We start from the raw sequence: 243,740 nt of genomic DNA, 5'->3' as shown, positions 1-243,740 counted from the left end.
GGTGTTATACGCAACTAATGAAGCATCGAACTTTGCATCGGAATCCGGGGATGTATTGTATGGTGATTAACCTAATATAATAAAAAAAATCATTATAAAAAACAAACAAACTAAATAATCATTTCAATAGATGCAGAAAACGCATTTGACAAAGTATATCACCCATCCATTCATGATGAACACCTTCTGCAAAGCAGGTCTAGAGAGAATATATCTCAGCATAATAAAGGCCTTATATGAAAAACCCACAACCAACATTATACTCAATTGTGAAAAACTGAGAGCTTTTCCCCTAAGGTCAATAAAAAGACAAGGATGTCTACTCTCACTGCTTTCATTCAATATAGTGTTGGAAGTTAGCCACCCACAGCAATTAGAAAACAAAAAGAAACAAAAGGCATCCAAATTGGTAAGGAAGATGTACAACTCTCACTATTTGCAGATGACACATTACCGTATACAGAAAACCCTAAAGACTCCACCAAAAAAACTATTAGAACTGATAAATTTAGTAAAGTCACAGGATACAAAATCAATGTACAGAAATCTGTTGCATTCCCATACACTAATAATGAAGCAGCAGAAAGAGAAATTAAGAAAACAATCCCATTTACAATTGTACCAAAAATAATAAAATATCTAGGAATAAACTTAACCAAAAAGGTAAAAGAATTGTACTCTGAAAACTATAAAACACTGATGAAAGATATTCAAGACGACACCAAAGAAATGGAAAGACAGTCCATTCTCATTAATTCGAAGAACAAATATTGTTAAAATGTCTATACTACACAAAGCTATCTACAGATTTAATGCCATCCTTATTAAAATACCAACAGCATTTTCCACAGAACTAGAACAATCCTATAATTCGTATGGAACCACAAAAGACTCAGAATTGCCAAAGAAGTCTTGAACAAGAAAAACAAAACTGGAGATATCACAGTTCCAGATTTCAGGTTATATTACAAAGTGGCAGTAATTAAAACAGTATGATACTGGCATAAATATAGACACATAGAGCAATGGAATAGAAGAGAAAATGTAGAAATAAACCCACAATTATATGATCAATCAATCTTCAACAAAGCAGGAAAGAATAGCCAATGGGAAAGACCATCTCTTCAACAAATGGTGCTGGGAAAACTGGACAGCCACATGCAAAAGAATGAAACTGCATCACTTATGGACCTGAAATCATAAAAATCCTTGAATAGAGCACAGGCAAAATAATGTCTCTGGTATCTGCCATGGAAACCTTTTTCTACATGTCTCCTGAGGCAAGGGAATAAAAGCAAAAATAAACCACTGAGACTACATCAAAATAAAAAGCTTCTGCACAGCAAAGGAAACAATCAACAAAACTAAAAGGCAACGTATGGAATGGGAGAAGATATTTGAAAACGACATATGCGATAAAGGGTTAGTATTCAAAATATACAGACTCAACCAAAAAACAAATAATTCAATTAAAAAATGTGCAGAAGACAGGAACAGACATTTCTCCAAAGGAGACATACAGATGACCAACAGACACATGGAAAGATGCTCAACATCACTTATCATCAGGGAAATGCAAATCAAAACTACAATGAGATATCCCCTCACACCTGTTAGAATGGCTAAAATCACAAGAAACAGCAAGTGTTGGTGAGGATGTGGAGAAAAAGGAACCCTCTTACACTGGTGGGAATGCAAACTGGTGCAGCCACTCTGGAAAACAGTATGGAGGTTTCTCAAAAAGTTAAAAACAGAATACCCTATGACCCAGCAATTGCACTGCTAGGTATATATCTAAAGGAGTACAATAATACTGATTTGAAGGGGCACATGCACCCCAATGTTGATAGCAGCATTATCAACAATAGCCAAAATATGGAAAGAGCCCAAATGTCCATCAACTGATGAATGGATAAAGATGATGTGGTGTGCGTATACACACACACACACACGCACACACACACACTGAAATACCCCTCACCCATCAAAAAGAATGAAATTTTGCCATTTGCAACAACTAGATGGAACTAGAGTGGATGGAACTATAGAGTATAATGCTAAGTGAAATAAGTCCATAAGAGAAAGACAAGTACCATGATTTAACTCATATGTGGAATTTAAGAAACAAAACAGATGAACATAGGGGAAAGAAAGGAAAAATAAAATAAGATAAAAACAGACAGGGAGACAAACCATAAAAGACTCTTAACTATAGGAAACAGGTTGCTGGGGGGGGGTGGGGCATGGGGTAATTAACTGGGTGATGAGCATTAAGGAGGGCACTTGTGATGAGCACGGGGTGTTATATGTAAGTGATAAGTCACTAAATTCTACTCCCGAAACCAAGACTACACTATGTTAACTTGAATTTAAATAAAATCTTGGAAGAAAAAAAAGAAAGAAAGAAAAAGCTTGGCACAGGTATGTTGATGGAAAAGAGATATATTTTATTAGACTTCTCATAATTGTAGATATTCTCCTTTGCTACTGTACCCAAACTTGACATGTTATCTTCTTTTAAAAAAATGATTGTATTTATTTATTTTAGAGACAGAGAGAGAGCATGCACACATGAGTGGGGGGGGAGAAGCAGAGGGAAAGGGAGAGAATCCCAAGCAGACTCCCTGATGAGCATGGAGCCTTATTCAGGGCTCAAACCCACAACCCGGAGATCATGACCGGAGCCGAAATCAAGAGTCAGACACTAAACGGCAGAGCCACCCAGTCACCCCTTGGCATGCTATTTTCTTAAAGGTAAATCACAGGGTGCAATCTGAAACCATACCATGCACATTTTCTACTGTTACACTGAAATCCATTGGTCCATAATACACTTTTATGGATCTCTTACCTATACATGATTTTAACCTTGGAGACCCCTGAGAGAATCTCGGGAACCCCTAGAGCTCCCTGAACCATACTTTGACAACGACTGATTTAAATTATTCAAAAAAATTTTTTTAAAGACTTAAATCACCAACTAAGATGTGGGCAATTCTTACAGCTGAGCCCACCATAAAGGATCTGTGACAAAGTGAGGAAAGCAGAGTTCATGCTGATATAAAGACTAGCTTTGGTAGGTAGTCTGGATTAGTTCAATTTCAGCAACAAACTGCTACTCTGTCCTCTTTAAATATCTTCTTGAAACAAAGTTTCTAAAAGACTTGCAGCAGCTATGTACCACTGATGAGCACCCAGGGGAACACAGAGGGGCTAATGTCACTGCCACTACTCAACTGACATACACTGTCTGAACGTATCGTTTATCTCTAAATCCTTGAAGCAGGAAGACTAATCACTTGGGTGTGCTGTCAGCATGTATCAAGGGTCAGGGTCTCTGAGCAGAAGTGCCCTCCACCCAATAAATAAATAAATAAATAAATAAATAAATAAATAAATAATAGAAAAGAGTGATACATTATTTAGGGCACAAAACTTTAAGTTGTCAGCATAGTAGATAACATTTGCTTAGTCTCTTTGTTCATGTACCCACTGACAATGTCTTCATCGCTGTCTAAATTCTTTTGATAATGTAGACCAATGTTTTAATAATGACAATTCTTGCTCCCCAAGAACAACTTGGTAAAGAGTAAAAAAATCCTCCTCCTCTCAGAATCTCTAGGAGTGGAACGAAGACATCAGTATCTGTGCGCATGTGCATGTCCAGGCCACTCTAACAGGCAGCCAGCATTGAGTCCATTATGAAGACATCACATTCTTAGTAAACCTTCTGGTCTCCCTCTGCTGCTCCCCCTTTATCCTGCCCTCAGTGAGTACCTATGTTCAAAGACCTACATTACATTTTTTGGGATACATAAAAATGGTAAGACATAGACTTTGTTTTGAAGAGCATCTTATAACCTAGCTACATAGATGTTATTTACCATTATGGAGGCAGAAGTAGGCTGGTTTGCAGTATATGCCTACCTAACCTTTTAATATGATGTGATGCTTAAAGAGGATAGAAAAATTAAGTTGTAAACAGAAGATTCAACTACACAATGAACAAAGAACCAAATGCAGAGGTTTTGTCACCCTCTAGCAAAGTTGTACCCACTGTCTAAAACCCAGTAGGGACTGGAGCAAGAGAAGGGAAGAATGACATGGAAATCAGTCAAGGATGCTGGGTCCCAATCCTGTAATTCACCTATTTAGAATGGGACAAGTCCACAGAAAATAAGAAAGAAGGGCGCCTGGGTGGCTCAGTTGGTTAAGCATCAGCCTTCAGCTCACGCCCTGATCCTGGGGTCCTGATCCCAGGGTCCTGGGATCGAGTCCTGCATCAGGTTCCCTGCTCAGCGGGGAGTCTGTTTCTCCCTTTGCCTCTCCTCTGCTCTCTCTTGTGTGCAAAAATAAATGAATAAAATCTTAAAAAAAAAAAAAAAAGAAATTAAGAAAGGAGTGGCTACCAAGAGCTACATTCTAGATATGGGTGGAAAATAAACAGGAGAAGAAACTTTTGTTCCCAGAATTTTAAAATAAAACTACTAATAAGATGTGATCTGATCAACGCCATGGTCAGGTGGCAAAATGGCTTAATTAAGACAGGCTGATTTCAAGGAATCACGAAAACCTGAAACTGAAGAGGGGCTTACGTTAACACCAAGGCTCTGTTTAAAAGTGGGACCCCTTGATCCTACCAACCCCAAACAAGTGAAAGCTCACTTGAGGGTGGTGAAAAAGCCTAATCTGCTAAAGAGATGGATCGTGTTAGAAACGAAACTGTCTGTACTCAATTACCTGCCCCATGAAAAACTGGTTCCCTCAAATTAGAACTGATGAAAACATACTTCTGTTGGAATAACAGAGCAGCTGAACTTCTCCACAAGAAACCTTATTAATTTCCTTTTAGAGACTAGATGCTTATAAATTAAATATTTACATTAGGAAATTACAAACCACAGTGAACTCTTTGAAAATAATTCTTAATTCTATTGCTCACTAGTAGAGAGAAAATAGGAAGAAAAACATCTCAAAATGGTAAAGCTAAAGGAGGAGAGACAGATCAAATAATTCTAATTCTGAACCATTTCTACATAGATACGGGGTAAACAGCTACTCCAGGTCACGCAGGAAATCAGTCTAACAGCAGATACAAGCCTAGGTTCCTGGTACTCTGAGTGAGACCTTCCATCTATGACATATCTGAGTATTTTAACTGCCCATGAGAAAATACGACTTTCAGGATCACCCGCTAAGTGACAAAAGCATATGCAGAATCATAGTGTCGAGGAGGACACAATGTATCAGCTAAGCTAGTCCTCCTTTCCCAGCATGTGAACTCCACCAGCATCCCTGGGGTCACAGCATCCACAGCATCCAGAATCTATTAGCATTCTGCTTTGAGTAAGTACTTGATACCTTGTGTGTAAGCAGCCAAAATCCCAGAATGCAATTCAAATTACTATCTGCTGCTTTAAATCCTGGGGTTGATGAAGAACAGCTAGCTGGTCAGGACCTTGGCTGAAACCTGTCACATGCTTGAAGACAAATGTAAGCCTGCCATTTATTTGATTTCCATATTGAAAAATCCTAATGCTTTCTCCCAAAGCCTTATTTTCATCCCTTTAACAGTTTATACTTCCTTTAGACAGCTTCAGTTTCTCCAGTTCATTTTCTAGTTGGATAACTTCTTTAATTTACTGAGATCTCTTTGAATCCTTGCCTATTAGCCTGGGATGCTGATAAAAATAATAATGCTAATAGTTAATAGTTATTGTGAGATGACTAAGCATGTTCCCTATGTAGCAAGATAATTTGGGATATTTGCTGCTGAAAGAGACTCAGAAGAAAAAGCGTGTTTTTCCTCTCCACTGTTCCAAGAAGATCGTCACACAATCCTATTTTGAGCTCGATTCCCTCCCCTCCATGCGGATTACAGCTGTTGAGGCTCCTGGGCTGACAGTAGAAGTTGTCAAGTCCCAGAAGACGAGTCAGCCAGGATTTGGCTTGGGAGTCCAGTGGATTGAAAGCAGCTAGCAGAAACTGAGGGAGTGGGAGTTGCTGGGAGAGGGGCTCCTCCTCCAGACAGTTTGCAAATGTGCCCCATGGAGCATGGCTGATGGGTATGTGTGGGAGATGGGCACTGAGATTGAAGGCCTTGAAGCAGAGGTGATGATTGTGAGGCTGAGTCTGGGGTTAGCAGGGGAGGACTTCTATGGGGAGCATCACTGAGTTGGCTGGACCTCTGTGCCCAACAGACACAAGGTGTCAGCTGGAGAAAAGCTCAGGATGGAAGAATAGCTACCACCAGAGAATAAGGACAAAGCCATTTCCATACGTCCAAAGGCGCTGGCTGAATCCACTGGTTTTCTGTAACAATCGAGGGAGGAGGGACTCAGGCCTATTACACAAACCCTCCCTGATTTCATACTCGCAAGCATGGCATTAGGCTCCAGCATTAGCAGCTCTGCACTGGATTTTACAGATGAGAATCAGGGAAGTAAGGTAACTTGCCCAAGGTCATACACATGCAAAGAATCCCAGCTTTGCCGGATTCCAGAACCAATAATATTAATCATAGTGCACATGACTTGGTGAACCTTATTCTGTAATTAAAAAAAAAATCACTCAGGGTGCCTGGGTGTCTCAGTAGGTTAAGCATCTGCCTTCGGCTCAGGTCATGATCTCACGGTCCTAGGACTGAGCTCCCTGCTCAGCGGAGAGCCTGCTTCTCCCTCTTCCTCTCCCTCTGCTGCTCCTCCTGCTTGGGCTCTCTTTCTCTGTCAAATAAATAAATAAAATCTTTTTAAAAAATCACTCTGCAAATTATAAATTAATTCCACCATCCAAATGTAGACAAAGAAACTAAGGTCAAATTTGTGACATCTCAGGGACCTTTTTTTTTTTTTTAATTACATAAAAATTCTGACAGAGTCCTTAACATGTACTAAAATTTTAAGTTAAAAAAATTAATTCTCAGTCTGGAGCCGGTGACTAAGTGTCCCCGTGAAGAATGTGACACTGCAATTTGGTATTCAGCAAGCAACTACGACATGCCCACACTGCAGTAGGTTGTCCTAATCTTTGAGGATAAAATTCAAACTCCCTGGCTTCACAAAGTCATCTTCCAGCCCTCCTACTGGCTGCATGTGACACTTACACTGGCAGCTCCATTACAACGCACATACCCTCCACAAACCACCTCCTCACCTCCAAGTTAAATGATGGGATGGACCATATTTTAATGTCTGCATAGCTAGTATCCAGCTCAGTGCCTGGCACACAATAATCAAAAACTATTCACGGGACGGATGAAAGAGAAACTGAATAAAATCAAAATTTTAGAAGTCTTTGGTCTGTCTCCCACATTTCTGAGGCTAATGTGTTACCTAGTGTCTCCTCCCAGACAGCAGCATTTGTGTTGTGAGGCTCTTCCAGCACCACTAACCTGACCCGGCAGTTCTGTCTGAGAGCAACAGGAAGGTTATAAATAGAAGGCAGAAGAGCTGTTCGCTCCATGTCTGCATTTCCAGGCAAAAACAAGCAAATGCATTTGCTAACATTGGGTATAGATCCCAAGGGACCCAAACTGGTCCTAGCCTTTGGCGACAAGTCTATTTTGCCTTAAAGCATACCTTTTAGTACCAAAGTTGGGAAAAACAGAAATTCTCAGACATAAATAATTGATCCAAACTTGTAAGAGAATTTGACTAAGACAACCCCAAACTCCTGAAAACCGACCTGTCAAGGAGATTATTAAATAACTACAGAAAGTCAATGATTACATTTGGCAGTAAGAGTTGAATTAGCTTCAAAAGACAATAAAGAAATCAAGCCACTAATCTGAATTCCAGGTCACTGCTGAATACTGAATAACTTTTTATAAACTAAGCGACAGGCCCGACACTTTGCACAGAGATCAAGAACTATTTCATAGACAGAGGATGTCTAGATATGCTGAAAGGGTAGACTGCCAAATACTACAGTTAAGTGGAGACGGGGAGAAAGACACAGAGTGAGAGCCAATGAGAGAAGAAAAAGGGCTTAAGGTGAAACAGGCAGCTAAATGTGTGAGGCTTGCTCACGTTGAGAACCATCCTCTGGTTACTTCAGGTGATGAATTTATCATAAGATAAACAGGGAGATGTTGGCCGCATGATTCAGGCTGCAGAATGAAGCTACCACAGTCTGAGACCAAGGACCCCACAGCGGAGTCTGCCAAGCTATCACTGTTTCTCAGCCTCTGCCCATTTGGGGGCAGTTTCTGTTAGTTGCGTCTCCCTTCTCCACTATGATGACGTCCTCTCTACTTTATGGCTCTGCTTATTAATTCACGGCTTCTCTTGGGTCTCCACTTTTCTAGCAACTCTCTCCGCTCACACTGTGTCCTGACTCAAACTTGCAGTCACCCAAACGTGGGTCAGCAAGTCACCACCAAGGACAGGGTGCCTCTAGTGGGCACGGCTCTTGTGCCAGCTGGCCTCAGATGTTACTCACAAGCCCACGAAATGGCAGGCTACCCTAGGGCTGGGCATCAATCACTGACCCATTCAGCTGTGTCTGAGAGACAAGTAGTAGAGCGTTCTCTTGCTATCTGAAAGAACAGCATCCTTATTTTGGAAACTGAATAGCGTAGAGCAAAGAATCAATTACCATTACTTTATAAAGAAAACATTTTTAGTTTCCCTAGACCCAAAAAATAACCTGTCTTAGGCTTTTCAGATAGCTTAGGACTCATCTTGCTAACGGATGCACACAATAACTGGAGATAAAGCACAGATGCTCAAAGACACAGTTCAAAACTATGGCAACTTGATGCTGAGATTCTGTCTTCCCTGGAAGGAGCTTGACAGGGCTACTCCTGGGGCTTGGGGTGCCTGCTGCTTCTATATCGGCTCCCTGCAAAACAAACTCTGAACGCTACTTTCACTTTTCACCTTTTCTTGTAATAGCCAAAATCCTCTTCGATTTCTTTTGGTTAAAGAAAACAGGTACTAAGGTAAGTCCTTCATAAGAGTAAGGTGGCATCACACGAACTTTTATAAAATAAGGGATACCTGTATACAGGTCCAACAAAGCTTGATGAACATGAAGGAGTAACTTCCTGCTTTGTTTAGACGAGGGCTAAGGGTATGGCAAGCCCCTCACTCATGGTATGGTATACTCCTCCAGTACAGCATGGTTCCAACCAACCCACAAACCTTAAATAGTGCTCTCATATTCCAGATTGAAGAGCCTCTCATTGAAATCTAAATAGCTTATAGCATGAAATCGGAAAAGGAAAAGATTAAAGATGATGGCATGGCAAAACCAAAAAGGTATCATATAGAAGGGCAGTGACAGAGTCCTGAGCGCTGAGGGACAGCTGGCCTCACCGAGCAACACCTGTTCCATGGACCTGACAAAGGGAGAAAGTGATAGAAGTCACACATGATGACTTCTATCTCTTTGGTATAGAGGGAAAAAATGCTGATAGTGTTAGTGTGAGAGGGATTTAGGAGCTCCAGGATGACAGAGAAAGTTTGAAAGACCCATTGTAGGAACAGACAAATGTACAAGAGATTAAAAAAAAAAAAAACAAAAAAAACAACCCAACAACAACCTGCCAAATATACAACTTAGAGTTTCCAGTAAAATCTTCATAAGCACAATTTGTAGAAACTCAAGTCAGATGTTTGCTACCAGCTCAAAGCATGAACAGTGAGCAGACAACTTAAGGTTGAGGGTTGAGATGAGGCAGAAGATAAAAAGGCTCCTGGGTGTTATTAGTGAGGGAATCCACATATAAATGAAATAGAATTCTAACAATAAAAAGATATGAATGGGATATGTACCTGAGAATTAAGCAAGATTATTCATAATTGGATAGAACATATAGGCTTACAAAAGAATGAGAAAACTTTCCTTCCACATTTTAGTATGCCCACTTATGAACAAATTACATGTTGACTCCCTGTAAAAGAATGCTTCCTGGATGATAATTTATATGAAGTATAATTCTTAATTATCTCTCATATTCACCAGAAATGCATATGATATTGTATGCAATATGAATGGTTCAGCTCAGAAATTCTTGTTAATTGCCCTAGGCCATTACTTACTTGAAGAGGAAAAAGAACCAATCTTTCTGCACAACCCATACATGTCAGTTCTCTGCTAGGTGCTTTACATATGTTGTCTCATTAATCCTCCTAATAGCCCCGTAAGATAGGTATTAGTATCACCGTCTGTAATTTATACCTGAGAAAAGCAAAACTCACAAGTGGCTAAGGAATTTGCCCAAGATTGTAAAACAAGTGTGACTCCAAAGCATATGTACTTTCCAACAAACCACACTGCTGAGAGTTGAATAGGGAGATGTCAAATGACTTCTGATTTTTTTCCTACTACCAAGGCCTATTACCTTATATATGACCTCACTACAAATAAGGATAGATAACTTATCAGTGTCTTTGCTCTCTCCAGAATATTTTTCCTATGATTAAATATTTTGATCAGTCAAGAGGTACTATTACAGAATATACTTTCTTTTCTTTCTTTTTTAACAGGGGAGCCTTGATTTTATTTATTTTTAAGTTTTTATTTAAATTCTAATTCGTTAACATACAGTGTAATATTCATTTCAGGTGTACAATATACTGATTCAACAATTTCATATAACACGCGGTGCTCATCACAAGTGTGCTCCTTAATCCCCATCACCTATTCAGCTCATCTCCCCCGCCTACCTCCCCTCTGATAACCATCAGTTTGTTCTCTGGTTAAGTCTGTTTCTTGGTTAGCCTCTCTTTTTTTCACCTTTGCTCATTTGTTTTGTTTCTTAAATTCCACATATGAGTGAAATCATATGGTATTTGTCTTTCTCTAACTTATTTTGCTTAGCATAATACTTTCCAGCTCTATCCATGTCATTGCAAATGGCAAGATTTCAATCTTTTTTATGGCTGAGTAAAATTCCATTGTGTATGTATACCACTTCTTGGTTATCCATTCATCAGTTGATAGACATGTGGGCTATTTCCATAATTTGGGTATTGTAGATAATGCTGCTATAAACATCAGGGTGCATTTGTCCATTTGAATCAGTATTTTTGTCTTCTTTGGATGCATACCTAGTTGTGCAATTGCAGGATCATAAGGTAGTTGTAATTCTAACTTTTTGAGGAACCTCTATACTGTTCTCCATAGTGACTGCACCTGCTTGCATTCCCACCAACAGTGCAAGAGGGATCCCCTTTCTTCACATTCTTGCCAACACCTGCTGTTTCTTGTGTGGTTGATTTTAGCCATTCTTACAGGTGTGAGGTGATATCTCATTGTAGTTTTGATCTGCATTTCCCTGATAAGTGATATTGAGCATCTTTTCATGTGTCTGCTGGCCTTCTTTGGAGAAATGTATATTTATGTCTTTTGCCCATTTATTAACTGAATTATTCATTTTTGAGGCATTGAGTTTTATAAGTTCTTTATATATTTTGGATATTAACCCTTTATCAGATATGTCATTTACAAATACCCTCTCCCATTCAGTAGGTTGCCTTTTAGTGTTGTTGATTGTTTCCATCACCATGCAGAAGCTTTTTATTTTGATGTAGTCTCAATAGTTTATTTTTGCTTTTGTTTCCCTTGCCTTAGGAACCTATCTAGGAAAATGCTGTTACAGCCAATGTCAGAGAAATTTCTGCCTGTGCTTTCTTCAAGGACTTTTCATGGTTTCAGGTCCCACATTTAGGTCTTTAGTCCATTTTGAGTTTATTTTTGTGTTTGTGAATGGTGAATGAGAATGGTCTAGTTCCATTCTTTACCATGTTGTTGTCCCCTTTTCCCAAGACCGTTTGTTGAAGATACTTTTTCCCATTGGCTATTCTTTCCTGCTTTTTGAAAATTGACCATATAATTGTGGGTTCATTTTTGGGTTTTCTATTCTGTTCCATTGATCTTCCTATTTTTGTGCCAGCACCATACTGTTTTGATGACCACAGCTTTGTAGTATAACTTGAGGTCCGGAATTGTGATGCCTCTATAATTTTGCTTTTCTTTTTTAATACTGCTTTAATACTGTCTTTTGTAGTTCCATACAAATTTTAGGATTGTTTGTTCTAGCTCTGTGAAAAATGCTATTGGCATTTTGATAGAGATTGCATTAAATGTGTCCATTGTTGTATATAGTATAGACATTTTAACAATATTCTTTCAATCTATGAGCATGGAATGTCTTTCATTTCTTTGTGTCATCTTCAATTTCTTTCATCAATGTTTTATATTTTTCAAAGTACAGCTCTTTCAACTCTTTGGTTAGGTTTATTCCTAGGTATCTTATTATTTTTGGTGCAATTGTAAATGGGATTGATTCTTTATTTACTCTTTCTGCTGCTTCATTATTGGCATATAGAAATGCAATAGATTTCTGTACATTGATTTTGTATCCTGCGAGTTTACTGGATTGGTAAATCAGTTCTAGCAGTTTTTTGGTGGAGTCTTCTGGGTTTTCTATATATAGCATTATGTCATCTTCAAATAGTGTAAGTTTTACTTCTTCCTTGCCAATTTGGATGCCTTTTATTTCTTTTCACTGTCTGCTGTGGCTAGGACTTCCAGTACTAGGTTGAATAAAAGTGGTGAGAGGGGACATCCTTGTCTTGTTCCTGACCATTGAGGGAAAGATCTGTTTTTCCCCATTGAGGATGATGTTAGCTGTGCATTTTTCATATATGGTGGCCTTTATTATGTTGATGTATTTTCCCTCTAAACCTATTTTGTTGAGGGTTTTGTGTTTTTTTTTTAATGAATGGATGTTGTACTTTGTCAAATGTTTTTTCTCCATCTATTGAAATGATCATTATGTGGGGTTTTTTTAAAGATTTTTAAAAAAACTTATTTGAGAAAGCAAGCAGAGGGAGAGGCACAAGCAGACTCCACACTGAGCACAGGGAGCAATGCAGGGCTCAATCTCAGGATCCTGAGATCAGGACCTGAACTGAAACCAAGAGCCAGACACTTAACCTACTGAGCCACTCAGGCACCCCAATCATATGGTTCTTATCCTTTTTTTTTTTTAATTAATGTGATATATCATGTTGATTGATTTGCAAATACTGACCTGCTCTGCAACCTGGGAATAAATCCCACTTGACCGTGGCAAATGACGTTTTTCATGTGTTGTTGGACTTGGTTCGCTAGTATTTCGTTGAGGATATTTGCATCTATGTTCCTCAGAGATACTGGCCTGTAGTTCTCTTTTTTAGTGGTTTTGGTATCAGGGTAATGCTGGTCTTATAGAATGAATTTGGAAGTTTTCCTTCCTCTTGTATTTTTTGTGATAGTTTGAGAAGAACAGGTATTAGCTCTTCTTTAAATGTTTCATAGAATTTGCCTATGAAGCCGTCTGGTCCTGGGCTTTTATTTGTTGGCAGTTTTTCGATTATGGATTCAATTTCTTTTCTGGTTATCAGTCTATTCAAATTTTCTATTTCTTCCTATTTCAGTTTTGATAGGTTATGTGTTTCTAGTAATAATCCATTTCCTCTAGATTGTCCAATTTGTTGGCATATAGTTTTTTTTCATAATATTCTCTTATAATCTTTTATATTTCTGTGGCTTTGGTTGTTATTTCTCTTCTCTCATTTGTGATTTTATTTATTTGGATCCTTTCCCTATTCTTTTGGATAAGCCTGGCTAGAGGTTTAACAATTTTATTAATTCCTTCAAAGAGCCAGCTCCTGGTTTCACTGATCGTTCTATTGGTTTTTTTAGATTCTATATCATTTATTTCTGCTCTAATCTTCTTCTTATGGCTTTACTCTGTTTGTTGTTCTTTTTCTAGCTCCTTTAGTTGTAAGGTTAGGTTGTGTATTTGAGATTTTTTTTTTTTTTTTGCTTCTTGAGGCAGGCCTGGATTGCCATATACTTCCCTTTTAGAACCACTTTTGCTACATCCCAAAGATTTTGGACTGTTGTGTTCTTTTTCACTTGTTTCCATGTATTTTTTAATTTCTTCTTTGACCCCCTGGTTGACCCATTCATTGTTAAGTAGCATGTTATTTCACTTCCATGCATTTGTGATCTTTCCAGATTTTTCTTGTGGTTGACTTCTAGAATGTTCCATGTGCACTTGAAAAGAATGTGTATTCTGCTGTTTTAGGATGCAACATTCTGAACATATCTGTTAGATCGACCTGTCCCAGTGTATCATTTAAAACCTCTGTTTCCTTGTTGATTTTCTGTTTGGATGATCTATCTATTGATGTAAGTGGCATGTTAAAAGTCCTATACTATTACTGTATAATTATCAACTTGTTCCTTTATGTTTGTTATTAATTGTTTAATGTATTTGGGCTCCCATGTTGGGTGCATATTTATAATCATTTTATCTTCTTGTTGGATTATCCCATTTATTATTATATAGTGCCCTTCTTTGTCTTTTGTTACACTTCTTTAAGATTTTATTTTTATTTATTTGAGAGAGAAAGGATGAGAGAGAGAGAGCACGAGAAGGGGGAGTGTCAGAGGGAGAAGCAGACTTCCTGCTGAGCAGGGAGCCTGATGTTGGACTCAGTCCTGGGACTCCAGGATCATGACTGAGCTGAAGGCAGTCACTTTACCAACTGAGCCACCCAGGCACCCCTACAGTCTTTGTTTTAAAGTCTAGTTTGTCTGGTACAACTATTGCTACTCTGGGTTTCTTTTGATATCTGTTTGTATGATAAATGTTTCTCTATCCCCTCACTTTTTTTTCTAATAGAAAATCATTGAATTAATGTCATAAGTTGGGGGCCTGGGTGGCTTGTTGGTTGGGTGTCTGCCTTTGGCTTTGGTCATGGACCCAAGGTCCTGGGATCGAGTCCCGAGTCAGGCTCCCTGCTCAGTGGGGAGCCTGCCTCTCCCTCTCTCTCTGCCTGCCACTTCCCCTGCTTGTTCTCTCTCTAATAAATAAATAAAAAACTTAAAAAAAAGTTATAAGTTTCAAAACCAAAATTCAAAAATAGTTACTTAGACATAACCTCTTTCACAATTTCATTGCTTTATAGTATCTTGCATTAAGTCTTTGTATTTTTTTCCAAATTTTTATTTAAATTCTAGTTAGTTAACATATAGTGTAGTATTGATTTCAGGAGAATTTAGTGATTCATCATTTGCATATAACACCCAGTGCTCAACACGACAAGTGCCCTCCTTAATACTCATCAACCATTTAGCCCATCCCCCACCCACATTCCTCCATCGACCCTCAGTTTGTTCTCTTAAGGTCTGGTTCCCTCTCTTTTTTTTTCTCTCCTTTCCATACATTCATCTGTTTTGTTTCTTAGATTCCACATATGAGTGAAATCATATGGTATTTGTCTTTCTCTGCCTAATTTATTTCACTTAGCATAATATATTCTAGTTCTACCTATGTCATTGTAAATGGCAAGATTTCATTCCTTTTGATGGCCTTATCCCCTTTTTTTTAAGGTTTCTTTATTTAAGTAATCTCTACACCTAATGTGGGGCTCTGATTCATGACTCTAAGATCAAGAGTCGCATGCTCTTCTGACTGAGCCAGCCAGGTAGGTGCTCCTATATCCCCTCACTTTAAATCTGCAGGTGGCTTTAGGTTTAAAATGAGTGTCTTGTAGGCAGCATATATATGTCTTTTTTTTTAATCCATTTTGACACCTGTCTTGATTGGAGTGCTTGTCCATTTATATTCAAAGGAATTATTGATAGATATGTATTTATTGCTATTTTATTACTTGTTTTGTGGCTGTCTCTGGAGATTTTCTCTGATCCTTTCTTGTCTTTTTCTCTTTCATGTTTTGATTTGCTTTAGTGATATATTTGGATTTCTTTCTCTTTATTCTTTGCACGTTTATTAGTGGGTTTTCATATATGGTTACCATTAGGTTTATATGTAACCTTTTTTTCATATAATAGTCTGTATTAAGTTGATGGTCATTTAAGTTTGAACCCATTCTTTTCTCCTCTCCTCCCCATGTTTTAGGTGTATGTTATTACATTTTATATCCTCTTTGTGTGTGTGTGAGTTCCTGACTGATTTTTACAGAAATATTTTTACTATTTTTGTGTTCCCTACCTTTATACTGTCATTTTTGGTCTATCCACTCGAAGAATCCCCTTTAATATTTCTTGCAGGGCTGGTTTAGTAGTCATGAACTCCTTTAGTTTTTGTTTATCTGGGAAATTATTTATTTCTCCTTCCATTCTGAATGACAGCCTTACTGGATAGAGTATTCTTGGCTGCAGATTTTTCCCATTCAGCATTTTGAATATATTATGCCATTCCCTTCTGGCTTGCTAAGTTTCTGTTGAATAATCTCCTGCTATCTTTATGGGTTCTCCCTTGTAAGTTACTAACTTCTTTTGCTGCTTTTAAGATTTTTTCTTTATCACTATAGTTTGCAAATTTAATTACAATATGTCTTGGTGTGGGCCTGCTTTTGTTGATTTTGGTGGGAATTCTCTGTGCCTCCTAGATATGGATGCCTTTTTCTTTCCCCAGATTGGGGAAGTTTTCAGCTATTATTTCTTCAAGTAAATTTTCTGCTCATTTTTCTCTCTTCTTCTTCTTCTGGGACTCCTATAATACAAATGTTATTATGTTTGATGAACTCACTGAGTTCCCTAAATATATTTTCATGTTGCATAATTCTTTCTCTCTTTTGTTCAGCTTCATTGCTTTCTATCACTTTGTCTTCTAGGTCATTAATTCATTCCTGTCCTTCTTCCAACCCACTGTTCATTACACCAGGTATGTTTCTAATCTCATTTATTGCACTCTTCACCTCTGATTCTTTTTTAACTTTTATCTCTGTGGTAATGGTCTCGTTGATGCCTTCCATTCTTTTCTCAAGTCCAATGAGTACCCTTAAGATCACTGCTTTAAATTTTCCATCAGGCATATTAGGTATATCTGTTTTCACTTAGATCTTTGGCCATGGCCTTATATTGTTCTTTCACTTGGGATGAATTCTTCTGTCTTCTCACTTTGTCTAAGTCTCCACCTGGCTCTGTATGTTAGGAAAGCCAGTTGTCTCCTGCTCCTGAACATAATGGCGTTATGAAGAAGAGATCATAGTTAATGTCCGGGGCCTGACACTTCAGGGAGTGTCTCCAATGTGTGCTGTGTGTTCTTTGCTATTGTGTTCTGGCTGCTCTATCCTTCAGGCTAGTTGTCTGCAGAGGCTCTCCTTGCCTGCTGTGGGCAGTGTTTGATCCTTGGCCACAATGTGGTGAGTTTTAACTAGGTGTGCTCTGGTCTGCTTGTGAAATGAGACCTGTTATCACCTCCACAAGAAATGAGGCCCTGGAGAACTCACTGGTTGGGAGAAGTAGTGTGGGCAGGAGTTTGTGCTAGTCTTCTGGGGGAGGGGCCCACCACCTGGGACTGAAGGTAAGTGTGACTGAGAAGGACAATTCCACCAGAATGCAGGGGGATGGGGCTTAGCACAAGAAAGTTAGGCAGCCAGTGGCCACACTGTGATGCTTTCCACAGGTAGCTCTATGTTTATGCTGAGGGGCAGGGGAGGGGAAATGGCACTGGCCAGGTCCTTTATTCCCAAAGAGGTGTCTCCATGAATACTGCCGCTCTGGGATATGCTCTGAGAAGAGCAAACAGTCTCCCCACTGGGCGCTCCACATGCTCTTCAGATCGCTGTTTCCATGCTTTATGCCCTGCCAGGTTCTTTGTCTACCTTCTCTCCAGCACAGTGCTCTCTAGGCTGTATTCCAGCCAAGCCTGCTGACCTTTAAAACTCCAGGCTTGGGATGCCTGGGTGGTTCAGTCAGTTAAGCGTCTGCTTTCAGCTCCGGTCATGATCCCAGGGTCCTGGAATTGAGCCCCACATCAGGCTCCCTGCTCAGCAGGGAGGCTGCTTCTCCCTTTTCTGGTCCCCCTGCTTGTGCTCTCTCTCTGTGTCAAATAAATAAATAAAATCTTTTAAAAAATTAAAAAAAAATTATAAACTCCAAGCTTTAAGCCTCGCTGGTTACAAGAACTCACAAAATTCTGCTCCTCTCACTTTCCAAACCAACGGCTATGGGGAAATGTTCTCTTTGTGCACTCCCCTGTGAGCTCCTCTCTCTCTCTCCCTTCTGTGCAACCAGTTACCTCCCCTCCACAACAGCCAGGATCTGTTTCTCCCCTAAACCTTGTGTCTGCACTTCCTACCTTCTTCAATGTGGCTTCTTCTCTACCTTCAGTTGTGGAGTTTGTTCTGCCGGTCTTCAGGTCAGTTTCTGGGGTACTTAGGATGATTTGATAGTTATCTAGTATTCATGGGATGAGGCGAGCCTAGGGTCCTCCTACTCTGCCATCTTCCTGTCTGTACAGAATATACTTTCAAAGAGAATAAAAGAGAGTGTGGGTACTGTCATCAACTAACTAGGGCAACCTCGAACAAGCTACTTAACCTCTTTTGTGGTCTGTTTTTTAATCTGGTAAAACAAGAACTTTAGACTAGGTGGTGTCTAAGGTCCTGTTTGACTCAGGTCATTCATTCATTCAATAAATAGACTGAGACTGTTCTATGTATCAGGCACCATTTTATATGCTAGGAATACAGTTAAAATCTCATGGAATTCCTGATCTTAAGGCAATAATTCTCAAGGTGATGAGGACTGACAGGTGAGACAAATTTTCCAAATCCTTTGAGGAATATCTTTTTGAAAATATACTGCCTCCTAGATCCACAGTCTCATCCCTAGGAGGTAAGCTCTGTGGGGAGCCAGTGTTACTGATAAGCATTTGTGATATCCTTTGTATAGGCTTGGCAGAAAAAAGGTTGAGAATTAGTGTTCTAAGTGATATAGCAATTCAGGGAGGTGCCAGTCATGTGCTCTATTTTGCAGTCTGAAAGGAGATTCAGTAAAAGAGCCAATTCTAAGCTTAAGGTAAGTTTGAAAGTGAATTTGAATTAATAGTCCCTGATTTATTAAAATCCTATGAACACTTGTATTACTTAGGTAATAGAAATATTAGAATGCTTACCCATCTTATTTTTGGCCATGATCTCTCATGCTGAACTCATGTGGCAAAATTGTTTGATTAAAAATACCACTATCCTTCTGACAAAGAGTTTTAATATCCCAGGCCAGAGCCAGTTTTCTGTTTTTAAATACAAACAAACAAGCAAAAAAAAAAAAAAATTAATGATATGATAGCATTTTGATGATGAAAGACCTGTGTATGTATTATTATTCTTTCGTGTTAAGAATAATAACAAAATCTTAAATGTCAGGGAGTTTAAAAAAACTTATTTCCATTCCCCTTAAATCTGAGAGTTATAACTAAAGTTCATGCTATAGTAAATACAAAATTTCCATAGAAATGTATATGGATTGAAAATGGAAAACAAAACAAAACAAAACAGAAAACACCTCCAGCTTAACACTGTCAGCATAGAATATTTTATTTTAAACTTGCTGTTCAAACTTTCAAATACAACACATGTGGCAAAGAAACAACAGTTAACACACAACATCTGCCACAATTCTATCTTTGAACTGCCTTTTCTATATTATGTGATATATTACAATTTCTTTCAATTTCTTACATTCATGGTATTCTTAAAGGCAGCAAATGTCAATTTTTCTGCTCTGGAAACAGCTCCATTAATGTTTTGAAATTGCTTAAAATGACAACTTTTTCCTTTTGGTATTCTACCGCTGCCCACATTAGTGACATAATTCATATTATTTATAGGTTGTTGAGAGGTATACTGTACTCAACAAATCAACTCCCAACTCTAAGTTAAAATGAACTTCAATCCAAAACAAACATTTTCCTAAATCAGTATACTCAGCTACCTTTCTCAAAAATATTTCCATTCTGAAATAAGTTTTTTTTGTGAGATACAATAGTTTTATCTTTTATTCCTAACAGAACTCATGCTGTACTTTTTTTCTCAAAATATATTTGATATATTCTGTGCAAAATGTTAAGTTCTGTATAGGTATGTACCTTATTCTGAAAAAGTTTATAAAATATAATTCCTAAAAACAACCTCAACATTAGACAATAGAGGAAGAAGAAACATATCAAACAAAGCCTAATTTTTCACATGAGAAAATAAGTATGTTCTTAAAGCTCCAGTAATACATTCCTTGAAAAAACTCAGAATGCACTTTGGTCATTATTAAACATAAGAGAACAAAGGCAAATAAAACAAATTGGTTTTGTCGTTTTCTACACAAAGAAAATACACTACACAATGAGGCTGAATTGAGGCTGATCAAAAGGAATGGTAAGAGCAAAGTGATATTACGACATGGCTCTGTTCTCCACACATTCCTGATCTTAAGATTATGATTTGGGGATTAAAACTGCACCAATCAAATAAATCATTTACAATTAATTATTTTAAATTCCCTAAAACATGGTAAAAAACGTGAGGATATTCAACATGATACACCTTGCACCAAGAAAATTCTATACTGTTTCAAATAAATTCGTTGTTTTAGAAACTGGATACTCAGTTTAAAAAAAAATTGCAAAAACATTTCATGTTTTATGTAATTCCTAATATATTCTTGATTGTACAAATGTAACAACTTAAAATCAGGGCCCAATGTAAGATACCATCACATTCGCCCTATTTACCTAACATGCCAACATGGTAAGTTCTCATTTGGACACTTGGCAAACTGCATGTGTGTGTGGTCAGGGGGAGCAGGTAACTTTCCAGGTTAAAAGCATCTAAAATAGCCCTTATAAAATTGGGGGTGAAGAGGGTGCACCAGGTTAAGTTTAGAGGACAGAATTTGCAAACTGAAGCTCTTTTCTGAAAATCTGGATATAGTTTTATAACTAGCAATCAGAGGAATATTTTATTGATTCTTAACCTTATTCTTAAGTTGTTCATTTGAGTGTGTATACACTATAGTGTACCATGGGGAAAAATTATTTTACTTCAGTAAACATAATGTACTTTAGTAATATCAATAGGCACTTCACTTGTGAGATGAGTGTATACCTCACTCAAAAGGATACCATATCATGCCCTAGTACACTATAACATACCCCATATAAAGATACGCATTTAAAAGTAACAATTTTAAAAAGTGCACATTTTGAGCATGCACAGTAGGAGCTGTGCAAACAGCCCAGTGTTTCAAATAAATACCATTATTACTAGTTAATTTTTATCAAAATATCTTACAGTATGGTAACCATTTACAATTATTGCTCTATTAAGAGTTTTATCATCAAAGAGCACTTGTTGACCTGTTATGTAATACCACATATATTAATACTGAAGGGTGCGTAACTGCAGCTTAATCAGTGTAGATCCTGGCATTGTTCCAAAATAATTCAAAAAAAACCCCGACTGGATCTTGATTTACCAAAGAAGATACTTTCTGTGTTTAGCTGAGTCCAATGCGATATTCCAAAGTTAAAGACGTTTTCCTCAAGTAAGGCAAGTTCACGGCATTGATGGAGAAACAGTGCTTAGCAATGGCTTCTAGTCTCAAGATTTGTTATTTTGTCAATTATTTATGAACAATTACCAGGATCTCAAGTATCTGGATATCAGTTTTATCACCCTTGCAACAACTAAGTACATCAATGCTAAAAATAAAATATAAAGACTAAAAGAAATGTAAAAAACAGTGAACAAGTAAAATAAATATAAGAATTGCACAAGACAGTCTGATGTAAACACTTCGGTTTCCCAGCTGAGACTCCTGAAGCAAAGAGTCAGTGACTGCTTTCAGGCAGCTTAGTTGGTACTCTTATTCTGGAAAAGAGGCTACATCTTCTTTTCTCTGAATTGTCATGATTTAATCTTCCACAGCTAGTGAGAAAATAGCAGAAGTAGTAACCATTAGAGTCAGTTTTAATACGGTAACTTACTAAATTATATCATGTACTGTTTTTATCTAAATTTCATTCATAAACAAGGGTAAGTTCTACTTTTTTAAACTCCCTTATCTCTGTGTTTTTAAGAATTCGCCTTGAGGGGCGCCTGGGTGGCTCAGTCGTTAAGCGTCTGACTTCGGCTCAGGGCGTGATCCCGGCGTTGTGNTTTTTTTTTTTTTTAAGATTTTATTTACTTATTCGACAGAGAGAGAGAGACAGCCAGCGAGAGAGGGAACACAAGCAGGGGGAGTGGGAGAGAAAGAAGCAGGCTCCCAGCGGAAGAGCCCAACGTGGGGCTCGATCCCAGAACTCCGGGATCACGCCCTGAGCCTAAGGCAGATGCTTAATGACCGTGCCACCCAGGCGCCCCTCCCCTGCTTTCTTTTAATGGGAAGAAGCACTACTGGTTTAGTATCAATAATCTACACCTTATTTGCTAAAAGCCGTGCATATGTTGGAGGATGTATGTACTGCTATATAATAAATAATATCACTTTTGGCTAAAAAAAAGCAGGCTCTTCTTTTCCTTTTTATCACCTAAATTAGATTCAGATTATGTAAGTAAAAATAAATCCCTTTACTTATTCTACACAAGAGTCTTATTTGTATGAACACTGTTCCAAATGAGGAGTTCCATCAGCATTATAAACCAAGAATATTATTCATTCTCTGCATACAGCATTATCAAAATGACTTCATCACTGCACACAGGAGATCTCAAAAGAGTGATGGGATAAAATAAATGTCACAAAATGTAACAGAGCACTAAGAAATAAAAAAAATACCGGGAAGGTCTTACCTTTAAATTAAATCCAAGCAAGTCACTGATAACACCAGAGACGGCTGACAGGATGACAACCTGGGTGATGTTATAAAGCAGTGGATTCATTGTAAGCCCATATAATCTAAAGGGACTGTCCAATTCCTAGCAGAAGAAAAAACCCGTGAGCGCGGAAACTCATTACAAAAATTATCAGTTAAACTAATTCAGGACAATATACAATGAGAATTTTCAAAAACACTTTCAAAAAACAGTTACAAATTATGGGTACTTTTAGAAAGGATAAACTTGATTAAACTTGAAAGAAGTAAATACACTTTGTTGTGTTGTTTTTTTTTCCCTAGAAGTGATTTTCATTAAAAGAACTCTATAACCTAACTTAGTAACTCTAATTTCTGTCTCAAATGAAGGACTAGTAATGTACTGGTCTAGTAGCTACCAAGGGGTTTGAAAACATTTTCTAAGATAAGAACAGAAAATGGAAGAGAACAGTATCTTTTTGGAAAAAATTAGAAAATTAGCCAAATTTTCTGCCAGTATTAATACATACGTAAAACTCCCCTTTGAGATAATTACTTTTCGAATGTAAAAACTGATTCAAAGATTTAATATTCTCTGATTTATTGATTCTCAGATTTAAAATTATATGGCAGGCCCTGTGTTAGGCTCTAGGAAATTAGGATTCAGTCCCTGTGCTGAAGGACCTTATAGTCTAATAGACATGCAAATAAATAATTCAACCGTGAGCCTCCCATAGAAGAGGTGTGTATAAAAGGTTCCAGCCCTAGAGGAAGGTGCTCCTAAAACTTTGTGGGAGGAGATAACAGGCATTCTGTGAGACACATGAGAACATGGCACCTTTGACTCACTACAGGCTGCTCAGCATTTTAGAGCCCAAGCGCAAGGAAAGAAAGCCTTCAAATTTATAAAACTGGCTACTGAGGTAAGGGTCACTCTTTATGCAGATTGTACTGACAGACTGGCACCAGTGGAATTTAATTAGGGGAGAAGTGTATGAGAAGTGCAGGTGAGGAAGATCACCAGCAGAGGGGAAGCCATGTGGAGGACGGGCTGGAGAGCTGGCAGACTAGAAGCAGGGAGGCCTTGAGGGTTCAATGGACCAGAGCTCAAGGGAGAGAATGAGGGTCTGACTTAGGGCAGTACTGACAGGGAAGCGGGATGCACTGGAAGCTATTTGAGAGGTTGAATCAATGGGCCTCAGAATTTCTTGGCAGTGAAGAGGGAGAGAGAGGGAACAATAGATATTAAGTCCCCAGTTTCTGAGTAGAATACTGTGTATGGCCGTGTGTGATCAAAAAGGACCACACTGTTGTGCTTTGTACTTTAGTATACTGCCCACATGTGCACCAGACAAGCCTACCCACCTCTTCAGAGCCTTGTCAATACCTAATGTATACTGTGAGGCACTATATTCCATTAAGACTTTTTAATTGACTGAAGAAATGATTGTAACACTGAGACACAACTATTTTTGTACCATTCTTTGAACACTTAAAAACAACTCTAAGAATTACATTCAATTTGCCATAGAAATTGAGATTTTAAAAGACACTTTCCTTTCAAGAAAGAAAAGCATTACCAACACTGCAAAGCAGTGCTAAAAATATTTTATCAAATTGCCTCCAAGGAGTTATTATGAAATCAGATATTTTGAAATTATATTCTTTTTGATTGTTAGAAAAAATGATCTGAAAATTTAAATGTTTACTGGTAAAATATGTTTATTATAATTATTATGTAGTATTACTACTTTTTAAGCTAACTCAGGCCAAACAGAAGACTGCTCTCAGAGATACAAAAGGAGAAAATTTCCAAATTAACATCAAATCTCCCTTTTTGAAATCTATTTTAAGTTCTAGGAGGCAAAATTTCCAAAGATGCCAACTTCTACAATACATTAAACATTATTAAAGTCTTAAATTTTTAAAAATTATAAAAGTTTAGGGGCGCCTGGGTGGCGCAGTCATTAAGTGTCTGCCTTCAGCTCAGGGAGTGATCCCGGTGCTCTGGGATCGAGCCCCACATCAGGCTCCTCCACTAGGAGCCTGCTTCTTCCTCTCCCACTCCCCCTGCTTGTGTTCCCTCTCTCGCTGGTGTCTCTCTCTATCAAATAAATAAATAAAATCTTTAAAAAAAAAAAAGTTATAAAAGTTTAAAATAATTTGGATTACTTTAATTTTACAGTAAGTAAAACGTACATGGCATAAATGTGTTCAAATATAATTTGGAAACACTGGATAATCATAAAAACCAAACACAAGGTAGGATCTGCAAACAGAGGACTCAGATATAATGTCAGAACAGCATATTCTACATTATATCCATTTTCAGTTTTATTTTTACCTTTAGCAGTTTAGTAGCCAGCTTTAAAACATTATTCACTAGTGTCAGTTCCTCTTTTTTGTTAGGTTTCTTCTCCATTTTCAAGTAGAGGTTTATCTTTTTATAAAAAAGGAATAAATAGTTAAAAATACTTAAAATTACAACAAATACTCATTTCAAAAGGAACTGATAGTCACTGAAATGTTAATGGTGGTGGTCTGGTTATTGAGATTACAGATGACATTAATATTCTCCTTCATACTTTACTGTATAGTCCAAATTTCCCACAATAAACATGTTATTTTATAATAAGAAAATAAGGACTTATTTAAACTTTTCAAATATAATGCAAGCTGACACAAGAAAGGCAAACTGGATGTCATTATTTAATAATAGGTGAAACATTAGTCCCAGAGCCAAAGCAACCTAAAGAATAAGGAAGAACTAGGGTAAAGTAAATCAATTAACCAGTTTGTTTGTTCCTCTCCCCTTTCCCTTTAATTGAGCTCCTGTGACAGGGTTACTGATTTTTTAAAATCAAATTATCCCTGACAAAAATACTAAAGAAGTTTTCATTGGCTGTAAGTTTCTTGGAATAATTCCTATGAAATGGTTAAGGAAAATATTAAACAAATTCATACAAAATAAAGTTAACCATCAAAATTATTATGTTTTATTTTTTTTTTTTTTTTTTAAAGATTTTATTTATTTATTTGACAGAGATAGAGATAGCCAGCGAGAGAGGGAACACAAGCAGGGGGAGTGGGAGAGGAAGAAGCAGGCTCATAGTAGAGGAGCCTGATGTGGGGCTCGATCCCATAACGCTGGGATCACGCCCTGAGCCGAAGGCAGACGCTTAACCGCTGTGCCACCCAGGCGCCCCAAAATTATTATGTTTTATTGAATAAAAATTGATACTTATTCAAATATGGCTCTGCTACACTGCAAAACAAATATATTCCACTAATGGTTTAAAATTCATCATGTCTATTCATAGCACTTCCTTCTTGTCAAATAAAAGTGAAACAGAAAAACAGGAGATTAGGTTTGAAATCTGCATAAAGGCAGGAACACTGAAGATGAGGCTTGTGTTCTATCAAATTTCAAGTTTTGCTTTGCAACACGAATGCAAACTAACAACAGGCTCCTAAAAAACCTGAAGTAAATGAAAAAATTTTTAGTTTAACATGTAGATTATAGACATTAACTTATAACAGAATAAACATGCATTCTCACCTGTTCAGTAAGTAATATTGAGGTATTGCTATATTTTTTACTTGTTTCTGATCCAAGAGTAACAAATCTTAGGAGAAAAAGCGTTAACGAGATGCACCAGATTACCAGCTCCCAATTGTAGTGACAATCAAGGAAGATCTCATGCACATGAAGCAACTAGAAGTGTATGAAAAAAGGCAACAGGAAGCAACAATGTGATTCGAACAATTTCTTTTTAAAAGGAAATAATTTATTTCATACAAATGGATCATGAATGTAGTAGGGCATTTTAAAAACATTCCACATTTATTATGGAATATTTCAAACACACAAAACATGTAATATAATCAAAACCCTTGACCAGAAGTGGTAGAGAGGGTAACTGTCTTATTCCTAAAGTAAATACCCCGAAGGTAATAAATATCATATAAACAATGTTTGTTCTAATTTTTGAAAGATATACTTTATCAGATTAAGAACAGTACCTTTGAGTATTATGAATCTCCACTGAAATTCACCGATTTGTTTTCTGCATCTGTTGAGACGATCAGATGTTTTCTCCTCCTTTAAATCAACTAAAGGAGCTCAAACCAAATTCAGGGATTTTCCAAGTTGAAAATCTTTGCATTCAAGGGATACGCTATACTAGTCATGGCATATTTATTGTTATTAAGTTGTTGGCTTTATCTCGCTAATATTTTGCATTGAAGTTAACAAGGAAAATGAGTTCATAGTTTTCCATTTTCATACTATGTCTCCGATCAACTGGTATCAAGATTCTATTAGTCACCTAAAATTAGTTGGGGAATATTCCCTTTATTTCCTGTTCTCTAGATGTTTTGTGTAGGATTAGAATTAGCTGTTCAGGGGCACACGGGTGGCTCAGTCAGTTAAGCATCTGCCTTCGGCTCAGGTCATGATCTCAGGGTCATGGGATTAAGTCCCACACTGGGCTCCCTGCTCGGAGGGAGTCTGCTTCTCCCTTTCCCTTTGCCCCTCCCCCTGCTTGCGCTCTCTCTCTCTCTCTCTCTCATATAAATAAATAAATTTAAAAAATAGAATTAGCTATTTGAATAACTGGCAAAATTCAACTGTAAAACCACATGGGTCTAAAGGATTTTTGTTGGTGGCAAATTTTTAAACTACTGAATCAATACCGTTCTATAGTTACAGGTCTCCTCAGATTTTCAATTACATTTTGAGTCAGTTTTAATAAATTATGCATTGGTACAAAATTGTCAAATGAAGCATTCTTTAAAAAAAAAAAAACTTCTCAACTGTGCCAGTAGCTTATGGTTAAATATACTGTGCTTTTTTCTTTTTAAACATTTGTTACAGTTTTAAAATTTCCAAATGCATGAGTTTTCTTGCTGCTGTCATTGTTTCCTACTGTAACTGCATAAGTTAGATCAAGTGTACTGTATGGTCTGAGCTGAGATTTACTTTGTGTACAAGTACACGGGAAAGTTTATAAACTGTCTTTGTGCCTAAAAGAATATGTATTCTCTGATTTCAGAACAAAATTTTAACTGTCATTTACATACATATCTTCATTATATTTTTTTTGTCTGTTTAATCTATCAGTTACTGAAAGAAATGTGTTGAGACCTCCCAATGAGGTTTTTTTCTCACAATTTCTCACCTTCGTGCTATTGATTTTGGCTGTCTATACATATATTTGAAGTTGTATGATCACATGCATGCAAGGTGGGAATTATGAGATCTTACTAATGAATTATTCTTTTAATTTTTGTCAAGGTTCCCTTTATCCCTTATATTTAGACTAAGCCTATTGCATCTAATATTAATGTGAACTCACCAGCTTTCTTTTGGCTAGTATTTGGCTGCAGTAGCTTTTTCTATCCTACATACGAAATATTTCAGTTATTATGTTCCGTGTGTCTTTGTTGATAGGCATAGAAAGGTTTTATGTTCCTAAGAGTCAGAACTACTACAGCATGTACTCCGGAAACATGGAAATTAAACCTGAAGAAAATGCTGAGACGCAATAAGGGATTGTGAGTACAGAAGTCAGTCTCTTCCTCTTGGTTCCTTTTATGATTTTTCTCTTTGTTTTTGGTGTTCTGCAGTTTCTCTACAATGTGCCCAAGTGTGGATTTACTTTTATTGTTCCTTCTCATTCTTGTTGTGCTTCCTAAATCTGAAATTAATGTCTTTCATCAATACAGAAAAACTCTTAGCCATTATCTCTCCAAATATTGCTCTCCTTCTCCTTTCCATCTGGAATTCCTACTGGATATTTGTTGGATCTCCTATCTGTCTCATCTCCTTTTCACATTTCCATCTCTTTATCTCTGTCCTATATTCTGGGTAACTTCTTCCATCTTCTATTCACTATTTTTAGCAGTCTTCAATCTGCTATTTATTGTTTATTGTGTTTTAAATGTCAATAACTGTATTTTTCATTTCTCTGAAGTACTGTCAGTTCTTTTCCAAATCTGTTTCTCCATAGTGTTATCTATGTCTTTATCTTATAGTTCCTATCTGATCAATCTATCATCTGAGGTAGCTAGAGATCTAATCCTGCTGTTTGTTGGTCTGCTAACTCACTCTTGATGGACTGTCTCTTCAGTGTTTTGAAATCTGAAGGGGCTTCATCTGTGGAAATCCTAGGAGGCCTAGGTTGAAGTCACATCCCCCTAAGAACAATCTTGGTTTTGCTTCTGCCAAGTATCCAGGTATCCAGGAACCTAGGAACACTTTTCATATTAACTTCTTGACACAGAGGTTATGGGACAAGATCTGTAATGTACACTTTAAACCCTGAACCTATAATAAGGGACGACCTACAGTCGTATATACTTAGAGGAGAGATTTATCCTCCCCATTCTTGTCAGTCCAGGCAGAGTCAGATGAGCTTTCTTCCTGTTTTTCTTATTCTACCTTTTCATGGAGACTGTAGTCCTGTAAGGGGTAGCATGTATAAGGAGGTATGCAGGCTGAGGCCTCATCTGTCCTCTGTGGACATAAAATCTTAAGTCTCTAGGATACTAAGATTGACAATGTACGTCATTTTATCCGACGGCTGCCATTGCATTAACACATATACTTAATTGCTCTCTTTTTTAATTTTATCTCCATTTTTGGTCCCTTACTGTCTTATAAACTCAGATATGTATGTAACATGTGTATAAAAAAGCTTATATATGTATATTAAAAAGCTGGGTTTTTCTTTTTCTCCCCACAGCATTATATAGTGTTTTAAAGCATAAGAATCTTCAGGTAATCTAATAGGTCATATTGAAATGGAAGTTTAATTTTATAACCTAGGATATCCTGAGATATTTTTGTGCTTCTTGACTAATCTTGGACAATGAGAGTTCTTTTTCAGAGCCTGAGGCATTCAAGTCACAGTGACGATCCAGATATAAAATGAAAGAATTAATACCAAATGTGAATAAAGCAGAGATTCATGAAAACAGTCTGAAACAATCTCATAATTCTAGTCACTCATAAGTTTGTTTTGGGAAATAAAGATAACCAAGTGAATGGTGGATAAAAATTAATTACTATGTATTCAATCAACAGATCTGAGACTATGCTAGCCACTGTTCATGACACAGATAAGACACTTATTCATTCTACTGAAAAAAAGATAAACTGCAAAAAGTCAATTTTAAAACTTGTATAACTAGGTTTATAAGTATTATTACTTTGGTTGTTTATTATTAGAAAGCCTTCTGGAGCTAAATAATATAGATGTGATTATCTAATTTTTACACATTGAAACAAGTCAACTCACCTGGGCACAACAGATAAACACAACTGATATAGTCAACAAGAAAGCAGATGAAACAATTACATCAACTGATCGCTGAGGACCTCGACGCTGGGGAAAAAAAGGGAAAACACTTTTAAATATACTTACTAATTAGCAGCTAATTCCATGCTTTCAATTACAGTGTTGATCCATCCCTGCAGGTTGATCATAGCTTACAATGTTGAAAATATACCTAATTTGTTAGATGAATTTTAATTACAAAGTGTTACTATTTCCTGAGGATTTGCAATACAGTGAAGATGGTGAATACATAGCACAGAATTCTTGGCATAACTTCCACGTTTTTCATTTCATTTCATTCCAAATATTTTGTCAAACACTAATCATTTATTCAACAAATGTTTCTTGAGCACCTGCTCAGAATGAGGCCCTGTGTTAGGTGCTGGAAATACAGCAGAGAACAAAACAGACATGGTCCCTAACTTCACGGGAACCAGCAGAGAGCTGACATAAGATTATAGCCACAGATCTATGTGATCAGCTGTAATGAGTGCTATTAAAGGAAAGGTAAAGGATGCTTTGAGAAAACTGGTAGGGAATTTGGTGTAAATATCACTTCCTTAGGGAGATCTATCCTGGTTCACACTCCTCTCAATTACAAGTTGGGAAGATGTCCTGGGAAGATCTCCCTAAGGAAGTGATATTTATGCCAAAATAAGATGTGAGGGCATGATGGCACATGGCAGTGTTCCTGGCAGAAGGAAGGGCAAGTGCTAGAGCACAAAACAGGAAAAATAATATTGCATTCACAGAACTGAAGCAGTCTAGTGTGGCTGGAATGGAGAAAGGAAAGTGTTTCAAAATGAAACAGAGGCTACCTCAAAAGCTAGGTCACAGAGGGCATTATAGGCCCTGTTCAGATTTTATTCTTCAGCCTAAGAGCAGTGGAGAACCTCTAAAAAGTTTTAAGAATTATATGATGAAATCCACATTTTGAAAAGATCGCTGGTGGCAGACAGAGGAATGTATTGGAAGGAGGGGAACCTGAATGTCGGGAGGCCAGTTAAATAGGCAACTACAGCGGCCCAAAGCAGATGGACGGTTTCAATTAGGGTGGTGGATATGGAAACACAGAAGTAAATGGACCCAAGAAACATTCTGGAAGTAGAAAGGGCAGGAAATGGTAATAAGCTGGATGTCAGAAATGGGAAAGGGAAGTAAATATCAAGGATAATTCCCAGGTCTAGGGCTACATGTTTCCCTCACTGAAATGTAAGCTCCTAAAGGTAAGGACTTTTATGTCATCAGTAGTGGATATTACATGGTTAACATTAAATAAATGCTTATTGAATAAAACAATGTACAAAAGAATGCAACACCTACTTAGGGTTGATAATGAGGAGGAATTACAGGTGGCTTCTTACTAGGCTACATAACAAAGATCATATTCATTCCTCCATAAAACAGAAAAGTCACAGTGAGCAAAAATAACCAGGCTAATCTTTAGCATTTCCCAATGGAAACTAACAAGCTAAATCGATGAACAGAATAATGAATTTTTTAAATAGAAGGGTAGACAAATAGTGCAAACTTTTTTTACTTCTTTCATTGTTACTTTGAAAAAATAAAGATCTAGGTATATCAGAGGGTTTCTGGTCTTCGGGCCAACTTTATTTAAGACCTGATTACTCCATGAATAATGAAAATCATTGTGTCTTAATGCAGCAAAGAAATAATCCTCAGAAGAAGTGCTTTCCTAAACCTAATTTAGATGTTTCCCACTTCCCTCCTGAGTTTTTATATCTTACTTCCATAATTAGGAAGGTTATTTAAAAAGATTAAAGGATAAGAACAGCATGAAAAGAACGGCTTAGAATTGCAAGCTAATATTTTTAAATAGTAAGAGGCCACTTCAGTGAGGCTACTCATTGATTAGTTTTTTTTAATTCTTTTTTTAAGCAGTGGGCTCCCTCTGCTGGTTTCTGATAACCATTCTAGGTAGAAACAAAAATCTTTAAGCTTTTTAATGAGTAGAAGCTGGTGAGATTTACGAAAAAAAGATAAAAGTCAAACTAAAAAACAAAACATATGGGTAAGCAAACAAAAAGCAGACTCATACCTATAAATACAAAGAACCAACTGATGGTTGCCAGAGGGATGGGGGGTGAGAGAATGGGCAAAATGGGTGAAGGGGAGTGGGAGGTACAGCTTCCAGTCATGGAATGAATAAGTAACAGGAGGCAGAGGTTAGGAAATATAGTCAATGGTATTCTAATAGTGCTGTATGGTGCTGATGGTAGTTACACTTGGTGGTAAGAATAGCATAACAGAGAGAGAAGGTGAATCACTATGTTGTACATCCGAAACTAGTTAACATTGTGTGTCAACTATGCTTCGATTAAAAAATAAATTAAAAAAATATGTATTTAGGATAATCTGATCTTGAATAACCTACCTAAAATGTATTTAAGCCTTTTAAATCTCAGCTATTTTACTCTAAAGAACTAATTAAACCCCGATTCTGGATTTCTGCATCTGGATTGAAAAGAACACTAAGTATGGCCACACAGCACCTCGTTAGTACACAGGTGACTGTACATCCATATTGACAAAAAGACTGACACTCTCAGAGGGAGTTAGCATGTTAAGAGTACTTTTATCATTGTCATTCTACCTTAAGATAGGATCGGAGAGAGAGCCACATTTTTATATTCTGTACTTTCTTCAACCGGAAATGAGGAACCTCAGATTTTCGAGCCCTCCTTGCCGATGTTAAGTGTCCAAAGAGTTTTGCAAAAAGTAATCGCTAAAAAAGGTTAGGATAAGGATTAATTTTCAAGTAGATTACCACAAAAAGCAAAAATTGACAAAATATGTTTTAAGTACTACAAAAACAAAACAGGAAAATAATTAGCAGGTCAAAATGATTTAATGAAATACTAAAATACTTCAGGAATTCTTTAAATATTATGAAAAGGATAAAATATTCTCTATTCAGAATTCTATATATACCCACCTGTTTATAAGTTCTTTCTGCTACACAGAGCAAAAAAAAGAAAATCCACACAAGAGACACACGAACCACAAAACTTATTATAACCATAGAAAGAACTATGACATCTTCATTTGAACCAAATGCAATCACATAAAGTTCTGAAGCAGAATGTGCTGTAAGTTGTTCCAAGTCTGTAGCTTGGGAGAGTCGGAAAACAAATGGAGTTAAACCCAGGATTAGAGAGATTGCGTTTCCAAAAATCTGGTATCCTATTCCTGGTATATGGCTGTTCACCTTTAGAGAAAGGGAGATTAAAAAAAAAAAAAAAAGAACACAAATTTTATCAACAGTAAAATGAATTCCTATTAAGCATTATTTTATTTATAGCAATATGAAACATTTTGTTAGACTATATGAGTTTTAAGACATGAATTATGAAATTTAAATTTACTCAAAGTTTGGAAACCATATTACCAGGAAACTATAAGTCATTATGTCTTCAGTTTTTAAAAATAGTTCATTATCATATTTCTAATTCACTAAATAGATGCAAAAGGATGAACTATCTTGGTCTTACCTAGATCCAGAAAAAATATTCTAAGTATCTCATTATTTCAAAAGTTAGAAATATTCATATATACTTTAATATTAAAAAGGAGGAGATCTCATATCAACTTAAGGTCAGTTCATAAAAAGAAAAATCAAGAATGCTACTTATTTGATAAATTTGCAATTTGTGTCTTCTTCAAAGAGCTCAAAATACAAAGGGATCATCTCCTTAAACTCTAAAACCATTTTAGAAGAGAGAGTTATGTTAAAGGGGGAAAAATTAAGTAAGAAAGGGGGAAAAAGGAGAATTATAGAAAAGGAAACTGGAAATTAAATAACGGGAAATATGAGACTGGTAGGACTTTGAGGGATCTTAAATACCAGCAAGTTTTTTATCATCATATTGTACACTACACATATATGCACATATATACCTACTATACATCTGTCAATGACCCGCTAGTTCACAGGCAGTTAAGGTATGGAGAACCAACTAGATACACATCTCCAGACACTCCTTCTGCATAAGTAATAGGAAGGAAATCAATTTCTAGGGCAGTTACTTTAACTTCTGTCCTCCATAAAGCCTGCACCATAGCTCTCACACAACACACCACAGACAAGAAATTCAGAATTGCAAGTTAAATCATGTCTAGCTGTCCAGAGGAATCAGATAAAATTTAAAAACCGTGATGATCTGATAAAAGACACAATTTAATAGAAATGGAAATTAAAACCCATAGTATTTGTACTCTATCTCCTCAAACTACCATTAGCATTTTTACACCCTAGCTGCATTACTTCTATATATTTAAGTAAGCAAGCATCAAGACAAATATCCTATTTTGAATTTGTGGGTACTAATATGCAGGAGGGATGATACAGGAGAAAGTAAGCCTTCATCAACACTTGTGTATCTGGCAGCTCCTCAGTTTGATCCATTAAAAGCAAAAGAAAGAATAACATAAAAAAGGAAAATTTTAGATTGTACCATCTACTCTTGGTCAGAAGAATGAAAACACCAAAAGACGACAGTGGTTTGGTGATAAATCACCATTTAAATCACAGTGCCAAATACAAATAACTGTCTTTTCCAGGTTGAAGAAATGAGTTAAGTTGTAAATATAACCTCGTAGTAATTATTTAATATATTAATAATCACTGTCTTACTCTTGAACTAAAAGAACAGAATTTAGAAACTCACTCTGTTCATTATCATTCCGCTGATTTCAAGCACAGACATGTCTGCTTTCTTACAGTCATTGCCTTCCCATACGATAGCACTGATTTTTTCTAATCCCGGGTGGGAACTATGGAGCCAGGGCAAATGACTCTACAAAAAATAAGCAGAAATAGATGAATACATTTATCACATTTCATAAATAAAACGTGTGTGTATATATATAGACTACACTAAAAAACAAACTGGTGAATATACTTATCATATTTTATAAATAGAACATATATATATAGCTGAACATGGGTATATGTGTATCTACACACACCCAGTATCAGTGACACTAAAATTCTATCTTAATGTTAATTAGCATATACACTGAGCAGATGGCATATGAAATTATACAATTATAAAAAATGTGTAAGTTAAGAACTTCCTATAACAGGTATTAGGCAAGCTATTGCTCAAAAATCCTCTAAAATGTGTCAGCAAAAGCACTCAGTTGTCAATCTGTCTACATAGCTACAAATATACTAATGTTCCAAGACAAATGGATATCAATTTGTTCATGTTACTGACTCTCTTGCTTATGGTCATTCAATACAAAAGCACATGACAGGTATGATTTTACCTCTTTGAAAGACTAAACAGTGATACAATCTCATCCTGAAAGAGACTCTCCCTCACACCCTCGGCCTCAGTATTTGAGTCAGTTACTTTTCTGATATTTTAATCTAGCAATTCCCAAAAGGATCAATTTAACTTTTTTTTTTCGTTAGAGTAAATACTGCAAACAGAAGCACATGGAACTAGAAGTACTCTCCCAAGAATAAAGCATCTCTCAACATTTCAAGAATAGAAAAAGAAAAGAAAAATTGAAAGCCTTAATACAAAGGACGAGATGCTTAAGTTTGGGGTGTTTGTTTGTTTTAGATTTATGATATAAAAAAAAAAAAAACTGCAGGGCTCTTGGCTGGCTCAGTCAGTGGAGTGTGTGACTCTTGATCTCCGGGTTGTGAGTTCGAGCCCCACATTTGGGTGCAGAGATTACTTAAAAATAAAACCTTTAAAAAAATAACCAAAACTTCAAAACAGGATAGTTGGGGATTAAAGATAGCAATAAAATTAATACAACACTAATCTTTACATTATCGGATATTGATAAGTGAATATTAAAAGATTAAACCCCAAATGGGATTAATCTATTTACATTACAGTATTGCTAACTTATTTATATAACGCATTTCATTAAAATAACTTCTAACAAAAAAAAGAAGAATCTACTATAGCTATATCTATCCTCTGAAGAATAAAAATGTGATTAAAATATGGTAAAGACTGGGTGATAAATGCAAGTAATGAATCATGGAACACTGCATCAAGAACTGGGGATGTACTGTATGGTGACTAATATAACAAAATAAATATTATTAAAAAAATAAAATAAAATAAAATAAAATATGGTAAAGATATGTTTTTTGAAAACTTAAGGAATATAATATTTTCCTGTAGGGAAAATAAAATTGCATTGATTCATTTTGATTAAAGATATAAAATAATACTTTAATAATATGTAAGAAAACAGATATGGGAACTTATCATCATTCTGAATTATGCATTAATTTTCTTTATGTAATGCCAGTAACCATTTTATTGGCAAAGCTTTTTTAGATTTAGTTTATTTGACTATGAAGAAGTTTCCTCTAAAAACTTATCTTTTTACCAAAGATATATTATTTTAATATACATTAACCATTATAGCATATATGTCACTGGAGAGCCTTAAACACTGTAATATACTAGTTATTAACAATCCACTTAATTCCACAAATATTCCACAAAATATTCTAGCTAGAAGTTGTTTGTACCAAAACACATATCAAACTTTCCATGGAAATCTAGTTAATCATGAAATGGAATGTAACTATAAAGCCAGGAACAAGTGGGAGAAGCTGAATGCAGAGTGTAAAGTCTGAGAGGCAAGTTTTTTTTTTTATTAAAAGATTTTATTTATTTATTCAACAGAGCTAGAGACAGCCAGCAAGAGAGGTAACACAAGCAGGGGGAGTGGGAAAGGAAGAAGCAGGCTCATAGCAGAGGAGCCTGATGTGGGGCTCGATCCCATAACGCCGGGATCACGCCCTGAGCTGAAGGCAGACGCTTAACGACTGAGCCACCCAGGCGCCCCGGCAAGTTTTCAACAACTGATTTACAGGCTTCTAATCTTTTTAAACTCTCAGTCTGTTAGCAGTGAATTAAAGGCTTCCCAATTATATGAAGCAAGGCATATCAAGAAGGTCCATCTAGACACAGAAATAGGAATTCAAGTCCTTCACCCTCCTTTCAAAAGTATTCATTCTGCGCCCAGCTACTTTTGCAGTTCCTCTAACTAGCATTTGATATCATCTTCCTATTTTTAGAAAGCCAGAAGACAGAAGAGAGCAACTAGAAACCGGTGAATTTAAAAAGAGTTAATTGAAAAAAAACCCCAAAAACCCAACCCTGTATCTGTGTGTGTGAAATATATTCTGAAACAAGTCTTGTTGAAACATGGACTGCCTACAGTGTATGAAGAACAGTATTAAATGAAACACTTTTTCAAAAAGGCTCAAGGAAAACATCAGAGCAAATAATTCTATTTTATAATTTTATCACATAGGTTCTTCTTAGTATGTTTTTCAAACCAAAATTTGGAACTCTTTTAATGATTGTTCTTTATCCTCATTCAAAATCTCAACTGCTTTGCTCTGTGTTCATTCAAAATTGCCTGAACTTTAACACTTAAATGGTGACAACTGCTTTACTGGAGTTTCTACCTGTGGGAGCTGTATCCATTAAAATCTGGCTTTACCTACCGAGAAATGAATTTCACTTGAATATGGTCTCATAACTTTATTATATATGCAGCCATGACCAGAGGAGAGAAATTTTCTGCTGTAGAAATGTTTCAGTTACTACTGCCCAAGAAAATAAAACAACACAAAACTACAAATTTGGTAACATCCTGACTAGAACACATGGATTCAAATGTTCATTGTTTCTTCCTAAGGAGATTTTTTCAGTCTTTATGGTGGGCAGGAAATGGTCCTCCAACCTAATACAGACCTTAGTTAAATAAGAAAAAAAAACAAAAAACAAAACAAAACAAAACAAAAAAAACGGGTAGCTTTTCATTAAAGGGAGCTAATTTCCATTACACGGCTACTATTAAAACTGAAAATACTGAGCTTATTTTTTAGAAGCCTGAGAAAAATAAATGTGTGTAAAATCAAGTCTTTAATCCAAAAGCAAAACCAATGTAAGCCCATCATACTATAATTAATATGCAGACGAGAACATTAAAAATCTTATCAAAAAAGGAGCAGAGTGGTGTGATAGATTTAGGACCAATTTATTCTGTATAGCATGCATTAAAAAAAATGTATTTCCTTTCATTCATTCACTCAACATTTGTTTAAACACCTACTATGTACCAAGCACTGTGTGATTCAACAATGAGCAAAAGAACACATGGTCCCTGCTTCTACGCCTAATTATGGTATCACCGGGAAAATAGCTCTCGGGCATTTTCCTAAACTTTAATTCCAGTTATTATGCTCAGAGACGTAGATGAATATCCAGATGACTCATCCAACACCCTATTCTCATGGATTGTTCATTGTTTTCTTCACTTCTTACAATCCAGGGACCTGCAGCTACTCCCGTGGCCACAGCCTGGACCTTGTCAAAACACTGAACTGCTCAACTTCTGAACTGAGTCTTCAACCACAACTCCTCTTACGGGATGTCTCAAACCAAATTCTAAAACACTTCTGAACACACCTATCCTTCCAATTATCAGTCCTTTCTTGGTTTCACTTCCTTCTCAATCTGACACGTTTAGACACTTACCATATCCATTACTTCTTGGCCTATCCTGTCCCTTGAATAGCAACTATTTATTGAGCACCTATACTGTGTAACTTTGGGTGCATTATTTAATTCCAAGCCTCAATTTTTCTCATCTACAAAATAAATATATACAAAATACATTGCATTGTCATAGGTTGTGAGAATTACATGGCATAATGCATCAAGATTACTATGCACAGTGCCTGCAGATAGTGAACGCTTTTTAAATGTTTGCTATTACTGATTACCACAACTGTATTCCAGAGAATATCACACAATTGTGTGGATTGGGCAACCACAAACTCATGGTTTCAGATTCCAGCTGGACCCTCAGCAATATGGCAGTGTGATTCTTACTGTGTTCATTGACCTGAATACGTGCAAACACATACTCTCCATTTCCCACAAATGATAACTTTGAGCCTTCACCACCATCTACAAGCCCCCAATCCCATCATCTTACTTATTGTTACTAGACCTCCTGTCCTCCACATCCTCATCATCTTACTTTCTCTGTGCACTTCCTCCTCCTCCTGTATCTCAGCAGATGTGTTCTCCTTCCTATCGAAGGCAAAACTTCCTACTTTTGCTTCCCTTCCAGAATCTTAAGAAACCTCATTCAACAACTACTTCTCTAGTATCTCTCCAATCCTTCCCTCCTGGTTTTCCCCTATGTACACATATGATTAACTATCTCACACCTTGGAGGGTACAGACCAGAACATTCCCTCAATTCTATTTCCCCATATTTTAACAATGTTTACGGCTTAATTTATAGCCCCAAAATTTAAATTTTAGGATATTCAAATTGATCAATCCCTTCATTTTTGATGTTTGTTTGTGTTTTCGTATCTTCTTTAAAAAATTACTCTCTTAGGGTGCCTGGGTGGCTCAGTCAGTTAAGCATCTGACTCTTGGTTTTGGCTCAGGTCATGATCTCAGGGTTGTGAGATCCAGCCTTATGTCGGGATCCAATGCTGAACATGGAGCCTGCTTGGGATTCTCTTTCTCTCTCTCCCTCTGCCCCTCCACCTGCCACTTGCCCTCTCTCTAAAAAATAAAATAAAATGAAATAAAATAAAATATTATTCTCTTATCAAGAGTGACTAAGATTTTTCTCCTATATTTTCTTGTAAGTATTTTAAAGTTCGCTTCCTCACATTTAGGAACTATCTGGAATATATTTTTGTGTAATCATTTGACCTACAACTATATACTGAAGAATCCATCCTTTTCCACTGGCCGTAAGGCCATTATGTCATATATTAGGGACCCATATAGACACATACTACTTCAGGGATTTCTATTCTGTCCCATTCATCTATTTGTTTATACCCTGCCTTGGTCTGCTTGGGCTGCTATAACAAAATACCATGGACTGGGTGGCTTAGAAACAACAGACGTCTATTTCTCACAGTTCTGGAGGCTGGGAAGTCTAAGATCAAGGTGCTGGCAGATTTTGTGTCTGATGAGATCCCACCACCTGGTTCACAGACTATCCTCTTTTTGCTGTAGCCTCACATGGTGGAAGAGGCAAAGGGAGCTCTCTGGGGTCTCTTTCCTAGGGCTCTAAACCTACTCATGGGCGCTCTACCCTTATGACCTAATCACCCTCCAAAGGCCCCATCTCCAAATACCATCACCTTGGGCATTAGGTTTCACCATATGAACTGATGGATGTGAGGGGGTGGGCACAAACATTCAGTCCACAGCATACAACTATACCATACTACCTTTATCAATTACTGTACTTTTAAAGTAAATTTTTATATCCAGTAGGGAAAGTCTCCTGTTGTTCTCCGAAACTGTTTTAGTTATGCTCAACATTTTGCTCTTTAATGTGGATTTTAAATCAGTCTAAGTTCAACCAGACAGACAAACACAAATGCTAGGATTTTGATAGCAAAAGCAGTGATAATGGGTATCCCTGACATGTTTCTGCATTTAATAGAAATACTCCTAAAATTTCGTTAGTAAATACAATAGGTTTTTAGGAGGTTCTTTTGCTAGCTACCCTTTAGCAGATTAAGTTCCCTTCTACCTTTAACTTTCTAAGACCTTAGTTGTTGGTTTTATGATTAGGATTTGATGAGAAATTACATAAGAGAAAGAAGAGGAAGATTGAGGATTTTAAATGACCATGGGTTTCCGGACTGGTGAGTAGATGGATGGAGACCTCATTCACTAAGATTTTGAGAGCCTTAAGAAAAACAGATTTATGAGGGAAGATGGGGTGTTTGGATAAATTTGAGATACTGGTGGGACATTCAAAAAAAGCTATGGCATAGACGTGTGCTGTCCTACTCACACATTGCTCCTGAGCACTTGAAAACTGGCTAGTCCAAATGAGATGCGCTGTAATGGTTCACAACAGATTTTGAAGATGTAGAAAAAAAAAAGTAAAATATAGGGGCGCCTGGGTGGCACAGCGGTTAAACGTCTGCCTTCGGCTTGGGGCGTGATCCCGGCATTATGGGATCGAGCCCCACATCAGGCTCTTCCGCTATGAGCCTGCTTTTTCCTCTCCCACTCCCCCTGCTTGTTCCCTCTCTCGCTGGCTGTCTCTATCTCTGTCGAATAAATAAATAAAATCTTTAAAAAAAAAAAAAGAAAAAATATTGCATTAGTATTTTTTACACTGGATATATGTTGAAGTGATAATATTTTGAATATACGGGGTTAAGTAAAATATATTAAAAATAATTTCACCTTTTTAAACATTTCAAATGAGACTAACAGAAAACTTACAATGACATATGTGACTCTCATTAGATTTCTGTTGGATAGCATTGCTTTAGCATTGCTAAAGCTCTCAGGAGATAGAATATAAATCTGAATATCAGATTTAAATCTGATATTCATGAGATATAGATGTGTGAATTATAATCTTACAGATGGAGCTAAGGCCACAGGCGTTGATCTGACCATTAAGTATGCTGAATGAGAAAAGGACTAATGCATCTAAAACACAATTTGACTTATAAAACTCCATTTACCAACAACTTCTCAGGAACATACATTTGCAAGGTGACAGACACAACCATAATAGAAATACTGAAATTCTATGTTCCAATGAAGCCAGACCACAGCTCACATAAAAAGAAAAAAAAAAAAAAATCACAGGAATGTTACTTTAACTGAATGTAAGGCTTTTTTTTTTTTTCACCTCTATAAAATTTGTACACACCTCCAAAAAAGCTGGACTGAGAGCCCCAAATAACCCAATGCTGAAAACCAACCTGATGAAAAGGGTCGTCTCTATATTCTTTTTTCACACTTGGATTAATTTGAGGATTTTCCATATCTGTCTCACTGGTACAAGATGACCGGCATTCTGCACAGTGTAACAAGTCTTCCCATAATACATCTTCTGTTTCAGATTCTGGCCTTGTACTCTCAGAATCCTGTCTGGAACTTGAACAGCGAGAGCTGCAACTAGTACCCGATTTAGGGGCATCCTGAAATCAAGATATTCTTTGACATTAATACAATTTATGAACCCTTTCCAAGTCAAAGGATTCTATCAGAACCATACATTGCTACTTTTTGTTACAACAACAAATACACTGTCAAATGACAGTGAAACAGAGCAAAACATTAAAAAAATGTTAGTATTTAAGGAGTAACAAAATTTCCTCATGTCAAAATTTATTTGATTTCACATCTCGGCTCCATTTTGCATGCAAAGGTTGTGCCTGTTTCCGCCTAAATTTTTATACACAAAGTTCAAAATTCAGGCAGACAGAGACTAGCCTAAGTTCGTATGGATATTATTTTATCAGTATATGTATTGATATTATATTACCACTGAATATTAACCAACTTTAACTGATGTGTTTAATGGAGTTATTTTCTTACTCTAGTCTTTTTTTAGCAAGAGTAGATCTCATGTATCTACTGCTTTTGCTTTTCAAATAGACGTTCAATAGACTGATGTAAAATTAATAAATAATCTATACCAGGAAGATAACTGCCAACTCATGTTTTTGAGACAATCTATGGTATAAAAGTGAAAAACTAAAAGGCACAAGTTAAATAATTTCTAATCAATTTACTTTTCTCCTAGGAGTTGTCACTGTACAACCTTTGAGTAAAAGTTTGATTTAATAATTCAAAATAACTTTTACTGAGTAAAGAATGGTAATAGCCATCCTTACAGCCAAGTAGGCTGAAATTTTCAGATTTGTTTTTAGTTATCCTCTGTCACTAAGATTGTCCATTTTACCTTTAAAATGTTTTAGACTGTATTCCTTTCTTCTTCTCATGATATCATCAGAGTTCAGACTTTACCATCCACACCTTGTTTGCTATAAAAGGCCTCCTAATTGACTCCTATGCCTACTTTCCAGATTCATCTTCCTAAAGTGAGCTTTATTTTCACTTTCTGATCGAAGTCCTTCTGTGACTTCCACCGCTCTCCTGGATAAAGTTCAAATTCCTTCATCAGCAAGCTTGTCTTCAAATGTGCTGTTTGGACTTTGTTCTCCACGCATCCCTACACAACCCTCCCCTCCAGTGACGCTGGTTATGCCCTTGCCCCTAAATACAGCTTGTTCTTTGTCCCTCTAGCCCCTGATGATGTGTCTACCCTGTATCCTACTCTCCTCTCCAGCCTACTCAACCAAGTGTCAGGAAAACACCATTTCTACCCCTTTCTAGCTGCTTACCTTGTTTCCGACCCTTAGCTTAGTCTTCTGGCAATGGGGAATAAAACTATCTTAAAGAGACCCTGAAAATTAAATGAGCACTGTAGCTTTTAATACAGACCAGGTACAATGCAGGGGCTCCACAAATGTTAGTTTTGAAGCCTTCTATTTAGAGTGATCCCTTTGTCCCTAAAGCGAGGTATTATTATTTATTTCCATGACAATAAATTTTACATTGCTATTCAGCATCTATAATATTGTCTGTGTTATTAAATGTTCATGAATTTAATATTTTCAAGTAAGTCATAACTCTCAAATACACTGTGAGTCAATGGAAAATAAAAACCAATTTTTTTTTTGCCACCCTTACTATACATATCAAAATATCTTGAATGAATGAGACAGGTGATTGATAATTAATTTATTGATATTAGAGTGGGGCACCATGAATATATATTTAGTGTGTTGATGAGGGGTTTATTTGTGGGAAGAGAATTATTCGTTTGAAGAAGTAAAAATGTTTGACAGAGTTGAGCAGGAAAGTAAATAGAGAAATAAAAAGAAAAAAATATTCAGAAAGAAAAAAGGTAAGAATCAGTCTGCTTTCTTTTATAAAAAGCACTTCGAAAATGTTTGATTCACTAATGTCAACCAGAATCCTTGAAGCATACACAGTTTTTATCACAACTGTTTTCATTAGACAGCAAGACACAGAAAGTATTCAGTAACCAGTAATCATTAATTTAAAATTTTTGATAAAGCTAGATTATTATCTATAACTAATTTCTGATGCAGATTTGCTAATCAGATGCAGAAATGAGTAACAAGATTAAAGACCTGATGATTATTTAACTGAAACGAATGGGTGATTTCAGGGATAAGAAAATATCTTTAATTTCTTATAAAAGTATTTTGCCAAAGACTGATTAATAAGTGGGCCACTTCACAAATGTAAATTCTAAAAAATTATGACCTATAACCACTTACATGTCAAACAGAATTTTACCTGCAACATTTAGGTGATTAATGGCCACTTTGAATTTCACTAAAAATTGCTGAAAAAAGGCTAAAAATTGGAAATTTTTGAATTAAAGAATATAGCTGAGTTAACAGCTCATTTAATTTGGTTTGGTCTGCTTATTTTAAATCTTTAGACAAATAGCTAAAACTGAGCATATAATCAAATTAAAGGGAGAAAAATTTATTTGAAGGGAATGAGAATTTGTAACATAAATGCTTTGTGCCAGGCAATTGTGCATAATCTTATTAAATACTAACAATATGGGGCGCCTGGGTGGCTCAGTCGTTGAGCGTCAGCCTTTGGCTCAGGGAGTGATCCCAGAGTCCTGGGATCAAGCCCCGCATCAGGCTCCTCTGCTGGGAGCCTGCTTCTCCCTCTTGCACTCCCCCTGCTTGTGTTGCCTCTCTCGCTGGCTGTCTCTCTCTGTCAAATAAATAAATAAATTCTTTAAAAAAATAAATATATAAAAACAAATAAATAAATACTAACAATCTGAGGAAGCTAGTCTCCTCTCTCCACTGTACAGATGCAGAAACTGAGACTCAGAGAAGTTAAACAATTTTTCCAAAGTCACTTAAATGTTCTGAGTCCAAGCCCATGGTTTCTTCATTATCCTTCCCATCAAATGCTACCTTCATTAGATGAAAAGCTAATTTTCAATAGGGAATAAAAACTGAAAGATACTTGTAGAGTTAAACAAAGCAGGAGAGAGTAGGAAACAGGGCAAATGCTTAAAGGAAGTTATCAATTCCACAGGACACCTCTTATTCCAGATAATCAAGTAACTCCACCACCATCTTCCCTAAAGGAGACTAGAAGAAGACAACCAGATACACAGAGCAGATAGTAGAAAAAGGCAAGAAACTGGGGCAGGGGTGGGAGAGTTGAGGGGTGGAAGGAAGGGGGTTAAGTGAAAGTCTACACACTAAATGACAAGATCACCACACCTCATCCCCAATCCCCTTGATGCCAAACACCATGGCAGCCTAGTATAATATCTACTACTCCCACACCACCAGAAGATTGGATGATTCTCCCTGAAAAACTAAAAACCTCTAAAAAGTATATCTATAGATATTGACATATGAGAGGCTTATAACAAATGGCTGTGTCACTAACCAGTCATTTTATAAGAAGACCACAAGTTCTACCCAGGCACAAAGTGCTTTCCAAAATGCTTTCTTTGTGTCTCACCCTTAAAGAAAAAACATCACCAGTAATTTGAAGAGAACAGAATAATATATACAGAAAGATGTCAAACAACACTACAACACTACTGTATCCTGTCTCAATTTTTACTTCTTCAAAGGAGTTTTTGTTTTGCTTTTCTAAAATACCCTGTGAGGTTAGCTTGATTTGAGAGTCAAAATTTTCTTGAACTGAAATGCAGCTTTTAAAATTTCTAGTCTAAAGCAACCTATTTTGCAGATAAAGAATTTGAAAAACCAGGTTTTATTTTTAGGTAATCTTTTACATCATTAAAAAAAGATTCAAAACAATCAATGTCTACTAGCTAATTATCAGCATTACTTAGCTTGAAACCCAGAAGATTTTAGGCAACATATTTATTTAAAAGTTAAGATAAACAGAATATTGTTCTGCCTTTCAAGAATCTCAAGAGTTCAAAATATAGCTGCAAACCAAGAAGAGCAGATTATCGGATGAGAAAAGTAACTCTAAAGCCATATAATTTATCTATTGGAGAGTGAAGACCTCCTTCTATAGAAGGTCCTGAATCCCTTCCAGTACCAACTGACTTCTGACTGTACTTAGTGTAAGACTGAGAAATTCACACAACTGAATTTCACGAGGAACAGGGAACAGTATATCAGATGATGTGGGTGAAGTCGATGAGCAGACACACTGGCATTTGTGTGTGTCTAATGGCAGCCCCTTAGAGAAGAAACAGCCAAAGTCACCACTAAGATTAAATACAGATAAAACCACAGAGAAGATTGTATGAAGAACAAGTAACTCTTCTAAGCTTGAAACAATCAAGGTATTCACACTCCAGCACAGTGTAATATTTGATTTTTCACAAGTATAGCCCTAAACCATCAAGAAAAAAATTCTAATACAGTCTAAAAAGAGAAGGCAATGTTTATCAAAGTGTCATAAGTGACATTTGCCTTGAAGTGAGATAATGAAATGTTCTGTCCTTAGAATACTAAAAATACAATTGAATGAAATTCTTTTTCTACTTAAATAGTTTCAAGAGATGCGATAACTTCAAGAGATGTGATAAAGTTGGAAAGGGGTTTAGAGAAAAACAAATATTAATAAAGAATCAAAGAAGAAAAAAAGAACTGAATTTTACAGAATGGGCAACTGAATAACTAGTGATAATAACATGAAGAAAGTCACTTAGAATAACTCTGCTATGATCCAAAAGCTATAAAGCCTTTCAACTTGTGGAAAAGACTAACACAGGAGTTCACAAAGTGTCTCTCTAGGATGTTTGTCTTTAAAAGTAAACAACAAATTGAATGTATGAGTCTTCAGAGATAATTCACAAAATGAGCACAAATGAGTAGCTCTCTATCGTGTGTGCAGTACATAAATCTGAAACTGTTACTCTATATACCCAGACAATATAACATGATAATTGATACTGATGGGAAATATTTACTTCAATAATTATATTCAATTGTTGAAAGAAGCTGTAAATTAATAACACATAAAATAGGTACGTATACATATATGTAAGGACGAAGTATATACCTCATTAGGGTAATGTTTCTTATAATGGTGTGACTTTCTGTTCCGAAGAATGCTCTCAGAAGTCCTATCCGCGTGACGGCGTAATGGGTATCCTGTTTCAGGACCCTCCTCACTGGAGACTTCATCAGAGACATTTGTTATTGTCCTTTGAGTATCCTAAGTTGGGAGTACACAGAGAGAATTACTGGTAATTTACGACCGAATTTGTGCTTTAAAACTGCAAAATTTTAAATTACATGTACATGCACATACACCTTCAAATATCTTCAAAAACCTCAAAGTGACTGATTAGTATCACGTGATCTTCTTTAAAAATGTCTTAAATTAGTGCTTATACTGTTATTTCAACTTTAAGAATAATTCAACAGCCATTTGTCAAATATTGTCCTATAACATTTCTGTTCACAAAAGGATATGAAATAGCTTAGAAAATTAAGAACGTAAAATAGGATAAAAGTAGAACAGAGACCATTTTTAAAAAGCTGAGAAAATGGAGATGAACTAATTATATTATTTGCACAAACCCCAAATGCCATCAATTATAAGACCATTACTGATTTAATAATGACATGAGGTGGGAGGAAGTGAATAGTAGTTGTATGTGTGCTCATATTAGACAGACAACATTATGCACGTACCAATTTATAAGAGACATCCAGATTTTGGAATTCTGAAACTGAGAGACCCCAGAGCTTAAGTTTTATTGATATTTTCATGTTCCTCTCATATAACTTTAGTAGGTAATAAATAGCTGAAAATGTGTTTGAAAGCTATATGACTGGAAACTTATCTGCTGACTGATGATAGTGATGTGAGGCTCACATTATCAGAGAGCTAAATGCTTCAAAAATCTAAAATCAGAATAAGGGATTCTATTTCACTGCAGCCCCATGCTACTGACTGTATAGCTAGTGGTACTAAAAACACATGTATTGTCAAGTAGTTGACATATACTTCACTCAAAATTGAAGAATCAACACAAATGTTCATGCTCACATTTCTATATGTAACAGAAGCAACATCTTTCAATTTGGCCATATTTTTTACTGTAAGTTTTTTAAAGAAAAAATTATTTAACCAAAAAAATTCAGTGAAACAAAGAGATGATATTACATTAGGTTTTGTTACAATAAACATAGGATTTCTATAGTATTTTAGAAAAGTAAGCAAATAATTGTTATCCTTAATAAGTATGTCTTCAATAAGAATTTTTTTCAAATTAAAAACAAAAAAATGTGCTGACACCAAAGGTAATGAAAGTAGGAAAAAACAAGGTAATATTTTCTTATGGGGAACATGAATGGAAAGCCAGATTCCTAGTTCAGTTTCTAAAATAATTTAGATGTTCCATTTAAACAAATTCGCATACACACACACAGAAATGAGGAAAGAGAAGACAAGGTTTAACAAACATCAACTATAAATTATAAAGTGCTTAACATTTTGGAAAAATTGGAGCCAATCAATCAATTCAGAAGGTGACAAGTTACATCGGCAATCAAGTTTATTCATTTAACTTTGATTTTCACCTTTATCAGTGTGATTTGTAACAGCTCACAGAATAAATTCTGGAGAAAATACAGAGTTCAAAGGTGATTCCGATGTGTAAGTCCCTTTACATTAGCTGATGTAAAATCATGCAAACTATTTTAAAAACCACACTTACTTTGCTAGGAATGTTCCTCAGTGTTCCTGGGTGCCAGGCTGCCTCTTCTGGTCGAACAGTTTCACACTGAGGTTCATGGCTTTGGATTCCCTCTTCACTGCTTTTAACAGTCTTTTTCCCTTCAAGGGATACATAGCCATTGTCAGTCTCCGTTGATTTATCAATTGAATTCTTCCCTTTCTTTGATCTAAAAGGAAAATATTGCAGAAGCACATTTTGTGGACTTAGCTTCTTTTGGATGGGTTACTGATGGAAATTATGATCTGTTAATAATTAAATCTGGGAGTTATTTTTTAGAATTTTAATGGCTACCTTATTTTTATAATAAGTAACTTAGAAATACAATACCTATCATATAAAATAAATCAATAGTTGTAAATCAATGTCCTCATTCAGCTTACCTGATAGGTTTTTGAGGTCTTCCAAACAGCAATTCTAAGAGACATGCCCTAACTTATCAAACGACTCTTGGTTCAAATCATTTGGTCTTTGTACAAAATCTATGATCAAAATTTTGCCAATTTTATTATGGTTAATAATGTATTTTAAAGTTTTATTTAAAAAACTGTTTCTATAATTATTAATTAGCAGGTAGTAGTTTAACTTGGTTTTAACACCTCCATTTACCCAAATACTATTAGTATATATACATAAGTATCTCTGATAAATTTATTTTAGTGTACAAAGGAGCCATAGGACCTACTGTAACATAAACATTTTATGAAGAAAAGGAAAACGTCTTAATACAAGTTTCTAAATAATAGAAGAAATAGAAATGAAGAAAACCAAAAAATAAAGAAATAATTTCTTTCACCCACTGAAATGCTCCAGAAAAAAATATTACTATCATGTAGCCATTAACTACCTAAAAGGCTACAACTGAGGTTCTTCATTTATAGGAATTTCATTTTTTCAATACACAAAATACAACATGGAAAGTAATGAACAAGATATTCTGATTAATAGGCCAAAGCTCGAGGAGTCTTCTTCAGAGACTACAGTGGGTGAAAGAAATGGTTAGTAGAAATATAATGTAAGTCCCACACAAAATTAAAATGTGCTCCATGCAGATGAAATTTACCATGAAATTTATTAAAAAGCAATTGCATTAAATTTTACTTAAATAAATCCCCTTGAATTTTCTGTAGAGTATCCATTTTAAAGAAAAAAAAATTACTATATTGCCTTCATACAGGTAAAAAAAACAAAAGTTTTTAAAAATGCACAAAAGAGGGGCAACCTGAGTGGCTCTCGGTTGGTTAAGCGTCTGACTTCAGCTCAGGTCAGGATTTCAGCATCTTGGGATGCAGCCCCGTAAGGGCTTCTGGCTTAGGGGAGAGTTTGCTTCTCTCTCCTTCTGCCCCTCCCCCCACTCGTGTTTGCACGTGCTCACTCTCTCAAATAAATAAATAATCTTTTAAAAATGCACAAAAGAATTATCTTTAACACTACAGTTACTCAGTACTACTGGAATCTTTTAGAACTGTATAGGACCTTAGAATTCAGCTATTCTAAATGCTCATTTTGGAAACAATGGATCAGATATAAAGAGGTCTAAGTAACTTATGTAAGGTCACACATCCAGTTAGAGGCAAAGCCAGCACTGGAATACAGACCTTCTGACCATGAGGTTAATTATATTCTCCACACTACCTCCAACTGCCCACTCTTGGGGAAATTACCTGATAGGATTTCTTCTTAACATACTCATCAAAGCCTAGAAAGCTTTTGTTTTATACAAACAGGCCCCTCTGCTTTCTGACCTTCTCCTGCAAGGTTACTAAAGGGGATAGACAGAGCCCACTTCCCACATGCTTCACAGAGCTCTGATGCTCTCTAGTCATTCAGAACACATTCCAACAGAGTTACAAGACTCAGAAGCCCAATCTTCTGACCCTTTTCTTTCTGTACGACCCTGAGAGACATGGCAAGACCAAGGGAGAGAGCCACAGAACAAAGATCACTTAAAAGTGGCAGAAGGTAGGAGGAAAATGGATTAAAGTGGAGAGGAGGAAGGGCAAAAACAGAAAAAAAAGATGCCGAGAAAACTTGTGACCTTCTCGGCCTCAGGAAGAAAGTGATAAAAACACCAGCTATTAATTATCCCCATCACCTCTCCTTTGAACATTGTGCAATATGTAGATGTAGAAAAAGACCGAGGGAAGTAAACTTTCTGATATCCCAAAAATGTGAGAAATTCCAAAGACAGAGAAAGGCATGTGCTGGAAAGGTATCCGCTATGACTTTCCTGGAAGTTACACTGGGCTGGAAAAACAGGGGGAAAGGAGGTGAATGAGGTGAAAGAAGACTGCAGAGTTGGTAGAACCATTAATCAGACAGGATAGGCAACAGGAAAAATGTACTTGGAAGAAAGACAGAAATGCTGGCCCTCAAGGGCCTAGGGACACCCTTAGAAAGATCACTAAACAGTTGAAAACATTGCCTAGAGGCTGATAGTCTGAGTAGGAAAAGTGGCTGGAAACTTGCAGAGCAACCAGAACCCTTGAGGGCAAAAAGATAAGGGCCTAGTGGAAAGGGCTTTGAATCAGTAATAAGTGCAGCTTCAGGGATTTTTCCAAGGGGACTATGCTCCTTCCTTACAAGGACAGGGTCCAGACTGTTAAGCCCTAGTAGTACCCGTTGCACACACCTTTCGGCTATCTACCTTCCTCTCTTATCTCTGCCCACTTCCAGTCTCCTCTCGGTTGTTTCTTTCCCCGCTCTCTCCTCAAAGTACACAGAACACTCTCAGGAGACAGGAACAGTTAAGTCAGTAGCTTGCTGATGTTTCTCATGAACTAAATGCAGGTAACTTGCAAACCAAGCTGAAATGACATAGAAAACACGAAATATACGTACCACCCTCAGAGTTTACAAAATAGCTCAAAATACAAACTGAGGCAGCTTGCCGGTGGCTGGTAGTAACAGCTCTTGCACGGGAACTGTGGCCGTGGCACAGCACAGGCAGCCCAGCCACAGCCAAGAATGGCGCCCCATTCAAAGACAAGTTTACGCAAGGTGTCAGGCGCAGCCCAATGGGGTTGGAAAGGGGCTACATCTAGAGATTAACTGAATAAATAAGTGTATTGGGGACAAGGGGAACCAGGTTTTTCAGTGATAGAGAAGGAAGATATAAAGACAAGATCAAATGAATTTTGAGGTACTGTATTTGAAATGGAGCTATCATTGCAAATTCATGGCTTATAATACATCTAAATATAGAGATAAGTATAAATGTAGAGGGATAAACACAGACACACAGACACCTTTCTAGCTCTACCCATCGAGGAGGTCTGGGGGGTAGTAAAACCACAACAGCAATAAGCACTACTAGCACTCAGATCCTGCTTTCTAGATACCACCCTTCTCGAAGAAATGGCTAACTCCAAGGCTGAGGCAGAGGAAGGATAAGCTGAACCTAAAACATTGTGTTGCCCTAGAAAGAAAGTGATCAAAGAATGAAAGGGACATAGCAAAAATGACAAACTGCCTAAAGGGGCTCCACTGGCCAATTTAGGCCAATCTGATCATCAAAATGAATAATGACATTAATAAACTGAATAAAATCAAAATCCATGAGTAAATAAATAGAGGAAAACTTATCCTTAAAGCAAAATGCCAACTAATAAATGCAGAAGGAATGACGGAGTTAGAAAAATCAGCATTTGGCAACCATCATAGCAGTAATTCAGGTAATAATCATCAATGCATGCTAAAACCAGAAGGTGAAGGTGGGATAAGGAATGGGTTATTTTCATAATCTTAATGTGTCTCCACACGGACATTTGCTTATTATAAAGGGAAAAATAAATTTACAATGGAGAAAATATGGCAGATATTATATTAATCAAGTGATTAATGTAAACATCATCAATAAGGGGACAAATTTATATTGTTTTTTTTTTTATAATTAATTTTATTTTATTATATTATGTTAATCACCATACAGTACATCCCCTGATTCTGATGTAAAGTTTGATGCTTCATTAGTTGCGTATAACACCCAGTGCACCATGCAATACGTGCCCTCCTTACTACCCATCACCAGTCTATCCCATTCCCCCACCCCCTCNATGTAAAGTTTGATGCTTCATTAGTTGCGTATAACACCCAGTGCACCATGCAATACGTGCCCTCCTTACTACCCATCACCAGTCTATCCCATTCCCCCACCCCCTCCCCTCTGAAGTCTTCAGTTTGTTTCTCATAGTCCATAGTCTCTCATGTTTCATTCCCCCTTCTGATTACCCCCCTTTTCTTTATCCCTTTCTTCCCCTACCGATCATCCTAGTTCTTATGTTCCATAGATGAGAGAAATCATATGATAATTGTCTTTCTCTGCTTGACTTATTTCACTTAGCATTATCTCCTCCAGTGCCGTCCATGTTGCAGCAAATGTTGAGAATTCGTTCTTTCTGATAGCTGAGTAATATTCCATTGTATATATGGACCACAGCTTCTTAATCCAGTCATCTGTTGAAGGGCATCTCGGCTCCTTCCATGATTTGGCTATTGTGGACAATGCAGCTATGAACATTGGGGTGCATATGGCCCTTCTCTTTACTACGTCTGTATCTTTGGGGTAAACACCCAGTAGTGCAATGGCTGGGTCATAGGGTAGTTCAATTTTTAACTTTTTAAGGGACCTCCACACTGTTTTCCAGAGTGGCTGTACCAACTTGCATTCCCACCAACAATGTAGGAGGGATCCCCTTTCTCCACATCCTCTCCAACAATTGTTGTTTCTTGCCTTGTCTATCTTTGCCATTCTAACTGGCGTAAGGTGGTATCTTAGTGTGGTTTTGATTTGAATTTCCCTGATGGCTAATGATTTTGAACATTTTTTCATGTGTCTGTTAGCCAACAAATTTATATTGTTTGCCACTTGATAGGATGCAATGAGAAGAACTAAGTATCACTTCTACGATATTCCTGCCAAAAATGCATAACTTCGGTTTAATTAGGAAACATCACACTAACAACTCAATATTATGCTAATTGTCAAACAACTAAGTTTCCAGATGTAAAAAGTCCTTGTTTGTGGTGTTTCCTGATTCCCACCAGGGCCAAATTCAAGTACCAGCTGATAATGCTGACCTAATAGTTGGGAAGAGATATGCATGTTCCACACTCACAAGTCACTTGGAGTCTGATCCCGACCAGGGGCACAAACTCAAATTATGGGACTTTGTGCAAAGTGACTGCCTTGTAGTCTTCAAAAATGTGAAAACCATGAAACTTGAGGTAACTGGCTGATGTCTGCTCCGGAATGAAGGAGACTAGAGAGACAGGACCACTGTGTGCAGTACATGATCCCAGATTAAAGCTTTTGCCAGAAGCAGCAAGGCTATTAATAGGGACAATCAGCAGAATTTAAATGGGGTCTCTGAGTGAAAGATATATGGGAGTTCTCTGTACTGTTCTCTCAACTTTTCTCTAAGTTTGAAACTGTTTTAAAATAAAATCATATCTTTTCAAAAGTGTAAACTGATTTGTACCCTGATTAGGACATTCTGGATTTCAGCACAGGGAAAATGCTGAAAGGATAAAGAGTTGGGAGAGCTAAATTACAACTAAGTAGGTAAAGAGAGTCAAAACCTGTGACTGCTCTGGGTGGTTTAATTCTACCACCGACTGCTGCTTCGCTCATAGTGCCATTAACAGCTGAAACTAAGAACCTCACAGAATAATATTTATTTCTCAAAAGGAACTCAGGCTACCAAGACTCAGATATTTAATTATCCCAATCCCTTGTTTGAGGACAAAAAGATACTAGGGAAAGGTAGTAGGACTAAGAGATTTACTTAAAATACTAATATTGTAAAATTCTTCTTGGACGATTTTTTAAAGGGACACTACTTCATTTAAATCAACTTTAAAATATGTACAAAAATAAATTAAAGCAAGGTGAATACCATTTTGGTTTTAAAATAAGCATGTACTTCTAAATCATCATTCTCTACCAAAAATAAAAAACAGGGTAAAAGGGCACCTGGGTGGCTCAGTAGGTTGGACGTCTCTTAATATTAGCTCAGGTCCTGATCTCAGGGTCTTGAGTTCAAGCCCTGTATTAGGCTCCTTAAAAAAAATAATAATAATAAATTAAATAAATTAAAATAAAAGGGTAGAAAAAAGCTGGTATCAGGAATTAAAAGCACCATAGTATAGAAAGAAATAGTACTTTTTAAGACCGAAATTATTAAAATTATGAGTGAAAAGGGAGAGGTCATGACCAACAACATTGAAATTGGAAGGATTATTAGAAATTTTTATCAACAGCTATATGCCAAAAAACTAAGCAATCTGGAAGAGATGGAGGCCTTCCTGGAAACCTATAAACTACCAAGACTGAAACAGGAAGAAATAGATTTCTTAAAAAGGCCAATTAACTATGAAGAAATTGAGTCAGTGATAAACAACCTTCCAAATAATAAAACTCCAGGCCCAGACGGTTTTCCTGGGGAATTCTACCAAACATTCAAAGAAGAAATAATACCTATTCTCCTAAAGCTATTTCAAAAAATAGAAACAGAAGGAAAGCTACCAAACTCATTCTATGAGGCTAATATTACCTTGATCCCCAAACCAGGCAAAGACCCCCTCAAAAAGGAGAATTACAGACCGATTTCTCTAATGAATATGGATGCCAAAATCCTCAACAAGATCCTTGCTAATAGAATCCAACAGTACATTAAAAGGATTATCCATCATGACCAAGTGGGATTCATACCTGGGATGCAAGCATGGTTCAACACTCGCAAATCAATCAATGTGATACATCATATCAACAAGAAAAGACTCAAGAACCATATGATCCTCTCAATTGATGCAGAAAAAGCATTTGACAAAATACAGCATCCTTTCCTGATTAAAACCCTTCAGAGTGTAGGAATAGAGGGTACATTTCTCAATCTCATAAAAGCCATCTATGAAAAGCCTACTGCAAGCATTATTCTCAATGGGGAAAAGCTGGAAGCCTTTCCCTTAAGATCAGGAACACGACAAGGATGCCCACTCTCGCCACTATTATTCAACATAGTACTAGAAGTCCTTGCAACAGCAATCAGAAGACAAAAAGGGATCAAAGGTATCCAAATCGGCAAAGAAGAAGTCAAACTGTCTCTCTTTGCAGATGACATGATACTCTATATGGAAAACCCAAAGGAATCCACTCCCAAACTATTAGAAGTTATAGAACAATTCAGTAAGGTGGCAGGATACAAAATCAATGCCCAGAAATCAGTTGCATTTCTATACACGAATAACGAGACTGAAGAAAGAGAAATTAGGGAATCCATCCCATTTACAATAACACCAAAAACCATGCGTTACCTTGGAATTAACTTAACCAGAGACGTAAAGGACCTATATGCTAGAAACTATAGATCACTTTTGAAAGATATTGAGGAAGACATAAAAAGATGGAAAAATATTCCATGCTCATGGATTGGAAGAATTAACATAGTTAAAATGTCCATACTACCCAGAGCAATCTACACTTTCAATGCTATCCCGATCAAAATACCGAGGACATTTTTCAAAGAACTGGAACAAATAGTCCTTAAATTTGTATGGAACCAGAAAAGGCCCCGAATCTCCAAGGAACTGTTGAAAAGGAAAAACAAAGCTGGGGGCATCACAATGCCGGATTTCGAGCTGTACTACAAAGCTGTGATCACAAAGACAGCATGGTACTGGCACAAAAACAGACACATCGACCAATGGAACAGAATAGAGAACCCAGAAATGGACCCTCGGCTCTTTGGGCAACTAATCTTTGATAAAGCAGGAAAAAACATCCGGTGGAAAAAAGACAGTCTCTTCAATAAATGGTGCTGGGAAAATTGGACAGCTACATGCAAAAGAATGAAACTTGACCACTCTCTCACACCATACACAAAAATAAACTCCAAATGGATGAAAGACCTCAATGTGAGACAGGAATCCATCAAAATTCTAGAGGAGAACATAGGCAACAACTTCTATGACATCGGCCAGAGCAACCTTTTTCACGACACATCTCCAAAGGCAAGAGAAATAAAAGATAAAATGAACTTATGGGACTTTATCAGGATAAAGAGCTTCTGCACAGCCAAGGAAACAGTCAAAAAAACTAAGAGACAGCCCACGGAATGGGAGAATATATTTGCAAAGGACACCACAGATAAAGGACTGGTATCCAAGATCTACAAAGAACTTCTCAAACTCAATACACGAGAAACAAATAAACAAATCATAAAATGGGCAGAAGATATGAACAGACACTTTTCCAATGAAGACATACAAATGGCTAACAGACACATGAAAAAATGTTCAAAATCATTAGCCATCAGGGAAATTCAAATCAAAACCACACTGAGATACCACCTTACGCCAGTTAGAATGGCAAAGATAGACAAGGCAAGAAACAACAATTGTTGGAGAGGATGTGGAGAAAGGGGATCCCTCCTACATTGTTGGTGGGAATGCAAGTTGGTACAGCCACTCTGGAAAACAGTGTGGAGGTCCCTTAAAAAGTTAAAAATTGAACTACCCTATGACCCAGCCATTGCACTACTGGGTGTTTACCCCAAAGATACAGACGTAGTAAAGAGAAGGGCCATATGCACCCCAATGTTCATAGCTGCATTGTCCACAATAGCCAAATCATGGAAGGAGCCGAGATGCCCTTCAACAGATGACTGGATTAAGAAGCTGTGGTCCATATATACAATGGAATATTACTCAGCTATCAGAAAGAACGAATTCTCAACATTTGCTGCAACATGGACGGCACTGGAGGAGATAATGCTAAGTGAAATAAGTCAAGCAGAGAAAGACAATTATCATATGATTTCTCTCATTTACGGAACGTAAGAACTAGGATGATCGGTAGGGGAAGAAAGGGATAAAGAAAGGGGGGGTAATCAGAAGGGGGAATGAAACATGAGAGACTATGGACTATGAGAAACAAACTGAAGACTTCAGAGGGTAGGGGGGTGGGGGAATGGGATAGACTGGTGATGGGTAGTAAGGAGGGCACGTATTGCATGGTGCTGGGTGTTATATGCAACTAATGAAGCATCGAACTTTGCATCGGAATCCGGGGATGTACTGTATGGTGACTAACATAATAATAAAAAAAAAAGATAATAATAAAAAAAAGAAATAGTACTTTTTAGTATTATCCACAAAAGTCTACCTTTTGACAGCTACACCGAATGCATGTAATACATTTGCTTAGTAAAAACCAGAGTTAACAATTTTTTCTTAGATCAACCCAAACACCATGAGTCATGGGCATGTGGGCAGTGAGGTTAGTACTGCCTTGAAACAGGAGACATACAAATCTCTACTGATCTTAGTTATTCTGTGATAGAAGCAGTATTTCCTGCATTAGATTTTGAACAGAAAGCATTTGCAAAGAAACAATGTGCAATTCCACTGCCATGGTTAAGGTTTGCCACGTTTTACAACTTCAGAGCTAATTTTGTAACTAGCCCAATGCATTAATCTTCAAATGGCATGACCTGTGTAGAACTTTCTTTACTATGCTTAACATTCAAGAAAGATAGCTCTAGGTCACAAATACTCTTAGGAGGAAATGACTTTTAGAAACCTAAGTAGTATAATTAGCATAGTTCCTTTATTAGATGAATGATGATTTTGCTCTTGTCTGAAAAAATGCAAATAAATTTAAACCTATACCATAAATAAATCATAAAACTGGATGTGTTTTTCAACATTGAAAACTGTAACCAAAGAATTAACACAACTTTTAAAGAACTTACTAGCTTAGGAAATTTCAAATCTATTGTATCAAACATGAAAACCCGTGTGTTTCTACTTGAAAAACCTCGTCAGATAATCAAGAACACTCATGTTACTCTGTACTGCCATGGGGAAAAAAAGTTGGAAGTATTTACTGGTGCTCTAGAAAATGCTCAGAGGTATATAAACAGATCCACCTGAAGATGATCCCTTGAGCACTAAAGGACATCAGAGAGCGGCCATAGGGAAAGTTAACAATAGCAAATAGCTCTTGTTCTAGAACGTGGTATGAAATTTCTAGTCCTGCTCTCATTTCTACAAGGGAGGGGAGGTTACCTTCTAGAGTAACAGAGGGGAGCCTAGAGTAACAGAATGCATAAAATCTCAGATATAAGAAGCCTACATATTACCATCACTGCTGTGTGTAGCTAAGCATACACCTTGAAGATGTGCTAACAGCCCTTCAAGGACTTTTGGGTCCCTATGTTTCCCTAGGTATCCTCTACAACACCTAAGTTTGAGAGGTATGTACCAAATTATGTATCATGTACCAGGTTTATGTATGGTTCCTGTAATTTTTCTAGAACTAGCCCGATTCTAAAATAGAGTGACTATAGCAAAGTTAATGAGTTATCTACTTATAGCCCAAGATATTTTAAAATATCTGGGATATACTGACATTTACATGGTCTTCATCCTTGTCTGTGGGAGACAGACTTCACGCAGTTTACAGCTTAAGCGACTGAACTATTTAAACTGCAGTCATCAAAAACCAAAATTTTAATCCTTGTACCAAAAATTTACGGTGGGACTATATACCACTCTTACTTACATTATACAGTGTACTCCATTATGTGAAGAAAATCAATTTATTAAATCTTTAACATCCATTTAAGTGTTAAAAACATTCAATATGGAGGTTAAATCAGGACAGCAATCTTTAAGGCAAGTCAGGGGACACCTGGGTGGCGCAGTCAGTTAAGCATCCGACTCTTGGTTTTGGCTCAGGTTGTGATCTCAGGGTCATGAGATCCAGCCCTGCATCCGGTTCTGCACTCAGCATGCAGCCGGCTTGAGTGAGGCTCTCTCCCCCTCTGCCTCTCCACTCCCCGCCTCTCTAAAATAAATAAATCTCTTACAAACAGACAAAAAAACACACCCAAAATACCCTCCAGTCTTAAAAAAAAAAAAAAAAAGGGTATGTCAGTCAGGCATGTGAGTTAACATGTGACCTGGTTTTACTCTGGCATCTGTCTCTAATCCGCCATGTCAGTTTATGTTGACGGTTATTCACTGACACTGTGATGATGAAATTATTCTTAAAGGACATGTAAAAAAAACTCAATATCTGAATTCTGAAATAGGTATTATGCTGAAGAGATATACTAACTAGATATAATTCTTCCTACTCAATCTTTTTAACAGAAATTATAATTATGGTAATTTAAGACTACAATTCTTTGAAATTAAAGTACTAAATACTTAGGAAATATGGTTGATTCCTACATCTTTTTAAATTGGTACTTCCTTTGGCTTTGTTTTCTCAGTTTCATAGAGTTCTTTTACAATAATTTCTATTTTTTTTCAAATGAGAAATATTATGTCTTGTTTAAAAAAATAATCTTATCCTGAGAATGAAATGTACTTAGAAATGATAAATAGGGCCTTTCCAACTTATAAACACAGGATGTAAAAATAGTAGTTTGCACCCTAACATCTAGAAACCAAAAGACACTACACACAAAGCTTAGACATTTGTGTGGTTTTACATTTATTTTCCCATCGGTTATGTTAATTCACATACCTTAATAGAAGTATCCAGCTTTTCAATTTATTATCACCAGAAACAATTTTAAAAAAGTCTCAGTTGGACTTTCACAGTTTAAGGCCTTTCTGGCTTATCAAAACTTGAAAGAACAAGACATCATCAAGATTTCAGAACTCAGTTTAGAACTTCCAAAATTAACATTTTTCTTAAGATCTTTTTGTACCTGATATTTAAAACATTCTCATTCATATGCTAGCAAACCAGTTCCAAATGAGTCAGCTGAAAACAGTGCATCTTTAAAAACATTTAGATTATAAAGTTGTCATTTTAAAGAGAATAAGTCCAAAGGGATTTAGCCATTTTATTATCAATGACTGGTAGTCAAGGTCATTCTACAGCCCAAAGGAAGAAAACTGAAGTCTGAATCTCATTTGACTAGAGAAACATAACAGAACTCCAAAAGCACTAAAACCTACTGATCTAGAGGCATTTTGAATGATATGTAACAGGAGGTCAGTTTTGGACAACCAAAACAGCCAAATGATTCCCCCAAAGCAAAACATAGCCACTGTGCTGTTTTATAACTGCTCATCAGAAAGTCTTGAGAAATGCGCTTAAGAAACTGACTTTGCAGAGATAAAATTATCACATCCTACTGTCAGAAAAGAGAGCTATTTATTTAAGAGGAAAAAAAAAAGACTAACAAAGAGAGATACGATGCAATTCAAATTCAAAACAAAACAAAACAAAACAAAACCTAAGTCTTTTCTGGACAAAGAACAGGAGGCTGGAATAGTCAGGGGATCCAACTTAATGCCATAGTTACTTCAAACTACTAGACTTTTGTACAATTTCCCTCAAAATTACAAACAAGGAAAATATCCCAGGATACAACTGCTTAATTTTATAATGCATGACAAACTTTATCATAAGAGCACAATCACAAGGGGATGAAACAGTGATATTAGTAGAGGAGTTAACAAAAGTGATCAAAAATAGTTATGTGCAGTATCCCTTTTCTTGATTTACTAACTTAGCAACTGTTATGGTTATACTCAGTAGTTCCATCATAGCTTTTAACATTTTTCAAATTTATTACATATCTATGTAAACCAGTAATATAACTCTGAAATGTTCTGAATTCACCTTTCAAAATAATAATACAAGATTGAGTTAGGTTTATTTTTGCGGTTTGCCATAAAATTATATTTTCCTACTTGGCACATGTTTACAGCGATACAAACTATACAAAAAGCCCAATTTGACCTATAATGCTAATAGAATAATCAATTAAATAGAAGTAAAATAGTACTTGAGAAATCACAAAATAAATCAAAACCAAGAAATCCCAACTAGATATACTTTGACGGTATATACTCATTCTCACAGAGGCATATTTACACAGATCCCAAAGTAAACTTTATGGTCTCTATTTTTCCATTATCTATATAGCATTATAATTTATCAAAACAAAATCTATAATGGGACTGTCATAGTTAAAGTCATTAATATTCATTACCTGAGACTGAAGTGCCAGAAAAGGGATAGTGCATGTCTATGCCATATAGAGACTTGAATAAATACAAACCCTGATAAAAAGAAAGCGGCGTGCCAGAGATCTCTGAAGACAGCGCCAACGCTGTAAGAGGTGCTTGTTCCGTGGCTCTGAGCTGCTCCCTCTTGTGTGTTATCTGTGGTACTAGAACCATCTCCTTCCCTATGGACTTCCAAATGGGCTGCTTTTCTTAATTTCCTTCATCAGAAGAGATTAAGAGAGAAGTAGCTTTAAAATGTCAACAACCATTTTCTAGGTAGTACATTCAAAATTTTGATCAAACATAAACACAGGAACTTCAATACACAATAAAATTCAGATTATCTGGAGAAAAGTTAATCCAAACATCAAGGTCCATATTCAAGAACAACTTCTATAAATGTTAGGTTATTGTTCCTTGCTCACACTGACAACGTCAGTGGACATTAGCTTGTAACGATATCATTGCACAGATTTTTACAAAGCATTTCTTCCCTATTTGAATGCCACTTATCTGCAGAAGAAGAAAGAAGAAAATTTAGATCAGAGAGAATTATAATCTAACTGATCACCAATGCTATTTATCTAATGTAGGTATTATCTTTTCAAAACGAAAAGGGCTTAAATCTCAACATCCCCAAACTGCAAATGTCGCAATCTCTTAGCAACAATATTCAAAAGAGGAATTGCTCCAAAAGACCCTTAAAACAGAACTCCATTGTGCTGACTGGCCAGTGAGACTTGCTATGTTTACTTAATCAAGAGGCAATATTAAACAGCTTTGAACAGCATTTAATAAACAGAATTCAGCTAATTTTTTTTCCTGGCTATTGTTTTTGCTGAAGTATCTCACAAATACAAGATTTTGTAAACAGAGGGAATTATCAGCAATTCCAACTAATATATTCCCTACAATGGTATTAGGGAAATGAGCTTTGGAAATGAGCTTTAGGAAAAACAACAAAAAACAACAAAAACAGGTATGTGGTCTCACAATGGCCTTGAAGCACAAAGGGAAACTAAATCTTTGGTAGTTTACTCTGAAGCTTCCTGCTCTATTTGAAAGAATGACTTTACAAGATAACAGTTTATTCGAGTCAAGAACAATCTTAGATTCAAATTACACAAATCCACAAAAAGATTGCTTTGAACAGAGTACCTTCTTCTTTTACCCCCTGTGCTGAGAGGGGGCTTTGGTGTCCTTGTGGACACGATCTGGCAGTGCACGGTTCCAAGGAGCAGCATCAGCCATACTGGCCCGATCACTTCCGTCAGAGGTATGCTATGTGGGCTAGAAGCGGAACAGAACAATACTACTGCAGCAACTACAAAAAGGGAAAGAAAATATGTGTAATTATAGATCTGACAGTCACTTCTTCAAAACTTTAAAAATTGTTCTAACATTGCTTCTTGCCAGATTACTTTCCTAAATTTAAATAAGTTAAAAATGTTACTGCAGATAAGCTCTTTCAGACTATCTTTCTGTTTGCCACCTGCTAACCACACTACTCGGTAATAAACTCCTGGAGCAAGATAACATCCAACATAGTCTCCAAAGTACACACTTTCACACTGCAATGAAAACCCGCTGCATGTGAATCTAAAGGCATTCCTGATAAGATCACAGAGAATCAAAAGAACCACTAACCTCTAGTGCACTTAATGTCTTTGTTTTACAAACAAGGAAGTCTATGATAGGTGTGTAATAAGGCTATAAAGAGCTTCTTTTCAAATAGAGATTTATCTGCTCAGAAATAATAACATAAATTTACTTGGGTATATTTTTCAGGGAAACCAGTAAACACTCACCAGTGCTAACCACTGCCACATGAAGAAGAAATCTTGTTTCTGCCTGCTCAGCATCTTTTACACTTTCCAGACATTAAGTCTCTCTATCTTTTGGGAGTCGGCCTCCTTTATCTGTCAATCAAATGGTCTTAATTCTCCCACTTCAGGGATAAATGTGTAATCTAGTCTTACCAGAGTCTTAATTCTGGGCATGGGGATTAATAATGAAATGGGCATGTAACCTTAGCAGGACCAATCAGAATCTTTTTCAGGGATTAATACAGGTATTTGGAAAGAAGGTCTTTCTCCTACACCACAAACACTAAGAACTATGGAAATATGAAATTGCCAGGGGCCACCTCAGCCACCTCCTTAAGAATGAGACCAGCAAGAGGAGAACAAAATCAACATTATAAAAAGTGAAGATATCATCTGAGCCAGTAGATCCAGCAATGCTGGAACACAGCGCCTAGGAGTTCCTAATTCTGTTCTGGAACAATTGAAGAATTTGAAAATTAGGAGATTTTTGTTCATTTTGTTAGGTGTGATTGTTGTAATGTGCTTAATGTAATGTGCATATTTTGAAGAGACGCATGTTGATGTATTCAGGAGTCAAACATCATGATGTATATAATTTACTTTAACAAAATATATTAAGCAAATATTCTAAAATATTAATAATGATTTAATCAAAAAGATGGGCATATGCTATTTAGAACAACTACATAGCTTATCATGTAAATCAGGACTCTTTTGAGAGTGAAAGGAGAGCTCTTAATAAAAGCACCAGGATGACACAAGTAAGTTTGGACAGCTGGATAGTCTCAAGCAAACTGAACAAATGGGCATCCCAGTTATTGTTTTTGTAGTAGCCTATCTAGTTTCCTGGGGTTTTTTTGAAAATTTTTATGATCAACAGTAAAAACTAACAAAAAAACCAACACTTTTTGCAAAAGCTAGTGTGCATTTGGTTTTTGCTACCTGCAACTGAAAGGATTCTAGCATACCAAGATGTAAGTTTATCTCCTAACGTGTGTTTAAGAGGTATCACAAACACAACTTTCAGCTTTATATTCTCCTGAATAATAAGTTTCTTTAAAAAGAAAAAAAAAACTTAAATTTTTTAAAAATGCCAATCATTTTTATGGATTACCCTGGAATTTAACTCAAATTCTCTAGTTGTTTTATAACAGAGTCCAGAATTTTGAAAAGTATAATAGAGTTTTTGTTGTCTTTAATATGAACCCTAATTTGACCTTTATTAAATTCCTTTACCTTTTTGAGCCTTGGTTTATTTTTTTGTACCATAAAACAGGATATAGGTACTATAAATTCATGTGAGGTAATACATATAAAACATTTTAAAAAGCTCCTTACATAAGTAAATGTGCAGCTAACACTGGCAAATAGTACTTTTATTCACTATCATTAACTATCTTTACAAAGAAAGGGGATGCAAATTCTACTTAAGAGGTTCAGAGTTTCTTGTATAACCTCCAACCTCTTGTTCCCCTTTGAGTGAAGGGTTAAGAAGAAATCACTCACTTCTCTTATATAATGCTAAGTTATACTTCTTGATCATTTAATGAAGTCCTATGACCTAGAAAGAACTACCAGAAATTTTTGCTGGGCAGTACTTCTACAGATTCCTCCAACAGCCTCAACTAAGGCAAAATGTTTTATTAGGCACAAAATTTCCAAGGCAGGACTTCACATACTGGCCAAGCAGAACTCTAGGGATAATCGTCAGAAATATAAAATATCTGAAGTTTAATTTTTAGGTTTGTCAATCTTTAAGGCTTAGTGGCAGATGCTAGGCACTGACAGTAGTAAGACGAACGAGACATAGTCTCTGTTTCCTGCCCCTCCTCAATTCAGGGAAAAAAGGGGACACATAAAGAAACAAAATGCTTATAACGGACTACATTGTGTCCCCGCCCTGTTCATATGTTGAAGCCCTACAGTGCCTATATGGATGTAATAAAGGTTGAATGAAGTCATAAGGACAGAGCCTTAGTCCAATAGGGCTGATGTCCTTTAAAGACAAAGAGATACCAGAGATCTCTCTCTGCTCACACACAGCAGAAAGACCACGTGAGGACACAGTGAGAAGGCAGCCATCCACAAGTCAGTAGGAGAGGAACCTCACCAGACACCGACCTGATGGCACAATGATCTCAGACTTCCAGCCTCCAGACTGTGAGAAAGAAATCTTTGTTGCTTAAGCCACACAGTCTGTGGTATTTTGTTATGGCAGCCCAAGCAGACTAATACAACACCTATGAAGAGTGCTATAATACACACAGAAAGACCTATAGCTAAATTGCCGGGGGTGGGGCGGCTAGGAGAGGATTCTCAAAGATGGCACCTGATGCCTAGTCTAAGGAGAGAACAAATAGATGCAGACTAGGTAAATATAAGGCAAAAGGAGGGGCCACCCAAACAAACAGAGTTGCACATTCAAAGACATACAGGATTTAAAAAAAAAACAAAAAACAAAAAACCACATAACAACACAAAAAAGAAAGAGCAAAGAGCTAATTTAGTCTGGTAAAACCTGGGCAGAGATTCAACAAGGGACTGACTAAAAACTTGGCTTTCCTCTTGAAGGCAATGGTAACTAGAAAGAGATTTACACTTTAAGTGGCTGATTTGAATTTGCAATTTAAAAGGTAAACGGAGGGGCGCCTGGGTGGCACAGCGGTTAAGCGTCTGCCTTTGGCTCAGGGCGTGATCCTGGCGTTATGGGATCGAGCCCCACCATCAGGCTCCTCCACTATGAGCCTGCTTCTTCCTCTCCCACTCCCCGTGCTTGTGTTCCCTCTCTCACTGGCTGTCTCTATCTCTGTCAAATAAATAAAATCTTTAAAAAATAAAAAAAAATAAAAGGTAAACGGGCAGAAGGTAGAAGATATAAGGGCTCTCGGCAGTAATCTGGGTGAGAAATAATATAAGCAAAAAGCATAAATGGAGTTGAAATATGTAGTTGAGATACTTAAAAGGTATGTAATTGAAATAAAAAACTATACGTAGTTATACAAAATCAAATCTGACTGCACGTGATTCTTTCTACCTTAGGAGATAAGGGTGGGCTAGAAAATGAGGTCTTAACTCAGAGCACTGCACCTTACTTTTATACGCAAAAAGATGGAGGTACAGGGGTTTCGAGAGGTACCAGCAGATTCCTGAGGGTCATTAAGGGTCATACCATCATTTTGTCACTGGCTGTGACTCAAAGCAGGTTAAGTCACTTCTTCAAGCTTTACTAGAATATTCAGTGTTTATCACTTACGAACACTTATAATATTAAACTCTGGCTCTGAACTGAAAAATATCTTTTATATGTCTGATCTAACCTTTCTTATTTAATGTAGACAAGCCAGTAAGTGAATTTCAGACACAATATGTGAACTTCTAGTTGCAATGTTTGAAACTTATGATAGCAAAAGACAGCAAAAAGCTTAAATGTCCAACAATGATGTAGGATAGAATATTTTACAATAATTTACAAATGTATTTTTAAGACTGATATTTGTGATGACATAAGGCAAAAAAATACAACTGTTTACACAGAATAATCTCAACATTTAAAAATGTTACAAAGTAAACTGAAAGGCAGGATTATGGGTAGGTTTTTTTTTTAAATTTTTTTCCCACATTTTCCAAATTTTCTGCAATGAACATTCATCATTTCTTTAATCAGAAAAACATACAAATTCTATTGATAAAAATCACAAATCTTCAGAGTTCACTCCCTTTTATGTGTATAAGATGTGCCCTGGCTTAAAAGAAACAACTTTACCTAAATAAAAGTCTGTAGGTTTTATTACATTTTCATTTACTTAAAAGACATTTATCTGAAAAAAAAAAAAAGATATTTAATCTTTTCACTTAGAGTGTGCTGATAAAATATATTTAAATAATCATTCAGGATTACAACCATTTTTTAAAAAAGCAAGCCATTAGAAAGACTGAAACGGTACCCACTAAATTAAAATCATTGCTTTTATTACAGCACTGGGATGTGAGTGATGTCTTCTTCACGCCTCAAGCACTCTACAGCGTCGCGTATTACGTGTTATACGCTATGGCTCTGACTGGGCACCAGAGGGCTACTGTGTTGGGAGGCAGCGTGATGGACTGTGCAGAATGTGGCTCTGCAGTCAGACTGCTTAGACTTGAATCTGGACTCTACTGCACCTGCAGACTGTGTGATTTCGGGCCCTCAGGTCCTTGGGGTCCCCTTTCTATCAGCTAGGCATAATACCAGTACCTACACTTCACTTCCCTGCATGGTGGTTGTGAGAATTAAACGAGAATCTGAAGAGCACTCAGAAAATGGGTAGGGGTATAGACTCTCAGTACAGAATGAAGACAGTCTCAGAACACAATGGTTAAAAGAAAGGAGAAACCATGGCTGAGACAGGAAAAATGAACTCATACAACTTGTATAAAAAAAGACCAGTGTGGAAGGTATATATGGTATGTATGTGCATTTGAAGAGACTTTTCTAGTTGCTAAATTCCTCTCAATCTGTACTTGTCTTTAGCCATCCACAGATTCTTATTTTCATAAAATTACATTGGAAAATAACTGCTGTTTTCTCAAACATTTTTAATACCAAACCAGCTGTGTCTTATTAAATGAAATATCACAATAAATGCATATCTTCATACTCAGTATAAGTGTATGTTTTTTAAAAAGCCTTAGTAACCCTAAAAACATAACATCCTGAAAGTTAAAAGCAAAATGAATTTCTTTCACTTAATTATACCTTGCAGAAGATAAAGGACAAGAAGCCAGAAAAAGATGACTTTTGATGTTACTTGTAACCACCACCGGAAGAAAAAGGGGAAAAACACAACTCGAACAATTCCCTTTCTAGTCAGAGAAGTCCAAGGACTTTCAGGTTTTGCTTTAGCAAATGCAGACCCTGAAAAAAGTAAAATAAAATGACAGAGTATATTTATCATTCTTTAATTTCCTTAGAGAAAAAATGTCAACATTTGAAGAACAAAAAAACATGTCTAATTTTATTTTGCATTACACTGTGAGTGAGAAATGCCCAATTTTGGGTAGTAGACACGTTTAAAAACATTCTTCATGCTATCATATTAATATTAACTCAGGTACTCCGAAAAAAACTATTTTTAACTGAAATAACAGCAGAATTTCTCCCATGTGTTTTATAAATACAAGACAATGTTCAAATGTCAGTTCCAATTAGGAATTAAAAGTTACCACTTTACCTTTTATGACCAAGCCATATAGCTTGTTAGGCAAACACGAGTTGGTTTTCTTTTCTTTTTATTATTTCTTGGACTGATCTCTCGTGGCAGTAAAGATTGGTCAGTGGTATTTAAATACCTCCATTATCCCTTTCTTATACTATTCCTGCCTTCACTTATGCTCACGTTGCTTTTATTTCTACAAACATATACCTAACCCACTTTGAATTGTTTCTTCAAGGTCAATTTCTAATTACATTAAGCTTTTACTTATTCAAGACTCACCTCTTACAAGATCAACATCTATGAGGTCTGGTTTCACATGCGCTGTTTTCTTTGGTTTATTCCTTAAACCCTATAATATATTAAAGTAGTATTGGTAAGAGAGTAGATCTTAGAAGTCCTCATCACAAGAAAAAAAAATCTTTGTAACTGTGCAAGGGGATAGATGTTAACTACTTATTGTGGTATCATTTCTCAATAAATACATTTCTCAATATATACAAATACTGAATCATTATGATGTATACCTAAAAGTAATATAATCCTATATGTCAATTATACCTCAATAAAAAAATAGTATTGGAATTTGACAGATATATTTTTTAATCCAGAATAACAGAAAATAATCAAATTCTAAAGATTTCAATAAAAAAACTTAAAGTAATATACTGGACAAAAATATAACATATTATATATTTGTTACAATTGGAACATAACTGTAGTATTGTAATAAATTTTATTACTTTCCAAAAGGATAAATTTAGGAATGTGTGTAACAGGGAAGGCCTGCTTATTACTAAAAGTAAAATTCTAGAACAAAGACTATCACTACCACCCAATTTGGATGTGTAGTCTGAGATGGTCCACGAGACTGTGTTGTCCCCAGATTTGCACAGGAGAGTGTGCTGAGAGGCTGGTTGGGAGAACAGGGGTCCTGAAAGGCCCTCACAGTGTGATGGGGGGCGTTGCTGCAGGAAGCAGTGGCTCACAAAGCCTGGGGACAGACAGGGATGCAGACTTCTCAGCTGATGCCAGCATGTGGGGGGCGGTTATTAGCTGAGACCCAGAGAGGATGATGCGTATCTCAGGGTCGCCACTATGTTCACATGCCAACCACTAACGAAACCACAATGCCACCTAGTCACCTTAGAACTTAGACACCATGCCCAGGCGGAGGAGGAGGGAAAAGCAGAAGTTACAAACTGAATTAGTTTAAACTCGGAATTACTGAACACTAAGATTAAGTTTCTGCCAGCAGTGTACGGAGTGGGAATAAGGGTAGAGATCAAAATCACTGAAAAAAAAAAATCACACTTAAAACTAGGATGTTAAGAATTGAAAGAGCTTAGGCTAAATTCCTCAGGAGCCAAGTGCTGGATATGACGCAGTGCTTAGATGATTTGTTTACTATTCATTCAATTAATCAAGTAACTGTGCAATAAATTCTGTTTGGTCCTGATCCAAATAACAATGACCCCTAAGGGAAAAATTTAATCAAGTACTGTTCGCATCTAAAACAAAAGAAGAGGAGACTATTTGAGCTCAGAATCAACTGAGATGTTTAAACCAAAATGTACCCTGAAATCAAGAAGCAATTAACTGCTGAACCCCTTCAAATAGTCTGTCCATGTGAAGCCGAAAACTCCTCAGAGGTATAAAAACAAAAGAGAAGAAAAGAGGACAGAAGACATAGCCATGGTAATTTTATATATAGTTGATCCTCATATTCATAGATTCTATATTTGCAAATTTATTTTATCCTCAAATCAATACTTGCTGTGCTTTTGCAAGTCATTTGCAGTCATCCACAAAGTAAGAGTAGCAAAAAATTTGAGTCACCCAATGTGCACATTCCCAGCTGCAGTCAAACAAGGCAACAATCTGCCTTCTTATTTCAACTCTCATGCTGAAAATAAGCATCCTTTTTACAGTCAATTTAGTGCTGGCTTTTGCATTTTTTGTACTTCTTACTGGTAATTTTGTTGTTTAAAAGTGGACCTCAAGCACAGTACTAAAGGGAAGTCTAGTGTTCCTAGGTGTAAAGAAGGCTGTGATGTGCCTCACTGAGAAAATGTGTGCTCGATAAGTTATGTTTGGGCGTGAGTTATAGTGTATAAAGTCTTTATGAGAGGAACAGTAAATTAACTTGATTTATGCAATTGTGTTGTTTTTCAACATATTTAATCTTCTTGACTTTTATCGTATGTGGTTCATTTCCTATTTAATATTTTATTAAAACATTTATTTTGAGCTACATTGTAGAGTCACAGCACAATTGCCAGTTCTATTTATTTATGTATTTATTTTGAGAGAGACAGTGAGAGAGTATGTGCCCGTAAACAGGGGAAGGGAGAGAGGCAGAAGGAGAGGGAGAGAGCGAATCTTAAACAGGTTCCACGCCCAGCGCAGAGCCTGACATGGGGCTTGATCTCACAACCCTGAGATCATGACCTGAGACAAAATCAAGAGTCAGACGCTTAACCGACTAAGCCACCCAGGCACCATTTATTTATTTATCTATTTATTATATATTTTTTTAAATAACTGCCAGTTTTGATAAAATTCCCCTTTACAGTAACCTATCAGAATATTTAGAGGGTTTAAAATAAGAAAAACAAAGAGAAATTTCACTGACAGATCTTCTAATATTGATTTCAATCACAAAAATAAAAATATTAGCACCCATACATAAGCATTCATAAAATCTGATTTTAATTAAGTAGATATTTTAAGTTGGAATATTTTAAATTGGTTTAGAGTAAACTATATTCATGCAAAATAGCATAGCTTTCAGGACTATCATTATGGACCATCAAAAAGTTTAAATGAACAAACAAAAAATGAAAACTAAGTTCCAAAGAAAAGATTTTTTTTTTTTTAAAGATTTTATTTATTTATTTGACAGAGATAGAGACAGCCAAGCGAGAGAGGGAACACAAGCAGGGGGAGTGGGAGAGGAAGAAGCAGGCTCATAGCGGAGGAGCCTGATGTGGGGCTCGATCCCATAACACCGGGATCACGCCCTGAGCCGAAGGCAGACGCTTAACCGCTGTGCCACCCAGGCGCCCCCAAAGAAAAGATTTTAATAACTACTAATTTAACTAGAGAGTAGAAACAATCGGGCACTATAAAGGCAATTAATTTCCAAGAATCCAAGTAATATATTCTTTATTGAATATACACTTAAACTCTTACAGTACATTCCTAAGGCACAATAACACAAATTATATGAAGTTTTGAATTTTTTTAAAATCTGTAAGTACACAGATAATGTTGAGCCCAAAAGCTTGTAACAGCTGTTTAAATTTAGAAAGTACTCTGTTCAACGATGCAGACGTCCCATGCATGGAACTATTATAATACTGTGACTCCACCAAAGGACGTAACCATAAGTTTCACTTTCCAGAAATCCTATTTAGTTTCCCCCATCCTGTTTTTCCTCTATAATGACTTTAAATAGCATGGTTCTTTTTACTGAAGCTCTATAACTCTAGTAAGTACTAAAACTGGGGGAAATTTCACATTTACTCTTAAATTTGGGTCAAAGTGAACAGAAAATGGACGCTTTGGTTATAAATTCTAAAATGTCTAAGGAAAAAATAACTTGCAACTTATAAAAAATTTAGCAATATCACCTAAGGGTCTTCAATTTAAAAAAAATAAACATTTCCAAGGGATATATTTTTATAGTTTTCTTTGGTTTCTTTAGTTGCTGCTCATCGCTGTGACAGACAACCAATAACAGAGGACAAACTCAACGCATTCCGTATAGTGTTTTTCTAAGGATCCGTACAGTGTTTTGGGTTTCTTTTAAAGATTGTTTTTTTTTTTTCGAAAGAGATAGAGACAGCCAGCGAGAGAGGGAACACAAGCAGGGGGAGTGGGAGAGGAAGAAGCAGGCTCATAGAGGAGGAGCCTGATGTGGCTCGATCCCATAACGCCGGGATCACGCCCTGAGCCAAAGGCAGACGCTCAACCGCTGTGCCACCCAGGCGCCCCTGGGTTTCTTTTAAATCAAATATTAATATTAATACGCCACAGTTATTTCTCTACCTTCCTTAGAATAAATGCAAAATTATTTTACACCATACATAATCTGCCTCCACTAAAATGTTTAGCAAGAATGGAATTAAAGTTTTAGGCTTATCAACAAATTGACCCCTTTATTTAATTCAAAATAGTAAGAGTAAGCTTTAATACTGTTTTTAATTCTACACTTACAATTACAAAACACTATCTTTAAAGGACATATTTGAGAAAAAAGTTACAGTTCTTAGCCTTCTCCAAGTTCATCCTGTCAACGCACCAAGGAATGGCTAACATAATCCTCCATTACCCTAACCTCTGTTTAGGCATTAAACTAGTCCTCAAAGTGAGGAAAGTAGTATTTTGTGATGAGCAGCTTAAAAGGTTTCAAGGCATCTTACTAAGTCTGCAGGGCTCTTTACTTGCTTCAGTATTCTTACTCTTCGTGATACTACTGCCAGACTACTGTCTCATGGATCTCTTACCTCCTTCACTTATATCTCTTCCTTTATCTATCCATTAAATGTTTCCCAGTATTCTGTTCTCATCCTTTTCCTGTCATCAACCAGTGTAAATCTCATTCCTATAGCTGCATCTGTATAATGTGTTATAATAAATATATATAGCACACATATACACATACCTATATACACACACACTTTCATACCAAGGACTCCCAAATCTCTCTCCGAAGTACCACCTAAATATTTCTACAGCACAATATTAAACCTGTTCCTCTTCTAGTGTTTCCCACCACACTTGGTGCTGCCTGAGTGAAGCTTCTAAAACACAAATTTAATCACGTAACTTTTTCTGTTTGAAATCCTTAAATGTCTCCCTCATTGTTTTCCAGATTATGTCCAGACTCTCCCGGGTGAGACAGTCAAGCCCCTGCACATTCTGACTCCCATTTTCCTTTCTAGTTTCATGCCTAACCACCCCAATCTCCTTCCTCCATCCAACCTATTACCAGTCAAGCTCCTAGAGGATTCCTCAGTCAGTCATGCTCCTTTCCTGCATGTTTATTTTCATATGCTCTTCTGTCTGGAATGTTTTCCTCATTCTCCCTAATGTCTGTCAAACTCAGCTCATGAGTCACTTCCTCTGAGAAGTCTTTCCTAACCTCCCCAGGGCTGCTTTCCCCTGCACTCCCCAACAGAGACCTAAACTGAATCGATCTCATTTGTAATTATGAATCTCATCTATAAAATTATAATCCATTCCATCTTTTCCATGATTTAATCTCGTATTTAATACATAGCAGGTGCTTATGGCAAATTTAATTCTACATGAAAATAGTTTAAAGATTAAAATTGACCAATGGCAAAGAATTTTGTTCTTTATCATAGATGACTAAGTTGTCTAAACACTGAGATTTTTTTTGACAGATTTTTAAAAAACTATAGACACTGGTTTCCAATCTAACATAAACCTTTTCATACAAAATAGAAAATGTCAAGTCGCTAAAGTAACATTCTCTGGGCTCAGATTAAATTTAGCTCGTGCAGGAACACACGGATTAGTATTATCTATGCAAATGAAAAATATAAATCTTATTATCAAAAAGGAGCAATTGCTGAGAAACAGAACAAATTTAGTTAAAAAACAGTTTTCATGCTAGCAAGGTAGCCTATGGAGAATGTCTTATCAACATGTTCAAGAAGAAACCACCTACTACAAAACATTTTGATTAATGCCTTACTTTCCCAAGTTCTTTTAAAAAATGACCAACTCTTCAGCGACTCTACTTGCGTCCAAGTCATTCTGTTAGTAGCACCAAAAGCAGATCTCAATGAAGCAGAGCAGCATTTGACAAGATCACTCAGGCGGGAAAAGTCCTGAAACACTTACCAGTTTAATAAACTGTACAGAGCAATGACAGCATCAAAAGGGAGGAAAAGCAAACTAGAAGTATAAGGTGACAAGTGAAAGGGGAAGAGAGCTGATAAAAAATAATCATTAGAAATTAAATTTTAAAAGAACAGAAAGATGCTAAAAAGCAAAAAAACAAAAGACAAAGGAAAACATCAGAGGTAAAGACACATGACTATGCCAGCACAAGAGTTTACTTCTTTATTTAAAAGTTTGGATAGAATAAGTAATATTTATACCTTAAAAGTGTATGGAAAGATAAAAAATAAAATGTGGCTAATAACCAATTTATAGAGCTATGTTTCAGAATATACAAAGTGAAATAAACTTGTTACCTTGATTTCTCTTTGTTCAACAGATTTTTCCCATATTTGTTGATCATATGCTCCAATCTATGAAAATAAATAAAATACAACACTGCATTAAATGATTGTTGTTGGTACTTGTCCAATAGGTATAACTCTGCTTGCATTATAAACAACTCAGCATTCATTCAGCACCGAGTAGTTTCAACTGTGTCTCAGACTTCTGGGATCGGTATTGTACTGCAGTAGTTCTCAAAGGTACAGTTTCAGGACCAGCAGTTTTAGCATCACCTGGGAACTTACTGAAAATGCAAACTCTCCAGCCTTACCCCAGAGCTGCTGAATCAGTAATATGGCTGTGGCACCCAACTATCTGTGTTTTAAAAATTCCTCTAGATGATTCTGATACACTACTAAAGTTTGAGAACCACTGCCCCAGGAAATCCTTTATTTTAAATAAACACAGCTCTGGTACTTCCAAGAAAAAACTACCAATAATAATTTCTTTATGGAGTTATTTTTAAAGAAAACAAATGCTACAGAATTAAAAATTCATTAACATGTAGATCACAATTACCACGTGGATTACAGTTTAAACTGGAAAATAAAGTCTTGAAAATGATTGAAGACACAGGGTAAACATCAAGAAGTAGAATCCCTTTTAGCTTTTATGCCCATCGCTCTCAAGATGATGGAAGGTTCTCTGAACTATACCTTCACCTGGGCAGGATGAACAAACCATTCCTACTGTCTGTCTCTAAGTTCTTTGCTGTTAACACCTACTGTCCCCAGCACCTTAATTCCCAATGTCCAATGGGACACTGAAATGGGTCATTAGTTTATAGTTTTAAGTGAGGATTTTCCCTTTCAGCGTTAATTGAAAATTAGAATCCTGAGAAATTAAAATTGCTTCAGTTAATTACAATTATGAGATAAGACAGACAGAGACCAGAGACAGGCAGGGATATTATGAGGATATTCAGGAAAGAGTATTTTCTGACTCAAAACATCATTCTACCCAATAGTTTTTTTATCTATACATTTTTTTAAAATCTTGTTTCAAGAAATGAGAAACTGAGAATCCAAGACGGTTTAAAGACAGACATGAAGGGGGTAGAATAAAATGATTACATGACTCCGTAAGTGCCCTTCATTTCAATTATTCTCTCTTACACATCATCTTATTCATACAAACTTCTCTGGTCCTTTCAATCCTTTTCTCTTTTTCATCAATTTCCTGTGACTCCTTTCTTATTTTTAAAATCGCTTTGTGATATAATATACGCGGCAAATTAAAATCTTAGAACACCTAGACCAAGCTATATGGACTGAACTGTAACCAAACTGCCATGAGTCTCTCTCTAAAGCAGAATAGATTAGCAATAACCAATTGGTTGGACTTAATGGCAGAGCTGACCTGCAATGACTAGTTGTCCTTTGCCCTCCTAAATTTTAAATTCAATCAAACAATCATCCTTTTTAAAATCAGAAAAGGTAAGTATGGGGACACAGATTCCACAAGAGCAATTCTGCTTTAACCTGATAATTCAGAATGACTGGGTTTAACCCAATCAAAACCTATTTTTAAAATGTGCTACTATTTCAGTGGCACTGCACATTTTTTGGTGAAACAATAACCCAAACTAATAAAAGATAGGTACCAATACATTTTAATGATTATTTGGCAGTATTTTGTTTTCATGTACAAAAGAATGCATTAAATTCTCTTTAAAAAGAACTCTATTTTTATTTTAAGATGACAAGAATATGGACATAGGAGGGGTGCCTGGGTGGCGCAGTCATTAACCGTCTGCCTTCGGCTCAGGGCGTGATTCCAGCGTTCTGGGATCGAGCCCCAAGTCAGGCTCCTCCGCTGGGAGCCTGCTTCTTCCTCTCCCACTCCCCCTGCTTCTGTTCCCTCTCTCACTGGCTGTCTCTGTCATGTCAAATAAATAAATAAAATCTTGAAAAAAAAAAAAAAGAATATGGACATGGGAATATATCCCACAATCTTAAAATCAGAGAAAATAAAATAATGCATATGCAAAAGACCAAATCAGAAACGCATGTCAACCCTTGGCCTTACTAGGTCTGATGCCATTCCAGCATGGTTATCAATAGCTCCAGGCTTAAAAAGGCTCGGAAAGTCTAATAATAATAAATCTTGCAGAGAAGCAGTGCCTAAAAGTGGAAAGGCTTTTTGAAGGCTGAGGTACTTGTAAATAGCAGAATGTAACCCTAAAAAAAGGGCAGTAGTGGTGAGGGGTAGTCCTATAAAAAGGATAAAGATGGCTTTTTTTATTGGAGAGCGCTTTTTTTTTTTTTCAAAGACTTGATGGGTTAGAGGAAGGACAGCTTTTACTGTAATAGAATGTGGGATCTTAGCTTTTTTTCTTAAACTAGATAAATGTCACTTTCAATTACAAGCAATTAAATGTCTCTCCCAAGTGGAGACATCAGTTTTCTTTTGCAGCAGACATTTTTGTTTTAAAGATACTGCCAGATGGGGCGCCTGGGTGGCACAGCGGTTAAGCGTCTGCCTTCGGCTCAGGGTGTGATCCCGGCGTTATGGGATCGAGCCCCACATCAGGCTCCTCCGCTATGAGCCTGCTTCTTCCTCTCCCACTCCCCCTGTTTGTGTTCCCTCTCTCGCTGGCTGTCTCTATATCTGTCAAATAAATAAATAAAATCTTAAAAAAAAAAAAAGTAAAGATACTACCAGATGGACCTTTCAGTTACATAAGTAAATAGACCACTTTCTTGAAAAACACTGTGAGGGTGCCAAGAACCTAAATGCAGGCGCTTTACATGGTCACAGCTCTGCTTACTAATGCAGATGCCATTAACAAATTACTGTTAAATATAAATTCAGACTGAATTGTATCTGCAAATTGTTTGTTTCTTGGGATGTGTGCGTGCCACATCAGAGGCCTCATGAAACCAGGCTGGTGGCAGGATGCCAGAAGGGACAGGGAAGGAATTCGAAAGACCCCTTCTGATCTAAAGCCTCTTTGGTTCCATGATGAAATCTGTCAACATAGATCAGAACACCTGCAGCTGAGGTCAAGCTGTCTCCCTGAAAGAAACATAATCTTCTGGCCAATCGACATAGAGCAAGAAAAGAAGTGAACCTTAAACTGAAGAAGAAAAGAACCAACTGCTCAAGACTTAAGAGTCAGGGATGAAGAAAAACTTGCAGAGCTGTGCTAACAAAATTAAAAGCAAATAACTCAACAAATTTTTCAAAAGGTTCTATTTCTATTCTACCTCTAACACACAGACACTTGGCAGACTTTACTAAATCACCTAAACTTGAAACTAACTTTCTTCTTCTTTCTCTTGCTCTTTTTCTTTCTTTCTTCCCTTCCTCCCTCCCTTCCTTTCTTCCTCCCTTCTCTCTTTCTTTTTTTATTTCTTCCACATAAAATTAAATCACAAAGCTGAGTTCAATTATAGTTCTCTGCAAAATATCAGGACAAAAAATTACCTTATTTTTTAAATGCCATACAAAAGATTAAAGGAATCTCAGCAGTAACCTTTGTCTAACAGAATAGAATTTTTAATCAGATAATATATTCTTCAACTGAGAAAAGAATATTATGTAATATTTTAGCTACTTCCACATTTCGGCTACTCCTAACGATTCTCCCCTGCCCTCCAAAATGCCTCCACCATTTGGGTGTCTAGAAAAGTGCCCAACATTTTATGGCAGCAAAAGGATATATATACAAATAATGCTTTGTCGGTAGACAGACTTACAAATACCAAGGTAATTAGTGTATGAGTAGATCTATGGCTTTCCAACCATATTCTTCAAACTGACGAGCTGTTTCAAGGAGGGAAAAACATTGCTTCTCTAATGTTATGAGAGAAGACTCTGAAATCCTGATTTACATTTGATGTGCAGACAACAGTTCTGTACATATTTAAAAAGTTCATTCTCTGGTGCCTGGCTATGGTAAGCAATTTTATTAACACTCTGGTTATTATTCCACAGATGCCATGAACACCTTAAGCCTCCAGGCTCCTCTTGCCCAACCAGAGATGAACTCTTTTTTTTTTTTTTTAACCTTGTCCCAGACCCAACACTTTGCCCTTTTTACAAATTCATCCTGCATCTTCAACAGCAGGTCTGACAATCCTATACTGATCTCTTGCAATACTTCCCATAATGACAGTAAGGACAATTCTAAATTTCCTTCCCACGGGCTTTAATTCCTAATTACTGTGAGCATTACCTCTCCCAGCATAACATCTAGCCAACTACTTCAGCTAAGATTGAAGCCGTAAGATGCAAATATCTTTATTTGCTATCTTCTCCACCTCTAGTATCTGTTTTCTCATGGATTATTTCTAGTACTTTCTTTCCTCCTAGTTTTATAAAGGAACTTTGTACCTTTACAGAGGTTAAGATGATTAAAAACCAAAAAAATAAAATTAAACAACTGAGGGATCAGCATCCTGAAAGTCGTAAAAAAAATTTTTTTAAGGAAAAAATAAGCAGAAACTAAGATACCACAGTAATATCAAGTGAATTAAAATGGAATTAAATGAACACTATAGATATTTTCTGACCTACTGAAGACTATCATGAAAGGAAAATGTATGTGGTATAAATCTGAAATTAATGTACCTAATGTTACATTAAGTATATATGTAAATACATAGTAGATATTTAGAAAGAAACATGAAAGCCATTAATAGAAATTATCTAAAAGAAATATATAAGAGAACAACACTTTTACTTTCTTCTATGTATTCACTGATACTGTATCATTTTTTTCCCCTAATAACAGATAGGTACTACTTTTACAAAGCAGGATTCTAATCCAGGTCTGGTGGACTCCAAAGTAATTTGAACTAATTATCTAGGAAATTAATGTTACAAAAGTATCTTTACTGGGAATCATCTACCTCTACCTATCATCAGTCTAATTTTTTATATTTCTGTACACTGAGACAAACAAAACGGGGAAGGGAAAAAGAGGGGAGGACAAGGAGGGAAAGTCAGGATTGAGAAGGATGAGGGAGGAGAGGAATGGTAGGTGGAGAAAAAGACTATCTTTGTCTAGGTGTCTGTCAGAATCAGGCTTCTAAGAAAAAAAAATTGTAATGAATATGATGGTATCAAGAGTACAAATGTTAAAACCTAGACAATTAGATGGTGAAATGGGAAACACATATCACTAAGGAATTCTAGAAAAGAAACGTTTGAAAAATAATTTGAAAAGCTACTCTTAGGTAAGCTGATTACCTCTTAGGTCATCACATTCAGAACAGCAGTGGCTCAAATATCAAGAGGCTAAAGAGAAGGTGTCTTGCTTCAAAAAGGTAGTTACCAATAGTTTAATTAGATTAAGTGCTTAGATAAAAGACTTAGAGTTCACAAATAAATATAAGTAGGGCAAATGAAGACCCAGATTTGCACACATATTTTAAGCACCTTATTTCCTTAGTGAATGAACAGATAGACCATAATACTATATATCAAAGTCCTAATTTTTCCTACTTCTATCATGCTCAGTTTCATTTTCTGGAATCTCATTTCAGAAATTCTGAAAAGCAAGCTATTAATTCCCACAAACATCAAATTTAATTCAAAAAGTTAACACAGAGCCCAAATCCCTTCTTAGCTTGGCCCACTCAGTAAGCATCAGAGGCCAGTCATGTGCCAGGACAAATAGAGTCCACCTTTGGTAGCAAGAGTGTGTGTTAAAGGCATGACAAGGATACAAGCTCAAGAATCTCTTAAGACAATTTCACCGTTTAAAAACACACACACACACGCACACACATACGCACACACACAAAACAAATACAAAGAAAGAGATGCCTGTGACCTTGTTGATTCTTTCCATCTCTAAAGTGACAGTAAATATATTCTATTTTTTCTGGGACTAGTTTTTTGTACATACATCATCAACTACAAGACCCTTATAGGTAAAGGTCATACTGCTTTTTATACCTATGACAAGTCCCATATTTTAATAGCGATTTATTAGCTGGACAACCAAAGATAATTTTTAACTTTGAGTATTTTTTTTCTTTTTGTAAAAATAGAAGTCCTCAATCAGAAAATACCTTTGTTATATTTGGAGTGTTGGTTTTTAATCTTTTATTCTCCCACTGCCTTAGTTGATCAACTTTTAATGTTTGCTGACAGGAGTAGAAAAGACCCCAGACTGTGCAAGAGAAGTAGATTTTCATCCTGCCTCCATCATGACTAGTTGTATGGTCTTGGCAAGTTTTTTGACCTCTGAGCATCTGTAAAATGGGGACAATGAAACATACTTCACACGAACTAGAATGAAGGTGATGTCTGGTATACAGTTGGTGCTCTTTAAATATCAGTTCTTTCCTTTCTTGGTAAATCAGTCTCTCTAAGCCTAATACCTCATTTTTAAATTGATAGAGTTGACCTATACTTAAATTAATTTTATAATAATATTTATATTCACTAATGATGATTTGGATGGCCACAATTTTTTAATGTATGAGTATGGGGACAGAAAAGACTCATTACTACTATGAAAAAAAGAAAGAACCAACATAAGCAACGAGAAATGCCTAAGCAAAAGGTACAAAGAAGAAAACAAAAGTAAGGTGTGTGGAGATAAATGCCATTTTCTTAATTAAAAACCAATGTTATACTTTTTTTTAAGAATTGTTCACAGTTTGTAAATGAAAACAGGGCTGTCAACACCCAAAACCTAATTTGCCCAGACGCTTAAACTATGTAACTTTCATTCTCAAAAGTTTGATAAAAAAAGAGGAATTGAAGTGTTTAACAATATAATAAAATTAAAGTTACTGAACAAAACAGTGACTCTGAGAATAAAATATCCAATGAAAGAAAACTTATATCTATAACCCCTCAAATTATGCTGTCACAGCAGACATTACGAAATCAGACCTAGTACTTCTGTTCATATCACCAAAACATTCTAAAGAAACTATTAGGGTCACTCAGAACTATTAGAATTATTGATTAACCTTGAGATAAATCCCTACCCAGCATTAGTAGAAACTAGTTCTTGAGACTTTTTTTTTAAACTTTTAATTCCAAAGTATAGCTCTCAAAGTTTATCAAATAGGTTTTCACTGTTCTTTGCTCGTAACTACCGCCTTTCAAACAGATTTCTCTACTGAAAGCCTGGCAATATCTCTGAGTCCTTATACCTGCTCCTGAAGAGCCTTGTTTCTAACTTACTATCTTGAAAGCACTTCCCCTTACTTCTCCATTTATATACTCTCCTATTCTATTCTCTTGTTTCTTCACAATGTCCTATTTTTTTTTAAAGATTTTATTTATTTATTTGACAGAGACAGACAGCCAGCGAGGGAGAGAGGGAACACAAGCAGAGGGAGTGGGAGAGGAAGAAGCAGGCTCATAGCAGAGGAGCCTGATGTGGGGCTCGATCCCAGAACACTAGGATCACACCCTGAGCTGAAGGCAGACGCTTAAGGACTGCGCCACCCAGGCGCCCCTCACAATGTCCTATTTTAATCAACATACTGCCCAATGTTTGTGATTGCGCATTATGTGCGTGCACACGCAGGCCCCCCCACACACCTATAGAAGTCAGACACTCAGGTGACTTTAACAATGAGGACCAAATGAGGAAATTGAATCATTTAATTATACGATATGAAAGATGAATGAGGATGATGTCAGACAAAAAGGTGTGCTCTGAGGACATGGCAAGAGCCAGTAACTCTTTTGAATGTATAACAACTACCAAATTATTTTACCAAATCTTTAATTCTTCTGAATCAGTATTTTTTAGAACTCTAAAAAAAATGAAAAGCGAACTCTAAAAAACATGAATAGCTAAATCACAGAAGCCTTTTAATCCAACCATTAAAACATTCCTCTACAATTCTAGTGTTATTTTGGGGAGGGGAGGATATGGGTAAGTATTAAAAGTTAAGATATCTTAACTGGAGAAAGAAGTCTAAATCATGAAACAAATATCAATAATTATAAGCAAAGAGTGTCTCTGTAACCTCTTCAACTGTCCTTTATTTCTTCTTTTAGTTAATAGCAGAATCATATAATCAAATGTTAACTATGGGAAAGAAAAGCTGCTTGAGTAAAAATATAAAACTTTCAAAAAGATTAAAATCTTTTTTTGGGGGGAATGTAACTTTTCAAGAAAGGGAACAGATTTCTAGAATCTCATCAGTTTTAAAATACATTTCTAGCTAGCCTCTGACATTCAGACAGAAACACCGAAGTCTGAAAACATATTATCATCTGCAGATACTAAAATCTAGGTAGTTAGCAAAGATTCCATTAATTATAAGCAATAATAGCTAAAGCCACTTAAAAATCCTCCCACATATTCTGTCAATTTATGCATCATCTAGAATCACACCCTTTCCTGCTTTAACCCTAAGAACAATATATTACAGGTCACATACATATAATCAAATCATGAATCAGGACCAAGTTCCTATTGCCTAGGGAAAACCAGTTAATGATATAGTAAAACACTGACTCAAGTTTGGGAAAAAAGTCTTGAAGAGTGTCCTTTAATTCAGCAAAAAGAAATGACTATGAAGGAACCTGCCTCTAAGAAGTTACAAATCCAAAGAAAAATATTCAGAGAATATTTAGTTATAATTCAAAGCAGAATCAAGTCATGAGTGAGAGATTGAAAAACAGCAGTATTTGTAAGGTAAAAGATACAAGAATACAAAACTTATTGAATATGCAGGCATGGGAAAAAGAGAAGACAATTTCTGGTTTAAGTATCTAGGACTGCACTGGTATCATTAACCATGACATAGAATAAAAACAGATTTGAAAAAAAGGCTGTTGGAGCTAAACACCAACTAGGTATCAGGGCTAGAGTCAGAGAGTTGAGAAGGTATGAAAACTGAAACTTAGCAGCAAAAACTAGGTGTTTGGACAATTAGTGTTTAATGATAATCTAGGGAAGCAGAATAGCTTCAGGAGATTAGAACAACACACTAAGAAAGATAAATATCACCTGGAGGGGAGATGTATCAGAGTCAGGTAAGGAGACTTAGAAAAATTTCTCAGCCAGGAAGGAAGAAAAGTGGGACAATACACTAAAATAAAAGCCAAAGGAAGAAAGAGTTTAAAGAAAGAAGGTAAAATAAGAAGAGCTGAAAATATTGAAACATTTTGAGGAGGTTAGGTGGGTAGTTCATGTCAAATAATCTCGATCTCATTTAAATTGGAGGCAAAGTCATTAGCCAAGATATGGAAGCTTGGAGTCCGGAGAAGCAACCATTCAGGGAGAAGCATACAGTGTCAACTAGTAGATTAGGGATACCATGAAGAGCAGACACGGCTGAGTTGGTATTAGAAGCAGTCTACTGGATGATGTTTGTATTTTTCCTTTTACTACCAAAACCAGGATCAGGAGGGAAAGAATCAAACACATGCACGCCCACCCTGCCACCAAATACCTACAGTATGCCAAGGCTTGATGTTACGCACCTGACAAGGCCCCTCAGTAAATCTTCTATTTTCCCTTGTGCTTGCCTAAACAATTCAGTGCTAAAGTCACTAAACAGGGCAAAACCATGGGGACCCAAAGCAGAGTGTCAGAGTGTCTGACACATGGGTGAGCTAGGTGTGAGGTATCAGCCCAAGTGGGGTCTAAAGGGGAGCTTCGTGGGCTATGGGAACTCAGAGCCTGAGCAGGGTGAGAAAGGTGACCACATTTTGGAGTAACCCAGCACAGACAGGGCATTGAAACCGATGCACAGTGAGGAGGACATTCAATTGGAGAATATCCTAATGTGGGTGTCAGAGCTCAAGAAAGATGAAGAGGTCTAGGATAAAAAGTCTGAATGGGATGAAAGGGTATCCATATACATAATGAGATGGCACTGAGATGGGAGACTGGTTACATATGTGGAGACTAAGGTCTTGATAGCCTGAAAATGTTCACCCCTGTTTATTCAGAAATCTCTACCTATAAAGCTACTAAAGAAATAAGAGATTAGTTCAATGATATGAATGCTATATATAAACGGGGAAGGGTTTAAAAAATAATGGCACATTTATACAATAAAATATTATGCTCATTAAAATGATGTTTTAAAAGGATATTCAGTGATGTGAGAAAATACTTTTAGTATGTTACACGAAAACAGGATAACAGAAAAACTAAATACAATAGGATCCTAATTTTGTTGGGAAAAATTCACAAGCTTAACAGTAGGGCAATTGTGTGATTTTATATTCACCTGCATTTTTCACTTTTCCTATGATAGACATTTATTACTTTTTTAAAAAGACTCATTTATTTGAGAGGGAGAGAGAGAGAAGGGGGGAGAGGAGAGAAGAGAATTCTAAGCAGACTCCCTGCTGAGCCCAGAGCCCAATACTGGGCTCAATCCCCAAACTGAGATCATGATCGGAGCTGAAACCAAAAGTCAGACGGTTAACTGCACTATCCAGGTGCCCCAACATGTATTACTTTTAAATCATGATAAAACATCATTTTAAAAATCAAGAGAAAATGAAAGCTAATATTGCAGTAATATTAAGTGTTAGGCATTGGGCCAGATGCTTTTGAATACATCTTCTCAAGGAAAAGTACTGTGAGAGGGGTAAGTTGTTAAGAAAGCAATTACCACTGTACAAAATCAATTTAATTAAGTATCATTATGAAAATATAAATAAGATTTTTCCTATGAGTTACAGAATGGAAATTTCAGCCAAGAAGTTATACTTCAATTTAAAAAAAAAAGTTATACCTTAATAACAAAACTGTAAAAGTCTATTACTATAAAGGGCAATTAGATACCTACATCCTAGGATATAAGGGGGGGAAATGAGTTAAAGAACCAAGATGCTAAAGTATATACCAACTGCCCCAGAAAACAACAACATTCCAAATGGGACTCTTGTGGCAGAAGGGTCACTTAAACTGAATTAGGTGGTAATGGAAGGAATTCAAATGGTTCACACAGGAAAGGGAGGGAAGGGAGGGAAGGGAGCCCAGTAAACGGTTACATGGTAGAGCTGGGAGAACTCCAAGTTCTGGAAGCCAAGGAGAGAAGGCCATCATCAGCTTTTTGGCCCTTAGAGCAACCATCAGGGTCTGGCCATATGAAAAAAAGCAGCAGCCATGGACTGTCTCATCTGACTCCTGTTCTCTGTGCCCCCTCAGCTCCCAAGAGATTAAAAAGACTAACCTTCAAAGCTATTTACTTGACACAGTGTGATTTCAGGGGTCTCTCAGTAATCCTCAAATGCCAAGCTCCCATCTTTAATAAGAACATAATTTTTGATTTAAGATTAAAAAGCAAGTTGATTCAATACCTGTTTCTCACACTTAAGTAAAATCTTTAAATCACTAAGCATGAAGAACTGAGGGCCTGCTATACGGTGAGTGCCGCTGCCACAGACCAGGTCTGTGTTACTTGATCCTGCGCACACCCTCCTCCACAGTGATCCAAACCTAGACAGCTGACCCACGCTGAGCCAATCAGATCCTCTCCCATTCCAAATGTCAGATGAGCAAGAGAAACAGAGACGATGGCTAACAGAGGAGAATAAAATTAAACAGCAAGGCCCTGCAGACAAGTTTCTAGAAATTCTGCTGCTAAGGGGCCCACACAGACCTGGTTTGCCTTTCCTTCCCAGGTGTTGGCTGTTGCTATTGGCGCAGCTGACGTGTGTAGTGAAAAGTAGAAGCAGAACCCAGTGGTGTTTTTTTTCCTGGCCCAACTTTAATGAGAACATTGCTGTTAATGCAAACCAACACCACTCTGCATAATTTAAGAAGACTGTTTATTTTCCAACTTGCTGGTACACGGCAGTACATTCTCTGTGGATTTACTAATCAAGGTACTGCCCAGTTAATAACCTTTCCCAAGAAGTCATCTTGGCAAAGATAATTTAACTTCTGCTTTTCCACTTAACCAAACCTGGCATCATGAACTGTGAAGAACCCTGCTAATGAGGAAAAAAGATCATTAGTGGCTTTTATTAATCATATGAAATAATTCAATAATTCAGTGCCTTACTTCATGAATTAAACAGAGGGTCAAGACATATTATCCAGGGTAAATACTAAAGTTCTATTTAAAAACTTGTTACATTAATCCCCGGGTTTTAAAGCTTTTATAGTAAAACCCTTAAAATTTAACATTACTTAATAATTCTTTGAATTTTTCAGTAAATCTTATCTCAACAATTCATTTCTTAAATAAAAGTTTAATTTTATTAAAAATAGTAAAAATAAATTATTAAACTATTTAGAATGGCTTTTTAAAAGCAATTTATTACTTAAAATATACAGCTTAATTAAAAAAAATAAGGTTTCACTTCTTTAGTTTCTCAATCATTGAAACTCAGGGAAAGACCAAAGACAAACTATTTTCATTTTCCCACTAACAGTGCTGTTCATATTTTATATATCAAACTTAAGAGGGGAAAAAAACCACCAAAATGCATGAACTTCATCTTCCCACCTAGTCTAAGAAAAGGCTTTCAGCAACAACACAGGTCATAATTCACTTAGCCGAACATGCATTTATGAAAATTAATTTACTCTGTTAAATAAAACTGACCAAAACCAAACTAGTCAGTATACGTACAAGACTTGCAATAGCCTAGGCAAATACATTCAAGCTACAACAACAGTGGTCTCAACAATAATTGCTGCTTCGTTTATTGAACATTTGCTCTCCTTCACAGGCTGCAGTGCAGGCAGGAACAAGACACAAAAGGCACATTTAATGCCATCACCCACAACCACCCAAGAGCCCACAGCCAGGGGAGGAAAAAGTGGCAGAAGAAATAGGCCAGGTTGGGACGTAACCTTGGAGTGGAATCACTCACTATCAGTTAAAGAGCGTAGATTCTGTAACCCATTGTAGCTGGATTTAAATTCTGGCTCTATCATGCATCCTCTGTGTGGTGGTAAGGAAACTATTAGACTTCTCTGAATCTTAGTTTCCTTAGTTATAAAATCAGGATGATGGCAGGAATGCCTATTTCATAGGGTTGTTGTGATGATTCCATGCATGCGAAGTACTTAGGAAAGTGTGCAGCACACAGTAAGTATTCAATAAATGTCACCTGATGTTATTCACCCAGTACAAGACCCATGACAGAGGAAGCTCTGGGACAATTACTTTACTTACACAATGTCATTTAATCCTCATAACAATCCTTGGCATAGATGGTGTTATTCCAATTTTAAAGAAAATTGAACAGATCTAGAGAAGTTCTATAACTTGTCCAAAGTCACAGATAGCAAATGACAGAACCAGATTGAAACAAAAGATTGGTTTTTTGTTTTTGTTTTTTTGTTTTTACTTGATTGATTTCTAAGTTTTTAAAACTTAGAGTATCTGTGTGTGGTACAAATACAAATTGTATCAATATGAAAGGGAATGTTTATGTTAAAAGCTCTCAGACATTATGCTAGAACTCTCTCACAAACTATTCATAAATCAACATTTTCACTACTATTTTAAAGACAAAGAAATCGAGTCTTAGAGAGATTGAAACAACTTGGCCATGGCCAAACAGCTTTTAAGATACAGAATTTGGATCTCATCTCCAGGCACAGATGCCCATAGGCTGGCTTTCCATTACACAGTGTTACCTTCCTAAGATAAATCTTAACTGTCTTTTCTCAAAATAGCAGCAATCTGTAGAAACTGGCATGTCTTAGAGCAGAAACCATTTCAAACTATTTGTTTAGAAAAGAATTAAGTAAGCATACCACTGATTTCAGATATATCTATTCCTTCACTTGCCATGATTTGTTTTTAATTAATTACATGCCCAAGAATAGCTATCATTTTTTCTTTGTATTCAGGACTATAATAAAAAGTCCAACTTTATTATTTCTGTGCATAGAAGAGGCTAAGGGCTAACCTCTAAGAGTGAGTTAAAGTCCCCACCAAGGCACTTCGGGTGGACTGAGAGGAAGAAAAAAGTAAACATTTCCTTAAAATGAATGTGTATATTTATAATGTCCTCTCAACTGTACTGTTTAACCATAACAGGTACTGGGCATGATTTAACCCAAAAATGCAACTTGTTTTAAAGTTCTGCCCACTTTGTAAATTCCTTAAACAGGGTTTCATCAGTCTAGCAAAACCAAAAGGAAAATTCCATAAATGTTTTAATGCACCAAACTGCAGATTAAATATTTAGTTTACTACACCTTTTATTGCCCAACCTAAGAAGATGAAAAAATGGAAATATTTTTTGCCAAGGGACATCTATTATTTGTATTTTTTCTTAGATATACCAGAAGCGGAAAGAAAATTCCATGACTACTTCATCAATTATCATCACACTTTCAGGGAAATGAAGTCATATTTAATGATAATAGGTAAGATCAAGACAAAAAAAAAAACAAAAACCCAAAAAACCAAAACCCCGTACAACTCAACTAGTTAATGGCAGAGCTAAAGCAGGAAATGATCAGTAATATGTCAACCAACTGATTATTGTTTTTGTGACAAGTATTTAATCTCTTTTCCTTTTGATTTTACCTGAAGAGACCTAAATTTTAAATCACAATTCAAAGACTTTATATCACAGGATGGAGTAGGAATCTTATGGGTAACCAATATTCACATGGCAAAGACACAGCACATCAGTTTAAGTCTCTTCCAGGATTTCTAAAGCTACAGTAATTTCAAACTAAAATTATAATACCCAAAATAATCAATGAAAAGAAATAGCTACACAAATTAACCTATGAGACACTACTTCACACCCACTAAAGTGGCTATAACCAAAGGACAAAGAGTAACATATGGGCAAGGACATGGAGAAACTGAAATCCTCACACATTGCTTGGGGGAATGTAAAATGAAGCAGCCATTCTGGAAAAAGAGTTTGACAGTTATGACCTGGTTAATTCCACTCCTACTTACCTACCCAAGAGAAATGAAAATGTATGTCCATACAAAGATCTGTATGTAAATGTTTACATGTGCATTATTCACAACAGTAAAAAGCTAGAAACAATCCAAATGTCCATCAATTGTGAGTAAACAAAATGTGGCACAGTGGAATTATACAGAGCAATTAAAAAAAAAATTGAAGTACTCAAACATGCTACAACTGAGGAGCATGGAGCCTGATGCAGGGCTAGATCTCATTACCCTGAGATCACAACCTGAGCCAAAATCAAGAGTCGGATGCTTACCCCGGGGGCACCCCAGTAAGAAATATTGGATACTTAAAACAAGTGATTTTTATGGCATTTCTTTGTACATCAATAAAGCTGTTTTGTAAGAAAAAAAAAAGAGTAGCTATATTTCTGTAAAATATCTTTTTTAAAAAAAATATTTTATTTATTTGTCAGAGAGAGAGAAAGACAGAGTGTGCACAAGCAGGGAGGAGGAGCAGAGGGAGGGGGAAAAGCAGGCTCCCCGATATTCAGGGAGCCTGATGTGGGACTCGGCCCCAGGACCCTGAGCCAAAGGCAGATGCTTAGCCAACTGAGATACCCAGGCATCCCCGTAAAATTTCTTTAAATAAAATTAACATGACAAGCCTCTATAGGGAAATATACACACACACGCACACAGAAGACCTTAGATCCTAGGGGAATTTGAAATGAAAAAAATTTTTCCATCAAGTTTTGACTCATAGCAGGCTTTTCATCTCTATATCCAGAAGACTTCTTTTGCTTTTTTCTGTGTGCATATGTAGATTATTATTAATGGATTTTAATATCGGCCTAACATTAACTTGCATACTAGTAAGATCTATTTCCCAAAGGATCTGAGATATTTAAACATTCTGTAGTGTAAATTATAGTTCATTGCAACTGAGAAAATAAATGTTAACATAAAGAAATTGTCAGGGTGGGGGCGCCTGGGTGGCACAGAGGTTAAGCGTCTGCCTTCGGCTCAGGGTGTGATCCCGGCGTTATGGGATCGAGCCCCACATCAGGCTCTTCTGCTATGAGCCTGCTTCTTCCTCTCCCACTCCCCCTGCTTGTGTTCCCTCTCTCGCGGGCTGTCTCTATCTCTGTTGAATAAATAAAATCTTTAAAAAAAAAAAAAGAAAAGAAATTGTCAGGGCGCCTGGCTGGCTCAGTTGGAGTGTGCGATCTTGATCTCAGGGTTGTGAGTTCAAGCCCCACATTGGGTATAAAGATTACTAAAAATAAATAAACTTTAAAATGGCTGCATTTGCAAAGAGTTCCATTTTTTTTTAAAGATTTTATTTATTTATTTCAGAGAGAGAGAGAGGGAGAGGATGGAGGAAGAGTGAGAGGGAGAAGCAGAGCCCTCCCAGGCACACTGAGCAGGGAGCCAGATGTAGGACTTGATCCCAGAACCCTGAAATCATGACCTGAGCAGAAGGCAGATGCTTAACCAACTGGGGCCACCCAGCCGCCCCTCTATTTTTTTTTTTTTAAGTAGTCTCCATGCCCAGCATGAAGTCCAACACGGGGCTTGAACTCACCACCCTGATATCAAGACCTGAGCTGAAATCAAGAGTCAGTATCTTAACCGACCCAGCCACCCAGGCACCCCTCAATGGTCTGCCTTTCTGTGCAGTTTCTTTTGATTGAGGTTATATAAATGAGGATTTTCCTCATAGGAATTTCTAATATATACCACCCAAGTGAATAAAAAAGGAGTCTTGTGCTAATTTGCATCATACAAAGACATCAACCAGGGATACTGTACATATCAGACTTAATATTTAACTCCATTCTGATTTGATTTTAAAAACCTAACAATATCAAACTATAGTCTGTTGACACCACAGTATTTGTTTTCAGGAAAAAAGTCCTTCTACACTTAGAAATGAAAGCAAATTTTAAAAAAATGGAAGCTAGTCCTATTACATGGCCAATGTAAGACACTACCCTCATTACAAAAAGAAAATAAATCAGAAAATCTATATTCACTCTAAAATAATTTGTTTTATTGTTTCTTTTTAAAAGGAGGAGAACCAATTAGTAGTAAGGGCACAGAACTAAATTCCTAGATTTAAACTCCAGCCTCACCACTTACTACCTCAATGACTTCAGTCAAATTACTACTTTGACTTCTCTAGGTTTTCTCATTTATTATGGTAGAGAGAGATTTCTGAAGAAATTTCCCATTTTTAGAAATCTCTCCCCTAGGGGCGCCTGGGTGGCACAGTCGTTAAGCGTCTGCCTTTGGCTCAGGGCATGATCCTGGCGTTCTGGGATCGAGCCCCGTATCAGGCTCCTCTGCTAGGAGCCTGCTTCTTCCTCTCCCACTCCCCCTGTTTGTGTTCCCTCTCTTGCTGGCTGTCTCTCTCTGTCAAATAAATAAATAAAATCTTAAAAAAAAAAAATCTCTCCCCTAACCTTTCTCCTTGAGAAATCACTTAACGATATCTTTATCAGTTTTGTTTGAGAAATAATACGTATACAAATAACGGGTAACTTGAAAATAAAAGTTAAAAAAGTGTTGGTATTGGGTAATATTCATTGAAAACAAACAACTTTTACACCCCTCAAGATGACAGTAAGAGCTTATCTATCTCTAAAATAACCAACCATGGACTGACTGGGATCCAGCCTGGATGGAAAGCCCCAGCCCTGGTTGATGAAAGATATTAGGGTCTCTGGTTTCCAGTCCTTTGTCAGTCAAGGCAATTAATATTGTTAATAACAATAATAAAGAGTTAGCATTTATTATTTATCAAGCACCAGACACATGTTAGATGTACTAACTCATTTAATCCTCACAACTCTATGAAGCAGATATTATTGTATCCCTATTGCAGTTACAAAAACTTAAATTATACAAAGTTAAACATAAGTAGCAGAATACAGGAATTCAAATCCAGGTGACTGGCTCCACAGCTGAGCCAGTAATTACCTACCAGTATTTTCATTCACATCCTTACACAAAACTGACTTATGTTCTCTTGCCTTGGCTCAGATCACTAAGGTGCCTGTGAAGAGTGGTATTTAACCCCTAACTACAGTCAGATACTTCTGTCTCTCTTGTTTCTCCCTGGCTGCCTTGCCAGTAGGGAAGCTATCAGACCCTGTTAAAAAAGCAAAACACAAAACTTCACTCCAACTTATTCAGCCCTAAAAATATGTAAAATAGCTAATATTAATCGCAGGGTAATTATGAGGATTCAGTGTGCTAATACATACTGAGCTAACAAAAGTAACATACATAAGAGCTCAATAAAAGTTAGCTATTATATCATTTGGATGAATTACCCAATGCTTCCTTTTCCCTCATACTGCACCATGAGACAAGGAAGTACTCAATTTACATTCTTATTTACATTCTTTCAGTATTTATCATAGGATATATTCTGGTTTATTATTCTCAAACATAACCCTGACTAAACCATGTGTGCATAATACCAATCAAGATGACAGTACCTTCCTTGTTTACATATTTCTAACAGTGTGCTATAAATAGCATAAAAATGTGAATCATATTTTTAAGGCAATTTCAATGCCAAGAGTATTAATATATGTTGGTTATTTAAGTACATTTGTATTTTAGAAAATACCTAACATTACAGCTGTTCAATCATTTGAAATAAAAAATGAGACCATGAAACAGATCTAAATTATTCAAAATCAAATACATTAATTTGTTTGACTTCCTTCCATTTATGTATATAGGATAACATTTAAATGGAGAAAAAACAAGATAAATTGCTTCTGGGTGCTTAATCCAGATTCCTCAGAATAAAAATCTAAGGGAGTTGGACCACCATCATCGTTGGTCAAGAAAAGGAATGCTGTGGGGCACCTGGGTGGCTCAGTTGGTTCGGCAGCCAACTCTGGATTTTGGCTCAGGTCATGATCTCGGGGTCCTGGGATGGAGCCCCCATTGCGTTCTCTGATCAGCTGGGAGTCTGCTTGAGCGATTCTCTCCCTCTCCGTCTGCCCCTCCTCCCTGCCCCCATGTGCGTGAGCTCTCTCTCTCTCAAGCAATTAAATAAATAAATAAATAAATAAATAAATAAATAAATAAATCTTTTTAAAAAATAAAAGATATGCTTCAATTTTAAGAATCCAGGTGGCCATAAAACTGCTACTGACTCAAGTATGTCTACAGAAGTTATACCTTTAATGTTTAGTATGGAGATTTAAGAAAAACTCTGCAGGGAAAGAAATGAAATACTCATAATATTTGTTAAATTTATGATGAACTATTTATCTTGACACTAAGACTGTACAAAAGTACTAATTTTTGTTAAGTGCTCTGTAAAGGATTTGCAGCCTTGCACTGTACAGACCAGTATTAACTTCTTGTACTGATGAGAAAACTGAGAACTTTTAAAGAAGTGTCAGAAAGGTCCACACCTAGTATTTGGGGGCAGAAACCCAAGTTCTGACTTACAACTCCATGCCCTTTCCACTGCACCACATTCTTTTATGTAACTTGGCCAGCATTTTCCTAAGTATATTCCACAAACACTTAAGGGAAAAAAACTAAGTCCAATAAATTGAGAAATGGTATCTTCCCTGTCTGCCTCTTTGGTAGTAATTAATGCTACACAAATTTGCATAATAAAATACTGTAATCAAAAACTTGTTTATCTTTGCCTAGCTCAGTATCTCCCAAACTTTTTGACCACAAAATCCCTCTATTCTACTAACACCTATTGACATTATGGGAAATGTTGCTATAGGCTAAAGCGTTATGTTTATTAGCACTTAATGTAATAGATATTCAGCACAGGGACTATTTCACATATTGCTACTAAATAAAGTTACTTGAATAAGTGTCTAGCTTGGTGCATGGCACCTGCTAGGCACTCAATATAATAATGAAGAATTATATGAACTAAATAGAAGTTTAATGTAAATATTGTCTCTTGACAACACTGTTATCAAAGCAGCAAACATTTACCAAGTACCTACTATAAGCTAAGGCACTAGAATAATGGAGATACAAAAATAATGATTTCTACCCTTACAGATTAGCAGGAGGAAATTAATTATAATACAAGTCAAGCAGTGATAAATGCCAGAATACATAAAATACCACGGTAACAAAGAGGTAGAAGAAAAATTGCATTTATAGAAAAAGAGTTCCCTGTAATTGCTCTTAGATGGAGCAGAATGAATTCAGTTTATAACTCTTTTCACCAACTCAGCATGTTTATATCTAGGATGGTAAAAAGGATCAAGATCGCTCTATAGCTTTCCCTGTCTCTACGCAGAAAGGATTGCTCCCATTTCAAATTTGTTTCTTCAAAGGAACACCAACATAACTAGAGACTCAAAAGCCACCTGAATAGGCTCCTAGAGGCAAGACAACATCTGAGCATGAACAACTACAACGGACTGAATCACATCAAATATCTTTAAACCAAGAGGTCACAACGGTAATTAACAACAAACAAATAAACAGTATTGATATGTGAAGGATGGTAGGTAACTACATTACTTTGCATACTTGTAAAAAGAGAAAGAATCAAGGTTAATAAAAAAGAGAGAGTACTACACGACTGCCATGAACAGAGCACATAGAACTTTTGTAATAAAAGGAGCACTAGCTTGGGACCTAATCCAGTCTCCATGGGATTATGAAAGATATCCTTCAGGGAGACGACTAGTTTTGGTTTTAAGGATCAGTTTGAGGTAAGTTTTTAAAAAAAAAAGGAAGGAAGGAAGGAGGGGAAGAAAGGGAAAGAAAGGAAGAAAAGTAAAAAGAAAGAGAGAGAGAGAGAGAAAGAAAGAAAGAAAGAAAGAAAGAAAGAAAGAAAGAAAGAAAGAAAAAAAAAAAGCAGACGTGGTCATCCCAAGCAGTAAGGTGAAAAACAGCATGGGGAGTTGTATTTGGTGGAGGATGGAGTTAGTGAACAAAAGCTAAAGTCTGGATGAGGCTAGAAAGCTAACTGAAATTAGATTAAAAAAAAAGTCCTTAAAGCCCTTGTGAAGAAACTTGTTTCTACCAAATGTGAGAGGAAGTCACAGAAGAGTATTATACAGTAGGTAAAGACAAGGTCAATTTTTATTTAACGTAAACCATCCTGGTGGTTGTGAGGAGAAAATATTTAACTGCAACAAGAAGAAAAGATCGAAGGAAGGGAGATCATAGCAAATCTGAAAAATATTTAGGAGATAAAAGTAGTGACAGAACAGAGACTGGAAAAACAAACTTATTTTTATTTTTTTAAAGATTTTATTTATTTATTTGACAGAGACAGCCAGCAAGACAGGGAACACAAGCAGGGGGAGTGGGAGAGGAAGAAGCAGGCTCCCAGCGGAGGAGCCTGATGTGGGGCTCCATCCCAGAACGCCGGAATCACACCCTGAGCCCAAGGCAGAGGCTTAACGACTGCGCCACCCAGGCGCCCCAAGGAAAAAACAAATTTAGATGGAACTTCATGCAACTTCCCACAGAACTTTAAAAAATAACTCTATTGTAGCATTTACCATAAAGTATAATAGCTATTTGCATTTTGGTTCCCCCATGATGCAGAGCTGTATTAAGATAAGCAGTCAGTGCCTGATACATAGTAGGTGTTATTTACCATAGTAGGTGTTATCTACCATAAGTGTTATTTAACTATACAGAGATGCAAATTTTACCAGGACATTATGTTTCTGGACAGAGAGAGGGACAGAGAGAGGGAGAAAGAGTCTTGGTAATAAAAGTCTTTAATCCTAAAAGGCAACCTGTACTTGTAAAACTAAATGTACTGAATTTTCCCTATATGAAATCAAAGTAATAAGGCTTCACCTAGCAACTTCCTTAGTTTTCTACCAGTAAATAAAAATAAACCATATAACAAAGTGTTACAGTATCCATAAAGCAGTAATTAAAAATATATCCTACTGTCTACCATTTTGAGATTGGAAAAATAAGACCTCATCTTCTCATTCCCTAAAGTTCTAAAAGAATTAAATTTTAATAAGGCTACCTGACTTCTCTTTATAATACTGTCTTTTACCTGGTTAGAGCCACAGACCAACCCAGTTCTCCGTAAACAAGGTAAACCAGAACTCTTTACCTGTGTTTCTAATCCCATCATGGGGTGGGGTGGGAAGATACTAAAGACAGAAAGCAAACTAAGGTAAGATACCACTTTAAATGAACAAGTAGAGTATAACCATTTAATAAGGATATTAATTTAAGGCAAAAATTTGAAATGTTTAAGTTGTATACCTTCTTCAGCATTTTATTCTTATGAATCAATCCTTGGTATTGAATTAACTGCTTTCATTTGAATAACCTCTTCAGGCCATATGGCAAAGAACAATTTAGCTTCTAAGTTACTCTGTTAAATAGCATTTATAAATGTTATTCTTTGTGGAACTATAAACATACAGCAGGTTAACACCAGTGTTTTAGACACTCTCAGGCCTTTTCAAAGCTGGTATATTTGCCTAAATTTAGGCAGCCAGTGGCAACCTACCAACTTATTTCACCACTATGTCTGTTACCATGGTTAAAGATAAACTGACTGCAAGATACTGGGAATATAACTGGCAAACATTATATCCTTGACTAACATTTCTATTTTAAATCTATTCATCAGAAAATGAAAATGGTTAGAAACTAGTTTTCCAGTATGTCATGAAATAATTTTCTTTCCAACTCCCAAGAGGTATAAGAAGCTTTATCCATTAAAAACTTCAACTCTAGTCAAATAACACTGTTTCTTGGATTTTCTCATACCTGTATAAACAACTACTTTAATTATTGGGCCTTGTATTTGGCAACTAAATGTTTCCTTTTAATGGAATAACTACTCCATTTATCCAAAAGGAAAAAAAAAAGTCATAAGCAAATAAATAAGAGAACCACAGCATTTCAAAGAAGTTATGTACTATGTACAAATTCCTATTTCTGACGTATCAAAGTATCTGCAAAACAAAAACAAAAACCTTCTATTACCAAATACTGTTTCTAAAGAGGACAAACATAAATACTATTTAGGTGTTTATGTATTCACAGTGGCTAAACGTGGTAAAAAAGATGCTGCAAAAACTTTAAAAATAAATAAATAATTTTCTACTGAAAGTGTTTTTGTGAAACCAGTACTTGGATACTCAGGAGTACTGAATATAGGTCCCCTTGGACCTATAAACATTACTGGGTAGCAACCCAGAAGGATACTGCTAGGGAAAAGTGCAAGGTATTTTTTTATTTATATTTTTCCATTTTCTTTACCCATGGGAGTTGAACTGGCTATCTCAATTAAGTATAGATTCTGCTACACTTATGTGTAAGTGAAGTCCTGTATTTCTTTTTATTTATTTATTTATTTATTAAAGATTTTATTTATGTGACAGAGAGAAACAGCAAGAGAGGGAATACAAGCAGGGGAAGTGGGAGAGGGAGAAGCAGGCTCCCCGCTGAACAGGGAGTCCGATGCAGGACTCGATCCCAGGACCCTGGGATCATGACCTGAGCCGAAGGCTCAACGACTGAGCGACCCAGGTGCCCTGAAGTTCTATATTTCATGGTACAGCTGACAAGATCTCTAGACTAGATTAAAAATACAAAACAAAACCTTGTTCCCTTATCTCTCAGTGTCCTCATCTGTAAACTCAAAGTATTAGAATGGTTACTTTCTTTCTTTCTTTTTTTTTTTTTTAAAGATTTTATTTATTTATTTGACAGAGATAGAGACAGCCAGCGAGAGAGGGAACACAAGCAGGGGGAGTGGGAGAGGAAGAAGCAGGCTCCCAGCGGAGGAGCCTGATGTGGGGCTCCATCCCATAACGCCAGGATCACGCCCTGAGCCGAAGGCAGACGCTTAACCGCTGTGCCACCCAGGCGCCCCAGGAATGGTTACTTTCTAAGGTCCTTTTAATTTCTGTGTCCTTAGTAAGAAGTTAGATTCTAGCACAAGGCAATCTCAGGGACAGCCTCAGGTGAGCAGACAAGGAATGAAGGAAGGAAGGAAGGAAGGAAGGAAGGAAGGAAGGAAGGAAGGAAGGAAGGGAATGAAGGTTTCTCAACCATTTAAAGATCTGTCTGAAAAATCAGTTCACTGGAGTACTAGAATTTTTACCCAAATTGAAATTCTCTTGAGCTTTCCCTCAGGATTTTGCTTCAGTGCAATGTAATTAATTTACCTACAATTCTACTACTTGATTAAACAACAAACGGAGATAAGCCCATAGAAATGAAAATTCACAGCAAAGGAAGAGAGATAAACCACAATGCATTCTAGACCAAAGCTGTAATTAATAGACAAAAACAACTACTGATCGGGAAAATATCAGAAAGGGCCATTTCTATTCCATTTGCATTGAAAGTTAAAGAACTTTTGGAAAGAGTCAAAAATAAAGCAAAGTTTGGGGATTTAAATACTTGTTTGCAAATACTACGGGAAAATACTATGGGAAAAAATAAAGTGAAGTTTGGGGATTTAAATACTTGTTTGCAAATACTATGGGAAGTTAGGTGGTATTAAACTTGTTTGCAAATACTATGGGAAAATACTATGGGAAAAAATAAAGCAAAGTTTGGGGATTTAAATACTTGTTTGCAAATACTATGGGAAGTTAGGTGGTATTAAACTTAAGAAACTATACTGTCCTTCTATTTATTTAATCTACCCACTCTTTTTAAAAGATTTTATTTACTTATTTGAGAGAAAGACAGAGCACAAGTGGGGGGAGGGGGAGAGGGAACTGGAGAGGAACAAGCAGACTCCCTGCTGAATGCAGAGCCTAAAAGGGCTGATCCCAGGACCCCAAGATCATAACCGTAGCCAAGATAGATGCTTAACCAACAAAGCCACCCAGGTGACCCTAACGTATCCACTTTTTAATATATTATTTGTTTTGTTCCTTCCCAACGAACCTCTCTTTGCCATGAAAGAAAAAAATGATCTCAAATACATAATGACATATGCTGAGAAAAAAAACTATTTGTGCTAGAAATTAAAGCAAAGGTTAAGGGAAAGAACAATTAAATGCAAGTACAAAATTCTCAAAAATACAAAAAAAATTGATGTTTTTCTATTTTAATAGAAAAATGTTCAGTTTAGAAGAACTACTAAACTAAAATCTTTAGTTATCCAAATATATTATTAATAACAACACTCCATAGTTAGTGAAAGAGAACAGAGCGCAGAGGAATTGCTTTTCAGCAATATTTATTGAACACCTACTATACACCAACAATGCACTTGGTGTTAATATGTTATCTCGTTTACTTATCATAGCGATTTTTAAGGATTCTCATCTCAATAATATAGACAAATTAAGCTCAAGAAAGTTAAGAAACTAACTCAAGCTTAGCAAATAAAAATGAAATCAGTTAACCTAAAATCATTTGGGTAAGCCAAATATGTCCACCAGCACATAATCAGTCTAACACATTGTACATACTTAGCCCCAAATATAAAATCCTGAAGCATCAAACAGATAGATGATTGTTCAAAAGTCTGTAGCAATTATGAGAAAAAATAGAAAAAAATATGTTCTCATGCATTTGATTCAATAAGAGTTTCAATTTTTCAAACTTCATACTTTAACTCAACTGCTATAATTTTATATCTGGAACAACAGATTAATATTTTATACACATTTAAATATTTACTTTTTTTTTTAAAGATTTTATTTATTTATTTGACAGAGATAGAGACAGCCAGCAAGAGAGGGAACACAAACAGGGGGAGTGGGAGAGGAAGAAGCAGGCTCATAGCGGAGGAGCCTGATGTGGGGCTCGATCCCATAACGCCGGGATCACGCCCTGAGCCAAAGGCAGACGCTTAACCGCTGTGCCACCCAGGTGCCCCTAAATATTTACTTTTACATACAATATTGTTTGGTTCTAATAGAAACAATTGGAATTTTAAGAGACAGTCAAAAATTTATCAAAAAATAGATCTGACGACCCTCAAAGACCAGAACATTAAGAAATACACACTGTAGTATAATTTACATGCACTTTTTAAAAGGGAATGTTATTATTATTTATAATAATTAAGACACTAAACCTATTATAATTAGATTAAATAAAGAACATAAATAGCTATGTATTTAATAAGAACTAGAAGCAGAAAATTGTGCCTAATTCTATTACAAACTTATTCCTTGACATTTCATACAGGAGGAGCTAAGTATATCACAACCTTAACTTTTAAGAATATGAAGAAAATATTGAGGATCCTGATCTTTTTGTCAGTACAACACTGGTGGTCTAGGATACAGCTACACAGAAGGACATAAAGCTACACATCCTCACATGGAATCCATTCAAACCAATCCAATCATATGCTTTAGACATACTTCCATAGTGGGGAAAACAGTATCCCACAAAAAATTCATGTCTGTCCAGGACATTGAAATGTTACCTCATTTGGAAATAGGGTCTTTGCAGATGTAAGTGCTTAAGGATCTCAAGATGAAATCGTTCTGGATTTAGAGTGGAACTAAATCCACTGACTGATGTCCTTATAAGAAGAGTGAAGAAGGCAAGTTAAAGATGGGGGCAGAGATTGGAATGATGCATCAGAAAGCCAAGGAACACCAAGGATTGTGTTCACCAGAAGCTAGAAGAGACACATGGGGCAGTTTCTCCCTCAAGCCTCCCTACAGAGGGAACCAACCCGGCTGACACTTTGAAAAAAATTAATTTCTGTTGTTTTAAGCAACCCAGTTTGTGGTCCTATTTATGAAAGCCCCAGGAAACTTACACAACTTCTTATAATATCTTGATATAAGCACTAAGTCATTTCATTATCACAATAAATGAAACCTAAAAATAGAAATGGAAGCGCTATGAAAAATAAATGCTATTTAAATGCGTGGTGGTACTATTATCATCATTGTCATCACCGTTGTTAAATCAACAGATATGTATATATATTACTAATCATCTTTTTAAAACAAGATGTATACCTCCCCACATTCACATCAGAAGTCATCTTTAAAAAATTCTCAAATTAAACAAGGAAATTTTATAGACGTTTCTTCGGTTCATTTTTCAAAGCAACTTTAGTACACAAGGAAGAATGACCTGAAAGTCAGTAGACCTGGGTTTTGGCTTTATTACTAATTAATGACTATGATCAAGTTATTAGATCTACAGGCATCAGGTTTCTTATCTATAAAGCAAAAAGTTTAACAGAAAACAGATGATTTCTAAAGTCAAACTATCGTGACTACTGCACAGCATAGCTTCTTTCTTCCTTGTAAACAAAAGTAAAACTCAAATTATTTATGCTAGAAATACCCAACCTGGGAATGGATGAGGGTGGAAAATTAAGAACTTCATGACTAAAATGGGGAGAAAAATCTTAAGTGAAAAGGCAAATATTTTAGTAACTAAACTAACCAATCTATTTCTGGTAGGACAAGTCTTGTTTTTGGCAAGTAAGTGACATTAAAAAGGAAGAAATGGAAAACATGACCAGTGACTGCAGCAAAGACAGATGGGCTTTATAAATTACACTTAATCATGACTTTACTGTAAGAGTGTTAGACAGCAAACACCAACAAATACCCGCGGTTCTCGCACTGAATATTAGGAGCCTGACATTCTAGGTCTTTCATCTACAAGTAAGAGTAAGGATCTTTTTTTAACCTCATGAGAATTTTTAGAATCCATGAAATAAAGCACTCTGGTAAGTGTGAGGAGCAATTCATCTCATAAGGGGAATATGAAGTAATAATATTAGAAATAACTTTCATTTATTGAAGGCTTACCCTGTGGAGCACTTTGCTTAATACTTTACGTGTATCATCAATTAATCCTCAAATTAAATACAAAAACATAGCATTTATATACATGAAGAAACTGAAACTTAGATATTAAGCAACCTGTTCAAAATCAAACCGGCTTTCAAAAACAAGGATTCAAATCTCAGCTTTCCAACTCCAAAACCTATGTTCTTGTTACCCATTAAGACACTGCCTCATATAGTGGTCACTCTCAAAGAGGGCAGGTTACGACTGAAAGAGGGGAGGAAGGCTTTGCAGAGCTGGTACCATGGTTTCTTGACCTGAGTTCTGTTTCACAAGCAGGACACAAACAGTCCTGAACACAAGCAGGTGTTCAGTTTGTCAAAATTCATGAGGCTGAAAGCCTAAAATCTGTGTGGTCTTCTGAGTATGTTATACCTCAGTAAAATGTATATATATATATATATTGCCTCTGCATTAGTCAGAACTCTTTTACAAGTAAAAATCTAACTCACACTAGCATCAACAAAAAGGGGGGCTTTATTTCCTGACATGGCTAAACAACTCAAAGTTCAGGAGTGAAGTGAATGTCAGGGTGGAGTAAATCCAGGGACTAGAGCACCATGATGGCCTGTGGTGTCTCTTTTTTCCCTATTCCTGACCCACTCTGGTGTTGTCTCATTCTCTTCTGGCTGCTGCAGACTTTCATCCTTCTAGCTCCTTGAAAGAAGCAAAGGGGTCTTTTCCATCAGCTCTAATTAAAAAGAAAAAGGCTAGGGGCATCTGGGTGGGTTAGTCAGTTGAGTAGCCAACTCTTGATTTCTGCTCGGGTCAGGATCTCAGGGCTGTAAAATTGAGCCCCACATCGGGCTCTGCACTGGGCCTCGAGCCTGCTTGAGATTCTCTCTCTCTCTCTCCCTCTCCCTCTGCCCTTACCGTCCCCACCCCCGCATGTGCCCATGTGTACTCTCAAATAAATAAATAAATAAATAAATAAATAAAGTAATTAATTGAGAAAGGGTTTGTAGAAGGACAGTTAGGTCATCAGATATACCAGGGCCAATTACTGTAGCCAAGGAGATGAGGTACCATCTCTGGTCTTGTCTTAGCCATACGGCCACCTTTTTGGCCAGATGGAAGGAGGAATACGTGCACTATAAACATGGTTATTAAAGAAACTGTTCAGTATAGAAAACCACTCTAATTCTTCATCTATTATATCCCAACTCATAAAATACATAACTAATATTACTTTTAAGAGTGATGCTTCATAATTATTAAACACTTCATAAATCACTTTAAAAAACTTTTTAAAATCATAGTTAAAATAGTTTTACTCCTTCACAACCCTGTGAGGCACACAGGTGAAGCAGGACTATCCTCAATTTACAAAAGAAGGAACTGAGGCTCAGATTAAGTAACATGTTCAATATCACAAGCTGATAGATGTCACAACATCAAATACGAGTGTTCTTTCAACCATAACATACTATGAGTCATAGTAGTGTAAAATTACATTAAAGATTTAATAGTACATATGAGAACATGGTTCAAGAAAAGATTAATAGAGAAAATGAAAACCTATTTGTCTGAAGCTCAGTACTTCTATTTTGGTAGGTCTTAATTTGCTATCTACTACTATAACCATCTAGAGGCAAAAGAAGATTGCATAGGAAACCACATCCCATTAGAATGCATTTCTTGTGTATCACTTGGAATGTTTTCAGCTGCAAGGAAATAAAACTCCAGTTCAAGTGACTGAAAAAAATAAGGGATTTATTAACTCTCACAATAAGAAATTCCCAAGTAGGACATTTCCACAGAGTTAATTCTGTGGTTCAATAATCCTGAAAAACTCAGGTTCCTTCCATCTGTCACCTTTGCCATCCCCAGCCTGCTGACAAGCTCCCCTCATGGGAGCAAGTCACTACGAGCTTCAGGCAGCAGAGCTTCACGCACCAACGTCCAGAAACAGGCAACAGACCTTCTCTCTTTTCTTTTTAAGTGCACTCCGTGCCCAACGGGGCTTGAACTCACAACCCTGAGATCAAGGGTCACATGCTCTACCGACTAAGCCACCCAGATGCCCCCAGAACTTCTCTTTCATTTCATTCATTTACCTATGTTGAATTAGTTCATGAAAGTAAAGCAATTAGAAAATGCCTGGCATACAGTAAATGTCATATAACTTCTGCTATTATTATTGTTGGGTCTCTTTTTAAGAGATGGCAGACTAGTTCCAGAAGCTTCACATCTCATAAGCCAGAACTGGAATACATGCCCCTTTCTTTCTTTCTTTTTTTTAAGATTTATTTATTCATTTTAGAGAGAGAAAGCACACATGCAAGAAAGAGCATGACAGAGGGCAGGGGCAGAGGGAGAGAAAGAATCCCAAGCAGACTCTGTGCTAAGCATAGAGCCTGATGTGGGACTCGATCCCATCGCCCTAAGATCATGACCTGAGCCAAAATCAAGAGTCAGATGCTTAACCAACTAAGCCACCCAGGCATCCTGAAAGCTGAGATTTAATACTTCTTCTTTTTTAAGATTTATTTCTTTGTTTCAGAGAGAGCGCACGCTCAAGTGGGCGGAGAGGCAGAGGGAGAGAATCTTTAAGCAGATTTCCTGCTAAGAGCAGAGGGCTTGATCTCACAATCCATGAGATTATGACCTGAGACGAAACCAAAAGTCAGACACTGAACCGACAGCGACCAGATGCCCCAAGACATAATACTTAATCATCTGTGCAACTCTGAAATGCTCTATGTAGATACTTAGTACAAACACACACCTGAACTTTATTTAAAAAGCAGAGAATTTCAAGTATCAGTCAAGTTGATGTTACTCAGGCTAGTTTCTCATTTAAAATTAAACATTAAATGAATCCCACTGTTAGCTTATATTTAAAAGCCATTAAACATATTCATTTAAGCTTTCTTGCTGGATATTGACTCCATAAAGGTGAGGACCAAGATCTATATCATACAGTTCTTCCTCAGTTCTACAGATGAAGTTAGATTTGAGGGTTATTTCTGGGCCACCCTTCTCTTACATATTCACCTTCCGAAAATAAAACTCCATTCTATCATAATTTGACCTGTGTATTTACAATGAAATCCTATGGGGTCAACTTCGTAGTGTGTAAATTATCTTTGAAACCATGTAACTTCAGGCCCCTAAATAGACAAATAATTCCCTCTCCTTAGGAACAAGAAACTAGAAATATGAAAGCACAGTATTATGTTATAAAAAACATTCAATAGCCTGATATTAACAGAAAACTCTTCTGGTTGCTCCTACTTCCATTCTTGAGACATTAATTGTTCCTCTGAATTAATGACTGAAAATCATTTTGTTTCAACAGGAACTTTCAGATTATTCATGACTATGGATGGCTATAATAGTACAAAATGAAGTTTAAAGTTAGATGTTAAAGAACTTTTAAAAATCTCAAAATAAATCATGCACAGAATAATTTGTTAAAAGGTACCTGATATCTAATTAGACCTTCTACACACATTTTAATACTTTAAAATTTTTGTTTTTATTTTCTCCTGGAAATTTCACTTAGAGTTCATGGTCATAACAGTCCACAAATCAAGTCATGGTCTTTGGGGTTACCTAGTGCTCAGTACTCAAAAGAAAAAATATAAAGATGTCACCATTTTCTAGTGGGAAAGGTGACACTAAAGTGAGTTACAACTAAACATATATATATATTCAAGAAAATTCAAGGTGAACATTGCTTGGTTTTTATTTATAGTGATATCTCCTACTACAAGCTGAATACTATCAAATGGTAGTCACAAAATCAAAGAATGTTAAAATACTAATGTTTCAAAAATTATCTAATCTAAGGCTTATGGGGTTCAAATCAGATGTGAAACTTTGTTGTGTTTATATATTATATGCACTCATCTGGAAATAAGATCCTGAGAATTTGGAAATTTCATCACAATTTCAAAGGGATGCATGGCTGAAAAGAGGCTGAGAACCTTATCAAGTTAATGTAGAGAGTGGAAAGCAAAACTCAAAAAAATGAAATTATTTGCCCATGGTCAAATAATCAGCAAGTATCAGCATCAGTACTCAAGTCGTCTTTGCACTGAAACATAACCACTTCTAAAAGGACTTTTTAAATAAACATACATTTAAGAAAAAACAAATCTGTATGACCTAAGAGCAGTGAAGGGAACTCTCAGGCTAATGATAAAAGGGAAAACCAAGATGGCAGATGAGAGGTGTGACAGGAGAACAATCCCCCCAGCATGGAGCATGGGGCAGAGAGTTCTAGGAGGCCATTCCCAAGGGGGTAAAAGAGGGAACTACTGGAGTACTTGAAAGTGATGGACTACAACAAAAGGAGTTTTATAGTTCTATCAGAGACTTTGGAGAATTAGAAAAATCAAACAAAAGGGGAAAAATGTTGCACAGACAGAAAATATCATAGAATATTACATGACACAGTTTTAAACAGTGCATACACGAACAGCAGCCCTGCATACTGATTTCACCAAAATTTGTTGTCATTTGGGAGTACTGGGGGAAGGAAGACTGGGGCTAAATCTTTATCATACAGTCAGAAGTCAACAAGTAACATCTATAATGAAATAATCAAGAAAAAGCAAGGTTTTAAATCATAAAGTAAAAAAAAAAAATCAATGTAATTTAACAGGGCACTACTGCATTTTGAGTGTGGGCTGTTAGAGCACAGATAAGCAAGCTAAGACCTGTGAGCCAAATCTAGCCCACTGCCTGTTTTTGTAAATTATTTTATTAAAACACAGTCATCCCCATTCATTTCATTTACTTACATACTACCTACGGCTGCTTTTGTACTATAACTTTAGCAGAATTGAGTAGTTGTGACAGAAACCTTATGACCCTCAAAGCTTAAAATATTTACTATATGGCCCTTTACAAAAGAAGTTTAGAGTACTGTATGACATTTAGCATCTTTGATTTCTAACCCACAAATGTCAGCATTCCCCCAAAAGTAATTATGAAAACCAAAACTTCACACTCCTCATTTGCAACCCATCCTTCCTAATTCCCCACTAGGGATGAAGAGTGGTATAACTTTCATTTAAGCTATACAGAATTTAAAATAACTGCCTCTGGGGAGCAGAACCCAGAGGTTGGGTAAGGATAAAGAAAAGTAGTACTAGTGGCTGCTATTTTTTCTTAAATAGGCCTTAAAACACTAATCTTTCAAAGTATTTGCATGTATTTCTTCAAGAAGATTAAATTTAAAAGCAAAATTAAAAAATAGAACAAATAAAAATCTTATTAATTATAGTAATTAATATAATTCTGGTGGCTCACTAACGTAAAATGTGTGATTACATTTGCTAGATATAATTTGTGACATCTGTGATGGCTGCTCTGGAGAATTTTTTGGTAGCACATATCCAAAGCTGCTAGGTAAATGACCCTCAGAAAAGAAGGGTATTAGTGTGCTAACTGAATGCAAGTATAATATTTCAAACCCTCCGTTACCAAGAAAGGTCAATCTAGTACATTCTACAAATGATCTTCAGTGAAGTTTGAAATGTTTAACATAAAAAGCCAAATAGATAAGATGTTCAATAAACATTACTAACTCTCTTAAGTAGACAGTAAGAGAAAAATTTTCAAAGATCTATGTAGGAAATGAAAAATAATTTTATTTAATTCACTTTTAAGCTGATTGGAAGTTTAAAGGCAAAGAGGACACTCATACAGAACTACGAAAGACTAATTAATAGTATGATCAACATCAGTACTTCCGAATCAGGACCTTATATGAAACGTGATAGTGTATGTCTGTGGTGTGTTCTACACAGAAAAGAAATACCACGTCCAGACAGACTGCATTCTTAGGTTTGTTTAATCTTTAAAGCACTCTAATTACCACTTCCAATTCAACTAAATATACAAATTGCTTGATTTTACTCCCTATGGGAAAACCTCTACATATGTAAATAATTATATTTTGTGAATAGGGAACCGAAGAATAAGGCACCAAAAATGCTTTAAAGTATGAAAAGAAACATAATTCATTATATACACTAAAAATCGAAAATACCACATGTAACAACATACATTTTAAAGAGTGTAAACAACACTCTTCAGGAGTAAACTCTCCTGTACAAGTACAGGAAATACATTATTATATTTTCAAAAAAGGCATTTATTCTTTCACTTCATAAAAAATTACTTTGGCAAAGCTTATTTTGAAACGTATAGGATGACACAGCTAGTTAAGTAGTTATGACAACTAATCCTAAAACATCAAAATAAACATTTTAATATTTTGTTTTGAAAAATACAGTCCTCGAAGGTTTATTTTACTGAAAAGATTCAGCTGTTGAATAGTAGCTTACAAGAAATAGATTAAGACTATAGTTTCTCCATATAAAAGTTATAAAATTATAACAGCTCTGCTAACCTAGCTCCAAAAGAAATTAAGGAAAGAAAAATTTAATGCTTTCATAAAATGCTAATTATATTCAAAATCCTGGAAATTTGGCTTATATTATAGCTGAAAATAATTCATCTAGCTACCTTAATAATGTGGAATAAAAAGTGGAGAAAAAAATATTAAGCATCCTCTTTCTAACTTCTTTAGAAGTAAAATTAGCACAAGGAAAACCAAGATGCTCCCCTTTCCACTTGAAAGATCCTGAAATCTATTTGTCATTATTTCAGGTAATATTTGACATAACTCCATAGCACCAAAAGAAAAAGTACGCATTTTTAGAATAGGAATATTTAAGAGATTGAAAGATTTGACTATGAACTTACCTTCTTTTGATACCAGACTATAGCATCTGTGACTTTGGACGCCATTTATTCCACTGAAATCACACATTCGTCATTTTAGGCTGTGCAAGAGAGAAAAACATACAGACGACTTTACTTCCACCTTCCAAAAGGAGACTGAACAACATGTGTGCATGGCACTCTGGTTACTTGCAGAGCAAGGGGTGTATGACTATACTTATATTACACCCTTCCTCATTACTATTTCAGCAACAGGTTCTTCTTAAGTAAACAAAAATCAGTTGCCATAATAAAAGGATCTTTCTATGTGAATACAACACTTGAATCTTCTAACACGATGGATTTTTTAAAATAAGACTTTTTTTTTTTTTTAAGATTTTATTTATTCGACAGAGATAGAGACAGCCAGCGAGAGAGGGAACACAAGCAGGGGGGAGTGGGAGAGGAAGAAGCAGGCTCATAGCGGAGGAGCCTGATGTGGGGCTCGATCCCACAATGCCGGGATCACGCCCTGAGCCGAAGGCAGACGCTTAACCGCTGTGCCACCCAGGTGCCCCTTAAAATAAGACTTTTAAATAAATTTCAGTATTTCCCAGGTTATACTGGAAATCATTCATTTATAAATTCACATAGGATAGAAATCACTTCACTCACTCAAGTAACAGATCGGTTTTGCTATAGCTCCCATCTGGGAACTAATGCCAATTACTGTTGCTAAAGGATGGCTTGATAAAGATGCCAAAACTTATAATCATATTTAATGTTCCCTGGTACTCAGTAAACACCAATTTGAACTAAAATCAACTAACTGGAAAAACTTAATTAATTTATGTTAAACACTAAACCAATATTAGAGTTAATTACACAGGAATAATTAATATTAAAGACTTCACAGATATCACAGTTTGCTAATACTTAGAAATTCACCACAGACCATTTCAAAAAGCATCTTGTTTGTGTTTGCCTAAAACAGTTGCTAAACCTAATGGTTCCTTAGCACTGGAGAGAATTAATTCCAGGCTGATTACAGTTAACTCTGGAATACTTCTCCAGTTATAAGACCAGGCTGGCATGGAGGGCGCCTCTGGTATGGTGTTAAAGGTGAGCCTAAACAGGTTCAAACACAGACACTTGCCCCAGAACTCATTATAAACCAGGATCATCCAAGGCCACAGAGGATTTCAGAGAAATCCTGGGAGTAACGCACAGCGGCGAGCTCTCTAGTACACGCAGATCTGCGACTGTACAGACAGATGCTACCGCTCCAGAGTTTGCCCAGAGACCACAGAATACCAGAGGTTTATAAATCATTCTTGGAAGCATATTAGGACTCAAATATATAGAAAATCACTATCAGGAAGGTCAAACGTTCAGAGGATCAATCTCTAAATAAAATTTAAGTCAGAATTTATTCGACATCTGTATTTTTGACAGTGTTATAAACCAGATTGTTTTATTACCTTTCCTGAGATAATAATTCTGTCTTTGACGAAATTCAAGCTAAAACTAGGTTTTGAAATTCCTGACAAATGCCCTGGCATTTGTCACAGAGAAGCACAGAGTCAAAAGACCTGGATTCAAATACTATCTAGTATGTAATATTGAAGAAGTTATTGAATCTGTCTAACCTCAGTTTCTTTCACTTGTACAACGGAAATAACTACTCTATTGTAGTAGGGAAACCCTGGAGGGTTTCTGTGATTGATTAGATAATATACATAAAATGCCTACCACAGCCCAGGATATACAGCAGCTGTTCAATTATAGTTATTTTTATTATTAATTTTTCTATCAAAAATCCTGTAAGCCAGGAACTGGGAAGTATTTGTATTTCCTTTTAAAACATTGCAAACAGTTTAGAAAAGGAATACATGCAATCAGTTTTTGTTGATATTTAAAATAAAAATAGCTACCAGACTATCATAAAATCGCAATGTCAATTCCCAACTATATGCACACAGAGTATTTAGAGATTTCAAAGTTCACCCCCACTGAAGTTTCTCAGTCAGGTGTGGCTACTTTCATTTCTCCCACCAGGGTGGGAGACTGACTTAAAATCTCCCATTTTGGTTTTTCTGTCCTGGAGACCTCGGGGGGTAATTAATTCATCAGCTTTAACACATTTCATCCCACAAGTTTTTCCCATTGATTCCGCTACAGGACTATTTACGACATTATATTTGTTGAGACACATGCTTGTCAAGACACATGTTTTCCAAACTGGTTAGAACTCTCCTCCCCTCTCCTGCCCCTCACCCTTGCCAAATACAAACTACAAAAAATGGTACAAAAACTATGAGAATACCAACTTTTCACTTTACCCTCCTTTCATTTCACCCAATTTTCACTGACAAAAATTCCAGATTATCTACCAAGATGAAGATCCTCTCTCCTAATCCCCCAAGAGTGTAAATAATATGCATTTCATATACAAAATGTGAAAGGATATTTTTATTCACTCCATGTATTAAGTGTATGAGATATTTAACATATTTGGGGAAGATATTTAACATATTTGGGGAATATTTAAGTGGTTATATGTAAGTACTAATAATTTTTTTAAAAAGCTTCAATGAAAGTGAGGAAATAATTGCCTCCTTCAAATAAAATCATCTTTTAAGATAATTTTTAATATACTTTGGTTTATACCAAGCTACACTTAGAAATATATTTTGAAAATCAATTCTAACAAGACACAAGGTATATGAAATGTTATAAACATTTTATTTATTTGGATATACAGAAATAAAAATTCTATCTAAGAAAAAAAACAACACTACCACCACAAGCCTTTCTTCAGTAATGGCAAGGTTTACTCCGCAAACTCATTTAATAGTTTTTCCATTGTGTCAACAACCTTTCAGTGACACAAGTGGCTCGAACCTATTTTTAAAACAGGTTTTACAACATGCTGAGATAGAGTTCTGAATCAGACACCTGACAAAGTACACCCAAAGACACCCAAATTTTACATGAATGTAAATAACAAGAATAAGTCAACAAATGATTTCATAAATAATTAAGATTATTTCTAAAGCCTTTCCAACTTCTTTGATTCTTACAGTCCAGGAATACAGGTTTACAGTCTCTATTATCATGACAGTTCGAGCTGTTTTAATGCTAAATCATGACATTAAAGTTAATTTACAGGAAAAAAAAAAGGAACATAGAAAGCTTACTGGATACCTTGAATTGAGAATCTTAATCTTTTCTGATCAACTGATCTGATAGAAGGATGGGTATTAAGATATAGAAATAATCCAATTATAAAACCACAGATCTAACTGTAGGCATAACATTTAAATCTTGGTATAGACGGTTACTCTGAGCTAATTCTCTCCTTAACACTGTCTTAATCATTACACCCTGTAAAAACACCTGAAATTACTCTTTACCATGTCAAGGACCACACAAAATGCACTTACGATGTCAAAGCCCAGGTGGAGGAAAAGGAGGACTACAAAGAGATCATATGTTAAGTCTGCCTTTATAAAATCTCACTATCAAATATAGTAATGCCCAGGGGTACTCTTTGTAGCCAAAGAAATGGTTAGGTTTTTAACCATTCCCTCTGTTAGAAAAAAAGGCAGTCTATCAAATACCACGTGTTACAATGCACTTCTCTCATTATTCTGAAACAAATCTCTTGTTCTAGTAACCACTCTCTCTGTGCTAGGAAACAACTTATGCCCGTTCCTGACACTTGGCTTTTGCGTTATTCATTCCTTTTCTCCACTCATCCACCCTCTTAAGTCAGTTCAAATCCTACTTACTCTAAGATGAAGCTTCCTGCAAGTGTTCAACTGGACAAAAAGTGTTGAAGCCTGATGTCTCTTCCAGCACTGATCTGCACTAATAAACCTAGTATTTAAATAAAAACAAGGGGTGCCTGGGTAGTTCAGGTCATGATCCCAGGATACTCTCTGCTCAGCAGGGAGCCTGCTTCTCCCTCTCCTTCTGCCTGCTGCTCCCCCTGCTTGTGCTGTCTCTCTGTCAAATAAGTAAATAAAATCTTAAGTAAATAAATAAATATGAAAAGCAGTGTAGCCATATATCATTTGATTATATATAAACACCCTAAAGGAAAAAAAGAGGCATCTTTCCTCTTTCGTGACTCTAATCCTCCAGTATAACATGCAGTAGAGGAAGTAGAGCAGAGAAAAAGCTGTGACTAAGCATCAGGAGAATTGGGTTCTAGATCCAAGTTCTGACGCTAAATGCTATACGCTTTTGAATAAGTTTCTGAGTTCCCTGGGCCTTAGTTTCTCACCTAAGAGAATGTTTGCCATCTAGCCAAACATTGCACAAATCAATAAAGGCTACACAACTAACAATTCCAATAATGTACAGGAGTTTCTCTGAATTCCTTTACTAACTCACCCAAAAACACTACTATTAGTTAAATCAATGTTACATATACAGAACTCAACACGGCAAAAAATTTTAGACAAAATAGAACACAGGTTATTTTTAAAAGGTAAATCTTTTAGGCCCTGATCTCAGTATTATTCTGATCAACAACCTTAGATCACTCCCTACTGCCTTTAGAAAACTATTTAGACCCTCGCTACCCTTTAGAATTATATTCAGACCTTCTAAAATCTCACCCTAATCTACTTACCAAAATTACTGCTACCATCTTCTCATATATCCTGTTTTAACCACACTACATTTCCTACACTTTTCTGCCTCTGTGCCCAAATTAACACCTATTTCCAAAACATGGGGGATTTCCAGAAGACCTCCTAAATTCCACTTTTTCTACGAGTTTCTCCCATTTCTCCGAAATTCCTCCACTGAAGATTACTTATCCTGTTCTAAGTTCCCATTATACTTAATATATTGTTCTGTTTTTTATGTATTTGTTGATATGTGCCCCTATCCCATTTGTAAATTTTTTGAGAGCAGTCCAATGTCTTCATTATCTCTGAATTCTCCTATAGTTTTGTATATATTAAACACAATGGTTACAAACCAAATGCTAACCAAAATACCCTCACAGATGAACCAATTTAAAAACCAGAATTGAAAATTCTACCCATTTCAACTCCTGTACTACCGTGACATGTGCATAAACACAAAAACATACTCTTTCCTAACACTAAGAGATATAAAAATACTGTGAAGTATAATAAATATGGCAGGTTTTTACTGACACGTCACTCAATCAACCAATATATAACTATATGTAGATGTAAAAAGTACAATGGAGTTAAAGTCAAACCTGCCACGTTGAGTCTAACTTCATTTCTAAATGATAAAATCAAATATAATTCAGTTGCTTCCTCCACAGCTAAAATGACCAATTTTTTTTTACTTCAGGAATTAGGAACAAAGTGGTTCTGCCCTTAAAAAGACAATAAATGCTCAGGTTCAAATCAAAATTTTTATGTTGATACTGAAAACAGTGAAACTCTGGTTGAGGGAACATGGTATAGGCAGAAGGAAATCTACTAGTTTCAAGGCTGCTACTTTCTAATCATGTGACCTATAAACTGTTAAAATTTCTTAGAAAGTTTTTAAGCTGGAATGAGGATATGACTTCATGGAAATGTTGTGAAGAATAAATACCACATACTCCATGTTTAAAGTTGTTTTCCAAGCAAAATGAGGTCTAATAAAAAGAGCTATACATTCCCTCTTATACCAACCAGTTCATAAAAAGAATATTTACATTTTTATTTTCCTGCATGGTACCAATGCATAGTCTGTGTATTTTGGGCTAGAGGATAAAACCTAATTGGAAAATTATAGGCAAGTAACTTCTGTCTAAAGCTGTATATACAAAAACATTTGGGCTATTGTGAAATCTAAGAGAATCTCTAGAGTTCTAATCTTAATAGTACCCACAAAGACCTCCGTGAACTTCCTGATGGGTACAACCAACCCACTCTGTATGTCCTTTAATGCAACTTTGTAAATTTCAAGGTTTCTTAACATTAGCATATACCCACAACATCTCTACTATTTCTTAAGCATTCTTTTGTGTGTTTTTAAATACTTAATACTTCAACTGTTGTGTCACTTGGAAAAATCAAACAGTTACAATCCATTTAAATGGTTTAAATTCCTCATTTAGTCCCAAGAAATTTTTACCATCAACCAAACAGGTTCCATTCAAATATGGGTATGTGATTACGGGCCTCTAGTGGAAACATTAACTAAATAAGTGGTCCAGGTACTCTGTATCAAAATATTAATGCACTAAATAATATTCAAATGGCCCAAATATTTAATAGATATTAAAAATGATTTTACTTAGAGATTAAAAAATGCTAACTATACCTCATAAAAAATGCTATGAATAAAATTTGAAAATCATTACTTCAGAGATATTTAATCCAGTGTCTGATCATTTAATAAAATACTTATTTACCAACACTTAACTAATACTGCACTATTCCAGGCACTGAGGATACAACAGTGAACAAGAAACAATGTCCCTGCCGTGATGAAACTTACATTGCAAAGAGAAAAGATAGAAAATGAACAACAAACAAGATAATTTTGTGCTGAAGAAGTGCCATGAAGGACACAGGAAGATCTGACTGGGATGGGGTGGGGAACTTTTGAAAAGAATGGTCAAAGAAGTCCCCATGAGATGACATGTGAATTGAGATCTGAAGGATGAGAACAGCCAACTACTCCAAGAATTGAAGGAAAGCATCCTGAGCAGAGAGAGGAGCACACACAAAGACCCTGAGGTGGGAATGACCTTGGTATTTTTAAGGAACAGAAAGAAAACCAATGTGACACAAGAATAATGGGCATAAGTGACAGTGCTTCAAGATGAAGTGTGAAAGGGGGATGGGGCTATGAGGTCACAGGTACCATAGCAAATAATTTTATTAAGATAGGAAGTCACTGAAGTTATTCTAGAAAGCATTTGATCCTCTATTTTGCAAAGACCACTCTGACAGCTATATAGAGAACAGAATGGACTGAAGAGCTAAGACTGGAAGCAGTGAAGCTAGTTAAGAAAGTCTTAGTCCCATGCAGAAGATAACAATGTATTGGGCTCAGGTACAATCAGTAGAGATGGCATGAAGTGGGCAGTTCTGTTTTATTTATGGGTAAAATCAACAAGTTCTGGAAATGGACTAGGATAGGTAGGTTGGAGAAAGGGATTAAAAAGAATAATCCAGGTTTGGGGCTTGACCCATTTTGAGATGGGCACACATTAAAATAAAAAAAAAAAGGTTTATGAAAATACATACAAAAACTTTAGACCTGTTAAAGTGTCTAGACATTAAAATTAAAAAGTTGGTAGGTAGAAAGAGGAGTCTGAAGCTGGAGATAAAGGTGAGGGATGGAGATATGAGTTTAGGAACCATAAATACACTGTCAATATTTAAAATCAGAAGTGGGTTACAGAGGTATAGGCGTTTGTCAAAACTGAACAAATGTATACTGAATTAAGATATGTGCCTTTCAGGGGCGCCTGGGTGGTTCAGTCGGTTAAGCGTCTGCCTTCAGCTTAGGTCATGATCCCAGGGTCCTGGGACTGAGTCCCACATCAGGCTCCCTGCTTAGCCTGCTTCTCGTTTTCCCTGCTGCTCCCCCTGCTTGTGCGCACTCTCTCTCTGTCAAATAAACAAATAAAATCTTAAAAAAAAAAAAAAAAAAAGATATGTGCCTCTCAAAGATTACTTCAATATAAATCATGTGTCTGACTGATAACAGCTACAGTTATTAGCAGCCAACCAAATCTAAATGATACTTTTCAGCATACTTTTGGTTCACCCTTTTTTCCCAACAAGACTTTGTAAACATTGTTCTGTTGTCTTCTGGAACTGACCATAATTGAAAAGGCTGCAGCCAGCTAAATTTTTGTCCCTGCTTCTGTAGGTCATGTTCTCTTTTTGGCCAGGATGCCAAAATAATTCTCTCATTTTTGAAGTTACTAACAACTAGGGTATAGTCAATTTTAATCATTTCAAAAAAATTTTTCCCTGGTATTTAGTGCCTTTCAACTTGTAAATGTATGTTTCATTTCAGAAATTTTCGTCTGTATTATATTTCTGAGTAGTTTTTTCTGTTTTGTTTGTTGTAATCTCTATTTCAGGGATACACTTTATCCTGATGCAGGACATCTTTTAATAGTCATTTCTTTCCTTTATTTCTTTCCTGTAGCATATCTGCAGAGCTGCCATGTTTTTTTTGTGTTGTTGTTGTTGTTGTTTTTAAATCTTGATCGTGTTTTAACATGGGGAAGCCTATGCTGAGCTCCTGCTTATTCTGACATCCAACTGGTTCTGCTTGACAATCTCAACACCCTTCTCACTTAGCTGGGACCATTTTTATTTCTGTGCTCACATGTGTATGCACACATACACACAATCTTCAGTTTGAGAACTGGATACTGCTTTTAATCTATTTTTCTATAACCCAAAGATGCAGGAAATAGGAAAAGGGAGAGCTAAGTTTTGACTGAGTATAGCCACTGCTGAAATTTCATTAAGTGTCCTGTATTAGGATCCATCCCTCCAGTCAGAGGGCTATTGTACCTTCATGGGCTTTGGCTCCTGTCCTTAATCAAGGCATAATTCAAAATGGCAATGTCTTCTGACTCTGCGAGACTCAGCATTAGTATATAGGGTCTTCTCACAAAGATTTTTCCTTGACTTTTCACTCCCTACTCACCTCTTAGATCTGCCTCCCTGGAGAGTACTGGTGAGCATGCTTACTGTTTTGTAAGCCTTGTCTTTCCTTAGTCTGGCTTCTGGAATATGGGATTCGAATCACAAACCTTGTCCTATACACCCGGTATCTTCACATTCCTTCCTTAGCCTCCAGTTTTTGCAGTATTTGGCATAAGGTCACACATACCCCTTTTTTGTCCTCTTCTATTCCAATTTTTGCCCTCCCTTCTCCCTACCTACTCTTGCCTTCTTTCTTTTGTTTTAGTGAAGAAAAGCTCTGTGATCCTACTTCGTTTTTTCTCATAATCCCTACATTTACTTTTTTCCAACACTTATATTTTAAGCACTAAATGTACTCTTTCAAATTACTGACTCAACTGAAAAGTAAAATTTAAATATTCTAAGACAGAGTTGTAAAGTGTTAACAGCAACAAAAAAAGCCAACAAGCCCAAAATGGACTCACCTGGCTAACACCGTGTCAGCAAACCAAGACTTCATACCTAAGGTAACTGCAACTTATCCCCTCCCAGGAATGTAATCTTAAACCAGTGAAAATGGAACTTCCTGGTCAGTATTAGTGAGGTAATCTGCCTAACAGACCCCTTCCATCCCCTTATGCCTATAAAAGTCTTCCATTTTGTTCAGCTCTTCGGAGCTCCTTTCTATTTGCTACAAGGGACACCACCCAATTCATGAATCATTGAATAAAGCCAACTGAATCTTTAAAATCACTCAGTTGAATTTTGTTTTTTAACAAAACTAACAACAGCTGCACTTTTACTTCTGTTATTCCTAACAGAGGAAGTAAAGGGAAGACACCCAGTTTTACTTCTTGTAAATTCAAGATACTAGACAGAAAATACAGGACCATAAATTAAGCTCTTCTGTGAACCTGTTACAAGTACCTTCAAGAAAATAAAACTAAAATGCATTTTCCCTCCTCAAATGGACTCCTCTTTTACTATCTACCCAATCTGCTATTCAAGCACAGAACCCTAAAAGATTTCTTGTCTCTTTCCCTTTCCTACCAGCACCCGTTCAATAGCTGGCACATAGGAACCATTCAATAAATATGAAGGAATAAACTAATATAGTCTATTTGTCATACCGCCAAAACACCTCTCATATAACCCCGCCCTGGCCCACTATCAGACCTGGTGCAAGTCCACATAATCTATTACCAGGACTATCTAACAGTCTCTTACTACTACTTCACTTTCGAACCTCCTGGCCTCATCATGTCTATCTCCTCCTTATAATTATCTAATTATTTCCCATTGCCTAAGAAAATAATTTAATCAGTAGAGTAGACAAAAGACCCTTTTTTTAGGGGCGCCTGGGTGGCACAGCGGTTAAGCTTCTGCCTTCGGCTCAGGGCGTGATCCCAGCGTTATGGGATCAAGCCCCACATCAGGCTCCTCCGCGATGAGCCTGCTTCTTCCTCTCCCACTCCCCCTGCTGTGTTCCCTCTCTCGCTGTCTATCTCTGTCAAATAAATAAATAAATAAAAATCTTTAAAAAAAAAAAAAAAGACCCTTTTTTTAAAAACAACCTGATCATAGATTTATCACCTTTACAATCAGTAGCATCCATCATCTTTATCCTCTCCCATGCACAACCTCTCACCTACCCTCTCCAATTTGTCATCCATATACTTATCCTACAATCTAGCCATGTGGGCTTCTGAATGTACCATACGCTTTCATGCTTGCCTTCTAGTCCTTGCCATATTTTCTCTGTCTAAAATAACTTTCTCCCTGTTCTGACCTATTTGACAAGTCATATCAGATTCTTCTACGATACGATCATTAGGAAATTAAATTGTGAGAACATATCAGCAGCGGTGTTCAAATGACTTAATTACTTAAAGAGTAATTTCAGATTTAAGTATTTCAAACTAGCAGGGGGAAAAAGGCAGACTAAACACAGGCATCTAACTTTACTCCTTTACAATATACAACTGAATCTACAGCAAAGGCATACACATATAAGCACAGGCAGAATAGAGAGAAAATAAAAATAGAAATGAAGCTTGAAATAAGATTTATGACTAGTAACTGACCTAGCAGATCTGAGACAGCAGAAGACAACAGTGGACCAAAGAGAATATCAACCCAATTTACATCATAAAAACCAACAAAAGTTTCAAAGGCTGTGGCACAGGTTCCACTGGAAGTGGGAGTAAGGGTGGGACCGAAAGGAGGTCTATTTGAAAGCTATGAAAACAGCAGATCCACATTCTCACTATATACCACTGCCTGACTATTTCTCCATGTTCCTGCAGATGACAAAGTCATGTGCATCTCTACAAAGACAAGTGAATAAAATTTATCAACTAAAAAAGTTGAAAGTATTTGCCTCTGGAAAAGTGAAAATGTGGGTAAGGTGCTCTAGGGCTGTTATTTTTCCTAAACTTTGTATAACCATCTCTGTGATATTTTGATTCATAGCAAGAAATGTAGTTGACCCTTGAACACAAGGGTTGGAGCACAGATCCCCCTGCAAAGCTGAAAATCCACATGTAACTTCTGACTTCCCCAACACTTAACTACTAATAGCCTGCTACTGACTGGAAGCCTTACTGCTAACATAAACAGCTGATGAACACAAATCTTGTATGTTGTATGTATTATATACTGTATTCTTTACAGTAAAGGAAGCTAGAGAAAAAAAATGTTATTAAGAAAATCATAAGGAAGAAAAATTATATTTGTAGTACCATATTTATGGGGGAGAAATCTGCATATGAGTGGACTCATGGAATTCAAACCCATGTTGCTGAAGGGTCAACTATATTTGGTCTTTGTTCCTATTACCAGCCCAGAGCTCCTAAAGCCTTCCTATGGTGAGAGTGATAAAGGTGTCTTTTGTTATAATGAGGTGACTTTTGGAAAGCACCTAAACAAGGGTACTGGTCGCCAGTGGAGTCAACCATGTGATTAAAGGGCTGGAACTTTCAGTCCTAGTACCACCCCCCCACATTCCCCCAACCTCCTGCAAGCAGAGAGAGGTTAGCGATTGAGTTCAGATGCCAATGGTCAATGATTTAATCAATCATGCCTATGTAACCAAGCCTCCATAAAAACCCAAAAGTACATGATTTGGAGAGCTTCCAGGTTAGTGAACATGTGGAGATTTGGGAAGAGTGGTGTGCTCAGACAGCATGGAAGCTCTGTGCCCTTTCCCCATATCATGTCCTATGCATCTCCTAGCTATATGTTCCTAAGTTATATCTTTTTGTAATAAACCAGTAATCTAGTAAGTAAAATGTTTCTCTGAGTACTGTGAGCTGCTCTAGCAAATTAACTGAACTCCAGGAGGGGGTTGTGGGAACCTCCAACCTATAGGTAAGTCAGAAGCACTGGTGACAACCTAGACTTGTAACTGGCATGGAGGGGGTGGGGCGCAGGTAGCAGTCTTATGGGACTGAGCCCTTAACTGGTAGGATGTGATGTGACTTCCAGGTGACAGTGTCAGAACTGAGTTGAATTACAGGACACCCAGCTAATGCTGGAGAATTGCTTGGTGGTATGGGAAAAACATACACATTGGAACTGGTACCAGATTATACTCTTAAGACACATATCTGTAGAACTTTGGTAAAATTACAAGTTTTAGATTTCAATTTCTAAATATAGTTTCAGTAAACTGGAATCCTAATATTCATAAATTGATTTGATTATGTAAATATCTTCCAAAATATTCATTTAACATTTTGGACAACCATCTCTTACCTAATATAGTCTTCATTATTCACAGATTCTGCTATATGCAAATTTGCCTGCTATCTAATTTTTAATTTGTAAGCTCAAAATCAATACTCATAGTACTTTCTTAATCATTTCTAGACATGCACAGAGTAGCAAAAAATTTGAGATGCCTGATGTGCAGGTTTCCAGCTGAGGTCAAACAAGATGATGCTCTGTCTTCTTAAGACAGCTTTCATACTATAAACAAGTATCCTTTTTGTGGTCTGTTTTGTGACAATTTTTCAATTTTTGGTTTTTGTTGCTTATTTTTTTTGTTTGTTTGTTTAAAATAGCCCCTAAGGGTAGTGCTGAAGTGCTGTCTAGTACTCCTAATGCAAGAAGGCTTTGAGAGGAAAACACAGGCAGAAGCCTCTTTGACCTGGGCCGCAGCAACTTCCTGCTAGACATGTCTCCAAAGGCAAGGGAAACAAAAGCAAAAATGAACTACTGGGACTTCATCAGGATAAAAACCTTCTGCACAGCAAAGGAAACAGTCGACAAAACTAAAAGGCAACCTACAGAATGGGAGAAGATATTTACAAATGACTTATCAGATAAAAGGCTAGTATCCAAAACCTACGAAGAACTTATCAAATCCAACACCCAAAAAGCAAAAATCTAATCAAGAAATGAACATAAGACATGAAGAGTCATTTCTCCAAAGAAGGCATACAAATGGCTAACAGACACATAAAAAATCCTCAATATCACTTGGCATCAGGGAAATACAAATCAAAATCACAATGAGATGCCACCTCACACCAGTCAAAATGGCTAAAATTAACAACACAGGGAACAACAGATGTTGCCAAGGATGTGGAGAAAGGTCAACTCTCTTACACTGTTGGTGGGAATGCAAACTGGTGCAGCTACCCTGGAAAATAGTATGGAGGTTCCTCAAAAAGTTAAAAACAGAGCTACCCTAACAACCCAGCAACTGCACTACTAGGTATTTATCCAAAGGATACAAACATAGTGATCCCTAGAGGTGTATGCACCCCAAGGTTTATAGCAGCAATGTCCACAATAGCCAAAATATGGAAAGAGCCGAGATGTCCATCAACAGATGAATGGATAAAGATGTGGTCTGTATGAATGTGTTTGTATATATATATATATATATATATATATATATATGCACATACATACAATGGAATATTACTCAAAAGCCTTAAAAAGAATGAAATCTTGCCATTTGCAATGTTGTGGATGGAACTAGAGTGTATTATGCTAAGTGAGATAAGTCAGTTAAAGAAAGACAAATACCATATGATGTCATTCATATGTGAAACAAAACAGATGACCACAGGGGAAGGGAAGGAAAAATAAAATAAGATGAAAACTGAGAGGGAGGAAAACTGTAAGAGATGCTGAACTTTTGGAAAAAAACTGAGGGTTGCTGGAGGAGAGGTGGGTGAGGGGGATGGGGTAATTGCGTGATGGGCATTAAGGAGGGCACCTAATGTAATGAGCACTGGGTGTTATATGCAACTGATAAATCACTGAATTCTACCCCAGAAACTAATAATACAGTATATGTTAACTGAATTGAATTTAAATAAAAAATTTTTAAAAAGATGGCTTTGATACACCTTATAAAGAAAATGCGTGCTAGATAAGTTTCATTTACTATGAGTTATAGTGCTGCTGGCCATGAATTCAATGTTAATAAACCAACAATAAAGATGTCTTTAAGCAGTAACACATATGAAACAAGGTTACGTACTGATTGATCAGTTGATGAAAATGTTGTGACCAGTGGCTCATAGGAACTCAACCCTGTGCTTCCCCTAGGAGCTAGGCTTCAATGTTCACTGGCCCCGTATAGAACACAACTGCTGTGAATAACAAGAATCAACTGTAATTGGACTTAGTGACTGGGCTTAGTTCTAAGAAGGTAGATGGAGAGTTAATAGTCAAGTAGAAATGAGAACCAAATTGTGTTCCCTGGGTTTTCTTGTCCTATAGTCACAGTGGCCAATTTAAAACTAGGATTTATGGCTTTTATGTACCAGAATACTTTTTAGGGGACAAGCAAACTATTGTCAGAAACCAAGTCATTTGTAAAATGATGAACATATTGCTGGTCAACAAATCCCACTATTTTATCTAACACCATTATTAATATGTCCACATCATCAACTCAGTATTAATAAAAAAGAAATTTGGGGGGTTTGTTCCATATTACTGCTTACTACCAAGCCAAGTGGCCTAACTGCCTGGAAACTCAGGAATGCAACACAATTTAACAGCCACTAAACTTACAACATTATTTTTTTTTTTTAAGATTTTATTTTATTTATTTGAGACAGAGAGAGAACATGAGCCGAGGGAGAGGGGCAGGGGACAGGAAGAGTGAGAAGCAGACTCCCCACTGAGCAGGGAGCCTGATGTGAGGCTTGATCTGAGGACCCTGGGAATGTGACCAGAGCCGAAGGCAGACACTTAACTGACTTAGCCGCCCAGGTGCCCCTAAACTTACTACATTCTGCTAATCTGAGGGAATTTTCTATAAATCAGGAAACCAATAGTTCAATTTCCAGCCCATTCAAATCCATACCACAGAGAAAAGCACTTTATAAACATGCTACAATACTACTTAAACCAAAATCATGAGCTCAACTACGTATAGTTTATTCTTTTCATTTTTGCCTTATCTTTTCAACAATAAAAGACGACAGTCGGTGTTCAACAACAGCAACTATTCCATTTCTTTTCTCTCCATCACAGCAAAGCTTTGCTATCTCTTCCAATTTCTCCACCTTCTCTCTTCAATCTGACCATGCCTTTACTCCCTACACTCTACTGAAAGCTCTCTTTAAGGATACCAATGACTTCTAGTTGCTAAATCCAATGGTCAGGTCTCAGTTATTCATTGTACTCAACCTACCTGCAGTATATGACGCAGCTGATTATGTTTCCTCCTCCTGGAACACTTTATTCACTTAGCTTCTAGGAAACCTCTCTTGGGTTTGCTCCTGACTTTCTGGCTACTCCTCAGTTTCTTTGCTGACTCTCTTCTTCTCTCTGAGCTCAGTGTTTGGACATCTTCTCTGGCTTTATTTAATCCCTTGATGATCACTTCAGGTATCTTGGTTTAAATACCATGTATGTAGATTCCATCTGCAGCCTAACCTGTCCCCTAAATCTAGTAGTTTAGAAAAAGTCGGATAAAAGTTTCCTTACTTAAGGACTTCTCAGAGCCTTCTCCTGTGCATTATAAATATCCAAGAGAAGACTATGTACATATTATTTCTTACACTTATTTAGAACAGAATCCGCTCCTCATGATGCATCTTGTGAGACATACAATTAACTAAGCCACTAAATATAGCATACTAAGCTGTCTTTCAAGTAGTTCCAACTTCTCACAGCATGAATTAATTATATAATAATGGCAAACTTTCCCTCTGATTTTAGAAGTAATAACTGAGTTTGAAGTTTTCAAGGCAGCTCACTCCATTAAGAGTCTGCCTCAAAGTTTTCCTTACGCAGAGAGAAATTACGTCTCTCTTAAGTTCCATTCAGCTGTATTAGTTATATGCTCCAAGTGAGTATAAAACATATTTACCACATCTTCAGCCTTCAAATACAATATAATAAATATGTGCTATTGTTAATCTTTCTTTTCCCAGACTAAATGTTAGTAGCTCCTTCAACTGCTCTTCATAGAACATGAACAGGAAATCATAGAACACGATTTCCATTCCACTCACCATCCAAGTCCCAAATAATTCCTGAAATCTGTGGCCAACAAAATAATCTATTTATCTGAACAATACAAAACACAGTAGACTTATAACTTCTATTAATTGGGACATGATCACTTGGTCATGCAGCTTAAGGATATATCCACTTTTTTATTCTTAGCAGCCATGACACGGCTTAACTCAATAATCCTTTCTGAAAATAAAGGCATATTACACAGATCTACACACATACATACTCATACATATACATTTAGCTATGTCCACTGAGAGGGCCTAGAAGCAATGATTCCTTAGTAGCAATAAGCACATTTAGCAACCAAATCTCTAAATACCATTCTACAGTAAAAGAAACCAAGGCTCCTTAGAGAAATGTCTGATTCCAGCTGGCACAGAGACAGTACAAAATGATTCTGGAACATCTCAAGCATGGGGTCAGAACTTAAGAAGGTGCTCAAAGAATGATACGGGCATTGTCAAAAGTTAAAGTAAGAATCAATGAGTCTATACTGATATGAACAAATAAATGAGTGAATGAATGAAATGAGAGGGAAGCTTTCCGTTATAGCAGGACGCCAGCTTACACAGAAGAAATTAGAGAATTAGAAAAAAAAAAGTCACCATTTGGCGACAATCTTTTTACCCAGTTTTACTGAGATATAACTGATACAAAACATTGCATAAGTTTAAGTTTTACATGATTTGATATATGTATATATTGTGAAATGATCACCTCAATAAATCTGGTTAACATCTATTACTTCAATTACAATTTTTTTCCTTGTGAAGCGAACTTTTTTTGGTAGGCTCTACATCAAACGTGGCACTTGAACTCACAACCCCTAGATAAAGAGTTGCATGTTCTACTGACTGAGCCAGTCATGCACCTCTGTGATGAGAACTTTTTTTTTTTTTTAAGTAAGCTTCATGTCAAGTGCGGAGTCCAATGCAGGGCTTGAACTCACAACCCGGAGACCAAGACCTGAGTCGAGATCAAGAGTCAATGCTTAGCCGACTGAACCATCCAGGCACCCCTGTGATAAGAACTTTTAAGCAACAAACTTAATAACCGATTCATGCAAGAAACAGCAAGAAATACTAAAGGTAACGGACAAGTTTGAGAGTTAATAGGATATTTACATAATCAAAATATCTATCCACCAATACTTATCAGCTACAAAGAGTGATTTTACTTTGGAGAAACCTGTCAGGTATCACCTTAACTAAATGATCAAAAGTTATCAACACCTGTAATATAAGAAATTGCAGCATTTACATCTTGATATAATGCACTGTGAAAAACACAAATTATATCTGTGATATTCCTGTCCAAAGTATATAACCTGAATCCAATCATGGGAGAAAAATCAACCAAAGTAAAATGGAAGGATATTCAACAAAATCACATCTCAACACTTAAAAAAATGTCAATATCATGAAATACAAACATAGGCTTAAGAAATATTCCAGTTTAAAGGAAACTAAAGAGACATGATATCTAAATGCAACGTGTGATCCTGGATTTTCTTTTGCTATCTGGATAGTATTGTGACAATTGGTGAAATGTGAATAAAATCAGCAGCTTAAATAATAGTATTGTATCCATGTTAATTTCCTGATTTTTGATCACTTATACTTTGCTAATGTTGGTGAATCGTCTTGTTTTTAGGAAATAAAACTGAGGTAAGCAGAGGTAAAGGACTATCATGACTCAAATGAGTCAAGAAATATGTATATGTATCTGTACATATGGATAAAAGTAAGGATAAAGCAAATGTAGGAAAATGTTTATAGTTAAATTTGGTTGAAGGTACAAAGAAATTCTTTATACTATTCTTTTTCTTAAGATTTCATTTATTTTAGACAGAGAGAAAAAGCATGAATGAGGAAGGGGCAGAGGGAGAGGGAAAGAGAGAATCCCAAGCAGACTCCCCAGTGAGCCTGGAGCCTGATGCAGGGCTCAACTCTAGGACTCATGACCTGAGACTAAATCCAGAGTTGGATGCTCAACCAACGGAGCCACCCAGGCACCCCTACACTATTCTTATATAACTTTTCCTTAAGGTCTGAAATTATGTCAAAATAAAAAAGAAAATAGCTATAATAAGCTTTAATTCAGTTTTAAAATACCTCCTTTATCATGTTAATCTTCTATACACAAACCATCAACTTAATATACATAAAGCCTTCCTCTTATAATTAAGCTTATTTTCTCATTTAGTGTGGTTGCAGCGATGGAAAAGAACAGGATAAGCACAAGAAAACTATCCCTGTGTTTTGATTTTACAAATTTACAAATCCACCTCCATCAAAAGAAAAAGGTCATTTCAGTTGCCTATGATCAATGCGGGGACAGATTTTTAGATACACTCTTCTAATATCTTAAAGTCCATTTCCCCTACAGAGATTTTTAACGATGTTTAATACTTATTACTTCAAAGGTTAAGTTAAATTGACTGCTCAAAATATAAAAGATAACTCTGGATCATAGCAGCATTTTTGTCATTGTTGCAAATATTTTCCAATGATGATAAAAACTGAATGATTACACCCTTAGAGGAATAAACACTTCTCATTAATTTCCCCTAGTAATAATCTAGGCATGTTTTTCACACTCACACAATTTTTGTCATGAGAACTGAGTTTATAAAAGAAGAAAATGCAATTAGCTGCTCACCTTTTAACTCATCATACATTCCTACATTTGTTTTAAATGAAATAGGAATGGTGAGGAGGATGAACATAGACACATTCATACAATCAGAACATATGGCATACTTTGGTTCTGGATATGCAAAGCTAATACATTCTGAAATCATTGGACTTAATTAAAACAATAAAAAATGGTACTTTATGTACTTACCATTAAAATTATGATTTTAAAACTTAATATACTTAATCTAACCATTATGGAGTATCAGGGACCAGATTAATTTTCCCAACTTAAATACTAAAAACATGGACACAATAGTGAAAAGCTTTCAGACATTGGGCAATAGGCAGCACAAACTCTGAAAGAGGCAACAAAAGTAAGCCGTATGACTTCCCAAGTGTAGAGTTTCCAGGATATAATACTAAGATGGGAAATTCAGATCTAGACAAACTCCCCAAATTGAGAAGACAGATGGGGGTTCAGGGACACCAAGGCAGCTAGAGTTCCCAGGGCAAAGTACCAGAAAGAAGAAAGCTCTGGAGTTCTGTAGAACATTCCCCCTGACTCTCCTGCTGAATACTGATCAAACATGTATGCAGGGAAACTATCTGAAACCAGGGACAGAACTACCAGACAGGAGCAAGGGGAACAATTACCAAAGTTCACCCAGGGGTGATTAAGAGTTCAGAGAGTGAAGTAATCGTGTAACAATGGGCAACAGCTAGAATATTCAGAAGGACATTGTGCCTGTCGTAAGAAAAATTAACCTTGTACTAAAGGATGCTCAGGTCTCACCTAACAAAGCTTAAAACACAAGCCTTGGAAAATTAAACTGTTTCTAAGTAACTTAACTGTATCTCAGAAGAAACCTCAAAATATCAAAAGTAATACAAAGGAAAGGCAGCTCCAAACAACAAAATTCACAATGTCTAATATCCAAACAAAAATGAGCAAGCATGCAAAGAAATAGGAAAATAGAATCCAACAGAAGGAAAAAAATTAGTTCTAAAAATGGACCCAGAAATGACAAAAGTGATAGGATAAGTAAGGAAGGACATTAAAACAGGTATTACATACAAAACATTGCTGAAAAAAATTAAAGGGACAAACGTAAGTGGAAAGCAACCTTATGTTCATGGATTGGAAGACTTAGTATTATTAAAGAAGTCCACACTATCCAAAGTGATCTACAGATTCAGCACAATTTCTATCAAAATTCCACAGTATTTTTTTTGCAAGAATAGAAAAATCCATCCTGAAATTCATATGGAATCTCAAAGGACCCCAAATAGACAAAATAATTTTGAAAAAGAAGAACAAAATGGAAGGACTCACAGTTTATTTCAAAACATATTACAAAGCTATACTAATCAAAACAGTGTATTACTGGCATAAAGGCAGAAAAAAGACCAATGGAACAAAAGAGAGTCCAGAAATAAACCCTCACATCGATGGTCAAATGATCTTTGACAAGAGTACCAGAACTACTCAATGGGAAAGAACAGACTCTTCTACAACTGATGCTGGGAGAACTAGAGAGTCACATGCAAAAGAATGAAGGTGGCCCATTATACCACATGCAAAAATTAACAAAAAATGAATAAAGACATAAAACAAACTCCTATATGACTAACTTAGGGGCAAAACTTCATGATTTTGGACTTGGCAATGATTTCCTGGGTATGACGCCAAAAGTACAGACAACAAAAGCAAAAGTAGGTAAATGGGACTGTATCAAACTTAAAAACTTTTGTGCATCAAAGGCTACAATCAATAGAATGAAAAGCCTATAGAATGGAATAAAATATTTGCAAATTATATAGCTGATAAGGAACTAATAACCAGAATTATATAAAGAACTCCTTCTTAACAACAAAAAATCACTCCATTAAAACATGGGCAAAAGACCTGAATAGACATTTCTCCAAAGATGATGTACAAATACCAACAAGCATATGAAAAGGTGCTCAACATCACTAATCATCAGGGAAACACAAATCAAAACCATGAGATATCTCACACCCATTAGGATAGCCACTATCAACAAAACTGAAAATAACAAGTGAAAATAACTGAAAATAACAAAACTGAAAATAATAAGCAATGATGTAGAAAAAGTGGAACCCTTGTATACTGTTAGTGGAATAGTAAAATAGTGCAACCACTACAGAAAACAGTACAGAGGTTACTCAAAAAATTAAAAATAGAATTACCATATGACTCAGTAATCCCACTTCTGGATATATATCTACAAGGAGTGAAGGCTTGATCTTGAAGAGATATTTGCATACCCATGTTCAGAGCAGCACTATCCACAATAACCAAGAGGAAGAAGTAAACCAAACATCTACCAATGGATCACTGGATACAGAAAATGATGTATACATGTACAATAAAATATTATTCAGCCTTAAAGGAAATCCTGTCATGAACTACAACATGGATGAATCTTGAGGACATTATGCCAAATGAAATAAGCCAGTCACAAAAAGACAAATACTGTATGATTCCATTTATATAAGGTACCTAATGTGGTCAAATTCATAAAGACAGAAAGTAGAAAAGTAGTTACCTGAATGTGGCGGAAGGAGAAAAGAGGAGATGTTTCAGATTCCAGAGTTGTTTCACAGCAATGTGAATCTACTTAATACTCTCCAACTGGTTAAAAAGGGTGAAAATGGTTAAGATAATAACTTTTATGTGATGCATTTTTAACCACAATTAAAAAAAAAAGTCTATCATAGACTCCATATATTTAAGAAAGTAAAAGAAGAAAGTATGAGCATTAAGGAAAGACATGGAAGATATAAACAAGATTCAAATCAAACTTCTAGAGATGAAAATCACAATGTTTAACAAGAAAAATACAATGGATAAGATTAACAGCAGATTAGAAATCAGTATAAGAAAAAGTTAGTAATTTTGAAGACATAGCAATAGACGTTATCCAAATTGAAACAAGGAGGGGAAAAAGCAAAAAACAAAAAAAACAGTATCAGTTAGGTGTGAAACAATATCAGTTCGTCAACATATGTGTAAGTGGAGTACCAAAATGAAAGGAGAGAGTAAAGAAAGAGAGAAAAACTATTTGAAAAAATAATGGCCAAAATTTTTCTAAGTTTGATGACAATGATAAATCCACAAACCCAAGAAGCTCAACTAACCCTAAGCATAAGAAACATAAAACTACACCAAAGCACCTCAAAATAAAAGTGCTTTGAACTAGTGTTAAAGAAATTATTCTAAAAGTAGCCAGAGGCAAAAAACACTTTCAGTATATGGAAATAAAGATAACAGTAGATTTCATGTCAGAAAACGAGAAGATAGTGGAGCATCATTAAAGCTGTATTACTAAAGTCCTGAAAGAAGAAAAACTGTCCATCTAGAATTCTATACCCAGCAAAAATACCTTTGAAAACTGAAGTACAAAAAAAGGTTTTTTTCAGACACATAAAAGCTGAAAGATACCTCAGCACTAATTCAGCTTACAATAAATACTAAAGGTAATCATTCAGGCAAAAGGAAAATGATACCAGATGGAAAAGGAATTTCAAAGGAAGGAAGAGCCTTGAAAATGGGACAAATGTGGGTAAAAATAAGAGCCTTTTTTCTAAATGTTATTTTTAAATCCACTTATGAGAACTGACCATTTAAAGCTAAAAAACTAAAAATATATTGTGGGATTTAAGCATATGTAGAACTAAAATGTATGACAATAACACAAGAATGAGGAGAAATGGAACTACAGTGTTATAAGGTTGTTATTTGATATGTGAAGTGGTATTTTACCCAAAAATAAACTGTGATAACTTAAAGATACATATAAACACTACAAACAAACAAAAAACCCAAAAAACAAACCAAAACAAAAAAGCTATAGATAATAAAAAACCAAAAGAAAGATATAAAGCAGTCATAAAAAAAATACTCAAAAAATGCAAAGTAAAAGGCAAAGAGCAAAAACAAAAAGCAGATGGACAAATAAAACACAAATAGCAAGATAGTAGATTTAAACCCAACAATATCAATAATCACATTAAATATAAATGACCTAAACTAAAATGCAAAGATTAGAAAACTATATTAAAAAAACAAAGATAGAACTATATGCCATCTACCAGAAATCTACTTCAAATACACGCAAATGAATAAAAGTAAAAGAATGGAAAAAGATGCACCATGCTAATACCAATCAAAAGAAAGCTAGACAAAGTAGATTTCAGAGCAAGGCATATTACCAGTAATAAAGAGAGCCATTTCACAATGATAAAGGGATCCAATTCATCAAGAAATCACAACAATCCTAAATATGCATGCATCTAGTAACAGAACTTCAAAATATACAAAGCCAAACTGATGAAATTATAAGCAGAAATTGGCAAGTCCACAATTCTATTCAGAGATTTCAATACCCTTCTCTTAAAAACTGCTAGAACAAGTACACATAAAATTAGTAAGGACAGAGAAAACTTGAGCAATTCTACCAATCAATTTGACCTGACATTTATAGCCACTCCACCCAACTTTCTTTTCAAGTACACATGAATCATTTACCAAGGCAGACCATATTCTGGACCATAAAACAAGTCTCAATAAATTTAAAATGACTCAAATCTTACAATGTACGTTCTCTGAGTGCAGTGAAATTAAATCAGAAATCAACACCTGAAAAATCCCATATGTATACTCATTTATAACCAGTGGGGTCAAAGAAGAAATCACAAATAAAATCAGCAAGGATTTCTGAACTACGTAAAAACGAAAGAACAACATATTGAAATTCATTGGATGCAGCCAAAGCACTATATAGAGGGAAATTTTATAGCATTAAGCATTTATATCAGAAGACAATAAACTAATGAATTAAGTTTTTATTTTAAGATTCAAGCAAATAAAATGCAAAGTGAAGAACAGAAAGAAAATTAATAAAGAATAGAAATCAATGAAATTGAGAAAAAGACCAATGAAGAAAACCAAAAGCTGCTCTTTTGAATATCAATAAAACAGACAAATCTCTAGCCGAACTGAAAAGGAAGAAAATGGAAAAATGCACAAATTAACAGTCAGGAATGAGAGAGGGGACATAGCTATAGATCTTAAAACATTAAAAAGATAATAAAAGAATATTATGAACAATTTTATGCCAATTTAACAGCTTAAATAGACAAACTCTTTGAAAGATAAACTATTGCTGCACCTGGATGGAGCAGTCTGTTAAGCATCCAACTCCTGGTTTCAGCTCAGTTCATGATAGGGTCTTATGATGGAGTCCCGAGTCCAGCTCTATGCTCAGCATGGTCTGCTGAAAACTCTCTCCCCTTTCCCTCTACCCCCCACCCTTGCTCAGGCTCTCTCTCTCTCTCAAATAAATGAATCAATCTTAAAAAAAGATGCAAACTATTGATGCTAATTCAAAAACAAATAAAAAAATAAACTAAGTAGCCCTCTATTAATGAAATTAAAGTAGTTGTTAAAACCTTTCCCACAAAGAAAACTTTAGGTATTGGTATACAAGTCACTTAGTATTACCTTAAGTTTAAGATACATGGAAGGATCTAATATTTATTAACTATCATCATGTGCTGGCATTAAGAATATAATTTTAATATGACTATATTAGTATTCAGCAACATCATTCTAGAAGGAAGCTGTGTGAAGAACTGATTAATATGAGGCTAAATTAAAACCAAGGAGACTAATAATAATCTGGGGAAAAAATGATGAGCGTCTAAAATAAGTCAGTGGCAATGAGGGGTGGGTGTTGGGACAGAGCATGGTTAAAAGATGGATAGCTAGTAAAGAGAAAGAAAGGCCACATGTAGTTATTGACTGGATATGAAAGGTACAGAGAGTGAAAGAGTAAGGATGCTCCATGATTCTTGGCTTGAGCAACAGAAGAACTACTCATTACGATAAGGAATACAGAGAAGAAACTGATTTGAGAACGAAAAGATATGTTTATTTTCCAACGTATGATACATTTAGACATTCATTGCCCAAAAGATATATAGTAGGCAATGGGAATATGGGATCAATACTTGAGAAATATATGTAGTTAAATTAACCTGCTCTATCTCCCAAGATTACCTGCAATTAAAGCTTTCTCTATAACTGTAAAATTAATGGCTTTTATCCGTTAAAAGAATTTCAGAGATAAGAATGTGGCTAAGGGATTTGAGAAAAAAAAAGTCCCTTTCCATATATATATTAAACTCACAGTACAAGAGACCCAATTTCAGTATTCCTTCTACTGTCATTTAGAAGAGCAAAACCTTATTTATTTACTCTATCTGGTTTAATGAGTCTGACCTACTTTCTTCAGGAAAAAAAAATTGAGACTATGAAGCCCTTTCCCTATCTTATCCCTTGTTTTGTATGTGGCTGCAATGACTCAATTTTTTATTCAACTCTGCCTGTTGCCTGTATAACATCCTATTATCTCTTCCTAAGGTTTTATTTGTTTGCCATTTTCTGGCTCCCCTTACTCTATTTGAGAATTGTATTAAAAAAAAAAAACACACCTATTTGGGGCACCTGGGTGGCTTAGTCAGTCAGCTAAGCCTCCAACTCTGAATTTCAGCTCAGGGGGCACCTGAGTGGCTCAGGGGCACCTGAGTGGCTCAGGGGCGCCTGAATGGCTCAGTCATTAAGCGTCTGCCTTCGGCTCAGGGTGTGATCCCGGAGTTCTGGGATCCAGCCCCACGTCAGGCTCTTCCACTGGGAGCCTGCTTCTTTCTCTCCCACTCCCTCTGCTTGTGTTCCCTCTCTCGCTGTCTCTCTCTGTTACATAAATGAATAAAAACTTAAAAATAAAAAAAAAAATGAATTTCAGCTCAGGTCACAATCTCAGGGTTGTGAGACTGAGCCCTGTGCCAGGCTGCTCCGTGAAGCCTGCTTAAGATTCTCTCTCTGCCTCTCCCTCTCTGCCCCACCCACCTCGCTAAAATAAAAGTTAATTAATTAACTAATTAAAATAAAATAAAAAACACACCTGTTCAACTTAGTCAAAAAACAGCAGCAACCATTTTTTGAACACGTATTATAAGCCAGGCAATGTGTCAAATGCTTTACATACATTAGCTCCTTTAATTTTCAAAATCTTACACAGTAAATATCTCCATTTTATGACTAAATAAAACTGAACCTCGAAAAGATTACATAATGAGCCCAAAGTCACACAACTGATGGACTGTAGAATTGAGACTTGAACCTAGGTCTGCAGAGCACCAAAACTCGTGCCACGCAACTTTAGTAAGTTTTTTGCTATATGTAACAGACCTTTTACGGAATGTTTTACTAAGGTGCTCATTCATGCGACAAATATGAGTGCCTATTACATATCTTTAAAATTTCTGTAGAAACACTTTTAACAGCCCTTTCCCCTACTGTTTCTGAAACTGGAAAGCTGCATACAGTGCACTTTTCCCCCCCTTTACTTCCTCTCATTAAATGTCAAATTCAATCATGTTATGATTATCATCAGGTAGCGGTTCAGCCACAGCCATTTCCTGCCCAGTTCCTGTTCACTACTCAGAATGAAGTCCAGCATATTTTCTTTCCTAGTGCTCTAAAACTACCTGTTCTAGGAAGCAGTCCATTTTTCTCATGTGAAATCTGATCTCTATATTTTGTGGCATTTTAGCAATTTGTATGAGGCTAATAAGTGGGAATAAAAACGCAGCTTTCCTAAATGACATTTAATATTTTCAACTGAGTCAAATAATTCTGGTCATGAAGTGATGATTCACATTTATATATCCAATGGAAGTACTCATGGTTCTGTGCTAACCCAAAAGGAAGATATACACATGGGACTTTTTCTTAGATTTTTTTAAGAGCAGCCCCAATTTAAAACATTCTGTCCTACCGTTATGTCTCAAATTTAGATTCAGAAAAAGCAGTCAGCATATATACAAAGGGTAGTTTGCAATATTGGCCCTATGTGGCTACATACTAGGTAAAGGGGTTAAGGGAAGCAACAGCCACTTTAAGATTCTTCTTTTTTAAGTAATTCCAAAATACATTCCACAAATTAAGTGCAAATGCCTCTAGGTGTTAAGTCTTCCTTTATAACCTAGAATGAAATATTGCACTCAAATAATCAAAGTGCTTAGCTGGACACATTTGGAAATGAAATTTTAATTGTTACTGGGGAAAATAAGTATTAAATGGTAAATATCAAATAAAAATATAACAATGCACAAACTGTTGAGGATTTCCTATAATTTTAATATCTAATACGCAATTTCCAACTGCCAAAATTGGATAGTACTCACCTTGCCCAGCCACATTTATACACAATTACCATTTAAATATTGACCTTCACAAATACTTTTTATACAAAGCTACAATTACTTGCCATTCCCTCAACAATCCATATTTCTGTTCTGTGACCCTGCCTCCTGTTCTATCTGTGTGGGATGCCCTCCTTCCCCAACAATGAAAATTACTACTTACCCTTTAAAGCTCCAGTGATAGCTCCCCGCAACACCTCCAACCCCTCTCCACTCTATGAATATTATTCAGTCTTCTTTATTCAGGGCTTACCAGTGTGCCAGTACTTTACATATTCTGTTTAATGCTTAACACTCCCCTTTGAAGTAATTCCTCTCCATTTAACAGATAAGAAAACTGAAGCTGAAAAAGGCTTACTATCATGTTAAAGGTCACAAAGCCAAACAGGAACTCAAATGTGGGTACGTCTAAACTTCAACTGAATTATCTTCCATTAAATGACAGACTCTCTAGCACTCTCTTATAGTATATATTGTATTTTATCATCATTATTTATTTCTCTCTCCCACTAAAGACCGGAAGGGCGACTCCATCTTTACATCCCAGCAATACTCAACAGTGCCTACTCTACAGTGACTCAAAGTGTTACTAAATATGTACAATATTCTTATTCAGTTAATGATTTTGCAGCATTACTTTCCACCGATCAGTCTCCTTATACCAGGTCTCTAAGAAGCCACTATGGTGGTAAAGCATATTGGCTTGGATGTTAGGCTTCGTAATCACATTGCCTGGATTTGAATCCCACCTCCACTAACTTATTAGCTGAGAAATCTTGAACAAATGAATTGAACTAAGTTTTGGTTAAGGCATCTATAAAACAGAACAGTAATCACAGTACATACATCTACTGTGCATTATAAAGATTAAACAGATAGTATGGAGGCAATTCAAATATCTTTCGATCCTCATTTTTGATATATATCGCCCCAAGTTTTCTTTGGCTTAGTCTACTGTAGCGTTTTTAATTATAAATTCCTTGAAATTTTGTATTAAATGGGCTAGCAAAAAGGTTCGTTGGTTTAAAAACTGTTCAGGCCAAAAAAGGAAAATAAAATAAAATTGTTCAGGCCAGGATGCCGGGCTGGCTCAGTCAGTAGAGCATGGGATTCTTGATCTCAGGGTTGCGAGTTCAAGCCCCACATTGGATGCAGAGCTTACTTAAAACAAAAAAAAATAAATATTTAAAAAATAATAAAAAAATAAAAATTGCTCAGACCACCTACTTGATTTTTAGGGCCAACTGTCCACTGCCAGTTTGAACTGAAAAAAAAAGTTTACTCTGGGATGTTTGACTATACAAGAGTGCCCCCATTGTGCATTATGCTTTTTTCCTTTACTACATTTTCATGCCCTATCAGAAAGTGGTAAAAGTTAGAAAAGACACTTCTTACCTTACTAACGCCTAACTTAATACTATCTGATGCATGCACATAACTAACCTGTGTGGGAGGCAGGCTATTTCCCCAGCAAGAAATTTTCCTGGAACCACTTTGTGCCTGTCTGGTCTCAGGCATGGCTCATTCTCCCCAGACCTCTAGATTGCTTTCCTCTGGAGTCTGGAGGCTGAGCGACTACAACTGACAGGGGACACCCATTTTCTTCTCTTAAACTTAGCAATGTTTACTCCCAAGATGTTAGGATTTCAAATTATTATGCTATTTTACAGCTCTTTAGGCTAAAGTACAGAGCTTCCAAATTCTCCGAATTCCCCCTTCCAACTTTAAAAAAGCTATGAAAAAAATCCAGTTGGGGAGGAAACAAATTTTTTAAAAAATACATGATCTCTAAAAACAAGAGCAAATACTATGGCTCTACCCAAAGTCTTAGAGGAGGAAAAAAAAAAAAAAAAGAAAAAAGAAAAATCCTAAAACATCTAGTTGGCTCAAGCTAACCAAAAACTATAAAATCAAAGCACACAATTAACGAAATAACCTTAAATTAAGGAGGATATATCATAAACAAAGACAGCAAGTATATATTACAAGATATTTAATAATTCACGAATTTAAAAATTACTTGATATATAAATACTTAGATTAATAAATTGTTCCAGATTCTGTACTTCCCAGTCAGTATATAATGATATAAAGCAGTTTGGGGTTTTGTGGGGTTTTTTTTATTTTGTTTTTTTTGGTCAGGCTAAAAATAGAGTGATGGATCAGTGACACAATGCTCTCCAAAGTTATACTAGGTGTTGAGTTTAAAAGTCATGACCCGAAGGAACAATACCAAAATACTGGCTTTCAACATCAGGCAGATAAAAATAAGAAAAGGTAAAACAAGCTAATGGACTGCAGTATTGTTTCCAGAGGGGAAACAGCCCTTAAGGCCCCTGAGAGGATTTCAGCACCCGCTCCGCAGTCTGTGCTGGAATCAGAGAACTAAACTGTTGCCTGTTCAGTGGGTGCAGGGCAGAGACCCTCCCTCCAGCCTGCGCCCAGCGTGCGCACAGTCGCCCCTCCGCCCGAGCCCGCTCCTCCGGCCGCTAGCTGACCTCTCCCGCCCGCCGGGCTCGGCCACCCGATGCCCCTGCACGCCCTCCAGGACCCGGCGCGCCCCCTGCACAGCTCCAAGGGAAGGAAGCGAAGGAGAGGGGCCGCGAGAGGGGGCGGAGGGGCGGGAGGCGGCGCTGGGCTTCGGCCCGTCACCATCCAGGCTCGAGGACGGCACGGGCTCGGGAGGAGGGAGGCTGAGCCTCTGCCACCGGTCAAATGATGGGAGGGGACCACGGATGACCCCGGCGCGCAGGTGCCAGCGGCTGCCGGGGAAGTCACCGGCGGCGGAAGGCGTTGCGTTGGCCCCGGAGCCCCCACCTCCATCCTGCCCGCCGCTTTCCTCCCTCGTCCTGCTCCATCCCCAGGATTCTGTCAGAACCCAACGACCTCCACACGGCCCGCCCAAGCACGGAGGTGATGCCGGCTCTTACCGTAGGAGCAGGCGCCGCGCCGCTAGGAGGCGGCTGGGGTACGCGCGGGAGACTCCGAGGCGAGCGCCGCCGCCGCTGCGGGAGCCGGAGTCACAACGAGGCTGCCGGCGGGAGCTCTGCCTCCAGAGCTGTCGCCCCACCCCCTCTCCCGCAGGATTTTGCGCCGGAGCCTGCAGTGTCCGCGCGCTGGCGGGGAGGGCGAGAAAAGGGGCGGGGCGACCCTCGGGGGCGGAGCTGAGCGCTAGTTGGTCAGATTGGCATCTGTGGGCCCAATGGGACCACGGATGCTCCGGGCTGTGCTAGACTGACTTTCCTCCTAGCCCGTAGCGGTAGAGAGGCGGGCCTAGTGACTTCTTTTATAGCCGCCGTTTTGACGAACCCGAACGTAAGAAAAGGTCGGTTGGTTCGCACTGGTGGCCAAATGGTCCAATTACCACAGGGAAAAGGGCCTCTGGAACCAGATTGGCATCCTCTCTACCTATACGTAGAGAGGGTAGACCCAGGGGCGGTGAGAACCTGCCCCGGATGTGGGCGTGGCCCTGAGGTAGAACACAGAGACTACACCGCGGTGGTTTGGGAGGCGGAACTGAGATCTTTTTCTTGATTATCATGTGACGGGCTCTGGATTTAATGGAGAAGAAAGCGTGGAAAAGGCCAAGGATCCAAACTGGCGAGTTTTCTGATCTTCGTGCCCCTCCCCGCTCTCCGGCCAGCGGCGCTGCCAGGTGAGTCCCGGGCTCCAGTGGGCCGGCGTTTTCCGGAGGTGCATTTGCTCACCCGGTGCCCCGGCGCTGGCTTCCCGATGCCTCAGGGGGTTTGTCGCTGCCTCCCATCCCCTTACACTCTCTGCCAAACATACAGACACCTGCTTGGCACCAGGTTTCTGCATGCGTTTTGGATCGTGTGCAAGAAACCGCGTTCAAGCTCCCAAAATGTGCTAGGCCCAAAGCGCAGAATGAGAATAGTCCCAATTAGGGCGTTTAGTCCCAACTGGGCGTCCCAATAGGGGTTTGAAGACTAAGGGCGAGGATAGTTTTGGAATGTCCAGAAGTTCTAGGGACAAGAAGGCCCCAAAATCATGTAAGTTGTAAGCAGAGCGCTGTTCCTCTGAAGGGAGGTTAAGTTCGACAAGGCTGTTGCTGCAGGAGCCTTTCCAAAGCGACTCATTGTTTAGAGGGATTATGTCGTGGGCTCTTAAGCAAAACTGTCTTTGGGATGGGATGAGTTCATTTGGAAGAGTGTTGGCAGTAGCGAGAGAAGGAAATGGGGGTGGTGTAGAACGCACCGTGGGCAAATTAATGAGTGCACGCACAACAGCTAGATGCTGGAACTGTGGGCAGAGCCCTTTCGATTTCCATTTTGGGACAATGGAGAAGATTTTAACAATGGATGAGGAAGCATATGAACTAATACCTAACTATCTTCCTGGTACCAGAAGTAATCACCTCAAATAGGACTTTAGTAGAACACATTTTTGTTTTGGAGTATGCATCCCCCTCTCTTGAGGAGAAAGACTAGTAGTAGGAAACAAGTACGATTACTTCAATTAATGAAGATTTATGAACAAGTAAAATTGGCGTTGTACCCCTGCATCCAGAATTCTTCAAGCGTCATTTAAGTATCAGCATAGTGCTTCCCGGTTGAGGGCATTTTAGTATAAGTGCATACAGAACTTTGTTGCATCCCACATTATAAAACTTGAAGCCACAAGACTATATGCTCTTTGTATCACCCTTCCATCTCCAGTCCTAAAGTACCTATGTTGAGTGCAGCAACCGTTTCTATGACCAGTTGCTTACTCAGTCCTATATGGGAAAATTTGAACCCTGACTCATCCAATGGCTGATGGAAAAGGTGTTTAAACAAGTGTAGTATCATAAACTTTTTAAAGGTTCACAAAAATGGCCAGGAAGATTGGAGATCAGGTTTGAGCAAACTTGATTTACAGCATGAAATCCATTTGTAGTTAAAAGTCAGTTCACACCCCTCACACCTCTTCTTCCAAATTCAGCCCCACATCCCACTATGGCAACCTTTGGTCAGGAAAAGAGACCTGGAGAAAATGCCTTCCTGGGAGCAAAAGCATCTGCTTTTCCTACTGCAGTATGAAGCATCCTATCTGCCAGCTAAGTAAACAAGAGCTAGCAGATGGGTATCAGGGGAGGATGGGAGTTAGGAGATCCGTAAGTCACTATATAGTAAAACAGATACATGCTCTTGCCCCATGATAGCCACCCACTGTTTAAAGTAGTAGAGGTGTAGCAAAGAATATAAAAATTAGCTTTATTTTTTTAAAGATTATTTATTCGAGAGAGAGAGAGAACAAGCAGGGGAGGGGCAAAGGAGAGAGAGAAGCAGACCTCCCGCTGAGCAGGGAGCCTGATGTTGGGCTTAATCCCAGGACCCTGAGATCAGGACCCCAGCTGAAGGCAGACACCCAACCAACTAAACCACCCAGGAGTCCCTCGCAGTTAGTTTTAAAATAGAATTAATTAAATATGCTAGTCTGGGGCATTTTATTCATCTAGCCAGTTTCTTCACTTTTTCCGTGTTTCTTATTTCTTCCTGCATTTTTACTGCTACCTCTCATGCTTTTGCTACCCTACCACCTTCTGATGTTTTCCTCTTTCCATCAAGTGTCCTCTCTCAGTCTATCACTCCTTTGTGGCTTATTTCCTCTCATTTTATAATCATATTTAGATTCTTCCTTTACTGAAAAATTTCTTCCTAACCCTTTCTCAGTGTCATTATAATATCTTTCATCTTCTCCAAATGTTTCAGAGGAATAAAGTGTTATCAGCTGTTTACATACATTTTGTTATGTTCTGTTAACTCCTCACCCAGCTGCTGCAGTCTGGCTTCTGATTTCCATTCTACTTAACCCTTTTTCCAAACGGTCACAAGGTTGATATAAAAAGCTTGAACAAGTATAGAACATAGTGTCATCCTGTGTTTGAAGACTAAATAAATGCTTATACCTGTGTATTATAGATTAATGTGTCCCAATCAAAATTCCAAGTTTTTAAGAATTAGTGATTTTAGCAGTGAAAAAAAAAAAAAACGAAAGGGCGAAATACTTTTGGAAAAGAAATCCATGAGTAGTAGGTACTAGTCCTTACAGATATTAGAGTATATCCTAGAACATATCTCGTCACAGTCATATAGTACTAGTGCAAAACAGAAATATAGGTCAGTAAGACAGATCTGTAGACAGTTCTTATATTTTAGGGATATAAAAAATAACTTCCAGTTGCCTGGCTGGATCAGTTGGTAGGGCATGCAACTCTTGATCTCAGAGGCCTAAGTTCAAGCCCCACATTCTTTAAAAAAGGAAGAAAGAGAGAAAGAAAGAGCCTAAATTATTGAATAATTTAGCATCTAATAACAAAATGTCAAAAGTTTAAGTGGTCTTGATTATTCGATAGCAAGTAGCAAAAAAAATCAGGATCTATACCACAAACCAAAAAATATGTAATGAGTAGTAATAAAAAAGAAAAAAATTCAGGGGCGCCTGGGTGGCACAGCAGTTAAGCATCAGCCTTCGGCTCAGGGCGTGATCCCGTCATTATGGGATCGAGCCCTACATCAGGCTCCTCCGCTATGAGCCTGCTTTTTCCTCTCCCACTCCCCCTGCTTGTGTTCCCTCTCTCGCTGGCTGTCTCTGTCTCTGTCAAATAAATAAATAAAATCTTTAAAAAAAAAAATTCAAACTAATAGGTATTTATAAGAATTGCAGTGACAAAGTTTAATTTTAAAAGACCCACAGACTAAACTATGTGAAAATCCAGTATTATCAATGTATTCTTATTATTTAGCCCAATGGTCTCCTCACAATCTTAATTCTATATTAAATAGAATTTATGATAGAATCTATATTAAATCTGAATTTTTTTAAACTATTTCCTCCTTATTAAAACTCTCCTCCCTTGACTGGTGACTCCTTCCTCCTTTTTCACTACTTTGATTTTGAGTGCTTTTTCTTAGTTCATCTCGAAATTGAATGAAAATTTATAGATGTACAAATAGAAATTAAGATATCCCTGAGGTACAGGAATAAAGTCATGCATACCTGAACTTGAGTGACAGCAATGAAAAGGAACAGATATTTTGAACAGAGCTTATGCCCAGTCGATGTACTAAAAGTTGATAAACTAAAAGTTTTATTGTATTTTGTCATGGGCTATATGGAATGATGAATGTAATGTTGTCAAAGATGGCTACAAATTTTAGGTTTGAAAGGAATAATAATAGAATGTTTTCAAAATTAGGAAATTTGTGAATGGGGAAGAGCCAGCTTTGTTTACCAGGAATGGAAGTGATTTTTTTTTTTCTGGTATAAAAACAATCCTGACTTTTTTTCCTTCTCTTAGGGTGTATTTCCCTTTTTTCGACTCTGCAACAGCCTCTTTAAACTGTTTAAATGAGAATGTCCTTGGCTCAGAGAGTACTACTCACCTGGCTTTTCACATTACTCTTCTTGATCATGTTGGTGTTGAAACTGGATGAGAAGGCACCTTGGAACTGGTTCCTCATATTTATTCCAGTCTGGATATTTGATACTATCCTTCTTGTCATGCTGATTGTGAAAATGGCTGGGCGATGTAAGTCTGGCTTTGACCCTCGACATGGATCACACAACATTAAAAAAAAAGCCTGGTACCTCATTGCAATGTTACTTAAATTAGCCTTCTGCCTTGCACTTTGTGCTAAACTGGAACAGTTTACTACCATGAATCTGTCCTACGTCTTCATTCCTTTATGGGCCTTACTCGCTGGGGCTTTGATAGAACTCGGATATAACGTCTTTTTTGTGAGAGACTGACTTCTAAGGACATCATTTCATTTTATTGCTGTTCAACAAGCTATCATTAAAGTGTTCTGAATCCTTGCAAGCTTGAAGAATACCAGAGAACTGAGAAAATAACCAAATGTAGTTTTATACTGCTTCCATAAAATAGTCTTTGTGAATCATGGACTTCTAGTCAACCCAAAGCTTAATTATTCAATATTTCAGTTATTAATACCCTTAACTATCCCTATATAAATAAAGTTTGTTTTTGACCTTATTTTTCTACTTGACTCTTAAATAATCTGTTGTACATATGTGGTCAGTTTTTAAAGTATATAAATACAAAGTCTTTAATCTACATTATTTGGGTAGAAGTTTAATATATCATAGCCCCATTATGACCAAAGTAAGTGGTCATTTGTGCTTGTAAATTATGGAGGAAAAAAAACTAGGTACTGAAATAGTTGTGCCACTTCATTTTTACATTCGGAAGGAATCTGAGAGTTGATTTTTATCTAAGCTAACATCATTGCTACTTCTCCTTTCTGTTTGCGACCCATGAATTAGAGGTGACATATTAAAACAGAGCAGAGGCTTGACTCTGCCTAAAGTTAGAGGGACCTTTCATCGTGGTTTAATCAGGACAGTTCCCATTTATGCCTGTTGTCCTGGGCCTCAGGAAGTTAGTGCCCCTTTCACTCTTTGAAAGTGTCCTGGCTTGAGAATTTATAGATAATCCTCCAAGGCACTCAACCCATTCCAGTGAAGCATAGGTGACATTACTTATAAGAATTCCAGTCTTAGGTGCATTATAACCCTAAAGCAGGTGATTGTTCTCACCCTATACAGCCCTCACTTTTAGCTTTGGGAAGAACCCAAAGTAGTATTTTGTCTGTTTGAAAAATATCTGACACACAAGAAAGTGATTCCTGGCTGCTAATACTTGAGAGGATTGCTTTGAATACAGTATTTTGGTCTAGTTCTCCTTTGTAAAGCAGATAACATGACAAAAGTTTAAGCTACAATACCACAAATTAATATAGCTGAACTCCTTGTTTGAAACTACAGAGCTAAGCTAAAGAAATAAAAATGATCAGTTACAAGAATTTTCCTGTCTTATAATTGGTATATATTCCTATTTTGAGCATCTAAAAATAGGATGGAAAAGGACAGTTAGTATGGGGAATATAATGTTCCAGACTTGATTAGATATTCCTAATTCATCTGAGAGATCCAAACAATTTGGTCTCTCTAATGATAGAGTCAGAGTAGAAGAAAGCTTTCATCTCTGTGAGAAACCAGATAGGATTTTGAAATTCAGCAAAAGCTGTATTTGTGCGAGCATTATCTAAGTAAGATCTCTCACAGGGAAAAGGAAAAGGACAGCACCACATGCAAACTATTAGCTGGGTCAGGAGTCAGCAAAATTTTTCTGTAAAGGTTTATCTAGTAAGTATTTTAAGCTTTGTGGGCTGTATCATTTCTATGTCAACAGTTCAGATCAGCTCTGTGATGAAAAAGCAACTGCAAACCATGAGTTATGTTCCAATAAAACTTCATGGACAAAGAAACTTAAATTTTGTAAAATTTCCACATATCACAAAATGGCATTCTTTTAACTTTTGTTCCAGTTACTTAAAACTATAAAAACTATTCTTGCCTCACAGCCATACAAAAAACACCCCCAAGCTAGGCCATAAACACAAGCAAAAGCAGAAATTCTGTATGAGATTTCTAAGAAAAAAGGTGGGACAGGTCTCCAAGGATATAAGAAACTGGGTAAGAATTGTATCTAAAAGGCAACACAATAACCAACCTGTTAACCCATGAGGATCAACTAATTGGTTCCCAGAAAGTAGAACTTTTTCTTACTTAATTTGGTATACTGACAAGACTAAATAACAACTTGAAGCAACGTAAGTTATTGACGTGCGCCTCCTTGATTCTGGCACCAATTCAAATGTGTTTTATTCCCCCCATACCACCAAGGAATTCTTTCAGTTCTGACACTACTTGGAAATAGTATCTGATCCCACAGGTTAAGGGTTCAATCCCAGAAGACGCCTCCTCCCTCCAAACTTCAGATACCAATTACAAATCCAGCTATAGATTGGATGTTCCCAAGACTCTCTTGATTAATTTGCTAGAGCAGCTCACAGAACTCAGAGAAACATTTTATTTACTAGATTACCAATTTATTATAAAATATATAACTCAGGAACAGCAAGATGGAAAGCAAGGTATGGGGAAGGCAAGGTAAGGCAAGGTATGGGGAAGGGGCAAGGAGCTTCCACGCTCTCTGGGCATACCACTCTTGCCCTATCTCCTTGTGTTCACCATCCCAGAAGCTCTCTGAACCCTGTCCTTTTAGGATTTTATGGAGGCTTGATTACATAGCGTATTAATTAAATCATTGGCCACTGGTGACTGAACTCAAATCTCCAGTTCCTCTCCCCTGGAGATAAGGAAGGAGGAAAGTTCCAACCCTTTAACCATATGGTGGTTTCTTCCTGGCAACCAGCCCCCATCCTTAGGTTACCTAGGAGTTTTCCAAGTCACCACAGTAACATAAGTTCAAAAGACACCTTTATCACACTGACAGGAAATTCTAAGGGTGTTAAATTCCTGTGCCCTGTATAGGGATAAAGACCAGATGTGTATTTCTTATAAATCACAAAATCACAGCCTCAGTGGTTGGAATACATTTAAAACATTAAATAATTAAAGATAGAGGGGATAGAAATTACGCTTACAGAAAAAACAAAACGGAATAATATATAAACAATATTACAGAAAAATACCTTCCCCTTTGTTTTTAGTTCTAGGATATTTCTTTTATAATACAAAGATTTAACTTACACATGAAAGTTTCCCTATGAAGCCAGTATTTTCCAGGTCAGTATGGACAAGAAGTAACTTAATCTGGTTTGGGGCAAAAGATTTATCAAAAATTCTGAGTAAAAGCAACTTGTGAATAAAATAACTTTTTTAAGACTTGAAAATATAAAAAGTAGAAAATATTCAAAGAATTCACAACTTCTTCAGCAATATTTCATGAACACAGAAGCTGGGTGTGGTGGTACCATCAATGCACCAATGAAACATGAACACAAATCCACTGACAACTCACAAGCACCAAGAAAATTTGTTGCGCACAGCTTTGAGAAGATACATCTGTGGGCTAAATTTAATGTGATTTTAGAAGTTATTAACCTTACAAATTAGGTCATCTGCTTTCCACTCTGCTTTTTTTACAGTGCAGCAAATAAGAGAAACTGATGGTGACTAATGAACAGAAGCGATGGCCCAAAAAAGGAGAGGAAACGATAGAACAATTTTCATATAGAGGCAGGCTTATTACTATGCACCTGTATCATAAAGAATAGTTAGTTCTCTTTACTGAGATAAAATTAATCTGAGTCCTGTTAGCATTATATTAAGAAAGAAGCCACAAACTACAAAAGGAGTTTCCTTTAATCTTGATCGGTCATGTTTGCACAGTGAACCGTCAGTTGTCCTCAAAGTGTGGTTGGTGTTCTTACAATTCAGGACATAGATACTGAAGGTAAATGGGAATTATAGTGTTAGAACCAGGATAAAACATACCAACCCTCATTATAATAACGATGGAAAGACTAAAGCCCAGATAAATGAAATCAGTCCATGGTCATTGATAAATGGAGAAGTTTTAACTCCAAATGCTATTTCCACAATAGGTTTGCTATTGAAGAAAAAAAATAGAATGCATCATGGAAGATACATACCATTTATCAAATGCCAGATAAGGTAACCCTGGGCTAAAAGCTGTTACAAGAGGGATCTACTTTACACTTTAATGTTTTACTCTCATTTTACTTGTCCTATGTTCAAATTACCATACTGTAATCATACTGGTCTCTTACATCACAAAGTAAATTTACTACCACTATCATCTATATACTACAAACCCAAATTTGTAATCAGGAAAAGGCAGTCTGTAGCAAGACATGATTTTGAATTGCTGGCCCTGGGCAAAATAGTGAACTAGGAAGAAGTATGTTTTGGAAATCTACCTACCTCCACCATACCTCATGACCCCTTGATAAACATCTTCCTCTTCCCAGATGCCTATCCTTTGCCCAAAATTAGAGAGAGGAATACAGAGAAAAGATAATTAGTGAGAAAGGCATAAAATGATTAGGGTGACCCAGAACATAGCTCTTCTATTCTTTTTACTATGTTAATTCCAGGATCAGAAGCTAACATCCATAGCGTCTACAATATATAAACCTATGCACTAAGCACTGGGCATGTTCCGACATTTAATTTTCACCACCAATTAGCAGAATAGGTATTCCTTCCTCCCCCTTTTTACTGATGTGAAATAAAAGCTAAGTGATTTCTCAACCTTATTCAAGTGTATTATTCCCCTTTCATTAGCCATAGCTGTACTACTCAAATGCCCTCAGCATAATACCATACTAGTGAAGTGGCTTTACAGAAGAAGATCTGTGAAAATGTGCCACCTTTAGGTCCTTGTCCCACTTCTGCAACAGAATGGATATAGAAAAAAAAAATGCTTATCACCTTCAATATTTTCTAGTTTTTGAATATCTATAGGGACACTTTATGTTGCCAAGTTGAGACCTAGCAAGCTAAAAATCTGCTTCAGTCTATAAGATATCAAGGGGCTTCTTATATATTTGCCATTTTAATCACGTCAGGTCTAGTTTAAATTTGTCCTCGATTTGTAATGAGTGTATCTCTAGTGGAAGAAAAAAGTTGGGTGGGTTTTACAGGTTTAACAATCTTTACAAAACTTTCTCCACATTGCCCAATGGGCCTAGATAATTAATAGGTAGCTTCTTAAACTTTATTCCTAAGACTGAAGTACAAAATAGAAACTCGGGTCTCTTTATAGTGCCTGCTGATCTAATTTTCTCCACTTTTCTATTGCAATTCTAGAATTACATTACGAATTAAAGTCAGAGACAGAGTTTTTATAACGAGAAACCTACATAGTTTTTCCCACTCCCAGGAAAGTTAAGGTACAACTTTTGTTCCTTCCAATATTTATTGAATACCAAGAGTATGTATTAGGTGTCAAAGATACAAAGGGATTAAAAAACAAACAAAAAACCTGTAACTTTTAGTTCATGGTTTCGGTAAAGCCCAAAGTGTACTTAACTAATATGTACATTAAATGATGTCAACAAAGGGACACAAGAAGCAGAGCAAAGAAATGGTTCCACACCAGCTTTGGGATAAGGGGACAGCTGGAACAGATGAACTCAGTAAAAGACACACAGAAGAGAAGATGTTTAACTAGAGTTTTGAAAAAAGATTTCACGGTATTGTATTCCAAGCAGAGATTTCCCCAGCAAAGGCAAAGAATTTTAAAAGTACACAAAGGAAATGGCAAGTCCTGGCATCTGGTAAAGCTGAAAATCGGGCACATTAATGGAAGATTGTGGTGGATGAAGCTGGAAAGGAAGGGCCATATCATGAAGACTTTTTTTTTTTTTTTAAAGATTTTATTTATTTATTTGACAGAGATAGAGACAGCCAGCGAGAGAGAGAACACAAGCAGGGGGAGTGGGAGAGGAAGAAGCAGGCTCATAGCGGAAGAGCCTGATGTGGGGTTCGATCCCACAACGCCGGGATCACGCCCTGAGCCAAAGGCAGATGCTTAACCGCTGTGCCACCCAGGTGCCCCTATCATGAAGACTTTTTGCTGTGATGCGGAGCATTTGGCTTCTGTTCTTTAGGAAAGGAGCAATGGAATACTTCTAAGCAAAAGAGTAACAATCATATCTGTCTTAGAAAGATTAATCTGGTAGTAACAAAGAATGGATTGGAATGGGGGTAGGGGCAGAGGACTGCAGGCAGCCCGGAACATTTTAGGCTATATTAAGAGTCCAGGTAAGATGAACATCTACTATGGCTGTGAACATTTACTATAACAAGAAAAGTAGACAAATTGTGAACATTTCTGGGGTCAACTCAAGAAAATCTCATGATACATTGTATATAGTTAGAAGAAAAGGCAGAGAAATCAGGTAACTTGCAATGACTAGGTAGAGACATAGTGATGCCAATATCCAAATTAGGAGGGAAAGGAAGAGCTAATGCTTGGGGGCAAGGGAGAAGTGAAGGATTTAATTCTGATTACACAGATCCTTAGGGCTGAAGTGAGAAACCAAGGCTGACTGAAGTCATGGGGTCACGAAGATAATTCAGGGACAAAGTGTAGAGACCTAAAGAACCTGAGACTGCTTTAAGTAGTGGCGGCTAAGGCAAAAGACATCCAAAGAAATGGAAAAGCAAAACAGAACAGATAGGTCATACATACAGCGTTTTAAGGAGTAAAAGATTGCTAACAGGTGCCACAAGGTTTAAACCGAAGTATTAAGAAATGAAGCCACTGAATTTGGCAGTCAAAAGGTGTCCTTTGAGAGAACCACTACAGCTGCGTGATTAAATTCGAGGATTAAGACAAAATTGTAGTGAAATGAGGAAGTGAAGGTAGACAGAGACTTCCAAGAACTCTGTCAGTCAGGAAGAGGTATGGAACAATAGCATATAAACAAAAGCCAGACTAAAGAAAAGTTTTTGTTTATTTTTTATTTTTTTTTTTTAAAGATTTTTTAATTTCTTTATTCCACAGAGATAGAGACAGCCAGCGAGAGAGGGAACACAAGCAGGGGGAGTGGGAGAGGAAGAAGCAGGCTCATAGAGGAAGAGCCTGATGTGGGGCTCGATCCCGTAACGCCGGGATCACGCCCTGAGCCGAAGGCAGACGCTTAACCGCTGTGCCACCCAGGCGCCCCAAGTTTTTGTTTAAAAGAAGATAGACTTGAGATTTTTCACGTCTGGCTCAGTTAAGAACAAAAACAAAATTTCAAAGAAAGAAGAAACTTGGGTAGAGGGAGGATGTGGAACTGCCTGTCCAAATAAAATTTTAAACACCATATTATGCAAAATATTTGCAATTATACTGACTTGTCTCCGAATCTGCATACTTTGTAGTCTTCAGTGATACCCAATGAACTTTATAGGAAAGCATACAGATTTACCATTTTAAAAATATAGATGCATAAATTCTAAATTTCAAAATGTGTAGAAGGATCCAGAGTATTTTAATACTGCAGTTCTTGGAAGGCAAATAATAGTAATAAAACATAAGTAGTATGTTTTAATTTTACTTTTAATTTCTAGTTAGCATAAATTCTATTTGCCTACATTTTATTCTCAGCTCATTCACACTCCCTGATTGGGTCTAAAGTCCTAGAAGGGAAGATGACCTGAAATGCAAGATGTTATCCCCTCCTTTCCCTAATCTCCCAGTAGAGATATAACATACATCAGTAAACTTAAAGAAGAAAAGGCATCTCTGCTTTTAGCCTCTTGTGTTTGACATTTGAAAAAGTGATGGTTTCCATCTGCAATATGCAGTATTGCATAAAGAAAGAAAAGCCAGAGCAGAGGTAGAGATTTATACTTCTTCCAAGTTGTCCTTTTAATTATTTTATCTGCCATACACTGTCAGTGCCAAACATGTCAAACATAACTCTTTCATGAAATAGACAAGGCATTCTAAAATAAAATTCTGTTTACATATCAAAGTAGTTACATCAGGTGGAAGATTAATAATCCAGAGCTCTTCTATCACTCTGAAGACCTAAAACCCATCATGTCACTTTTTACCAGCTTAAAAGTATTTTGAAAACAATGCACTTTTGTCCTCCCCTCCTGGGACAGAAATAGTCCTGTCTAGAGGGAAGGGAAGTGATTTATAGCATGCCATCTCAGCACCCACACCGAACTAGTTTAACAGCCTTGCTTAAGATAATCCTCAGTATTCTAGGTTGGCATGAGTCAACTTTTGATAATTTTTAAGACCAAAAAAAGACTTTCGGATTAGAATCACTTTCAAGATCTTATGGTTTTCGGCTGAAGACAGAGAAACAAGAAATTTTACAGATGACAAGATGAAAATAAAATGTCAAATATAAGAAAATAATACAAAACAAATAAAAAGATTACAGTTATCAATTTCAGTATTTATTGAAAGGTGGAAGACAAGGAAAATTCCTCTCAAACTAAAAACAAATCTTGCATCTCTGCTAAATGTAAAATGAATTTTTAGATACTTGCTTTACATGACAATAAACTTGCCAACAAAATAACTGAATGCAAATTTACCAAAACAGTGCTAATCTATTATTTACAAAAATGATCTCACCTCCCATAAGTATTTGGGGAAAAAAAACGTTTCACACTCAAGAACACTTCAAGGTATGAAGTGTTCATACCTTGAAGACAGAACACAAGAAAAAAAATTTGTCTTACCTTCTCTGGCCCCTCCCTCCCTAAAGTTACAGAATGGATTGAAAATGAATATATGTGGAAATAAACATAGTATTTCCAATAATCTTACATACACGCACACACATGCACACACATAGTGTTGTGCCAGATCAACCTAATCTTTATTTAAGGTCAGCAGCCTTAGGGACAAGGGAGATAATGAATATGGCTTTAGTCAAGTTTTCAACTAGATATCACAAATGCTTAATTCTTTTGCTAGCTAACCAGCTAACCTGAGAATGGAAAGGATTCTACTTCTTTGATGGCTAAAAGGGTATGAACCAAAGTAATTTTAAAAAAAGCACTGTAGCAGACACCACTGAGGTACCTTAGTTTTTTTTTAAAGGTCTGTGTATCGATTTAATAATTTACATAATAATTGTTTATATAGCATAAGATCATATAGAAACTACATCTTAAGTGCTTTATCGTTCTGGGCCAAGAAACTGGAAATATCAACAAAAAAAAACTTGTGTTCAGATAAAGAACTGGAATGTAGTAACTAGAAAACCATGAATATAATGCAATATTGAAATAGAAATTATTTGTGTTTAACAAAGGTAATCAGCAAGTTCTTAGATTACATCCGAAGACAAGGGATATAACATTATTCAAGGTGACAAAGCTGTATCTTGAAATCTGAGCCCACTGACTTATATTTCATATATTTATTTTGTAAAATGCATACATTTTGTATGCAAAGTACAAAATGTATGCATTTTACAAAACATTAAATTTTCAAAATATGGAGAAGTTTTGAGTATTGGTTATATAAGGAATTATACCTAAAAGCAACCACTGCTGTTGTTTTAGATATGTCTTTTAGTTAAAAGTTTAAGGCTCAAGATATTTTGGAGGGATACCCTAAAAACATTTTCTTACTGTATGATCTCATGTATATACTACTGGAAAACTAAAATATTGTTAAATATATCACCTTTCAATTAAAAAAAAAAAACATTTTAACCACTTCAGTTGAAAAAAAGAAAACATTTTAACCACATGCTCTCCTATTCCTCAATACTGGGTTGTTATGAACTTTTATATCCCCAAAAGTTAGATGCAAATAATAAGTTTAGCTTAAAAGAGAAAATTAAAGTGGTGAGGAACAGGCTAAGACAGTAACATATAAAACAAAATCCCTATTTACATTATCATGATTTATACCTTCCTTATCCCATGAAAATTCCTATATTGCAAATATATTGATGTCCTATAAATCATTGAGATTTCCTACAATATTTGCCTAATCCTTTTAAACTGCGGGCCAGAAATGACGTCACTGCTGCAATTGATTTTTTCTGGTGAAATGCCTCTTAAGTGGCTTCTCCCTAACCATAAAGATAAGCAGTTTTATGGGTACCACAAATGAGGCTGGAGCAGAAACAATCTCAACAGCAACACTAAACAAAAGACAGCACAAAGAATTTCAGTTAAAAGTCATCAACCAAAATATGAGCCCAGAAAAATACCAAAGATAAATAAAATAAACGTGCAATGAGCAGAGTTCCTTATATCAAAGCATACATTAAGACACTTGTTTGACTTTTAATTACAGTAGTGGAAGCAGTCTCAAATAGTGCTGAAGTCCATCACTGAAGAGATCTGTTTTAATCTTTAGCTAGGCACTGGTAATCCTGTTTCCTACCCTAATTTTACTTTCCAGCGCTTTTTTTGGGAAAACAAAACAAAACAGTACTCTAAGTTGTTTACCTTGGTAGGGTAGGGAGAAGGATCCTTAGAAAAATGAGGTAACGCATCTTATTTTGTTGGTTATATCTCTGTATATGGCAGTTGAGTCATGGCCCTTAAGATTTTATATTTGTCATACTTTTCTCCTATTCTGCGAGAAAAATGTAAAAGAGGATTTTAACTGCTCACAACTAAACATTCTGTAACTAAAGATTTTTACTTAGCTACTATTAAATATAGTACAGGTGCTTATTAGTAAGAAAATTTTCTCAACTTTCTCATTCCAAACACTACAGAGAAGATTTATGTTAGGGCTATGTAATCTGGCCACATAACTTCATGAGTTACAAGAGTTAAATACCACTAACAGACCTTGTTTCTCCCAACTTTATAAAACTGCTTCTATTACCTAAACTGCTTTCTGAATGTTGAATATAAATATTTTAAAATGTATTCCAGAGAGTGAGGCTAGGAAGTTTCACATATTCATCTTATTCAGCAATTTAAGAAGTTATGCAAAATATGATATACATATCTATATATATTCCCATACATACACACATATATAAATATGCTTTCATAACTGAATCTTGGTTTTAAAAATGCTTACACAGTGTGGGGAATTTAAATATTCACTAGATTCGAATACATACATTTGCACTCCATTACCACTCTAAATGGATACACCAGCAGAAACATAATAGACCAAATAAATGATTTAACTGAATTGTCAGTCTGTCTTTTGCAGACCCAACAGAAAACGTATTTATTATTATGAACCTTTATTAAGTGGCTCACATTTCAGTATAAATCACACTAAAAAGATTTTTTAAAAGCTATTTACACTACAGGGCTGACACATTAAAATGAAAAAAAAAATTGGTATAAATAAGCTCTATGGAAAAGCCTTATATCGTCAAAAAAGAATTCTGGCTCATATTACAAAAAATATATATATATGTTAATGTCAGCTCTATTCTAAAACCTACAATTCCAAATCAAATGATTTTTTTTAAAGACTCCTTTTGTTTAAACCTGTAATGTTTACAGTGCATCTGGCCCTAAGTGCTTTGATACTTCACAGTTATGGACAGGCACTGAGGAATGTTACAAAGCTACATAAACTCTATTTTGTAACAGACTTGGGAGCAAGTCCTTGGCTTGCTTTCAGAATTCATGAATCTTTATTACATTAACTTTAAAAAAAAAAAAAGAATTTTAAATGGTATGTACAAATTTAGCACAAAACGTCATCATCTTTTCTCTCTTGATTTGAATGTGCTGAACTATGTTGCCTTGTATCAACTAGACTTATGAGACTTCCAGGGCACAATTCTTCCTTTAAATCTTTGTTGCTATTTCCAAATTTAGAGTCCATGTCAATCTTAAATTCTGTAAATTGAACATGATCCAATTTTGCTTTAACATTCTTGCCATCCATATTATTCGGTGCTCTAGTCTTTTCAGGAATATAAGCATTCACAGATTCTTCCTTGATTCTTACAGATGCAATAGGTTCATGTTTAATCTGCTGTAATTCAGATTTAGAATGAAGTTTGTCTGAAAAATTAGAATCCAAGGAGGTTTCGCTTACAGCACAAATCACGTGGTCAGTGTGTGGTCCAAGACCTGATGATGTGGAATCTGGTGACGTGCCTGTTTCGTGAGTAGCTGTAGTCTGAGCAGTCTCCTCCTCTGAGTGATATAACTTGAGCCGAACGTGCCATGCTAAACTGCATACTGCTGAAACTGTCTTGAACTGATGAACAACATTCCTTGGAATAAAATAAATGTCATTATCATACAGCTGAATCCTGGCATAGCGGATGCCTTCCCTCCTCAGTTGATTAAGTTTTGCATCATCAACCCACTGGACACACTAAAAAAAAGAAACAGGAATACCATTAAGTCTTTTCTACAATAAAAATTAAACTGAAGACAATAATGGTTTAAGATATACCTGGGATAGTGGAGGTTCATGTAAATCTAACTGCATTCGTTGAACTACTTCTAAGAAATCTTCAGCATGAAAACAAATTACATCTTTGGTTATTCGGGGCTGAGCAGGCCTAAAAAAGAACAATGAGATAATGAAGAATCTTCCATTAATGTTTTACTCTGTTAAGTCCTTATTAAATTTAAAGCAAAAATAGTTTATGGTCAAAACAAAAGTACCTAGAAATAAAGTTAAAATGTAATTAGAAGATCACTTTACATATTTAAACAAAGGGATAAAACCATGAGTTTTGACCTAAACATAAATAAAAACAACTAACCTCATTTTATTATAGCTATGTATAACTATATTTTGAAAAAATAATTTGAATTGGTTAATTACGCAAATCAAAAAACTAAGGGCTTTGTCTTAAAGGTCAATACTTCAACAAATTAAATGCTAAAGATGAAACTACTATATAAAAAATAGAGGTAAATACAGGGAGAAGAGAATACTTTCTTCTAATAAAGACATATATAACTGTAGTTATACCTAAAATTCCTAAGTAACCCTTAATAAATTAAGAGACATTCTATTAGAAAAGTGCTAATAAACTATTATCACTCTATTTGTGGGGGTTAATAGTGTCTTTAAATATAATTCTAAAAAAATCCCCCAATTCTTCAATTAATTAGCAATATACAAATACATTTTTACAGAAGATGCTCAAAAATGGATTTTGAAATGAAATTCCAAACAACATAAATCAAAAAAAAAAAATCATACTAAGGCAAATCATAAACAAATTTTTAAAAACCACAGATAAAATCTAAATCTTAGGGCTCCTGGGTGGCTCAGTTGGTTAAGGTTTGCCTTCGGCTCAGGTCATGATCCCAGAGTCCTGGGACAGGGAGCCCACTTCTCCCTCTCCTTCCTGCTTGTGTTCTCACTATCTCTCCCTCTCAAATAAATAAATAAACTCTTTAAAATTTTTTAAAAATATATCTAAACCTTATACATTACATCAATACACAGGGAAAGAAGGGTAAGAATGATGCAGGCTTCTCATCAGGGACAATGACGATACAGTAAGCACCAAGTGAACCTTAGGTCTTCTTTAATCTTAGTTAACTTAGTTAAGACAATTGTTTTCACGTCCAGTCACTTAGAAAATGAAATTATTACAGTCAAACCCAAAGAGTAAAACTACATTCCAACAAATGAAAATCTTTAGTGCAATTATACAATTAGGAAATCCAAATACAGTGAAAAATGAAACTTACTTTCCTTACAGTAAGGAGAATTACTGAGAAACTTCCCAAGAAACATTTTAGAAGCCAAGAAAACCTTTCATTAAAATAGCAGTAGTTCAAAAACAAATTAAAAAAGCAATAGTTAATATATACCACTCTCCACAGTGCACAGCCTTTAACACTCCGACAGCAGCTGTAGTCTGTCGTTCAAAACCTTGTCCTATATGATCTGCATGGGCTCTTGTCCTGTCTTCAAAGAGCATCTCACGTGGCTCACTGGTTCGAGGTAGGTACTGCAGGTTTTTTATTTCATTGGTAGTTCTGTTAAAATAAAATTACATATATACAACATAAGGTGGAGGTGGGGGGAGAGAGGCAGGCCCATGTATTAAGGTTTAACTGCCTTCAAACATTTGTACTGATGTACTGAGGCTTAATTGCCACAAAGCATTTATAATCACATAATTCAGACAGAAGGAAATTTTGAAGCACCTGCTCCCAAATCAGGTTCTATTTTTAAAATGAACAAGTACAGACAAAAACAGATATATAGTCCCTCCTTTTTCTAACATGCCCTTCACAAAAGTGGCAGCTTTAAGGTGGATAGACAACTAAATTACAGATGGTGTGGTTTACCCAAAAGTTCCCCTGCCCAGAATCTTTACATGAGGTTTGGGTCTATCTGCAGAACCATGCCCCCATTCAAGTCACATGACTAAAGTAAGATATATATCCGGAACAAACAGGTAACTTTAAAAAATGGATTAATTAATATTAATAGAATACCTACTATATACCAGGTCCCATCTAGGCACTGCAGGTACTGAACAAGATAGTAATAAATATAAAAGACAAGTTCCCCACTTTCATGGGAGTTCATATTCCAGTGAGAGAAAAGACCACCAAATAAACAGCAAGAAAACACCAAATAATAAGTGCTTCCACAAAACATGCAGAATTTATTGGAGGTACAAAGAAAACCTTAGCTCCCTCTTAAAAGACAACCACATGCCGTTGGCCCTGAGTACTGCTCTCCTAAATGTGCACACAGAAGCTGCTACTTAGCCTCATTCAACGCAAAACCCTCTCTAATTTTGCTGCAGAAGGCAAAGGGTGAGAATTTCTTTGTCTGGGAGTCATCATTTATCTGTACAGTTTTTCTGTTGCTTTCAGGGACAATTCCAGATTGCCCCCATAATTTTCTCCTCTAATCCTCATATAAACCCCTAGAATCACTCTTCACTAATTCTCTAATTTCCCTAGAATCACTCTTTTTAGTTCTCCAATTTCCCACCCTCAATCTCTACTGCTTACTGCTCTTTGTGCACTCTTGTATTTCAGTCATATTACACACACACAACACACATGCACTCCCAGGTGATGTTACAACATACTTTTTTTGCCCTTTGTGATTGATGTTCTACAGGTGTCACAAAGCTAGATGATGACCTTGATTCCTATGGAAAGCTAAAAGGTTTTCAAGCCTACAACTTTGGTCTCATTACCACATTCTAATGAATTAAGACTTTATATGAAGCATTTAGCACAGTGCCATGGGCAGTGTTATTAGTTGCTCAGACTACAATGTGATGTGAAATCATCACATTTACATGGATTCTAATCCCTTAAATACAGACAGGTTCCTCAGAGGGCTGGTGAACGCCCTTAAATTACATGTAAAACTTTGTGGATATCTGTACTTGTTCTGGGAAGAGGCTTTCAAATCTCAAAATGATTTATAAATCCAAGTTAAGAACCACTGAGAAACACACCAATTTTATCATTTACTACCAACGTATAAATCAACCTGTAAAAATTTCATTCAACAGATATTTATTAAGCAGCAGGCACTCTGTTTATGTGCTAGAGACACATTAAGTAACAAGCACAACACAGGACCCTGTCCTCAGGCAACCTGCAGTTTACTCAGTGATCATTTCCCCTGGTTTTTCCTTCAAGATTAATAGTCACTCTAATTAATAAAACATCTTTATAGATCTAAAAAAAGATACCTATCACCCACACCATTCCCACCAATGTTAACTCAGTGTACATTCTGTCTACACTTTTCTGTGTTCACATAAATATACACTTACATGTTTCTTTTCATACAAACTGAATCATACTGGCATATTACTCTGTATTTTGCTCTTTTCAAATGTCATGAACATCTTTCCAGATCAACAGACATAACTAACTCATTTATTTGAACTATTTCACCATATATTTTTTTAAGATTTTATTTTTTTAAGTAATCTCTATACCAAACGTGGGGCTCAAACTCACGTGGTCGCAGGTCTAAAAGAGTTATATGTTCCACCGACTGAGCCAGCTAGAAGACCCAAAGGAATGGATACTGAGGGTTTTTTTGGTTTGTTTTGTTTTTTAAATATTTTTAATAAGAATGTATCAAAATTCAACCATTCCACTGTTGCTAGGCATTCAGACCATGTTAAATTCTTTTTCTCACTACAAATAATGCTGCAACTAATATTCTTATACATTTACCTTTAGTGCTTTCATTTCTTAGGACAGATTCCCAAAAGTGGTAGCGCTAGGTCAAAGAGAGAGAGAGAGAGAGAGAGAGAGAGAGAGAGAGAGAGAGTGAGTGTGTGTGTGTGTGTGTGTGTGTGTGTATGTATTTTAAACTTCATGAACTATTGTTAAATTACTTTTACAGAATGATGATAGCGGCTCACCTATCAGCAATATATATATGATCCTGTCTCCTCACATACCTACCAGCCTATAATATTATTGCTCTTTTTTTTACCAATGTAATAGGTAAAAATAATATCTCATAATTCTTTTAATATAACTGGCTAAAGCCTATTTTTCTACCGGGTTGTGTTACATTTTTCTTGTCAATTTGGGAATGCTCTATGTATATTAACTTCATGAAGTCTGTCACACGTTACAAATGTTTTAGTTCAGTATATCATTAGTTCTGAACTTTGTTGTTAACTCTTCTCTCATAAAGAGTATTGTCATTACATATTTTTATCTTGCTTAGAAAGGTCTCTCCTAGGTTTAAAAACTTTATTCTTATATTTTAATTTTTATCTATTATGTTCAAATCTCTAACTTACTTCTTATCCGAGGTAGGGGCTATGGCTTTGTTTTCTTTCAAATGGACTTCAATTATGCCAGCATTACTCATTAAATAAATCTTCCTTTCCCCATCTATCTCATACATTAAGTTCTCAAAATACTTTGATCTATTTGGGTACTCTACCCTATTCCAATGATCTTTTTGAGCTTTATAATAATTCTTAATCTCTAGTAACACAAGGCTCCCCTCACTTATCTTCTCTTTCACCGTTTTCTTGGCTGTTTGTTGACTTTATTTATTCTACCTTCTAAACTTTAAAATCATTAAATCCAGTGCTGGAAGTGTGAGTTCAACTAAAATGCTAAAAATTTCAAAGGACTATCAGTTTTATCCAATCTGGAATATAGTAGGGCTTTTCCTTTGTTTAGGTATTATTTTATATCCTCCAGAAGATGTTTAAGGTTTCTTAGTATGGGTTCTGAATATTTTTTATTAAATTTATTCTAAAAGTTTACAATACCTTTGCTGTGAATGACATTTTTTCCATTCCTAATTACAATATATTGTCATTTGCCCACATTTCTCAAGCCTTATTAATATTTGATATTTTATTAAAAAATTCATTAGCATGTGTAGCCATTTTTGAATTCACATTGCAAGTATGCTCTAAACTTTCCCTTTTTTCTTTCTCCAATTTTCAGCACACACACACACACACACACACACACACACCCGATGTACAAATATCTATCCCTGGCAATAAAAATTTGTATTCAACATACCTTTTCCTTTTGAAAGGTGACTTTGGCATATCAGCCACAGGAATCATTTGTTCTCCTGGGCGTACCCACATGATGGGACCATCATCACTGTCTTTTCGACTCTCTAATTTTAGACTAGATAGTGTCCCCCATGGCAGTGTACACTAGAGGCAAATAATTACATAGAAACCAATTATTTTCAAATTTGCATCTTCAAATATACTTCAAATATACATTAAAGAATACTGCCCCCTTAACACACTTTCATATATACCTTTATACTTATACAATTGAAATACAAAACTCTATTGAATATATTCCTATGCAGGCATACATTTTCCTTCAAAAATTCTCTTACAAACATACCAGGAGTAATTTTTCTTGGATGGCTCCCTCCTCTAACTGTGCCAGAAATATGATTCACTATATTCATCATTTGTTGTTCCTCCTTCTACCAAATATAAGGGTCATATGATGTTAATAAGTTGGCAAAATAAGCAAGTGTTCTCCATTGAGAATCTATAAAAATGAACAATTTGTTTTAAAAAATAGGAATCTCAAAAAAATGGATACCTCTTTGATTAGCTATAATGAAAACCTAATAAAACAAAAAGGAAAACCAAATCAAAATCAAAATTTATTTCTGTTTAATAGTTTCTTAAAGAGGTGGCAAGTCTAAAAGCAACTTCTCTTAAAAAAAAAAAAAATGGTCTAAGGGCCACTGTCCATGAAATGGTGAGAATGGTATTTAAAAGAACCATTCATCCCATCCCCTTTTAAGAAAGGGTAGGACTGTCATGTGAAATTTCTCCTAAAACAAGGCATTTAGCTCATTTGTCTTTAAAATTAAAATCTGAAACATAAATATTTAAATAAAATACCACTCAAAAGAAATGCAATCAAATTCCATCATGTCACTAGTTGGGAAAAAGAGAAAATAACAAAAGGTTTAAAAGGAATAAAAAAGGAAATGAAAGGGGAATGAATTGGAGTGAAAAGGTAAATTAGAAAAAGAAAATGGAACAAGAAGAAGTGAAAAAAGAATAGATCTACAACAGATTACGTGGCAAATATTAGAGACAAATGGATTCTGTCACATTCTAACCTCTGAAACTGATTAACTACATAGCTCAGAAATTTCTCTCTCAATGGGATAGCCCCAGCAGCCATTACTGAAATATTTTCTAGGATGCAGCCATTACTGAAAAAATAAAAAGAATCTGGCTAGAAATCATTTAAAGAATTCAAAGGGGCCTTAAAGCTACTTAGTCTAAGTGCAATGTTTTATAGATGCGGAAACTGAAGTCCAAAAAGTTTAAATGGCTTGCCCAACCCAGCCAGGTAGAGCCAAGATTGAAATACAGATGTGTAATTTTCCAAGCCAGTTTTCCACAATGCCAAATTGCCATTCTTTGTCCTAAACATCTAGTAGGCATCCTTCCTGTACTTCTTAAATCCTCTGGTACTCAGTTTATAAAAAGTTAATAAACAGATGGAACCTAATTTCCAAAAGTGGCAGCAACAAGCAAGTGTTATTTTTTGGTTCACCACTTAGCTCTGCCATTATAATTAATATCTGAGTCACATGCACACACACTATACAAGAATTATATTTCTGAAACAACTATGATTTGTGTCACCCACAGCATAAAAGTGACACCCACAATTCAGACTGCTTGATATTGTTTTCTCTTACTTTTAAAAACGGTGAATCTTCCAACATGTCAAGGAACTCAGGGAAGTAATCTCCCACTTCTTCGTCAACTGCTCCCACTAAGCTGATCTGTCGCATTGGGCCAGCTCTGTAAGTACCGTGAGAATATGTTCTTTTTACCTGAAGGATATGGATTTAATTAAAGGTTATAAATAAGGTAATGGTTGCTAACATTGTGTAACACCAAATTATATTGTCTGAGAATATTAGAACATAATATAAGGTAAGCAAATCAAAACAAAAAGGCCTTTACAAACATTTTTTCTGGTATGAAAAAAAATCCATACCAGAGCAGGCTATTTTACTTTCTCTAGCTATTCCTAAATACTGCTTACGAAAACACAAGATAAACAGTGTAATTCTAGATAAGCAGTCTATAACTTCTCCTTATAATAGTTTATTATTTGATCTAGAAGGCCAATGAAAATTTATATTCAAAAGTTCATATACCTATATTTTCCTAACCGGCTCATATCTTTTTATTGGAATTTCTAAAAGCAGACTGCCTGAAATGTTACATTTAACCATTACCAGTGGTTTGTGAATGTCTGAAAGGCCACCGGGAATGATCTTCCCTTCTAGATAATACCGTATTAACTAGGATCCAGTTTACATTTCTATGATTAACTCTGAGAAAAACTACTAGAGAATGAGAATCAGGAGTGCTAGGTCCCAACCCTACCTTTACTATCTAGCAGCTTTGTGCACTTCAGAAATCACATAAATTCCTTGAATTTTAGTTTCCTTAAGTGGAATGATTTACCTCAGACTGCTGAAGGAAATTTAATAATTACATAAAGCTACAAAGCCACCTGCACAATGCTAGCAAATGGGTAGCATTCAGGTATTAAGTGAAATAAAACAACCTGCACCTCAAGAATCTTGAGACCTGGGGGCACCTGGGTGGCTCAGTCAGTTAAGCATCTGACTCTTGATTTTGGGTCAGGTCATGACATGATCGCATGGTCATGAGATCAAGCCCCACATGTGGCTCCACACTGGGCGTGGAGCCTGCTTAAGATTCTCTCCCTCTGCCCCTCCCCACCCACTTAAAAAAAGAAAAGAAAAAAAAAAAAAGAATCTTGTTACCTGAATTCTGGCAAGCACATTTAAATCCTGCAAAGAAATCTATGCCTTTTCATATCCTAACGTTAGGAAACAAGAATCCTTATAAAGCAAAACAACTTCTTTTCATGGGGCACCTGGGTGACTCAGCTTAAGCATCGAACTCTTGATCTTGGCTCAGGTCACGATCTCAGGGTCATGAGATCGAACCCAGGGTAGGGCTTCGTGCTCAGCAGGGAGTCTGCTGGAGATTCTCTCCCTCTCTCTCTGCCTCTCCCCCCTCCATGTGTGCGGCATGTGCTCTCTTTCAAAAATAAAATAGATCTTAAAAAATAAAATACATTTTACTTACATACCATTTACCACAACTTTTTAGCTTAACCCGATATTCAAACATACGCTAAGTCAATTGGAATTATTAATGTTTTAAACATGGCAAATTACATATAACAATGCAATCAAATTTAAAAAATGTATCTCTTGATAAAATACACAGATGGCACTTAAGCAGTTAAAATATAAGAATACAATCCACACACCTTTCAGAAAATAGACATAGTTCTTGGTTTAGGTGACACCTATTTTATTAAATACTAACAAATATCCCCTATTACATGGAATGAAATTAAATCTACACTATCATAAGATAAAAAGCCTCAATTCTCCAAAAATCATCTACCCAACTATTACAACTGAAGGCAATGGGGTAGGGGAGGAAACAGATAAGTGTTTAAAGACTGTAGATAGCTGAAATAAATGCCGTAAGACATTTATAAAAGGTTCTCTTCTGACACGTGTTTCTACATTAGGCACAATTCTCACTAACCTCTGAAATCATAAAGGATAAGAAACTACAAATTTGAAGGGGGAGGAGTAGCAAGAAGCAAGCATACATAGCTGCAGCTCCCCTAGGACATCAGTATTATAGCATCATAATGACAAACCTAGACTGAAAAAGTATATCTTCATTAAAATCTTGATACCCAAAACTAAAGGCTTCCATTATCTAGAAAAATCACCTATCTGGAAAACCTCACATCCTCGTGATACTGGACATGAGATTACTTATTTTTTTTTTCACTTCAGTAAACATTAATCATACCATCAGTTTTCTGATGCAGTTTAAAAAATTACTAGAAAATATCAAAATGTATCACTGCTTTAAAACATATCCTGTAGGCTTCCTAAAAGAAAAACGCATTGTTACAAAGAGTACACATATTTTTCCTCTCCATTTAGGTATAGCTCTTTCAAAAGACAACACAGTAAAAGAATACTTATTTATATATTTGCAAACGCTTATATTTCAATAGTTCATATTTAAATAATGCCTGTTAGAACAGATAGATCATTTTTAATCTAAATCTCCTCCCTCCAGCTCCTTCCCCCTCTTCCCCCACCCCTGGAAAAAAACCTACCAACATCAAGACTACATGTTTATCTTACCCCTCATATATTCTCTATAAATATTATAAAGGGAAAGAAAAAAACCAGGAAATAGGAGACTTCTTGTACCCACTGCCAGTAAGTGCCAATAACAAAATCTCAGAAATTTTGGTTAACTAGAAATGAACTGTTTAATTAAATTATGTTTAAACTAAAATCCTAGGGGTGCCAGTCAGTTGAGCTTCTGCCTTCTGCTCAGGTCATGATCCCAGGATCCTGGGAGTGAGCCCTTGCATCGCTGTCCCCTCCTCCACTCAGTGGGGAGTCAGCTTCTCCCTCTGTCCCTCCACCAACTTATGCCTGTACTTTCTCACTTTCTCTCTCCGTCTCTCTGAAATAAATAAAATCTTTAAAAAATAAATTAAAATCCTATTCATTACTCATTACATGAAAAGTAATCTTTAAAACAAATAAACAAAAGACCTTATGACTCTGAGGTCAGCCTGCTACCAAAAGAATAAGGTAGCTTTTCTGACAGGGAATACACTGCCAAAAATAAATCTGTAAGACTTAAAACTGTTTTATGTATAAAAATTGCTACAACAAAGGAAGAAACAAATATGGTTATAAGTAATTTAAAAAAAGCAAGAAGAACTGGGAAGAATTTTGGAAACTTGCTGTTTCCCAAAATATGTTTCCTGATATGGCAGCCCCTGAAAAGAGGATTCTGTGGAGTCCAATAAGTTTGGAAACTCCTCTGTTTGGGAGGTTTACCACACACACCAACTATTATTGAGGTTTCTGAGAAGTCTCACAGTAAACTAACTTATTTGGCTCAGCATTACACAAAGTATTGTGACTTCAAAACCTGTTTTTCTCATAGTTGTTTTAGCATATCTATCAACATCTCAAGACATTAAAAGTTCCACAGAATAACAGTGAACCATAATAAATACAGATGATATTACAGATGTTCCTAGCTAGTATCAGCATCAGTCTGAAGAAAATACAAAAACAGGATAGTTATCAGAACAAAAATTGAGGGGGTGAGAGCAGAAGAGGCTCTTGGTTCAACTCTGCTGGGTGTTTTAAGGGGAGGGGTAAAGGAGAGGGAAAGTCTTATTTTAAAAAACAAGGTTTAGCTCATCACAGTCTTACTGAGGCAATCTAAAATTTAACATAAATGAGTGTGCCACAAGAGGGAGCCATTTCCCATCACATCTGGCATAGCCTTTCAAATCAAAATATAACCGGTAATGATATTTAGTCAACATTCTATTTCAAAAATATCCAAACAACTTCAACTAAAATAAGGATGAAAGTGTTGTTATTCATTTTAAAATCAGTACAATAAAGGAAAAAGTCCCCTTCCCCAATTAGAGCATCTGATAACTGCCACAGTAATATTTTGTACAGAACAGCTCATAAGCATTCAAGGAAGATGTGACAGGCACAAATGGTCAAAATGAGAATTTAGTATAAAGGCAGCCAATGGTTCAAAGATGGTATATCAAATGGTCTTTATTGGCCTAGGACAGTGAATGATCCCCAGCAAGAAGTCAACAAATGTTAATTCTCTCTTCATTTTGCAGAGGTGCAAAGCTTAACAGATCACATCAGATTTAATAACTGTTTTGCTATTAAGATACTAGCCACTTAATCATGAGTCAACACCTTGACCTTAGTTATTTGATACAAACAACTTAGAAGCACGATAAAATAAAAAAAAAAACAAGATACGGAGCTTGGGGCAAGGGAAAGGGTGGTTAGAAGACAACTGCTCCAGTTTTCATATTCTCACAGCTCTAACTACAGGGTTCAGAGTATATGCTGATTAAATACTGAGTGAAAAGAAAGAAATCTCATTTATTCCTTGACACACAAAACTCCTGTCTTACTTGCCTTTTTGTTTCCCTACTATCAAATGAATATTTGAACAAAGTGGAGATGGTAGAAAAACTAGGAGAAATGTGGAAGTTGCAAATGGCCAAAAATTCTTCTCAAGTATGTATGCTCACTTCTGAGCAACATGACTGCACCAGTCCTATCATCGTGAAGTGAATGTGGGTTTGGCCATTTCACTTCCTTTGGCCAATGGACATTAGCAAATAGCACAAGCAGAGGCTTGTGCACTGGGGATTGCCCTTTTTGCTCTACAGAATCCTACAACAACCATCATGTGTATAATAAGCCCAGGCTAACCTGCTACATGATGAGAGAAATATGATCATCACTGCAGCTGGCACTGCACCAACCACCAGACATACAAGCAAGATCTCCTAATAAGACCAGCTGACTTGCCAACCACCAGACATGTGAATGAGGCTATCCAGCCCCAGCCAAGATGACCAAGACCATAAGAACTCTCCAGACAGCCCAAAGAACTGTGAGAAATCACTTTAAGCATTACATTTTCAGGGTTTTGTTTTCTACAGCAAAAGAACTGATACAGATGGGTTATGAACTTACAATAAAAATCTGTGTATATGTTTCTATTCTCAAAGACTTTCATCAGTTTAACTAACATTAGATCACTAATCTCAGAGCCACTAACCTCTAATCACATTAGAGACATGACCTATTAAAACAATATATAATTTCACACGGTCTTTAAATTTTTCATGCAACTTGCAAGGATACAGATGGAAGATGGAAAACATTATACAAGTAAAAAGAATTCCAAAACCAGAAGAATTCAGACTAGGATGTCTTGATCTTCTGTCACTGCTGTGTGTGTGTGCGTGTGTGTCTGTGTGTCTGTGTGTGTATGTGTGTGTGTGTGTGTGTGTACTGTTGTATACACATGTAGACACATAGCCACCAAAAAAATTCAAATTAACATGTTTTAAGGATAAAGGCTAAACAGGTGCAAAGATGAGTTTCTGTGACAGCTACAGAGTAATATTACAAAGATAAACACTATCACTATAAAGATGATAGAAGTGGCTACATAATTTGTCATCATTCGATTTCCACAGAATTGAGGGCAAATGAATTTTGGTTAAGTTCTGGTTGCTCAGATTTTAATTAGGAAGGGAGGAAGGAAGGAAGGAAACTAGTCTCATGAGGATGGATCTAGTTTGGGTTCCACAAGCCACTGGTAGGGCCACCAGGTTGCATTATCAACAGCTGCAGTAACAATTTATGTCATCATAGACAGTGGCCCTGCTTGGTGGTATTAATTCTTTGGGTCTGATCTAAACTTGAGCATATGAGGACCTGTTTTAAAGTTGAAATTAAAGAGGTTTTATTTACATTTCAACCTTCAATATTTGCACAGAGTACAATATTATAATGCAAGAAAACACAAATATTTTATTATATATACTATTTTATCCACAAAAAAATAGTGCTAATTCATTACACACTCATTATCATTATCGTGAATTTCTTTAATGCTGCTAAATGTATTTTCCAAACTAAGATTAAATAAAAATAACGAACGTCATATTTGTACCCTTCTCTACCAACTCATTCAATTACCTCTTCTCACATGTTTCTATATCTTTCAATACTGCTTTGCAGACTGGTTTTGATTGGATCAAAGGTTTTTCAGAATATAAAAGGTAGAAAGGGGAATTAAAGGGTAGCTACTAGATTACAAAACTTTAAAATTCAAAACTTCTCTACAGCTCTGCTTTCCTCTGCTCTTTAAAAAGCTCTCTCTCAAACACAGCAGGTTCTGCTGAACTGAACTTTGTTAACAAGAAGTTACGACCAAATCATCAAGATGGAACATGAATTTGGCTTTATTTCCCACAACTTGTCTTTATTATGGTTGATATTAAGTGAAACTACATTCCAATACTGATACCTCCTTTCCTTCCTCCCTAGAATACTAACACACAATTAGTTCAATTAAAATTACCTCAACCAATTCTTTTGGTGAAGACAAATTCACATGGCAGTATGTAGGTTAATTCATTTGACATCACCAAAATACACAGCTTCACTATGTAATTCTACTAACAAGCATGCATGATGCACAATAAAAGGGGATAGATAAGGGGAAGAAGGATTCTGGAAGAGAAATAAGTACAAGATACATTTTTAATTTCTCAAGATGAGTGTTAATGTTATATTCTGAAAGGTACTCAGAGCTTCCAAGTTCTCTAAAAAGAGTGATCAATAAAATTAAGTCCTCAAATACCTAGGAATAAATATCAAAGGATGTGTAAGATCTATAAGATGAAAAAAATATATATATTATCAAGAGAAAATAAAAGACAAATGAAGGGAAATACCATCATCACAGACTGGATGATTCAATACTGTAAAGACATCAATCCTACCCAAACTTGAACTACAACTTCAATGTAATCCCAATCAATATCCTAAGCAGATTCTTCTGTGGAATCAGACAAGCTAACTGTAAGGCTTATATGGAAATATAAAGAGCCAAAAAAATCTTGAAGAACAGCAAAACTGATACTTATTCTACTAGATACCAAATTTTATTATAAAGGCAATTAAGACAAATAGAATAATGAAATTAGAGAGAGTCCAGAATATATGATTCATATATATGATTCAGCTGATTTATGACTAAGATGACATGACAATGTAATGTGGAATAGGTGCCTTTTCAATAAATGATCATGTTCCCTGAGCACCTATATGGAAAAATATGAACCGTGACATTTACCTCATACCATAAACAAAAATCAACTCCAGAAGTACTGTAGAGTTAAATGCAAAACGTAAAACAATAAAAGTTTCCGAAAGAAAACTTCAGAGAATACATTAATGACCTGGGGTAGGCAAAGATTTCTTAAACAGGACACAAAAAGCACTTACCATAAATGGGGAAAAAAAATTGTGAGATCACATTAAACTTAAGAACCTTTTTTTCTTTTAAAGATTTTATTTATTTATTTGACAGAGAGAGAGTGAGAGCACAAGCCGGGAGACAGAGAGAGGGATAAGCAGCAGGGAGCCCAATGTAGGCCCAATAACAGGACCCTGATCAGGATCTGAGCTGAAGGCAGAGGCTTAACTGACTGAGCCACTCAGGCGCCCTAAACTTAAGAACTTCTAGTCATCAAAAGACACTCTTAGGAATGAAAAGGCAAGCCACTCAGTGAGAGAACATATTTGCAATATATAAGGCTGACTAGATTCCTACCAACAATATATTAAGAAGTCCAACAAACCAATTAGAAGAAAAGCCAAAGGAAAATGTACAAAAGAGTACACTAGTTTTAGAAAAAGGATATCCAATTGGACAATAATTATATAAAAAGGAGCCAGACTTCCTTAGTCATTAGGGAAATGCGAATTAAAACCACAATGAGATACAACTACACAGCCACCAAAATGGCTAAAATGGAAAAGACAGACACTAACAAGTGTAGCCAAAGATGTGGAACACGGCTGGTGGGAATGTAAACTGGTAAAATAACTTTGGAAAACCTGTAGTATCTAAGTAAATCTGAACATGTGCATACTTTTTGATCCTGCAATTCCAATCTTATATACATACTCAACAGAAACAAATGCATATGCCCACCAAAACACATGTACAGAAATATTCACAGCACCCCTGTTGTAACCACCACAAACTGGAAACAAATATCCATCCACAGTAAACAGAATAAATTGTGGTTTATTCATACAATACAATGCCATACAGCAACGAGAAAATAAACTGTTGTTATATACAAGATGGATGAATCTCACAAAGATAATGTTAAAGGAAGGAAGCCATATACAGTAACAACTCACATACTATTTGATTCTATTATATAAAAGTTCAAAAACAGGCAAAATTTATCTGTGGTATTTGAAGTCAGAAAGTGGTTACCTGGATGTTTGCGTATGTATGGGGGGGCACAAAGTAGTGATAGAGAGGGGTTTGGGGAAAGCTCTGACTACTAGTAATATTCCACTTTTTAAAATCATATGTGTGTTCATTTAGTAAAGGTTCATTAAGCTGTACATTTGTAATTATGTGAATTCTGTGTATGTATACTTCAAGAAAAAGTTTATTTAAAAAATCAGTTTAACTGGGGCTGCCTGGGTGGCTTAGTCAGTTAAGTGTCTGCCTTCAGCTCAGGTCATGATCCGAGGGTCCTGGGACTGAGTCCCGAAAGGGGTCCCTGCTTAGCGGGGAGTCTGCTTCTCCCTTGCCTTCTGCCCCTCCTCCCTGCTTGTGTTTTCTCTGTCAAATAAATAAATAAAATCTTTACAAAAAAAAAGAGTTTAACAAAAGCTTCAAAAAGTTTATCTTTAAAAAAATTTTTAATTGAAAATGAAAAACAAAACTATCATATGATCCAGCAATTTCACTTCTGAGTATTTAACCAAAGGAAATGAAATCCCTATCTTAAATAGATAAATGCATCCCCCATGTTTACTGCAGGTCCCTTTCCCCCAGGTCCTGGCAGCCACCAATCTGCTGTTTCTACAGATTTACCTATTCTAGTTATTTCATATAAATGAAATCACACAGTATGTGACCTTTTACGACTAGCTTCTTTCACTCAACATGATGTTCTGAGGGTTCATCCGCACTAAGTATCAGCATGTACTGGTATTTCTTTCCTTTTTATGGCTCAGTAATATCCCGTTGTGTGCATATATCATAACTTAGTCAACTCTTTAGCTGTATATAAAGTATTTGTGGTAATTTTTGATCTTCAGTATTTGCTGAACTCCCTACCCTAAATTAACACACTCAAAAATACTCATTCAGAAGCTAGCCATCACCTATTCAACGAAATGGAAAGTCGTAACATTATACTAAGTGAGTATAACAACTCTTTGTATAACCTGTTAATACTCTAAGAAATATTTCTAACCAAGAGCCCTGTAAATTGAGTGATATTATCTTTATTTGTAGGTGAGGAAACTCAGACATAGAGCTTAAGTAGCTGTCTAGTGTCACAGCTAGTAAATGGCAAGACCAGGACTAGCTCCCTTCTCTTTCCATCCACCCTGTATCAGAGCTCATCCAGCTACCCACACTAACCCAGTCACACTACAATGAGTATACAATATTACTACAAATTAAATTTGGAGGAGGTTCTCACATTCAGGACAAGAAAAGCCTTAAGTTATAAACTGGCTTAGCTCTAAACATACGCTTGTTTTAAGTTAGACCCTGTAATTCCTAAAGCATTTTAGGATAAAATAAAAAACTCTATAAATGGTTTTTAAAAAATCGTTCTCTGGAGGGATACCACAAATTAGATTAAGAGACAGAGGTTTTCCTGGGAAGAATCAAGAAATCAGAAATAAAAGTAAGTATGTATGCATGTGACTGGATGTCCAGGTTATCATTTAAGGTGAAGACTATAACTTAAACATGTATCAAAAAAAAGAAATGCACTCAAAGTAAGTAAAACAGTTCTGGATGAAGATTAAGGAGATTGTGTTCTACTCCTGGTACTGCTGCCAACCTTAAAATAGTAAGTTACTCCTATCTATGTTTGTTTGCTTATCTGTAAAGTGAGAAAGGTTGGAATAGATGATCACTAAGATCCCTTTGAGACTTTCTTTTTTCCCCTCCTTCCAAACTAGAATGATGTCGATTGGATAACTGGGAACTTCAGCACCCATAAATATGAAAATTGGCTGATCTCCTGGCCTAAGCAGTCCCTGATCTGACAGTGAATAACAAATGGCAATGGCCTTTGAGATGAGCCCACATTCACTTTCAAGAGCCAATGGACTTGACTCTGCCTCTGCTTTCTAAAATAATGTACATTCTACGCCACTGAGAAGGGTAGGAAAAGGAAGTTAGCTCAATAAATGCACTGCTACACTAATCTCCTCAAAGGAACGCAAAATTAACTGACTCCTTTGTACCACAATAAATTTAACAGCTAATATTTACTCAGCACCCACTAATTGATGCATCCAGTGTTAAGCAGTTTTAAGGCATAAAGCAAGAAGACAACTTTAGGTGATTTTTAGGTAAGAGAACTGCTTACATGGAAAATACACGGCTAAATCCTTTCATTTCCAAAATAAATACTTGCAAAAAAGGACAAGAGAATCTTATTTCATTAATTATCTTTAAGAAAAAAGAGATTAAGTAGACTCAAATTTAAACTCTTATGGTCACATCAAGAAGGTAATTTATTCTTAATATTCCCAAGAGCTGTCATTATATTCTCACCTTTTTATATCAAATTGATAGCAAAATAAAAAACTGAAACTTGTCTAAAACATATAACTAAAAGTTAAAAAAAAAAAAAAACTAAACTAAAAACCTCTTACCTGAGCATGAAAATTGGACATAGTCGTCGTTTCTATATCCTTCTTTCCTAATATCTCCATTTTCACTGGCGAATTGGGAAAATTAAATGAAAAGTAGTCTAAAAAGTCAGGTAAATAAGTAGCTGCCCCATGAACAATACCCATTACATAGAAAGCTGCAGAGTTTTCATTTTCGCTGAACACTAGATCCACAAACTCTTCTGCAAACCTCTCCATCTCCATAGGAGACAGGTGGGAGAGTTCATTACTGTAGGCGTGGATAACGGATGCGCCTCCATTAGGCTGGTGTTCAATATGAATGAGCTGTTTGAACTCCAAAGTGTCCAACCTTTTCAGGTTATTCTGAACCCGTGGCTCCTTTAATGAGACAAATGGAAACTCACTATTCTCAGGAATTTTGGAATCATAGTTCTTGTTATCCAAACTCTTTCCACTGTAATCCTTTACGTTATCATTTAGGATGCCTTTGGCTTCTTGATCTTCAACATCAGATAGCAATCCTGAGCAGATGGTTTGAATAGATTTGCTATACATTTTTGGACGCTTCCGTTTTTCATTCTCTTTGTGTTTCTTTTTCTTTTTCTTCTTTACTTTCTTAATTTGTAAGTCTTCAGCATTTGTTTTTGGTTTCTCCTTCCCACCTGTTGGGAAAAAATTTCTTTAAAAACTCCGCATTTCAGTTAAAAAATCATGCTTAAGGAGCTGTCTTATAATAAATAAGCAAAGTTTACTCAGATTTAAGTTTATATTTGGGATTTGTTTCACACAGTATTGCTAATTATAATTTAGTCTCTCTCCCTTTCTATACAAACACACACACACACACACACACACACACACACACACACACACACACGGGAAGGCCTAGGACAAACTTAAACCTACAGTGTGCAGGTACCATTCTGACAGTGTTTACTGAAGTAATGAAAGATGTTTTAGAAAGCATAATTTTCAAATTTAAATGCAGAAAATCAGAAATGGGAAGGTGAACAGAGATCAATATGAATAATGCCCTCCAGATGTTTCCCACTGATATACAGCATCATTTTTACTCATCTAAGTTCTTCAAAATCACCGGTGTCAAGACTTATAAAGAGAGAAAATGACTTGAATAGTGTAAGCAACAAACACAGCAATTCCTTAGCTTTTTACCATATTTCCTCCTTAGTAAACTACTCTCACATCTAAAATGGGCTATTTTAGACGTCCACTAGAGTTTGCAAAATTCCTAATGAAAACCCAACAAGATACCATAAAGAAGATGACAGAATTAGAATAATTCCTCATGTCCTAAGCATAAATGACACCATGTACTAGTAAAGAGATGAATATAAAAGTAAACGATTGGGGGCATTATAAGCTTATATATTAATGAGCTTCTGCAACTGAAGTCAAGTAGACTCTGCACCCAAAAATTTAGAACTCCAAAAAATAAAAGGGTGATCCACAGAGTCTATACAGCTATAGACGAAGTATACATATAAACACATAACATTATCACAATGTATTTCTATACAATAAGAAAAAAGAAGAAAGTAAACATCTTCACAAGAAACTATTATGCTCCCTAAGATAAAATGAGAAAGCCATTAAGGTAAGAGTTAAGAAAAGAAGGAATTCACTGTTTCCACCTGTTATTTCACTTTTATAGACAATCTGTTATGAAGTCAGTCTTCCCAATCTGCTTCCTTACCTAAATTTTTCCATATTCACATGTCTTTTATTCCTGTCTCCAGTGAGTGAGATGTCCTGCCTTGTTTTCAAAAATAAGTCCTTCCCACCAATTCCAAAAACCGTTACAAAAATAGTTCCCTCTCCTCTTCTTTTAACCAAACTTCTCATAAAGAACCATCTATGCCAAGTGCCTTCCGTTTATTACCTTATCATTCTTATCCCTTAAATTCTAGGTCTGCTTCCAGTCTACTCAAATTTACTTTCCCAGAATGTTCAAATATCAAATTCAGTGATATTCTTTCAAATCATTCTTCCTGATCTCTCCAAGTTTTAACAATTATCCAGTTCATCCTTGATTTTTTACTCCCTTATTAATTTTTGGTCTAACAGCCTCATGACCAGCATCCTGAATGCTGGAGCTATATTAATCTTTCTATAAGTTTTATGTATTGTTTGATCATATTCATCCCTTGAGTAAACTTCAAGGGTTTTCAATATGTACCAAATAAAATATAACCACTCCAGTATGGAATCCCAAGACAATGCTCTCAAGCACTTCATTCTCTGGTCAAGCTGCACTACTTACAATTTCTTATAAGACACTTAGTCTGCCTTATCTTTCTACTACTTACAAAGGCATTTCCTCTCCCAATAATACCTTTGTCCTGAACTCTTTCTTACCCATTCTTTAAAAACAACTCATATCATTTCCTTCACTTTGCTTTCCCTCATTTCTCTAGTTGGAACTAGAATCACTTCATTCTAAACTCATAAAAAGTTATTTTTTTCACTCATTGGATACCTGTATATCAGCTGTCCTTCCACATATTGTATGACTGAAACAAGTAATTTTTATATGAATTCAGAGTGAAGTAATACTATTTCCCCTGTCATTGTAACCCTCAGGGAACTTAATACATCGTTACAGATGAATATTTAATGAATCCACGAATGAAAAGATTTCTCTCACCAACAAACTGAGGTTTGTGGAATTTTTCATTGTCCCCCTTTCAGCCACAGTTTCCCACAATATAAATGCCACTAATCCTAATCTTGGAAACAACTAACATAAAAATTCTCTCAAGCTGAGGCGCCTGGGTGGTTCAGGCAGTTGAGCATCAGACTCTTGGTTTCAGCTCAGATCGTAGTCCCAGGGTCAAGAGAGCAAGCCCTGCAACAGGCTCCAGGCTCAAGTGCGGAATCTGCTTGGGATCCTCTCTCCCTCTCCCTGCCCTCCTGCTTGTGCACACACTCTTTCTCTCTCTCTCAAATAAATAAATCTTTTTTAAAAAAAGAAAATTCTCTCAACTTGACGGCAATTCTAAAAAGGGGAAGTTTTGGGGCGCCTGGGTGGCACAGTCGTTAAGCGTCTGCCTTAGGCTCAGGGCGTGATCCCAGCGTTCCGGGATCGAGCCCCACATCAGGCTCCTCCGCTATGAGCCTGCTTCTTCCTCTCCCACTCCCCCTGCTTGTGTTCTCTCTCACTGGCTGTCTGTCTCTGTCGAATAAATAAATAAAAATCTTAAACAAAAATAAAAAAATAAAAAAAATAAAAAGGGGAAGTTTAATGTTAACAGTAAACCATCACTTCTAAAAATTCATAAATATGCAATGAAGACTAACTTGGTATAATCATGAAAAGCAAAAATAAAAACCTTTCAACTTTATTGATTACAGAGGTTTGTAAAGTCATAAAATTCCCTAAAGAGTCTACTTAGAAGTAAGTAAATATATTAACAAATTCATTCTTCCTACCTAGGATGAACTATCAAAATGTTAGATTCAGGTTAATATCTGAAAAAAAAAAAAAACACGGAGGTAATCAGAATAAAAGATAAAAGAGGTTTTGTATGTAAGCAAAATCTAAATGTGTCAAGGAAAAAAGACAGCAGTGAATTAAAAAACAGAACTTAAAGTTTAAAAGCCTAAGTATAATAACTAAATTGAAAATACATGTAAAATTACACAAGTTAAATGGATTGCCAAAATAAACAATTTCATTTGAATGAAAATGTAAATTTAATATCCTATTACATTTATGCCTAACACATGTTTAAAAAGTAAAACAGAAAATACCCAGTCATTAGGATACATGTTACTTTGAAATGAAATAGGCACAACAGCCTATCTATTTTCTAGTCATGAAGACGGATGAAAATAGCAATAGCGTTAAATAGTCAGAAACTGAAAAATGCGAAATAGTAAAAAATCAGTTAAGAAAGTCTCATAATGAGCATTAAAGAATTAAATTCCCAAGACAAACTATTCTGTAATTAAATACTAAAGTGAGCACAGTATGCAGAAGAGCATTAACATAACATGCCTGAGACTGCTAATCTTAGAAAGGCCTGCTGGAAAGGTTGGCCCTTGGCTGGCATCTGAGAAACTTGTTCTTTGGGAATGTTCCCACAATTCCCTGATATGAGTGGCTCACTGTACCTAAACTTTTTGTGTAAACACTGTGTATTATATTGAACACCTGTTTTCCTTCAAAGAGCCTGGAATTTTGGTACATGCTAGAGAGAAGGTGCCTATGTAACCAACCTCCAATAGAAACTCTGGGCATCAAGTCTCTAATGAGCTTCTTGGTAGACAAAATTTCACATGTGTTGTCACAATTCACTACTCCAAAAATTAAGTGAATACTGTATGATTCCTCTTGGAAGCTTGTGCCTGGTTTCCTCCAGACATTCCCCCCATATGCCTTTTCTCTCTACAAATTTTATTTTGTATCCCCCAAAACAGTAAATCACAGCCATGAGTAAATCTATATGCTCAGTCCTATGAGTCCTCTTAGCAAATCACCAAACCTGGGGACCTCTGATGGACAAAGGTAAAATGCATTCTTTACATTTATTTTTTTTTTAAAGATTTTATTTATTCAACGGAGATAGAGACAGCCAGCGAGAGAGGGAACACAAGCAGGGGGAGTGGGAGAGGAAGAAGCAGGCTCATAGTGGAGGAGTCTGATGTGGGGCTCGATCCCATAACGCCGGGATCACGCCCTGAGCCGAAGGCAGACGCTTAACCGCTGTGCCACCCAGGCACCCCCATTCTTTACATTTAAACCAAGCCGAGGCACTAGCATTCACTAGATAGATTTTTAAAGTTTTATATAATCTATTATTCATTTCCTGTCTTAGAATGACATATAAAATGCAGTAGACGTAAAGTGAGAAAATTTTAAAATATTTTAAGGAAATTAGACAATTTTGATCAATGTTCTTCTCTCACACTAAAAAGTATTTAAAGTACACCCTTCTCTAAATCCTGTAATTCTTCAAATCAGACCTGTACTTTTTTAAAAGTATCCTAATAAGCACCCATAACAGAAAGAACAAAAGAGTCATCAGTAATTCGGACCCTCAAAAAGTAAAGATATAAGATTGACAGGGGATCCTCCCTCCACAGATCCATAGATCTACACACACAGTGGACCCCAGCTAAATACACATACATACAGCATCACAGACACACAAATGCAAAGAGAGGCAAAGAGAGATTCAGACACAGAGAAAGATGCACACATACAGCCAGAGAGAGAGAGCCCTCACTCAAAGACAGAAAAACACACATAGAAACAGACACAAAAACAGTATATGTTGTNGGCCAATTAAAAAAAAAAAAAAAAAAAAAACACCTTTAAAAAATCACAAATTTACTGGCATTTATTCCTACCACTAGCCTTAGTACACTTTTAGTGTTAATAGAAAAAATAATGGCTGTCCAGAAGAACTGGTTCTGATTTCATATCTAATATGGGAATTAATATTTATATATAACTCCATTATCATACATAGAAAAAAAGTAGTAATTAGCTTAGCTATTTTCAACCTCTGGTCTTTGGGGAATGACTTTGCTATTTTTGCACAGAAATATTTTCACTCTTCCTGACAAGAATTACCTACCTGTGACCTTTGGTATACTACCAATAATCTTGGATATTGGCTTCTTTTAATCCCCATTCCCCCTGCTCACCAGCAAGCTTCTTTGATATACTATAATGATAAAACTTACTCTCAAAAATACTATAATCATAACATCTCTGTTCTTACAACTTTTCACAACGTAAAAATGGCTGGAACATATAAGAATGCTCAGAAAAAGTAGTTGGCAGACAACCATAAAAGCATGAGCTGAATAAGCTTATGTGTCAAATATATTTGTTCCTTTCAACTATTTCTCATACAGCAAATAATCCTATTTTATCAGTGAAAACTATTTACAGGATTTCTGTGTTAATAAAAACTTTTTAGGGCACCTGGGTGGCTCAGTCGGTTAAGCAGTTGCCATTGGCTCAAGTCATGACCCCAGGGTCCTGGGATCCAGCCCTACATCAGGCTCCCTGCTCAGCAGGGGTCTGCTTCTCCCTCTCTTGTGCTCTCTCAAGTAAATATATATATATATAACCTTTTCAGCATGCACATAATTATGTACATATCTCTAGTCATAATTTGATGCAGTTTTTGATGAAAACTGAAGGAAATGGGACTGCTGTGAAGTAAGAGCATCTATTTTAGATGTTCAAGCACTGTCATCAAACAATCAATGCCTGAGTAGCCATAGCTTGCAACATTAGCATTAGCATTATCAGAAGGAGAGAAGTATAAAGACAAAATAAAGGTTGAAAGCCAAGAAGGAAAAAGAGGCACACGGTAGTAAGTAACAGCACACCACCCCCACCATATTCATTGTTGTTGTTGCAGGACACCAATAACAAAGAGGGCCATTCCCTGATCATAAACTAGCAGAGCAAATTGTTTTTACTGGATAATAACAATAGCTAACATTTACTTGGTGTTTACAATAGGACAGGCACTATTTCCCAAATTAATCGTGTTTTATTCATTTAATTATCTGTATCTTACCCAGGTAGTAGATAATTTTGTTGTTTTGCAATCACAGAAGCTAATCTTTCATACATGTTTACAAAAAAGATTCATATCTACTTATTATCTGTGGGCCAAATGCATTACTTGGCACTTCCACCATACTTTACCTCATTTAATCTTCACAACCCTGTAAAGCACTAATTGAATTACTATTTATCTCCGTTTTACAGTAAATACATTTTCCCCTGGTCATCTCAGAGATTCTCTCACTAATTCATTCCCAAAACTATCTCATTCTTTTCCCTTTATCATCACTAGGTTTTCAGTTTAGCTCAGTTCAAAACATCTCCTGGATTTTTCATCTACTTCGCAGTAAGGGTTACTATTGCCTATTACTGAAAAATCTCCATTTTCTGAGGCTATTTTAAATTTTGTTTGTATATGTAATCTTTAGATTCACATATTTCATATTAATGGTATGTAAGGAATCCAACATTCAACTGAGCAACAAAAATTTTCATCACCGTACATTCCACTGGATAAGAAAATGACTATCTGACTAAACCAGTAAAAAAAATGACTATTTGACTAAACCACCAAACGTAAAGTTAAAAAGCATGAATCATTAGCTGCTGTACAGCACTAGTGTGGTTAGATTTGATTCCTGCCTCAAAGGCTTACAATCTAATTAGACAACACAACAAAAACACTCTGTCAAAAGAAATAGAAAAGGACCATGAGCATTAACTAAGTAGCCATCAACTTAAGCTCTGACATGCTTCTTCCAAGGTCAAAAGAATTTTATAAAATATAAAGTTCTGACAAGTAGAAAATAGAACTTAAAGTGTGACCAGGAAACATGACAAAGAATGAAATGAAAATACAGAATCTAATATTCTGTTTATCTTACATAATACAAATTTTAACCAGTTACTTCATTACATATACAATACTATAGCCTTTTCTTCTTAATGTAGATATGATGGTTTATTAACACATAAATTCAACACCAAATTAATCAAAGTCAATGTGTTCTGATCTACGAATTCTAAACGTAATAGGGGCAGTAATGAATTTATTAGCTGTCTAGAAACCAAATCACCACTGATTCTTACCTTGCTACCACAGTGACTTTAAAACTGTCCTTACTTCTATTTCTATCACACAAATGCCCTGAAAAAGTTCAGATTTATTTACAGGATCTGTATTATTACCCAACCACCCCCCACCAGGTATAACAGCAACTGAAAACAAATGTAACAATAGAGAAAACACAGCAAACAAAAAGAGGATATTCTTTAAGCTTGCAAGAAACACACAATGAAACAGTATACCTTCTAATTCAGCTCTGAGTAAAATGTTCCCTCTATGATACCAAATTATGATATGGTGATTACTGTCAATATTTTTAAGCTAACTTCTTCTACCATCCCTATTATATTAAAATTGTTTTAGCCTTTTTAGATGATCTAAATATGGGTAAAGACTAGCAATGCAAACACAGAATGAGATAACCTATATTTAAGGAACTTAACATTTTAATGAAGCCTAACTTTTTCTACTTTTCCATAACTCACTAATGAAATATACTAAAGATATTACTATACAGATTAGAACTCCCTGCAATTAAAACACTTTCCAATTCTTATCATTAAAGTTTATTCTCAGCAAAATTCAGCAACAAACATTTCTTATTTGAATCACTAAGCCAGTAAGTACACTGAGCAATATGATATAGTACAACTAAAATCGCTGAATATAAACTTACTTTTCAGCAAAATCTTTACTTCTCCATTTTCTTTCTTGATCTCATTCATTACTTTATGCTTTTTCTTCTCTCTCTCTTTTTCTTTATCTCTCTCTTTAATTTTGTCTTTGATTTTATCTGAAAGACAAAACAAAGGAAATACTTAAAACTATTTTAAAAATTTTCCCCATGAACTATAGTGCAATCTCTAGAACACACCATAAAAAATCAGAATGAAAAACAAACATGCCTTTTGTTCTTCCTTTCAGGTCTGGGCAAAGAGATTTCCAAATTTCCTGCGTATTTAACATAGAACACATAATATATACATAATAACTACCAAAATTTATTACTATACATTTCATTCTACAGATTATTTTTCTTTAATTCATGACAACCACAATATTAGACTAACTTCAAGTGACTTAAAATAAATGACTACCTTTAATCAAAACAGTAAACTGCAACGGATAAAGTGCTAGCTTTGAAGTTGGCCGTATCTGGATTAATACCATAACAATGGAAAAATTACTCAACTGTAGTGTCTTAACCTATTAAATGGTGGCTGTTATCTTTCTCACAGGTTACCATAAGGATTAAATGAAAAAATATATAAAATGACTACTCAAAGCCTGGTATATATAAGTCTAGATGTTAGTTCCCTTATCCTTGCTCCTTTTAAAAAGGATAAGACTGATCTGGCTAGCTGGTGATATTAGGGTATTAAAGTAAAAGGTAAAAGAACTCTAGGAATCACTGATCTGCATTCTTAAAAATTTAAATTGGAGTTTATAAGATTATTTGATATCCTATTCTTGTTCAATCAAGCTACTATGCATACAGCAAAATAGAAGATATAGAGGAGAATTTCAAAATAGTAATGTAGCCTTTGCCCTCAAAAAGCTTACTACTGATTACAAAGTCATGATTGAAGCACATAAAAACTGTAAAATATCTTGTAATGTAACAGAGGTTATATAGTGTATACTCATAATGCAGAATTTCTTAAAATCCTTCCTTACTTTCCTTTCTATAAATACTACCCTAATTCAAGCCCTAATCACCTCATGATTAGATTACTGTCTTCATCAGTACTGCCCAGTAGAAATATAATGCTTACCAGATATGTGAATTTTAATTTTCTAGTAGTCACATTAGAAACAAAAGCCAACAGGTGAAATTAATTTTAATAATACATTCAATTTAACCAATAGATCTAAAAATTGTCGTTTCAAAATGAAACCAACACTAACAAATTATTATTGAGAACTTTTACAATGTTTTTCACAGTGAGACTTCAAAATCCAGTGTGTATTTCACACTCAACAGCGTATCTCAACTCAAAAGTGTTCAACAGTCACATAAGACTAGTGGCTACCACACTGAACAACTCAGGTCTAGACTACTTAAACAGATAATTCTCAAAAAATTAAGTCCATGTATATAATAAACATTTTGAAACTTACACTCATTATTAATAAAAAAATACAAATTCAAATAAGATACTTTTCCTATCAAACTGACAACACGCTTTTTTAAAAGTGATAATACTCAAAGCAGAAGAAAGATAGTTGACTGTAGAGCAAACCAAAATGGGACTCACTGACTTAACAAATATGCATTGCTGAGTATAAGAAAAGGGTTTGGGATACAAAAGTGAGTAAATAAGGTCCTCATCTGTTCCTAGATAACTTAAATTCTAGAAATAGATTAAGCTGTTCTCACTCTTCAGACTAGTTTGCTACTCCTACTTTTTGACGTTTAAAGTCCTTGAAATCCTGTCACAGGCTGTCATCCAGCCATGAAGTGTTACTCCAAATAGCTGGAGCTCAGACACATATATAAGTTAATATTTCTTAAATAAACATACATTTTTAATGAACTATTTATGTATCCTTTAAAAATCACAACTGAAGAAAACAGTCATCCATCTCCACATTTCTTTCCCCAATTATCCCTATTAACTTTATTAACCTTAAAGTGTTATTTCAGTAACTACTGAAATTTTTAAAGTTTATTAAAGTATAATATACATACAGAAAAAGCATGTAAGTACACAGTTCAATTTTCACAAAAATGAACAGCACCTCAGGACCCCTCTTGTCTTCCCTTCTAGTCTTTATGCAGCATCCCTAAGGGTAATGACGATCCTGACTTCACCGCAAAGAGTAAAATAACTAGAATTTTAATGGCATATATATATATAAAACTATGATATAACATAAACCTACCACAGTCACAAAATATAAATATTTTTCAGAATAAAATTAAACTAGCTTCTCAGGAAATAAAATTATAATATGGTATTATCCAATTTTTAATAAACTTTATAAATATATTTATACATTATAGACCTTATTTTTTAAAGATTTTTATTTATCTATTTGAGAAAGCGCACACGCACATGCACGTAAGCAGGGCGAGGAGCAGAAGGAGAGGGACAATTAGACCCGAGGCTCAATCTCGCAACCCTGAGATCATGACCTGAGTCAAAATCAAGAGTCAGACATGAACTGACTGAGCCAGCCAGTGGCCCCTAGGCTTTATTTTACAGCAGTTTTAGGTTCTCAGCAAAACTGAACAGAAAGTGCACAAAGATTTTCCATACATAACTCCTGCTGCTATATATGCCTTCCTATCTATCTATCTATAAAAGTGAGAGTGTGTGCCGGGGCCAAAGGGAGAGGAAGAGAGAATCTTAAGCAGACTCCATGCTGACAACAGTGCAGGGGTACCTGAGTGGCTCAGTTGGCTGAGCATCAGACCCTAGATTTCGGTCAGGTTGTGGTCTCAAAGTCTTGAGATGGAGCCCTGCCTCCAGCTCCGTGCTCAGCGGAGAGCCTGCTTGGGAATTTTCTCTCCCCCTCTCTCTGCCCCTCCCCCCACCCCCTGGGAGCGCAGGCGTTCATGTGCTCCCTCTCTCTCAAGTAAATAATCTTAAAAAAAAAAAAAAAGGTGCAAAGGATATAAACAAATTCCAAAGAATGTTAAAGTCAAATAAACACACACAAAAAAGTTCAACTTCTCAGTCTTCAAAAAAGCAAAATTAAAACAATATAAAACCATCTTCACCTATCAAATTGACCATTTCTAAGAGTAGTGGCAAAGGTGAAGTAAAATAAGCACTTCTACAGAATGATAAGTATAAACTAAGAAGTCTTACTGGAAGGCAATTTAACAATATGCTGGAAAGCATTAAAACTGATCATTCCTGGGGTGCCTGGGTGGCTCGGTAGGTTAAGTGTCAGACTTTTGATTTTGGCTCAGGTTATGATCTCAGGGTCAAGAGATGGACCCCTGCGGCAGGCTCCATTCTGGACATGGAGCCTGCTTGAGATTCTCTCTCCCTCTCACTCTTCCCGCCCTTTAAAAAACAAAAACAAAACAAAACAAGCCCAATCATTCCTATGATCCCAGAATTCCACTGCTAGGATTTAATAAAAAGGAAATAACAAGCCAGCACAAATATACATGTACAGGAGTTTTCATCTCATTTATAATTACAAAAAACAGTAAATAACTTAAATGTTTGATAAATGGAGACTGATTAAATAAATTTGGGTATATTCATTAATGGGAAAATATGAAGCCACTAAAAATCATGTTTGAATAAGAGTATCATGAGGTAGAGATAATATTCATGAAATGTTAGGAGAAAATGGCAATTTAACATATATAAATGTAAATCTATGAAATGATCCCACGTCTATCATAGATATATGTATCTGTGTAAATATATGCAAACACATACACATAGATTTAGGTATATACATCTGTGTATACACACCACACACAGTAGTCTTAAAACAAGGGAAATCGTTTAAAAGTTTATATAAAAAATAGCTGGACTTCGCAATCTTCCCATCCTTGTCCCAAAGAGTCAAGTAATCATTCAATTTCACTCCTTAAGGCAAACATCCACTTCATTTTCAAAAGAAAATGAACAGGCTTGAAATTCAGGCACCCCAGGCAAGGCAAAGGGCGGAGCTAAAAACAAGCTTGAATGTACTTCTCTAAAATGCTTAAACTGAATTGAATCAGAAAAAAAAAAAAAAAAGAACTTTTAGAATGTAAAAATACAATAGCAAAACTGAAAAGCTCAAGAAGCTGGAAGATAAAGTTTCTCAGATAATCTTCCAAAAAGAGAGCAACAAGACAAAGAAGTGGAAAACAGCAGAAAATAAGGTGACCTAAAGGACCATATTCCCAAAGGATTCAGGAGATCCAATATCAAATTAACTAAAATTTCAGAAAAGGAAAATAGAATTTTATTGGGAAGAAAAATACCAAATTAAATAAATAAAAGAAATTTTCTCAGAAAAGATCAGTCACCAAAATTAAGATTCCATCAAGGGATAAGCACAAAGAATGGAATTCACAGTGGTAGCCCCCCCTTCCCACACACACACTAGGCACACCATCATGAAATTTCAATACACTAGAGATAAAGAAAAGATCCTAAAAGTCTCCTAAGGAATTAAAGAAACAAAACAAAACAAAACCAGATCACATATGAAAGATCAGGTAATAGTGTAGAACTCTTCAACATGACAGTAGATGCTAGAAAGCAATACAACAAACAAGTCCCTTCAGAATGCTTAATGAAAATAATATTTAACTTAGAATTCTTTAATCTGCCAAACTACCAATCAAGTATGAGGGAAGACATGATTTGACAAACAAAAATTCAAACATTTTTTACCACACACGCATCCCCTTAGGATATATGTTCAAGAAAATTATAAGGAGCAAACAAAGAATGAAGAAGGCATGAGACCAAGGAAACAGGAGACCCAGCACAGATGGGCACACAAGGAACTATCAGTATGAAAGCTGTGCAGCTGGCTTAAAGGGTAGCCAGTTCAGACTGAAGGGCAGCAACAGCATTCTAGAAACTACCTCCAGGAATAAAGAGGAATTGCCATATTATCTCTTATCACACAACACTGAGAACAGGACAGAAAACGAAGACACAATACATATAAACAGATCTTCCTCGACTTACACGGGGATTTTGTCTCAATAAACCCATTCGTTGTAAATTGAAAGTATCATTAAGTCAAAAATGCATGTAATACACCTAACTTAACATATGTGCTCAGAGCACTCACATTAGCCTACAGTTGGACAAAATCATCCAACGCAAAGTCTATTTTATAATAAAGTGTTGAATATCTCAAGTTATTTTTAAATATTGTACTAAAAGTGAAAAACAAAATGACTATATGGAGACAGAATGGTTTTAAGTATATGGTTGTTGACCCTTGTGATCCCATGATTGACTGGCATTATGGCTCACTGCCCCACCCAGCATCACCAGAGAATAACCTACCGCATACTGCTAATTCAGAGAGTACAGTTCAAAATTCAAAAGTAAGATTTCTACTGAATTGCATCACTTTTGCACTACAATCAAGTCAAAAAACTGTGAATCACTGTAAGTTAGGGATCATCTGTGTGTAAAGACAGAGAATTTTTTAGTATTATGAAAACCCAGAAGGCCATACAGAAAAGGGTCTCTGATCTGCACTCAACAGTATTTGCAAAGTTATCATTAGCACTGATTATTATGTTTTAACTAAATTTTATGAAATTACTGGATAGGAAAGAAGCTAGGTTATAAAAGTGCTAAATTCTTATTAATCTTAACAAGAATGCAATATATGTGTAAAACTGACCAATCAAAAACTAAAAGGCAATATGAGCACTTTATTCAGAAATTTGGAATTAAAATATGAGAACTAAAAGGATTAACAGCTGGGGGCTAGGGCAGAGAATAGAGACAGGGCCATTTCGCATTATAAACCTTTCAGTACTACTTGATTTTTTAAAGATTTATTTTATTTATTTGAGAGAGTGCATATGTGTGTGCACACACAAGTGGAGGGAGGGGCAGAGGAAGAGACTCTTCAAGCAGACTCCCTAACGGTGAGGGGGTGGGGGTAGGGACCTTGATCCCAAGACCCGTGAGATCATGACCTGAGCAGAAACCAAGAGCTGGACACTTAATCATCTGAGCCACCCAAGCACCCCTTGATTTTTCTAATTAAATTTTATTTTTAAAATTTCCAAAGTCATTGCCTTCCTCTCAAAAACCAATAACCCCATTCTAATCATGAGAAAAACATAAGACAAATCCCAATTGAGGGACATTTTACAAAATGCCTGACCAATACTCCTCAAACCATCAAGGTAATCAAAAGCAAGAAAAGTCTGAGAAAACTGCCATAGCCAAGAAGAGCCTATATAGACCTGATGACTGAATGTTATGCTACAGAAAAACGACACTGGGTAAAAACTAATGAAACCTGAATAAAGCATGGACTTTAGTTAATGATAATATATCAATATTGATTCATTAATTGTGACAAATGTACAATGCAAATGTAAAATTTCAATAAGAGAAAGTAAGTTCAGTATACATGGGCACTCTGTAATTTTTCTGTAAATTTAAAGCTATTCTAAAATTAAGAGATTACTAAAATTTATATTTATATAAATTCATAAAGGCAAAAGTTAATTAAAAGAAAGAAATACAGCTTACTTCAACAGCATATACTAAAACTGGAACCACACAGAGAAGATTAGCATAGCCCCTGAGTAAGAAAGACATGCAAATTCATGAAGCCTTCCATATTTATGGGACAGATGGTAGCTGCGCTTGTGGTGAGCATAGCATATGTATAAACTGTCAAATCATTATTTGGTATACCTGAGGCCAATGTGCCATTGTGTGTCAACCAGTCAAATAAATAAATAAGAAATACACACAGACAGTTTGTGTGCATGAGGCTAATGTGGCATTGTGTGTCAACTATATATACATACACATATACATAACACAGATGTACACAGTTTGTGTACATGCGTGTATAAATTTCACTCGATGCAATGGACAGAGCTCCAAGACACACTGTTAAGAAAAATGAGCAAGTTATAGAAAAATGCATATAGCATATTTAGGTTTTTAAAAAAAGACTACATATTCTTTTTCTGTGAGTACACATATTTATGTATATATGTAAATGCACAGAAAAAAGTCTGGAAGGAAGAACACAAAACACCTAACAGGATTTACTCCTGTAGAAGGAATAAAAGGAACTCTTGATTTTTATTTCCTTTACTTCTAAATTATTTTTATTATAATAATTTCTACAACAGAAAAGGATTTATATTTGTTACTTATGTAATTGTTAGCCTACATCTCTTCAAAATAAAACAATAAATTAATATATAATCTAATACACACATACATGAAAATGATCTTCCTTTTTACAAAGTCCTCCCTTCATTACAATTGTTCAAGTGCATTGCTATCTCATTTTATATACATTATCTCAAAGTCATGCTACAGTTAACAAAAAGAATGAAAGAAGAAAATATGACACAATTAAATATGTATTCTAAATATGTATATATACATGCACTACTTGTTAGATTTAACAGATTTTAAGGAAAAGACAGAAATCCTACACCATACCATAACTCATTAGACCAAAGATTTTTGTATAAAGACGGATTTTATATAGGTTCGTTAGAATTTTTTTTTTGGAAGTGTCACAGGAGGGCCTGGCTGGCTCAGTTAGTAGTGCCCAACGCTGGGCTTAGAGCTTACATAAAAATAATAATAAAATAATGAAAAAAAATAAAGAAGTGTCATAAAAATCCACACTTCTTAAGAAATGTTGGTAGAATTTCCTACTAAAGCTTTTAGCCACAATATACTCCTATAGCACAAACCTCAAATAGGCTTCATACGATCACAGTTTTGCCTGCTTTGGGTATGTGCCATGATTCACGCTGTAATAACGCAGTCTATGAAATCAGGTAGTCTGAACAACAACAATGATCTTACTAACCACCCTCCCCAAATAGGAGTAAGTATAGCTAGAAATAGATCTGAAAACAAGCAGGAAAAGAGGAGAAAATGAAAAATAATACATATTTGAAGTGGGGAGATAGAGGGAAAGTAACATAACAAAAATGGAAAAGATAAAAGATATAGCAAAAAGAGGAGTGATGGTGGCTTCTCAGTCTTTTTTTTAAGATTTATTTTTCTTGTATAGAAATATTTATTGAAAATATTTAATTATCTGATCAACAAATCACTGAGCCGTTCTATATATGACATAGAAGTAGTGTTTGGAACACTTGTTTTTAAAGAAACTTGCTTTAAGGCTATTTTGTCAGCACTCATTTATTGTTTTTTCCCTTTTTTATTTAATTCAATTAATCAACATATAATGTATTATTGGTTTCAGAAGTAGAGTTCAGTGATTCATCAGTCTTATATAATACCCAGTGCTCATTAACATCACATGCCCACCTTAATGTCCATCACCCAATTACCCCATCCCCCCACCAACCTCCCCGCCAGCAACCCTCAGTCTGTTTCCTATGATTAAGTCTCTTACGGTTCCGTCTCCCTCTGGTTTCATCTTGTTTTATTTTTTCCTCTCTTCCCCTACAATGCTCTGTTTTGTTTCTTAAATTCCACATGAGTGATATCATATGATAACTGTCTTTCTCTGATTGACATATTTCACCTGTCGGCCTTTTTTATTGGTCCTCACTGCAAAAGACATTACTAGCCTCTTACTCAAAACTTCTCCCTAAGGTCAGTCGACTCCATAACTCATGATCCAATCATCAAAACCTGCACATTGTCCTTAGGATTTTATCTTAGGTGTACTTTTCTTCTTTATCTATACTTGTCTAAAAATGCATTCCTAGGATTTAAACTATAACCATTAGGCAAATGAATCCCTAAACTATTATCTCAACCCAACCTCTTGGCCAAGCTTTACCACGTTGTCTCTTAAGAGATATTTAACATCCTGGGGCACCTGGCTGGCTCAGTCGGCAGAGCCTGCAACTCTTGATCTCGGGGTTGTAAGTTCAAGCCCCACACTGGGTATAGAGATAACTTAAAAAATAAAAACATTTTAAAAAGTCTTAAAAAGAAAAGAAATATTTGACACCAAAATTATCATCTTTCTTTTATAAAAATAAGGTTGAAGCTCTCCTTTTAATTCCCTGTTTATGTTAGTGGCACAACATTCCCCAACACCCAAATTCAAAATTCTCAAAAACCTTTATACCTCCCTCCAGTTTTTCCCTAACATTAAATCACCTGCTTAGTTCAGGCTATTGAAATACGTCCATCTTCCTTTCCCTTTCCACAGCTATCACCATAACTGATTATCTTTTGAAAGAAGTGATCTTCCTACTTAGTTTCTCTCCTCTCCAACAGTCCACTCAGCAGTGACCAAAAAACATTCCTTGAAAATACAGTTTATCATGTCACTCTCTTCTACTTTAAACAAATGAACCCACCCTATGTAAAAGAAGAAAATTCCCACAGTATGCCATTCAAGAATCTGTGTAGTGAAGACTCATATTTTAATCATTTCTTGTACTATTCAACCACATGTATATGTACACAAGATTCCAGACTGTTTGATTCATTACTACTTAAGTCTTACTCCATATAGTTAGAATGTCTTTGCCCATCCCAACTCTTGCCGACCAAAATCCTACACCTCCTGCAAAATCCAGCTGAAATTCAGCTTTTCATTAAGGACTCCTTGATTCCTACAACTAGAAATGACCAAAGAAGAAAAGGGTTAATACAGGTAAAAGCAAATTACTGATAATCATCTGAAGGGCCAGCAGTCACAGAAGAAAAAAAAAAAAAAAAAAAAAAAAAAAAAGCAACATGCAGAAAAAGAAACAAGAAACAAGATGAGTAATAATACAAAGTGTCTCCTGCATTGCAGCTAATAATCTTTCCAATTAAATTACAAATTCCTGAAGTCAAGAAATATTAACAGCTTTCCTCTCTGCATTCCCCTACACAGTGCCAAACACGTAGCAGGCAATAAATAAATGTTTGTTTGAGTCACATAAGAAAGCAGCAGAGGACAAATTAGAGAAATTGTGATGTAACTTAAAGTGAATGCTTTTGTAAGTATTTTATAAGACTCTAGAAATAAAAACAGCAGAGGTATGGCAAGAATCAGTAAGACAGTGTTGAAGGGGGACAGTTGCCAGAGAAGTTTCCACAAAATTAATTTTTTCATAGACACAAATTAGAGATTTCACCTACTCTCCTCATTTTATAGAGAAAAAGTCGAGGCCCAGAACATGTAAGATTTTCTCAGGGACAGAGACTAAGTGGCAGAACTTAGAAAAGTCCTAACCAGGTCCCCAAATCTCCAGTTAAAAGTAGACCACACTTTGGGAAAGAAAACCAAAAACATGAGAATTCTTTGGACCACAAATGTAATAACAGACAGTTCCTAAGTCATACCCTGCACATATATGCAGCACTACTTCTAATCTTCTGCACCAAATCTTCCCCAGGAGATAGTTTTATAATAGGGGAGGGAATGACACAGAAATGGGTTCCAGAAAGTTGGAAGGCAGAGAAGAAAACCCTTTTTTTCTAATTAAGGGATGGCTGAGATCTGACAGGCATGAGGCAGATGGTATTTAAAAAACTTGACTCCACCTCTAGAGGTGTCTGCTCATCCATACTGAGGGCAATTGCTAAAAGGGTAAAAGGTCCTTATGGACTTAACTGAAAACTCCTATGTGTTAAGAACCCTGAGACAGAAAAGACCTGTGCAGTTCCAGTGACTGTGAACTGCTGAACTGAGGGAGTGTTATGGAGCTTGTTGCTTGTACCTGTAAAATCAGGGGCTTATGTTAACTGATCTCTGATGAACCTTTCTCTGCTAGTATTTTATGATTCCATGTTTCTGCTTAAGGGGAAAAATTTAGTATAATGACTCATACAGCAACAACATCCTATGTTTTGTACAGTAATGCAAAAAATGTTTCTGCCTGAAGATATTATGAGGAAGTCCAAATTGTACAATACTTACCTCTCTTACTATTCAGAATAGCAGGTTGCTCTGGCTAACATACTGAGACCAAAAAGCAAGGAAGAGAACGTTGAAAATGATACAGTTTAAGATAGCTAGGTATTAAGAACTCTAAACGTACTTTAATACATTTTATCAGGCTTTGTAATTAGACATATTTAATATCCAGCTGCTCTGCCACCAACTGACACAAAACAAACTACTTATTAACTGTTATGCCTCAGTATTCCCATCTGTCAAAGATAGTAGCACTTATCTTTTAGATTTTTATGAGGATTAAAGGCAACATATGCATTATTTCCAACACTATGCCAGGATATATCACAGGCACTTGACAAAGGTAGCTATCATTATTAAATATAAATAGAATTGTATTAAAGCACCTAGTCACATGCATAGAGTGACAAAACAGTATATTAACAGTCATCACAAAAACAAGACTCACTAAAAGGAAAACAAAAATAAATATATATGTACCTACATGAAAGCCAAGCCAGGCATTAACATGACTGTTAATGGGCTCCCTCTCCTACCATAAATAAAAATCTCAGGTCAGGCTTACTTCACTGACCTAAAACAAAAAGATCTGCCTCCAAAACAGAAGTACAATTAGTTTTTCTCCTCTCAAAATACTGTAAATGCAAGATATAAAAGAACTGAGGAATTATACTTGATATCTAGATCACAGACTTAAATCACTCTAGTCACTGAATTTTATACTATAGCTGTCATATAAAATGTGATTCACACACAAACTGGAGCATTCTAGACCTCTAAAGTCAACATTATACAATTACATTATTTAATTAAAATTATACTCTATAATGCAAACAGTAAATCAGTTTTTAGTTAATGATAACAGCATATAGGGGAACCACTGTTCTTATTATATACTCTTAATTATGTTTTTCATACAACCAATTAAAGTTCTAAATTTTATTATGTATTTAGTTAATATCATTAAATAATGCTCCCATAGGTGCTTTATCTATTTTCAATTTAGAATGTACTCTAAGTGAAATTTTACAAAACAAATATACCTATTATATTATGTAATATACTAAAAATTTTTATTTATTTTATTTAATCAATTATTTTAATATATTAAAATTTGTAATACATTACAAATATTAATGCCCTAATATGTGTACAGGGAGGAAATGATTCAGACTTCCAAGGCTAGGTTATAAGAAGCCTTGCTGTTTCTATTCAGGTCTCTCAGAGTCCTGAGCTGCCATGTAAGAAATCCAACTATCCTGATTAGATCACGTGGAAAGGCCCCTAAAGGACACAAAGAGGGGCTCAGCTTAGCATGCAGTTATCAGAGGGTTGAGAAAACACCCAGATGAGTAAAGCCACCTTGGAACCTACTAAACAAGACGGTCCACAACTGACCACCACAAGCAACCCCAGTCAACCCTGCATGAAGCAGAATCACCTAGTCAATCCTGCTGGAATTCCTGATCCATAAAATCACTAAATATAATAAAATGGTTGTATTTTAAGCCACCAAGTTTAAAGTCTGTTACACAGCAATAGATAATATATCCTTCACAAAGTCTTAGAGTCAATGAAGAAGTTGGTTAGGGTTAAGTTATGTATATGTACGAAACTTGCACTAACTTCAGAGAAATGTTAAAACAGAATTTGTCTTACAAAACACACTGATATTTTAAAATCAAAAGTGAAGGGCTAGAATAAAGACGTTTAGCAATATATAATGTCAGAACCGTAATCAAACATCTCGAAATTATTTTCTTCCTTTAGCTTTTACGACATTGCATCGTTGTTTTCCTATCTAGTTCCATGAATGTTACACTTCAAATAATACTCTCTACCTAGAATTCCTTCATTTCTTTTTTTTTTTTAAGATTTTATGTATTTATCAGAGAGAGAGAGAGAATGCCCACAAAAGCAGGGGGAGTGGCAGACAGAGGGCGAAGCAGGTTCCCGACTAGGCAAGGAGACTGTCCACCTGAGCCAAAAGCAGATGCTTGCTTAACTGAATGAGCCACCCAGGCATCCCAATTTCTTCATTTCTTTAGTGAAATCCTACCGCACTGTCCTTCAAAGGTTCTTAAACACTCCCTCCTCCCTCCTGCATCCCTTCTCCCTAATACTGCCTACTTCCGCTTCCACTAGTACCAACTCTACTTTCCATCTGTCTTGTGATATTTAACTTATAGCATTAAATATTATCATTACTTTTTCTAGTATCCTGCTAGATTGCTTACAGTACTTGAAGGCACAAGCCTTATATTGTTGATTTTATATTTACTAAAACCTACCATGGCACCTAAGCACTAAAAATACTTGTCAAGCTGTATAGTTATACTCTGCTAACAGAGATCTCAGATTTCAAACACAAACACAATGCTTGAAGTACCACAAAGAAACCATTTCCTGACTATTACAAAGTATCTTATTGTGATTCAATCTGTTCCTTGGGGCACCTGGTTCGCTCAGTCAGTAGAGCACATGACCCTCAATCTCAGGATCATTAGTTCAAGCCCCACATTGGACAAAGAGCCTACTTAAAAAACAAAACAAAACCAATAACAAAACAACAAAACAACCACAAAAACCTGTTCCTGATTATGAAGAATTGGTAACCTTTCACTACTATATACTTACATACCCAATTACCAAGTATATGTAGAAAAACTAAAAGCTTTCTTAGATACCAGTAACAATCTGGAACAAACTCCCCAAAATGAAACAAAATACCAGAAGAAAACTCATAATCTGTACTAAATATCAATAAATTTTATGTAGATATAAAAGAATATAAGAGTAGGTAAAGACATGCACGTAGCTTGTTAAGTATAAAGAAAATTCTGTAATTACAATCTGCCCCTACTTTAATCAATAAATTTAATGAAAACCCCTAGGTGATTGGGGGGGGTGGGGAGAGAAGAGTGAAGTTCACAAAATAATTTTCAACTTAATCAATAAAAAAAAATAAGAGTAAGGGAACTCTGATCCAAACCTTAAATACAAAAATTTTCGAAATGCACTACAGTTCTAAAGGTAAAACCTAAAACTATAAAGTATCTAAAACGTAAGAGAAAACCTGTGTGATCCTGGGTTAGGCAAAGTTCTCTCCATTAAGACACTAAAAGCATGAACCATGAAAGAAATAAATTATGAAGTGGACTTCACCAAAATTAAATTTTTCTGCTATGAAAAAGTGTTAAGGACAATATTAAGGGAATGAAAAGCCACAGAATGGGAGAATACATTTGTGAAATACATATCTGATAAAGAACATGTACACAGAATATGTAAAGAATGATTACAATTTGAAAATAAAAATAACACATAATCGGAATAGACACCTCACCAAAGAAGAGACAGGGTTAGAAAATAACCACATAAAATGATGCTCAACATCGGCTGTCATTAGGGAACTGCAAATTAAAACCATAACGAAATACCACTACATATCCACTAGGATAACTAAGATTTAGTAGACTATAACAATATAACTATATTTTAGTATAGGATAAAAACTGGCATTCTACATCCTAGTGGAAAAAACAAGCTATTCAATAAATGGTTTAAAATGGTAATAAAAACTATCTGATTGTTGGAACAAAATTAATCTTAATTCCTATTTAATTTTATGTCTAAATAAATTACAAATAGGATTTCCATTCATAATGCCCTTACAGGTTTTGTAAATACATGCAGATTACAAACAAAATTTCCTCTTTGTATAATGTAGTGATAAGCTTTATTTTTTTGAGATTAGATGTACAAAATGGCAATTCTGATAACTCAAGGTGAGTCAAACACAATACAATTAGTATTATCCACACAGTGACTTTCCTTTCTAGTTCTCATGCCATTATTATCTGCCTATTGTGCTCTCTTGACAATTTAACCATTGTCTGTGAGCTGCTGGTCAACTTCTCATCCCATTATCACTTTTTTGCTGCTCTTACTTTGAAATACCTGCCAAAATTTTCCTGAATAACAACCAGATATCTCTTCTCTACAGGCAGAAAGGGCTGAAACGCAGTACAAATGGTTTATTTCCCAAATAGTTATTGAATACTCAGAGATACCCTGACCTGAAACAAGACAACCACAGCCCCCAGATTTCACAGGCTGTGTGTATAGTGAAGAAGACATCTAAATAAGTGATTAAAATGAAGTGAAGAAAGTCAGGATGGACAAGGTGCAAGGTGACATGAGAAAAAACAGCAAGGGGACCTAACCTAGTATGGGCTATAACAAAGGCCTCCCTTTCAAATGGAGTCCTAAAAGATGAGCAGACATTAGCTAGGTGTAGTAGAAATGTGGAACTAGGGATAATGGGTAGACAAAGTTCTAGGCAGCAAGGAGCACTGAGGAAACACTAAAGAGCTAAACAAGTGCCTTGGAAGACATTTTTAGGTATTTGAACATCATGTCATGAACAGAAAAGTAACATAATCAAGTAAGTGTACAGATCTCTAGTTATTACCTAGGCTGTAGCATGAAAAATGAATTGAAAGATCACAGATCTGAAGTAGGGAGCCCAATAACGAGGCATTTACACAATAATCTAGGCTAGAGAGAATGGTAATTTAAACTAAGACTAGTAGAAAGGACAGTGAAAGGAGATAGATACAAAAGATGGTGATTAGAACTGACAAGATTTAGCTACAGGTTGGAAGAAGGTAAAGTGTAGAATCCAGTTTTCAAGCCTGAGCCGTTAGATACAAGATGGCACTGAGATAAGGAACATAGACACCAAGACAAATTTGAATAAGGAAGGCCGAGTTTTGAACATATTAATTTTACAGTTCTGTGGAACATCTAATAATGTCAAAGAGGCAGCTGAATATATGGATCTAAAACTCCAAACTAAGCTAAGATTTGGGGAGTACTAACAATAGACGCTAGAAAACCAACAGGGTGATTAGCAAAGCCAGAGAGAAGAGCACTGTAAAAGGGTCCCAAACTAAACTAAATGCTGAAATAAAAGCAGCAGAGATAAGGCCAATGAGAGAGAGGCCAGGAGAGGGAGGACAAATGGAAGGTAAATTGTTAAATTGTTAGACCAGAGTAAAGGTTAAGGAACCATGCCTAATGTTGATTTTTTGAGACCTTTTAAAAGCTGTTAACAGCTGGCTACCTAAAAGCTAAGAGACAATCTGAGATTATTTGCTCCTCAGAGAAAAAGTAATAGCTGTTGTCTGCCACTATGAGACTTTTAAGAGAGTCTCCTCCACATATGCAATACTGAAGCATACACACACTAACAGAATCTCCTATACATAGAACAACATTTTAAAACGTTATACATTGACTCACCACTAATTTGAGCTGCATCTTACAAGAGAACTCTAATATAAGGTATTTGTCTGTATCTCAAACTCAAATCCATCTTCTCCAAATAGTTCTCCTGCAGGCCCACCAACATTTTTTCTATGATATGCTTATTCCCTCCATCTGAAACCCTAAAATTAAATATATAATCCTTTCTTGCTACATATTTGATAATCATGAAGCCCTATCATACATTCCCTCTGAAAATCTTTTCCTTTCCACGTCCAGGATTTTTACCACTAAAATCACTCCATTTTACTACTACAGTAGTCTCCAATATCCCTGTCTCTAATTTTCCTCTCAGCCAATTCATCCTACACAATGCTATCAAATTAGTATTCCTACAAAACCAATTTGAATAAATTATCACTCTATTAAAAACAAAAAACAAAAAAAACGTGCCTTGCTGTTGCCCAAAGATCAAAGTCTGAACTCCCTATCCTGGCAAATAGAAGGCATATTGTGGCAAACTTTCAACTGGCATGAAGTGCTATTTTCCAACTTTGTACAATATCACCAATCCCAGCTGAATGGTTCTATTCACAGACCACTGAACATGGCATGCAACTTCTGTCTCTACAATCTTGCTCACCTCATTCCCCCTAACAAGCCCATCTCCATCATCTCCATTTACCTAAGTCCTACTCTTCCCTCAAAGTCTGGTTCATTTATTTGGCAAACTATCTCACAATGTAAGGTACAATTCTAGATGAAGGAGATTTAAAAACATTAACAGAGTTTGCACAATAGTTTAGAACTGGAGCTCTTAAGTCAAACTACATAATTATATAAAACTTAGATTGACTACTTATTTAATATCCTTGGGCAAGTTACTTAAATTTTCTGAGCTTCCATTCAGCACTTAATAAAGACTAACACCTAACTAAACTTTAAAGTTGTGAAAATTAAATAAAAATACATATGAAGTCCTGAGTGCGGTTCTATTAAGTGTTAACTATTGTTATTGTTGTTATTGTTATTGCTGTTTCTGTCCTCAAGAAGCTTATATTCTAGCTCAAGTTGCACCCAAGCACTCACTGCATCAGCTTTTGGCCCAACTCAAAAAAGCCTGACAGAATTTACTAATCCTGATATTTTCATCATCCTCAAAGGAGAAAAATGAAAAATGGTGACTATTTTACTCCCTTAAGGTATAAAGTTCATCAGTGACTCAGCCAGAAAGTGAATGCCCTGCAACACTGGCTTTCCAGAATATTGTTCCACATGTCAAACCACTGAAAGTGGTTCTGAATTAAATAACAGCTAAAGAGAATGTATACCCTTTCTATAAAAAAACTAACAGAGTAGCTACTTAAATTTGTAGTGCAAAGAGAATAGATAAAATTTCTTAATAAAAAGTATTTTTTTCTTAAAATCAATTATTGGGTACAAGACAAAGATAAAATGATGACTAAAATAATGCCAGCTCTGAAAGAATTGATATAATCTATTTAAATGAGAATTCATACAGGTATACAGTTAATTTATTTTAATCGACAGAGGACATTATGTAATAGAGATTATAATTTTGAAATATATACAGTATTTAACACACTATACTTATATTTACTGTATTAAAGAAAACTGGTAGGACTTCTTATTTTTGGCCCATGTTACCAGTATTATAACAGATCACCAATTGTAAATGGACTACTACACTCAATCTTTAATGAAAGGCACTCTGTAAGTAGCTTTCCAAAATTCAAACTATGATGAATTAAGAATTCAAGGAAAACGTTTACAATAAGATTCTAGTCTTACCAATGAACTTGTTTACTTTGGTACTCAAAATCAAAATAGACTGCCAAATTTTAATCTAAATACAAGAGTATTTAATCTAAATACAAGAGCGCGCATGCGCTCTCTCTCGCAAATAAAATCTTTAAAGATAAATACAATAAAATAAACGTTTAGAAATCATTAATATAAGAAAATCTACAAGTTAACAGATACCTATGTTGAACTAGTATCTTCAAAAACTCAATGCCATATGAAGAAAAAAGTGAGCGGGACAGCTCCAGATGAAAATAAACAGAANAAAAAAAAAAAAAAAAAAAAAAAAAAAAAAAAAAAAAACCACTCAAACAAATGGCATTATAAAAATTACTAAATAAACACGTAGTGTGTTTGGGATACAATGGGGAAATTGGGGGTTATTGGAAGACTGAATATGCACTGGCTATATGATTATTTTCTTAAATGTTTTAAAGTTATTTTAATTATGTGGTTACTTTTAGAAGAGGAAAACAAATATTTAATAATGAAGTATCATCATGTCTACAGTTTACTTTCAAATGATTCACTGCACATATAAAATATTAACAGCTGTTGAATCGAGGAGGAAAATCTACATAAGGCCATTGTATTATTCTTTCAGCCTTTCTGTATGCTTAAAAATTTTTATAATAAAAAAGAAAATAGAAATAACTTGGAAAAAGTTTTAAAGTTCATCTTCATTTTCTTCTTCCCATATATCACAGTCTAAAGGGAAAAAATTAAGTTAACTGTAGCGTTGTGTAGTTAGGCTCACTCTTGCAGAGATGGGGTTGGTCCAGATTCTTTCACATTAGCTATGCAACTCTGAGCGAGCTAAGAAAAACTCAAGAGTTTTAATCTAAAAATACTGAGATAATACCATGGCATATGATAAGCACTCAATAAATAAATACCTTTTCTTTCTCCCACCCAACCCCCAAATTTTATTTCCTAAACTATCGTGGGTGACCACATGCTGACTTTACAAGTATCTGCTCCAAATAAATGTTATTGGGAGTTTTTTGTCTGATTACTTAGATTTACTTTTCTGATACTAAATAGTTAGCCCAACCCTTGGGCACAGCTGGTGGGAATGTAAAATGGTGCAACTCCTACGGAAAACAGTTATGGAAAATGGTAAGGAAATGGTTCCTTAAATTAAAAGATTACCATATGACCCAGCAGTTCCACTTCAGGGCATATATCCAAAAGAACTGAAAGCAGGGACTCAAACAGATACCTGTTCATCCATGTTCATAGCAGCATTATTCATAATAGTCAAAAGGTAGAAGAACCCAAGTGTCCATCAAGGGATGAATATACAAAATGTGGTATATACATATAATGGAACATTATTCAGCCTTAAAAAGGAAATTGACACATGCTGCAACATATGTATGGGCGGGGGAGAGAATAAGTGTGTGTGTACGTGTGTGCATGGGACAGAAGGGTTGATTCTGCCCTCTTGCCTCTTTCACCACTTCCAATTTCTAAGCCTTTCTAGGCATACTGCAGAGTAAATAGGATTGTTTGGCACTATCTCTGCAGGGACTTACACTAACCTTCTATTATGCTCGCTCTTTCCCCCTCCCCATTCACCACCTCCCCACCCATGGGAATGAGGTATGATCTCCAGCAAAACTGAATCAGAATGGCTCCAAGCTCAGGTGCGACCCACACAGAAAAAGGGAGAAGTGAAATGTTGGTGTGAAAACAGGGAGACTGAGTGAAAATTTAGAAAATGAATGGTGAGACTTGAAGCTTTCTTCCTCCACTGAGCACTAGAGCTCCACCATCTAAACTCATTACCTCTGCCAATCCCCTTCTCTCCATTACTCCAGTTACACAGACAGAAAAATGAAGGACCTTTAACTGAAGAAACTGAAAACCCTCTTACCCACTATCCAGAGAAAAGAAGTAAAGATAAAATATGGGAGGGGCGCCCAGCTGGCTCAATCTGTACAACATGCGATTCTTGATCTGCGGGTTGTAAGTTTGAGGACCAAGTTGGGCGCAGAGATTACTTAAAAATAAAATCTTAAAAAAATAAATAAATAAAACATGGGAGTTTATTAGTCACTAAGCCATGCTCATGCATGCCCAGTGAGCTTTCAATCAACTTTGAACATTCCTTGAATATGAAGGAACTGTTAAGGATCACACCAACCTAAAGAAAGCCTCCAAGACCGAAATCAACAACAACAAAAAGTTTTAGAGGAACCAAAAACAATGTAAGAAACAAAGAAACTATAATTAATATCCTTGAAGAGATAATAGATGTTGCACCCATGAAAAAAGAACAAGATGCTACAATACAAGAACAAAGAAAAAGAGCTCATTAAACATTGTTTTAAAAGAGAGCTAAAATTTAAAAATTCAATGAAAGGGTTGAAATCTCCCAGATTGTAGAAAAAAAGACAACTTTTTGGAGATCAAATTTCTCAACATCAACGTTGGAAGCCAGGCAATATGGGAACACCTCCAAACTTTTGAGGGAAAATGATTTCCAATATAGAAATCTCTCAACAGCCAAACAGTCCAGTGTGAGGCGGGGGGGAGGGGGGAATATATATATATGTGTGTGTGTGTGTGTGTGTGTATATATATATATATATATACATATATATATGTATATATATATGTATATATATATATATATATATAAAACTTCCAATGCACACTTTCACAGTAATAGTAGAGGAAACTAAAACGAAGGAATAAACCAAAGGAAGGCATAGGGTCCAGAAAAAAGGTATTCAGCAAAAGTGAAAGAAATTCCCAGAACGTCAGCTAAGGGAAGTCCCAAGATGACAGCTTTGCAGCAGGCCTACAGAGAAAACAATCCAGACTAAAGCAGAAAGAAAGACAGCTACAGAAGAGATGACTACAGGAACAAACAGAACTGATAAGTTTATCTGACAGATTTGACCATGTGGAAAATTGTACTGAGAAGCATTTTATGGAGCAGCTGTAGGGTATAGAAAGACCTTGCCAGACAAAACTAAGCAAATGAAAAAAACGAAGCATGAAAAACAAAGGTCACACAAGAAAATGAAATCATAGTAAACTATTTCAGCAGTGACAAATATTTGGTCATAATGACAAGACCTCTAAATATGAATTTAACCTAAAATTGTGGAATTAACATTAGTAAGATAGGGAAAAGTCTAGTTTGAAAAGTCTTCCAACATCTATCCCTTGAAAACACTGACATTTACATACCTTAAATTATTCACTTCTAACAGACTCTTTTATAGAGAACAAACCAATGGCTCCCAGTGGATGGGGGGGATGGGGATTAGAAAGTGCACGTGTGATGAGCACCTGGTGATGTACGTAATTGTTGAATCACTGTATCATACACCTGAAACGAATATTAACACCGTATGCTAACTGGAATTAAAACAGAAACAAAAGTAATTATTCAATTCTTAAAAAAGCCTATTTTCATTAGAATTAAATTCTGTAACTGCACTTTCGAGGCAAACATTCTGTGGAATGCTCTGGTTTTATCTTGGGATACTTCACAGGATCATTCTAAGGAAAAAAATAAGTCAATAAATGCAAAGCAAAAACACCAACAAAAATTAGAAGATGTATACAAGTTTTATTGGTTACCGCAACTGTTAAGGCACTTTGCTATCTAATAATATGTTTGTTCTGCTGTTTGTTATAACATAATTCTAAATGTCAGATACCTTTAGTACATGTCCACTCTTAGCTTCCACAGTTACCAATTCAAAAATTTATTCAATCTTACAGGAAAATGGACTGTGAACTCTTTAGCAGATTACCTCTCTAACCACTAAATCTGGTTACTTTCCAGTTTTAAATATCTAAAAAGTTTTGCACAATTTCTTTTTATAAGAAAAAAATTTAACTTTTACATGATGACTCAGGCTATCATGGAAGTCAGCTACCGCACTATGACTACATGACCTCACAGGTTTTGGGTGTTTAAGGCACCAGCCCTTATGCTAAATGGGCTTAGACTGCTATGCTTTTGTAATAATGTTGTTTATCACTCTAAACTTTCAAATCTGTCAATGATCCTTACTCTATCTGGACTGATCCACTTTTTAATTTGTTATGAGGTTAAAAAACAAATCATCATGTTTCTGACTCAAATAACATTTACTAAATGGCCTGCCAAAGCCTTTTCATACAGTTTCATTTTATCCAAGTAATTCCTGTTAGGATGGTAGCCAATGTAAAAAATCAGCAGTTCTCACTGAAGACTTAAAAAAAAAAAAACCTACTACCATACAGGAACTCAACCGGTTAATGGTGTTGGGAGCTAGATTTTTTGGATGTCTGTTTGCTTTTTGAGGGAAGGATCTATTTTCTTTGCTTAGGTGTCTTCATAGCTCACTTCCTGTTCCGATTCAGCTTTGTTCAATCAGCCAGCTATGGGATAACTGGGGTCACTGAACTATCCTATGTGCTATCCATGAACTATCCAACTTTGAACAACATTAGAAAGAGTTATATATCTAAAACAACAGACATATCTACTCACTAAGTTTTTTTTTTTTTATTAAAGTTAAGGCTAAGCCCAAGGTGGGGCTCGAACTCACTGACCGGATATCAAGAGTCACATGCTCCAGTGACTGAGGCAGCCAGACGCCCCAACCACTCACTAAGATTCTTACATAAAGCCCAGAGAAACGGATTACATTACAAATTAGAATTTTCATATTTGTAATTATATTTATATTGAATTAGTGTATTTTCTGTTTTAATTACTGTTGCTTCTGAAGAATTTTCTTCATTGATTAAAACAGAACATTGATTTAGTTAAATCTGAATTTTACAAGGATAATACTTGAGATTTTCACCATTAATCATTAAGACACTGAAAAAAATCCTTCTTTGATTTTGTTTTTCCTCAGTAAAATAGCAGCATTTCTCTCAAAAAAAAAAATGAAAATCTTACAATGGTGTTTATATCTAGTCACTACTCCAAAACAAAACAAAACAAAACCCTACAGAGGTCATGGAAAAACACGTTCCCCATATCCTAATGTAGAAGCTATCATTCCTCATATTAAGGCTTCATAAAATAAGCTGTAGACTTCGAAAGAAGAATTCTAAATATAATTTTAAAAACTGGAAATTTCTCTTGTTAACATTAAGGGATGCTCCATATTTTAAGTTAGACTTGTGAAAGAATGCTTATTTTCAGCCATTCCAATACCCTGACAATGTTATACCCCACATTCAGGTCCTCATTCAAAGAACTTAAAAGAATACAATGTTTACACATCACAAATACGACTAATAGCAAGCTGCAAATGCACAGACTTTCAGGCACTTTTAATTTGTAAAGATAAGCATTAAAACAAAATAGCTTCAAAATACTAATCACCTAAACTTCCAGACTAAAAGTAGTGCAAGTTCCACCCTCAAAACCACTTTCCTAGAAGCAACACTCTCCAAAACTGAGAGAACTTTACCCTACCTGATGGGTATGCTTAGCTGTCCAAGCTTTTCTACAGGCAAAACAGCAGGGAAGAAGTAACCCTGCTACCACATATTTCTGTGCAGCATTTTAAAAAATTGTGAAAACAGTCATTCTAATTCAAACATATAGAGAATTATTCATGATTTAAGCTACAATTAGATCAGCAATACTAAAACTGCTTGACATGTCATTTTTCCTAAAAAACAAAAATACTTTCACAATACATTCTCAATGTATATTTATAATAAAGGTCATTATATGCTTTAGGCTTTTGATCACATAAAGATCTAATTTTCAACCACTCTCCATGTTGTACCACCTTCAGATCATTATGTATCAGTAAATAAATAAGTAGGACCATCTATTTTAAACAAATAGTTTTTGAAAATTATATGGCTAGCCTACATTTTAAAAGAAAATTGCCTGGCCCTGTCTGAAAAGGACGCTTATGAATTTGCCATTTTCTGATCCTAAAACATTTCGCAGTCACTTGATCTGGCCAAAAAACGTCAACGCTCCTGATTTTATCATTTGGTGCAGGAAAAAGGAATATGGCTGAAAATTCTTTCTGAAGGGTGGTCGTATTCCAAACAGGACCACTCAAAACACTTGAGAATACGGAGCGGTGCAGAGGGTGCAGGGAGGGTACCTTATGAAATAGCACACTTCGGGCCCTGTACACTACCTCATTTCCCTAATAGGGATGAAAAGCTCAGGCCTCTGGTAGCTTCCAGCTGACGCGAATGCTCTCCACACCCCTTTTTTTGACAGGATTTTCCGGCGTTAGAGCCTGTGTCACAAATACGAATTCTGTGATCACGTCTAAAAGGTCTAATAATGAATAAAGCACCTTTTACAAGACCAAATCCTTCGCGATCCCATTTCCTCCCATCTCCCTCCGTAACCCAGCACACCTAGGCGGGTACTCTAGACCGAATACTAGAAATCTTGCAGCGCATTAACTGGGAGGTAGAAACAACATAAAAAATTAGAGTTTCGGCATTCCCCTCGCTGCAACCGAAATTACAGGCTCCATTTCCTGTCCCCAAGGGGACTGCAAAATCGCCTGCAGAGAACGGGACGCCTCCCGCCCCCTTCAGGCTGGCGCCCGCGGCCCCCGCGCTCCCCCTGCCCGGGCCCCGCGGGCGCGAGGAGGTGGCGGGGACCCGGGGCGCCCTCCCCTCCCCCTCCCAGCGCCGGCACCCACCTCGCGACAGCGGCTTCACCTCCCCGTTCTCCTCCCGGGCGGCCCCACCGGCCTCGCCTGCTCCGCCGAGGCCGTGCCTCCTCCTTTCCTTCTCTCGCTTCTCCTTAGGTCGGCGCGGCTTGGCGTTGGCCGAGGAGGCGGCGGCGGGCAGCAAGAGATGGTGAGGCTGAGCGTGCAGCAGCGTAGGAGGGACCAGCAGTTTGCGCGGCACCGGCTGAGACGAGGAAGCAGAGGCTGAGGAAGGGACCGCGGAGCCAGCGGAAAAAGAGAAACTGCTCCGAGCAGAGGACGGGGAGGGGGCAGCAGACAGACCGGGAAAGCTCCAAGACGTGGGGCTGCCATAGCTCTGAGGCGAAGGTGCCGCCAGCGGCTGCAGCTGCCTGCTGTTCCCGCCGCTGCCCCCTTCTCCGTTCAGTCTCCGCGGCGCCTTCTTCTCCTCAGTCCGGACCTTCTTGGCCGACAGAGGACCCGGTGGGTCCCGGAAAGGGGGCTGCAATTTGCCAAACGGTTCTTTCTCCGAGACGGCAGCGGCGGCGGCGGCGGCAGCACCGTGCACTGGGCTCGGCGGTTCCGCCATTTTGCGCTCCTGTTGTATTTACTCTCCTCCGCTCCCGGGCGCGGGGCTGGGGCGGGCCCTCAACGAGGGGCGGGGGAGGCGGGGGAGGGGTGGAGCGGCCGGGCCATCGGCAGAGCCCTCTATTGGACGAGCCATGCTGAGGGATCCCTCTGGGAACCAACCAAAGGCTTCAATCTGGAGCCGAAGAGGCGGTATCGCCCGGCGGACCAGTTTTGGAGGTCGAAGCTCCGCGGGGCGCGGCTAGTGGCGGAGCGAGCTGTGAGGGGAGGGTCTTCGACTTGTCGCCAGCGTGAACTCTGGTGCCCCGTGAGTGTCCGGAATGAACCCCCAACTCCGGACCCTCAAATCCGCCCACGCCCAGGCGCGCTTATCTCCGCTTCGACTTTGTCATGTATCACTTTATCCTTTTTTTCCCTGGGATCCTTTTGGTCCCTCCCGGTCTCTTCGCGCTCGGAAAGCCGAATTTCGCTGATGCTCTCAGCTCAGAGGAAAAAATTTTGTGCGGAATTCAGTCCTTCTGTTAGGCAGCAGTCGTTGGATGGGAGGGACTAAAATTCACTTGGTGCCCTGACAAGATTTGTTACTGTTGCTAAAATCGTCAACTCTAATTCTTTAAGGGAGATAACTTCCTGCAAATCCAGAACTTTCGGATTGCTTCCGAGCTTGAAGGTAAGACTCCCTGGAGAATTTTTCTTTTAAACTTTAGTGATAAACTCTTAAAGATCTTAATTTTATTGCACTTATTATAACAGATTTACTAAGACAAATCCGTTGGCGGTATTTATTGATGTTTGGAAAGCAAGGATTTTTTTTAAGTGTAAAATAGCGGTTAGCACCCTGAGTATTCGGTGTTTTATACGCGTTATTTTGATTTCTAGCTCAGAAGATAAGGAACTGGGGGATATGGGTTACAGTAACACGGTTGCAACCAAAACGAGGAGCACGATTTTAATTCAACTCAGGTCTCACATAAGATTAACAAATCAAAGGAATAAATGTAACAATAAAAGTAGTCAAATCAGGAAATGAGCAGTCGGAGAATCTTCTTTTCTTTTTTTTTTTAAAGATTTTATTTATTTATTGGACAGAGATAGAGACAGCCAGCGAGAGAGGGAACACAAGCAGGGGAGTGGGAGAGGAAGAAGCAGGCTCATAGCGGAGGAGCCTGATGTGGGGCTCGATCCCATAACGCCGGGATCACGCCCTGAGCCGAAGGCAGACGCCCAACCGCTGTGCCACCCAGGCACCCCATGAGCAGTCGGAGAATCTTCTAAGTCCTAAAAGGAGCCCTATGTTACCTGTAACTTTTTGGAAAACAGTTAAAAGTAACTTTCCAGGATTACCAATTCTTGTGACCTCGTAAAGGCGGAATTTTTTATTTTGTTTTCGCCTTTCTGTTTGTTTAGAATACTTTGGAGTCAAAATTTAATAATGGACCTTTTTTAGGTGCCTCAAATTTTTAAAGTAATGAAAGTATTTAATACATAACGATGAAAGAAAGTGAAAATTTTGTGGTTGAAATTGACTGTCAGCGTATGTCTTCATTAAAAGTAGCGTTGTTGGAAGAGTGGGCAGAGGATGGGGCTGGAAGTCACTGGCTAGTAACTACCTTTGTAACCTCAGTCACAATGTTTCATCTGTCAGAACCTCTGTTTTATTTGAATAAATTCCATTACATGATCACTAAGGTCTCTTAAATGGTCTTAACTTCTGCCATATTCAAGAAGCTTTTCAAAATCACATGAAACCATTACAATTAAAATAGCCTCTTAATTGTTGATCAGTCAGATACATAAATGTGTCTCATATACATTAATTTAGTACCTGTAAACTTGCACCATTTATTTTTTTTTACTCCTACATGGGAGTCTGGAAAATCCAACTTGGTAAGGGCCCAGCTAAAGTGTACTCTTACCCTCATGAATTTGTTTCTGCTTGCACTATAGTCTTTTATACGGTTATACACTCTTATTAGTCCTAACTCTAAATTTGCAGAGCCTGGGCGAGAGTATGGCTTGGAGGCTCACATAACATGTGTCTAAATATTTAAGTTATAAATCAAGATAACAAACTATTACAAAAAATGTGTTCTGGAGCACCCGGCTAGCTCAGTCAGTGGAGCATGCGACTCTTGATCTCAAGGTTGTGAGTTTGAGTCCCACATTGGGTGTAGATATTACTTAAAAAATAAATCTTAAAAAAATAAAAATTAAAAGTGTATTCTACTCCACCACCTTGACTGAAATAATGATCTGGAAGGCCATGTTCAAATTTATAATTCTCAGACTTCTAGTGTTCTCCGCTGGACCCTGTTCTCTTCCCATTCCCAGCTTCTTCACCCACCACACCAGAAAGGACCATGCATGCATGCACCTAACATGCCCAAGCTTATGTCCGCATCCTTTTTTGCAAATACCGTTGTGTAATCAGTTCTGTCTGCCCTCTGATCTTGGCGGACATGGCCCCTTGATCTCAAGGATTTCTGGCTCTTTGCAATAGGAGTAAGATCCGTCCAGGTCTAAGGGCAATTCGGTTATCTGTTACCAGTGCTCAATTATCTGTTTTCTCTCCTGTGTAATCAGCCATCCCCTTTCAACTAGATCAGTCCTCATAACATTGAACCAGGAGAGAATTCCCACTGCCATCACCAATTCCTGTTGGCTTCATCTCTGCTATCACTAAAACCATCCACTTTTCTCCATGCCCACTATTGGCACCCTATTCAAAGTACTGCCCCTTCTAACCAGAATGACTACACTGGCCCTTTTTGTCACCCCTTTATATTCTTGTTTTCTCAAATCTATTCTGCATTCTACCCAGAATGCTCTTTCTAAAACCTAAATTTGGGGCGCCTGGGTGGCTCAGTTGGTTAAGCGACTGCCTTCAGCTCAGGTCATGATCCTGGAGTCCGAGGATCAAGTCCCGAGTCAGGCTCCCTGCTCAGCAGGGAGTCTGCTGCTCCCTCTGACCCTTACCCCCCTCATGCTCTCTCTCTCTCTCAAATAAATAAATAAAATCTTTAAAAAAAAAACAAAAAACACCTAAATTTGATCATATCACTTCCCTTGCTTCAGACCTGCCAATGGCTTCCATTGCTTTTAGGATAAAGAACAAATCCTTAATATGACCTACGTGACCCATCATGAACTAGTCCCTCCTTCTTCTGTATCAAGGTGAAAGCTCTTTAGTGTCTAGATTGCACCATGCTATCAACATAAGAATATTGCATATGTTGTTTCCACTGCCTGGAATGCTTTTTCTCTTTACCTGATGCTTATATGATGGTTTGGATAATGAGCATAATGGAGGCAGATACCATGAATACTTCTTATACCTTGGTGGACATTGGTACCATTCACTGCACTAGGAAACATTGGAAGAGTGACAGGTTTGAGCTACTCCTTGACCTTGGACCCGATGAACATGAGGTGCCTATAAGAAATCACATCCTTTGGATCTCAGCTCAAGCCAAGTATCAGTTGTTTGGAAGAGCCTGCCTTTTCTTCCCCATGAAGACTAGATTCCTACCTTGCCATTTCTTTCACTTTTGGTTGTTGTCAACTCACTGATAATCTATCCCATCCCTTTTCATTCCCTTCTCTGTAACAACAACTCTATTGAAAACATACTACCATATATCCTGCTTCTCCATCTTGTTTGAAACTCTGAGGACACAGTCTTTACATTTGAAAGCTGTTCCTTCTCTCTGAGCTGGGGATCACTTCCAGAATTTAACGTTATTATTACTCTTTTAGTATCATGCCAAAAGCCCTCCGTCTATCAGATTTTTGTAGTATGGCTATACCGCCCTCCACTGACTTCCTGGTGATTTTGCCATACTTAATGAAGACTTTGATACTTTGCATGTGTTCATCCCCTTCAGCCAACATTTTAACTGACCTCAATGTCCGTACTAATGAGCCATCCAATATTCTTGCCTCTGTTTCTTCTTGGTCTTGCATTTCCATTCTGTTTCGGTCACAAATTCCAGTGGACCTTCCTTGATCCTTTTCATCACCCTTCCATCTCTGAAATCCTAAACTACAATGTTTTAATATTCAGGGTCCTCACTCCTCCATACCGTGCCCTTGTCCTTTGACCTCAGGAGAACTCCCAGACTCTAGATCTTTCTTTTTCACCTAATTATGATTGCCAAATAAAATACAGGACACCCGGTTAAATTTGAATTTCAAATAAACAATGAATAAATTTTTAGTGTAAGTATGCCCCATACAGTATTTGGGACATATTTATACTTTAAAAAAAATTCTTTGTTTATCTGAAATTCAAATTTAGGAGCTCCTGGGTGGCTCAGGTGGTTAAGAATCTGCCTTCAGCTCAGGTCATGATCCTGGGGTTCTGGGATCAGGCCCCAAGTTGACGGAGCCTGCTTCTCCCTCTCCCTCTGTCCCTTCCCTCACCACCCCCACTTGTGTGTGCTCTCTCTCTTTCTCTCAAATAAATAAATAAAATCTTAAAAAAAAATTCAAATTTAACCAAATGTCCCTTTTTAATTTTCTCAATAGATCTGACAGCCCTCCACTAATTTACCCTTTCTGTACTTTTCTTCACTATCTGACCTAGAGCCTATGGCATGTAATTGGTACCAAACATTTGGTCGCACTTCAATTCCTCACACTCTAATTCTCTTCATCTCTATGCTCCTGGTAACCCCTCTACCTGCTATTCTTATCCAACCTCCTGAGCATTGCTCCCTCTTTTCCATTTAAGTGTTGGTGATTCTTAGCTGTATGTCACTGCTCTCCATCGCACTTTGCACACTTCTGTGATAAAATTATGTGTCACAGTGTCTTCTGATAGCTCATAAATGCTGACACTTTCCAAGTTCCCTCCTGCCTTAACCTTGCACTTGATTACTGACTCTTAATCCAGATGCCAAGTGGACGTCACCACCTGTGTAATCACAAGCACCTCAAAGTTCATGCCACCCATTCCCATCCTCCCATGTGTCATCTACATTCCTTATCATTCAAGCTACAAACTGGGAATCTTCTTTGACTTTTTTTTTTCCCCTCATCCTCCACATTCAATCAGTACTATCTCTAGTTAGTTTCTCTTCATTCTTGCTGCACTTCTTGCCTTCAGGCCTCAAGTCAGCTTGAGTTTTGTCAATGATTTCCTTACTGACTGGTCTCTCAGCCTTCAGTCTTCCATTTTCTAAACTGTCCTCCATGCTGCTACCAGAATTGTATTTCTAAAATGTAAACCTGGTTATGCTTCACTCTCTTCAGTAATTCCCTTTTGCGTATAGAATAAAAGTCACACTTTTTTGTGTAGATATAAGCCATTCTTGATATATAACCCCAGCGCTTCTCTTACTGTCCTACAGCTTCCCTCTCTTTCATCTATTCTGAACCATTGTAATTGCCAAAAGAGTTGTACTCCATGTCCCTGTGTGCATTCTCTTTCCTCTGCCTGGAATACAATACTAAAGGTCTACTTTTCCTTCAAGATTTAGTTCAAAAGGGGCACCTGGGTGGCTCAGTCGTTAAGCATCTGCCTTCGGCTCAGGGTGTGATCCCGGGGTCCTGGGATTGAGCCCTGCATCGGGCTCCTCCGCTGGGAGCCTGCGTCTTCCTCTCCTGCTCCCCCGGCTTGTGTTCCCTCTCTTGCTCCCCCGGCTTGTGTTCCCTCTCTTGCTGGCTGTCTCTCTCTCTGTCAAATAAATAAATAAAATCTTTAAAAAAAAAAAAAAAGATGTAGTTCAAAAATCTCCCTTGTGTGGTGCTCCTGACTTGTCAATCAGAATCGATCATGCCTTTGTGCCATCATTATTCTGCATAGGATCATTTAACACATTGGTCTCTGCTTCTGGCCTGTGAGCTCCTCTATGGCAGGGATAATGCAGTGTTTATATTTGTGTGCATAGTATCTGGGATATGGTCAGTGCTCAATGTATGTTGAAAAGAAGTTCATAAAGTGCTGGTTTGTGATCTTTATGGTAAGATGGGGACCCGGGGTTACAAACTTGGAAGGCTAAAATGTAATAAAAATAAGGCAGAGTGAATGTAAAATAATAAGAAGTGGTGAGGACTGTGAAAAACTGGGAATACATGTTTTTTCTACAAGGTACACTTGCTTCTCAGCTCTAGCTGATTGTTCCCATATGAAAATGAAGTGGACCCACCTGGTAAATATGTAGTTTTTTTTTTGTTTTTTGTTTGTTTTTTTTTTACTGTGAAGTTTCCTAAGAAGCTGTGTAAGCCAAACAAAACTTATCTGTGAGTCATGTAACCCAGTCTGACTTTTGATCTAGAAAAGAATAGCTTAGTTTGGGTCAGGTACCTTTTGAGAGTTTTGTTTGTTAATCCACAACCCTACCTTTGTCAGTTGCTGGAATGGGTGCTAAGCAAATGAAAGTGGTCCTTGAACAACACAATCAACTGCATAGGTCGACTTATATGCAGATTTTTTTTCAATAAATACAGTACTGTACTATAAATGTATTTTCTCTCTCATGATTTTCTTAATAACAGTTTCTATTTTCTAGCTTACTTTTTTATAAGAATACAATATGTAGGGGCGCCTGGGTGGCACAGCGGTTAAGCGTCTGACCTTCGGCTCAGGGCGTGATCCCAGCGTTATGGGATTGAGCCCCACATCAGGCTCTTCCGCTATGAGCCTGCTTCCTCCTCTCCCACTCCCCCTGCTTGTGTTCCCTCTCTCGCTGGCTGTCTCTATCTCTGTCAAATAAATAAATAAAATCTTTAAAAAAAAAAAAGAATACAATATGTACTACATACAAAATATGTGTTATTTGTTATTGTTAACGTTTCTAGTCAACAGTAGGCTATTAGTAGTTAAGTTTTGGGGGAGTCAAAGGTTGTATGCAGATTTTTGACTCCATATCGCACCCCTAAGCCCTGCATTGTTCAGGGGTCAGCTTATATTCAGTCTTCCATTCATAATAAATGTTTGTTAGCAGTGCTTCGAGCTGCCCTCTGCACGTCTTAGAATCTGCTTTCTCTGTACATGATGCCCTCTGATATTCCTGAGCTGAACTACATTTTCACTCTTTTTCACTCTACAGGTATACTATCCTCTGGCCTTGTCCACATTCCTGACACCCTTGGATAAGGGTCCTTGTGCTTTATAAAACCCTGTATGAACCTTAAAGACATCTCTTACCCATCTGGCTTGGACATCTCAAAGTCCTGCCTCTGCCACATTAACCTGCCCATCTTTATGTGTCTTTCTGACTTGAGTTATTGCTTGTAAAGGGAGGTTCTGTGCTTTAGGAAAGCCTGACCTTTTCAACTACCAAATTGTCAGTTCTAATTTAGTCCACATCTAGTACAGGGGCCAGCAAATTTGTTTTCAAGGGTCAGGTAGTAAATATTTTAGGCTTTGCAGACCACATGGTCTTCCTAGCAACTACTGCTTGTTGCACAAAAGCAGCCATAGACAGCATGTAAACGGATGCGTGTGACTGTTCCAGTAAAACTTCATAAAATTAGGAAGCAGGCTAGATTTGACCTGCAAGACATAGTTTGCTGACTCTTGCTATAGGATTTTGATTTCTACCTTTAGATCATGTGAAAAGATCGTTGAGAATCTCATGCCACACTCCTCTTTGTTCATTCTGCATCAGCCGCACTAGCTTTCTATCTGTTCCTTGATCGTGCCCATTTCTGTCTGAGACCCTTTATCCAGGCTGTTTCCCCTGCCTGCAATGCTTCCTCGTTCCCACCCACAACTCTCTCTTCTTGCCATAAAGGCCTTCCTTGACCATTCTTACGTGGCTCTCTTTTCATTATTCTCTATCACAATATTTTCTTCCTTTCAGAGCACCTATCACTGTTTGTAATTACTTTACAATTATTTCTTTACTTTTTATCATCTGTCTCCCTCAGGAAACAGTAAGTTCCATAAGGACTTTTTTATTCACTCTTATTCACCTATGTATCTGTAGAATCTAGCAAAATGCTTGTATACATTAAAAATTCAACAAGTGTTTATTGGATATATCAGTATAGATAAATCAGTCAGTGACTCAGCCTGTATTATGATTTGCCAAATTATTTTCACCAGAAACTGATAGAATAGTTCTATAGTAGTCCAAAGGTATATTCCCCCAAAAAAGTCAAAATATTAGCTTTCTGATGAATCAAGTTATGACTATATGTGAGTTTCAGTCATAGTCACTGTTTCTTAATGTGGTCGTACATTGATACATTGAAAATTCGTACAACTAGAGGGCCTGGCTGGCTTAGTCTGTAGAGCATGAGACTCTTAATCTCAGGGTTGTGAGTTCAAGACCCACATTGGATGTAGAGCCTACTTAGAACAAAAAAAAAAAAGAAAAGAAAAGAAAATTCATACAACTAGAATACCATTCTATAACTTTTCCCTAAAGGTACAGAATAGCTCCAGCTGCAGATCTGAATAGGTAAAACAACATCAAGTTTATAGCATGAGATTTTATGTGGTATTATAACTCCTATAGGGATGGTTAAGGCTATAAGAAAAACACTGATAAAATCCTGTTCTTTAGGGGCGCCTGGGTGGCTCAGTCAATTAAGCGTCTGCCTTTGGCTCAGGTCATGATCCCAGAGTCCTGGGACTGAGCCCTACATCAGGCTCTCTACTCAGCAAGTAGCCTGCTTCCCCCACTGCCCCTCACCCCGCTCGTGCTTGCTCTCTCTCTCTCTCTCTCAAATAAATAAATTAATTTTTTTAAAGATTTTATTTATTTATTCGACAGAGATAGAGACAGCCAGCGAGAGAGGGAACACAAGCAGGGGAGTGGGAGAGGAAGAAGCAGGCTCATAGCGGAGGAGCCTGATGTGGGGCTCGATCCCATAACGCCGGGATCACGCCCTGAGCCAAAGGCAGACGCTCAACCACTGTGCCACCCAGGCGCCCCTCAAATAAATTAATTAATTAAAAAAACAAAACAAAACTGTCCTTTAGCATGAAAGGTATGTTTGGGTAATAGATGAAGTAGTGACAGCAGTAACAGGGACAATCTGATTCTTTGATAGCTGTCTTCAGAACCGTGGAGTTAAGCAACTTTGATAAATTTCAAAAAGAACTCTAGTCTCTGTATTCATCTGAAAACCTTCTGTTGTACTATTGGAGTAAAAAGTCTTTAGATCAACATTTCATCTATCCACACCTAACCCTGTTAAAAGAAGTATTGGAATTAACTTCAAAAAAAGGAAATTTACAAAGCTGCATAATATTACATTACTGTCCTTTCCATTGGCAAATAAGGTTTCTATCAAGTTTGAAGTCCATGTATACATATATGGCAAGAACCCACTGAACCACAGATTCATCATCAGTTTCTCTGGCATACCAACACTGGGCTCTGTAATGATTATGTAAATCCTTTCCCTCACTATGATTATAATCATTAAATATAGGAAGTAGGAAAGAACCTATCTGAGATCCCAGGGTTGAAACATATGTTGTAAATAGGAGTGTTGCGTATGGAAGTAATTAAAATAACAGTGGTTAAAAAATAAAAGGCATTTAATTATTATTAGAGTTACAAGAAAAAAATCAAAGCACTAAATAGCATTTAGTTAGCTATATAGTATCCAGTATAAAATATTTTAAAAAAAAATAAAGAATGAGGGCTCACGGCTGGCTCAGTCAGTAGAACATGTGACTCGATCTCAAAGTTGTAAGTTCTAGCTCCACGTTGGGTATAGAGATTACTTAAAAATAAAATCTTTTAAAAATAAAGGATGGATGTGGGGACACTGGGAGAGAATTATCTGATAAATTCAACTGATATCAGTTCAATTGGATGTCTCAAAAACATTTCAGATTTATCATACAGCTCCTTCTCACAATAGTTTACATGTTCCTCCTCTCCTCAAGAATTATTAAATGGTGGAAGCCCTCAAGTTTCAATGCAAGGGCCCTCCCCCCCCATTATTCTTTTTCCTGGACAATCTCAAAAATGCCATAACTTCAATATATTGGTTTTATAGTAACAGCTCCCCAATGGACGTCTCTAAATCTGACTTCTCCTCTGTTTCTGTGACCTAACTCCTCCACATCGTCCACATATATGTCAAAACACCTCAAACTCAACGTGTCTGTGGCAGAGATGGCTAGTATATGTTTGCCCCCCTCCTTCCTTACTACCTGAAGCTTTATTTCATTTAGTTTGCAATGTGCCTAGCTTAAATAGAAAAAAATAGCCTGCCCAACCTCCCTTACTCTTGGAGATGCCAGTGATGCTGGAAGTCTTTGGGTAAGGTTTTCAGGAAGCTCCTTTAAGGGTAGGGAGAGGCACTTAGCTCATTTTCCCTTCCCCATTTCTCTCCTGCCTGGAACTTGGGTAAGGGGAAAAAAGAAAGGGCAGTAACTGGTCAAGATTGAAAGTTTCAGCCATATATATATATATATATATATAATATATATATATATATATATACACACATATATTTATATATGTGTATATATGTATGTATATAGATGTGTGTGTATATATATATATTTTAACATTTTAGGTGAGTTGAAATCTCACCTCTTAACCAGTATTATCATTTTCCACCAAATATGAGCCAACCACTTGCTCAACCACAGCCTTCTTTCCAGTTTGAGTATGTACTCAAGTTCAGCGGAAGGGGAGCAAAGTAGGGGAAAGTGAAGTTGAAAATTGTAAGGGAGGGAGTGGCCCACAGTTTAAAGGCTTCATTGAAGAGCCAGGAAGAACCACAAAGCAGGAAGAAGGTATAAAGAGTAAAAGGGGCCAAATAGAGTAAATACAAAGCATTTATAAATGTCTCTTTTGGAGTTAATTTTGCTGCCAGAACTTTTATATGGAAGTACATCAGATCATTTTAGAAAGGGATAGGAAGCCTATAAAATGTATGACAGAAGTCTTATTCAATGTTACAAAGCTCTAAAAAGAAAAGCATGTTTTGTCGTTCTACTCAGTTCTCTGGGAAGAAGGAGCTACTTTAGCTAATAACTGGTAGATAGAGAATAAAGTATGTTATAACCTTGTAACCTAGGTGTGGGGACATCTGGGTGGCTCAGTCGGTTAAGTGTCTGCCTTCGACTCAGGTCATGATCCCAGGGTCCTGGGATCGAGCCCCTCATTGGGCTCTCCGCTCAGCAGAGAGCCTGCTTCTCCCTCTCTCTGCCTGCTGCTCCCCCTCCTTGTGCTCTCTCTGGCAAATAAATAAATAAAAATCTTAAAAAAAAAAGAAACCTAGGTGTGGCAAAAAGGTAGAAAGAAAAATGATAAACTCATAGAATGTCTGGATTGAAAAACCAACCCTGTACCCAATTTGTGAATTTTCTTTACCACATATCCTTTCCTTCCTTCTTGAACAGGAACACTTCACCTCCAGAGTTACTGTTCTTCATAGTTCCAGCCACACAATCAAACCATCACTGTGGGTAGAAGTGTAATATTTACTAAGTGCCTCATATAAGCCTCATGTTTGCGGACATCTCACTTCATCCCATGCTTTGAAAAGTCTTCCAAGGCACTTTTCAAAACTGAACTGGAGTTCCACATTCATTCTGACTCTTAACCAGTTTTCTTTCTAAAATGTCTTATCTTGCAAGGGGAAGCAGAAATCTAAAGCATCAACATTTTAAATTCAGTCACCAGGCCTTTTTAGAAGTTTCAGTTAATTAAATTGCTATATTCAGAAAAGAGGCATTCAAAAAAGATGCAGTTTTTCTTAGGGCACTGGTGCTTTTTATCTCATAGAAAAGATTAGGCCAGTATTATTGCTAGGGGAAGGAGTGAGACTGGGAGGGAGTAGGGAACACTAACAGACCTATAGAAACAGTGGCCTCAGCTTCCAGAGACACTTTATAATTCAGTCACCCAGAGAAAGTCTGGGTAACCTGAACATCCTGAAGCAGGTCTGACAGATTTTAAGGGGCGAGGGGGATGACCCATGGTTAGAACAAAACAGTTTTGTGCAAATACTGTACCCAGAGCTAGGAAATTTCAAAACTATGACTGTCACAAAGTTACCATTTCATTCCTTTAGTTTCACAGATTTTACTTTGAAAAGCTTTTCCGTATAATTTATTTACAGGGCCATGAAATAACATGTATCTTGCCTTAGATTCAAGTGCCAGCTCTTCTAGATTCCCCTCAGATGAATAAGTATTTCTATATCTTTGATTGAAAAATAGATGTAACATTAAACAGTTAAAGAATCATCAAATAAATAACCACTTTTTAACCTTTAAATCTAACTCAAGCTATGATTAAATCTGCTTACATTGTAATTCTATTCTTTTTTTTAAAAAAAAGATTTTATTTTTAAGTAATATCCACACCCAACATGGGGCTCAAACTCACAACATGAGACCGCGAGTCACAAGCTCCACCAACTGTGCCAGCCCAGTGCCTCTGTAATTCCTATTCTTAGGATTTTAATCCTGGTCTTCTCCCTATATTTAATTATAATACGTGAAAAATTCTAAGTTCTGTACTATTGTCACTGGGAGTTTTACATCTATTAGGGAAAGAGGACAGAAAAAGGAAGGTACAAATCTAGTCCCTGGAAACCCAGGCACAAAACCTGGGATCAAAGTTTGCCATATCCAACCTTGCCAACATAGATGCACAAATCCAAATGCCAAAGAGGAGAAACTTTCTTTTTTAAAGTTGTTTTTTTTTTTTAAGATTTTATTTATTTATTTGTCAGAGAGAGAGCGAGCACAAGCAGGGGGAGCAGCAGGTAGATGGCAAAGCAGGCACCTCACTGAGCAAGGAGCCCAATGCGGGACTAGATCCCAGGACTCTGGGATCATGACTTCAGGCTAAGGCAGGTGCTTAACCAACTGAGCCAACCAGGCATCCCAGAGAAAAACTTTCTTTTTGTAAAGTTATTGTAACTTGGGTGGAGTTTGCCTTGAAGGCTTAATCTTGCCATCTGAGTTCACAAATACTAGCAGTGTCCCTTGCTCATTACCTTGATCTAGGTCAGAAATGTGAGAAGTATGGGGAGCCTGCTTCTTCCTCTCCCACTCCCCCTGCTTGTGTTCCCTCTCTCGCTGGCTCTCTCTCTGTCAAATAAATAAATAAATAAATCTTAAAAAAAAAAAATGTGAGGAGTATGGACATTCAGTCTCTTCAACTTCTTCATGGTGAACTGTCAGTACAGAGGCGCAGGTGTTAGAGTCACACAAGTTCTAATACCAAGGGAAGTGCTTCAGTGATTAGTATAGGAAAATAAGCCCAAAGTAATGCAGCACCAGTATAAACAACAGGTATACGGTCATACCGTGTTGTGCTTATAAATGATACATAACTTAGTTGAGATTCAGTAGTACTTCCGATACTCCAGATAGAGGTGTTAAACAGAAAAAGACAAATGTATTAGTGGCAAATGATATAGATTTGTTTGAAGATGTGAAGGACATCATTATTTTTATTCCTATTGGCATACTAATAATGTCTGTTATCCTTCTATAACTAATTAAAAACGTAAATCCTATTTATATCAACTCACATTGCCTCTTCTGCTCCCCAGAATAATCTCTAATGTTTATGGTAATATGTTTAGTAATTTTTAAATTTTTTTGCTAATCAGTGATGTTAATTATTTTCTAAGTTTCTTTATTCCTTGGTATACTACCACTTACGCTAGAGGTGCTTCTCTTACTACATTTTATAGATTCCCTTTTTCAGTTTATTTTCAAGTAATAGCTAGTCTGCTTTTTCTTATTTTCCATGTACTTTGTGTTTAGTTAGCAAATGCTTATTTTTTTTTAATTTTTATTTATTTAAATAATCTCTATACCCAACATGGGGCTCGAACTCACAACCCCAAGATTGAGTTGCCAGGCATGCCAAGTTAGCAAATACTTATTAAGCATGGTCCCAGGCAGTAGGCTAAGTTCTGGGAATACAGCAGTAGACAAGACCGACACGGTCCCTGCCCTCACAGAGCAGACCTTACTTTCTAGTCACAAGATTTCCAATAAGCCTTTCCTTGGTGCTTCTTAATTCAAGACTGTCCTGTCATTTGTTACTCATTCATTCATACAACAAACAGTATTGAATATCTGTATGTACCCAGCACAGCATGACAATGTAATTAAGAAGATAGACATAATAGGGGTGCCTGGGTGGCTCAGTCAGTTAAGCGTCAGAGTTTTGATTTAGGCTCAGGTCATGATCTTAGGGTCGTGAGATCGAGCCCCACATGGGGCGCTACACTCAGCGCAGAGTTTGCTTGTCCCTTTCCTCTCCCTCCTCTCCCTCCTCTCCCTCCTCCCCTTCCTCCCTCTTCTCCTCCCACCACTCATGTGCTCTCTCTCTGTCTCTGTATCTAAAATAATTTTTTTTTTAAAAAAAGCATAACAGATAAAGTCTAGCATTGTGGTTAAAATAGTGCAGTGGTAGCATGAATTATGTACATTGAAGATAGAAAAGGCAGATCAACAGCTCTAGCTGGAGAAATGGAAAAGCATCCTGGAGAAGATAATATTCAAGCTGATTAAAGATTAGTAGGCAAAGAAGATGGAGAAGGACTTTTGAGGCTGAAGAAAGAGCATTTGGAAAAAGATAAGGAAGCATATGTTCGATGTGATATTCTCTGTAAGAAGTTCATCATAGTTCAAGTATAAAGAATATGAGCTATCATAAAAGGAGAGGAGTTTCTCAAATGGGCTAAAGCCAGATTGTGAAAGGTGTTGCTTGCGACTGCCTTGGCATGCTGAAGAGTCAGTGAACACATTTTACTAACTTAACGGCTTTAATGAGGAAGAGTGAAAAATGTTCACATAACTGTGTTCCACTTCCTGCTAATTGCTCATGGTTTCACCAGGTACTACTTCCTGACTTTAGCTGAATAGTTCTGCTTGACATGTAAGACTCATTTACCTTTTGACTATATGTGTGATACTTAAACACTCTTCCAGCTTTTTTAAAATTATTATTCATTTTAGAGAGAGGGATGGGGAAGGAATGAGAGAATCCCAAGGAGACTCCTCACCCAGCATGGAGCCCAATGCAGGGCTGATCTCACGACCCCAAGATCATGACCTGAGCTGAAACCAAGAGTCGGATGCTTAACCAACTGAGCCACCCAGGCACCCCTCACAGCTTTTTGCAAACCAAATAATAATAGGGAAAAATTGAAATTCTGAAATTAGATTAATTTTTGCTCTTACTAAAAAAATCATTGAAATTTAAAATGTCATATTCACTTTACACAACTAATATCTTCATTTAGCTGTCTCATTTATATTCCTATTTATGACTGTACTTTTTTTATTTGCAAGCATACAAGTACTTTGAAAGTAAAACCATTAAATACTTTGATGTTGGTTGTAAAACAATATTTAAGTAGCTTTTCCTTTCTTTTTCTCTATTTTTAAAAGTTAAAGATTTGTTCTGAAGGGATATTTGCCACACATATAGATGCCAAAGGGGGGGAAATGATTTAAAATACTGTTAAACTAAAGCCAATGAAGCTTAAACCAATGGTTATTCTTATAAGAGGGATCAAGTCAATACTTACCCCATTCTTGAAAAGGAAAATCTGAAAGTGGACTGTTTGTGGTGTTAAAAGACTTCCTTGATTTTGAGAAGCATATATTAAGCACATACTTTGTGCCAAACTCCGTTTTAGTCACTGGAAATATAAAAATGTATAAAACACAGTTCCTGCCCTCAGTAGATTTGTTGTCTAGTGAAATGTTAAGTTGAACCACATGAAATTGCTTTGTTTTTTTTAGATCAAAATGGTCAAATCCCAGTTCAGCCTAACATGTGTATGTGAACAGAGATTTGCCAAGATAGAGACAGGAACAAGGTACTACATGTACCAAGAAAGTGCTTCATGGTGCCTAGAGCACTCAATGAAAGCTTCTCAAAGGAGATGGATGACATTTGAGCTGAGTTTTAAAAAATGACTGGGAATTCGCTGTGTGTTTACAGGAAGCAGAGAATGAGGGCATTCCAGAAATAGGAAACAGCATGTGCAGTCATTGAATCAAGAATGAGCCTCGCACATGTGGGAAACTGCAATTAGTTCAGACTGGGTGGAATGCCAGATATGTTGGGGGTGACAGAAGACGAGGCAGGTGAAGTAAGTAGAGGGCAGAGGGTTGGGTGTGTTAAGCCAAAGAGCTTGATTTTATCCTTGAGATTGGTGAGATGTATGTAATTCAGAGAGTGTTCGAGGCAATCTGTCAGGGTTCAGAAAGAAAATATTACCACTTATATATTTACCTTTGCCTTATCTTTTTAAATTTTCCAATTAAATAGGGGTTATAATATATTTAATTCCTAATATAGTAGTGGATGTAAATAATTTATGAATAAGTAAATATATACATATTATGGTGTGTTACGGGTTGAATTGTGTGCCCCCACAATTCATGATGAAGTCCTAACCCCTAGTATCTCAGAATATGACTTTATTTGAAAATAGGGTCATTGCAGATGTAATTAGTTAAGATGAGATCACACCAGAGTAGTGTGGGCCCCTAATCCGATATAACTGGTGTCCTTATAAAATAGAGCACGCCACATGAAGATGAAGGCAGAGATTGGGTTGATGCTTCTCCAAGTCAAGGAAGTCTAAGATGGCCAGCATACCCTCAGAAGCTATGGGAAAAGCCTGAAACAGATCTTTCCCTCACAGCCATCAGAAGAAACCATTCATGCTTATACCACAATCATGGATTCTAGGTTCCAAAACTGTGAGACGATTTTCTGTTGTTTAAGCTATCCAGTTTGTGGTACTCTGTTATGGCGGCCTTCAAAAACTAATACATGGTGCATGGTCAGAAAGTTTGGAGACCCCAATTAGAGAATGAGAGCCATTGAAGGGTTGGTTTATGTTTAAGAGTCCACACTATATATGTCCTGTATTTATTTAGTGTCTGTATTTAATAATTTATTTTAACTTGAAGAGATTTCTTAGCTTCTCAGTATTTACTCTATTTCTTAAGCCATTATGGTTGGAAAACAGTTGTTCACATTTGTGTTTGGTATAGTTTATGTTAGAGGAAGAAGGAATTGAAATATTTGACCTTTAGTTCAAAACAGGGTGGTGATATGCAACAGTTTTAGGGGGAAATATTTATGTTTAAGAATCCCATTAGGGGGGCACCTGGGTGGCACAGCGGTTAAGCGTCTGCCTTCAGCTCAGGGCGTGATCCCGGCGTTATGGGATCGAGCCCCACATCAGGCTCCTCTGCTATGAGCCTGCTTCTTCCTCTCCCACTCCCCCTGCTTGTGTTCCCTCTCTCGCTGGCTGTCTCTATCTCTGTCGAATAAATAAATAAAATCTTTAAAAAAAAAAGAAAAAGAATCCCATTAGGCAGAAGTGGAGCCAAAATCAGAAATAGGGTCCTACCAACAGAACTCATAGCTGTGAAAAGTCTGATAGTGTATCTTTGGTGCAGGGAGGACTGTAGGCAATGCATGTATTATTCTGGCTGTGTTCATCTTCAAATGCTAAAGGCAACCAGTCCTTTTTATACAAGTTATACATTAGTCATGTGCCTGAGGTTCCAAAATAGTATGATTGAGAGCGTGTTCAAGGCCGGAGGTAACACCTTAAACTCAGATGTATGTCTTTGGAACCTGTGTGTGGGTCCGCAAAATCCAGAAGTCAACAATACATTAATTAGTAATTACTTAATATTAGCTAATATATTAATATAAAACCCAAGTCAGTAATATATTAACATATTAATAAATTTTTGTATTTATATATTAATACAAAACTTATTTACATATTAATACAATTAACATATATATAAATACTTTTGTATCTTTTGGTTATTTTAGGTCTTTGTAGGCCATGGAATATTTGATCATTTCTGGCCTTATTTATGCAAGTCGACTAAAGCATTTTGAAATGCTACTACTTTTCTGAAAATTCAAATGTATTTGTAATAGCTCTGTCATCCTTTAGACAAACAGTTTTCAAACTTTTTAAAGTAATAGAACCCTTTCTTAAAATAAACTTTTATGTGGAAGCCCAATATGCTATAACTGCATTGGCAGTTTACTGTCATAGAAAACTGGCCATTTGTAAAAACATACCCTGATGTTTTAAATCTTTTTTCTTACATCTAGCCTGAAAGTTCTATATTTTATGGATATATTTTCAGTATCACTGTAATTTGCTAGCAGAATGAGAAGGAATTTATACAGAAGAGAATAATAAATATGCTGCTGACCTATGATCATAGAGCTTGTGCTTGGCGTAGCTTTCCAGTTGTGGGACTACATTTATAAGGATCCATCCATCATCTCTAATTCTGTCCCCTTTGTAACCAGCATAGCAGTCTGTGACCTACAGCTACTTGGTCCAGAATATAATGTCTACTGGCCCATAGAAACACATTTCTCATAAGGGACTTTCTTTTCCAGCTTCTACCAATGTTCTTTTAACAGTTTTTGTTTTTGCTCTATTCATCGTAACTACGCTTTTGCCACCTTTGGACTCTAATAGACTCAAAAACCTGTTTGTCCAGTTTGGTATATGGGTTTTTTTTTTTCCCTCACTCATGACTTATAATCATATTGCTGTAGGCTGATAAGTATTTGGAACATATATACTTTTTATATGTTTAGATTGTTACAAAGGCTAGTACCATATGGAGAAGTTGGGATAGCAGTGGAGTCTTTCAGTATTAGAGTTTTTGCCTTCATGGTATTAATCAAGTGGCTCATTTTTAAGAACAAGGTAGGTCAGGTAGCCAATCTGACTGCCAGTAAATTACAATTCAGACTTCTCTAACTTTTTCTAAAATGTACATATAAAAGGATAGAAATAATAGGCTATAATTTGGTTATCAGTGAATTTTTTTCAATGAAAATATACCCAGAGTCTTTATTCTTTTTTTGCTGTTATTGAAGTATAATCACCATACAGGGTTATATTAGTTTCAGGTGTACAATATAATGATTTAACAATTCTATACTACCCAGAGTCTTGTATCAAATGTTTTTTGAGCCCCCTACCATGTGCTCATGCTAAGTTTTAAGTATACAGTGACAGACTAAATGAACCTGATCCTGGCCTAATGGGATAGATACATTACAAACACAGACATACACACACACACACACACACACTATATATATATAATACAGTAATATAATATTCTGATGCTAGTTATGAGGGAAATAAACAGTTCTTCAGTGGGAGAAGAAGCTACTTTAAATAGAACTGTCAGAAAAGGAATGAGAAGTGAAAAGAAAGCATTCTAGGCAAAAAAACCCAAAACAAAACAAAACCAAAAAAGCTTGTGCAAATGCCCCGAGGCCCAGTTAAAGTACTGGGCTTATCAAGGAATGAGACCTTAAGTTCCCTGAGGAAAAGATTTTTTTCTTTTGTCTAGAACAATGTATGTTACATAATAATCATTATAGAAGTATTTGTTTACAACTGAATGAATATCTGTGTACTTAGGATTTAGTGAGTACAAGTTGTGGTTAAAGAAGTAGGAAAGGGGGCGCCTGGGTGGCACAGTGGTTAAGCGTCTGCCTTCAGCTCAGGGCGTGATCCCAGCATTATGGGATCGAGCCCCACATCAGGCCTCCTCTGCTATGAGCCTGCTTCTTCCTCTCCCACTCCCCCTGCTTGTGTTCCCTCTCTCGCTGGCTGTCTCTATCTCTGTCAAATAAATAAGTAAAACCTTTAAAAAAAAAAAAAAAGAAGTAGGAAAGGACCAGACCATGCCAAGCCCTGTTAAAAATTAGGATGTAATTTACATTTTATAAAGATCACTCTCAACTGTGTAAGGAATTGTTTGGTAGAAGAAGGGAAGCCCGAAACTGGAAGAAGAGAAACCCAGGTTCATGATGCAGTGGAGGTAGAGACAGCTGGACTAAAGAAGTCAGCAAATAACTGAATGTTATAACCAAGGTCAATGGGTTTAACTTCCTCCCACTTCACCTCTTCAGCAGCTTAGGAAAGTGATTTTATCTGACATATATCTTTGTACCCCTAGAACTCCCACAGCCCCTCAACCGCCAGACCAAGCCTGGAAAGAAATTAACCTTTGGCTAAGAATTTAATCAAGTCCTTGAAGAAAGTAACTTTGGAGTGTCTCGTGAGTCTTTGTATAACTAAGGGAGGGACCATCTTAAATGAAGTCACAAGGAAGATCAAGAATGTAGATTATTCTACATAACTGACTTGGTTTATGTCCAATGAGTATTTCTTTTGAAGAGATTTTACCACACATACAGAAGCAGACGCAAGGAAATTGGGGCACCTGGGTGGCACAGCGGTTGGGCGTCTGCCTTTGGCTCAGGGCGTGATCCCGGCGTTATGGGATCGAGCCCCACGTCAGGCTCCTCTGCTATGAGCCTGCTTCTTCCTCTCCCACTCCCCCTGCTTGTGTTCCCTCTATCGCTGGCTGTCTCTATCTCTGTCAAATAAATAAATAAAATCTTTAAAAAAAAAAAAACCATGATGCTAAACTAATGGTTATTCTTACAGAAGGCTTGCCCCTCTCACACCTCCTCTGTCAATGTTGCAAGGAAATAGTTCTTTTCATAGAGACTCTACCTGTCATTTCTGGGCAGTGAACAGCAGAACTGAGCCTAGGGACTGGCAGAGAAGTGTCTGGGATGCTAAGGAACAATTGCTTGGTGGGTAACTAAGAAAATTAAGCCAAAGTCTTGTGGCGCGCCTGGCTTGCTTAGTTGGTGGAGCTTGCAACTCTTGATCTCAAGATCTCATGAGTTTAAGCCCCACGTGGGTATGGAGCCTACTTAATTAAAAAAGTAAAAATAAGGGGCACCTGGGTGGTGCAGTCAGTTAAGCAGCAGCCTCTTGGTTTCGGCTCAGGTCATGATCTCAGGGTTGTGGGAGCAAGCCCCAAATCAGGCTTCGCACTCAGCAGGGATCCTCTGAGATCCTCTTTCTCCCTCTCCCACCGCACACTTCTCACTTGTTAAAATAAATAAATCTTTAAAAAAAAAAAAAGATGAAGTCTCTTTTCCCCCAACATACACTAAAAATAACGTTGACTGGGGCTGTGAGGCTGACGGTTGTTTTATAACACCGATTAGCAAGCCCGTAGGTTCTCAGTGAATCGGATTTACTACCTCACAAAGTAGCCTGTCCCACTTTTGTACTGCCCTGGTCTTTAGACAGTTATGTCTTTCACTGAGCCAAGTATCCCCCCCCACACTCCTACCCATTGTATATAGTTTTACTCTCTAGAACCTCAGTAAATAAGGCTAATCCCTTTTGTTGGAATTTTAAGATTTTATTTTGGAATGGCTGCCTGGGCTACTTTTAATCTTTTAATCTATTGCAAGATAAAATGAAGCAGGGGCAGGAGGTAACCTTAAAAGGTACAGAGGACAAAGTGTGCCCCATGTGAAGGCACGTTTTGTCTCAAGATTTGCCAGTCACTGCAGCCTTTTCAGTGACACAACTCAGTCTGCACTGCATGACTGGCACAATATTCTCCTGGACTTTAAAGGAACCTCAGGTTCCAGGTGGGCAGGCCTCTGCTGGAATAATAATAATAATAGCCCAAATAATTAAGCAGATCATTGCCCTCTTCCCCCTCTCCATTCCTAAGCCACTTACAGAACTGGTAGAAAGTTATCTAGATCCTCCGTTTGGGTTCTAGGATACCCATCCACTCATTGCCTTGACCTTGATATGACCTCATGCTTCCCAATCCTGAGATATTCCTGGGTTCTGCGGAAAGGAGTGGCTGTCCCCTTGGCTGCGTTCTCTCTCAGCACATTCTCTACTATACTATTTCCTGTCCTCTTTCTTCAGGAGTTATTCCTGTCTTCCAGAAATGTAACCTCGGTGCCATACTCTTCATGTTGTAGTTTTACACCTTTTTCAAAAAATTCCTGTAGGGGCGCCTGTGTGGCACATTTGGTTAAGTGTCTGACTCTTGGTTTCTGCTTAGGTCATGATCTTAGGGTTGTGGGATAGAGACATGGGTTGGAGTCTGCTTGTCCCTTTCCCTATGCTCTGCCCCAACCCTGGTGCACACACTGTCTTTCAAGTAAATAAATAAAATCTTTAAAAAACATTTAAAAATTCCTTTATTATCATTGTATTGGGGCCTCTCGAAGGAGAAGAGCTAAATATGCACTGTCAGTGAGCCAGCTTGTGCCAGAAACAGTAACACAACATGTATAGTCAGTTGTACAAGCATATCAACTTTGGAAAACAAAGAAAAATAAACATCTATAATTGTACTACACTAACACAAGCCCACTGGTCCATTTTTTAAATACATTCATTCAAGTCACCAGATATTTACTGAATACCTATTATGGTAGTAATAACCAGGCCTTCGAGGGAATTAAGAACTAGTAAGGGAATTGTGACTAGGTAGAAATAACCATGAAAATACCACTATTTTGGTATATTTTTATTGGATCTTAATCTTACAGTTTTTTTAGTACATTGCAATTATACCGTCTGTTCAATCTTACATGCTTTATTTTACTTTTTAATTTACTGCACAGTGGGAATGACAAGAGAGGTGCAAAACTGTTTATTCTATATTCTTTCCTGCCAGGAATATGATTCCATTACCTTTATCCTGAGTCTGTAGTTCATATAGCAGGCTCTGTTCCTTTCCTGCTTCCCAGCGCCTATCCCTAGCTACACTGTTGCCTTACAACTGGGTCATCAGCTGTGGTAGATAGGTACTTCTGCTGCCCAGTAGTCTTCAATAAGGGTACCAGCAGACCTCACTCATACCAAATTAGAGGCTGGGGCAGAACAGGCATCAGTTTGGGAAGAGGATCAGCCCTGGTCTACTACTTCAGTTCCTTACAGATCAGCATGCACACAGATGACTTAAGCTGTAAGACAGTGATCCTGTGGATATTTCCTCATCTCCTGACTTGATTCCCCTTCCTTCCTTCCCTCCTTCCTTCCTTCCTTCCTTCCTTCCTTCCTTCCTTCCTTCCTCCCTCCCGTCCCTCCTTCTAGTCTTACTGTTTTGCCTCTTCTCCTCCCAGATTTTCACAAAAGACTGCTTGGGTTTGTTTTTTTTTTTTTTTTTTTTTTTTTTTCTGAAATGCCACCTCTCCCCATGGAGAAAGGGAAAGCCTAGTTCATTTGATCCCTTCTTGGGTCCTACAAATTTCATAGCCTCTGGGGCACCTGAGTGGCTCAGGCGGTTAAGCATCTGCCTTTGGCTCAGGTCATGATCCCAGGTTTCTGAGATCAAGCCCTGCATCGGGCTCTGGGCTCAGTGGAGAGCCTACTTCTCTCTCTCCCTCTGCTGCTCCCCCTACTTGTGCTTTCTCTCTCTCTGACAAATAAATAAATAAAATCTTTAAAAAAAACCTCATAGCCTCAGGTATCCATTTCAGGTATGTAGCTTTCGCCCTCACCTGGTTTCCACGTTCTTTGTAGTTAACAATCATATTTTAATATAACTAAATCACACACCCCCCAGTATATTTTTTTTTTTACAATTCAGTGGTTTAACATATTCACAAAGTTGTGCAACCATCACCACAATCTAATTTCAGAACTTTTTCATCACCCCAGAAAGAAACCACACACCCATTAGCAGCCCTACTCTTCTAGCAGCCCTAGTTAACCACTCATCTACTTTCCGTCTCTGTAGATGTCATTCCTGCTGTTTGCAGAGAGGACAGGTGCAGATGGGGAGAAAGGTGAGCTCTGGTTTGGAAGTGAGCTTCTACTTCTGATCCCTGCTTCTCTGCTTCTCTGCCATCCCCAAAATTTGAAGCTAAACTTCTTGCCCCTTTGAAGATGTTTTTCCAAAGATTTCTATCTGATCTCCAAAAGATAATCATATGTAATATGTATAAACATAAATATATTCCTAAATTTAATCTTATTTTATAACTTTAATCTTATTTCCTGTGAATGAGTCATCCCAGCGCATACACATGCACATACACTCACCTGGCCCTGACCTACATTTCATAGTCTTCTTGTCTGACCAGACAGTGAAGGACATCATGCCTCAAACACTGTCCCCTAATTCCCTAATTCCTAGGTTCTTCAAAGCAGGCTGCCATACCTCTATCTGGCTGATTTTAGGTGAGATATTTCAAAATACTACATAACAGTAAAGAGTGGGAGTCAGTAGAATGAACCATGGGGAATGATTTGGGGGAAGCACCCCTCTCTGCCACGTGTACAACCAGAATTGACCGTGGAGAGACAGAGAGGAGTGGCAGGTCAAGGTAAGAAGGCTCTTTAGTGGTTGCCTTTTCCAGCTAGAGCCTCTTGGCTGACCCCGCCTCCCCACCCCTCAGGAGTGCTCCTTTGTGATGTCTAAGCTCCCTGTGGCTACGATTGGCTGTGGTGAGTGCCCTGCAGACCAAACAAAGCTGAGGGGTGTGACTCCTCATTGTCCTGGGAGAGGTATATAAACAGGACGGGCCTCCTGTGGCAGACACCTCACAGGCTGCAACATGGCAAAAGTGGCAGAGAAATCATGGGAGCCACAAACCACAAACACCAAACGGTGGAAGAAGAGGAAGAACCCCTCTCGACGCAGATCAAGAGGCGCTAGCAAGGTCAGCTCATCCTGCCCAAGCTTCTGTTCCCCATTTATGTTCTCTCCCCCTCCATCCCCTCCCCAGATAATCTGCCTCTGCCTGGCAAAAACCTCCTCCTTAGCTCCCCACTTTGCCCCCAGCCCCCATTCCCTCCTCCCAACCAGTGCCCTCTGGGCTTACCCGTGTTGCCTTACCAGGTGCTAAAGATCTACAAGAAGGTAAAAAGATCACTTCACGTGAGTTCAAGAAAAAAATACTCTCCTAAAGTTATTACTACTTCCAGAAGAAAGAAGAGAGCGAGAAGGGCCAACAAGTTTCAGCCGTTGCCATAGACTGAGAGCCAAAAGCAGCCAGGCCAGACCCAGTGGACGCTATGGAGCGACACCACTCCACGACAAGACCCATGCAAACGGTACCTACAGAGCAAGCTTCAGAGACCTCAGGCTGCTTCTAGAGTCCTGGCTGCAGAGAAATGGCCAACTGCATAGAGACCCACTCAGACCCTAATGTGGAACACGGAACACAAATGGAGGTGATCAAAATAAAATCAACAGGGTGGGAGAAGACCCTCCAAAAAATAAAAGTAGGCACTCTGCACGGCAATGAGTTGTGTTGCATTACTGCTTGGGATCGTTCCTCAGAACAAGAGAGTGAAATGACAGAGAGAGGCTTAGCATCTTTGCCATGAACAAGTCCCTGGTCCCCTGACATCTACCTGAGGAGAAGATGTACATACACCTTACCAGGGTTGGAAAAATATCCTTTCCACCAGATTCTCTACCTATGGCAGACGAGTTTAACAACTTCCTTACTTGGTAGTGAGCATTCATTTTAAATGTGGGTGAAATCGGGAGAACACAGCAATGTTCATGCTGACTCTTAAGAGGCTTAAAGGCAATGGGGAAGGGAAAGGGTGTCAAGAAAAAAGGAGAAAACCACGATGTACCCAGGAGGCTCTGACTTTGTCAGTCTTGATGTAGAACTGAGCTGCTCTGGTCACTTGGGAACAAATCAGTTGGAAGTTGAAGGTCCCAGAGCTTCATTGGCTCCCTCATCCTCTGTTGACCTAGTGGTGAATTGTAACAAAGGGCAGCTGCCAAGAGAGGGTACTCATGTGGCCACACCAACCAGAGGCCTCACAGACCCATCTCACGGCTCATTCTGCCCAGCTGCCCCCCACCCTCCCGATCAGTCATTCATCCCTTTAAAGCCCAGAAAGGAGAACTCACTCTATGTGCCCCGCAGAGGCAGAATGGTTGGGATTCAATATTTATAGCTTAGAACAACGATCCTCAAAAAATTATGAGTCTCTCCAAGAGAATGTGAAAAACTGTACACCTTGTACAATTTTAAGTTCACATCCCCCAGTTTTTATCATGAGTTTAAATATTTACTAAGGATATAATTTCTAATTTATTATAAATACTGATATTTAAAATAAGACTGTTACACTAGTCATTTTTTTTAAATTTACAGTCTGATGTATATTATTGTCCAGATAAATTCTGCCTCCCTTTGCTATGGAATTGAATTACTCCAGAGAGGTGCCACCAGATGGCATTATTATTTGGCCTGTATTTTTCTCAGAAAACTTTGAATTTGCTCAAGTATTTAAACAAGCATATGGTGAGACCATCCTTTGCCATGCCATATGAAAGAGAGATTTTTTTCTGGACATTTTTAAAGGCTGCTATTATCTGATACTGGCCTCAACCATAATGACAAGTGGCAGTCTGATCCCTGTGCACTCCGCTTGCTAGATGTGCTGGTGCAAACTGTAGACCAGCAGTAGAGCGAATAAAATAATCGCATGTAGTTTAAAAATCAGATGTCCAGTATTGTACAGCATCTTTTGTGGACAGTAATATTTTGACCCTATTTTACTAGTGAAAACTATAACACAGGTGTATTTATATCGATTAGCTGAAATTTAACATGCTTATGGCATAACATTGAAAACAGTCCCTCCTTCGTCACCTGTGGCACTTTACAAATCTTTTTATTAAATTAAAAACAAGTTCCTTTGTCCCTGGAAAGATGGTTCCACAGAAAACTGATAGTATTAGTTGCCTCTGGGAAAGAGAACCTCATGAGTAGCTGGCACTGGTGTGGGAGGAAAATTTCCATTGTAGATCCTTTTGTATCTATTGAATTTTAAGCCACGGGCTTTGTATATTCAAATTTAAAATACAATACAATTTTAAAAATAAGCATTAACTGATTATGTCATAACTTAAAAAAAAAAAAGACTTTGCTGGCCAGAATTGTAATAAGATGTATTATTTTGGTTTTCAGTCACTAAAACATTTCTCTAGTTCTCGAAAGTTTATCCACCAAGCATACACAGTAATAACATAAGGGCAACAAGGAAATTACTGGTAGGGGGTGCCTGGGTGGTGTAGTCTGTTGAACGTCCTACTCTTAGTTTTGGCTCAGATCGCGATCTCAGGATTTGTTGGGCTCAGCTCAGCATGGAGTCAGCTTGGGTCTCTCTCTCCCTCTCCCCATGCTCCTCCCCATCATGTTTGCACTCTCTCTCTCTCTCAAATAATAAATAAATCTTAGATTCTCTCAAATAATCTCTCTCTCAAAGAAAGAAAGAGAAAGAAAGAAAGAAAGGAAAGAAAGAAAGAAAGAAAGAAAAAGAGGGAGAAAGAAGCAAAGAAAGGGAGGGAGGAAGGAAGGAGGGAGGAAGGAAAAAAATTACTGGCAGGAAGACATCAAAACAGATTAATGAAATCAGATTAGCAAAAAGACGCCCAAACAAGAAAACTAAGACTCAGAGTATCCCAACTTTTTATTTTTAAAAAGGAAAAGATTAATACAGTGAACCACTACATTAACACTCTTCACCTGGATCTCACCAGGAGTTAAATATGCTGCAAATACCATATTTGCTTTATCACTAATCTGTTCTGGTCTTCAGTAGGCCCAACAGACACCAGTGCTATCTGGGACTCCGTTTGATCTTGTTAACAGTTTCATCAGAATGTCCTGACAGGACTTTGCCCTGTGAAACCCTATAGCGTATTGTTCTCCTATCACTCAGTGGTATCCTCAAAGATACTGCACACCTGCGGGTGTTACCTGCTTTTACAACTTGAATCTGGGCCCTTTTGTGATACAATCAACAGAACTCCGCATTAACTGAATTGATCATTAACTTTTGTCAGGTGTATTACAGGGAGGTGCTGTGGAACTGGCAGAAAGGAAGTAAAGTCTTAGAGCTCCTTGGAGGAGTTCTATCCATTTATAACAAACTGGTGATCCAGTAGGTAATATGCTTCTCTGAGTGGGAGCCACGCTAGCAAATTAATCGACCCCAGTGACGGAGCTGTGGGACCTTCCAAGTTAGAGCTCATTGGTCAGAAGCACATGTAACAACCTGGACTTGTGATTGAATCTGAAGGGTGGGGTGGGGGTAGGGGGGGTGCAGTCTTGCCAGTCAGAATCTTTAACTGGGATGTGACGCTATCCCAGGTAGATAGAGTCAGAATGAAGTTGAACTGTAGGACACCCAGCTGGGGTCTGAGAACTGCTTGGTGTGGGGAAAAGCACACATTGTAATTGGTGTCGGAATCCTATTAAAGACAGGGTTCAAGTGCCAAACATAGAGAGGGAACTAGAACACTTAAATGAGATTATTGTTAGATTATCTACATTTCTAAGTTAGAAAACAAATTATCATCAGGCTAATAGAACAGCTTTAAAGTAAAAGAAGCTAGTGCAGACTCTGTGGTTTCCTCTTTCTCCCTTTGAGTTTAAGGGGTAAAGAGTGTAAACCGGCGGATAAATATTTGTCTACATGCTTTGCCCCACAAGATTTCCAAAAAGCAGAAGCTACTTCAGAGAGAAAATTGTTTCCCCTGGACCAACAGAATAATTTAATAGTTCAGGACCACTCTGGAGAGAATCACTGTGTCATGCATGGTGGGGATTCCTGGTAACCCCCCCCCCACCTACCCAAGAGGTCAGAGAAACTGCTCACCACGCTGCCGCCACACACACAGAGGAACTACCCTTAATCAGGAGCACAAAGACTTAACTATCAGAGCTCATTTCTGTTCTTGCTATCCTGGATCCCAAAGAAGACCGCCAAATATAACATTTATTTTCTTAAAAATATTCCTCATGCTTGATCTGATGATTTTTACTTTTTCTTAATTGAGGTATAATTGGCATATGATATCCTGTTAGTTTTATGTGTATATCATAGTGATTCAGTATTTTTGTACTTTACGAAAGGATCCCTATGATAAATCGAGTTGCCATCTGTCACCACACAAAGTTATTGCAGTATTTTTGACTATATGTCCTGTGCTATTACTACACCATCCTGACTGACTGATTTTACAACTGGAAGTTTGTATCTCTTAACTCTCACCTATTTTGCTTGCCCCCTGCCCCGCCCCCACCACCAGCCTCTCCCAGCTCTGGTGACTAATAGTATGTTTCCTATATCTATGAGTCTGTTTCTGTTTTGTTTTATTTGTTCATTTGTTTTATTTTTTAGATTCCACATGTAAGTGAAATCATAGGATTTGTCCTCTTGTGTCGCTTAGAGATTTTTACTTTTTAATGCAATCCGTTGAATGTTTTTTCTATTTTCTAAATTATTTTTTATTTTATTATTTTTAAAAGATTTCATTTATTTGAGAGAGTGAGCAAGAGAGAGAACACAAGCAGGGGGAGCGGCAGAGGGAGAGGGAGAAGCAGGCTCCCCTCTGAGTAGGGAGCCTGACCAGGGACTTGATCCCAGGCCCCTGGGATCATGACCTGAGCCAAAGGCCGACGCCCAACCGACGGAGCCACCCAGGCGCCCTCTAAATTATTTCAATTTAACTAAGTACAAAATTGAATTTAATTGTTATAATCATTTTTGCAAAAGTCCAAATTATAGATCACTCCATTCATCAGTTTCTTAAAGGTTTTTCAGTTTGTTTTTACAATATTTAGTTTCAAACTTCCGTTGCTCTGGTTTTTGTTTTGTTTTGTTTTGGGTTTTTAATCCTGTGATTTAACTTTCTGTTTAACCTAAACCTCAGGCTTGGGAACCATCTCTTTACATACTTATAGGTAGTTGTTCATCCTGCCTGAGTGTCTTGCATTTGACTGAACATGCCCACTTCTTTTCACAATTTCTCATAGGTCTAATTTTATAAACCTTTAATCAGTTGCTGTTCTCCTCTGAACGCTTTCCAAGTTTTTTCTCTTTATACAGCATGACATGAAAATTAAATATAGTTTGTTCCAACCGAAGCCTGCCCAATGCCAAATAAAGCAAAAATAATTGCTTCTTTTTTTTCACACCTATGCCTTCATGCATTCTTATAAAGCATTTGTGTCCTGTTTCAACATAGAGAAGACTCATCCAATTTAACACCAACCATAATTGTTGGATCTCACTTGGCTTTGTTTCGTCCACGGCTGTCTTAGCTGGTATTTCCACATGTTTATTACAATTCAGTAGCATATTAAAAGTTAAATGTTAAGTCTATAAAATTATTTCTTCCATGTATTTTTACTTGAGCGATTGTTCCATGAACAATTGGTATAAATGTGAATTTAGTGGTAGGGTCCTGAGGGGTTGTTTTTGGTTTTTGTGTTTTGCAACCACAGTGAAATAACACATTTTTGTGTCATGTTTTGATATGAAGTGATCACAAATAATTTACCATAATAAGTCACCAAAGTTTTGAATTATTATGTATATACATGTTTGTGTATACACACACACACACACGTTTATGAGTGATTTGAAAATCACTTTCTCACATGCATTCCAATATGATTTCCTGAGAGAGAAAGAGTTAAAATTATAGCTGACATCGAGGGAATTATACTTAATCCACAGCCTATCTTTGTGGCCATTTTGAATTACTTTCATGTTTTTGAGTCACTTTTCAAATTTTTGTCCATGACTAGGTAGAAGAGGAAATTACAAATGAGTGCATCAAAATCTATCTTAACACAAAAATAAAATGTCTCTAAGCATTATTATTAGTTAAGACCTAACAGTTATGATGGCCAGAGGAGAGCTCTCAAAGTGATATAAAAGTCCTTCTTACATTAGTAACGGGGGTGGGGTGCAATCTACCAATTTTATGTTTTTATTTTAGCAATCAAATAAGGTTAATTTACGTGGTTTTCAGTAGTATGAACTTGTTTTATTAATGTTAATGGAGAGTTGAGGTTTAGGGGAGAACTGTGACATTTTTAAAAGATACACAAACTATATCTTGTTGACTCTTAAATGACTGATTTTATTGTGTTTTTTAAAGATTTTATTTATTTGTTGGCAAGAGAGAGCCACACAGGAGCGGGTAGGAGGGGCAGAGGGAGAGGGAAAGGGAGAAGTAGACTCCCCACGGAGCAGGGAACCCAGTGCAGTGCTTGGTTCATGACCTGAGCCAAAGGCAGATGCTTAACCCACTGGGCCACCCAGGCACCCCTGATTTTATTATTATTGTATTAATAATATTATTAGATGAACATTTAACAAAGTATTTTGTAATACAGTTTTCTCCATTTATATACAAAATTTCTTGGGGTTTTTTCTTTTTTCTTTCTTTTTTTTTTTTTGGTAGTTTTTTGGAAATCTGGGTATATCCATGGATGTCACATAGGTAAATATCATCCATTCTTTGTGATAATGTGGCCTAATGATTAAGAAACAGTGCTGTTCTCCTTAATACCGTCAAGGTCTTTGGGATAGTTCAGAAATCACTGAATGTTGATAGAACTTTATAATTTTAAATTTCTTAGAGACTTAAAATCCAGGCTACTGTGGTAATACCACAGGCATCTATGAACGCATCATTCTGCTTACTAAGTAGCATCCTCCTTTCTCTTCCTCTGCTGTTCAGGCTGCTGCAGGCATGTTTGTATAGGTGTAGTCATGCCTCCTCTCAGTACCCAAGTCAGACTCATCAGTTCTGTCAAAGTAACTGTACCAGTGCCAAGAATTCTTTGCACTCTCAAGGACTCAACAAGGTTTCAGTGAAATGGGCCCTTTAGTTCTTCTTTTAGCACAGCCCCCTTGGATTAGAACCCTGGCCTGAATCCCCAGGAGCAAGGATGGGTGAGAGGCTACTATAACAGGTACTCAGAATTACCCTGTCCCTCAGACACTGGCCCAGTTGCCTGTTTGGAGATAATTCTTCATGAATTTGGCATTTCTACACATATGGTGAGTGAAATCCTGACTGCCCTTTGTTCTGGGCTAGCTCTTCAAGATGTTTGTTTGGCAAACACCCTTAGAAGACAGAAATAGTATCTCCTGGAGCAAAGAGCAAACAAGCTTATTGTCCATTATAAAGGGTTCAGATTCCCTAAGCTGAAGGTTCCTTTCCCATAATGCAACCCACTGCATGTGCAGGGTATTGGGACTCTATAAACGAGTGTCTTTCTCCTCCCAAGAAAGCTGATATTCTGAATACTGCTACTGCTGTAATAAACTCTCCATCTCTGACTCAAGAGTTTCATATCTTCTACCAACATCCATGTGGCAGGCTAACATTTTAGTTTGCCAGTAGGGTAAAATCTCAGATTGTTTTCAGTTCTCGACATTGCCTTAAACCAAATGCTTGCGCTTTGACTCCTAAAAGCCTTTTTAGTCCTTCATGTAAATATATCTTCAGGTAAATTGGCTCCACAGTGCTCCAGATAGACCTTTCCATGGCTTAATCTTAGCGTGAACAGAGCATAGGCTCAATACAGGATCCCTACACAACTCTACAAGTGTGAATTGTTATCATAAGTCAGGCTCTTTTTTATACTGTGCTATTTATTATGCTCATATAACTCTCCCTTGAAATACACTTCTGCTCTATTCTGCCATGTGTCCATGAAGCTTTTTCTGAGTACCCCTGCTGTGTTAGATCTTACCCCATTGCATTCAACAGAACTTGAACTTCTAATTAAGGACTAGGTATTAGCTAATGACTAATGAAGGATAGTCAGAAGAAAGGCAGGCAGGGACAAAGGGCCCCTGCCTTAAGAGGAAACCACCCTTAAAAGGATGTTACACCACCCTGGGAGGAGCCTTCCACCCTTTCCATGTGAACAACTACCTGATAGGTTAGATGAGCGTGTGGACAAAAACCTGATTGGGTGACAGGTGCATAGAGGGTTAATCAGATTAAAACAGCCTGCCAACAAGCCCATAAAATGCCCTAGACTTAGGAACTCCAGCGGCAACTCTCTCAGGTCCCCTCCCTCTTCGGGGGTTTTATACAGTCGCTCAGTAAACTTTGCTTTGCTCCCACTACTTGGTCTGGTCTACCTCTTCATTCTTCCAAGCGGTGTGACCAAAAACCGGGGGCACCAAAGGAAAAGAAATCCTGTAACATGACCAACAGCTACCATGAACACATTCATTACTTGGTCTGCTGATCCCTGTATTTTCAAAGCTAATTTCTTTGATTCAAAAAAATTAGCATATCGTAAGTGTTGACTTAGCTTATTTCCCGGCTTGAAATGGAAACCTGTGAAGACCAGACATAAATGTAAAACGAAGACACCTATTTACTAATAACCCAAATAGCATTCTTATCATTAGGATTCTGAAGAACAGGGGTGCCTGGGTGGCTTAATGGGTTTAGCATCTGCCTTCGGCTCAGGTCATGATCCCAGGACCCTGGGATTGGGCCCTGCATCAGCCTCCCTGCTCAGTGGGAAGCCTGTTTCTCCCTCTGCCCACTCATTCTCTCCCTCTCTCTCTCAAATAAATAATAAAATCTTAAAAAAATTACTAAAAAAAAATTTCCTATGTTTAAGTCCTATGTAACCCATAGCACCTCAGAATATGACTATAGAGGATAGAGTCTTTAGAGGGCTGATTAAATTAAAATTAGCTCATTAGTGTGGGCCCTAATCCAGTATGACTGCTGTCCTTACAAGAAGAGGAAATTTGGACAGACATACAGGGAGAACATCATGTGAACATAAAGATGGCCATCTATAAGCCAAAGAGAAGGGCCTCAGAGGAATCCAACCCTGCCAACACCTTGATTTTGGACTTCTAGCCTCCAGACCTGTGAGAAGATAGATTTCTGGTTTTGTAAGCCACCCAGTTTGTGGTACTTTGTATAGCAGCCCTACCAAACTAATACATCCACCCCTTCCATCAGCTATACACTTAGTCTTGCTGTTTGCACCATACCCTTTCCTGGAACCTTCTATTTCCTTTGAGCCCCCATTTCAGTATTCGATTCAGCAAATCTTTTAAATTACAAATTATTTCTTTGAGGGCTACAGTGAATCACTTTTCATGATGATTCCATTTCCAGAAGATTACCCCATCATGCCAGTTGAAGTTATTAGCATTAGCAGGCAAATCAACAACACTCTTGTCTAGCAAGACTGGTTTTCTATCACTGTCTTTAAAAATAAGGAGAGGGGCACCTGGATGGCTCAGTTGGCTGAGTGTACAACTCTTGATTTAGGCTCAGGTCATGATCTCAGGGTCGTGAGATTGAGCCCCAAGTCGGGCTCCACCACACTGGGCCCTTTCTCTAACTTATGAGAGAGATTCTGTCTCTGTCTCTCAAAAAAATTTTTTTAATTTAATTAAAAAAAAATAATCTTTTCCAGAAGTTTCCAGCAGTGCTCTCCTGGAATTAAATTAACCAGCAGTGGATTATTTACTTATTGTTAGCAGGAAGGAATAGATGAATATAGTTGGCTTAGTCCATTTAGAGTCCATCCCTGGAGCTGGGAATTTGAATAGCATCTGTAAGTCTCATGGGCTACAAGGGCAAGGGATAGGTACCTGGACAAAGGATCTGTTAAGAAGGAGAAAGAAAAAGAATAGACATTCAGTGGGCAACCAGCATTGTCCGTTGTACCTGAAATGCGGTTCTGACAAATTGAAAATAACAAAGCAATATAGTACTTACTATGCATTGTATGTATTATCTCATGAACAGCCCTGTAATAGATACCTTTAGTGTTCTTTTTTTAAAATAATTATGTTTATTTTTTCATTTTTAAATTTTTTTTAAAGATTTTATTTATTTGACAGAGAGAGAGAGACAGCTAGAGAAGGAACCCAAGCAGGGGGAGTGAGAGAGGGAAAAGCAGACTCCCTGCTGAGCAGGGAGCCCGACATGGGGCTCGATCCCAGGACCCCGGGATCATGACCAGAGCTGAAGGCAGACGCTTAACGACTGCGCTACCCAGGCGCCCCTGAATTATTTTTTAAATTATATTTTATTACTTTTGGGAGGATCTTATATACAAGCCACAAAATCAAACAAGGACTAACTTCTGAGTTTCACATCCCAGCACCCCCAAATAAATGGACTGCGCTAATAAAATTACCATTAAGCTGCCAGTAATTCATCTTTGTGCAATATCAGTGCAAGTCACTTAAATGCTCTGTTTCATCATTTGTAGAACAAGAATAGATACCAAAAGCAAAAACAACAAAAGCAAAAATAAACAAGTAGGACTACATCAAACTAAAAAGCTTCTGCACAGCAGAGGAAACTATCAACAAAATGAAAGGGTAACCTACTGAGGGTGAAAATATTGGCAAATCCCAATATTGGCCCGAGTCCCACATCAGGCTCCTCGGCTGGGAGCCTGCTTCTTCCTCTCCCTCTCCCCTGCTCTGTTCCCTCTCTCGCTGGCTGTCTCTATCTCTGTCAAATAAATAAATAAAATCTTTAAAATAAATTAATAAAAAATAATTCAAGTAGGGGTGCCTGGGTGGTTCAGTCGGTTAAGTGTTGATTTCAGCTCAGGTCATGATCTCAGCCTTGTGTGATTGGGCCCAAGTCAGGCTCTGTGCTCAGCACAGTGTCTGCTTGAGATTCTCTCTTCCTCTTGAGATTCTCTGCCCCTCCACCTGCTCATGCATGTGCACGCTCGCTCTCTCTCTCTCTTTCAAATAAATAAATAAATAAATAATTGAAGTAATTTATTCAGAAGATGTAATGTGGCAATAGCTAAAAGGTAGAAACAGCATAAATTCTCATTGATAAGTAACGGATAAACAAAATGTGGTGTATTTATACAGTGGAATACTGCTGGTCTTAAAAAGGAGTAAAGTTTTCACACATGCTACAACATGGGTAAATGGATAAGTCTTAGAAACTTTATGCTAAGTAAAATAAGCCAGACTTGAAGGACATATATTGTATGATTTCATTTATATGAGATGCCTAGATTAGTCAAATTCATACAGATGAAAATAGAATGGTACTTGTCAGGGTCTCCAGTTTTTGTTTAGTAGGTAGAGAGTTCAGGGGCACCTGGCTGGCTCAGTGGGAAGAGCATGCAACTCTTGATCTCAGGATCGTGAGTTTGAGCTCCACGTTGGGTGTAGAGATTACTTAAATAAATAAAACCTCAATTTTTTTTTTTAAGTAGGTAGAGAGTTTTAGTTCGGGTGATGTAAAGTTTGGGAGATGAATGGTGGTGATGGCTGTACAACAATGTGAACTTACTCAATGTCACTGAACTATACACTTAAAAATGGTTAAAATGGTCAATTTCATGTTATAGTGTTTTACCACAATTTAAAAAAAATGCAACATGGCAAAACTATTATGATCTCTGAGTATCCATTCTTCCAAGACCCTCCCCACCACCCATGATAGGTGAGCACATGACTGCCTAGCTAGAGACATTTCCCAGCTTCCCTTGCAGCTCGGTGTGGCCATGTAAACTAGATTTTGACTATTAATATGAGTAGAAATGATAAGTGTAATTTCTGCTTCAGTGTCCTTAAAAATGAAATGCTTACTCTTCACACATTCTTTTTCCTCACTCGTGGGCTAGATTCTAGACATGGTTCTGGTGAGCTACTTCAGTCCATGAGGATGAAGACAGATGAGGGGCCTCTGGCTGGCTCAGTCAGAAGAGCACGTGACTTTTAATCTCTCTGAGTCATGAGTTCATGCCCCACATTAGGCCGTATTTAAAAAAGAAAAGACAACTGAAGCACTTGCTTTTTTTTTTTTTTTTTTTAATTCATTTGAGAGGGACTGTGTGTGTGTGAGTCAGGGGAAGGGCAGAGGAAGAAGAATGCACAAGTAGACTTCCTGCTGAGCCCTCAAATGCGGGACTCAGTCCCATGACCCATGAGATCATGACCTGAGCGGAAACCCACTGAGTCAGACCAACTGAGCCACACAGGCGCCCCTGAAGCAGTTGCTTTTTACTCAGATGTTAATTAGAATCCATATACTGAGGCTAGTGAGACACATTGTCAGCTGGTTCCTTAATGAACTCATGGAGCAGCCTGTTTTCCTTTGCCAGGCTGTTACAAGAGGGAGAATTTAAACATAGCTTATTTTAAACAATGTGTTTTGGGGTCTTTGTTATAGCACCTTAGCCTACACACTAACTAATACAGCTAACAGTAAATTTGCACGTTTATGTGTCAGTCAGTGTATTTATCCTTACATGGATTATCTGATCTAATCCT

General features: G+C 36.9%; 3 protein-coding genes and 1 non-coding gene across 5 annotated transcripts; 2 read left to right on the top strand and 2 right to left on the bottom strand.

Moving 5' to 3' along the window:
- Positions 1-19,309: 19,309 nt before the first annotated feature.
- Positions 19,310-139,353, bottom strand: PHTF2 (putative homeodomain transcription factor 2). Of its 2 annotated transcripts, none has more exons than XM_011225517.3 (18): positions 139,152-139,353; positions 109,197-109,276; positions 74,851-74,907; positions 68,900-68,969; positions 68,161-68,319; positions 62,758-62,923; positions 61,653-61,817; positions 48,547-48,733; positions 46,881-47,036; positions 41,732-41,950; positions 34,629-34,757; positions 32,897-33,169; positions 32,555-32,686; positions 29,902-29,988; positions 26,160-26,315; positions 24,945-25,040; positions 22,599-22,724; positions 19,310-21,734 (listed from the first exon to the last, which is right to left on the bottom strand). In XM_011225517.3, exons 2-18 carry the CDS (start codon positions 109,239-109,241, stop codon positions 21,714-21,716), a joined length of 2,244 nt encoding a protein of 747 aa, XP_011223819.1. In that variant the 5' UTR covers positions 109,242-109,276; positions 139,152-139,353; the 3' UTR covers positions 19,310-21,713. The 2 variants fall into 2 exon arrangements, with proteins under 2 accessions (XP_011223819.1, XP_034522919.1); XM_034667028.1 differs by lacking the exon at positions 139,152-139,353 and adding an exon at positions 136,385-136,516.
- A 180-nt stretch (positions 139,354-139,533) lies between these two features.
- On the top strand, positions 139,534-144,217 carry TMEM60 (transmembrane protein 60). Its single transcript, XM_002919660.4, has 2 exons — positions 139,534-139,876; positions 143,522-144,217. Exon 2 carries the CDS (start codon positions 143,572-143,574, stop codon positions 143,971-143,973), a length of 402 nt encoding a protein of 133 aa, XP_002919706.2. The 5' UTR covers positions 139,534-139,876; positions 143,522-143,571; the 3' UTR covers positions 143,974-144,217.
- Positions 144,218-151,407: 7,190 nt separating this feature from the next.
- Positions 151,408-206,876, bottom strand: RSBN1L (round spermatid basic protein 1 like). The gene is made up of 8 exons (XM_034666979.1): positions 206,259-206,876; positions 181,646-181,762; positions 173,372-174,012; positions 162,680-162,817; positions 161,005-161,147; positions 157,324-157,491; positions 155,942-156,050; positions 151,408-155,860 (listed from the first exon to the last, which is right to left on the bottom strand). The coding sequence occupies exons 1-8, from the start codon at positions 206,833-206,835 to the stop codon at positions 155,219-155,221; spliced, it is 2,535 nt and encodes an 844-aa protein (XP_034522870.1). The 5' UTR covers positions 206,836-206,876; the 3' UTR covers positions 151,408-155,218.
- Positions 188,163-188,265, top strand: LOC117795449. Its single transcript, XR_004619476.1, has one exon. It is a non-coding gene; the product is annotated as a U6 spliceosomal RNA (small nuclear RNA).
- Positions 206,877-243,740: the final 36,864 nt, after the last annotated feature.

This window comes from Ailuropoda melanoleuca, chromosome 1 (genome assembly GCF_002007445.2).
Source record: "Ailuropoda melanoleuca isolate Jingjing chromosome 1, ASM200744v2, whole genome shotgun sequence".
Lineage (NCBI taxonomy): Eukaryota > Metazoa > Chordata > Mammalia > Carnivora > Ursidae > Ailuropoda > Ailuropoda melanoleuca.
This window is presented reverse-complemented; position numbering and strand designations above follow the sequence as displayed.

Bases quoted from the DNA above. Each gene is read 5' to 3' on its own strand.
- RSBN1L (XM_034666979.1), bottom strand. From the start codon at position 206,835: ATGGCGGAACCGCCGAGCCCAGTGCACGGTGCTGCCGCCGCCGCCGCC. The intron at 161,148-162,679 runs GTAAGAGAAAAC...ATTTGCCTCTAG, and splicing joins AAGATTCACCGTTTTTAAAA to TGTACACTGCCATGGGGGAC. The intron at 155,861-155,941 runs GTATATCTTAAA...TCTTTTTTTTAG, and splicing joins ATGAACCTCCACTATCCCAG to TGTGTCCAGTGGGTTGATGA.
- PHTF2 (XM_011225517.3), bottom strand. From the start codon at position 109,241: ATGGCGTCCAAAGTCACAGATGCTATAGTCTGGTATCAAAAGAAG. The intron at 68,970-74,850 runs GTAACAAGTTTA...AATATATTATAG, and splicing joins TTGAACAAAGAGAAATCAAG to GGTTTAAGGAATAAACCAAA. The intron at 48,734-61,652 runs GTTTGTATTTAT...TTTTCCTTTTAG, and splicing joins GCCGCTTTCTTTTTATCAGG to ATCAAAGAAAGGGAAGAATT.
- TMEM60 (XM_002919660.4), top strand. From the start codon at position 143,572: ATGAGAATGTCCTTGGCTCAGAGAGTACTACTCACCTGGCTTTTCACA.